General features: G+C 45.3%; 6 protein-coding genes and 3 long non-coding RNA genes across 13 annotated transcripts in view; 3 read left to right on the plus strand and 6 right to left on the minus strand.

The window, feature by feature from the left end:
• LOC135389274 (uncharacterized) overlaps positions 1–12,953 on the plus strand; it is a 70,180-nt gene extending 57,227 nt beyond the window's left edge. Inside the window, exons 8-10 of the mRNA XM_064619338.1 lie at positions 7,420–7,614; positions 8,051–8,191; positions 12,756–12,953. Of these exons, the coding sequence (XP_064475408.1) occupies positions 7,420–7,614; positions 8,051–8,191; positions 12,756–12,920 (501 nt within the window). The 3' untranslated portion in view covers positions 12,921–12,953. The remainder of the gene's footprint in view (positions 1–7,419; positions 7,615–8,050; positions 8,192–12,755) is intronic.
• Positions 12,954–19,776: 6,823 nt separating this feature from the next.
• Positions 19,777–30,572, plus strand: LOC135390166 (uncharacterized). Its single transcript, XR_010421745.1, has 3 exons — positions 19,777–19,909; positions 25,327–25,510; positions 30,195–30,572. It is a non-coding gene; the product is annotated as an uncharacterized LOC135390166 (long non-coding RNA).
• A 9,950-nt stretch (positions 30,573–40,522) lies between these two features.
• On the minus strand, positions 40,523–43,399 carry LOC135390167 (uncharacterized). The gene is made up of 2 exons (XM_064620144.1): positions 42,991–43,399; positions 40,523–42,382 (listed from the first exon to the last, which is right to left on the minus strand). The coding sequence occupies exons 1-2, from the start codon at positions 43,275–43,277 to the stop codon at positions 42,019–42,021; spliced, it is 651 nt and encodes a 216-aa protein (XP_064476214.1). The 5' UTR covers positions 43,278–43,399; the 3' UTR covers positions 40,523–42,018.
• A 4,630-nt stretch (positions 43,400–48,029) lies between these two features.
• Positions 48,030–49,856, plus strand: LOC135390168 (uncharacterized). Its single transcript, XM_064620145.1, has 4 exons — positions 48,030–48,638; positions 48,923–48,955; positions 49,244–49,299; positions 49,377–49,856. Exons 1-4 carry the CDS (start codon positions 48,540–48,542, stop codon positions 49,570–49,572), a joined length of 384 nt encoding a protein of 127 aa, XP_064476215.1. The 5' UTR covers positions 48,030–48,539; the 3' UTR covers positions 49,573–49,856.
• A 10,172-nt stretch (positions 49,857–60,028) lies between these two features.
• Positions 60,029–70,798, minus strand: LOC135388393 (mucin-17-like). 2 transcript variants are annotated; one of them, XM_064617951.1, is made up of 10 exons: positions 70,646–70,798; positions 70,444–70,576; positions 69,448–70,365; positions 69,067–69,383; positions 64,833–64,933; positions 63,873–64,682; positions 63,676–63,812; positions 62,709–62,861; positions 61,284–61,589; positions 60,029–60,202 (listed from the first exon to the last, which is right to left on the minus strand). In XM_064617951.1, the coding sequence occupies exons 4-10, from the start codon at positions 69,081–69,083 to the stop codon at positions 60,095–60,097; spliced, it is 1,632 nt and encodes a 543-aa protein (XP_064474021.1). In that variant the 5' UTR covers positions 69,084–69,383; positions 69,448–70,365; positions 70,444–70,576; positions 70,646–70,798; the 3' UTR covers positions 60,029–60,094. The 2 variants fall into 2 exon arrangements, with proteins under 2 accessions (XP_064474021.1, XP_064474020.1); XM_064617950.1 differs by having other exon boundaries at positions 69,067–70,365.
• An 8,847-nt stretch (positions 70,799–79,645) lies between these two features.
• On the minus strand, positions 79,646–96,146 carry LOC135390169 (uncharacterized). The gene is made up of 2 exons (XM_064620146.1): positions 95,780–96,146; positions 79,646–80,351 (listed from the first exon to the last, which is right to left on the minus strand). The coding sequence occupies exons 1-2, from the start codon at positions 96,011–96,013 to the stop codon at positions 80,160–80,162; spliced, it is 426 nt and encodes a 141-aa protein (XP_064476216.1). The 5' UTR covers positions 96,014–96,146; the 3' UTR covers positions 79,646–80,159.
• LOC135390171 (uncharacterized) lies at positions 85,531–86,833 on the minus strand. Of its 2 annotated transcripts, none has more exons than XR_010421746.1 (3): positions 86,338–86,833; positions 85,674–86,244; positions 85,531–85,619 (listed from the first exon to the last, which is right to left on the minus strand). It is a non-coding gene; the product is annotated as an uncharacterized LOC135390171 (long non-coding RNA). The 2 variants fall into 2 exon arrangements; XR_010421747.1 differs by having other exon boundaries at positions 85,674–85,811; positions 86,122–86,833.
• A 16,480-nt stretch (positions 96,147–112,626) lies between the features above and the next one.
• Positions 112,627–240,431, minus strand: LOC135388394 (structural maintenance of chromosomes flexible hinge domain-containing protein 1-like). 3 transcript variants are annotated; one of them, XM_064617952.1, is made up of 51 exons: positions 240,070–240,431; positions 235,360–235,435; positions 229,632–229,708; positions 227,779–227,860; positions 227,153–227,235; positions 224,764–224,909; positions 223,861–223,981; positions 222,837–222,956; positions 218,538–218,701; positions 212,997–213,093; positions 212,694–212,907; positions 203,297–203,353; positions 198,228–198,423; positions 194,925–195,051; positions 194,003–194,197; positions 190,793–190,906; positions 183,775–183,881; positions 182,880–182,962; positions 182,488–182,592; positions 182,080–182,157; positions 175,740–175,859; positions 168,372–168,516; positions 168,160–168,259; positions 163,736–163,808; positions 162,106–162,248; positions 161,634–161,774; positions 158,253–158,415; positions 157,499–157,712; positions 153,578–153,707; positions 153,405–153,485; positions 153,159–153,317; positions 152,103–152,228; positions 151,893–151,975; positions 150,408–150,613; positions 148,542–148,651; positions 148,051–148,106; positions 144,792–144,876; positions 141,426–141,557; positions 139,276–139,428; positions 136,623–136,755; positions 134,803–134,922; positions 132,963–133,048; positions 130,818–130,937; positions 129,765–129,866; positions 127,827–127,906; positions 127,422–127,525; positions 124,211–124,281; positions 121,121–121,292; positions 120,716–120,868; positions 117,486–117,605; positions 112,627–114,389 (listed from the first exon to the last, which is right to left on the minus strand). In XM_064617952.1, the coding sequence occupies exons 1-51, from the start codon at positions 240,187–240,189 to the stop codon at positions 114,277–114,279; spliced, it is 6,156 nt and encodes a 2,051-aa protein (XP_064474022.1). In that variant the 5' UTR covers positions 240,190–240,431; the 3' UTR covers positions 112,627–114,276. The 3 variants fall into 3 exon arrangements, with proteins under 3 accessions (XP_064474022.1, XP_064474023.1, XP_064474024.1); XM_064617953.1 differs by lacking the exon at positions 203,297–203,353; XM_064617954.1 differs by lacking the exons at positions 222,837–222,956; positions 223,861–223,981; positions 224,764–224,909; ... (3 more) ...; positions 235,360–235,435; positions 240,070–240,431 and adding an exon at positions 219,466–219,729.
• Positions 240,432–264,579: 24,148 nt separating this feature from the next.
• Positions 264,580–267,521, minus strand: LOC135390172 (uncharacterized). The gene is made up of 3 exons (XR_010421748.1): positions 266,734–267,521; positions 265,560–265,633; positions 264,580–265,479 (listed from the first exon to the last, which is right to left on the minus strand). It is a non-coding gene; the product is annotated as an uncharacterized LOC135390172 (long non-coding RNA).
• Between the last annotated feature and the right edge of the window lie 20,837 nt (positions 267,522–288,358).

A 288,358-nucleotide genomic window follows, 5' to 3' on the forward strand; every position in this document is an offset into this window, starting at 1 on the left:
AAATCTGCATACATTATCAGATGGTAGACGTGCTGTAAATCCACGCCATGCACTTTTGTAATGTAACTTCCCGTTCCCTGTTGTTGTATATATTTACTTTTGTTCATGTGAACGAAAATAACCATAGTTCCTTTATACACCCAGGCGACACACTTATCACCATATTTCACCTGAGGGTGTAGTACACCATTGTTACACCCTCAGGAACTTCCAAAACAAAGTTGTAGGGTGTGAATTGTGAAAGGGGTGTGATCTTTGTTAATACACCTATTTTACACCTCTAAATGTGTGAAACGATTTAGAGTGTATATATATCGGATGACAGAGCATTAAAAGCTGAGTGAATTGATACCAAGAATGGTAATGAGGTACATCTACAGCCAGATAAATCACGCGTCGGATTTGGAACAAAACTGCGCGAGGGAGCAAGTTCGCCATTTTTTATACCACACAGCGTTGCACCTGCGAGCCAAAATTTGCGCTCGGTCTCGGACTACTGGCCTGTAGGCATACTAAATCATAAAAAATTTCACTACAATATATTTTAAAATTCAGGAGATATACGCGTGCAAACACAGCAATACCGAAATACTCGAATTGAGGGCTGGATTTTCTCTTTTTTTTTTTTTTTTTGCACGAAAGCTATTCACTTTACCGCTGTTGATCATCATGTACCATGAGCATCTAAATATAAAAGGTAATGAAAATCCAGGAGGTCCATGGGACCTCCCTGCCTGAACTGACGTGAAACTGGCCCATAGCTCCTTGCGCCGCAGGCAATTGGCTGCGATTGTGGAGCAGTGCTTATATTGCCGCTCCGTTTACACGCGGCGCGTGTGTACCTCCTATAGTTTTGTTACGAGGCCAGAACACGTACCACTTTTTCGGTGTTAGTAGATAAAGAATGCTTCGCATTAAAAAAATAGAAGAATTCTGCTTGAAAAGAGATTGAATCGTTAGGAATCACCATCACGGGAACAGTAGGAAGTCACAGCCCGTGGACTGGTTGGTTAGAAATGATTGGAGGACCAACGAAAATCGGTACGAATTAATAGTTAGTTTTAGTGCATCGTACGCTATCGCCTTTGCGTACGCAAGGGATAGCGTGCGTTCTACACACGCGAAAAACAACAACAGAGCTCTGCGCATTGCGCAGAACCAGCGACGCTATCCATTGCGCACGCAAAGGTGACAGCTTACGTGATGTACTAAAACACACTAATGCTGGCTGCGTTGGTGCAACCTAAACGCCGCACAACACTTCCCTTCCGCTGTCAACAATGCTACGCGATGAATGCAGCGGTTGTCCGTGAAACATGGCACGTTGTGTACTGTCGAGGCCAGTGGAGGTGACTGTCATGATCACCGTGACACATGTTCCTGCCTGGCACTGCAGCCTAAAAACAGCTTCGTCAGGACACATGCTTAACGCCACCCACGCACACAATGATACCTTGAGCTACACACAATGTTAGGATACTGTTACACAATAATCGGAGCTTCACACAATTTTAGGATAGTGTTACAGAATAATAGGAGCTTCACACAAGTTTAGGGTACTGTTACACAATAATAGGAGCTCCACAGAATTTTAGGGTACTGTTACACAATAATAGGAGCTCCACACAATTTTAGGGTACTGTTACACAATAATAGGAGCTTCACACAATTTTAGGGTAATGTTACACAATAATAGGAGCTTCACACAATTTTAGGGTACTGTTACACAATAATAGGAGCTCCGCACAATTTTAGGGTAGTGTTACACAATAATAGGAGCTTCGCACAATTTTAGGGTACCGTTACACAATAATAGGAGCTTCGCACAATTTTAGGGTAATGTTACACAATAATAGGAGCTTCGCACAATTTTAGGGTACTGTTACACAATAATAGGAGCTTCACACAATTTTAGGATAGTGTTACAGAATAATAGGAGCTTCACACAATTTTAGGGTAATGTTACACTATAATAGGAGCTTCACACAATTTTAGGGTACTGTTACACAATAATAGGAGCTCCGCACAATTTTAGGGTAGTGTTACACAATAATAGGAGCTTCGCACAATTTTAGGGTACTGTTACACAATAATAGGAGCTTCGCACAATTTTAGGGTAATGTTACACAATAATAGGAGCTTCGCACAATTTTAGGGTACTGTTACACAATAATAGGAGCTTCACACAATTTTAGGGTACTGTTACACAATAATAGGAGCTTCACACAATTTTAGGGTACTGTGACACAATAATAGGAGCTTCACACAATTTTAGGGTATTGTTACACAATAATAGGAGCTCCACACAATTTTAGGGTACTGTTACACAATAATAGGAGCTTCGCACAATTTTAGGGTAATGTTACACAATAATAGGAGCTTCACACAATTTTAGGGTACTGTTACACAATAATAGGAGCTTCACACAATTTTAGGGTAATGTTACACAATAATAGGAGCTTCACACAATTTTAGGGTACTGTTACACAATAATAGGAGCTTCACACAATTTTAGGGTACTGTTACACAATAATAGGAGCTTCACACAATTTTAGGGTACTGTTACACAATAATAAGAGCTTCACACAATTTTAGGGTACTGTTACACAATAATAGGAGCTTCACACAATTTTAGGGTACTGTTACACAATAATAAGAGCTTCACACAATTTTAGGGTACTGTTACACAATAATAGGAGCTTCACACAATTTTGGGGTACTGTTACACAATAATTGTAAGCTTGAGTAGATCAGAAAGTGTTCACCACAACAGTTCCGAAAACAGTCGTCCTGTTTCTTTGAAGAGGGCGATATCATTGCTAAGCTTGGATTTGATAATATTTGTCGTATCGTTTTTGTGGGTTTCTTCTGATGTACTAAAACTCGCTAGTACCTCATTTTGGCAGATCAGGATATAACAAGCGACCTCATTTGGAATAATGTTTGGCTAGACGTGTGTTATGGGGTGAAACGTGCTTTTATGGATGCTACATCTGCCGGGTGTTTCACGAGAAACACGCAGCTGAATAATTCAGGTACGGTTGACTTTGGTAAATGTTCTTGAACCATCGGCCCAGAGCTCAGTGAGTAGATCATTGGCGTAGGCTGACCTGTTTTCTTTTTAATGCTTTTTTCTTCGGATGCTTTAACCATCTCTGCCGTACAGACGGCGCACACCCGAAAAACATTCCAGTAAAAAAAATGCGTCCACGCTCAGCAACTTTCTCGACTAAATAATTATCGTAACATTCCCGGGTAAACATAAACAAGCCCCCTTGCACAACTTCCGGTGCCACGAAGACTTCCCGTCCTTCCGCGACTATAAGGACGCTCGGAGCCAGCAGCCGTGCAGAATTATATCTTTCGCTTTCCTGATTTGGTGAAAAGGCGTGCGCCTTTTTATGGCAATTTGAATTGCCACAAGATGGCGTATACGACCTTCTCTCTCCTCAAATCAGAAGCGATAACTGTATCAATCGACACAGTGGTTGGCGCAGAGCGTGTTTGTCGTGAAACCGGATGCCGTCTTGGCACCAAACCGGAAGCGCTGAAGACGGTACGTATTCTTGCGCGTAGCAGAGGGGGCAATGCGTTCTTTTGTCCAGTTGTACGGCTTACAATAGCTTGTGCATCAGCCTGGTCCACACATGGGGATGATGAAAGATAAAGAACAGCCGCAAGAGGGTCTTTGGTATTCATTCTCCTTCTCTACCCAACTGTATAGGGCTCGCGATGCTGTCCTAGGATTGGTGAGATGGCTCTGTGTACCAGTCAGTTGGAGAAGGTGCGGCTTTTCATCTCCCATCATCCCCGTATGTGAACCTGGGCCAAATAGTGAGCCAAAACGAGCCTTGCTCCGTGGAAGAAATATGTTAACCGAAGCTATCGAAAACATTACTAACTGTCGACGAGGGTGTTCGCTGAAGATTCCGATCAGTAAGGCAGACGCGCCGAAAGCATCAAAAGGAAAATTTGAATTTGGATTGGATTTTGAGCCACTTGCTGGCTGAGCGCTTTTCCAGTGTCCGAGGGATGTTTTCCAGAATGAAAGTTCTTGGATGTCGTCCTCCGTTTCTGAATTATTGAGGAGGAGAATTTTCGTGAGACAACACAGTAATACCAAACTGAAGATCCTTTCCCTTGAATGGGCGGTAGTGACTGTCATTCAAACAGCCGCGAAGTGGTAACGTCCAGCAACGACAGTGATACCCTAGTCAGACGGCAAACTTAAGGCCGTTAGCGAAACGGTCTTCACTTCACCTGTAGCCCAACCATCATCTCGAATGACATCGTTCTCTGCCCTGATTTGTTGAAAATGGGAGGCGTACACCTTTTTTTGTGACTGCATAGTTGTCACACAAAAAGGTGTACGCCTCCAGTTTTCAACAAATCAGGGCAGAGAACGATGTCATTCGAAATTATGGTTGGGCTACAGGTGAAGTTACGGTCGTTTCGCTAACGGCCTTAAGTATGCCGTCTGACTAGGGTACTACATGGTGCTCAGCGTAGCGGAAGCGGAAGGCGAAGCATGATGCTCATCGGAAGCGGAAGAGTTTACTGCTTCGGAGGGGTGGAAGCGTGCGCTGTTAGCGACACACAATATAGTAGTTCCGATGTAGCTTGCGTATGTCTGGGAAGTGGATGCTAGCGCTGAGTGTCGCTAACAGCGCACCCTTCCACCCCTCCGAAACAGTGAACCCATCCGCTTCCGCCAGCCGCTAGGGCAGTGGTGCCTGGGGTTGCCATGCGGGCCGCGTGGCGCTCGACCAACAAATAGAAAAATTTTCTTCACAAGCTTCATGAACGGTCGTGGCGTTATCGTTGAGCCCCTGTACTCGTGCAGTTTATGTTGCGTTACTTAGTGATAGAAAACTGTTGCCACTGGCCTGTAACAGCCGATGACTGTAAGAGACGAGCCGGGCCGGTTGGCACGTGACGACAGCGAAAACGATAAAAGAACACAAAGCGAGGTAATGGTAATGGTACTGTGATGTTACACGTAAGGTTCTGCGTAAGGTTCGTAAGGGTCTGCGCAGTGTGGCGACATGTTGCACGTGCCGCAGGGTAGTACTGTGAGTTTCTGTGTTGCTTTCGTCGTCTTCGCTGATGACTCTCTAAGCCTGCCCCTGCGTCTGATATTTACTTGACTGATATTACTAGAACCCTACCAAAATTTCTGACCAAACCCTACATGACCGATTTTGTAATATTGGGGCCCTTCAATGCCACCAGAAATGGACCGGTTTACTCGCAGGCTTCGTAACCTCCCGATTGAATTCGAGCAAAGTTTCGACACTTCGAACTGAGCTTTTGGGCTCGCCGTTTTTCGCAGTTGTTGTCAATGTTTGCTGTTGACTAACAAATTGTGCTGACTCACCTGCAGTGCGACGCACCGATAAGACCAAGTTTGCTGAAGTTGGTGTGGCTTCGTTTTATTCTTACGTTGGACAACAGTATCTCAAGATACGTCTGTTATCGCGGATAAGCCTGTCTGTTTGGTACAACGGACGCATAATAACAGTATTAGTACATCGTACGCTATCGCCTTTGCTTACGTGAGAGATAGCGTTGATGGTTCTGCGCACGCCGAACTGCGCACTGCGCGAAGCTCTCTTTCTGTTATGGGCGTGAGCAGAACCATCAACGCTATTCCTTACGTGCGTTATCGCCTATGCGTACGATGTACTGAAACTCTCTAATAATTCGTGGCTTTACGTCGCGAGACAACTGTGTCAACATACGTCTGCAGGCAGGCATTTTCTGGTATGAACCTGAATAAGTTACGCTCACCGCTAGCAAACGAGCACCTCAACGCAATCCTTAAGATTGCAATTGTGCAATTACTTTCACACGATGTTGACGCAATAGTTAAAAACGAGAGGTGGCATGTTTTCTCATGACACAGCAAGCATACTCGAAAGACAGAACTTCACCGCATAGCACCCTGTGCGCCAACCATTGCCACAAATGAGAGGGTTATCGCTTCTGATTCGAAGAGACAGGTGGGCGTACGCCTTTTTGTGGCAATTTGGATATATGAAAATTGCCACAAAAAGGCCTACGCCCCCCTCTCTCTTCGAATCGGAAGCGATAGCCCTATCATTCTTGGCAACGGTTCGAGCACAGGGGGCTATGCGGTGAAGTTCTGTCTTTCGAGTGTAGAGAGGATTGCTGACCCTGTGATTGAGCAATGCCAAGTAACCCAAATATAAACTTTTATGTCGTTCAAAACTTCGATTCCGTTACGGAGCTGCAATCGAAATTATACCACACTTTCTTGCTTCGGCGCTAAGCAGTGAACGTCGTTTCAGCCCGTGCATCGGAGTTTGTAGTCCATGATGCGCGTGCATGCGCGTGCCACGCCATGGAGCAGTCCCGGAAAAAGACAGTGCGCGTTGCGAAGCGGACTGGCGTTGCTGTCCGAAGGACGTGAAGATAAATGTTGTCAGTGTATAATTCGCGAGAACTATTGTGGGCTACAGTTCAGTGAATCGGTATTTAAAAATGCATCAGTGTGCATCATGCCGCACATATACGGAACACTACGATCGGACCCGTTCCAAATGTACATGCCCACGATAGGTATGCGCGCGCTTCTCCTGCTGTCTCATTGGATGCCGCCAATCTTTGCCTCCTGGGGGTACAATTCGTTGCCGCCAAAGACGGCCCTGCTTTCGTTGCGTTTTTCTTCTAAACGGTAGCGCTGTGTGGACTAATTTTGCTTGCATTGTACTAATTGAAACACGGACTTTCATTTGAGAGCAAGTTGTTTTTGCATTTTAGTGCCCTTTTAAAACCATGTGAGGGCTACACGGAGGTATAGCATAAAGTGACCAGGCGGGACAGACCCATTCCCGCAATTATGCCATTTTGTGCGCGAGATAATCATTCGAAAAAGTTGAAAGCGGTCATGCAAAATGGATCTTCCCTATCCTACCAATCCTCCCCACCAGCGCTGAGGCAATCGGTTCAGTCTCCCTGAGAAATTGGGAACTGCGTTTTTAAGCATGCACTCCCAAAGGAGACCTCCACCTCATGCAGAACTATCTCCCGAGCCAAACCTAACTCAGAATGATATCGTTCTCTATCATGGACTGTCGGAAAAGGGACACTTTTTCTAAAACTGTGTGGTCCATAGAAAGGCTGCTCAAATCGGGAGTGATAGCATCTTCCGCATCTACCAGCGCTACCCTAGAATATACCGTCTAAGACTCTAGACTCTAAATGGTTTCTTTCTTCTGGACAGTTCTTCAATGTTCAATAATCGTTTAATGTTCAACAGAGGCCTGCAGAGTCAAGAACACAAATTTGTATTTGCGGGAAACGTAGTAGAATCAGAGCAGTTCGAGTTGGTCATGGTCGTTCTACATTGCCTTGCAGTTGAATAGGCCGTTCCTTATTTCTGCAAGTCATTCACAGGTTGAAACCCTCGAGTTCCGTAAGACCGTTGACGTCCCCCGCAACATCACTCAGTTGCTGTCCTTGACACCATCTGGACGTTGGACTAAGTACAACATCACACAACAGATTCCCTTCGACATGCTCACAGAGGCACCTGATCTTGGGGACAACAGAACCTGCGTCGAGAGCGTCAACGACGACAAGTTTGCATATGTACGTTTTTTTTAATTATTATTATTATTGCGCTCTTTCGAATAGTTGTAGCGCAGGGTATACTGGTTATCGCAACGTGCATTAGGAATGGAAGAATTAGTGTACAATCCGAATAAGTACAGTACTTGCCGCAGAACAGGCCTGGTCCGAACTATACTTCCGAATAAAATAGTTCCCCTTCGTGATGTCTGCAAATTCCCAGCGTAAGCCACTTTTGTGGCAGTTTAAGTACGTGGGAATTCTCAAGAAAGTACACAGTGCCTCGACACACAGAAAGCGAGTCTGCGGAAGAGTGAAGGAGGGGGATGTAAAAAAAAAAAGAAAAGAAAAAGAAACCACCTGTACATCCCCTTCCTTCACTCTTGTACACTGTTCCTCTAAGAAAGCTAGCTAAAATTCCGTACAATGTGCATGAGCTGTGCATTTTCCACATTAGGTATGCAGAGACGGGTCAAAGTACGGGCAGTTCCATACGTCATTCAAGGACGTTCTCGACAAGCAGCGCATAACTCGCATTCTCAGAGGAAGCACGACATCGGTACTCTCCTACGACGATAAGTTCACCGTACTAGCTAAGGTATAAGTCTTTGTTACAGTGCACGATACACTTTTGCGGTCTGTTTCAACGGAAATAGAAAGAGTGGAGCAGATTCAAAAAGTAGAGTGTATCCAGAACTGTCTTGCCAGTGTAAAATCTTCGTAACATTTACTGTTCTTCTCGAAAGCGACAAGGAATGTCGAAAAGGAAAATGTGGAATGTGTTCTTCAACGGAGGAAAAATTACTTCATGGACTGGGAAATCAATTTATCTCAGCATGTTACAGTATAGTGAAGTCACGTCGGTATTATTTTCGACGCCGTACGTATCGAGAGTGGCATCCTTGGCGTTCTGCGGTAAGCCGTGGAACGAATGGTAACGCGATGGTTAGGGATAGAGAAAAGATTCTATAAAAGCTGCTGAAATATGCATGGACTGATGCTCTAAGCAACGGAAATATGCCCTGTAATGTAATTGGCGATAATGAACCACGCTTATGACACTTGGCGTTCCTAAGACTATTTGCTCTGGCCCCAAGAGCACTCGCGATCCTCATTGCGTCCTCATCGCACCCTCGTCCGCGATGCCAGAGAGTGTCATCATGGGGTCTTCCAGTTATAGTAATTTGCGTACATCCTGCAGCTGTCAACCGGAGGACATATATATATGTCATCCTGCTGACGGCTGCAGGATGTACGCAAATTTAGAGTGTACAGGGTGTTTCACCTAAGGTGATAAAAAATTGTAACTGGCTACGCACTCGCCGAAGGATTGTCGGACTTCCAGCAATTACCTCCCGGAAACTTTTGCCACCATTGTGGAAGGCTTTGGACAATTTTTAATTGCTGGAAATTTATTTTTTTCAATTGAACTTTGAAAATTGCCAAGCGAACCTCACCTTTTTTTACAGAAATATGAAGTCCTCCACGGATAACTACACACCCAACCGAAACTATGCACAGTATCGCAACAAAAATAGTCTAAAAATTTTTGTAAAAATTCAGCTTAGCCCCGCCTGCTTGATGTCGCAAAGAAAAGCGCACGGTATTTGCGAGGAGACGAGGTAGTGTTCCCGCCTCTTGTCTTACCATTCTTTGCGCGGCGTTGACCTTGAGGTTGGTGACAACCGACTTATCACAAAGAAAACAAAACAACCGTCTTATCACAAAGAAGCCAAGACAAATGAAGGCGGGGACGCTTTCTCGTCTAGACGCAGATTTCGCGCGCGCTTCTCTGCGAAAATCAAGCAGCCGGGGCTAAAGCGTAATTTTTACTAATTTTTTTTCGACTGTTTGTGTTTCGATACTGTGCATAGTTTTTGTTGGGTGTGTGGTTATCAGTGGAGGACATCATATTTCTGTTAAAAAAAGTGAGGTTCACTTGGCAATTTTCTAAGTTTAATTGAAAAAATAAATTTACCGCAATTAAAAATTGTCCAAAGCCTTCCTCAATGATGGCAAAAGTTTCCAGAAGGTAAATGCCGAAAGTCCGACAATGCTCAGGCAAGTACGTCGCCAGTTATAATTTTTTATCACCTTAGGATCACCCTGTATAGGAGAAGTAAATTCGTTTAATACTGCGTTGTGAATTTCAATGCTTGCACCCATAAATTAGTGCTCCGGTTTGTTTGTCACAACCGAATTCAACCGAACCAGCAGTGATCATGTATAAACTACAAAAATAATGCTATGAGAAAATACAAAAAAATACAGGGGTACAAATGCAAAGTGAATGATTTCAATGGACACTCCATGCACTGGGTTCAATGTGCGATAAAACATAGCTTGCTAGATCTTCAATTGTGATCTAATTGCCATGAACATCCGAGCAAGGTCCCTGACGGGATGCTGTACGGAGCATTTCCGTGGAAGAGACAGAAAAGTGATGGCATATTACAGCGCGTGCTCGACATTCGATGGATGCTTTATACGTAAAAAGTAGGAAACACGGACGTTACTTTGGTTGTAACCTAATAGTCCAAGGAATTCGTCTCTGGAGTGTTGCTTATACATGAAATTCACGTAAAACTTAGGTACCTCACCCGTCGTTTGGTCTGACATGCTACGAGGACTCTCGCACATGTCCCAGATAACGTGTCATTGAATTTTGTTTAAGAAAACTACACCACCTAGAATCATGCGGTCAACGGCATTTGTCATTACTAGGTTTTTGCCACCTCCTGATGTGAATGTCATGTAATGTAATTACGTAAATATCTGGGAACTTAAGTCGAAAATTTGCCAAGTAAAGGTCACTTTTTTACCCCTCTAATGTGAAGAGCGCGTCTAATTTACTCAAATTAATTATAATTGACGGGGATATACAGGAGCTATCCCATCGGAAAAAATAGCCGAACATCAAGTTTTTGGCGCATCGGACCATAACTCGCTCGTGAATATCACTGTCAGTTATCATGAATTTAGGTTAATTCGGCACGCTCTTAATATTGGTGCGGTAAAAAAGTGACCTTTATGGGCAAAATTCCGAGTTTAGTTCGCAAATATTTACATAATTAAACTTACGATACATGACATTCACATGAGTAGGTAGCAAAAACCTACTAAGAACTAATGCCGTTGACCGCATGACTCTAGGTGGCATAGTTTTTTTTATTATTATTATTATAATTAGATGACACGTGTTCTAGGACACCTTGTATCGTATATGTTTTATCTGCGAAAGGAAATGCCACGATAAGGAAGATGATCTTACTAATTCTGTGACTCACCTAATCAGTCAACAATACAAAGGAAATGCCACTCCGGCATATTTATTTCAAAGTAGGCTGCATTAGACTTACTGGCATAGGACCTTTTATATTTTTTCTTTTTATACCGCGGCACCCATTCTTCTTGATCGAAAACAATCGAAGAGGAGTAACGGGAAATGACAAGCTGGTGGCCGAGGTTGAAAAACCGCAAAGAAGAGTTGGTTTCCACTGTAAACGTCGGCTCAATTCTAAAATAGACAAATGAAGAGCAGAAGAGCAGCCCTAGATGCAGAAGAACATGATCCTAGAGTGCTCATGAGACTGTCCCATTTTTGTCCCCAGATGTTGTCCTTAGGATCATCTCTGGAGTCTCATTCTAACACTTTGCTAACAAATTGAGAATCCTGTGGCGATATTCCCAGTATGTCATTTCTGCCCCACAGTGACATCCTCAGGATGAGTGAGAGATGTCAGCGTGTTCTTGGGGTAGGCATTGTACGTGTTTGTTACACATGTGGATTCGGATTGCCACGACGATTGCTTCGACGAGCCAACTTGCGGCGTCTTTGTCGCCCGCAATATGACGGAGAATGAAACACCATTGCACGCACACTGAGTAAGCCTATAGTACTATTAAAGGACTTCAAGAAAAGAATGATTGCTTGATTCAAAGTAAATATGGGACAAAAAACGTTTTTGCCGCTGAGTGACGGCAGTTGCCTTCGTTTTCTTTTCCGCTGTTCAGAGCGGTATGGATGAGGAGCACGGGGTTACTTTAGTTCCAACTTTTTGTACCGGCCTCAAGCGGTCACTTACGGCAAGGTTGTCACGGTGACTCGTCACCTATTACCAAGCACCCGCGGTGCTATCTGACCAAAATCATAGTTCCTAAACCTCGCCATTCTAGGTGCGCGTGGTCACCCGAACTGCATGTCATTTGGTTGCTGTCAGTGGCGGATCCGTGTGGGGGGGATCGCCCCCAAAAATCGTCAGTTGATACATTGGATTTCCCTCTCTCCCCCCCCCCTACGCGCTCCGACAAAGAAACCGCACCTCCCCCCACTTGGGCTCTGGATCCACCCCCGGTTGCTGTATGCATGGCAAAGCAGAACAATGTGCAAGTGCTGCGTGCAAGCCTCACTGAAGCCATCAAACTCATCGCCGTAATTGATACGCATAAGGCCTAACCGCTCCATTTGCTTACACCGGAACTTACTGCGTGAATTCACGTTAACCTTCTTACGTAATTCGGTGTCGCAACACTCAAAAACACTATCTTGAAGACGAAGAGCGTTTGTATCGAAAACAGTGATAAATACTCGAAATGCCTTTCCTTACAAAACCGTGGGGCGCCCACGAAGGACGGCGCCATTTTGTACAAGGTTAGAGTTGTAAGATGAGAGTTACGTTGGCTATGACTGCTGACGTGCAGCTCCCTTTGTTTTCTGTGCTTATGCTCGCCAGTAGTAATAAAAAGGCGCATTTCAGAATTTTCAGTTGAAAATTGGGAAGATATGCTCTTATACTTAGAAATAATAATGCATTTTTTAAAATGCCAGGATTATACACTTATATGCAGCATAAAAATTATCTTCACGACTTCCTAAATATGTGTTCTGCACTTCAGATTAGGCTTGCATGCATATACTGTCCCCAGAGAAAACGTGCATTTGCATTCAATCCCTAGTCCTAGTGACGATACACTGGACCTTTGTCTAACGGTACTAGGGAATCATTGGGACTGGATGAATCAGAACGGGACTGGTACTTTTATCCACGTAGCAAGACGGAAATTTTATAATGTCCGTAGATTGAAAAAACGTTTGCTGCGTCTTACGAATCGTACCTAGCAATGGCATATCCACTAACGTTGTATTGGACGACTGGTTTCAGATGTGCAAGGCACAAAAAGAGTTCGGCTTCTTCGGAGGTTGGCTTGTGTTCAGTGCACATAAGGACGATGTTCTTAACTCATGCAAGGACACCACCTACACAGACGGCTACGCTTTCCTCCATTACGTCAAGGATTACATGCGCCGCCAACTTAGAGAATGCTGAATGTGCTGAATAAAACAGTTCTTACCAACGGCAGATGCTCTTTTATATATTTCACAGAAATACAGAGCTATAACGATACAGGTTACGACATGTAGGTCAAGTGCTAGTGGGCGTCCGCGATTATTGGCTGTTTTGTACCGGCAGCGTGTGCACATATATCCCTGCGTGCTAGGGTCAGTTATAGTACTCGAGACTCCAATGAACTACAGGTGGCGCACCGAAATCCCAAGATGGCAGACGAAAACTGGTCTCACGAGCAAAGTGAGCATAGGGACTGCATTGTATTAATCATGTGGACTCTGTTTTAGTTTTTGAGATGCTTCATGAAAGAGGAATTAATTTTCTTTACAGATCATCTCATACTGTGCAGTTCAACTCGGAGATGTAGACAATGTGTTTCTGTCGTCGGAGTGGGTTTACGAACGTCGGGAGTCGAGTGACAAAACGAGGCATTGAGAATGAAAAAAGGCAAAGCGTGGATTAGCTGAGAAGAGTCACATAGCATATGTTATGTAATGTGTACTATAGTAGTCTGCAAGCACTGCCATTTTTGAGCTGCTGCTCAGATTGTCCCGTAGTATTTATATATGTGAGTGTAAGTCTGCGTCAAATTCCTTCGTCAGGGGGCGTTAAATGCGCTAGGCCGTGGGTTGAGATTTCAGCCCATGAGGCCAAAATGAATCTACAATCCGACCACTGTGGCGTCGCCCAATGATCACGGTTGCCTCGCTACGTAGAGCCACAAATAACAGGAAACTCGCAGATGGAATGATTGAAGGATAGCGTGTGGGGCATTGTCAGCAGGCTGGGAAGCAGCTAGGAGTGCAACGAAACTCTCTCCGATTTCGATCGATACATTCTTTATTTCCGGCATTCTATCCAAAAACAAGAGAAACGTGTACCGCTTCCTCTGCCCGGAGGCGCTGTCGGACCTGCTCTCGCTGCTGGCAAATCGCCGCTGGGTGGCCACGGCTACGCTGGAGTCGCAGATCCAGGAATGGCTACATCTGTACCGCAACTCGCTTGTTCGTGCAAATTTTCGACACAGGTGCACTCTTAGAAAAGGGGTGGCGCAGTTAGTTCCAAACAGAACTTCAACGCATAGCACGTTGACCACCAACCATTGCCACGAATGATAGGGGTACCGCTTCTGATCCGGTGAGCGAGGGGGGCGCAAGCGTTTTTGTAGCAATTTGTATATATGATAATTGCTTTTACCACCCTTTTACACCCTTTATCAGACGCTAGTTGACCTGGGTGGTAACACTAGAGGTTACCACCTTTTCACACCCCTTTTTTTAGAGTGCACATGTTCATGTCTTGTCGCCTATGCAGTGGTACGCGTAACATGAAAACAAGCTTGGATTGTACAGAAATGTGACGTGGCACACGCCAAAAACAACTGAGGGCGGCAGGGATCGAACCCGCACTTCTTGATTGTTTGGTGAAGTGCGCCAACCACAACGCTGAAAGGGTGTAAAAGGCAGCCTGTGTCTGGCTTATCCACGACTGTCGTGTTTCAATCTTCTATGTTCTGGGGCACCTTGCGAGGTTTGTATTGAGTTTTAAGAACTTTACATCACTGGATTGTAAGCCAGCTCGTCCGTGGTCACAGCCTGAGGGCTCCAATCGAGGACTGTGGCCTACTGTGACCATGGAGCGATTTTTGCACGTGGAAATGCACGAACTCCGCTGTCGAGGCCAACGAAAATTCTCCCGCATGGCAGCAAGAGAAGGATGCCATCGTATACGCGTTCCCAGTGTTGCACGAACAGAGGAACCTCAGTGTACAGCTATGTCATTGTGCGGCATATTAGAAGATGGTCGATAATGAGATGATGACGATTAATAAATATAGGTTTAAAATTAACTTGTCGTTGATACTGAAGGGGGCAGCTTTTCTTTTTCTGTTTCTTTCTTTCTTTTTCTTTTTTTTTCTTTCACGGTCTCACCAAACTGCACTGGCGCCCTTCTGCACGGAAACCCAGCTGAGCCGCATCAGGGCTAGCACTGCTTGGTTTGGTAATCTATGGCCCTTCAATAAGCGGTGCTTTTCAACTTATGAAGCATTATTATACGCAAACCTATCACTCTTTCGGACACTACCAAATAAAATGTGCAGTGAATGAACAAATGAACACACAAAATAATCATTGGGGTGCTCGTGTATCGTAGGGCTACCAGACCAGACCGATACTCCAGCAATCACACGATTGCCCAGTCAACTCTCATTGGCGAAACTCGCTTCCCACTACCGGCGTCGTCATCGGGAGTTCTCTTACTTTTCTTTCGTTTGTTTTTGTTTTGTTGTTGTTGTACTTTCGTTTTTGTTTTTTTGTTTTTTCTGGTAACCCGCCTTGACACCAGGCAAAAACATGACCGCCCGCGTCAAACCCGCGGACGCGAGCCAATCGCGAAGGAAAATGCGCCAATAACTTTCGAACCCAATAAGTTATGTGAGTAATAATTAGTTAGCACCTGGCCACTTTGCCTTGATGTTTTTGCCTCGATATTGCGTTTGTGGTAGCTACAGAACGTATCGACGAAGGTCGGTAAATATGGCACGTCTCCAAGGTAACCTCAAGTCCCTGAGATGCTTTACAGTAGCAGACTACAGGAATATGTGGACTTCTCTGTACTTCTGTGGAGGGTATACGGTTTGACATTATGAGAGTTTACTGGAGGATAACTCGCGCAGGTATTTCAGGCAGTGTCATTTTGGTACCACCTTGTGAACATGAGTTTTCATTCTTTTTTTGATAGCTGACTTTTAACGAATAACTGCGACCATAGCTCAAGCAATCCACGATCTTCACGAGATTATGCTTCCTGTGTCACTAAAGTTGGAAATTTCTAGTCTATCCGATAAGAAAACGCGACAAAAAAAAATATGCGAGCACGATTTTATATATGTATATATTCCGGAAAGTTCTCGTTTGAGGACAGCTACAGTAAGGCTCCCCTACGTACATGAAAACGAGACGTGGCCGGGGCAAAATACAGTGTTTTACTATTTACACCATCTATTTCAGAAACATACTGCTTTGTGGACTTCGCACTTTACTGGCAGAGTGTTCGTTTATTCAACTAGCGCGACAGGCGAGTCGGGATAGTGACGTATGAGAGTTGTCCTACGTCGTCGACTATAGCGACCTACATCGAAAGGAGAGTCGCTGCGAGTAGACTCTCGAGCACCTCTTGTGTTGAATCCTCGAATTTTAGAACGGGAGTCATTGTCACGTGGACTACGCCACGAGAACTTTTTTTGGTATGGTATTTTTGCCCAGCAAGAGCCAACGCTCGAGTTGCTCGAGTTCAATAAATGAACGCAACCTGAGAGGTGCGCCCACGTGTCCAGTTTATTTCACTTGGGTCATGATTGGTGCATACGTTGAGAAGACAAAAAAAAAAAGGACTTTTCCCCACGCATGGAGGGCGAAAACCCACCAAGAACGCGGGTACTTACGTGTAGAGCACTGCACGGGCCTAATTTTCTGGCCCGACGTCTTCTATAGATTCCAGCCCGGGCCCGGCCCGGGCCCAACCCTTACCCGACTGTTTCCATGCTCAGGCTCGGTCCCAGCCCGCCTCTGCTCTGTGTGTTATCGAGTTCCGGAGGCGTATTTAGATTTACTAAAGAGCACAGCGCAGCGAGGAAAAGGACGCAGCTAATTGGTGGAAAGGGAGGAGGTACACTCTAACCAAGCGGCTGTGTTTCTCTTCCGGCAAGCCGCTCTGTGTTTTGTGCTTGCTTGTTTGGGAAGGCAGCATCGGCGTGTGGGCGATATGTATGTACCTGGCGGCTCAACAGAGACTCATCTCCGCTGTACTGCGCATGCACTAGTGTTAGTTCCCCTTTCTCGAACACTCACGCGAACGAAATATGTCAGAACATGACCCTCGTGCCGAACTCTCACGCAAACAAAATCTGTCAGAACACCTCACCTAACTGACCCTCGTGCCGGACTCTCACGCGAACGAAATATGTCAGATGTGTATAGTGCACATGTGAAATCCAGACCCATTACACGAAATAAGCATGATCATAAAAAAGTGATAGTTCTCATATGAGAATACCATGACATCCCATACCCAATGGGGAAAAAAGTGACACGAAAATTCAGCTGTTCAGTCTCGTGAAATATGTTCGCTTACATGGCCGACCATGGCCGGCGTTGTCAAGCCCGTACACAGCCGGTGTCCTGTGACTGAAAACCGAGCCCGAAAGCCCGACCCGGCCCGCGGGCCGTGCTCGGGCTTCGAGCAAGCCCGGGCCTGTGCAGTGCTCTACCTGTGGTTATTTTCAAGTAGGCAGCGGAGTTGTAGAACAAGTGCAGAAAATTGGGCATATGCATACTGTGCAATATAGGGACGCTAACAGACGAGGACAGAAGGAACCACACAGGACAGGCGTCGCTCAACCTGAAGTGCAGAAGTAGATGCAGACATAAGTACATAAACTGGTAACAGGCGATACGTGCCGACATTCAAGAACACCACCCCACACACGTGCGGAACAACACATTGGACCTCCTAGATAACAAGTGTACATTTAACTGGTTAAGAAGGAAAACTCTTTATCGGACAATGTAAGAAAAGGCTTACTGACACATTTATCTTCCCCAGTTAAAAGAATGTGATGGGCTTCGATGGCCTCCCGAGTGATCTAGTGCTGACTTTCTATTAGATTTCATCTCCGACGTGGACTATGCCACAAAGTGCAAAAAGCAGCGGTTTACTCCGACGTCGAATGTGCCATTGACACGGTATGAACAAATGATGCAGGCCCTCGATTCAGCCATTATTGGAGACAGGCCCGCCGTTTTCATTCATGGTTTCCTCAGTGACCGTACGTTTAGGATCCGCCTGGCAACGACGCTCAGCTTACCCAGACGCCAGAATCTTGGGTTACCTCAGGGATGCGTGCTGTACACCTCCTTTTTAACTTTGTCCTCTCTCGTCTTCCCAGATCCTTACCGAGGTCAATGCCAGAGCTAAACATTTCCATTTACCCAGACGGCTTATGCCTGTAGGCATCGGGCAAAAAAACAGGTCAGCTCAAACAGGCTATCCAAGACGGCATTAGTGCGGTTGATAACTACGAGTACGTTAGCACCCGCGCGCTGCGACTTTCTCAGGACAAAACATGCTTTATACTCCTGGGGCCTGGGAAAGATTGGTCTCATTTGCCCTCGCTTTCCCTCAATGGAATACCCTTGTCCAGGGCGAAGACGCAGCGGTACCTTGTTATCGACAGCCGCCTGCCGTGGGCGCCACTCACAAAAGACGTAAAGCTAAATGTCTGTCGTCACAGAACCTTGTTCGACGGCTGGGAGGCCGTACATCTGGATGCCTACAATGCACGGTGCTAGCCATTCACCAGGCCACGACCGTCGCCAAGATACTTCATGGACTCCCATTCGCTTGTCCAAGCGCATCCGCGCTACAAGGCTTGGAGCAGCTCCACAAAAAGAGATTAAGGAATGCCCTCGGCAACGAGGCTGTGCACGCTGAGGCCCCAACCCTGCCACTTCTCCCGCTGGTCACTCAACAACTCCTCAGGCAGCTGACGCGACTCCACAAGACCGTCACTGGTAAATCCCTCATCGCCAGAGTAGTCGCACGCACTCGAGCTTTGCGGTCACTATCCGCACCTTCACCGAGGTGGTTGGGCAGGCTCAGTGGGTGGTTGGGCAGGTTGGGCGGGAGGTCATCGAAGCCCATCACATACTTGTAACTATGGAAGATAAATGTGTCAGTAAGCCTTCTCTTACATTGTCCGATAAGGAGGTTGCCTTTTTAAAAAGATAACTATATGCTTGTTATCGAGGAGGTCCGAGGTGTTGTTCCGCACGTGTGTGTGTGTGTGGGGGGGGGGGGGTTCTTGAATGTCGGCACGTGTCGCCTGCTACTGGTTTGTGTACTTATGTCTGCTTCTACAATACACTTCAGTTGTGAGTGACGCCTGTCCTGTGTGGTTTCTTATTCTGTCCTCGTCTGAGAGCATCCTCATATCGCACTGTATGGAGTGATAGAAGTCAACTATGTCGAGTTCTATTTGTTTATTTATCTAGCGAAATGTGTACTGAAAACTCATTATATGAAAAAAAAAAACTCCGAAATAAATTTGCCATTCCTTATTTTCCGTCACCCCTATGTGTACCAAGCGAAGGAACACGCATTTCAGAGCAGTATAGATGAGAGAAAGTGTGCACTGCTGCGCTACTCCGCACATGGAACATGCAGAACAATGAATAACTAAAAGAATCACGAAGTGCTAACACAAAATCGAATACAAATCAACACAATCAAAAGCCAACGGCGCTTTTGCTGAAATGTTCCTCGCTCAAGGTCCCGCTCGTACAGGAGCCGAAAGCGTCCAAAGTAAAGTTTAATAGTTATGGGTTATTTCATGAATTAGGGTATGCAAACGATGCAAACTTGGCTGACGTCTCTGTGGTGTTTACGGAGAAAACAGTTCCTTGATAGCTCCAGCCTTTTCTGAACTCTTCAGCTGTGAGTTTTTCGGGAAAAAAAAAACAGGTATCCTACATAATATTCACAAAAGTTAACAACAGCCAAAGCGAAATCGACAGGGCCTTTGAAGCGTGAAATGCCTCTATTATCAGAGTCATAGTCATGGTCAGAAGCATGTCACTCATTCCGAGGTCAGAGTGCCAACTTCCTGCGAGCCTGTGACATTCTCACTTTGATGGGTATGCCCGTGACGCGCACGTTCAGCACCGAATAACAAGCTCCTGGTTTGTCAATGCGTTTGTTTCCAGTGGAACGAGTCAATCTGTTGCGTCAATGTTGGCACGAGTTTTTGAAGAGAAAACAGGAAACCGTCTCAAACATGTCGTTGGAGAGTTGCCGTTGTTGAAATTGGGCGCACATACTGCGTTCACATCAGTGTTGTTTGAGCTGCAAGGTGGACGTTTCTCAGTTTTCAAGCGTCTCTGCTCGCATTTCGCCACAAAGTGACATGGGTGAGTATACATTACCTATATATTGTACCTCCTGTGTCGATACATTGAAATCGTCCTGCACCGTGATGACTACGAATTTGTGTTTTACTTATCTATTTCTAAATATATCAAAGATCTTTACAGACAAGTTCTAAATGAATCCTGAAGGAATGGAGTGTTCTACCGGGGCAGATCCTGCACAAATATTTTAGCATAACAATGAGACTTTCTTCACTGAGCGGCGGAAAGCAGCTCTATTATTATCTATCTTTATTGTTTTATACCCTTGATTGTTCCTGCTCATAGTACTCAAGAGGCAGGAATAAGTTGTCACTTGCTTCTTTTTTTTTTTTTTTTTTGTTTACTAGTGCTCCCGATCAGTGCTGCTGTTATAACAAGTAATTTCTGTCATTGGAATATATGCGAAATCGAAATTATTTACTATATATTACCTCCGCATATGTGCGGTGTCAAATGACATACTGCTCTTACACACATTCGTTCTATCGAGTTCGATGCAAGCGCTTGCAATCATCGTGATAAAGGGGCACCGGCAACCATTCAGCGTTACAAAGCGCGCCAAGTATCGAGAGAATGTTACGAGACGGTGAAAGTCCACTCGTGATTGTTCCTCCGGGTTGTTCGTGGGTCTTCCGGTACCTCTGCGTTCGAATCGAGTGGGTGAACACGTAACCTAGTGTCGGGTTTGTTTTCTTTGTTTGCGTGAAAACTTCTGTAGGTTCGGTATCGTAGCCGCAGGTCAAAATTTAGGATGCAACGAAATTATGCTGAATTTCATGACGATGATTTTATGATTGATCATGATTTTGATCATGAGAAAGAGAAACCGATAGCAACCAACCGGCTAAATCCAGATAGCTTGCACGTGTACGATTCTAGCTAAGAAGGCCATTGGTCATCGTGGTAATTGGTCTGGGTTGAGCGCGCGTGTGGGGACCTTGCCGGCAGTCTATCTCGCGAACGCATGAAGCTAGGACGCGGATTGAGATGTCTTTGGGAATCGCTTGAGAGATTCTGCATGGCTCTTAAGCGATAACGGCTTCATCAGCAATAACCAAAGGTTTATAAATTTCCACATTTGAAATATCGAAGTTTTGCCAGAATGTCGGCATATATGAAGCTAAAATACGATCAGAGTCGAAAGAGACGGCAGTCAGAAGAAAGGGCGGCTCGAGAGGAACCCAAAAAGCCCCCAAAGTCCAGCACCGAGCCATCGAGAGAGCCACGGGAGCCCCGAAGATGATTGCGGCGGATGCAAATTCGACTGCCGGCGCGCATAGTGAGCCCTTACCCCACTAATAATAAATTATTAATAAATGAACAAGTACTTGTATTTCTTTCACTAAAATCCCGCAAAAAAGCAAAGGAATCTGAGAAGATTGTGACATTTTCCTGTAAAACGCTACGGCTCGGACACGACTGAGCCGGCCCCGTTCTTTTCTTTTAATTCCGTGTTAACACCGCGAAGCAACTGGGGCCATGAGCGCATTGCGGACAGAGGACAGCAAGGAGAAGTTGCAGAGGGGGTTAGCCTGCATCCAGGGCCGATTTCAGGGGCTAGACGTTCGTCTGGTAAGTCTGCCGGAAAACTCAGACATCACAGCCGGTGCAGGGATTCGAACCCGCGTCACCTCGGCGTGGAAAGCGATCATCCTAACCACTATGCCACGGGAGCTGGTGTCTGATAGTTGACAGAAAGTGCGCATTGTTACGCCACTCCGCGCACGAAACACGGAAAACGGAACTAATTAATGACGGGGGGAAAACCTAAAGTGCCGAAGCGTTTATCACTTTTTTGTATTTATTTATTTTTTATTTTTTTAGGGGGGGATGTTTCGCTGAAAGTCCGCATACGTAAAATTGAGGTCCCGTGGGCGTCCGAAGCCAAATTCAAAAGTTTGGATTTTTATTTCATTAATTAACGTGTGCAAACGAGCCATTCACTGCTCAGTACTTGGCCGACGTCGGAAGGATCTTTGCGACAGAAATTGTTCTTCGACAGCGCAATCTGTTTACGAACTATTCAGCCCGGAGACCTTCGTGAAACACTCGGTATATCGACCATGGCGGCTAATGAATTTCGACGTTGGGAGGAGTCACCGCCTCCGTACAAATCTTTTGCCCTCCCCCATTTATCTCTCTCTCCCAGCTTTTCTTCTAGCATCTCTTCTTACAGTCTATATGTCTCGTGGAGTTCTCGTGGAAGACAGAGGACGCGCAGACGATGGACTTGCACTACACCGTTTTGATTACATTTAGTCACAACAGCGAGAGAAACATAGCCGAATGCGAATTCTAAGAGACGCCACGGACCAGTTTCAACGATGAAGAGTGTATGGCCTGAAAATGTCTGCATCGCAATGAACAAATAAGCCAATCCAGAAAAACTTGTGGCCTCCTTATATTGTAGTGTCCTTAACTTGAATAGCTCTTGTATGTGTATATGTCATATCACTCGGTAGTAATAAGGATTTAAAGCAGGGTTAAAAGATCAGATAACACAGCACGTCCGTGCTTTGACCCCGAACTTAAGCTCCAGTTTACGCCCTGCCAGACGCTTTCTCCCGGTTTCACGTCACGCTCAACAGGAAATGCATAACGCCAAATGTTTCAGGTCCCAAGCGACTGTCGTCTGTTCTGACATTGAATTCGGAGCACGGTAAACTGGTTGGTATTTGATATTTTGGAGTGCGCCGATAGACCATAAATATATCGATATATCGATCGAGTCTGAAAGCACCATTCCGTTTCATATCCGTTCCCTCTTCTTACTCGCTGAAAATGGCAGCCGTACGCCACCTCGGTTCACGTTGCTTTTGTGATATTGTCACAGAATGGCGTACTCCTCACTCGCTCCTCAAATCAGGAGCGATTTCCAACGGTATTATTCTGGGTAGCGGTTGCCCTTGAGCGTGTTATGTGGTAAGGTTCAATCTTCATGGTGCAGGAAGGACGCGACAAGGATGGGACAATAACCAATATGGCGCCTAGTTAGACGCCTGTGACATTTGCTCTCTGCATTTTCTTGGAAACAAAGCGTGTCGCGCGAAAAACGCCTAAAGGCTAAATGCACGGAGCTCAGCTCCGAGGATGATTGGTGTTGTGATTTACTTCTTATGCCCAAAATGTCATTCATTAATGTCGCTTGCGCCACTCATTGCGTCTGCCGTCGGACACAGCTTAGGTATCCCCTTCCCCTTCCTTTGGACTTCCCCTTACGTTCCGAGTTAAGTTCCGACCCGAACGAGTCATCGCTTTCTTGGGGGGCAACCTACCTGTTACAAACAAGGAAGATGGGCCAGAACATTATTCTTTCTTTGTGCTTGTATTTCGAGAAAGAATGTGTTTATAGGTGCTCAACGCCGCCATACAAGTTGAGCACTTATAACCACATACTCCACGTGCAGCCAAAGAGCTTAGGCTACTTTTCTTTGCCCGAAACAGCTGTCCAGTGCTGGCATGGCGGCGTTGAGCACTTATAAACTCCCTACTCCGCAGTTCCTGAGATTGGCGTCGACCTTGACATCAAATCCACATGTATTTCCTGTGGAATCCTTATTTACATCAAATCTGGGACTTGAAAGTCACAACACTGAACAGCTTGTTACTTTTGCTTCCCTTTTCATGTAAACATTCCCTTTCGTGTGAATATACACAAGAACAAGCAATGGTGACCCTGTGTACCATGTACGAGGGGTGTTCAAGTCAAACTGGGACTTCTCATTTCTCGCAAAAGTAAACTGAACTTACAGGCGAGAAATTAGTTTTATTTTTCAACGTAATCCCCAGCTGCACTAATGCACTTGTCCCAGCGTTTCACGAGGGCTTGGATGCCAGTAGCGTAGAAATCCTAACTGGCGCGTAGCAGCCATGATCGGACCGCATTCTTGACCTCGTCGTCGCAGCTGAAGTAGCGGCCCCCAAGGAACGCCTTCAGTGGCCCGAAGAGATGGAAATCGCTGGGGTCGAGGTCTGGACTGTAAGGGGGATGTGGCAGCGACTCCCACCCAAGTTCCTGAAAGGTGCGTGTCGTGAGATGCGCGGTATGCGGGCGTGCATTGTCCTGTAGGAGGAGGACTCCTTCGGTGATGACACCCGGCCGCTTTTGCTTCAGCGCCTTATGCATATCCCTGAGAACCTGGCTGTAATATGTATTATTGATGGTGGTACCACTGGGCAGAAAATCAACATGAACAACGCCAGCCTTGTCCCAGAAAACCGTGGCCATGATCTTACCCGCAGACGGGGTGCTTCGGAACGTCTTGGGAGCTGGCGATCCCGGATGCTTCCACTGTTTTGATGCGCGTTAAAACTCAGTAGTGAAATGGTGCACCCACATTTCATCGGCTGTCCTTCAGTGTCGAAACGGTACCTTAGCTCTTAGGAGATTTCCAGTCTTCTCTGTCGGTCAAACATGGAGAGCTGCCTCGGGACCCAACGGGCACTAACTTTCCAAAACTAGAGGTGTTCATGAATGGTAGTGTTCACCGTTCCCACAGAAAGGTCCGTCTTTCGAGCCAGTTCGAGACATGTCATCCGTCGGTCCTTGAGGATCAGGCGTTCCACAAGTTGGATTTTCTCAGGAACTCTTACACTGGGCTCTGAGCCGCCCCAGCCGCTCAGTTTGAGTTGAGTTTGAATTTGAATCGGTGCAGCCGGGATCGTCCTGCACCGATGTACGACCGTCTCGGAACGATTTGCACCACTCAAACGCTTTGCTGCGGCTAAGTGTATCGTGGCCATACTGAGCCTGAAGTCTTCTGTGAATTTCAGATGACTTTACGCCTTCATTCACGAGAAACTTCATGACAATTCGCTGTTCGATGTGCGCGCTCACATCGTTGTTGGCCATGTTGTCCAACATGTGTCTCCTGTTTTGCACAAGCTATGGACCACCACGTGGTGAACGCGGAGGCCTGTCGCGTGTGAAAGTGACCAAAAAGAAGTAGCGCGAGGCATTTGTACACTCAGTAGACAGAAAGTCCCGGTTTGACTTGAACACCCCTCGTACTTTGTCGTATATCTACCCCCGATATGTCGATGGACTATCATCTTTGCGCTCTCCTCGTCCTATTTTCTTTGTATGTGTGATATTCATTTATGAATGAGAGCTTCTTGTCTATGCCTTGTAGGTTTGGTTGCTACTGATACGTTCCTTGTGCGTGTGTGTGTGTGTTTTCGTGCGCCAACACTCAAAATGCTGTGCTGCTCTTGTGCACATAAATAACGATGGGTGTCATTATTCTTATTGTTAAGGGCGCAGTGTTCCAAAAAGTGCACAGACCTGTTGTTTGCAAGAAATGCAGATGCAACGATATCATTTGGAATGGCTATCTGCTAGGAGCTTCCTATTTGGTGAAGTTGAGTTTTTAGAGTACACTTATACACACTCATCACCTGCACTACTTCTCTTCCAGATATCAAGTGGCTCGTCGCAGTAATTTTCGTCTGCGTGACGTTGCCGCTATTGGCAAGAGGTGCTCCGGACCGGTCAGGATTGTCGTCATGCGTTCGTCAAGCAGGGAGGGGGTTTTCATCCAGAGACCGAAGGTGCGTCCAACGGCAGATGCAGCTTGCCTACCAGAACGCCCCAAACGCAAGGTAACTGCAACCTAAATCAACCAGAATGCTTCGCTAAGCTTGGAGATGCTAGACCCTAAGGTCAGAGCTTCAACTTGTGAGTGTTCGGTAGCAACCGTTAAATGCGTGGTGTTGCCCCACAAGCTCGCGCGCGGAAGCCAATCCACATTTATTTGAAATGTCCACCTCCAAAAGTTCGTATTCGCGTGCCGTCTCGTCATTTTTGGAGCGCGGCGCCAATGGCACGGTCGCATGCTTTCCTGTTGATTTCGAAACTATGGCCTCATTTTATTCCTTGTTGACCACTGACCGCAGTATCGAAAATCCCACGCGAACTGCTGACGTAGTTTGACTGTTATTCAATGGAACACACGACAAGAGCAGACGCCAAATGTTGAGAGTATGTCAGAATTAGAGAGTTTTTGTACATCGTAAGCTATCACCTTTGCGTACGTAAGGGATAGCATTCGTGGTTCTGCGCACTGCGCGAAGTTCTTTTTCTGTGATGGGCGTGCGCAGGACCATCAACGCTGTCCCTTACGTACGCAAAGGCGATAGCGCACGATGTACTAAAACTCTCTGTGCCTCTCCGGGAAAAGGTGAGAACGACATTCCCTTCCCCGCCAATCAGAGCACCGCCTTAAGAAAAGGGATACCGCGGGCGTCTGAACGGTCCTCTCATCCCTCCTGTTAGTGAACGACGTCGCGCTGGTGCCGCCAGAGCCTGTAAACAATGGAAGCAGCACTGATCTTTAAAATTCCTTGATATAATATCTAAGCGCTATTTGACAAAAAAAAAAAATAAGAAGCCGAGTAGACTGTGGGTCCATGCCAAACATGGAGTGGCATCTGTTTCATTGTTCAGTGGTATTGTTACATATCTTCTTTCGGCATTGCCAAGCGGGTTATGGCGTCCCTAGCGGTGGTGGTAGGCAAGGTCGTACTGAAGACTGGAAGGTTGTGGATTCGAGCCCTACCACAGGCTGTGCTGTGTGATGTTTTCCCTGGGTTTTCCGGAAGACTTTCCAGGCGAATGTCGGCACGGTTCCCTTTCAAGGCCGCCCAGGACGCATACTAGCCCGATTGTCTCCCACTGCGTCCTACTGTCTTCTCTCCACCTGTCCACGTCTGTACACCGCCCATAGCCACAGTTACTTCGCGGCTCTAACAAAGAATAAAAATTACCAGTAAACTCCAAGAAATATCGGCCGCTGCGACCGCGGACAGCTTCGATTGTGCCGAAGCCGATATTGCCGACATATGGTAAAATTAACTCCCCTCTCTCGAACATGATGCTGGCAGTGCTTTAGATGGACCGGCTTATCAACCGGCGGTGACCGGCGGCTTATGGACCGACGGTTGGCTTACCGAGGCAACAGAGGCTTTTGCTAAATACTGCAGTTCTGAGCGGGTGCATTCTGCACGCTCAGAATGTGCATTCATGCATTCATGCATAAAATTGCAAGTGGTATGCACCGTGCATACCACATGCAATTTTATTTTACAGCGATACCTGCATGAGGGAACTGTTCCTCAAGGACGGCGTGGTTCCTGACGTCCAGAGCTGTTTATTAGGAGACTCTGGACATTGGGAGGAGCCTTTCTCAAAGCGCGCCATTTGGCGTCAGACGATGGGCGGCCCAAGACCAGTGGCACCATTTTGTATCAGAGCTATCACCTTGAAATCTCCTATTCCACCACTTTGGAGCACAGGCGCAGCCTTGAAATCCCCCCTTGCCGCCTCGACTCTCCTTTCATCCCGGTCAAGTGGGCGGAGCGATGACGGCTCTGACGTCATGGCGGCAGAAGATCACAAAATGGCCAAACTCTCTTAATAAACGGCTCTGGTGACGTCTTATTCGGCGCGCCATTGGTTGGCGGGGCAGCAAAGCGAATAGCACACGGAAAAAAAAACTAAAGCGGCAGCCGTGCGGTGTGTGATATAAGCGTCGTCAGTCTATCACACGCTATGGGGCGACCACAAAGGATCCGTACGGCGTGTGCAGATAGGGAGTGCAGGGTTCGGCGCGCCGCTGCAGAACGCAAACGGTGTAGCGCATCGAGCGGACAGTCAACCAGACGGGCACTGGCTGCATAACGACAACGTGACCCAACAGTGAGGGAACATAAAGCGGCTGCGTTGAGACGAAGCCGAGGAGACCCGAAAGTTGTCTACGTGTGCGCAGGGCCAGCGACAGAAATTACGGGTGCCGGGCATGACTCCGGGTGAGTCCTGCCCGGGCACCCCTCCTCTCGTCTACTGGTGCTAGCAACCGTCGGGTCGGGCGGGTCATCGGGGTTAGCCATCATTTAAAGACACTCTACCCTTTTAAAAAAAAAAGTCTAAAAGAGGCCCATACTTTGATGCGACGATTGCCAAATTTTGTTAAGCAAATAAGCCGAAATCAAAACCGACCGCATCAGGTGACGACAAGAGAGGGGCACGACCTACGCCTTCTGCGGCCTATCTGGGCAACAAACCGGTGGTGGTGGAAGTGCTTGCCGTCGACGGCCACGCTAAGGCGTGCAACGTCACGACTATCGAACGGGGAAGGGGGGGGGGGAAGTGCGCCTTGGGTCAACTTCACAGGAAACTGTGCCGACATTTGTCTCAAAGTGTTTGGGGAAAACCCAGGGAAAACACTCAGGCAGCACAGCCGGTCTATCTGGCCAGCGGATCAGCGGCTACTCCAATCAGCTTCATGGCTCCAAATCACGTAGCCCTCCGACGTCAAATGTGTGTGGTCCTGCCAGCGCTTGTTTCTGTTTCGTACCAGAATACCACAAATACCAGAATACCAGAATTGCATACCAGAATTTGGTGATAGATATTTCAACGTCTTTGCTTGTTTACGGGTTTTTAAAATATAGGGTGGCTTTCAAGAACGACTAGCTCTAATTCTCCTATCTCACATTTCCACGAAAGCTCAACTTAAAACTTTAGTTAACGAATTTTAGGTAACCTGGTAGCTCTAATCTACAGAATGTCCGCCTGGCCTGGCCCTGAAAAACGTGCATATGTGCTGCTCTCATAGTTTTTTAGATTCAAATTTATTTTCATCCATAGAAGTACTGATTAAGGGATACCCGAAAAAAAAAAAAAAAAGAAAGAGCTGTCTAGCAGCTTGACGAGTCCCGGCTCCCGCTGCACGCTCAGCTCCTGCCGACCAACCCTTTTCTTTTCCTTTTCTTCCCCCCTTTTTTTTTTTGAGTACCAAGCCGACCTCCGTCTGGCTGACCTTTCCTTTCTTTTTTCTTAATAAACATACCCCCCCCACACACACACACACTGTCACCTGTTACAAAAATACTGTTATCATCAGCGTGTGAAATAAGCTTACAATTTGTATGAAGATATACAATGTCATTGATATACACTATAAACAACAAAGGCCCTTGTACTCTATACGTTGGGTTGCACCATAGGAAATTCTACGGAGTGAAGTGTCAGCATGGCCACGTAAGCGAACACACTGCTGTCGATTTTCAAGATAAGACTGAATTAATTTTAGTGCAGTTCCTTTGATTCCATAATGTTGAAGTTTTTTAAGTAACGTTTTCCGACTAATATAGTCCAAGGACTTAGTAAAATCAATAAATATACCCAGAGTCAATGAGTTCATCTCTATACTTGGAATAATTACTTCTTTTTACTCCAATAACGCGGTCTCAGTGGAATGCCCACCACGGAAGCCATACTGAAAATCGAGTAAACGGTATGCTTCTCAAGAATTCTGAAAGCCTTGAGCACTTTGAAAACACTGGTGGAACAGACAGTGCCGGATTTACAGTGGTGGGGGCCCCGGGGCAGTGTGCTGTGGGGGCTCCCTCGTGTATTCTATATCTATCAAATGTGCTATTCGGGGTCGATATGCGTAGATATGCGTAGCCAGAGGACAGATCTTTACAAAGTTTCCGTTTCTTCCATCTTTCTCGACGTCGAAGTAGCTGTGGCCATCATGCGCAGCTTACATGTTGACGCAGTTGTATCTCTTATGCAGAAAGGAAATGTTGTAGATCATAGACGTGCTTCACAGGTACATGCAGTTGCATGGGTTGCATGCAAAACAGATTTCCCTTGGACAAGACCTTTTCTGGGGGGGGGGGGGGGGGCGCTTTTGTGGTGGGGGCCCCGCGGCAAGTGCCACGCCTGCCCGACCCTAAATCCGGCACTGGGAGCAGATATATATTGCTTCTCCTTATAACCAACGGATTATGACGGACTAGATTTATTTATTTTCTTTCTTAAGTTGAACACGATTATAGCAGTTACACGCGTACGAAGGTCAACATTTCTTTGAGTTTGAGGACAGACGGAAGCACAGAGACGAGAGGAGGCGAACACCACAACTCAACACCAGCAACAAGTACTTTCTGGTGTTCACTACAGTGTTCATTGCTGGTTTTAGGTCTGTGCTGTCCACCTCGTCGATATCGTGTTCTGCCATGTTTCCTCGAACTCAGGGAAATCTTGCCGTTCTCACAAGGGTATATATACATGTACAAAAAAAAATGTCAACAGTCATGTCCCAGTATTAAAGTTTTCCGGACACTTGACATCTGTACCTGGCTGCCTGCCAGCTGCCAGGTTTCGTACTTCAGCTGGCACGTTTTTTCTTTTGTTTTTTCTTTTTGACCCGCAGAGCGGAGTCATTGTCAATCGACCAACATGGTCGCTGGGCTTCACTTTTCTCACTGTCCACAGGTACGCCCACTGCAGAGCAAACTACAATGCTGTCATGACTTGCGGAGCTTCTGCAAGGCCACTGGCAGAGAACATCAGCAACTGCCTCGAAAGCCGCATGACTGATCGGCAAAAGAGGACCTTTCGCCAAGCAGGACAAGTAGGACGAGGCGCCCGAAATACTAGGGCTTGCGATCGCTATCAGAGACGGGGAGGAGGAAGAAGGGAGTAAAAGAAACGTCGAGAGCCAGCAAGCGACCGGCTTTCCAGCTTGGTGCTTTCGGCCTCAACGGCTCTCAGAGGTTTGCTGATAGTCCAGAACGTCAGGGCGACATTAATTTGTGATGCAAAACGCCTTTAACGAAGTATTTTTGTCAGGAATTAAAACGATTGATTTTCGTTTTGGTCTTTTTATTTTGCCCCTATAGTAGTGATCTTGATCCTACCGGTAAGTATGCTCAGAGGCACAATGTGCTGGTGCCATTGCAGACACTCGTACTTGCCATAGTGAAGCCTAGAAACACAACAACATATCTAAACACAGCACACTCGACGGATAAGAAAACGACTAGAGAGGTGTCATGATCGTCTGCCATCTCACTCCAAAAATAGGGCAACACACCGTAGTCTGCCCCCCCCCCCCCCCCCGGAAGTGTTTGGCGAAAATTGTATGCGTGTGGGGACTCTCCTTATAGAGGTCATTGTACAGTGATCCAGAGTCTTGGGCTTACGGCTGTCAGGATCAATAGCTCATGTCAACTAGGGCCGACCGTGGGATTGTTGAAGAGAACAGCACGTTGTGCCTGTCTGTATCCTGTCTACCGGAGGTTCGTAATGGGAAACCTATCTGCTCGCACTGTATCTTCCTCCCCCAAGGAACGTAATAAGAAGACTGTAGACGCTAAGGCGCCACACATGGAAGAAGCGCTAAAAAAAAGAGGGAGAAAGAAAAGAAAACCTCCGGGGGTGTAGGGGGATTAAGAGGGTAGTTGGCAATGTGTGGTCGTGAAGTAATGACGACTGAGGCCGTGGTGCCGACTCCGGACTTTGTGTGTGAGAACTCCGCGATGCGATGGACTGAGTGAGGGCATCGCACTGGAGCAGCGTGCGGCTGTGGACTCTCCAGACATCAGAGAAACCGCTAGTGCAAGAGGGCCGTGACATGTCATCTTCGGACGTTCCATAGGACGCATCCAGCACACGACTTCGCAGGAGTCAGACACATATGTACCATACCAGTGTTGAGGTTTCATGCCGTGGACAGTCTGTGCGTGTGGCTTAACACTATACCAAGAGAGCATCAGTCAGACATCCAGTTCGGTCCAGTCAGCGAGAGAATGTGGTACACCACTTTGTCATCATACACCTCGCGCTGCTCGGGCCTATTATTATTAAAAGATAACTAATTCGAAACTAAAGGATTTCCGCTAGACGCAAAAGATACAGCCCAACAAATACCCCCCTGCGTCCAGCAAATTCTACACATCAAGGAAAGTTTGTGAAGCCGAATCCTTTGCCGCACACGGTGTTCGTTGCGTTCGACACTGGTTTCGTCAAAGCGTCGGCGATCATGTCCTCAGTGCGTAAGAATGTGATCCTGAACCGTTTGTTTTCCACTTCATTTCTGGCGAATAGGTATTGAGATCGATGTGCTTTGTTCGTTGATGATACATCGTGTTTTCAGTTAATCTGATGTCAGACTGGTTGTCACAACGGACTTCTAAGGTCTGTGTTCCATAGTTATTGAATTCAAGTTCGGCCATGAACGTTTTAATCCACTTTCCTTCTTTTAAGCCTTCCGTGAGCGCAATGTATTCCGCTTCGCATGTTGACAAAGCTATTAGTTGTTGTCTCGTCGATCTCCAACTGATTGCACCCAGAGACATTGTGAACACGTAACCACTCCTCGATCTGCCAGTGCCGCACTCGTTCCAGCTTGCATCGGTATAAGCTTGTAGCGGCATCGCCATTACCATTCCCGCGCACCAATGACCTAGGCGCGCGGGTAATAAAAACCTTTTGCCTCGGCCAGCTCGGGCTCTAGTTCGACTGGCCTGGCTCTCACGGCAACCTGTGTCTAGTCTACCTCTTTCTCTGACAAGCTGTTATTGGCTCCTTGCATGCGGTGTACGTTATTCCAACGTTGCGGGTTCCCTTGAGGTAGCATAGCACTCTTTTTCGCCATCCTCCAGTGACTCAGCGTGTGGTTTAAGTTGAACTGGCTCAGGTAGTGAGTGACAACAGCAAGATCTGGACGTGTCTCTTGCACCAAATACATTAAATTTCCTATCAGGGACTGAAATGGTACATTCGGATTATTATCTGCAGCAGTCGCAGTCGTCGTGTCATTCCTCTGTCCAACTTCCATTGGTGTTTTTATCGGTTTGCAATCCTCCATCTTGAAGCGGTTTAAGATCTCGTCGATGTATTTTCTTTGACTGATCCTTAGGGTCCTGTTCTGTTTGTCATGTAGTACCTCAATTCCGAGAATATAGGTTGGCTCTCCCAAGTCTTTCAGTTCTATTTTGTTCCCTAGGTCCTTGATAACTGTTTTTAGAAGGGCTGATGAAGTGGACATCATAAGCATGTCGTCCACATATACGCTTAGGATAACCATCTGATGTCCTTGGATCAATATGTAAACACATCTATCCGCTTCAAGTCTCCTGTAACCCAAGTTCCTGAGGATTTCATCAAGCGTTAGGTACCATGTCCTCCCGGATTGCTTGAGGCCGTAAAGTGCCTTCTTTAGTAGACATACTTTATTGGCAGCTCAGGGATAGCCCAAAGGTGGCTCCACGTAGACAGTTTCCTCGAGTCTTCCGTGAAGGTACGCCGTCTTTACATCAAGTTGGCGCATCGCCATTCCTTCCTCAAGGCCTAATACAAGGAGGATTCGCAAACTTGTCAACTTGAACACGGATGAAAAAGTCTCAAAATAATCCACGCCTTCAACCTGCGATGTCCCTACACTCTTAGAAATGAACTTCACCGCATAGCACGCTCCTAGCCAACCATCATCTCGAATGATATCGTTATCTGACCTGATTTGTTGAAAACGGGAGGCGTACGCCTTTTTTGTGACAATTATGAACAGCATAAGTGTCACAAAAAAGGCGTACGCCCCCCGTTTTCAACAAATCAGGGCAGATAACGATATCATTCGAGATGATGGTTGGCTAGGAGCGTGCTATGCGGTGAAGTTCATTTTTAAGAGTGTACGGCAACAAGGCGTGCGGTATACTTGTCTATACTTCCTGCGGCGTCTTTCTTGATGCCATAGACCCATTTTGATTTGACCACTTTAATGTCTGCTTTCTTTGGTACTAAGGTCCACGTTTCCATTTTATGAAGAGATTTGAGTTCCTCTTCCATGGCTTCGATCCACTGTGCTCGCTGTGGCGACGCCATTGCTTCATCTAACATCGTGGGTCAGTTTGCTTTTCCTCCGTTTGCTGTTCTGTCGCAATTTCACAGTAGTTAGCCTTCTTTGGATCAACTTGCAGACGACTAGGTGGTCTACTGATTCTCGTCGATCGTCTTATTGGAGCGTCGTTCTGTGGAGGCTTCACATCAGATTCGTCAGTAGCTTCATACTCACTATTTTCTTCAAGTGTTTGCGATATTGAGTTGTGATTTCCCACCCGGGGGTCACAACATTCCCACCTTCTGACCTTCTGCTTGTGATTCAGCCACATCCATATCAACAAATACGTTATCATGAGGAGGTTCTGGTTCTCGTGGTGGGATTTGACTTGAGTACTGAAAACTTTCGTAATCCTCCTGGCGGTTACTGTCGCTGTTCAACAGGAGTGAACCCTTTTTGTCTTCTATAAATTTTACGTCTCTGCTAGCAATGATTGACTTGCTGGACGGATCATAGAGACGATAAGCTTTCTTGTCTTGGTAATATCCCACGAAAATAACCTGCCGGCTTTTTTTATCGAGCTTGTTTCTTTGGTTGCCAGGAATCCAGGCATAGGCAAGGCAACCAAAAACTTTAAAGTATCGTACCGATTGGTAGCATTTAGAGTATATTTCCTCTGGTATGCCTCCATCGAAAACCTTCTTGCTGCAACGGTTTTTTATGTATGCCGCAGCGTTGACTGCCTCGGCCCAAAAAAACATAGTCAGTTCAGTTTCGTGCAGGAGCGTTCGAGCCGTCTCGACTAATGTTCTGTTCATTCGCTCTGCAACGCCATTCTGAGCGGGTGAATATGGCGCGGTCCTCTCATGAACTATTCCCCTTGCTTTTAAGAAATGTGCCAAACGATCGTTGACGAACTCACCCCCATTGTCAGTACGAATCCTTTTGACAGTCCGTCCAAGTTGGGTTTCGGCGGTGCATATGTGTTCCTTTAATGCTTCGGCGGCTTCGCTTTTGTAGCGTAAGAAATGAACTGCTGCTCGTCTACTACAGTCATCTACAATAACCATAAAATACTTGCTGCTCCCTATTGACTCCACTGGAAAAGGGCCACATAGGTCTACATGCAGCAATTCTAGTACTTCTGAGCTGTAACTTGAGAGCGCCCTGAAAGGTTCTCTTGAGTGCTTCCCAATGACACAGTTCTCGCAGGTTTCCATTCCCTTCGAAAGGAGTAGTAGGCCGGCCACCGCATTCGTTCGTGACATTTTCATTACCGCGTCGACGTTCAAGTGTCCCATACGACGGTGCCACAGCATTTCTGCACTGTCGATCTTTGCATGATCTGCCCGCTCTGTTACCGGTATGGCTTGTGCATTCATTTTGTAGATGCCGTCAGTTTTCACCGCGGAGAAAACGAAGTTATCTTCCTTGTGGACGGTGCAATTCGTCGTCGCTGAAGATAACTTTCATACCTCTGTCGGTAAGCTTAGACACGGAAATCAGGTTATCCGTTATGCGAGGAACATAAAGAACGTTTCTTGCTGTTAGCCTGTTGTCCACATCGTCATCTAGGACACGAAAAATGACGGTTCCGGACCCTTCAGCGTCAATAGTCTTGCCATCGGCCACCGTAACTTGCCTCTTCTTTTCGGGCTTGAAGTCCCTTAGGATATCCATGCATCCGGTCATATGACTTGTGGCTCCCGAATCAATGGACCAATCTTCAGAGGCACACTTAAATGCCTTAACGCCAAAAGCAAATTCATTGGTCAGTCGTTCGTTTCTATCTTGTGCTGTGGGTGCTCCGACTAGTCTGGCCGTTTGCCTCGACTTTCCTTCAGTTGTGTCGGGATTTCGAATCCTGAATGACTCGTCGCGATTCCTGTTCTGACGTGGCGTTCCACTTCCAGCGTTTCCTGCTGAACGGGTCCAGCAGTTTTGTGCAAAGTGTCCAGTTTTCCCACAATTGTAGCACTTGAGCGCTTTGGTTTCCGAAGCAAATTTATCCTCGTGCTGGTACCTTTACGGCCGAACACTTGCTTTGCAAGGGAGTTCATCAACTGAGTCCCTTTTCTGACGTTGTTGTTCTTGTAGAACGGCATATCTGACCTTTTGTAGGGTAATATCGGACATTCAACAAACGTCAAAGCCTCGGGCTACTCCATAATATGCTCTTGGCAGTCCTTGAATGGCTACAGTAGCTACTTCAGCATCTTCGATAGTCTCGCCTAAACTCCGTAGCTGCTCAGAAAGGGATTCTACGCGGTGCATGTATTGTGCTGCATTTTCTTTTTTGGTCCACTTAATCACGTTAAGCTCCCGTTTTAGAGCAATTTTCTTTTCGAGTACACGACCTCGGTTAACCTTTTCGAGTTTGTTCCAAATGTCCTTTGCAGACGTCTGGTTTACGACGTGACCAATTGGGTGTCTTGCCGGAAGTTGCCGCCTGAACAGCTAACTATCATGGCGTGCGGCGTAGAGATGTGTGTACCGAAGGTTCCATTTACCATTTCGTGAGCGCAAAATGAAAGAGACAAGGGAGATAGCGCATGAAGTGAAATTGAGGACGCAGGAACATTCCTCTCATGCAACGAACAAAGGCAAGTCGTCGCAGTTGCAAGTCAGATTGTTGCGATGGTTGTTTGCGAAGTAGACGAGGGAGTCACGCGAAGAATACGCATTTCATTTTTTATTATTTATTCTGTCGCACTCAACAAGCAACTGAAGCCATCTTCCTGAAGCTTCCCATCCGTTCTTGGGCTCGCAACAAACTGTCTTGCAACTGGGACGACTTGCCTTTGTTCGTTACACAAGAGGAATGCTCCTGCGTCCTCAATTTCAGTTCATACGCTATCTCCCTCGTCTGTTCATATCACTGTTCTCGGATCGTTCTTGAGCTGTGACAACAGTAAAAGCTTTTGTTGACAGCATCTGTATATTCTTTTTGCAATCTCCTCTCCTCAACCCGGCCTCTGGATGTCAAATAAAGTACTCATTGCTGGTTCTAAGTTTCTGTCGTCTGCTTCTTGTCGTGTTTTCTTCATCCTCGAGGAGTTGAGATGGTTTCACCGGGAATGTCAAAGGCACTCTTAAATGAAAAGCTGGTCGCTGAAGTGCACATGCGAAGGCCTCTATGGGATATGAGATGTCGTGACTACAAGGACCCGAAGAAAAAACACCTCTTGTGGATTCAAGTTGCCGAAACGCTCAACTGGAACGGTAATTCTAAGCTGCTTTTACTGTAGAACGCTATGATAAATTCGAATCTGAAAACTGAACGCGGTTCAATTAATCACATTGCTCTCCATTCAGTCACGGAAGTTCAAAACAGATGGAAGAGCTTACGAGATGCATTCGCGAAACGTCTCAAAGCGATATTGCAAAAGAAGAGGAGCGGCGCGGGCTCGGGAGATATAGAAGAAGTGGATGCAGACAGCGACTGGACACATTTTAAGCAGTTATTCTTCCTTAAAGACATTTCATTTCATTTCATTTCATTTCATTTATTTCTTCACAGAAAACAAGTGAAGGGGAGGCTGAGGCAAAAAAGTCTCTAAGGGACTTGACAGAGGCCTCAGTCACCCGCCATCAGCAAAGACAATGCATATACAGCTGAAGGTACAATACGTGACGCTGATAATACTTGAGAATACAAACATGATAAGTATAATGATTTGTAACATACACTCTCGTTACTTAATCAACTCAAAAAGTTTTCGCACTGCAACTAAAAAGTTTAATGAGTAAAGCAAGAAGCAGAAAGTACTGCATTCGGCTCAACATGAAAAGAAGCGGCCAAAAAACATTATTCTAATGCACAAAAATAGTCTAACAATTCACACTTGGATATTTTGGTAAGATCATTGTCAAATGTATTTAGCAGCTTACTTAGATTGTACTGCAAAGTTTGAAAGCCATAGGAAGTCCTACATTGAAGAAAGGAGTATCTACAAGGATTGCGGTAGCTATAGACGTGGCTCAAGCGTTTCAAATTTGCCATGTCTAGAAACTCGTTGTCATTTTCTCTAATGGCTTTCTTATATCCTAGAGCAAGTCTGTAGTTATACAAGTTGTGAATTTTTGGTATATAATGTTTTGTGAACAAGCCTAACGTTGTATGTCTATAAGGTAAGTTTTCTAAAAGCCTTAAGAATTTTTTCTGAACCAGTAAGAGTTTGGAGAGTGAGTGTTTCGAGGATGTGCCCCAAACAAGAAGACAGTAGTTGAAATGCGGTTCAATTAGCGTACGATATAACAATGTCAAAATGTTGGCTGGTAAGATGAATTTGTACTTAAATATTAGTCCAAGACTGGAGCACGCCTTTGCCCGAACATGTTGAATGTGAGCATCCCAAGTTAAAAAGGCGGTAAAATACACTCCTAGGAGTTTAACCTTTTCAACTACTTCAACTTTTTCGCCACATAAAAGTATATCATTTGTTAATTGGAAGCTTCGGTTGCGAGATCTGAAAATGATTGCCTTGGTTTTGGCTGGATTAAGCCGCAGACGGTTTGCATCTGACCATTCAGAGAGCTTTAGAAGTACTGCATTAGCTTTCTCAACAACATCTCTGATGTCCCTACCCGTGAAGAACATGCTGGTGTCGTCCGCATACATTACAAACTTTGTCTCTGAGCACACGTCTACAATATCATTTACGTACAGGTTAAAGAGAAGGGGGCCCAACAAGCTGCCTTGTGGAACTCCGGATTTCACGGGCTTAAAAGATGACTTCTTGTCTTTTATAACTACGCACTGTAGCCTACAGCTAAGATATGACGTTAACAGCATTAAAGGAAGTCCGCGTATGCCGTAGGAAGAAAGCTTACTTAGTAAAATTGTGTGATCTATCGAGTCGAAGGCTTTGGAATAATCGGCTATAATCCCTAGTGTGAACTGCTTGTTTTCAATTCCTTTTGCTACTATTTCCTTCACTTTTAAAAGCGCTGTTTCAGTAGATTTTAATTTTCGATACCCATATTGTGCTGGCGTTAAAATAGAGTGACGATCAACAAAAGTGATCATTCTTATATATATTATTTTTTCAAACACCTTAGACAGTACCGGTAAAATGCTTATCGGTCGGTAGTTGGACATGACCTGCGTGTCCCCCCCTTTATGTATCAGACAAAGTTTGGCTATCTGCATTTCAGCTGGGTACACTCCGTGCTCGAAACAGAGATTGAAAATGTGCGATAAGCAGGGTGCTATGTGGCTCGCTACGCTTTTTATTGGCGCTATTTGCATGTTGAAAACATCCAAGCTCTTGCTCTTTTTCAGAGAAACAATAGTTGAGGACACTTCATTAGCATCAACCGGAGAGAAAAATAGTGACTGTAAGTTGCTACGTGCTGGATGCATTCTTGTTGGTGTTGATTGATAAGATGGTGGAAATTGATTCGCAAAGTACGCGTTTATGCCTTCAACCATATCTTGTCCTGTTAAAATGGTATTATCATGGACAACACTGTGGATGGAGCCATGACCTGTACCATTTCCCCGCAGTTTGTTTATGACACTCCATATATTGCTTCTCGATTCGTCAGTGAAAAGTCTCACGTAATAATCTTTCTTAGCACGTCTAATTGCCGCCGTGGCGTAATTCCTAAAATTCTTATATGTAGTGTGATTGATTTCAGTTCTATCTTTCAAAAACATTTTATATAATTTGTCTCTTTCTCGTATAATTTTCATTAAACTAGTTGTCATCCATGGCTTCCTATAGGTTTTGCGCAATGTTTTCGTAGCCATAGGGAAGCAGGAGTGGTATACCTCAAGTAACTTTTTGAAAAAAGAGCTGTAGGCTTCATTAGGTTGATCTGTATTGAGAACAAAGTCCCAGTCTGTACCCGCGACGATGTCAACAAATCGTCTAATAATATCGTATCGTATAATACATATACAACACCAGGAGGTAAGCAACTAGGGCACCATGGTCAAAGTCTTTTTTACACTCCTCTTGTTGTCTTTTTTTTTTCTTTTCTTTTTCTAGTTTTGAACAGGGATGGGCAAAAATAAATTTTGGTGGTTTTAAATACTTGTCATGTCACCATCACTTGTCACCTCACAAAGGTGGGCAATATCATGACTAACGTTCTTAGGGAATGTGCATCCTGGGCAGACTTTAAGGGAAACAGTGCTGACACATGTGTAAATACTTTCATAAATGCATCGAATGAGCAAAAGATGAATGCGGACCGAGTAACTGTTGGTATTGGTATTCAAGGATCGTTAGAAACAGCATTCCCGCATCATGGTGATTTAAATGATTCTGTCATCCATGCAGCTCCTGTTTGATCAGACAGTGTTGGTTTGCGAAATCTATAACATCGATGCTATTCGACTGCTGACATCATGCTTTCTATCCAGGACATCTGGAAATTTACAGATGTGTCCCCTGCCTGCATCTAATAGCAGTGAGACAGCACAGTCATTACTTGAGAGTATGGTGACAGAATCGCACACAGGTTCTGTTTGCCTCTCGGGATTGACCCCTAGCTGCACATCACCACCGACAATATCCCATTCGTTACCACATGCCCCACCTTCCCCAGTTGCTCAAGCTTCTCCTCATATACCATGTGAAGATGATGCGACACGACCCTGTGAGACCCAGCCTGTCACTCCACTTCGCCAACCTTTATCCTCCCAACCACGAAGAAAACGTACCAGGACCTCAAACAACCATGAAAGGCTTGATGCTGAACTGCGTCTCATTGATCTGCAGCTGCAGCAAAGGCCCGACGAACATGACAGCCTCGGAAACATAATTGCAGAAGGTGCGCGACGCTGCCGACGCGAGTATTTGCATGGTTTGAGAGTTGAATTGTTGGACGTTCTCCACAGGTATGAAGAAATGAGCAGGCAATAAATAGTAGTATGTGCTGTGCAACCGCATGTTATTTCACAAGTAGACAAAAATGTACAACATGATACAGTATCAACAATGTATACAGCATAGTGGGTGTATTCCAAATACACAGTCAATGATGCATCACAATAAGTGGAGAGTATTACCGCTATGTGTTAAAAAAAAAAAGGTTCGAGCTGCTGGTCACCTATGCAACATATCTAGAGCACTGTGTATGTATATGGTATAGGAATATGTACATATACACTGTAATTTCCCTCCTGTACAGATAGAAAAAAGCTGTACGTGGCAGCACCGATGCTATTTTTGCAGGTGGAAATCCTGTGGGAAAGCACATGCAAGCAGCATTGCTGCTGGCAATAACATTATATAGCTTAACATGCTACCTGCTCGAGTTTCTCCATGAAGAAATGACTTTGCAATAAACATATCTCAATGTTGTACAACAATACCTTGTTTTACCATTTGACAATAATGAATAACCAATCTAACATTACTGATGAACTTCATATACAGTAGACTGGGTACTTTGAAAGATGCAGTTGATGACACACAACAAAAAGGGAGGGAACAGTTTAAACTGAGAGCTTTCTATGGAAAAGGATTTCAACAGCAGCGTCTATTCACGAATAATTCATCAAGCGACGTTTTTGGAACAACCCCCACAACACACAAAATTTATACAATAGTACTATACAAAACATAAAGTCCAACACAGCCATATTCACAGCCTATAACCATTCACATTTGTTTTCATGTAACAAAAGGAGTCACTATTCATATGTACATTAGGGTTGCCACCTTCTCCATCAGCCCATGACATGGGGGGGGGGGGGCAACGCAGTGGGCTTTGCATTTGAATTAATACGATGTATCAAAAGTTTTTTTTCTGTACCCAAACGTTGTTTTAGTTACCTCAGACTACAGAAAGCCAGGACAGCCTGGTCACGCCGAAAGCCTAGATAAGCATTCACGGGGTTGAGACACTTGCATAGATGTGGTTCATTACGTCGTGGACACATTGCACTGCAGCTAAATACAAAGGGGAAAAAGTTATTCTTCTATGTGCCGTACCTAGTGAGATACAAGCCCTCAAGCACACCGCCGAGCTAAGCGCAGACGTCTCAGACCTCAGAGTTGCATGGATTTTTATGGGCAGCTGTAAGCACGTGACTTCTTGTGCGCTACCTCACTGGCGGCAGTGAGGTCTGTGATGAGAGAGGCACATACGCCTTGGTATCCGCGGTGCCTATTTTCTTTGCTTCTATGCTTCTATTCTTTCAGTGCAGGTTCACATCAGTGCAAATAACAATTTTTTATGTTTATCTGGGATAACCTGGGATGACCTGTCACAACCCCTTTTTGGCCAGCTGGAATGCATAACGTTGCATTTTTATTGGTCCTATCAATTTCATTTACATTGTGCCCAGTTCTGTGTGAGCTATCTCAAACTATGCACTCTATGGGGAGCTGCGCACCTGTCCACTGTATGCATTTCACCTTCACCCAGACACAAAAAGCAAGACTTCAATTCCATAACTGTTCGGGTGAAATCCGGAGAGGTGACAATCCTAATGCACATCTTTCATGAAGAAACTGCCCTTCACTGTGGTTGTACCCTTGCCCACTGCCATGACAACTCCCCAGCTGGACTACAGAAGTATTTAGTAAATGCTTCCCTGCTTGCAGCGGCATCCCTGCTGAAGTTTCTTGCATGGGTGCGATGCAGAGAAGGCAACATTGAACAACCCTCCAGCTCCTGATGCCATCTTCCTTCAGTAATGTTGCTGTAGACATCCTGATTGTCACCATAGCCCACAGTGTCATTGTTGTGAGTGCTCAGGAAATTGTGAAGCACACAAGCTGCCTTTACAACACCATCTGCATTTTCTGGTATTAAGTTGATGGTCCTCAACAGGATCCTCCACCGTGCGCAGAGAATGCCGAATGCGTTTTCAACGCAGTTCCTACATGCAATGTAAATGGCATGTATAAGAATATTGAGCGCATACAAGTTTGTAGAAAGACAACTAGGAAAAAAACACAAAAAACAGAACAGAGCAGAAAACATTAACATAAGGAAATGAAACACAATTATATTGTTAGGAGGTTCTGCACACACTTAAAACGAGACTTCTGTGGACGCAGCACCTCTTCAAGTTACAAAAATGACCATGTGGTTTTGTCTGCATGTTCTTATGCTATTTTCTGTTTCCTTTCTTACTTTGTGGATTTTTTGGCTCCTTGCTCAGTTCAACTTGTAGGCCACAATTATATTACCCCACACGTGTCTGTCATGGCATGTTACACTTTAGTGTAACAATTCCATAACATACAGTTTCATGCATAAAACACTTCTTCTAAATTAATGAAGATGCCCTTAACATTTACCCACATTTTCGTGTCAGTCCAAGTAACTGTGTGGCTTGCAAAATGCTACACAAATATGCATAAGTACTCTACATGAAACAGTACAACAGTACAACTGAGGTACTGTTATGCTGCCATAAAAGTGCTAAGAAGCAACATGTAAAAGTAATTGTATATCTAGAACTTTGCAAAATATATGCATTACCTGGCACGGCTCAACCGTAAGTTGAAGACCCTCTTTTCTGTAGGCAGGCCGAGGCCTGGGTAGGGCCTCAGAAAATCAGGTCGCAGTTGGAACGCCTCATCACCAATAAACACGTGGGGAGTCACCAGGTCGCTTCCAGGCAGTTTCTTCAACCCTGGGGTGTCCAAGGTGCCGCTTTCAAGGTGGTGGCCAATTGGAGATGCCTTGAACACTCCAGAATCACTTTGTCGTCCCTCAGCGCCAACATCAATCAGGACAAACCTGTAGCAGCTGTCTACGACAGCCATCAGGACTATCGAAAATGTCCCCTAGAGGACAAGAATACCTTAATAAATATGCACACAAGTAGCAACAGAGCTATGTGACACAGCTATGACATTCTGTATGTGATATTCAGAGAACAAAAAAATTTGGGTTACATCAACTGCGTCGCAAAGAGATGTACATGAACATCTGTTTTAATGTATATGTAAATAAGGTGTACAAAGCACAATTTTCCAGTATGCGGATGACAAAGTTGTCATCGTTGACAGAAATAATTATCGAGATACTGCATCGTACATTCGACATAACAGGAGCCATGAAATGGTAGAATCATACAAAATATTTGTTAACCTTTTCATACAAGTTCTATACTAGGAGTCCAAAGAAAGGATTGTTGAGAACCACTGGTCTACTCTATAATGCAAGTTACAAGTTTGTAGCAATTATTGCCCCAATATCTTGTGGCTGACTGGTATTCATAATTGTACAACTGGAGTCCCTGGGTGTGACGGATAGATAGTGCAAAATATGAATCACTTTTTTTTTTTGACAGCTTCGGTGAGGGTCCAAATTATAGCACGTGAGATGACATTTGTGCTGGAACTGTAGTCATAAGAGACTATGTTAGTTTTACGAGAGAAAGACATAACCTTGGTTTTGGCTGCGTTGATTACAAAGTTATTCGAGGGCACCAGTGGGTGCAGTTATGCTTCTGTTATGTGCAGTTCGAAGGGTACGATCGCCCGTTCCTGTTACCTCAGTGTAAATGCAAGTCGCTCAGCTGACGAAATCGGTTCTCTGCAGAGGTGGGCCTTTCGCAGGTCATCTTCGACCAACTTGTGCAGCATGTCGAAAACTTCGGGACCCATGCGAAAGTACTTATGAAAGTAGCTGTTGTCCCCGCTGTCTCTCAGTTTTCGCATCTGCAAAAGTAAAGCGCTTTACGTTGTGAACGTAACACGGTGTCACTGCGCCTACAGTCACCATATATTACGCTAAACGTAGCTTATATAGTGACTGCAAGTGCAAAGTGCAAGAACGCAAAGTGTACGCTCGCGTGAGCGTAGGCATCGAAGAATATCAAATGGTACTCACTGCTGTGTGGAATTCACTTTCAGTCTTCCTATCTTCCCAAACAGGTCGAACCCACCAGCTCTTCTTGCGCAAAAGCTCCTTCTTCTTAAGAAGAAGCACTTTCTTTTTCAGAAGCAGCAACTTTCGGTGTTCATCCATCGCGGTGATAGCGGCAGTGAACAAGAGAACGGAAGCGGAAATGCAAGCGATACACGGGATCAAGTTTCGTGCTTTTGTTGCCAAGCTATGTGTGTGAAGTATTGTGCTACATTCTACACCTAAAACCTTAGTTCTCCGTCGCCTACGTTCTTCTTGTTAATTTTCGTGGCTTAAAACTCCGCAAGGGGTTCCGAAGGCCAAGCCGCCGAACATAACCGACGCCGCCCGAGGAGCCGTCGTATGCGGGTGGACTCGGCGGTTGTCCGTCGGGGTGACGTCACGACTGCGGAGTTGGGCGCTTTTCCGTCGAGAAAGCCGTCGTATGCGGGCGGCGCTTTACTTCCGGCGTCAACCGTCGAGATCTGCTCACCGCAGACGTCGGCGAAACTGGCCTGCTCCTATTGTTTTCGTAGTTCAGCGGAAAACCGTCGAGCCGTCGACGCTTTCCCGTCGAGAAAACGTCGTATGCGGGTCGCGCTTAACTCGTCTGTGCGCTTGACAGCGACTGGACCAAGACGTTAGTAGCCTCGATCTCCTTCTTGTCCCATTCACGCCTGGCATCCTGGTCAGTTGGGCGTTCACCTTCCACGGCCGACCAAAGTCCCTTCGCCTTGAGGTATATCGTCATTTAAAACGCCATGTGGGATAATTGCTGAAGTCAAGCTTCTCTAAGTGGACCGAGTGGTTAGTCGACGTTCCCTCCGCCATTTTGGTTTCTCAAAAGAATATGAACTTGCTCACCGCTTGAGGTTACTCGGTGGCTTGAAACCGATCTGGGCCCGTAACCTTTGTTGAAGTTTCATACCGTGGACAGTCTGTGCGTGTGGCTTCAACACTACCGAGAGAGCATCAGTCAGACATCCAGTTCGGTCCAGCCAGCGAGAGAATGTGGTACACCACTTTGTCATCACACACCTCGCGCTGCTCTGGCCTTTTATTATTAAAATATAACTAATCCGAAACTAAAGGATTTGCGCTAGACGCAAAAGATACAGCCCAACAACCAGTACTGTTGCACTGATGTCGTTGTTAACTTTTGTTATATGTCCCAGTAAAATGTCGCAAGTGTAGACTCCTTGCTAGCCTCCCAATTTCATTCTCGCCGAGGTCCAAAGTGCCTGCATGATGTGGCGTCGCTGCCCGGGAAACTTAGACTAAGAGCAGACTGGTCTGTTCCTACTAGGCCATCCCTTCGGAGTTGATGACGAACCCGACCACATCGGTGACAACAGGGCAACTGCTTACTCGCAACTGAAAAAAAGTCTTATAAGACGCAACGTTGAAAAAGAAAAAGTAGGCTCCCAAAAGTCACAAAGAGGCATCCAAGTTGGTGTAGTCATGCCACTTCTTGAGCACGTCTAAGTTCATCGGGCTCCCGAGGGGGTTCTACAGAAGTGAAAGGTCGATCAGATCACTCTCTCCAGTTCCAGTGCCCAGTATTTTATCTCTTGAGTTGTCCTGTCTAGTCCATTCCGCCTCCGTCTAGTGTGCGGCTTTTAGATATGTTGTATGGCTACCAACAGACCCACATTGCAAGTTTGGTGCTATAACTTCACTGCATAACATGCTCACGGCTAGTCATCACGCGAGATGGCGGATTTAGAACTTGTGAAGAGAAGTGTGTGTGTGTGGGGGGGGGGGGGGGGGTCTGCAACATTACCATAAATGCGAAGTGGGAAAGAAGCGAGGGTCCTGTATTTATAGGCCCGGATTTATCGGATAATGCATTATTATTATACACGGACTCATCACCTGCATTATCACGGAAGAATTGGCATAATTCGGGCAAAATGGATTTGCCAATAGAGGCAGCCCATATTGGGTCGATATTGGTGTGCTGCCCGGGATATGGTCGACACTTTCAAATGCAATATTGGCACAACAACTTTCAGGCGCGACGAAAGTAAACTGCGATTCCAGACAACCGTGTCGCGAGCTGCCTTGATTGGGCCTATATTGACTTCCAATTTACCGAATATAGGACCAATGTGAGGCCAATACTGAGCTGCTGCCTGGGCGATATGCGGTGTACATTGGCAATACTGGAGCTGAATATCGGCTGCCAATATTAGCCCGTGCTTGGGCAGGGTTGGAATTGTAAAATCGGGCCAACATTGGGAATCCGAGATAGCCTATATTTGTCCAGCCTGGGGCCCACACTGGGGAGCTGCCGGGGAGATTCTGAGTCACGCACGACTGCGATTGGTTCCGATAGGCACGATAACCTTGTCAACGGTATTCCAAACTCACTATGAAGGCCGGAATGCACGGAGCGTTTTTGGGAAGATTTCAGGGAGCACGCTGGGCGTGGGTGTGACCTCGGAAAAATGTTTTCCAGTACGCGGGGACAGTGTATACGCCGGATCTTTCGACTACGGATATTCGCGCGCGTCTCAGGCGCATTATTGGAAGTATCGTTCTGCGACAACCAATCAAAACCTAGCAAAGAGATGAGAGGAGGTCTTCTCTCTGTATAATGTGAGATGCCTGAGTCTGGGCACAACTATACGGGGTGTTTCAGTTATATCCCCGGGCTAAATAATTCGCGAACGGGTGAACCAATCGAAACACTTTCTATTTTACAAATATCTGTCCGATACCACGTACAAGCTGCACACCGTGTGAATGAGTGGGGGGCGCTCATTGTTTAAATAAAAATTCAGATGAGTTTTGTGAAAAACAACTTCTAAAGCAGAGCGCCGTGGGTATTAAAATGGGTACTACCCCCTTTGGGACCTTCAGTGGACACCTGTTAGAGAAACATCTGCCGCTGAAGCGGGTCATTTGTTGCAGTAATTATTTGGTTTCGGTTTCCATATTTTTGTCGCTGCTGATCGCTGTGAAGCGCAAAAGGACGCTTTCCACTTCCTTATTCGCCTATAACTTACGTTGAATTAGTGAATTACGTTGTTTGTATAAGATCTAGAGTACATTCTTCTCCATTCCACATTCCCACCAGCAATGGGGTAGAGTATCGCCTGTGGCGATGAACCTCCCCACTCTCCAAGTCAAAAATAAAGTTGTTGTTGTTGTCTTCTCCATTGCCCACACTACCAGCCTTAAGGTTGATTCCTATTGTAGGGAATTCCCGAACCGTACTATCCGGATCACTTAAAGGGACTGTCGTATCCGGATCGGTGGTTACGAATCCAATACCAATTTGTTCGACACACTACACTCTTAGAAATGAACTTCACCTCATAGCACGCTCCTAGCCAACCTTAATCTCGAATGATATCATTATCTTCTCCGATTTGCTGAAAACGGGAGGCGTACGCCTTTTTTGTAACAATTATGAACAGCATAAGTGTCACAAAATAGGCTCCGCCCCTCGTTTTCAACAAATCATGTACGAGAACGTTGTCATTCGGAATGTTGGTTGGCTAGTAGCGTGCTATGTGGTGAAACTCATTTTTAAGAGTGTACCACGAGCTATTTGCCAAATTTTCTCCTCCCAAAACTGCCCGGGTGATGAGAAATCGAATTTAAAGGGACTGTCGCATCCGGAACCGTGGTTACGAATCCAACACCAATGTGTTCGGTACACTACCACGAGCTATTTGCCAAATTTTCTCCTTCCAAAACGGACCGGGTGATGAGGAATCGAATTTAAAAGATCCGGTTTCGTTTTGATCCTCGAAAGCGCCAGCGCCAACAACATCGCGTGACGCAAGGTCGAATCTGGCTAATCCGCTGTGAAGGACGCTGTCGTCTGCCGCCAAGTCTGGGGCTGCTTTGTTTTTTTCCGGCACGTCGCCCGTATTCACATGTGACACTTTCTAGTGACTCGGATACTATCGCTACGCTTGCATCCTTCGCGTGGGATGTCGTTTGGAAACCGACGCAGCGTTCCCGACTCCAGGAAAACTTCCTTCGAAAACCTCGATGTTTGATTTCGCACGCCAAGGATACAGCTACAGCCAGACCACAGACGAAGCGAAAGTTGGAAGCAGCTACATCACTGCGGGTATCCAGATGAAGCAAGGAGTGTTCATGCTGTCCGTGTATGCTCCTCGCATTTCACCGATAATGTGTACCTGGATGAGAACATCATGGAAGTGCAACTTGGATTGACACAAAAAAGGAACGAATTGAAACTTGACGCCGTTCCGACAGTGTTCCACGAACAAAGCGAGCCAGCAACTTCGACAGTAAGTCACAATGTCTATGTAGTTTCCCAATCGGGTCTGTCACTCTTGCGCGTGAGTAGCACTTTGCAGCAAAAGACGAAATCGGTACAACGTAAGGTATCCCCTAACCTATGATTAATAACTAGATAAATAAAATCCAATAAACAAGTTCAAGTGATGTCATTCATATGAACGTGATTGACTTTTCTCGTTGTCGGACGCGTTATCATGAAACTTTCACTGTTACTGAACCTGTGACTTTTGTGGAATGTGGTAGACATGATTGGTTTTCATGTGTATTACAGCTGCAGGCAGTTCGACAGGGTCAAGCGCAAGTGGTACGTATATTACTTAAATACATATAATGTGTTTACAATTTTTGGACACAGAACAATTCGCAAACTATGAACCCCGATCACTAAAAGGAAGAACTGACGCTGTTTGTGTGCTGGTGTTAGAAACAGGCACTATACAAACAGTACCTCTGTCCGTAACATAAGCGCCATAACCCACTTCCCAGTTACCTTTTATCTCTCTGTTTGTGAACTGTTTGTGTGCTGTAGGGCGGCGGTTTTTGCGGTTGTCGTAGCCAACTTGAGGTGCACTTTTGACGTCCTGTGTTATAGAAGGACCAGGTGCTGCTGATCAAGTCCCATCCATCCATGAAACGGCATCAAACAATGTACGTGTGTGCACTGCAATTTTGCTGAGAGACCTGGTTTTTACACTAATGCCTTTACGACGCCTCTGACAAATTAGGATCTTCCAGAACAGTGCTTTCTTCATCCAAGTTCAAGAAGTAAAGAGAATGACTTCATGGCTTCTACTGACATCTCACAGCTACATGCCAAGACAAAATAACTTGACAGCAGGAAATGAAAAGAAAAAAAAAAAGGTCCGTTTCAGGTCCACCCAAATCTTTGTGCAGAGGCTGACAACAACAACGCTATTGTGAGATGATGAATGATGCTGATGCAGCGTTGAGATTAAACCCTTGTTTCCTTTTTTGCAATGCTATACATTACTGCTGGTTAAATGTAAAATGATGCACCTACCTCCAGACATTAAAGGGGCTACCAGAGATGTAGTGTCAATTCAACAGAAAACCTGCATGTTCTACCAGGCACTGTCACATAAGCATTGGCCAAATTTGCTGTCCTGTGAGCTTTGATAGGATATGCCGTAGATAGTAAGAGGCCTCTTACTGTAAAAGGGAGGTGCATTAATCGAGTAGTGGGGTCTGAGGCGTGAGGGCCATTTCAGGATGTACTAACCCTTCTAAAATTTTACACTTGGTTATGCCCAGAGATCGATCCAGATCCCCCCCAACACCCGGAGTTTTTTCCTGTGTACCACTGTTATAATGAAATCGTCCAATGTACTGTCCAATCGTCCCGTTTTCATTGCAATTGAAGTACTTACAAAACTGTTTATTTTATTTTTTATTTTTGTGAGTCCCCGCTTCAGATCCCAAGGGACATTGCCAGTGTGGTGCACGCTGATAACTGTCTGTGCATAGCAAATAATAAATATCTGTGCGTGAAGAGTTGGATGTGGACTTGTGCAATGGCTCTTGAATGGACAACACTCAGTCAACACAAAGGTTTATTCACATTTGCGTAACTTATTGCCTGCCATTATAATAATTATTAAAATACATAGACAAGAGGTAATGCTCTGCCAAGGATCTCTGAAGTTACAGTCTTGAAAGCTGTTTTCAAGACAGTGGTGCTAAAAAATTGGATCAATGTCTGGTATCAAAATTTGTTTTTCTGTATCAAGGCAGAACAATCTTCCGTGGGAATGACAAATTTTGGACATTCCCAGACAGATGTATCACTTACTATGATAATGAGGTGTAACTGTACCATTAGTGAGTTATGAAACGTTACCTGAAATTATTTGACGTGTTATATCCCTCACATGCTATAATACTGCCAACGATAAGAAGCATTACACTATCATTAAAAGTATAACTGTCACTTATGGCCAGGTAGTTTATTGCTCCTGCCGATTCCTTTGCACTTCTCAGGATTACTGTGGTAACACAGATTCTGTTTCACACTTCTCAATTGGAAACTACGCAAGTCTATTATGGTGTAGGTGTGAACAGTAAATGAGGCACACTAAAGATGATAGTCCTGATAGGACCAGGATGGAAAAACGTTGGCGAATCATGCGGACGACACACCCAGGTATCTGTCGTCTGTTTTTCGGTCCAAGGAATCTCCAAACTCAGCTTGTAAACACACAATAAGCAGTGAACCTGACGTAGCTGTAAAAAGAAAGGACACTTTCCTAAACACGTAGCATAGTTAATTTCCTGACAATCATTCTAATTCTAACCCGGCCCTTGAGTTGCACAGTTGGTTAGAGCCTTCGTAACTTTCATGGGGCATTCGTCGTGTGTGCAAACAACGACGACAACTACGAAAATAAGGATTGCTCGACGTGCCTATCTATCGTGGGCACAGTAGGCGAAGACTGTGATCGTCGCTGCAATACTGCGGTAGATACACCACTAGAAGTTCTGGCCGATGACAGGGAGCCGGGAACAAAGTGTGATGCGTGCGTGTGGTGCGTGCCGTCATTGCACAACTCTACCACTTCACCAGCACTGCAGCATATAGGTACTCATCCAGTTCCTGAGGAACACAGACGCCGCACAAACACTTGGATTGTTTCCTGCGTCGTAGTGTGAATGTCACGGGATTAAGTATTGAGCACTCCGATCATGAACGTACCTAAAGCAGTGGTCCTGAGGCTCGTTCTGTTGCGCTAACGCAGCTGCGGCACGTACATCACCAGCGACTTGCAGAATAAGCGGATCCGTCGAATATGGGCCGTCATCAAACATGTATATTCGTCACGGGAGCTATTCCTAAAGGCATTTGAACAGCACGATTCGCCACTTCCGCGTTCCGAGTCCGCCATCTCCGTATGTGCCTTCGCCCTTCGCCTTCGTCTCCCTGACCTTGCTCATGCAAGCTGCAAGCCGCGGAGACTCCTCTGGCTCGCCGCGTTCTTATTGGTCAGATTCCATGTGACGTTGCTAAAGATTCTCAGCAGGGAGTTCCGCTTGACGCCCGCTTCCGTCGTCTGCTGTAGCGCCGCTTACACACGAATTATGCAAAAAGTATTCCGTCGATCGGAACGGGGCTTTCGGAGTCATGGCCAGTGAAGGACGGGGAATCTCATTTCACTGTGGTTTCGGAATCGATCTGTGGTCGATGCGACTGTCCCTTTAAAAGATCGGGTTTCGTTTTGATCCTCGAAGGCGCCAGCGCCAACAACATCGTGCGACGCAAGGTCGAATGTGGCCAATCCGCGGTCAAGGACGCTGTCGTCTGCCGTCAAGTCTGGGGCGACTTTGTTTTTTCCTAAAAGTCGCCCGCGTTCACATGTGAGGTTCACTTTCTAGTGACGCGGATACTCGGTGAATCGGGAGAATCTCTGCGCTTGCATCTTTCGAGTGAGATGTCGTCCGGAAACCGATGCAGCGTTCAGGGCTGCAGGAAAACTTCCTTCGAAAACCTCGACGTTGATTTCGCACGCAAAGGGACAGCCTAACCAAGCGAAAGTGGGAAGCAGTTAAGCGTATATCCTGAACGTGTCCGTACACTCTAAATCCGGCACCCGATATGTACCGCATGGAAGAGGACGCATGGAAGAGGAACGAGTACCTTTCCGGAGGTATCTGTAAGACGTACTCCTACGGCTTTTCCGTTGGCCACCACGGTTCTTTCGTAGTGGGTCACAGTGCCGTGACAGTATTCCGGCAGATACTTGCGCGTCAGGAATCTGACCACCAACGCTGCAATATACAAGAACAAACGCAAAATGACAAACGTACCCTTGTGACCACACTCTTAACTCCGTACCCTTTAGTAAAGGGTAAAAAATCGCAATATTTTACCTTCTATTTCAGAAGCTAGTTGCCGCCATCCCAGCTTGAACTGGTTGCACACAGTGCCCACTTGCCACCAGCCCAGCTTAAACTGGTACCAGTTCACTTTCCAGTTATCGCCAGCCCAGATTGAACCACGCACTTTTGTCGTGGCCTGTTCCTGCGAACAGCCATGTCGCGCTCGCAAAAGTACATTTGGAGAGCTGATAGAGATTATGCCGATTTTTTAAAATGGCTCGCCGCTCTATCTGACACGTAAATCATTAGCTACAAGAGGAACACTCGTCGAGCCATGGTCCATTGAAGTCGTTACCTGTGAGATGGGAAAACGAAGCTTCCTGTGAACGGTACGAGTACGTCATAAAGATTGCTAAAAGTAACCAGATGGATTCGCCAGCATACGCCTGCAAAAAACCACACTAGCAATAAAATTTATTATATTTCACCACGTTATGATACGCGTATGTCCTCATACACACGTGTATAGGGACTCTGTTTCTTCTGGTGTGCCAGTTTGCAAAATCGTACATAACAGGTGAAGGGCGATAAAGGCTTCGGGTCGACACATGGAAACCAACCAAAGAAGATATGGAAAGGTCCACCGGCAAGGCCTCGCAGCTATGCCACTAGCAGGTATCCAGATGAAGCAAGGAGTATTCATGCTGTCCGCGTATGCTCCTCGCATTTCGCCGATGATGCGTACCTGGATGAGAACATCATGCAAGTGCAACTTGGATTGACACAAAGAAGAAATAACAGAACTTGACGCTGTTCCGACAGTGTTCCACGAACAAAGGGAGCCAGCAACTTCGACACATGTCTACATAGTTTCCCAATCGGATCTGTCCCTCTTGCGCATGAGCACTACTTGGGAGCAAACGACGAAATTGGTACAATATAACGTATCCCCTAACCTATCATTAATAAATAGACAAATAAAATAGAATAGATAAGTAAAATAACGCGATGTCATTCATAAGAAAGTGATTGGCTTTTCTCGCTATCGGACGCGTTATCATGAAACTTTCCCTATAACTGCACCTGAGACTTTCGTCTCCTTTTGTGGAAAGTGGTAGATATGATTGGTTTTCATCTGTATTACAGGAACGCGCAGCTCGACAGAGTCATGCGCAAGTGGTAGGTATATTATTAATTACATATATTGTGTTCACAATTTTTGGACACAGAACAATTCACAAACTAAGAACCCAGATCACTAAAAGGAAGAACTGACGCTATTTCTGTGCTTGTGTTGGAAACAGGCACTATATGCAAGCAATACCGTCTGTTCATAACATAAGCGCCATAAAACTACTTCCCAGTTTCCTTTTATGTCGTTGTCTGTGAACTGTTTGTGTACTGTAGGGAGGCGGTTTTTGCGGTTGTCGTGGCCAACTTCAGGTGCACTTTTGACGTTCTGTATTATAGAAGGACCAGGTGTATCTGATCCAAGTCCCATCCATCCATGAAACGGCATCAAACAAGGTACGTGTGTGCATGACAATTTTGCTAAGAGAGCCGGCTTTTACACTAAGGCCTGTACGATGCATCTGACAAATTAGGATCTTCCAGAACAGTGCTTTCTTCATCCAGGTTAAAGAAGTAAAGAGAATGGGGAATGACTTGATGGCTTATCCACTGACATCTCACAGCTACATGTCAGGACGGAATAACTTGAAGGAAGGAAACAAAAAACAAACAAGAAAAAAAAGGCACTTTCCAGGTCCACCCAAATGATTGTGCAGATGCTGACAACTACTTCATTGTGAGCTGATGAATGATGCTGACGCAGCGTTGTTTCCTTGCCCTTTTTTTCCCTTGTTTTCTTTTTTGCAATGCTATACATTACTGCTGGTTAAATGTAAAATGATGCACCAATCTCCAAACATTAAGGGGGCTACCAGAGATGTGTCAATTCACCAGAAATGCTGCATGTTCTACGAGGCACCGTCCCATAGGCATTGGCCAAATTTGCTCTTCCGTTAGCTTTGATAGGATATGCCGTAGATAGTATAGAGGCCTCTTACTGTAAGGGGGAGGTACAGTGTTCGTGTAGTGGGGGCTGAGGCATGGGGGTCGTTTCAGGATGCACTAACCCTTCCAAAATTTTACACATGTTTGTGCCCAGAGATCTATCCAGATCCCCCAACCCCCCAATTTTGTGTGTGTGTGTGTACCACTGTTATAATGTAACTGCACCACCATTTTCTTTTTGCAACAGAGCCCAAGATTGCGGTTCTGGATAAACTACTGGTTGTGTGTTTCGGAAAGGTAAGTGAAGGGGGAACTTGTCTACCCCACGTTAATTACCCGAGGTTCATGCAACCGTCCAGAAATGTAAGAAACAGACTATTCTAGATTTTTATTGCCGTACAAGTTCCATTGCAGTTGAAGCCCTTACGAAGCTGTTTTTTGTGAGTCCCGGCTTGAGGTGCCAAGGGACATTGCCAGTGTGAGGCAGGGAAATTGAGGATATCACGGTGATAACTGTCTGGGCATAGCAATAAATAATATTGAATATCTGTGTGCATGAACACTCTTAAAAATGAACTTCACCGCATAGCACGCTCCTAACCAACCATTATCTCGAATGATATCGTTATCTGCCCTGATTTGTTGAAAACAGGGCGCGTACGCCTTTTCTGTGACAATTATGAACAGCATAAGTGTCACAGAAATGGCGTACGCCCCCCGTTTTCAACAAATCAGGGCAGATAACGATATCATTCGAGATAATGGTTGGCTAGGAGCGTGCTATGCGGTGAAGTTCATTTTTAAGAGTGAAGAGTTGGACGTGGACATATGTAATGGCTCTTGAATGGACAACACTCAGTCAACACAGACAAAGATTTATTAACATTTGCGTAACTTATTGGCTTCCATTATAATAATTATTATAATACATGCACAAGAGGTAATGCTCTGCAAGGACGTCTGAAGTTACAGCCTTGCAAACTGTTTTCAAAACAGTGGCGCTAAAAAAATTTGATCAATGACAGGTATCAAAATTTGTTTTGCTCTATCAAGGCAGAGCAATTTTCCATTGGAGTGAAAAATTGTGGACATTCCCAGACAGATGTATCATTTACAATGATAACGAGGTGTAACTGAACCATTAGTGAAGCTATCGTAACCTGAAATTATTTGACATGCTATATCCCTTAGATGCTATAATACTGTCAACGATAAGAAGCATGACACTACCATTAAAAGCATAACTGTCACTTATGACCAGGTATTTTATTGCTCCTGCATATTTCTTTGCACTTCTGGGGATTACTGCGGTAACACAGATTCTGCTTCTCACTCTCAGTAAGAAACTTCACAAATTTATTATGTCGTAGGTGTGTACAGGAAATGAGGCACACAAACATTGATAGCCCTGATAGGACGGGGATGGAAAACGTTGACGAATCATGCGGACGACGCACCCAGGTATCTGTCGTCTGTTCCTGGGTCCAAGGAATCTCCAAACCCAGCTTGTAAACACAGAATAAGCAGTGAACCTGAGGTAGCTGTAAGAAGAAAGGACACGTACCTAATCACGTAGTACAGTAATTTCCTGACAGTCATTCTAACTCAACAAAGCCCCCCCTAACCAGGCCCTAGAGTTGCACAGTTGGTTAGAGTCTTCGTAACTTTCATGGGACATTCGTCGTGTGTGCAAACAACGACGAAAATAAGGATTGCTCAGCGTACCTGTAACGTACCTGTGGCTTTAGTAGGCGAAGACTGTGATCGTCGCTGCAATACTGCGGTGGATACACCACCAGAAGTTCTGGCCGAAGACACAGACCTGCAGAGAAGAACAGAGTGTGCTGCGTGCTACACTGTACTTCACCATCATTGCACAACTCTGCCACCTTACCAGCACTGCAGCATAGGTACCCATTCGGTTCCTGGGGAGCACAGATGCCGCACAAACACTCCAGCGTTTGTTTCCAGCGTTGTAGTGAATGTCACGGGCTCAAGTATTGAGCACTCGCATCATGAACTTACCTAAATCCGTGGTCCTGAGGCTCGTTCTGTGGCGCTAATGCAGCTGCGGCACGTACATCACCCACGACTTGCAGAGGAAGCGGATCCGTCGAATATGGGCCGTCATCAAACATGTATTCCGAATACATGTTTGATGACGACCCATATTCGCCACTTTCGCTTTCCGAGTCCGACATCTTCGTTTGTGCGTTCGCTTCCCTGACCTTGCTCATGCAAGCTGCAAGCCGCGCGGACGACTATGGCACGCCGCGTCCTTACTGGCCAGATTCATTATGACGTTGCTAAATATTCTCAGCAGGGAGTTCCACTTGACGCCCACGTCCGTCGTCTGCTCTAACGCCGCTTACACACGAATTACGCAAAAAGTATTCCGTCGATCGGGATGGGACTTTCGGAGTCATGGCAGTGAAGGACCGGGAATTGCATTTCACTGTCGTTTCGGAATCGATCTGTGGTCGATGCGAGTGTCCCTTTAACGAGCTGGACTCTCGCCCCCCCCCCCCTCTCTCACACAAAATTACTTGATCCCTGGCCACATCCAACCCACCAACGCCCTGCCCTCAAAGCTCTCTTCACCATTCTCGATACTATAGGACTTCGATCCTTATTGTGAAGAGGCTCATTATTTCATTCCCCGTAGAGAGTTCCCAGTAGAGTACCGCCCCTGGCGATGAAACTCCCCATTCATCATCTCACAATATAGTTGCTGTTGTTGAATTACGTGTTCTTGAGCTTACTTCTTGAGCTTACTTCGCAACGGGTGTACTGAAGAAAAAGTAACGACGTCATACAGGCTTCATCAGTCCCCCACCCCGCTTATCTGACTGAAATGCGCCATTTCTCTGTTATGATCCCACGGACGGAACACAGTTAATAACATAGTACCTTGATATCACAGCACTGGTCAGCACGTTTTCTTCAGCACTTCTATGAATAAGGGAGTGCAACAGCGTCCTTTTGCGCTTCACCGCGACCAGCCGCGACAAAAAATATGTAAACCGAAACCAATTAATTACTGCAACCAATGACCAGCTTCGGTGGCAGATTTATCTCTAAAAGGTGTCCACATCCATGCGTTGTAAAGAAATAGAATAAATGTAAATATAAAAACCAGGTGCTTGTCGCCGCGTCGCTCGCCAGATCGCACGCTCTAGATACGTCCTCACCACACGAGCAAAGGAACCGCGTGAGCGCGGCATTTTGACGCGAGGAAAACGTCCCATGTGTTTCGGCGTTGACTTCTTCGTTCTGGATCCTGCCTGTAGGGGTAACTAATGGTGCCTATGTGCGCCCTTCGAGTGAAGATTGAAGTTAACAAATTGTTAAAACGTTGTTGATTACGGCTATAAAGAGCAGTCGTCTCGTGTCGTCCTCTTTGAAGCGCTACTTGGTCAAGCTTGTCAAACCAAGCCTAGTTCAATGTGTGCACCCCCCGGGTGCGACAACCGATCGTGGGTCTACCATCTCCCTGAGTGCTGAAATAACCCAAGCAGCACACAATATTGGACCCATATTGTCTGGTCATTTGTGGTACGGGTCCAGTATGGAACCCGTTTTGCCAGGATTTCCCTCATACTCACTCGAACTTGGCAATATGGGTCCCATATTGCCCGTGTACACCCCATATTGACTGAAAATGCAGAAAATGGTACGTACCCATGTTGTACCATGCCCACGGAAAGATTTGATGTTGACGAGCGTGAAATGCCCAATTCAATACGTCGTTACATCCAACAACTTCCCACAGATCATACATATTGTTCGAAACAGTCAACATACGTGACAACCACTGCAACTCAACTCCACTTTCCACATGCTGCAAGCAGCCGCCATCTTCTTTCGCGATGCCAATGCCAATCGGTCGAACCGACTGAGAACGTGGTCGTTTGAGCGAAATCACACGTCCTGCAACTACTACTAGTACTACCTATATGCGCATGCGCGACACTCGGATCGGTCGTTTCATTCGGGCTAAAATGTCGCTGGTTCCACTAATGACACTGGAATTGCGGCATGTCAAGTAAAAAAAACACAATGTTTGATAAGAGGGGATGTCTCTTCTGTGACGCAATGTGGTTTCAAGTTACTGCAGGCAGTGTGAGTTGGTGAGGCGTACGTCCGTCACAGTCACGAAAGTGTTTGGCTCCTTTGAAATCTAGCAGCGGATTGTAAATCTTTGGTTAATACAACATTGTGATCCCAATGAAGGCTTCTGAGGGATGTTTGGCATTGGCACACGGTTAGTTATATTGTAAGCCAGTCCATGTGACTGGACTTCCGCCTCGATGCCAATACATATTGCCACTTGCAGTTCCGTGGGGCTGCCTGCCTAGCACTAGTTGATCCTGCTCTTCATTTTACGGCGAGGCATTGGGTGGGCGAGGGCAGTGCTATTTTTGAAATGTGATGTGGGCAAGCTTTCCCTTGTCCCATCCTACAGTTGGCAATTCGACTGCTTGGGTCGTTTAACAAGACGGGCGTAGCACCTGTTCTTCGTTTTTAGGACGATGCAGTGTTGTTTTTGTAACGCTATGCAACGTGGATCAATAAAATCTGCAGAAATGAAAAAGCAAAAAGAGATAGGTACTATCAGTGGTGGATATTATACCGGATAATGCTTTACTATTACACGGACTCCCCATTGGCGTTATCACGGAAATATTGGCGCAATATGGGCAAAATCGGCTTGCCAATATGGGCAGCCCATATTGGTCCAATATGGAGTCTGGTTGCACTCCTAATATTGGTCTCATATTGGCAGCCCATATTGGACCAATATTGGTAATCGTGGCAGCACATATGGGTCCAATATTGGACCAATATTGGCGTGCTCCTTGGGAGACTTCCCATAGCAGAAGTAGTACACATAGTACAAGTAGTAGTAAGTATAGAAACAAAGTATTCCCACCTCGACAAGGTAAGAGCTCGACTGTGTGCTGTAGAGTACGGTGCTGGTGATTATCGAGCAGTATTGGATCAGACAGACGTGCAGCATCTCGATTGGGAAGACTTATGGACTACTTTGTTGCTTCCTAACAGTAATGACACTGCAGGGAGTGACTGAGTAGGTAGTTCCCACTCCTCCGCCCATACACTGCATGATCTCACCTACCTACTATCCTGTCCAGCAAAAGGAGCTATCCAGATAGTACATCGCAGTACTTGCCTGCGAGCATGCCTCTGGCTTTGATATGGGCTTCAGCTATCATTTCATTGCAGTTTCATACCATGTAAAGTCGGAAAAGTTCTTTAATCAAGCTGTTCGTTCTGTTCACCTGAGAAAAAGCAACGACTAGTAGAAAAAACTGCAATAGGAACTTTTCGATACAACTAACTACAACTAGCGAGCCAGCTAGCAAAGTTGAAACTTACCGATATGATATCGATACCGATAGACCGTTACGGGCAAACGCACAACCTACCAATGTTCTATAACAGCGAAATTATACACCTCAGGAAATGAGGCAGATGCACGACTCTCCATGTCATACTTTATGGGAAGATCTATATTTCATTTACTTATTTCATTTATTTGTACCCTCAAGGCAAGCATTACAGAAGGGATATATATCTATTTCACTGCTACGTAGTTTGCAATAAAGCCCTTGGAAGATGTATTGCCATTATTGTAGTAATGCAGGAGTAGAGTTCTTGACGAAGATGTTAGTCTTGACGGAACCTGGAGTAAGAGTAGATTAAGACAGTGACTACCTGTCTTCCGCAGTATACAACGTCGCACTGTGCCAGCAGCGAAACTGGGTGCGCAGAGAGGAAGCATTTGAAATCTCGTAATGTCGTAACATGCTCTCCTAACATACTCACTCGAACATGAGGACACCATCAACATCAGTGGACCACCACAAACACCGATGGCGAGTGGAGCTAATCATACAAGCCATTTCTGAACTCAGTGCCACAACGGTATTCAACGGTATCTTCACAATGCTAATTCGAAGCTTAGTGACATTGTAGTCTGCATCGGGGAATCGAACATGACGTTTTAATGATCAACGCCAGCTTTATTAAGCCATGCATATCGCAGCGCTCTCTTTCACAATACCTGCTTTGAGCATATGTCAGCTTAGTGCCTACTAAGCAAGACAGTTTTTAGAGAAATCCTAAATAAAACCTTTAGAACAGGTTAGTTAGTATCCCATGATACATAAGATATCCAGCGTATAGTTGATACGCGTTTCTCGGGTGCTCGAAAGCATACTAAATTCTTATCAGAAGAGACTGTGAAAAATATGAAAGTGTGCAATTCGAATTCGAAAAAATGACCCAAGAAATGAGCGTCTCGATAACCAGCAGCGTAGCGAACAGCCATGTTGAGCCTGTTGATCGGGAATCCCATCTGGCCCTGTTGTGTTGCTAAGTTCTGTTACAGCATAAGAGAGGGAACTGGGATTCCATCGAGAATGTGCAGATAAAAATACTTTGTGCACACTAGCCAGCCACTATGCATGGGCAAGAACGCATGACACCTGTCATACTACCTACCACGGCCAAATTATAAAAAATAATGCATTTTTGAAGGGGTCTTTGACTGCACTAGGAATATAGGAAAGCAATCTCGATGCGTCGAACAACAATCACTGCAAAGATGTCGTGTCTTGCTATGGACGTTCGTGGGGTATTTGAGTTCGCATAAAGACTTACTACTTGTTGCAGCACGTAGTGGTTACGAAATGTACTTACACTTACTATAAGCATACATGCATCACTATGCATTCGTCGCTATTCAGCAGTGCACCGCATACCTTCTTCCCGCAGTATTTTCCAATCAGAGGCGACATTCTGCTGCTTCCGTCGAATACGTCCAGGAACTCGCAGTCGCAACAATCATCCAAGTCGAACACGGAAAATGACAAGCTCACACGTGCCCCATTGACGGCCTCCAGGATCCATAGTTTATCTACCTTGTTCTTCAGTTCTTTCTGGGATTCGAACGACAAGAATTTGGCCATTCTTGACACGGCCTCTAGCTGTCTTGTCCTGCCACAATTGACGGCAGCAAATTCTGCTTTGAACGCTTTCACTTGTCTGTTGCGATCGTACGTGAACGTCTGCGTATGAAGTCAAGAACAAATGTTTGCAGAATATGCGATTATACATAACGCAATTGCAGAAATAGTCAACAAAAGACGCCATAACTTACACGTGCATTCTTAAAAAAACAAAGTTAAGAATAACACCCTTGAGGTGGTAACGGCCTGCCACATATGTTAATCCCTTAAGGTGTATGTTAAAGGTATGTGTTATGCCCTTTGGCAGGGTGGTAGGGTTAAACCCTGGTTAAGGTTTACCACCTTGGCGTTTAATGTTCTGCCCTACGCAAGGTCATAAATTTACCAGTTTAGGGTTCTGTACCACACAGGAGTATTTATGCATGTTGGATATAAACGGCTTGATGCTTAAGCACCATCGCGACAAAGGGAATTAGCACGAAGAAAATATGAGGACACACAAAACGCAAGAAAATATTAGGAAATATATTTCCAGGAGCAGCATACTGCTAGTAATATTAAACCGCGACCGGTGTTCTGAGGCTGGAACACAGAAGCCACAAAGCCCAAAGTGCCTAAGATGAGCGGCCGTTAAGCCATATTCCAAGACACGGTCCTCCAAGGCAGGCTCGCCCTGAAAAGAGCAGCAGGCTCACTTTTACCCCCTTCCACCGCTTACGCGGATCTGAAGGAAGACTTGAGGGAAAGGTTGCAATTGCACGAAGTGTTAACGTTTGGAGCAAAAGCAGTACACCTACATAAACAAGCATTCAGAAATGCTTATGCCTCCTTTACGAGAAACCCGGTTTTAAACGTGCGAACCTCGCAGATTTTGTTATTCGAGAAACATTATATACGCTGCCACAAATCACACGTTCTACCGAGCAAAATGCTTGTGCGTTAGCGACTGCGCTTTTTTACAGAAATTTAAACTGCACAAGCTGGACATTTCTTTCGAAGCTGGCTAGAAGCACATATTCCGTGGCGCGAGCGTTTACCACCGAGTGTGTTGCCAACCAAACGGGTGCGATGCGTTCGCGGAGATAACGAGCGTCGTTAAACCCCATGCAACCTTCCCAAACGAGGGCGATGCCATCGACGTGCTAAAGAAAGCGCTTACCACCTTTACAAACCCATTTTTCCAAGAAAAAGGCTTGAAATAATCGAGGAACGACTCACCATATAAATCATACTACCCGTGCTTATAACCTCTCGGCGCTTTCTGGTACAGAATAATCCAATTCTTTCGTCGCTGGGGCTCCCACCATCGTAGACAGCAATATCGTCATTGAAGCATCGCGATGAGTCCTCCTGGACGATGTCTAGAAAATTCTTCCAAAAAATAGTCTATGAAATACTGAACGGGCGACGATGCATTTCAAAATTAAGAGGAAATTAAGAAAGAAGATGGCGCCTTCACTGGGCGCAAATCTGTGCATGACGGGGGCACGACATGTCTGGAAAGATGTGTCAGTAACTTTCGACAACTGTTTTCTAAGCCGGTGACAACGCCAGTAGAGAACGACAACGTCCTAACTAAATCTCGTTGCTTTAGAATCCCAGCGACATTGTTCCTCCCAGGTCGCCAACACAGATTGGGAAAGTGCCCCCGCCATACATGCGCCGTTGAGAGGGAAGGAAATGTTCGCTCGTACCTTGGTCGCGTCACCTACACGTGGAAGAGCTTTGCTGATTCTTTCAAAATTAGCGAAATTTAGTATTTCGCGTGAGCCTTTGAGCGGCCTTTTCTTTGTAACGAAATAAAATAAACGCCATATATTAAGAGATAAACTGATGTTCTGAGGCTGGGGGAACAACATAGAAGGGACAGATACAAACAAAGCCTCAAATTGCCTAAGAAATCAACGATGAAAGATGAAAGTCACTGAAAAGTCACTGAAAGTCACTGATGTGGGTTCGATCCCTACAGCTGGCTAACCTTTTCAGTGACTTTCATCTTTCATCGCCATATATTAGTCTCGAACGCCACTTTCAATTGGCTCTCTGAAACCATACTTATGTATAACGGTGGTAGACTGTCTACCCAAAATCGATTTGGGATCTCAGATGACATGTAGTTACCGCCTCTCTAGAATCACAGTTACCTATTTCGTGACAGGCGTGTTGGGAAATGCATTTGACTTACAAGTCGTACTTGGCAGTTTGATGGTGCCCTGATGCACCAAGTTCTGTGTAAATAGCTCGGGTACGCCGCAGGGTAGTTTGGGGATAACACTTGCCCGCTAATACCGTCCAGCTTGGTGTTACAATGTGCTGAGAACGCTGAAAACAAATAAAGAGCTTTGCACGTACATGCTTTAATTGTCGACTCGCACATCTTACGTTTAACCGGCGTTGGCGTGATGTCCACGTCCAAGTCCAGCATTGTAATTGAAGTTGTTGTATCGCCCGCGGTGGCACTCGGCGTGGTAGTCGGCGCAAAGGTGGACGTGATTGGGGTCGATGCCGTAGCCGCAGTTGCAACCACAGTTCTAGCTAAGGTTCTAGCCGTAGTTGGGGCCACCATAGTAGTCGGAGTTGTAACAGTCGTTTTAGCAGTTGCCGATGTACCTTTCGGTGCCTGAGAGCTAGTGAAGGTGGATGCGGCAGATACTGTGACACCGCTGGCAGTATCTGCCGTGCTTCCAATAGTATTTGCAGTTGTTGATGTAGCTTTCGGTGCCTGAGAGCTAGTGAAGGTGGATGCGGCAGATACTGTGACAGCGCTGGCAGTATCTGCCGTGCTTCCAATAGTATTTGCAGTTGTTGATGTAGCTTTAGTTGTATTAATCGCATTATAAATAGAATTGCGAGATCCTCTGGCAGTGCTGGCAGTATCTCTAGTGCTTCCAGTAGTCTTGACTGGCGTTGATCTAGCTTTAATTGCTTTTGTCGATGCACCTTTCGATGCTCGAGGGCTAGTGAAGATGGATGCAGCAGGTACTGTGGCAATGCTGGTTGTCTCTGCCGTGCTTGTAGCAGGCTCGTCATTTAGGTATCGATCGAGAGGTAGTACAGTGACAGACCAGGTTGTAGGCATTTCGCTGGGAACCGTAGCCGAGGTTTTGATGATACTGCTGTATAGCAGGCCTTCGTTCCGCATGCCTCCTTGCTTGTGCGCTACAAACGGATCCATCGCGGCTGAATGGTGAACTATATAGAGGAGAGAGAGAAGGGACTGAAAGAAGATAATTTCCAGATGAACAGAGGTGGGAAAGATACATCCCGATGTACGAGTTTGATTGTGTGTGGCTTTATCCCATGTCTGGGTCTATTTCAATCAGGGGAGAGAAAATCCCGTACTGGGTGATTTCCTGTGAGCATGCAAGCCCAAGAAGCATGCCCCGACTACGAAGACGACAACGAAAGGCATCAGAACAGCCATGGTGAGCTTGGGCTTCCCTCTGAAAAAGAACGTGTACATACCGCGTGGAGTAATAGACAACGTTAAAGTAACGACTAGCACGTTATGGGAATTTACACATGTGGATGGTAAGGGACAGTGATGCTTGCACTTCAAAAAAACAGAACTTCGCCACATAACGCGCTAAAGGCCAACCAGTTCAAAGAATGATGCCGTTATCGCTCCTGGTTTGAGGAAGCGTGGGGCGTACGCCTTTTTGTGAAAATTGACCTTTTTCACAACTGCTTATGCGAAAGCGCATGACAGTGAGTGCGCGCCAGACAAGGTAATCTCCGTGTTCAATTGATGGCGGCGGATGGGGACCAGTGGAGACACCGCACGAACGGCGCGAGCTCGTCGGTCCTACTCCGGACCGTTTTTTGGTCCTTTGTGCTACCCACGGGGTTTCTTTTGGCGCGTGCGGAGTGTGGTTCGCTCGAGATCGGCTAGGGTACTAGGAGAGTGTGAAAAAGAGCTCTACTACTGGTAATATCTATTTATTTACTTATTTATTCAATGTAACCCAAAGGCCCCTTGGGGCATTACATGGGGGGTGGGATAATGACGGACATAATGCATACAAGAGAAAAATAGAAGAAAAAAGAAAATAAGGATGTACAATGCTTGTTACACATGAACCACTAGGTAGTAAAACATAAGCCAAAACAGAACATCAAGGAATATAAGGCAACAATGTACAGAAAAGAAAAAACTGAAGAAAAGAAAAAAAAGAAAAAAATGAAAAAAATGAGGAAGGAGGTACAATGCTTGTTATACGTGAACCACTAGTTATTAAAACATAAGCCAAAACAGAACATCAAGGAATATAAGACAACAGTGTACAGGAAAGCCTAATCCGGTTATGCTAGTTATAAATTGGTGAATGTTGATTGATGTGCTTAAGGAATGAGTGATGGTCCGTGATATATGCTATTTGTGAGGGGAGGTCGTTCCAATCAATGGCTGTTCTGGAGAAGGAGGATTTAGAAAATGCGTCCGTCTTGCAGTCGTAGCGGTTGACTTTGTACTGATGATCACGACGGGGAAAGATTAGCGGAGAGCGAGAAATTGGGGATATGTGATGAGGTATAACGTGAAAATACCTATGAAAGAGGGATAACCTTGAAATGAGACGACGGTGAGCGAGCGAGGCAAGGGAAAGCTCTTCTTTGATGGATGTTATAGAGGAAAAACGAGAGTATATATAGTCACTGACGATGAACCTTGCTGCTCGGTTCTGGATGGATTCAATTGCCCGAGAGAGATAATGTTGATAGGGGTCCCACACTGCGGAGGCGTACTCAAGTTTGGGTCGTACCAGAGAGGTGTAAGCAAGCTTTTTAAGATCTCTGGGTACTGACTTAAGGATCCGTCTGATGTAGCCACGAGAGCGGTTAGAATTGCCTGTAATGAATTCCACGTGTTTGTTCCACGGCAGGTCAGAAGAGATAATGACGCCATGGTATTTATATGTGCCGGCGTACGAGAGAGCGTTGTTGTCCAGAGAGTAAGAGAAAAGAGGGAATTTCATTGTGTTACGACGGAGAAAGGACATACAGCTGCACCTATGAAGGTCAAGGGGCATTCTCCATGTTAGGCACCAGGATTGAATGACAGAGAGGTCCTGCTGCAGGGCAAGTTGGTCGGAGGCAGAGCATATTCTACGGTAAATTACACAATCATCCGCGAAAAGTCGAACTGTAGAGGAAAGGTTATTAGGGAGGTCGTTAATATAGATTAAGAATAAAAATGGGCCGAGGACCGAACACTGCGGGATACCGGATGTGACTGCAATACGGTCGGAATGATTGTTATTACACATCACGAAGAATGACCTGTCAGAGGAACTCACGTATCCAGCCGAAAACAAATGGGTCGAGGTTTAGTACAGAGAGCTTATGAAGAAGGTACTCGTGGGGGACCTTATCAAAAGCTTTCTTAAAATCTAAGAATATCGCATCGGTCTGAAGTAACGAGTCGGAATTAGTAAATAGGTCATGTAGAAATCCGACGAGTTGCGTTCCGCACGAGTTGTTACGCCGGAAGCCGTGCTTTAAAGGGTAGAAAAAATTGTTGTTTTCGAGGAATTTAACTGTGTGGGAGTAGATAATGTGTTCCAAAATCTTGCAACAAACACAAGTTAATGAAATTGGACGGTAGTTGCTGGCTAGTTGGTTACTTCCTGCCTTGAAAATTGGAACGACCTTCCCTATTTTCCAGTCCGCGGGGAGCACCCCTTCCTGAAGCGACTGTGAACAGATTGTGAACAGATTAAGATTATGCTGGAAATGTGCTTCGTAATGAGTAACATTTTCGCAGAAATAGCGTCATGGCCAGAACTGGTAGACGGCTTCAGTGATTCGATGACTTTACAAATGCCTTGTGATGAGATCAGGATGCCATCCATCTGAGCATGTTGCCTTGGTGCTACATAATTGTGATGACCGATTGTTGGAGGGGCAAAAACAGAAAGTGGAATCGTTTTGCCAGTCGCATCGGCAATACGGACGCTGTCGTTAGCCTTAGGTGATATCACCTTCCAGAATTTCCTGGGATTATTAACGAGGAGTGATGGCAGGTCGTGCGCCATGTATTTTTCTTTGGCTTGTTTAATTGCGGATTTGTAAGACACCGCGCAGGCGCGGTAGGCGTTCCAGGTGTCGGGATTATTGTGTCTCTTGGCCTGCTTGAATAAACGTTTCTTCTTGTTCAGCAGTGTTTTGATGTGTTCACCAAACCAAGGCGACTTCTGATACGAGCGGATAGATATCTGCGGGACGTGCAGATCGAAAGACTTATTCACGGTATCACGAAAGAGACACCAGTTATCATCAAGAGAACGGTGGTGGAAACCCAAGACAAATTTGTCATGGAAGGCGCGAAGGGTAGCGTTAATGGCTTCAACGTTCGCATTCTTGTAATCCCTGTAACCTTCGTTGTATGAACGCGATTTGATGGATGCTTTGATGACATATGAAAATGAATAACCTTGTGATCGCTAAGACCGTCAAGAACTGATAGCGAGCTAACATCGCTGGGACGGGAAACCAGTACTAAATCCAATAGCGAATCGCACGAGGAGGTTTGCCTGGTTGGTTGTGGCACTAGCTGAGACAGGTTGACAGTCTGAGCAAGATCGAGGAAAGCTCTCTTCGGATGAGGAGTCGATTATAGCGCATGCTTGATTGTGCCAGTCAATACTCGGGTAGTTAAAGTCACCAAGTAGGATAAGGGGATAATTAGCATGATTACTGGTGATATAGGCGAGAATGCCATGCAATGACTGAACAAATGTGTTACTAGCATCCGGAGCTCTGTAACAGGCACCAATAATAATGCTAGGGTAAGTCACTGAAAGCGATATCCAGACAGTTTCTATGTCGCAAGCACATGATGGGTAATCAGGGTGGGGCACAAAGAACTTTTCACGGCAATCAGTACGCCACCACCTCTCTTCGACACTCTATCGCATCTAAATATAGAGTAGCCGCGGAAACATGGTATAAGTTTACTATCGCTGATTAAGGGCTTTAACCAGGTCTCTGTCAGTACTACAGTGGCGACAATGTCTAATAGTGTTACAAAAAGGCGTACGCCTCTTGTTTTCAACAAATCAAGAAAGGGAACGATGTGATTCTATAGATGATGGCTGGCTAGGAGCGCGTTATGTGGTGAAGTTCTGTCTTAAAAGTGTAGAAGATGGTTCGAATACATACGGGAATTTGTGTAGGAATGATGTGTACGAGGTTTGCTTCCACACTACATTTTAGTACAGTCGCCTTGCGCTGTAACCCGGCTGGAAAGAGGCTCTTCCCTTTCATCCCTAGCTGTCTTCGTGATCATTGACGTATATTTGGCATCTTAAAAATTAAAACTTCGGGGCCCTAGATTACGGTACGGTCTCGGACGACCCCCAGGACGCGTCCAGGGTGCAATGAGCGAGCGTATCTCAGTCGGACATGTTATCTACGAGGGGCGTTCAAGTCAAACCGGGCCTTTTCATTTTTCGCAAAAGTAAAATGAACCTACAGGCGAGGAATTAGTTTTATTTTTCAAAGTAATCTCCAGCTGCACTAACGTACTTGTCCCAGAGTTTCACGAGGGCTTGTATGCCAGCAGCGTGGAAAACCTTACCGGCGCGCAGCAGTCATGATCGGACCGCATTCTTGACCTCGTCGTCGCAGCTGTAGTGGCGGCCCCCAAGGAACGCCTTCAGTGGCCCGAAGAGATGGAAATCGCTGGGGGCGAGGTCGGGAGTGTGTGGGGGATGTGGCAGCAACGCCCAGCCAAGTTCCTGTAAGGTGCGTGTCGTGAGATGCGCGGTATGCCGGCGTGCATTGTCCTGTAGAAGGAGGACTCCTTTGGTGATGAGGCCCGGCAGATTTTGCTTCAGCGCCTTATGCACATCCCTGAGAACCTTGCAGTAATATGTACTATTGATGGTGGTACCACTGGGCAGAAAATCAACATGAACAACGCCAGCCTTGTCCCAGAAAACCGTGGCCATGATCTTACCCGCAGACGGGGTGCTTCGGAACTTCTTGGGAGCTGGCGAGCTCGGATGCTTCCAATGTTTTGATGCGCGTTTAGACTCAGGAGACAAATGCTATGCACTCAAACGCTTTGCTGCGGCTAAGTGTATCGTGGCCATACTGAGCCTGAAGTCTTCTGTGAATTTCAGATGACTTTACGCCTTCATTCACGAGAAACTTCATGACAAATCGCTGTTCGACGTGCGCGCTCACCTCGTTGTCGGCCATCTTGTCCAGCACGTGTCTTCTGTTGTGCACAAACTTTGGGCCACTACGTGGTGAACCCGGAGGCCTGTCGCGTGTGAAAATGACGAAAAAGAAGTAGCGCGAGCCATTTCTACACTCAGGAGACAGCAAGTACCGGTTTGACTTGAACACCCCTCGTATATATCTTTCGAATTTCTGGAATTTCATCATTTGCTTGCGGATTCGACGGATTTAGCACTTTGTAACACTTGGCCTATCCTAATCATTAATCTGCTTGGTACTGTGCGGTAGGAATTCTATGTCGTGGCGATATAGCAACAGACCTTTTTGGTACGTGATGTATTCGTAATTTGTTATAGGCGCTAATTATTTTTCTAGATGGATAAAGTACGACAATGGCATTTTGCGCGCGCAGTCTGACAGCGTCACCGCTTAGAGCGTGTGTGGGGTGGGGGAGACTCCGCCTCTCGAACCCCCACCTCGCCCAGGCCATTACAGCAACCCAACCTGGACCAACCTGACTAATCTAATCTAACCTATTTTAATCTAACCCGACATTTGACATTGCCACAAGCGCCGCCACCGCCGCCTCCCAGACATGCGTTAGGTTAAAGCCTCAAAAGTAACCCAATTGAACGAGCCACTCAGTACACTACCACTCTCATGTTATTCAGTGGTATTTCTTACAGATGAGCTGCAAAGCAAGGACACTGTTGTAAGTTTACTGACATGTAAAGATCCGTAAAAGCAGAACATATCGAAGACACCTCACTCGTAAAAGAAATGCCTCTCGTAGGTCTGGAGGCAGCTGCCCCATCTGAAGCGGAACGAACTAGTAACGGCAATGGCGTCGTAGATGACGTCGGGAAGATGGACATTTTGCCAGAGATGTGATCCTTGAATTGCTGTAGACACAGTTAGAGGGAAATGCTCGTATCATTCAATGTGTAGATATAGTGAATAAAGCACCTTACCGGTGTTATGTTCACACGACGTAGTTTTGTATCCAGCAGTGAACGCGAGTCACGAAGCGGAATAGAGGCACGGGAGAATTTATTCTTTTCTTCTTCTCCTTCCTCGCAGATACTGGCCGTGATTCAATTTCTCGTGCCGATGATAACCACGCAGACCACGGTTAAAAAAAAATCCAGACCAGAACAAGGTGTGTACAGCTCGAAGCACAGTTAACTTGAACGCGCCTCCGACCTGCGGAGAAGAGAGCCACCCTAGCGGCACTTAGCCGAAATGAAGGGAAAGAGTGTTTAGACTGTCCCACTTGTGGTGCAGGGGTGTCTGCCTTGCCATGAGCTGTTGACTCGGCATTGCGTTACCATCAGCTGTTGTTATCAACGGAACCCCAAGCAGCACAACGTACCGAAAGTCGAATGCAATAAGGGTGGACGGTATGTGTCTTATCAATGTTATTTTGTTTCACGAGTCTGCTCAAGGCCTTCCACCTACCCGTCCACCCCTATTGCACTCGTCTTTCAGTACATTGTGCTGCTTGGGAAACGTTTATTTGGGTTCGTGGTGATTATGTAGAGGTGTACGCTGGCCAATATCGCACTGACGCGATGCTGTTGCATTCATATATCTCTATGATGCCCGACAGATCGATTTGGCTAGCACTGATTGTAATCATTACCGGTCAGCTCAGTTCTTTCCTAATTCATTGTGAATCCAACAAATTTGCCACTAGAGTACGTGCATCCCCATTTGTTTTATCGCAGTGCTGAAAATGCCCCACTCAGCGAACGCGGCCACTTTCGCGTGTATCAAGGAGATAACCGCATCGCATCCTTGCGATATCGGCTAGCATACACCTCTACATAATCGCCGCAACACCAAACAAACGTCGCGATGATAACAACAGCTGACGGTAATGCGAAGCCGAGTCAACAGCTCGTCACGGCACAGAGGTCACGGCAAAGCGGACACCCCTGCAGAACAACTGGTACAGTCGAAACACTATTTCCCTTTATTTCTCGTAAGCGCCGCAAGGGAGGCACTCTTCCCGCTCCACAGGTCGGAGGTGCGTTAAAGTTAACTCTGCTCCGAGTTGTACCTGTCACATGCACCTCATAATCCTATCATCAATGATAACCAAAGATCATTGCTTTCCGCGGCAAAATTATACGAATTTCGTGCTAGATTCTTAGAAATTCCATGTTGTTGGGGTACGAACTGAACTTTCATGGGTTCAGCCTGGGGTCGCTGGTCTATCTGCAAGAGGGCGGGGTGAGACCTGATAAAAGTGGTGTGAATATGTCCGTGCACAGGGGTGTCCTTCTTCCCGGTTATTGGCTCTGCATTGTCGCAAGGTCTCTTTCGGACTTTAGGAGGTAATAAAGCATTGTTATTTTGTTGAATTTTCTGCTGATGGTGTCTTTCCTTGGAGACGGAACGGACGGGCTTCGCCCCGAGTTTGGGGATATCTCCACAATGGTGTTCCGCGACAGCAAGTACAAATATAATATTGGTCCAGTTAAGTAATTATAATCCAGTGAAATAGACAGTTACATAGACGTTCCTTGCAATAAAATCTGGCTCCAGTCCGATCTTTTCAGGATTCATGCACCCCGTCGCTTGCGCCTCCAAAGCAGCTCTTTCAAAAGCTCTTTCCACATCATGTCTACGTTTGATCAAACCAACTCTCTGATATCAGTGCTCTTGCAGTTTTCGTTTTCTTTCCGTCGCAGAAATGTTGGTGTAGACGTACATCCTTTATCTATTTACTTATTTTAAGGAATACAGAAACTAATTGAATGGGGTACAAGCAACTGTCTGTTTACAGGGAACGTGTTGCATATAGCAGAATTAATGTGACATTCTTTTCCAGTCGGCCCATGACGCGTACTAACCAGTGGCGGATCCAGGAGGGCAATCGCCCCCAAGACGTTAGTCTATACATGGGATTTTTCTATCTTCCTTCCCTCACTGCGCGCTTCGACAAAGAAACTGCCTCCTCCAAACCGAGGGTCTGGATCCGTCCCTGATACTACCCCCCTGTTCCCCACTCCTTCCTGATGTCCTCACTCCATCTGTCCACGTCTATGCCGCTCATAGCCACAGCTCTATTCTGTCTCTCCGCAGACGCAACCGATATTACAACGTAGTGATGGGCGGTAGTAATCGAAACATTCGATAATATCCATAGTTTTTGACTATCGATTGTCCAACTACCGAGTGAACCAGGATTTCGATATCGCGATATCGCGATAGTTTTTCGATAGTATCGTGACATATAGGTGGTGCACTTCACCGATCTTCACGTCGCGTAAGCCAAGCCAACCCAATCCAGCACACCTGAATTCGCGTTTTGCGTTTTGCTCCTACCTGCGAACCATCGATACTTTATTGACTTCGAATTAAAATTTTAGCGTGCTTCTTTTGGAAAGGAACCCTTCTGAATTCGCGTTTCGCTCCAGCAAACTATCAATAGTTTGCTCAATCCGAAATTTAATTTTAGTTTTGCTCCTGCAAACTATCAAGAGTTCCTTCACTACGAATTTAAAATTTGAGCAGGTTTCTTTTGAGAACGATACCTTCGAAAGTCGCTTTTGCTCCTGCAAACTATCGATAGTTCGCTCACTGCGAATTTAAAATATTAGCTGTTTCTTTTGAGAACGAAACCTTCGAAAGTCACTTTTGCTCCTGCAAACTACCGATAGTTTGTTCACTCCAATTTTAAAATTTGAGCAGGTTTCTTTTGAAAACTAAACTTTCTGATTTCGCATTTTACTCCTGCAAACTATCAAAAGTTCGTTGACTACGAATTTAAAAATTCACTCATGTTTCCTTTAAAAACGAAACCGTCTGCGTTCGCGTTTCGCTCATGCAAACTATCGTTTAGTCACTCACAATTTAAAAGTTGAACACATTTCCATCGGAAACAAAAACTTCTGAATATGAAGTCCATGAAATATGAAATGTCGCATATAAAGTTGGCATTTCTGAACTGTGACAGTAACATAACCTACTAAAAATTTTACGGCGTATGCGACCGCTCTGAGTAAAATTAACCATACGCATAGCCAGGCCCGGATCTAGGGTTCGGACACCTGGACCCCCAAGGGTCCGGTTCCCCTCCCCCTCAATTCCAGACTTGAACATAGGGTTCAGTGGACCAATTCCAGCATGCACGTGGCACTTGTCTACAGCGGGCCCCCCCTCCTCGGAAAAATCCTAAATCCGCACCTGCGCATAGCGCACAAGAATTCACGAAATCTTTTTCTGCGTTTTCGGCTTTGCTAGTTTAAGCAGAACAGCTTCGTTTTCACGAACAGTTCCTCTGCTTAATGTAATCGATTTTTTCTTTCATGCTAGCAGAGCGAAAACTGTTTGACTAGATTGATAATACAACTTGGAGCAGTTTCTTCTATATTTTTGCAGTATGCGGGTTTGGGTTGTGTCCACCTTACTATCGATAGTTTTGAACAAAACTATCGATAGTCAAATGAGTAGTCATCTCAACCACCAATATTACTACCGATCGTGTTTGGATGACTATCGCCCATCACTACCAGTACCCAGGGGCTCTGACGTCGGGAGAAGCCTGCGCTAAACTGCTTCCGCCCTCTCTGAGGCTTTATGTTACTGTCACAGTTCAGAAATGCCAACTTTATATCCGACATTTCATATTTCATGGACTTCATATTCAGAAGAAGAATATTGTTTCCGATGGAAATATGTTCAACTTTTAAATTGTGAGTGACTAAACGATAGTTTGCATGAGCGAAACGCGGATCAGACGGTTCTGTTTTTAAAAGAAACATGAGTGATTTTTTTAATTCGCAGTCAAGAAACTTTTGACAGTTTGCAGGAGTAAAACGCGAAATCAGAAACTTTAGTTTTCAAAAGAAACCTGCTCAAACTTTAAATTTGGAGTGAACAAACTATTTATAGTTTGGAGGAGCAAAAGCGACTTCAGTAGGTTTCGTTCTCAAAAGAAACAGCTAAAATTTTAAATTTTAAAAACGCAGCGAGCGAACTAGTGATACTTTGCTGGAGTGAAACGCGCATTGAGAAAGTTTCGTTCTCAAAAGAAACCTGCTGGAATTTTAAATTCGTAGTGCAGGAACTCTTGATAGTTGGCAGGGGCAAAACTGAAATCAAATTTCAGATTGAGCAAACTATTGATACTTTGCTGGAGCGAAACGCATATTCCGAAGGGTTCCTTTTCAAAAGAAACATGTTGAAATTGTAAAATTTGAGTGAACAAACTATTGGTAGTTTGCAGGAGCGAAACGCAAATTTCGCAGAAAGTTTCGTCTTCAAACTTAAACAAGCTAAAATTTTAATTCGGAGTGAATAAAGTATCGATGGTTTGCAGGTAGGAATAAAACGCAAAATGCGAATTCAGGTCTGCTGGATTGGATTGACTTGGCTTACGCGACGTGAAAGTCGGTGAAGTGCACCACCTATACGTCACTATACTACCGAAAAACTATCGCGATACTACTGAAATACTGGCGCACTCGATAGTTGGACAATCCATAATCAAAAACTATCCATAGGATGAAATGTATAGTACCGCCCATCACTTGGTACGGGTATACCTTGGGTATACCACAACCCTTGTGGTGATTCTGTTGCGCAGTCCCTAGCAAGGTAGCTTCATGAATAATTCACGAAATGTTACATATTGCTTGTGGGACTCATTTCACTTAGGAGAAGCAGCAGCTAGAATCCTTCAGTGTCGTAAACAAGCACCTTTCTCTGGTGCTCCGACCTGTAACGTAGACTTTTAGCAGCCTTGTCCTCAATTATTGGCCACGTTCTGTCGTTTGGCGCGGCCCGTCCATGCCCTTAGAACAAAATCATGAACGCAGACCGAGCGATTGTATCATCGAAGGCAGTACAACTGACTGGCGGCGGTGAGGAGACCAATCAGGGTGGGCGTCTCTTTGCGTTGTCCACTGCTTGGATTATCCGTAGGTTAGATATGTCACGTAGGCTTTCAGTTCCAGCGGAACAGCTCCCTAACGACACCGATACGCTAAGTTCCCCAGCTAGAAGCCCTGATACGCGTCAGTCGTCGGATACTTTGACCGAACACGTGGATGAGGCAGAGGACATCGTCACTCGTATGGAACTTCACTATGCGAACATTTATGGTGATCTTCGTTGGATTTGCCTTGTTGTTTAATGCAGTCAAATAAATCCTTCGCTATCACTGCCTAGAATGCACCAACCGACTTATGAACTAACAACTCGGACGCTTCGTACATCCTTATACTTAGGCACCGGCATACAAGTGAGGCATTGTAGATGTAGATGCATTCCTTTCTTTCTCTCTCTAATCCAACTCAAACTCAACACCTTATGCTCTTCCTACTACTTTAACAGCCATGTTGTTCAGTTGTTAGTGCACAGATAAGGACTTATGCATCAGCTGTTGGAGCTGAAAAAACAAGCTCTGTAATGATGATGATGCATAGGAAGTTCGTCTCACGGTTACCCTTCCGGCGAGGTGAACCCATCCTCGCGATACGTGCTAGCTATGAAAGCAAATCTGTTGGAAAGTTGAGCGGCGACGGCGGTCAGTAGGATATAGTCCAGCAATTCCAAAGAGCGCTCGTACAACTATGCCAGGAAGGACATAATTCAAGAAAAAATTGCGCACGATCACGGAAGTTGTTGCGATTTTCAGCGGCAGCTGTTAGTGACTTGCTGACGTTGACGAAACGTGTGACATTGTCGCTAAATATCTCAACACTTCCCGTGACGATATGCAGATTTGTTTGCAAAATGTTTGTGATATGCTTGCAGAAATGCCATTAAAGACACCGGACACAGGTTTCGACACGTTTCAAACTGGTTTCATTATTTCCTGCACGGCAGCCCGTATACGATCCTCATTGTAAGAATGGAGGACAAAGCGCCTAAAATGCCTACAAGACGTGTGGGATATACCGGCATTAACTGTGATAGTCTTATGGTCTGAGAAATTATAGCTGATGATGTTGATGTGGTGAACAGAGTCCATGTTCGGTCCGGCCATCACGAAATCTATGCAGGTGCGGTTGCGCGTCGTCGGGTGACGTCGTTTTGGGTCACATATCACCTTTGGTCATTGACTTGCTCCGTGAAGGTGGTCGTCTTGGATACATCTATGTTAAAGACGCCGAGTACTATCAATAGCCTGTTTTAGTACGTGGGAAGAACTATACGATAAAGGAAGCTATCAACCCAGAACTTAGCAATGCGATATCACCCGCTAAAAAAGAAACAGGGCAACTGACTTATCGTGTTTTCGGAATCGGTATCGTGAAGATATTCAGATGTACCAAAACCTGCTAATAATATCGTACTACAATGTACCCTAAATGCGTAACGCATGAAGCGTAGGGCTAGCACGTCCCGACCTATGCTAACATGGTAGTGGATGAGGCAATTAAACATACCAGCGGTATGGCCGAGCGGGTTGAGGGTTAAGGCGTCCCGCTCGTTGGTGATAGCTAACGTCGTGCTGAAGACAGAGACGTGATGCGTCCGAATCAAAAGGTACTATAAAGCAGTCGAGGTGCAACCTCGTGTTTTGTGTGCCCTGAATTGTGTACATCCTCAGAAGTAAAATGCCGCAAAATTTTCTCACGTAGACGTTATAGCTCCCGAAAAAATGCAAATTTAAATTTACTGGCAACACTGTGGCGAAGCAGACCGACGAAACGCCAAGTCCGTCAAGTACGGCGGCGAAAATGTCTCAGGGCCAGTTCTCACTTGGCGATGCCCGACGCGGCGTCGTGAGCGAGCGGCGGAAATAGACGCGCATTTCCGGAGTCGGGAGAAGAGAGACGTCGATACTTTAAAAGCGATCAAACCCCCGTGCCGGGGTGCCTGTGTGTTGTGTCGTCTGTTGACTTGTTCCCCGGCACGGGGGTTTTATCGCTTTTAAAGTATGCTGTACCGAACAGCCCAATTTTTAACCATTTAAGAGACGTCGAGCCAATAAACTGCCATGCTGAACTTCTTTCACCGCGTCGGCGAGAGCTGCCGAGAACCTCAGCTGGCGACCAATTAGGTGACACAGAAAGGCCACGCCTCCTGATTTTTCGTCTGCTTTGGACGACGGAATGCCACTGTGGTGGGAACATGAAGATCGTGCGCGCTGACGGGGCGGCGGAAATGCGCCTCTACTTCTGCCGCCCGCACACGACGCAGCGTCGTGTGTCGGCAAGTGAGAACTGGCCCTCATGCGCACGACTCTGGGCCAAACAGAGCGTCGTACGATAGCAGCGCCACGGTGCTGAAACAAGGCCCAGGTATAGACGTTTAGCTACTGAGTGCAAGATTCGGCTTTTGTTTATTTTCTTTCACACAAAGTACATTTTCTCAAAAGGTAGTATTTGCAAATCCCAACAGGAAAGCCATCTGTTTATCGGTCTCCTTGTTTACAGGGTTGCTTGACAAATTGATGACTTCTTCCCACCAGGCGTGGCCCCGACATTCTTGACTGCGTTTTTATTTACCAATTTAAAATACTTCAAGTAAACTCCTGCGCATATTACTTGTTGTGCTGAACCTTTGAGTCTAGCACTCTCACGTCATGCTGACTGCATAGGTTCGATCTCGACTGCTTTGTAGTACCTTTAAGGTGTCCCCCTGGTTGGTGATAGCTAACGTCGTGCTGAAGACAGAGACGTGATGTGTCTGAATCATACCACCGGCTGTGCTGTTCGAGGTTTCCTCTGGATTTTCCGCAGACTTTCCACACGAATGACGGCACAGTTCTCCCCGAAGTCTGCACAGGACACATACTAACCTCTTCCTGCTGTCCTCTCTCCATTTCTTCACATCTGTACACCGCTCATAGCCACAGTTGTTTCGCGGCGCTAACACGGAATAAAAAAAACAATTAAACACAGAGGGACAAATACAACACAAACCCCACCACGCCCAGTTGCATACTTCAATTGAATCATGGCTGCTGAAGAAACGGCACCAACAGCGGGATTCGAAAGCACGTCCTCCGACTGCCGGCCAGAGTCCAGAGATACTACCAATTAAGGTAAGGGCCCGGTCCTCGGTTCGACAGGCCACTGCGCACGCGCCACATGCGCGGCGTGAAATTGAAAACTCTCTTGGACGCTCTTCTTGTCAACACACCAACCGTCAACACACCAACAGCAATGTAAGCGAGAATGATGATGATGATGATCGTGATGGTGATGATCGTGGTGGTGGTGATGATGATCGTGGTGGTGGTGATGGTGATGGTGGGAGAAAAAAATTGAGATGTGAGAATGTGTTGAGTGTGAATGCGTGTCCCCGTGTTGATTAGTGTGACTTGGTAGGTTGGTGAGGATGGTTTGCATGGTGTGCCATTCCAGAAAGGATTTGTGCCATCGTGCGGCCAGCCCGAAAAATAAAGTGGTTGTCACAAGCGTAGCGTGTCAGCATGTTCTCTTGGTATCCATCATGGACATGGAAGGCTATTTTGGGTCTAATTTCAAGACCGTCGAACCCCAGGACGCAACATCGTCCACGTAGGGCACTCATTATTTCGTCACAAGCTTGGGGAAGATCGTATAAGCAATTTTCTGTGCCCCAGCAGAGAGCAAATATAGGACTTCTTGCGTGGCCAGATCTGCCACCTCCACGGCAAGCGAAGAAGCGATTTCCGCTTACCGCGGAGGAACACATTAGCAACATTGATGTCAGCGAGTTGCCAAATAACAGTAATGTGCAACTTTTTAGAGCACTCTCCACTTTTTATGCCCACCACCGATGAGGAACTGCGTAAAGCATGTTGCCATTCAGATGTTGAGCCGTGACATAGAAAGTGCACGACGATTTTACGGTGATGCTAGAATATATATTTAACTACACGGTTCATCAACGAAATTTTGTTCCGCCATCTGCAGTTTTGCATGATAGCAGTTGTGCCAAGTAGTTTTCAATGCTAGGAAAAAAAGGGGCGTGGTAGCACGTAAATAAAGGTGCGTATGTTCCTTGTCAATACACGAAAAAAATCTGTTTTGTCTGTTTCATTGCGCCATCGTCCGACGTGTCATAGTATGCGTATAAAAGTGAAAAAGTCCGTATTGCCTATGTGTTGCTGAATTAATACAGGAGAGTAATGTATCACAGAAAATGAACAAAATTAGTTGAAAAAGCTGTATTTCGTGTAGCACTTGTGTACCAGACTGCGGATCAAAAATAAGCAACAGTGAGTTGAGGCAAAAGACCGACATACGAGATCTTCAAACACAGTAGAACCTTTAAGATCCTCTGGGTACCCTAGGAGCCTTTGAAATTGTGTGTGTGCATGTGTCGTCTTTCCCTGTGTTTTCTCCGTGTACCTACACGCACCAGCTCGTCACCGCCCTTGCCCTGTTGCCTATGATAGTGGTCTTGTTATATAGTCTACACTTTAATTCGTGGTTTACTCCAAAAAATTTACAAGTTGCAGTGATGTAGGTAGCAATCGTCCGGGCACCAAAAAGGGAAAACAATGTTTGCGATGTCCATAAGAGAACGTGGTTGTCACGCCTTGGTTTTCACTCTGAGTAAAAAACTGTCCGTCACTTGAATGTCAAGCTTTGCTAGCAGTTCTTTGAACCAGTCCAGGCAGGGATCTCCTTTACCATCCGACTGTTCCTTCCAGGCCTGCATGTTCAGCTTGCGTGCAGTCGACCTGACCTTATCCCTTGAAGCTCTTCCTGGCCCCACATGTTCCTGCGCAAGACAAGAGGAAGGTTTCACTCGTGAAGGATGTATAAGGAAAACTCGTCAACACAAATTCAGGCACACACAAGGGCAGGTACCGGTACTGCGCAACAAAATCATTATATCCTTTACTTTATGCGTTCGATTATAACGTGATCGCATAACGTACACATTTCTAAATTGAACTAAGCCGTGACGGCACTTCGAGATTGGTGGTTTGCTACACTGTGTACTCATTGTACTGAACACCACAGTAGAGTAAAATGAAATTTAAAAAAAATCACGAAACGCGGGTTCTTACGAACAATGCCAACCCAAGCAGTGACGTCACAGAAGCGCAACCCTTCCCATGGCCTTACAGGAGCACGTGACTTTTCCCGACTCAATAGCAATTTCGTGAGCAGAACAGCTCCACGGCGCAACTGTGATGCCAGAGCAGCATTCCTCAGTTAGTATTCGTCGGTCAGCTTCTCCTGGTCATCGTTCCAGGTTTGTTGCGTATCATCCACTACAGGTTCAAATCGACGCACAACAATGACCATATTCATCTACCCAATATCTCCTGAGGCGAATTTACCCAAAGAGCGGCCACAGCACGAGGCAACACGGACGTGTTAGGCCATTTCTTCTCCGCCAGAGCCGTATATTAAAAGGGAGTCTGGCCATTGGGAGGGGTCACAAAAAGAGACTCCACCTGTCAATCACAGTTTTGCTCCTCTGATTGGTTTGCTTGTTACCAAGGGGGTCGCCATGACACCATACTGCCACCCAAAATGGCGACGAAAACAAACACAGTGAAGCGGGGATTTCGTGACAAAAAATTTTCACAGACTAACCTGGTTTTACGCTGCAAGAGTACATCCTAATATACGTTCCTCGGAAATCAGTTTCAACTTATGCTGATCCATCGATATCTAACTGAAAATAATACGTTTTGTCGCCGGTGTTAGGCCTAGTGAACACGGATTTTCGCGACGACATCATAACAAAAACGGCGCTGTACTCTACAGTCTTATATTTAATTGCTGGATCTCATGGTTATAAACATTCTTGCCTCTTATATTCCACCTATTCATGCAGATTTGTTTAAAAATCGTACCGAGAGCACCATGTGTCCCAGCAGGTGGTTCTGCAGGCAGCGGTACAACGGCGGAAGCAGACGACAATTCCCGACGTGCCTTACGCTCCCTAGGTGGCGCTCATCAAATTGGCACCAACAATCCACTACTTTTGCAGATTGCGAGAGGCAAGACCTACTAAGACTAGCAAGACCACTCTATTTAGTAGGTCTTGGCGAGAGGTATCCATTTCAATCCCATCCAATCCACTTGCCACTCAAAATGGCGCTGCCCATGTTGGATAAGGGGGGGGAGGGCAAATAGTGAGGATGGACTGATTGATAGCGCCTCATATTTCAAGACTTCATTGGTCGGAAAGCTGAAAAAGTGGGTGGTCTCAGGCAGATCAAGGCGGAGAGTTTTCATTTTCCCGGGGGGCGGGGGGGGGGGAGCAAGGGCGCACCGCGAAGTAAGTACTCTGGCGGAGGGGGGAGGGATATGTTCATTAAGAAAAAAAGAAAGGTAAGGTAAGCCGGATGGATGTCGGCTTGTTATTCCAAAAAAAAGTGAAAGGGGAAGACAAAAAACGCAAAGAAAAGAAGAACGCAAAAGAAAACAAAAAGGAAAGAAAACGAAAAGAAAAATGAAGAAAAGCTGAAGAGTCGCACACTCTGGCGGGATCCTATGATGTATGCAGAACAAGTATAGCAATAAGAGGAAAGAAAAACAGAAAAAAAAACAGCAACAAAAAACAGAGAGAACGTAAACAGTGAATATGTGCACAACTGAAGGCATTACGCCTTTGAAAACTGAGTGCAAAAGGAACAAAAATGCATTGAATCCTCGGTGTTTGACCTGAAATGCGCGCAATATATGAATATGGTCAATCAAATGGAGCAGCGGGAGTTGAACCCGCTCCCAACGGATATGCGTTCCGAAGATCCTACCGTTACACCTCACTGGCAGCTGGTACCTTTTCGAGTGCCTCGTTTCATGGATCGATTGCTTTGGGCGAAATTCAGGCTATGTTTTGTGTCATCCTCTGTGTTTCTTCGCCTCACCTTCTACTGTGATAATGAGTATGGTGGGCGGATACATATTTTACAAATTGCAAGATGCATTTTTGGGGTTGGTGCCTCTTCGCTCTTTTGACCCGGGCGCACCGAGCCCCAAAGGTTGGTCGTTCGTCTCTTAGCGGGACTTCCCGGGGGAGGCGCCCCCCCTCTAGTTCATGTTCCGGAAGGGGGGGGCAAGGCCCCCCCCTCCCCGCAGTCGGCGCCTATGGCCTCAGGTATAGGCATGACCCATTAATGGCCAGACTTCCTTTTAATATACGGCTCTGTTCTTCGCGTCACGTAAGCGTCACCTGACGATGCCCACGACGTCAATTATGGAGTGAATTTCGCTCCTGTTGCTAAAGGGCTAAACGCATGGAGCGTTTTTCCAACGTTTTCAGGACGCGCGCGCGCTCGGCGCGCGTGTGACCTCGTGGAAACCAGTTTTTCAACGCGCGCGGAGGGCGTACGCCGGAATCTGTCGACTACAGATATTCGCGCGCGTCTGGGCGCGTTTTCCGAGAAGTAGACAGAACCATGGCCGTCGTGCGGCAGACAAGGTGGCGTATGAGCAGCTCGCATAAATTTTTGGGACATTATCCATTACACTAAATTTACGTGAACATTTTAATGGTATCTGGAATGAAGGAACGCAGGAATCACAGGAAAGAAGAGCATCTGCACGTTCAAACCGATATTTGTGGTCGACGAATATAGCAACAGCGGCGTGCATCATTCGCTCCGTACGCGCCCCATGCGTTTCGGGTGGTCGCCTCGCTGGCGTTTCTTCGCCGCGTGTGCAAGGCCATGACGTACGCGCGACGTTTTGACGCTGAGAAAACGTCCAATGGGTTTCGCCCTTAACAGTTCACGAAGGTAGATACCTCGATAGTCTTGGACTTAACTAGACCTCCCCGGAACGCTCTTGTGGACAACACATAGATAACGCCGCATGACAATCACACAAGCTTCCGTGACCCACGGCGTTCACGGCGATTATTTACGTTTGGCTGTTCCCCCCCTCAACCGGGGATGGCGCTAGTGTGGAGGCGAAACAAAATGGCTTCCAAACATAATGAAGAGCGAAGGCCGTACAGCGAGCGCCCCTCTGACTGAGGAATTTGCCCGCCGTGCTGCGCCCTCTGTCAGTCAGCTAAGCCGAAATTTTTATCACGCGCTTGGTCTTCGCTGGACAGCAACTGCAGCGCATCTAGGCCACAGGTTCCCGACCGCCTGTGCTAGACAGTAGATCTAGATCCTCCTCGTTGGACCATCGGACGCGTGCGCAGCAGGACCGCTAAAGTGAACTGACAAGGACAAAAAAAAATCATTTGGTCGTTCTGCCATGAGCGGTCGCTCAAAAGGGTCACATGCTGATCCTGATCATCGGGCTCCCGCACTCGTCACAACGTCATTATATACCTCGACGGGAGCTGGGTGAGCGCAGCAGGATCGACAGCTTCCGCGCGGATATTGAGCATACTCGCACCGCGGCCGTTGCATCTGATGGAAAAAAATCTACATGATGAAAGTTTGGTGACACAAGCGTTTTTGCTTTTCAGCAATAAGCGCGCGCTCCTCACAGAGTGGAGCGATTTCGTCCGGAAAAAAATGTGGCATATTAGTTTCTCGGCGGGAAGAACAGTTTCCAGCGAAAAAAAGTATGGGGGTTCGGGAAATTTCATAGTCCCTTTAAGGCATATAGGACAATCCGTAGTGACAGGCGACAGCATTTCAACCCGGAGCACGTTGAAATGGTGCTTGTTTTCTAATGTCTTCACGCTCCCAATAAGAAGATGTGTGCATGGTGCTTTGAGTTCAATTCCAAAATAATGATTGCCATGTGATCAGAAGTGGTTTTGTGGAAGCCAAAATCGCCATAATATTTTTCTTCCTGTTTGTCTCGCTGTCTCTGTGGAATCTTCGCAGTGCAACTGAAGAATAACATCAGAATTTATAATAGAAGCATAATTTTTCTGAGCAGCAAACGTAATGGAAGTGCAAGCTTTGGAGTAGTATGTTACCGTAAAGCAACCACTGCTTGTGGTGCCGATAGTGCAATATTGACCGTGCGTATTCCGAGAAAATTCGTGTCTTTTTGGACCTTTTTAGTGCATTTTAGGCGCTTAAAACACTTGGTTTTAGTGCCTCAAAATCCGCTCTCTACTAATCACTTCTGCAGGCAACCATTTCTGCAGTTCTGAGCTGGCAGTATAGGGATCGGACAATGAGCACGAGCACAATGAGAGCATGTTCATAATTTCCTTTCCAGTAAGTAAACTTATCAGTCTGCAGCCTTTGTCAGCTGGTATCACTCAGCGAACATTTATGCCCACAGAAGTGATGGGATCTGGGATGTCCCGAAATCCCGGAATTTCCTCAAAAAAATCCCAGGGTGTTTGGGACTTGAGGAGTATACTATTGTTGACGCAGTGGCTGTTGGTATTAATGTTGTAATGTGTTGCCACCAGTGAGAGAGTGGCTATCTTTTCCTATGTTACGCGTATCAGTGTCATTACGGCTCGAGCACGACGAGCGCACGCATTAAATGTTCGAAGCTTAAGAGCCTCGTTCATCTCTCGTTGTTCCAGCGCCATTCCATACTAGGACCGGGTCGCACTGCGTACACATTTCTAACAGGTTATATGGGCCCAGGACGACGCATGGATCATTTTTTTTTTTTTTTTTTTAAGTAGCGAGTGGATTGGCTTGCGATATGCTGGAGGAGCTGCGAGACCGTTGACGAAGCAACACAGTCAACTTCAAGCAACGCTGTTTCTGCTACGCATTGGTTTACGGAGACGTCTCAAGAAGAGATTATTTTCAAGGCACGTCTACGCAACGAAGTTAACCAATTGTAGGTGCATTCTTTTCGCTTGCACCTCCTGCACCAGATCTGAACTGGGTTATTTGCGTGATGCACTTTCCTGCTGAAAAGAAAGACATTACTAATAATGTTCCTTTCAGCTGGGAGGCGCAGCTCCCGAAAACCCGTCTTGCGTGGAGTCCGAGGTAGTGCAGTCCAGTGCAAGTGAAAAGAATGCGCTTTATGTCTGTCAGGCGAATTCAAAGTTCCGAAGCTGTCGTTTGACAATTACCATTGTTGGTCGATCCGGGTAAGAGCCGCCCTTGTACAGAAGGGATGCTGGGAGGCGATCGACCTACTGAAGCAGGGAAATGAGTGACCAAGAGAATAAAACCGACAGCAAGGTACTGACATTTCTGTTCCTCGTCGTCGAGGATAACTACCTTGATGACATCGGGGCAAGTGCAAGAGCGAAGGAAGCATGAGATACGTTGCACGAAATGCACTCGAAGTTTGGACTTCTCCCCATACTACAGTTGATGAGAGATTTCTTCAACGTTAAAATGAAAAGGAAAGAGCTCATGAAGGACTACCTAGGAAGACTAATGGACAGGACTAATGAACAGAAAGCTGTCGAATGCAGGTTACGCCTTCACGAACCGAGAGGTTGCATTGGTCATGCTCATGCGACTTCCTGATACATATGAGCTACTTATTCTCAACTTAGAGCAAGACGAAGACAAGGCTACTTATTGAAGAAAAACGAAAACTACGTCGCGCTGAAGACCAGTGAAGATGAGAGTCAGAACAGAGCTTTGATGACCAAAAACTATCCTAAGAAAAACGACACAAAAGCTCACCAAGGGAACCTGCCACGGCACCAAGGCACGCTGAAGAGGAAAGTACGGTGTTTCGCCTGCGGAAGGGTTGGACACATAGCTAGAGATTGTAATCGGTTCCGTGCTGACGAGAAGGTCGACAACCTTGACCAAACCAAGAAAGGAAGCGTGTTACAAGGGAACGTAGCAATGCATAAGGCTCTTAGTGTTCAGAATATTGTTTCCGCACAGCCTCACGTGTGGCATCTTGACAGCAGTGCTACAGACCACATGGCATCGTACAAGGCGAAGCTGACTGCGAGTCTACAGTAGAGACAGCCAGCACAGAGTTCATGAAAGTTATTGGGAAGGAACGCGTTCAGATACAATTGTCTGAAAAGTGCGGTGGCACTTACGTCACACTGGAAGATGCATGTTCTCTACGTGCCAGAGTTGAATTGTAACCTCTTTTTTTTTTTTTAACAGGACGGATCGAGGAACGAGGGCTGCACGTGACTTTTGCTGAAGGCAGAGCCGAAGTTGCCGAAAACACAGGCGAGTTCATCCTCAATGCGACTCGGGAAGGAAGATTGTACCACGTCGAAGAGGCTCAATTCGCATCCAAGATTGCAAAAGTGAAGGACCCGTCATTGTGGCATCGACGGCTGGGCCATCTCCATCGAGATGCTGTAAGTCACCTATGTGGAACAAGCGAAGACAAGCATATAGAGGACAGATGCGATATCTGCTACTTGGGAAAGCAGAGAAGGTGCAGTTTCCCAAAAGGTGAAGCAACACGAGCTAATGCGCCACTGGAGCTGGTTCATTCAGACGTATAGTTGGAAGAATCACGTCTACGTCCAAGGGAGGTTCGAACTATTTCGTGACTTTCACAGATGGTTATTCAAGATACACCGTCGTGTACCCTAAGACGACCAAATGCGAAGTGCTCCAGAGATTCGATGAGTACAGACGAATGGTGGAAAATCTCCACAATACAACTGTTAAGACTTTGCGCATTGACAACGGGGGAGAGTACACCAGCAAGGAATTCAACAAATACCTATCTAAGCATGGCATAAGACGCCAGCTGACCATTCCAGGCACTCGTGAGCAGAATGGAGTTTCAGAATTAGACATTGCTTGACATGACGAGGTGCCTCCTTATCGAGTCAGGGACCACCAAAGAACTTTGGGCTGATGCAGTTGTCACGCAAGTCAGATCAGAAATAAGTGTCCATCCAAGGCAATCGAAGGAAAATCGCCAGAAGCTCTGTGGACAGGCCAATTGAGAATAGACCACTTACGAGTATTTGGATGTCGAGCATGGAGCGTGCGAAGCAGACGATTCAAGGGAAAGAAATTCGACCCGAAAGGTGAAGAATGCATCCTTGTTGGGTATTGCGTAAATTGTGGAACTGGAAGGATGATCGTATCTTTGTGAGTCGGGACGTCGTTTTTGACGAAAACTGTTTCCCCTACAAGCTTCATCAGGCTGCAAGCACCAGTGTTGGGACATGTGACAATGGTCACGTCACTATCACATTTGATGTCGATGACATGCAGCTTAAGTGAGGCGCATAATACCGGTCAGCAAGACCGCTATCCTATTGACGAGCAGGATAGCACAGAAGAAGACCGTCCGCCATCAGCGGCAGAATACGAAGCAAGCAGTAGCAGTACCCAGCAGCTAATCTCCAAACTTTCAAAACGCGGGAGCTCGTGTCACGGCCAAAAGACAGACAAGTGGTGAAATGCAAGTGGGTGTTCCGTAAGAAGTATAACGCAGATGGTAAATTACAGCGCTACAAGGCACGTTTAGTGGCATGCGGATATTCCCAAGTGGAAAGGATAGACTGGAAGATTCACCAGGTCGATATCACAGCAGCGTACTACTTAGCAGTGCTTAGCTTACGTAGCACCGTAGCACTAAAGGAGTGTCTACATGGAGCAACCCCAACCTTTTACGGAAGGGGGTAAGGACAAAATCTGTCTTCTAAAGAAAAGCCTGTATGGACTCCGTCAATCAGGAAGGGAATGGAATTTCACCTTGGATAAATTTCTCGAGTCAGAAGGAATGAAGAGGTCCAAAGCAGATCCATGTGTTTATGTCAGCCAAGACTCGTAAAAATCTCATCGCAGGAGTTCACGTTGATGGTCAGCTCATTATATCAAAATATCAGAGTGAAATCGTCAAGTTTAAGGGACGTATATCGCAAGAGTTTGACACAAAGGATTTGGGACAGGCAAGTCACGTCCTTTCCATTCGGTTGAAAAGGGACAAAGACGGGACGCTATTGCTCGATCAGACGCTTTATGCCGAGGAAGTCCTAGAGACGTTTGGGATGGCAAATGCGAAAGGATCATCATCTCCGTTAAATCCAGGAATCAAGTATCGAAGAGCGGACAACAGCAACAAAGCAGGGGGAGACCTGGAACACAAATACAGACAAGCAGTTGGAGCGTTGCTGTACCTTGCCGGAGGAACCAGACCAGATTTGGCTTTTGGAACTACCTATATGAGCCAGTTCAATGAATGTCCAACTGAAGAGCATTGGAGTGGCATAAAGCATATCCTTCGATACGTAAAGCAGACGAAGAATTATGCACTCGTTTACCAGAGAAGTGGGAAGTGCATTCAAGCCTTTGGCGACGCATACTGGGCAGTCGATCAAACAGACAGAAAATCCTTCAGTGGATACGCGATCACGTTGGCTGGTGGTGCTATATCTTGGAGTAGTAAAAAGCAGCGAACAACTGCGCTGTCAACAGTTGAAGCCGAATACCTGGCCATGTGTCACGCCGCAAAGGAGGTGCTGTGGTTTTAGCATTTCATCGATGAACTCGGAGCTAATGATCTTGTAAAGGAACCGCAAGTTTTGTTTGTCGACAACCAGGGGGCAACTTCTCTTACTAAAAATCAAGTCACATCTGAAAAAAGCAGGCATATTTGACCTTAGGTACTTCTTCCTGGGAGAGAAGATTGAAGATGAGAAACTTGACTTGCAGTATATAGAATCGTCGAGGAACCTTGCGGATCTTTTCACAAAAGCCCTGAATGGAATCAAAACTCTTGGACATTGTGTACATTTGGGTGTAACGAAACGGATGGACATGGTGTCAGTCCATTAAGGGGTTGTGTTGGTAATAATGTTGTAATGTGCTGCCACCAGTGAGAGTGTGGATATCTTTTCCTGTGTTACGCGTGTATCAGTGTCATAACGGCTCGAGCAGGACGAGCGCAGGGATTATATGTTTGAAGCTTGAGAGCCTCGTTCATCTTTCGTTGTTCCAGCGCCATTCCACACTACAGGACCGGGTCGCACTGCGTACACATTTCTAATAATCGCGACGTAGAACCAGCAGTAGTTTTGAATGATAATTATTTGTCCTTAGTGTCCAGGGTTCCAGCATCGTGGAGTGTTCCAAGCACCTCGGAAATAAGGGTTGTTTGGTTTTCAAGATTCAAGATTTCTTTTATTTATGCCAGTTAAAAATGAGGGCGAGCCCTGTGATACGGTCCTGCCACACCAAGAACACAATCATATACACATAAAAAGAGAGGAGATATTTCTTTTCAAGCTCACCGCGTTCGTCCAACAATTATCGAAGATGTACACATACTGTTGTTTGTATCCCCGAACAAGCTTTATTCTGCCAAAAGCCACAACATTACGAGTAGCCCCTATCATTCTACGACCTACTCTGCGATAAGAGGCCTAACACTATCACTTCGCGCAAGCCATGAGGTAGCATAGAGCGTTGCCGCCATCGCGCATGCTCAGGCCACAAGGCCGCCTTACAAGAGTACGCAATTATTTTTCGCCTGTGCTTGAAGCTTTTGCGGCAGAACCTCGCAGGATTCCGGCTAGTACCGGCTGCTCCCTGCACTACGGCGGTTCATTTGTCAGAAAGAAAGAAAAAAAAAACGCGAATTACACTGAAAGTAAAAATTAACACCAAATTTAAAAGAGAAAGGAATCCGCACATAGTTGAATGGCATCCTGTCAGCTGTTACATGTTAGTGAGTTTTAGTATACCGTACGCTATCGCCTCTGCGTACGTAAGGGATAGCGTTGGTGGTTCTGCGCACGTGCAAGACATAAACAGAGCTTTGCGCACTGCACAGAACCACCACGCTATCCCTTACGTATGCAAAGGCGACAGCGTACGATAAAACTCACTAGTATGTACCGGGCGTTTCACGAAGATCCCCCAACCGAATAATTCAGAAACAGCTGACGCTATTGAATCTTACCTCAGACGCTTTAGGCACCTCTGCCTTACCGAACTACTTTTACCGAAATACCGAAATACTTTTAAAAAATTGCGCATAATGGTTTGCAGATATGGGTCACATGTAGGAGCAGAACTGCAATGAGTTGTGATGTAATCTTACAGAGGATAACGCGCAGTGGGGTTGGGCGTGAAAGTGAGGGAACCGCAGTAGGTCCCGCAATGAGTTTGAAGGTCGCACAACACGGCAACCGTCCACCTTCCGCCCGCGTATACTCGAGCTTCCTGCGTGGGACCTGGCCGTGGGCGCCATGCGTCTACTATGGTGAGCTAGAATGACTGGTGTGATAACCGGCCTATCCAATGCATGGGAGCGCTTGGTCACGGCCATGGCACCCGGCCACGTGCGATTGTTTACATGGATGCGCTGAAGCGCGCTGCGCGCCTTGCGGAAGGATTTTTGAGGGGATCCGAAATACTCTACTGTTTCGTATCGCATGCCCTTTCCGTGAAATGCAGAGGTTTGCACCGCGCCGGCCAAGAAACGGAACAGTGCGTTGGTGCCAATGGATGGCTTATCAGGGCATCACGAGCTCTTGGTCAGTACAAGGTCGTTGCTTGCTGCATGAGGTTCTCTCTCTTGCAATTGATAATTTGTTGCTTTGTGTCGTGATACAAATATGATCTTAAGCGATGCAACAGTGGTCGGTCTGTGCATATCGCCGTATTCTCGCTCAGCCCTGAGGGACTTTGCTCTTCGAGGAACCCTTCCAGTAGCACTGCCAATGCGTTGGGCGTTAGCTCGCTGCGCGTGCACAATCTATAAGCAACTTGTACAACTGGTACCCGCCGAAAAGCTGATAGCGTCCTCAGCCGGAATCGAATCCAGTCCACAACCTGACGTCAAACATTCGAACATTTTAGGGTTTTAGTGAGGGAGCCTCGATAAATCACTGATTGTAAAGTACGGGTAGATTTGGTTAGACGAAGTACAATGGCTATTCCTTGCAATCTAACTTTGCTTGTTTCCTCGCATTCGAAATCGGCTATCGCATAAGGACCGCGTCCAGGCACAAGTATGCCAGGATTGTGTGTAGAAGGTAAGGGAGGGGCCCCTACAGAACGTCACAGTATGACCAAGGAGCCGTGGTTAGACCGAGACAGCACGGTTTCAATAGCGAAATCAGCAGCAACAAACCGTTGGATATTATACTTTCTCATTTCACATAGTTTTCAGGAACCGTTTCCCTCAGTGACTTACAGGTTAGAGCACAGGTCGGATTCGTGCGCAGTGCAAGGATTGTCGAACCTGGTCAGGGTTTGTAATGCGTATTCTTTAGGCCGGTAAGTGGCCGGAATAAGTAGCGAAGCGCACCAAGTGTGCGGATAAACAGTTTTCGACGGTTTAGTCAGGGGTCAGATAAAGCCTCGTCGCTTCGGACACTGACCGGCTGACAAACGTATAGGACCGCGCTGTGCTTTACACACGATTGCCTCATCAAATACGGCGATCGTATGTACTACACCGCAATGTATGTGATGCGATATAAATTACATCAAAGCATGCGAAATTATCTCCACTTGTTATACTTTAACGACCGGACGTTTCGTTGCTTTTCTTTTCACCCTGTTCTGAACCATTAGCTGGTGTACGTATAAGTGGAAAGAACTTCGGCGATAATGTGCTGCTGTTCACAGTCACATCATAACTACTGCTTATTGTTCGCTATTTTCAAGAAATGAGACTCCATGTAAGAACCGAAGGAAGTGTGTTTCGGAAACCAACTGCTTGTTTTAGTCCGTACAGCGTGTGTGTGTACATCTCGCACTGGTTTTATTGTACACACCATCAGATCAGGGTAATAAAATTTCTTTATATATAACAAGCTTGTTGAATGCCAGTATTCAGTAGCAAGCAATGGAACAGCGTCGCTAAAGTTGGAAGTAGGAAGATAAAATCTGCAATAAAATAAACATTACCGCGTCCTTGTTCCCCGAATATTCACCTGCGGAACATGTGAAAGTGAGGGTAGTCAGACAACAATACTGGTGTTCGAATTTCTGAAGAAAAATACTAGAAATTATGGAACAGCTTCGTTCGCAGAGGACATACGAAACTTTTCCTTAGAAACGAAGATGGAGAAAATAGCAGCGGCGCTCGGCATGTATCGTGGTACCTGATAACAGGGATTCGTAAAGATTAGTGATCTTGAGATTACGGGGGTAACCCTCAATGTTGTATGAAAACAGGACGGTATACACTGTCTGCGTAGCATAAAAGGTGGTGACTACTTCCAAGCGATCCGCCTGCCTGTCTGGCGGCATATGTTGCTCGGGCGGGAGTGGGGGAGCGTTCTGGACCGACTTCATATGTTGACAATTGGCCTAAAGTGTTTGAGGAAAGCCCAGCCTCAAACAGTACAGCTTGTGCAAAGATTCCAACCCGGGTCACCTCCCAGTCTCGGCATGCTATGCCAGCAAAAAAGGGCACCTCGCATTCTAACATATAGTGACCCCCGACCCAGGAGGGTGACCGCAGGCTCAGCAGCGTTTGCGGACTGGCCTGGATTTGACCCCGTTTGGGGCTGCTGGTTCTACTCAAGCTATCTTCAAAAATTTGGACGGCTTTGGTAGGAGGATATCTGCTCCTGAGCACTAAAGTCATGAAAGTTCTCTCTTTCTGACTTTCTCTCTCTCTTTTTATTCGTCATGATGTACTTTGCGAACATGGCTGCTCTGTGGTGGCGTCCATGAAAATAAAGTACAAGTCATTGCTCAGCATGGAGCGAACACTAAGAGCTGCTGCGTTGAGAGTGCGCCCTCGTTTTGAGAAACGCTCACTTCAGGCAGTAGGAAGAGTCTCTTCTGCTAGAACTGTTTTTGTTTTCCCCTTTGATGCCATGCTTTCTAGTCCAGCTGATTTACTCTGATTATATATCAACTGTGAAATAAAATTTCAGCATCAGTTTTGTGTATTGGTGTTAATCTTTTTCAATAGAAAGCTTGTTGCATCGCGAAAAGCCGGGAAAGGGGAAGAACAGTGACATAGTGTCTAAACCCTGTTCTGAAATCGTAAGCAAAAACGTTTGCTTGTACGACGAAGGTATGAAAGAGACAGTGTTCCTAGCGGATGTGACTTTCCGTCTAAACAGGATGTCACCTTCCACTACCTCTAGTACGATGTTCGCGACAAATACATAGTACACAGCGACTTTTCTTTGTCAAACAACGCGATTACATATGTTATGAGGTAAATAGCGAGGTGTTCAGCTTGCATAATTTCATGTCAAGAATTGGCTTAAGTATCCGATTCATTTTTCAAATACTCTGCATCTATTAGTACATGTCGCTGTTTTCGGAAATGGCGGCCAAAACAAAATTTCAGCATGAGTATGGAATGATTTGTGTTGCTTTCAGAGCGTGTATAACGATGGTCAGTCTTTTGCGCCCAAAACCTTATACATTGTGCACCAGTGTATAACTGCATTACGCGACAAGCGCGCTTTTGTTAGGTTGTACAGCAATGTGGTGCAACAAAAAAAAAAAAAAAGCCTGCAGCCAAAACTTCAGCAGCCTTCCACAATGTCCCAAAACGGAAGATAAGCCGAGTGACCTTTCCTTGGAACGCATTGAGACACTGCCTGCGAAGCGTGACGTATCAGCACGCCCACATTTTTTTTTTATATCTCTCTTCCCCCGTATCTGTCATGGGTTGCTTCAACTTCGCCCATCGCGGGAACTCCCTGGCGCTCCCACGTGCTCTTTGCACAGGAGTCACGTGGCCGTGAAGGCGCAACAAGCGGCAGCGAGCCGAGCCCTTGGTAGCCACCTATCGGCAGGCCCGTCGTCATGACCCAATAGGTTAAAGCAAATAGGTATAGTAAATAAGTTCGATGTGCGTTGGTTTTTTTAGGGAACCTAAAGGTAAAATCGTCAATACCGGTAATTAATAGGTCACGTTGCGGAGCAAAACTGTTAGATCTACCATCAAGTGCCGTTTGCGGAGTGTACAATATATTCCGTTATCATGCGGACTTTCTTATCCAATAGACCTCAACATGTGTCAACAACCGCTTGCGCGAGCACTGGAACAATATCAAAGCAGGGGGCACTTTAGGAACACATTTTGGGCTTGTGGATGCAAAACAAGTATTGAACACGTTTAGATAACGTCCGGATATAGGGAGAGAGGCGAAATTTTGAGACCTTTTTGATACGCAAGTGTCAGGAAAAATGTGGTAATCATTGCGTCAGCGTAATTGCTACGTACAATACAGTGTGTTTTTTTTTTTTTTTTCAACATTTTCTAAAAGCACCTATGTGAGACGATTATACCGTTGTAAGTGAGCGCTTTGTGTGTGTAGGTGTTGCCTCGCGTGTCTTTTTAGCGCCCTCCCCCTTTACCCTTTAAGGCAGAGAAACTTCCTAGGCGACATATCCAGTGCTGAGATTCGAACCCGAGTCACCGAGAGTTGTACTGCATCTAAGGGCATCACATCAGTGAACAAGCCTGTGATCTCAAAGGAAGGTACGGCTAACGTGCAAGGGCTTTATTATGTGTTTCGGACATTCAACAGAAAGCTTTGACAGCCCTTTGTAAGCCTATTGTGTTGCTGGTATGAAAAATAATTCGTATCGTAAAACAACACTTTCTCTATGTTTTCGGCCGTTTGAGGACGACATACTCACGCGTATTCTCGCCGGTCGCGATATCAACGCAAGCCACCTTTGGGGCTCAGAGATGTTTTCGAAAAATAGTTAGGTCTAGTGCATCATATGCAAAGGCGATACCGTACGATGCACTAAAATTATAACGCGGGCACCCAAAGCGCATTTTGCATTCTGGGCATGCGCAGCGGCGACGACGAAATTTCCTTGGGCTTCAAAGCGCTTGTGTTGTGTCTGTGTTGGCGGCACACACGCATTGAGCACACATTCCTCTCTCTCTCGAGAGCGAAAAGAAGGTCCCGCAGAACTGGTTTCAACGTGGGCACACACGCACGGGTAATTTGCCGGTCGTAATAGCTCGCGAATACGAGTAGAAGGAGGCGGCGTTCGAGGAATATTTTGTGGGACCCGCGGTGCACGTGCTCTGCGATCGTACCATGAACCACATCTGGGTCCGAAACTCCAGTCCCAGCTATACCCTCCCTTCGTCGTCTTGAAAACGACGCTCAAGCTTACTTTGAAAAGTCCAACATAAAATGATCAGAGGGAATGGCGTTGCAATTAGTGTGGAACCTATGTTCAGAGGGGAAAATGTTACCAAAGTGTGTGCACACGTGCACTAATATCGTGAGTGTGGCACGATAAATTGCACCAAGTGGTTAAGACCAACTTCCTGAAACTCATTCGCTGCAAGTCGCGGTCTTAAGTTAGCGTAACTATGATGATAGCGAAATTAGGTCATCGCAGAAATAATTACCTTCACAGTATGCACTCGTAGCCTACTCTGTCTACTTACTGCGTTCTGAAGCCCCGTAAGGTGCGTCTCCCTGATTGTTCCGACCACCTCACGACTCGCAGTCTCCCGGACCACTTCGCAGGTGAGGACGATGCCATCGTTGTAGACACAGTGCACCGCCCACTTTCCTCGGCGTTCGAGCGGTAAATCCAACAAGGACCGGGGCTTGCAGTACGAAATGTACACTTCACACGCGGTTGGCACAAGGGACAGTGCTCGGCGGAGCTTCTTCATCGTTTCCAGGAGTTCGGTGCGCCCTTGATGACATCTGCTTCGATTCTAATCGGCGTCTGCATTCCTCTCGGGCGTTGCGCACTAAGAGTGCTGTGTTATGCGTGGATAAGGTACGAGTAGAGATAATGTCAGCTGTTTACGTTTCGCGGAGAGGAGGTCGTTCTGAGGAAGCCTTCTGACGTAATGCGTTGCAGACGACGCTATTTTGTCTCCGTTTGATTCCTTCTTTCAGACTTGGATGAAACGGAAGAGTTTGCCTTCCTGCTTTTTGAGGGAATCAGTAATCTGTTTGCGTATTCCCAAGATTCCGTGCGTTAATATAAGGCAGCGGAGCGTACAGTCTGTATATATTGTGGGAGTAACTTTCAACAGCCTTTGCTTGGGCTGGAGGATTGTCGTAACTTCCAGCTCCCCCCTCCCCCCGATAACTTTCTAAAGCTAGTAGCAGATGCGTACAAACAATACACTCGAAAAAGCTGAAAACAGGCACTTAAAAGGCAAGCACGACGCAGAGTACTAGGTTTTCTTTCTTTCGTGTTAGCGTCGCGAAGGAACCGAATGGCAGCAAGAAGGAGTGGGGGGCAATATGCATCCTGGGCCGACTTCAGAGGGAACTGTCGTCTGGAAAGTCTGCCGGAAGACCCCTCGCGGGGATTCGAACCCGCATCACCTCCCACTCTCGGCGTGGACACCGATCACCCTAACCACTATGCAACGGGAGCCAGTCCGTATTCAATTGTACTTTGTAGACATACATACAGATATCCTGTGTGCGGACCCCGCAGAAGGTAAAAGGGTAAAGTTAAAGACGTTAAAAAGAAGGTAAAGACCCGTGTTCACCCCGTCATAGAGTCACTAAATAGGGGTACAGAGTATCGCATTCCTTTTCCGCGGCCGCGTCGCTGTCCTCGATTGGGCCCGACAGTGTCACGTGGTTTCTCCTTCCAAGAACGCGCCGACCATGCTGAGTCCCCTCCATCCAAAACCGGTTTCCTCGGTTGCGAGCTGGCTCAACTGCGCGCAGTTCTCCGGCGGAGAAGGGGGGACGTTGGCGTTCCATTGCTGGGCGACGCAGCCGCGCCGGACTCAAGATGGCGGTCTCGCTCGCCGGCGTGGCTCAGTGTCGCTACTCTGCTCCCTATTTAGTGACTCTACCCCGTCGTAGCGAACAAGAATTTTTCCGGGTTACGAGGTACGCAGGTGCATGCCTAAGGATGCGAATCGTCGCTCTTGGTATGTGATCTTTACAACAAGCGGGAAGTTGGCACAGCGACAGCCGCGTATTAAGCGAAGAAAGAAATCGAAGGTTACTCTAAAATAGCCGATGATCCGTAGGGTGTTTCGGTAACCGTGATAAAGAGCACTCTGCGCAAAACTATAGGATCAACGACATTTTTCTTCGGGGAACTTTTGCCACGTGCTGCGTCGTGCATCATATTCTAATTGAAGTTAACTATGAAATTTGCCAAATCAACGTGACGTTTTCTTTTTTCTTCTTTGTTTTTATTTTTATTTTATTTGTTTATATATTTCTTTTTATGTGCCTGAAACGTAAAGTGCGCGTCGAATTTACCGCCACTGTGTTGCAAAGTACATTCCCCTGCCACAACGGCTACCAATATTTAAAAGTTGCGGAAAACTGTCGTTCCCAGGCGCGCAAACTGTCGTCCGTCGAAAAACAGTTATCAAAAACGCCGCACAGCGCCGGGATTTGAACAACGCATCTCTCGATTACCAGTCGGAGCGCCTTTACCAATTCGACCACGCTGGTGTCGGCTTTCCGATGACTTGGCCAGGAGCCTCATTTGACGACGGGACATGCATTCACTTTTATCACACTCTCTCCTACATTCCTTCTTATTCACACACACATACATGCATACGACGCAAGCACGAGGCATTTGGTGAATGTGATGGAACAACTGTTCATGTTCCCAAACAACTTAAGGCTTGCGTTGTGTCTGTCTGTTCCATCCTCAGAGCAATTCTTTCCATCATGTCGTCCACCCTTCCGGGGTTCGCCTTCAGTCGAGGTGGCGCGACACCCGTATTTTATGACTTTTCTTGCCTTTTTAGAATGTATTTTGGCCCTTTTGGCAGTTCTTATTTTTATTGTAGGGTGCAATATCTTTGTGGAGTGTTAGGGGCTGTGAGGTAGGGGCAGCTGGGAAACTAGATGAGCGTGGAATATTTGTAAAAATCAGCTTGTAAAAACACTAGAGACGCAACATGTACTGTATGTCCGTGCGTGCAAGGGGCTGAGGAAACTACACCCAGAGATAAGGAGTGGGGGTCAGTTGTCCCCCTTGATTTTGGTACCCGTGGCTTTACTGAGGTCATGCGTCACGTTCGTTCAAAGCACGGCGATCGAGAGACCACCTGGATTTACAAAAGCAGCTTGAGTGCGGATGAAATGCAACGCCAATACGGGCCGCGATGCTACATGGAAAGGTCGCATTCCGGCATGCGGGCCCTGGTGGCGCTTAGTAGAAATAACGGCGGAGGGTGTTTTGGTCATCTGTTTACAGTTAGAGAGGTTGTTTTCTGCTAGGCGCTGCCAGGGTGGCACTCTTCCCGCTTCGCAGGCTAGAGCGGTGTTCAAGTTAACTTTGACGCGCACCGTACCACACAATTAATTACCTCTTGAAGTTTACATACTTAGACCCATGTTATGTTTGTTTTTTTGTTTTAATCGAGGGCAAAAATCGGATTTATAGTTCAGAAGCTGCAAAATGAGGCGTTTTCGAGTATGTTGGAGTGGAAGTAGAGTAGGAGGTTCTCGAATTTCAAATGAACGCGAGATGCCGAGCAGCTGCGATAAATGGGGACTGCATAGCAATTTCCAGTGCTTGTGTTGGTTGGTGAATATGCACTTTAGCGAGTTCTCGGTTTTCGGGGTCTGTAGGGTTTTACGGAAATGGCGATGAAGTAAACCGGTTTTTGCCAGCTGAAGAACCGCCTCAGCTAGCCAAACTACGTTACTATAGTCGTATTCAACTTAAGAAGGAAAAGAAATGTAGTCCGTCAGCTCTCAAAATATTACTCCGCCGCAGATAGGATGGCTGGACCAACGTCATCTAGATAGAGAAAGCCTGCTTACTCGTCGACGTGACGTAACAACTGATAGTCAGCTAATCCGGATCGAGTTTTCAAGGGCTGTAGCCAATCACGAACGTACTTTCAGCGGTTGTGGCCATGAAGACGAACAACCGTCGTCTGCGAGTAGTGATTGAACATTCCCGCACACTAAAATACAAAGCTTGAAAATACAATACAAAACGGACCCATATCTTTCTTAAAACTGATTTTCTAGAAAGCGTGTTGCACTTTTTGTCTGCATATTCAGGTGTGCAGGTGCCTAGAGTCACTAAAAGGGAGCAGAGTAGCGACACTGATCCACGCCGGCAAGCGAGCCCGCCATCTTGGGTCCGGCGCGACTGCGTCGACTAGCAACGGGACGCCAACTTCGCCCTTCGCCGCCGGAGAAGAGCGCCCAGTCGAGCCAGCTCGCAACCGAGGAAACCGGTTTTGGATGGAGGGGACTCAACATGGACGGCGCGTTCTTGGAAGGAGAAACCACGTGACACGATCGGCCCAATCGCGAACCCCGAACGGCGGCTCCGGCGCGGAAAATGAGTGCGATACTCTGTACCCCTATTTAGTGACTCTACAGGTACCAAGCTAGCTGTAATCATTTGAGAGTACTTGAATTCGCAGAACAGCGATTCGCAGTAACAGACGAATTCTGGCTCTATATGTCCACGTAGCCAAGGGAGGAGAGGAGGCATTAATCGGGCCTTCTGTATCTAGGTGGCGTTGGCTGGACACAGAAAAGTAACGCTCGCTCCTCCGTGAGATAATGTAATCCATCATGCTCACTCTGCTTCCGTATTGGCCGCTAAGACTGGCCACATGGCACTACGCTGCGTGGTGGCGCTGCAGTATTTCTCTTGGCACGCTAATGCGTCCCCTTATCTCCAACGGCATATGTAGTTGATGGACCAGATTTTTTTTTCCCGTCATTGAACACGACTATAGGCACCAACAGCGCATGAATGCCAGCAGGTACGCTTTGTGCCAACTATACCTAGTACAGCTCGCATCAGAGTTAACGTGAACGCCATTCCGGCCTGCGGACCCTGGTGGCGCTTAGTAGAAATAACGGCGGAGGGTGTTTTGGTCATGGGGTTGCTTTCTGCCGGGCGCTGCCAGGGTGACTCTCTTCCCGCTTCGCAGGCGGGAGTGGTGTTCAAGTTAACTGTGACGTGAGCCGTACCACGGAATCACCTCTTGAAGCCTGCATACTTAGACCCATATTATGTTTTTTTTTTGTGTGTTTTTAATGAGGGTCAAAAATCAGATTTATAGTTCACGAGCTACAAAATGAGGCGTTTTCGAGTACGCTTGAGTGGAAAATAGGAGCTTTTCGAATTTCAAATGAATTCGAGATGCGGAGCAGCTGTGATAAATGGGCACTCCATAGCAATTTCCAGTGCTTGTGTTTTCAATTTCAATTTCAATTTATTTCAATTTCTGCGGTACAGAAATTTGGTCCATGTACAAAAGGCCCAAGCCTGACGAGGTACATGGACAAACATAATGCAGCTGGTGGAAGCACAACAAGATGTACCAGTGAACATGAAAAGATCACACATCATTTGAAATACAATCAGTATTCAAGCAAAGTAATGACACCCAAACACAAGTGATTGCACATTAAAATCCATTCCGCACTTCGAACGAGAGCAACATAACAAAGGAAGATGAGAGAGAAGGAAAAAAGGAAAAAATAACACCTATGCAAATGCTAATTCGAAAATGGATTACAGAACAAAAAGAACGGCAAGGAAGAGAAATGGTTAAAAGTGTCTACAGGTAGAGCGCTATCTGAATTCGTTGTCAAGTGTGATCTGAGGTTTACTCGTTTAAATTGAGGATACGAATACAGAAGCTCTATGAAATGCACAAACTTATTTAGGAAAAGGGGAACCAGGTATCCCATCGACTGCCTGCCGTAGTTTGTTCTAAGCAAAGGTGTTTCGAATTTTTGGACATCTCTTATTGGGTACAGCATCGTCCTACATGTAAGCACAAGGTTCTCTTCCCTTACCAGTTTATGAATATATACTCCCAGTTTAAATGTAAACATGCTTTCAAGAGTAAGAATGCGCGCATTGGAAAATAGTTGTGCAGAAGGGGTAAAAAAATCATTTGTAATCATACGCACAGCACGGCGTGGAAGGACACGTTGTTTACGTAAGTTCCCGGTTGTTGTATTGCCCCAAACCAGCAGACAGTGATAATAAATGGTTTTGATCAATCATTTCGGAAGAATATTCCTGATTCGACTTATTGCGCCTACTGGATTTTGATAACTGGTGAGCGAGTTTATTAACGTGTGTTGGTTGGTGAATATGCACTTTAGCGAGTTCTCGGTTTTCGGGGTCTTTCGGGTTTTACGGAAGTGACGATGAAGTAAACCGGTTTTTGCCAGCTTTAACCTCAAAGCACGTGGCTCCGTCGATATTTACCAAAGTCGCATTCGCTCGTGCACGATTCATAACCCCACAACATAATCAGTCTGCGGATAGTTTTTTTTATTCTGTGTTAGCGCCGCGAAGCAACTGTGGCTGTTAGCGGCCTACAGACGTAGATAGATGGAGAGAGGACAGCAGGAAGGAAGACGTACCAGCGGATAGTGTCAGTACCTGTTTGTACATATATTTAAAAGGAGGGAATTTTCCTAGATACTGCCAAACACAGACACTCTTTTATATTGCAGCTGTCTCAGTCGTGCAATTTCTTGCACAGCATATTGTGAAATTCTTCAGTAAGACACAGCGCCAGGGGCCGGCGAGTTCTTTGTCGAAGCGTTTAGCAGAGGAGGGGATTGAGGGAAACTCAATGCGTAAACTTTTTTTTTTTTTTTTTGCGGGGGGGGGGGGGGGCGATCGCCCAACCGCCCACCCACCCTGGATTCGCTACGGGACACAGCATGGTGATTAAGTGATTGTTTGGAGAAAGCACTGCTAACCGTATTTGATGTACGGCACGAGTGCTCTCTGTGAAAGCAGCAGGCAAATTTCCGGCATATGCACCCGCGTCTTACTTTCCCGAACCAGTGATCCTGTGCGCTGTCACTCAAGGAACGAGACGTGCGCGAATAATTATTTATAACAGGTGCGAGTACGAAGCGAGTAGCTGCATAACAGGACCGGATTCACATATGCAGCACGTGTACGGATATAAACGCGTGCGCAGCACGCATACGTGATATATTCATACGCACCAAAATATGAAGTAAAGTGCATTTTGTTTTATGTCCTCTCTTGTGCCGTTTTCAGCCTTACGTGTACAGCTTCGGAACTATTTCAATATACTCGGTGTGCAAGAAAAATCGATTCGATTCGTAACTCGAAAATAGAATACCGTATTCGATTTACTCCCTTCGCTATTCGAAAAATTCGAATTTCCGACATGCCTACGAGGAACTTACAAGGGTCATTCAAGGTTGACCGAGACTTTTGCTCGAGAAAAATAAGTGAGTATGGAATAAGATTCGCGGAGGACGAAGTGAAATACTTTTAAGGCCAGCGGCACGTGCAACAGCGGCATCGTAGCGGCGAGCTAGCAGTGTCCCGTAGCTGTGGAACAGAGTCGAGGCATAATCAAGTTTCTTGCGAAAGAGAACGCCAAAGTTCAAACCAGCTGAGATATACGGGGAACAAACGATGTCAAGGGAAGAGTGAACAAATGGTGCAGACAGTGTGGCGAAGGACGGGATATGCGGTGACGAATGGTCCGCATAGACACGTTCGTCCGACTGCAGTCACGCCAGTGAACATCGCAGGCGTTGAGCAAGCCGTCCCCGAGAACCCGCGTGTTCGAGGCATTGCAGCCCAGCGTAATATTAGTGTCGGTAGTGTGGAGACAATCATTCACGAGCACTTACTGTTCCGAAAAGTCTGCAAGACGAGTTCCGCGACACCTCACTTGTTACCTGAAAGGAGCGCGCATGGCAGTCTCTGAGCAGTTAGTGAACCGGTTTCAATCCGAGGGGGAAAATTTTTTGTAATAAACTACCACATGTGATGAAACCTGGATGCATCATTTCACCCCAGAGACAAAAAGACGTAGCATGGGCATAGAGACATACGTCCCCACACCCCCACCCGCCAAAGAAAAGCAAGTTGTGGCTGCTGGGAAGCCCATGGAAACTGTCTAGGACAGCGTTTCCCATACTTGTCATCGTGTCGGACCCCCCAAACCACTGAAAGTCAATTCGAGGACCCCCATTAAAGGGCTACTCCGGACTCGGAAAACAGAGTTTATTTTATTTAATCCATTAAAAGAAGGTGCCTCAAGGATTCTGCTGTGGATTTCTGTCAAACTTTGAAGATCTGCTGAGCCTCCACAAGTTTCGAGGAGCAGGTGACGTAATCATAAGCCCACAAATTGTAATATGTCATGTTCTGGAGAGTGCATTCGTTTCCTAGCAACAACGCCGTCGTCCGGGAAGGGTCACGTGGTGGTGAAGTCACGTAACACTAATCGAAACATGGCGAAATGGGATATGTGTTTTCTCCCTCCTTTGTATTTTCTCGAAGGTCGGAGCGGTTGGATGATACGTCACGTGGGGCTCCGCTAACGAAGCGCAAAATACTGAGCCTCCCGGAAGACGCGAAGGGCAACAGGAGCCGGGCGCTCCGTCGGAGCCGAACATGACGTCACAATTCTCGAAAACTAAAATTAATTGGCTCTCTCTAGCTTTCGCGTCACGTAGAGCCAAAATATTTTGCAGAAATGTAAAGTGAGACAAGAAGATTTCAGGAACATACCCTTGGTAGGATTCTGAAAACACGAGATTTAGTCCGTAGTGGATTCATACGTAAAGTCGCGGGTTCAATAATTCGATTTGCGAAGAGCCAGGGTCAGGCAATTATTCGCGAAACCTTAAATTCGCAGTACCGCAGTGCGTCGCCCCCGCACGAGGCGTCTTTGGGATTATCCACGTTGAACTAACAAAAGGACAACAACCCTAGACAATAAACCATTTCATCGATTTCAAGCCCTTCTGACTCAGAGTGCTGCAGTCGGGGGTCATTGCCGAATTTCCGTTACTCCCGTCATTCTTATGTCCGCATCGACACAGTGTACACCGTGACAGCATCGTATTTTTCGACTGATTACCGCCGTGTTCTTGCTCCGGTACTTGAAGCCAACGTCGCCGCGTCCTTCCTCTTCAACCAGCCGCCACGTGCATGGACTGCCTGACAGTGCCGTCCTCCATGCGGTAGGCGACAAACAAACTTTTTCTGCTGCCAATGAACATGTCTCTCGCGAAGTCGCTGATCGGCAGAAGCGTAAACATCGCATCTAGAACAACTAAGCCAGGTGCAGAATTGAAAGTGCAGTATAAGAGTGTAATAAACCGCGTACATAAGATGTATCAGCGTCCAGGGCCTTATTTCTTTCTCGTATTTTTTTGTCATTGCTTCGAATTTTTCGCGGGACTTTAAATTCGCGAAAACAAAAAGGGCGTTCGCGAATTTTGCGAAAAATAGGTCCTCGCGAAGATTACTAATACTTATACAGCACTCATATATTCGGACAAAAATAAGGAACGTGAAAACAGAAAAGGAAAAACAAACAAACACGGCACCTCCATGCAGGAAACGAGAAGGTAGTTTATTTCTGCCTTCTTTAGTATCATATATAGTCCTTTTCATACATGACGTGACCAGCACTCGCCAAGACGGTGTTCGGGCTGTCCTCGATCGTCGCGGACCCCGACGAACACTCCCGGGGACCCCCACGGATCCGCGGACCGCACTTTAGGAACCACTGTTCTAGGCAATGCATGCTGTCAGCCGTGTGGAATTCTTGGAGTAAGGGGTCACGATTAATGTACAGTGCTACTCCATGTTGATAAAGGGTGCCGTGCGAAACGCAATTCGCAAGAAGAGGCTTGGGATGTTGTCCGGAAGGGTCATTCTCCTTCATGACAATGCCCGGCCTCAGACGGCGAATTTGACGGCAGCAACACCGGCCAAAAGAACCATGGGAGGTTTTGCCGCATGTCTCTTACAGCCCAGATTTAGCACCGAGCGATTACCATTTGAGCCAGGGCTTAGAGAGCACCTTGGGGGAAAGACGTTCCACACAGATGAGGCCCTACAGAAAGATGTCCTGCTGACACAGACACAGGTGAAACAATATTAGTCTGAAACACTGGCGTGAGGTAGAAGCGAATGTCCTTCTGGCGTTTTGCAAATTTCATTTCGTACATATCTGCAAGTGTGTATGTGCTGCTGTGTTGCATTGGTGAAGTTATGCAAGGGTCGTTCAAGGTTGACCGATACATTTATTTCTTTAAATACAAGGAAAAATTCGGGAAGCACCAAACTACGTCAGTTTTTCAAAGTGTTCACCGTGCGCATCTAGTAGACACCGCCCCCAGCGCTGTGGCAACACTGATTCCTTTGGCGTAGAAAGAAGTGGTTTTTTCTGTCGTGTCGGTGTTTCTTTCGCCTGTCATTTTTGCGTAAATAATTATGGCGGAGCGAAGGCTGAAGGCGATTTTATAGCTAGTTACAGAAGAATGTACACTCATAGATTAAAACCGGAGTAGTTTACGAAAAGAAAAAAAAATATCCGCTTCGCCGCTCCAAGCACAATGCTCCATTTTGGAGAAATTTTGGACCCCCGTGGAAAACAGCAACAAATGCAATGCGCTTAAGTTTGATTGACAGGTCGAGCCCCTTTTTTGGGCTCCTACTCATGGCCACTCCCTTTCAATACACGCAGACCTTTTATGAGGAGAGTTTCGCCATTCTGTGATCTTTTGCCGCCCGGGGATGGGGAGCCGTCATCGCTCCGCCCAATAAACCTCTACCCGAGAAACGTCATCATGACGTTGGTAGACACACCGAAACCAAAACAGATCGGAAGGGGAGGGCTGGGTTCCACAAATGGGCAATTGTTCGCTGCCTCCTATTGAAAGAAAAGCAGGACCGAAGGTCGCGTCCTTTTCAGAGACCATCGTAATCCCCTCAAGACCGTGGCTTTCGGGCGCGACCTTGTTTGCCACTAGCTTTGAACGTAGTTCAACTCTTCCAAACTCGTGGCGCTGTCGAACATTATGACGTCATTTGTTTACAAACAGGTAGAGGTCTATTGGCCTGGATGAAAGGCGAGCCGCGGCAGCACGGGGGGGTTTCAAGGCTGTACCTCTTCTCCAAAATGGCGAATGGGAGATTTCAAGGCTATAGCTCTAATCCACTGCCACTGGCCTTGGCACCGCCCATCGTGTGAGGTCAAATGGCGCGCTTCGAGCAGGGCTCCTCCCAATGGCCACTTTCCTAATAAACGACTCTGAATACACTGCACTGGCAACGCCACCTAGATGCAGAAGGCCTGCTTATTGCCTCCTCTCCTTCCTTCACTACGTGGACATATAACGTCGGAATTCGCCTGCTACTGCTGTGAACTCAAGAATTCGCAAATGATTGCACATCACTTTGAACCTGCAGACTTAAACCTGTAGACAAAGAGTGCAACGCCCTTTTCCGAAAGATATGGGACGGTTTTGCGCTTTATTTTAAAGTTTTTCCCATTTATTACGTGAGAACGTTCAATCACTACTCGCAGACGATGGCGGTTCGTCTCCATGGCTACGACTGCTGAAAGCGCGTCCGTGATTGGCTACGGCCATTGAAAACACAATCCTGATTGGCGGACACTTCCAGACAACACGAAACTTTGTAGGGACATCCCAAACAGGTCCCAACATCCGCAGTTCCACAGGCGATGTATCTCGTACATTGTGTGCGTTTGAAACGCAGCATTGAAATCCGCGAAATCACCCTGTGGATACCAAATTAGGACGTTTGGCGATGAGCAGTACGGAAAGCGGCGGGAAGGAGGCCACTCGGGCGTTCATTGTGATGCGTGTCTGCGAGTCTGCTACGGAACTGTCGTTAGCAATGGCAAGCAAAAGTAAGTATATATATATTTAAACTTTCCGCACCCTTGAACTGCATTGTTATGTGACTACTATTGCGGGTGCAGACACATCGTGGCCACGTCAGTCAGATGCAGCTGAAACGCCGCGTCCCTCGCTTTACTCTTTGCAGACGAGGTGACGTGTTCGGATTATATGTGGGCTGCATAGTCTTGACAGGTATTTCACTATGAAGAAATGTGACAAACATTTCACCATCATTTACGGAAAGCCGTGCAAGGAAACTTAGCAATTAATGTGCCCTCACTTGCTGCTTTTACTTTCTCCGAAACGTGCCCTTCGAAGATGAAATGCGTTCTGTGTGCGTTGAGAACACGGCTGCGCCAGATAACATTTTCGCGGTTTCTAGTCTATTACCCTTTCACAACGTTGACACCGTGTTGAGTGAAACATCTACGGAATCGAGTTGTCAGAACCAAGAATATGAGTGAGACGCTTCCCCATCCAGTGTTCCTCCGCATGCTGACTTTGATAAGAGCGGCCGAGGTTGTGGGCGCTTGCATCGTCTGTGTCACATGTAGATCTGACAAAACTGTTGAAATTGTTGAAGACGCAGCCGTCATTTATCGATCTCCCAGCTTGTGCAAGGATGTTGCTACGAGCCCTACGTTTTGCATCCGGTGTGGAAGGAATGGAAGATGGAAAATATTGCCATTTCGGTTTGGCCAGAGGTGGGCACTGGAAGGATTAATTCAGATACTATACGAAATTGCGATAATTATAAACGTCAATGAACTTGCGCTGACAAAAGATCAGTTTTGGCCTATACTCTGCCACATCATGTTTGAGAGCTTGATTTCGCGTTCTTGTGATACATCTCCCATTTGTGGCATTGTTGCATATTCACCTGTACATTTAACTCCCTTTGTATGGTTGTCTTGCAGTGAGCCGTATTCGCTCCATCTCTACTTCTGCTCTTCCTTCGGCTGCCCAGACCAGAAGCGCAGTTGAACTGCCCCACATCCTGTACCAGGACGTTCATAACGTAAAAGCGCTAAAAACAGGACGAACACAAGACACACACAACATCGAGCGCTCGATGTTGTGTGTGTCTTGTGTTCGTCCTGTTTTTAGCGCTTTTACGTTATGAAAGTCTATCACCAACAAGCCCAAAGGGATGTTTTAATGAACTGTACCAGGAACATTCCAGTTTGGACTCTTTTGTTAGTTTGGACTCTTGTTTGTTGTTTCGTTTGGACAATTTTCTTCCACACTCACTGAATTTTTTGTTCGAATTTTTTACATAGTCTACGGGCTTGTGGTATGTCTTGCATTTATGACATTGTTGCATATTCACCTGTACATTTCATTTCCTCTGTATGAATAGTGAGTGTTAGTGGATCGTACGTTACCGCATTTGCGTAGGCAAGAGGTACGTAGCGTTGCTGGTTCTGTGCACGCGCAAAACATAGAGAGCGCTTCGCGCATTGCGCAGGACCACCACGCTATTTCTTATGTACGCAAAGGCGATAGCGTACGGTGCATTAAAACCCTCTATTGAATTGCAGTGAGCCGTATTCGCCATACATCCACCTCTGCCTGCTTCCGCTCCTTCCTCAGCTATCCAAGCCAGAAATGCGCCCCCACGAGGTAACATAATACAATATCAGGTTGTCACGGACCCCGTGAGATAGCAACCTTCAGTGAGATAATCTCCGCACGTTAAAAAAAAAAAAGTGGAAGCAAGGACTGATGTTTCTGAGCATGTGGTTTCTGTTGGGCTTCAAAATCTCTTAGCTTGGAATCGATGTTACAGGGGTGGGAATATTTTTATTAGAACAAGGTAAAAAAACAGGGGGCAAAGGTCAACTAAACAGGATGCCGGCTTGCTATTCCACAAAGAAAAAAGGAAAATCAATAAAAGAATAAAATAAGGATTCCAGGGTTCCAATTGCTTCACATGCTCAAAGTAACACTGCACACGCACGAGTAACATCTTCAGGCTGTTTTCCGAGCACTGAACAACTCTACGCCCCCTGCGAACCAGACAGTGTTCGTAGAGGAGCCTTTCCATTTTTTCCTTCCTTTCACTGTTTCTTTTTTTCTGTTATTGTGCAGTACGTGATATGCTGCAGATGTGTTGCTTTGTTGCAACTGCTATCGGCTTATTACTGTCAGGCATGTTTCAAGTTTCTCTTTCACGTTCCCCGACATGACCACCCATTCGTGGTAGCGTATCTTCGTCTGCTACAGCTGCATCTGCATGTTTGTACAAAGTTTTTGTTACACAGCATGTTGTACTACCTGTCTGAAAGGTATGCGGGTGAAAAGCATGGCTGCACACCTCGCGCAAAAGTAACGCATGGTACACATCGTTTCAACTTGGGGCGTTTTCGGCTGAGTTGCAGGCAATTTCAATTAACTTTCCAGCTCTCAGTCTATACATTACCGTACCTTTTTTACAACGAACGCTCTCTTTGGGATATTCAGACATTTAAGCATATTGTGTTGAGGTACTGTGGGAGATGCGGCATTTTCATGTGCTACCCCACCGGCACTATACAGGATATCCACGCTACCTGTAGACTGATTTTTTTTTTTTTTTTATATGGAGAAATACTTTTTTTTTTTAATTATAAGCGATGATATCTCCTATGCTATAAGCCACACGTTACGAAGCCACCAGGAACCTTATAAGTCGATGTATTAATTTGCTGCGTTTCCTTTGTTCACTTTTTAATTATTAGAGATAGAAGCTCGGCGCAAAAGGAAAATCTGTTTCCCCCGATGCGCTGATGCCGCTGCAGTCTCCAAAAGAACGCGCGAGACAATTATAGTGTGCGGAAATGATCCTGAAACAGCGGCAATGGGATGGTTAATTCTTGTTGCGTGGCTTCAGGCGCTCTTTTTGCCCTCTCCCCAACGTGCGAGAGAGAAAGCACGCCACGAGTTCGCAGAGTTCGCGCGTTCTTTTGAAAACAGTAGCGACACGTAGAGCACGTCGCATTACAAATAGGCTGATTCACCTTACGTGTAAATCTACTCCCAATTCGATTTTGCTTTTTCGCCGACTCCTATGTTCAATAATTAAAAAGTTAATCAACGAAACATAAATAACACATTGAAGTAGGAGGTCGATGGTGCCTTGGTAAGCAGTGACTTATGGCATAGGACATATTATCACCGCTCATAGCTGCGAAAAAGTGTTTTACCATATATAAAAAATCTGTCTAGTGTTAGCTTGGACACCCTGGATATTACCACTAGTAATTTTTTCACTAGTATTGTTTGTTGCTGGTCTGCTCAACGTAGTGCAGTGTAGAGGTACCTACATAAGTATTTGCGTGTTTCCGTAGCACATTATACTGCCTTAACAAATAGGAACAAAACAGTACCTGTCGTTATTTACAACATCATATTTGAACTTTTGTACTGCTTTTTCTTGCTGAAAGTTGCATTATCAAAGTCCGACGCTGCGGTGTGATGCAGAAGGGATTTCATGAATGCTGCAGTTGCATATGCCTATACTTGCTTATAATGAGCTTACACTTCTGCTACCTCACCATTTGACCCTTTTCGGGTTGGGAACCTCTTTACAGTTTTTACAGAGGGCAGTTTTAACAATCTATTTGGGGCTTTAAATTTCCTTAGAAGCGGTGGCTGCTATCCCCTAATTTGGATTTTATAGTGTTTACAGGGAACAGTCATAACCCCGTACAAGTGTTTGTATTTGTTCGAACTGTGATATTTTACTAGCTTCAAAGTATTAATGTAGTAGTCAACATGCTGGATGATGACAGATGTAACTCAAAGGAACAATAAAATGTTGTCATGTTTACTCAAGGTATGTGCATGTTGCTTGTAGTGCTTATAATACATTATTTAAAAAGTGGAAAGAACAGTACTAAAAGGGGAACGGGACGAGGGGCTTCTCAGCGATATCCCATGCATGACTGATGCACATCCCTCGGGGACATCAACAAGATCTCCCTGACACATTTCTCGGTGTCTCATTTTTTTCATTTTTGGGACAAGTTTAGGCTGTGTTTGGAACATGCCTGGGATGTCCGCAACATCCCCAATGTGACATCCCAGTAACATTTATCGAACCATTTCGTGTTGTCTGGGTTAGTTGTTACGTCACGTTGACGAGTGAGCAGGCTTTCCCTATCTAGGTGGTGTTGGCACTGGGCGCGTTAAGTGGATGCTCCGGAGCGCGAGTGTTGGGCACTCCTACCGTTAAGTGGTTACGCTCGTACTGTGAGTTTCGTACGTGAGCGCGCTCTTCGCGCCCCAGCTTTTGTGGGGTGCACGAAAAAGGGGTATCGTGCTCCGTCATGTGACCTCTTCCCTCCTCCCCACGAAAGCGAAGGAAGAGAACGCAGGACGTGGGGCGGCAGCAGAGCAGAGAGAGTAGAAAAAAGGGAAAGAGGATAACAGCCGCACAGCGAGCGTGTTCAAGTGCCGTTCAATAGCTGCTCCAGGAGCACGAACCTCGGAGCGTCCGAGGAATGAAAGAGCAGTTAACACGCCCACTGGCAACTTCAGCGCCCCAAAGTATGCGACGCACGGTAGTTTAGCAGGCGACAGCGGCACTTTCAAATACCTGGTAACGAGTTGTTTGCACTTTGCAAGATGCACCGCCTTTTCTGTGGGTTTCCTACAGGTTTTGTAGCTTTCCTTGGCGCCATACCGCGTGAAACATTATGCAGAACCCGCTGATAAAACTGCCTACTGTTCAATCCGTGGCCGCTTCAGCCCGAAATGGCGCTGTGCAAATTTCGCTGCTTGAGCTGTACCGCTCTAACTCATAAGTAATGCCCCTGGCTTTCCGCGAAATTTTCCCTTGCGCCATTTCCCTTCCAGCGGATATATGTGCTGACTGGACAAGCACCACTGCTGTGCGGTAATTCTTTCTAAATTCCACGTGAGCGCCGCGAAGTAACTGCGGCCATGAGGGGCATACAGACGCGGACAGATGGAGAGAGGACAGTAGGAAGGAGTGGGAAACAGGGGGGTTAGCATGCATTCTGGGCCAACTTGAGGAAGAACTGTGCAGACATCCGTCTGGAACTTCAGAAAACCCAGGGAAAACCTCAGACAGCACAGCTGGTGGTAGGACTCAAACCCTACCACCTCCCAGTTTGCAGCATGATCTTGCCTACCACCAACGTGCGGACACTTAACCCGCTCGGCCATGCTGCTGGGCTGTGCGGTAATTGCTGCCTCAAATAAACTCACGTGGGATTACGCATGGACATTATTCTCGGCAGCACGGAAACATACATGTAGGCTCCTAATTACACAGTACATGTCCTGTGGTTGCAAGGAAGTAATGTAAGAATTAGTGGCTTTACGTCGCGACAAATCGCAATCGTGAGAGATGTCACCGTTGTCTGTCTGTGGAGTAATATTGTTCTGTATTTTTATCAGGATGGCGCAGGAAATCTCCATTTGGCGCAAAATGATAGGCGAGTGGAATCACCGATACTCCAGCTAGTGCCATAGCGACCAGACAAAGATCCGTTCAACACTTTTGTGAATTGTGAACTGTTGAACACTGTGGGAATTGTGAAGCAAAATAATTCGTACAAAAGGACGCGTGTCACAATATTTTTTTTTTATTAAGAGTAAGTCAAGGCAGTACAAGTTATGTTTGCACTACGCATTAACTTTATTTTCAGTGCACAGTGAACAGCATATACATTCCCACCATAGTATGAAACAACATGAGAACAATGCTAAACTTTTGTTAATGAAATTAGTTAAACCAACCATGAACACTTTCATTTCTGAAACAACAGTTTTGCACGACCATTCATAAGGCATCTGGTGGGCTATAACCATTGGAGGCCTCCTTGGAGGCTCAAAATTTTCCACGTCCCAAGTGAGATAGGATATAGGCATATTTGCTAGCGGTTCTTATGTACACATTTTAATATAAATCCCGGATGAACAGCTACTAGTGTTGGAACAAAGGAGCAACGACTATGTTATGAAAAATGACTATGGTATCTCACATGACGTAGGTCGTAAAGCTTTCCGATCTGCACCAGGAGGAACCTCTCCCCTATAGCAAACGGAACCACACATGTCCTCTACGTGAAAGATACACACAAATGAGCATAAACTAATAGCAGTAACAGGAGGTTGGTGTCAAAACAGATGAAGGTGACACAGCACAAAGTTTAAAAAAAATTAGGTGAACACATGTCAGCAGTGACAGTCAATTGTCTGATGCATGCAGGTCACAGGAGATGGAGCTGCTGCTCTTCCTTCTCTAGCACGTTCCTTACTTATGTGCGGAATTGTATAATCAATTTCATTTAAAAATCAAATGACACGAACTAACGTTTCTGGTGCTATATTGCTTGTTGTTCAGCACACCCGAAGGTCCAGAACGGTACGCAGAGCACTTCAGTGTTGCTACCTCATTTGTATTTCATGATCGTGCATGCAACTTGCATCTATCACTTGCATTAGGATGATGTGGCTCACTTGCAACACATTACCAAATGTCAAGTACCTGCTCGCAGTGCAGTTAGGTAGCCATCAGGCTGAAAATAAGCGCATGTTGGAATACACAAGGTCCAGAAGCAGCTTGAAAAGGTGAAGTCAAGTTGTGTATTCAGGAGAGTGCTAGCAAGTCTCACACACCATGTCACATGGGCTGCGGAAAAATATTCCTACAGCTCGGAACAGTGTTTCGTATTCTATTTCGCTGAAACCTCCCTTGGTGGTGACGACAAATAATGGTGGTCAGGAAACTTAGGAAATACGAGTGCTCAGGGGTAATGCGTCAGTTTCATGAATGGCGGATACTACAACTGTCGCGCATTCTTACCACTGACTTACATCACACTAGAGTTACTTGCTATCAGCTTTATGTCTGAACAGGTTATAGAGGCTTCATGTGTGAGGTTACCTTTCTCTTCCTTCATGAAGAAACACACTACTGCGGCCCACTTCAGCAGGGTTTCAACGTCAGCCACTCATGTCACTGACATACGTGTACGACAGCTAACCGAAGTCAGAATAAAAAACTAAAATCCTGAGCTGTTAGAAAAAAGAAAATGATATGTTCTCGCAAATGCACAGCAACCAGAGCATAGCTGCGTTAAAATGAGGCCTGTCTTTCGCATGCTTTTATATTTCTAAAGAATGCTATCAGCTTTATGTACAATTTATGTATGTATAGTAACTCTGCGCCTTGATGAGTTTGTGAAGCTGCGTGCAGGAGCTGCGCTCCTGCAGTGGAGGACAAATGAGGATGTCTATGCTGGAATGATTACATGGACTGCTATGTCAACCTCCTCCGCTTGCGGTCTGATGGAGGGGTAGTGGGAGTGCCGCTGCGGCCCCGTCTTGCAATCCCGTTGACTCCAGTGTCGTTCGGAGTAATCTTCGGAGATGCTGGTTAAGAAAGCATTATTTTAATCCCACAAAAAGTCAGACCAAATGCAAAAGAAAGATGAACATCATCCAACAATAAATATCTTTCTAAAGTAGTGGGATGTGGCTCCTAGAATTGAGGACCCGTGTAACTTGAAAAAATAGTGGCCAAATATTGATCTTAATTCAGAAGCCGGCTACCACAGGCGGCTAGTTTCATACCACAAATGTAGCCATTCAGCAAATTCATATTCACAATACATATCACAAACACCATGCAGTGAAGCCTAGTCACACCCATTCTAAAGCCACTAAGTGAAGCAACAAAATTTGCCTGTTCTGCACCTCTACATGGAAAAGCACTGCATACTTCAGAAAACGACTGTATTGCTTTTGCCTGGAACTTGCAAAGGTCTATAGGGACGAAAGTCCCTGAAAAGAAAATGACTACTCTTTCTGTTCTTGCAACTTTTCTTGATCCTAGACTGTGGTGATAACGGGGGTGCCTTATCTTGTGACACCTCACACTGATAACCTGTGAAGCGATGCGAACGGGGGCATTCCAGGCAGCTTTAAAAGACATGTTAGAGTTGGCATTGGGCTCTTTCCGGACTATCGGCCAGGCCAAGCGGAGCTAGGGCTCTCTCTCTCTCTCTTGTAACTGGTACATAATAAATGTCTTTTCGTTGAGATAGATAGTCGTATAGATGAGCGAATGCGAATGGCCTTGGGAGTGGGATAGCCTGCGATGAGGCAGGAAGGAAGATGTTCCCACAAGACTTAAAGGGGCTCAGACACTTTCATAGATGTGGTTAATTACATCATGGGCGCATTGTATTGTACTCCATGTTATCAAGGAAAAAAGAATTATTCTTCTCGTATCGTACTTTGCGATATACGGGCCCTTGAACACACTCCCGTGCAAAGTGCACACGTCACAGACCTCACAGTTGCGTCCATTCCCATTGGCAGCCATAGGCACGTGACATGTGCGCTGCCTCACTGACGGCGGTGAGGTCTGACGTCAGAGCCCCAGGAGTTTTGGTTAGGAGTGTGCGAATCCGAATATTTTAAGTCGAATCGAATATCGAATCGAATGGGGGAAAAAAATTCCGAGTACCGAATCGAATATCCAATATTTGTGCAAAATTTACAATATGTGACTTTCACACTAAAAGTTTCCATTTTGTAGCCCATGGCTCTAGTGTAATTTTTCTGGCATTAACTGTCACAAGAGAGACATGCAATTCTTCTGTTTAAAGCCCCCACTCTTTAATTTTACATGAGAGTGCTTCCTGCTTTTCAGGTGAGCCTACACTTACTGGAGTACTGGAGTGGTTACCTTCATTTCAAAATTTTATGTAAGGCAGTAGCATGTTATACGGATGAGGCTGTAATTGTTTCAGACAACCATAGGTCATTTGTGAAACAAACGAATTGGCATCCTGCCTCAGCTTTGCCATGAACACTCCTTAGTTTCTTTGCACTCGTCCTAGGAAGTTATACTACTGAAATTTTAGATGTAAAGGACATCTTTCAGACACCCTTCTTGTTCGTGGGCTGTAGTCATTATTCGAGAGTCCTAACTTTTTAAAGGCAACCTCACAGACATCAAATCGAAGTCCCTCGTCGGCACCGCTAAACTGCATGTGGGAGGGGCGCCGCCCCTTCCACAGACGATGTCTACAAAACTAACTTTGGATAACGTTACCTTAAACTAAACACCGTCTGGCCTGTGTTGGTCCTGCAGCAGGGCAATTTCGTAAAGAAGGCTTCACCTCATGCACGGAAGCATCAGGTGAAGCCCACTTTCGGGTTGTGTCGTTCATATTCGTGGAATAATAGAATATTCGAAAAATCGAATATTGAATAGCGTTTGATATTTGATTCGATTCGAGAATTCGAATATTCGCACACCCCTAGTTTTGGTATCTGCGGTGCCCATTTTCTTAGTTTCTATTTCCCTCTTGGCTGTGAAACTTTCAATGCAGGTTCACATTACTGCAAAGCAGTTTTTTACACTTATCTCGGATAACCTGTCACAGCCACTTTGAAGATGTCTGCTTTCAGAGAGGGACGGAAAAGAACTACGTCAAAGGTCCGCTATGCATAACCCTCGAAAAATAATTGCGTTGAAGTCTTGGTTTCCAAAATCGGAATATCACCCGTACAAATGTAACGGGTGCAGGCTGCAATTGAACTGTGTGTGTAGCTCCCAAAGAGCTGGCTACCAAAAATGTATAATCATTGACTGAAACACAAGTCAGCAGGTCAAATGGACTGTTCCCGCTCGACCATGCTGCTGGTAGACAGCCATAGTTAAGGCCCGTCTTTTTCTGCTGCGGCAAATCCTGGATTCCGCAGCAGGGGACACTGAATTCTGCATTTTTCCGCGGTAAAAGGCAAATTGCCCTAGTTCAGACAGAAAATATTCTCTGTTAGCTCTTAGTGTGGAGAAACATGGTTACAACTCGAAAACCTTTTGTGACTTTTTCATAACAAGGTACACTGTACGTTCTTCTGAGAGGGAGTGACATTTTTTCACTGACTATCGCACTGTACTTGCTAAGTGACCTCTCTGCATGTACAGAGTTTGCTGTCACACAGAGGTACTTGACAGCTATGGACACCAAAGCAGGGGTCAGCGTTTGCATTCCACTCCAGAATCCCAGAGAGTTGAGGGTTAGAGAGAGGAGTTAGAGGGTTGTTCCAGCACACAGATGGGGCCATATCACGGCCTGGTGGCCTCATCCGGTTGGCACATTTACGCTGTAACGCAAGTCGACCTGGTGCAAGCAAAGTCCGTTCATCACGCGCATAAACTGAGTTGAGCACGCGGTTTCTGCAAAATTCTGCGCAAAACCTCATACTCCGCGGCAGACCCACAATTCCGCGAATTTTCGCAGAATCGCGGAATCGCAGAAAAAGAAGGGCCTTAGCCATAGTAAAAGAGTATGCTAATTGATACAGCATGAAGTTGGGGCAAAAGTAATGCAGCGGTACACAACAGATAGGCAACGCGGGTCTAACAGCACACTTCCTTTGCTTATTTGTGCGAGGAAACCACAATATACAGTAAAAGGAGGCACAGACGCAAACTTCAAATTGAGCGCTCACCTGGGACCCTGCGACCCACAGTGCGCGGGGAACTCCGTACAGCGTCCTGGGTCAAAGAAGGCGACGCAGGGATGGATGTGATACGTTGCTCTGTCTCCTGATGGTATGCTGACATTTTTGCTGCAAATGTTTGGACAGTTAAAAATACGAAATACACAACACAAGCATCACAACGCCCAATTGCATACTTCAATTGAATGATGGCTGTTGAGGAAGCTGGTTTCGAAGCCACACCCTTTGGTTGCCAGTGAGATTTGCTACCGATTACACCATGCTAGCTGCGTTCTCTTCAAAGTACCAAGCCAGTCTAGGAAACACGGGGACACGCACTCACCCTCGACGCATTCTCTCTTGCACTGCTGCCAGTCACTCCCACATTCACACAGACGGGCACACTTGTGGCAGGCTACATCTTTCTCGTATAACGTTGTAGCGGATGGGGTAGTTAAACAAACAAGGACATACACAACACAAGTCTCACGACGGCCAATTGCGTACTCTGACCGGCAATCAGAGGGTGTGGTTTCGAATCCCACCGCTGGTGCCTTTTCTTCAACTGCCATCATTCGATTGGAGACTGACAAATTGTGGGGACAGAAAATCCTGAAGCACTACATCTGCAGCAGACTGAACATGCCTGGAGCAAAGCAAGGAGAACTCAGCAGTGCAGCTCAGATGACGACCTGATTGTGCAAGACATGCCCTGCACACGTTTAACTAACCTGGCTATTTCTAAATAGTATTAAAGGGGCACTAAAATGGAAAACCAACTTGCTCTCAAATGAAAGTCAGTGTTTCAGTTAGTATAATGAAAGCAAAATTTATTCACACAGCACTACCGCTTAGAAGAAAAACGCAATGAAAACACAGCCGTCTTTGGTGGCAATGAATGGGATCCGCAGGAGGCAAAGATTGGCGGCATCCAATGAGACAGCAGGAGAAGCGCGCACATACCTATTGTGGCCGTGTAGACTTGGAACGGGCAGGATCATAGTGTTCCGCATAAGCGCGGCATGATGCGAATTACTATATTCATTAATACTGATTCACCGAATTGTACCCCACAACAGGTATCGTGAATGCTCCACTGACAACATTTATTTTCACATCCTTCGGACAATGACGCCTGCTTGGCAACGCACAGTACGTCTTTCACGGGGACTCCTTCATGGGGTGGCACACGCGTGTGCACGCAGCATAGGCTAACAACACTGATGCACGAGCTGAAACAGCATTCACTGCTTAGTGCCGAAGCAAGGAAGAGTCCAGTATAATTTCAATTGTAGTTCCACAACGGAATCAAAGTTCTGAATTATGGTAACAAGTACGAAATTAACATAGGGTGTAATGTAATTTGAAGTGAACTTGTTGTTGCATTTTTGTGTTCCTTTATGACGAGAATGTTTTGTGCAGCTCTGTACAGTGAACCTTCATATAGTGAAGACCTGGATGTAGCAAAGTAAGTCTGTGGTCAAAATGTGTTGAAATCCCCACAAAGAGCTACTGATATGGTGAGGATATTCATACAGTAAGGCTTGGTGCACAAATATTTGAAATTTCAAATATGAATCTGATATCTGATTCGTGTTCGAAAATTTATTTTTGAATTTACATTTTGAACTTTTCTAATTTTCGATTTTTTTCAAATACATATCATACTAGCTTGTTACCAAGTCGTCACGGGTTGCGCGCTTCAATTTGGGCACTGCGGTAATGGGGAGGCGAAATATTGGATCCGCTACTGCTCATCCAACCAGAGAAATGCGGCGAGACACTGTGACGCTCCCGGAAATCGTCGTTACGCAGTGTGACGGTTGAAAGGATGCTATGCTGGCCAACATTGTCCCGTTTGTTCTAAGTTAATAGCCTGTTTGTCCAGCGTTTCTTTCCTCGCTTCTTTTGTAGTTTGAGTTACAGTGTCGATTAGAGCCTGAAGTTTTAGGGTTTTACCCGATCCTTCCCCGAATTGAAGGTTGCCTCTTTAGGGTGAAACCCGATTTTTACCCGGCAAATTGCCCTCACTGGGATGTCTGTAGGAATGCACTAACTTACATGTTTGGCAGACATCACCGTTTGTACCAAACCGCTACAGTTAGTTTGAATAACTGAGCCCGATTTCTCCCCGAATTTTTCACGCGAATTTGCATGAATTTAGTGCACATGTTTATTTACCAGATTTTTACCCCCCGAATGTAGGAAAAAATATTTCTTTAATAGTATAAAGTAAACACTGGCTTGCATAACAAGTTGTAAAAAGAAAAAATCGTGAACGTTTCGACACCTATTCGGGCGTCATCATTAGCATCAAATTCCTTGAATCTTGGCACATTCATAGCGAGATAAATGCCTGTAACAGTCACAAGGGGCCCTTACCAGTCTGTTACAAGGGTTTAAAAAGATTCCCGTTTTAAGCCCCCGTTTAATTTTCCTGTGCTGATGATGATGCCCTAATAGGTGTTGAAACGTTCACGATTTTTTCTTTTTACAACTTGTTATGCAAGCCAGTGTTTACTTCATACTATTAACGAAACATGTCCCCTGGCTTTTGGTCCATCTTGAAAAAATATTTCCCGAAAACTTCAGGCTCTAAGCATCGTCCGTTGCACCGGTGGACCATGATACGATTGAAGGGCGTGATCGAGCACTGTCACTCATTGTGAAGCCAGGAACACACAGAGGGCATGGCGGACAACAAACGGAAACAACGTGGAAGTGAATTGCTGCTGAGATCACTGGAAGTGCTGAGACAGATACACCCACGCACGAGACTGCAGTGACCTTTTCTTTTCACTGCATTTTTCGTGCCAAACTAGGGGTGCACAAATTCTGCACGTAAATACAGTGTTACCTTTTGTCTCAAACTGTTAGAAATAAACTTCACCACATAGAGTGCTTTTTCCCAAACCATCATCGCGAATGAAATAGTTATCTGCTCTGATTTAATGAAAACGGAAGGCGAGCACCATTTCTGTGACAATTATGAACAGCATAAATGTCACAAAAATGCGTACACCGCAAGTTTTCAGCAAATCGGGGCAGACAATGATATCATTCGAGATGATGGTTTGGGAAAGAGTGCATATCACAGTCTCAGTTACGGCACCCTATCGTATCACAGGTTGAATGAAATTAAGCAGAGCTCACTCAGGAAACAGTTGCTTTCTCACTCACTGAAGTGTGCGTGTACTGCATTAGACAAGCTGGTTCTGCCACACTGTGCATTGCCTCACCTATGGTGTCGTCAATGGTGGACAGCTCCTTCTTGAGCACCTCATAGTCTTTTTTCTTCAGCACAAAAGTAGTGTCCTTCTGCTTTTGTTTGTCCAGCTCCAACCGTGCATCTTTCTGCTTCCTCATTGAGCCACCCAACTTCTTCAGCAGTTCTAAGTGTGAGCCACAGATTAGGGATTCAGTCGCAGACAGGAAGGTAAGAACCATGATAACATGAAATGTCAATACACCAACAGTGCCACTGCTATTGGGCACTTTACTGCACTAAGTAACTACGAATAGAAAGCATTTCCCCCTAACATGCGGTGCTGGGAAAAGCACCTCATGCACAAAGATAATTCCACAGGGCATTGTACGCATGGCTTTTCATTAATCCCTAGGTGCAATGAGTAACTATTCCTTACGCATTTGTTCTTGTATTCGGTCGAGGTCCTTAACTGGTGGCTCACCAAACACCTGGCCATGTAGCTGGTGGAGTGAAGGTGCCTTGTTTTGCTGTCCTCCAAACTTTCCTGTGCTGGCTACACGCTCACCCGTCTTGGCCAACAGGGTGGGGCAGGCAAAAAATTTTGTCACCTGTTGTAAAGAGATAACAAAGCTTATCTTGTGCCTGTGCAGCCCACTGTCCGAGTCTATCAAATCGCCAGTGATATCAAGCTACACAGCCATCAAACAAACCAGGTTAACAGTGTATCCCATCCTTATATATGTATGTAGTGAATGGGACTTAGTTTTCGTGGGAACTCTCTACAGTGGTCTTCTCACAATACAATCCCAAAGACAATTCATCAGGGTGTCGAACCAAAACGCATTTCGTTCTGGTTTTCGTAGCAGTGTGAGGAAAATGGTTCAGCTCCGGTATAAAAACAAAAAAATCACAGTTCATACTGGTTCAGAATGGTTCCGGCTCTTACGTTAGCACAGGTGCCATCTATGATATTCTCTGTGAACTGATTTCGGATCGCCCAGGCAACATGGTCACAACTGACCAGGGGTGTGGGAGGCTCTGAACTCTTCTTTTTTCGCATTCGCTACTTTCATAAAGTTTAATATAAATGCCAGACAGATTTGTCAATCAGGGGTTTTGCTTCTTAGCCATATGCTACTCAGCAGAGGTAAGTGAAGAAAACAGCCAGTGTCCAGAACAGTAATGACATGCAGGAAAATTCAACAGTGAAGCCTTCTTTAATGTTAACAAGCTTTAATGTAGCAGTCTACATTTCTTCAGGTGCAAAATGTTTGCACAAGTTGCACAAATATTTGTGCAACTATGTATGCAGTATTACTACATATACCGTAATTTCACACGTATAAGCCGCAGGACGCGTTTTTAGGTACGTTTTGAAAATTTTCTGGCGGATAAGCCACAGTGGCAGATAAGCCACGGGCAATATGAGACGACTGATTTGTGCAACAAAGGAGACCATAGAGAAGGCCATAAACCCTGTGGTCCATACTCCAGGGTCGGCATAATGTGCAACAAAGGAGGTCAGCTCTAGAGTTCTACCAATATTGGATTGTGCCCTTGTTGGGCGTTTTTCATGGATTGATGGGTCAGCAGTCTTCCAGAAGACTTGAATCATTGTCACCACTTTCGTTAAAGCTACTTGGGGGAATGCACCAGGAAGATCAATCTACTCGAATGTGGACCCGTCCCTGTTACACACTGTTCGTGCATCGGCAGGATAGTGCTGTTCCTGAGACACTGTCGGCCCTTTCGTTAAAACCTGTGTATGGGGAAAATGCCAGGAAAAAAATAGTCGTCAGATAAGCCGCAGAACTCAAGTGAGGAAAAAAAATCGCGCATAAGCCGCGGCTAATATGCGTGAAATTACGGTATATTGTTTACTATGGTTTGCTCTTGTTGCTACACATTTTTGTATACCTCAAGCTTCAGTGTATGCTGCATATATCGAATATTATTGTTCGCCTTCTTGTCATTTCTTTTTCGTCATCTTTCTTTTAATTTCATTGTTTTCAATGACGAAGTGTGCTTTTCCTTGAGCAAGGCGACAAAAGAAAGGGACACAGACAACGACGACGCAACTTTCAACCGTTTACTGACACTGAAATTCGCCTTTTTCGCACTTTTGTCGCCTTGCTCAAGGATATGTACCAACCGGCCCCATCCACTCTGTGTCGACTAAGTGTGCACTGTTATTCAGGCCTTTACTGGGTGTTCACAGCCACCTGAAAAATAAATAAACTGAAATTGAAAGCTTGCAAATATTAAAGAAGGCTCCACTGTTGAATTTCCTGCACACCATATGCTACTCATAAGATCTGCTGAGGAATTACTTTAGCTCTGAACAAAATGACAGCAGAGATGACAGCAGGAAGGAGAAGGGACAAGGGGTCCGTGCCACAACATCCATCGAAGAATTGCGTAGCAGGTGCCCTTAAAAAACTTCACTCACTAATACATTACCGCTGCTGATGTGAGCCATAAGATGACAGCTGCTCCCAACTGGAATGCTGACTGCTTTATGAAGTTGATTTATTTATTTTATTTATTTTTTATTTATTTCGTGTTAGCGCCGCGAAGCAACTGTGGCTATGAGCGGCGTACAGACGTGGACAGATGGAGAGAGAACAGCAGGAAGGAGTGGGGTACAGGGGGGTTAGTGTGCGTCCTGGGCCGACTTCAGGGGGAACTGTGCCGACATTCGTCTGGAAAGTCTTCGGAAAACCCAGGGAAAACCTCAGACAGCACAGCCGGTGACAGGATTCGAACCCGTGTCACCTCCCAGTCTCGGCGTGGAATTTATGAAGTTGAAAATCAAAAGTTGAGATTTTGCTCAGCATTGCCTTCTGTGGTAATGTTAATGCATGGGCATTTTTTACTGCGCTATCATTGCTTTCTTATAGCAAATGCCACTAGTCATTTTTGTGCAGCACAGTGTAGTGTGCTGGTGTGGGCCCACTGTAGAAACAAACGGGACAGAGGAGAACAGAAGAAACGAGGGAACAGAACGGCCAATGAAATGAGATGAGATGAGATGCGGGTGGCACTGAAGCGACCCATGCGACGAACTTTTCTGCACTACGCCAACAAGCAGAATTTGCCGTAAGACAAGGCGGAGAAAGCTTCTAGAAACTTTTGTGATACGTAGTGCTCCCAGGAGTAACAATAACCAGGATTCCAATGTACAATTTAAGAGTGCTGTTCCAGGGTGGGAAGCAGGAACACAGAACCAATCCCATTTCGTCTTGAGGCAACACTGAACACATCTAGTTGATGCGCTGACATAGGAATTCCGCTGATAAAAACAGTCGGGGTACATTTTCAAAAGCAGTATTCCTAACTGTCACTGAAATTCCATGCTTTCCCCCCCCCCCCCCCCCCCCCCCCCCCTTGTCTGCTGGGACAGATATGCTCAGACATGCAGCTCCCATTTGTGGTATCAGAGAACGCAAGTAATCAAAGGATAGCAAGCGCAGGTCTTTTGTGCAAGGTACCTTCCTCAAGGTTGAAATCTATCACAGTATCTCACCTCTGTCCGGTATCGTGTTGCATCTTCTAAAGTGTCCAACACAATCGTGTCACCTATGAAATTCGCAAACACTGCAAAATAAAATGTCACTTGTTAGGCTCATTGGGCTTTAACTAGGGCTGGGCGAATACTCGAACTTTCGAATACAAATCAAATAGTGTACTCCATTTGCAAAGAATTTTGTCTATTCGATATTTTCGAATAGTTTTCGAACAGATCTGGAATTCATTGCGGCACCTCTGACTCTCTTGGCACACCTCTGCCCGATCGACATCATCATCATCATCATCATCGTGGATGCGTTTGATACGGAGGTCGTGCACTGTAGTTTGTAAGCTGATGTAGTTTCGAAACTAGAGGATACATATTGCTGCAGATTGCATTGGACCTCAGACACCCAGTACCAACATACAGTAATCCCTCGTTACAATGAAGTCGCTTTATTCGAATTATCGCTTTATTCGAAGTTCTCCTCTGTCCCGTATAAAGCGCATGCAGTTTTAACCGGATTATTCTAAGCATACTGTCGCCCGACTCTGCATGTTACGAAGTGCGAGCCGGCCCGTATGCCCCCAGCTCCCGCAGGACTCGCGGAGTGGTGGAGACGCTGGGGAGCGTTCTCTGCTACCGTTCTTTCCCTCGTAGAGAAGAGGCGAAAGTTTCACACCCTCTCCTCTTTTTTGCACGGTACGCGCGTTCCACTGTTTCCACTTCGCTCGATCGGCGTCTTGCTCTCCGCACAGTTCCCGCGTTTTCCAATGGCTCCATCGAAGATCCTACGGAAGTGTAAGTCGTGCTAAGAAGTTGAAAAGGCTACTATGCCTTTCGTGGAAGGAGCTGGCGGCAGCTAAGATAGCAAACTACTTCGCGCACACTGGATTTTCTAGGGGTCGTGTGCACGATGAACAAGAGCACGTCCCAGACATAGAGGACTGCAACGACCTCTACAGGCGAGTGCATGAGCTCGTCGGACAGGAGGCGGACTACGACTTCTCTTCGTTTGCACTTGAAGATGCGGACGCACCCGTCGTCTGCCCTGCCAGGGACGAGGATATTCTGGACACTGTGATAGGACGGCGATGCGAAAGTGACGATAGTTCGGATGGTGAGCCCCAGGAAGTTCCAACGCGGAACATGCTCCGTTTGATCCGCAATAAAACTGAGTGCAGCGGTGGTGACGACGGCCTCATGCGGTGCGTGCACAGACTGGAGCAGGCCCTCTTGGCGCCCAACAAGGCCGCGCGTCAGACGCAGCTCGCCTCTTTTTTTGTAATGAAATAAAAGTGCTACCATGCTGATAACTTCCCAATGTATGCGTCTTTTGGGATACCGTTGTTTGCGCGTAGTTCGGGCACCACTGCCAACATTTTTAACCGTTCCCGCATTTATCGAAATACCGCTTATAACGAATTTTTTTCTGGTCCCGACGACTTCGTTATAACGAGGGATTACTGTAATTCATTCCGGCAACATAATGCACATGTCAAAGCCTGAAGCAGGAGAGCCTGCTTTTCTTCCTTTTTTCTTTACATTCTGACAGCTGTTTGCTGATAGACATACTGTGACAAGAATTAGCTATTCGAAATATTCGAGCTGCCATCAAAAACTATTCGATTCGATTCGCAACTGCAGAATAATATTCGAAATGTATTCGCAGTGCGTCTGAAATATTCGCATTCAATTCGCATTGAAAATTTTGCTATTTGCCCACCTCTAGCTTTAACCAATGCAGTCAAACTCCTTCATAACAAAGCTCAGGAGGCTGTGAAAAAAATCGCAGTAAAGGTTGACTCGTTAAAAAGGACATGAGCTAGGTTCACGCAGTTAGTATTAAAAGACGCGTGGCCCTTTCACATACAAACTTAATCTCTTTGCTTCGCAAGTTGGATTACTGGTACTCACATGATCACTGGATCACACCGCATGGTTTCATGTCGACGCTTATTTTCGAATGAATTGGAATCTGACTATGTTCATGTCAGATATTTCAAAGTCCATAATTCGCTCTACTCAACTCCGACATTAACTGTCACAAGAGAGACACACTGTTCCCCAACTTCAGTGGGAAGCCCTTACTCTTTAATTTTATGTGACAGTTTCTCCTACTTTTCAGGTGAGTCTACACTTTCCGGGGTTAATTATCTTGATTTCAAAATTTGATGTCAGGCAGTGGGATGTTATACAGATGAGGCTGTAATTGTTTCTGGACATCCACAGGTCACTTGTGTAACAAACAAATTGACGTCCTTCCTCCGCTTTAGCTTCATTTAACGTGCTTTAGCTTCTTTGCTGCAATGTGCATGTCTTGCTTGGGGAATTTGCATTGCAGCAAGGCAACCTCCCAGACATCAAATCAAAATCCTCTGCCGGCACCGCTAAAGTGCATGTGGGAGGGACTCCACCCCTTCCTCAGGTGAAGTATATGCAATTAACTTGAGCTAACGCTGTCTTAAGCTAAACAACAATGGCCCACCTGTGTTGGTCCTGCAACACTGGCAATTTTGTAAAGCAGCCTTCACTTCATGCAAGGAAGCATCAGGTGAAGCCCACTTTTGGGGTGGTGTCGTTCACATTCGGGGGATAGTCGAATATTAAGAAAACCAAACATATTTGACACTCGAATCAAATACTTTGAGCAATTGATATTCGATTCGAATTCGAGAACTCAAATATTCCCACATCCCTAATATTCTATAAAAGGGTACAAGTGATACGATCTTCTAGAAAAAAAAAAAAAGAAAAAAAAAAAGAAAAAAAAAAAAGACTGGGTGAAGGTAAAAAATGTTGGCGAAACATTAAAAAATCATGCACACACTGCACATAGAGTCGGAAGTTTTAGGGTTTAACCTGATTCTTCCCCGAATCTGACACCCCGAATTGAAGGCTGCCTCTTTAGGGTGATACCCGATTTTCACCCGGCAAATTGGTCTGTAGGAATGCACACTAACTTGTTTGGCAGGAAATGCAGTTACATGACCATTTGTACCGAACCAGTTCAGTGAGTTTGAGCAACTGAGCCTGATTTCTCCCCGAATTTAGCGTATTGGAAGTTTTTTCACCCAAATTTGCATGAATTTAGAGCACATGTTTATTTACCCCATTTTTTTCCCCGAATTTAGAAAAAATATTTCCAGAAAACTTCAGGCTCTAACTACACAGTAGAGCATTTTCACAAGCTTATTTGATAAAGAAAGAATAAAGAAGGTGTTACCTGTTCGACAGATTTCAGGACTCTTCCGGAACACAAAATAATCCAGCGCAAATTTAGGATTTCCTGTCGGAGTAAAAGCTCTACTCCTTGTGTGAGGAAGTTGCCTGGAAGTTCAACACGGGCAATTTATTAGTAAACTTCACAAAGTCGATTACCACTACAGGGAATAAAACTGGAAGTTATTGTACTCCAAAAAATATTATACCATTTACTACAGTCAAACTCCTTTACAACGAAGCTCAGGGGACAGCAAAAAAAGTTCGCAGTAAAGGTATTTTCGTTAAAAAGGATGTCCATTATTGGACCTATAGGCTCCAGCGGGACCACAAAAAAAATTTGCTGTAGTGGTATTTTCGTTAAAAAGGTGTTCTACAAAGGAGTTTGACTGTATAGGGCATAGCTTACTTTGCAAGATTCCTTTTGTAAATAGAATCCACAGCCACCACTTGTTGACGGCCCCCAGTTTTCCGGTACACTTCCATGGCCTGTGTGCATGCAGGAAAGCATTAATTAGCTTCATAGAAATCCTGCAAAATGCTCACTCTATATTTGTTGGGCTCAAGAAGCACTCAGCCATGGCCACTTTTGAGGCAAATGTGTTGAACATTTTGCGGTGCCAATTCAATTCAATTCAATTGCGGCCGCGGGTGGTACAGCCATCCCGAACAGTGCGAACAGTGCGAACAGCGCGCCACGGCTTTTTTCCGATGATTTTCCGATGATTTCTCAACGCGTGCATGTGACCTCAGAAAACCAAATTTTTTAACACGCGCGAAGACTTTATGCCAGGGCTGGGCATGTATTACAATACTTTGTATTATAATAGTATTACTGTAATACATTTTGTGTTTATATTACGTATTATAATAGAGGTTTCAGAAAAGTGTCTGTATTACTTATTATAATTATATATCAGACATCAGAGGCGACATCGGTAACAAACGAGGCTAGGCACCAAGTGGAAGTCAGCGTGTGGAAGCATCTGCAAATGGTGGAGAAGGTGCGACTTTGTGTCAGCCGACGACGGGCTCGTGGTGGCAGCTGAGCTATCGCAAAACACGATGGTTGGAGATGACGCTATCAGTGATGACAACTGCGGTGACAGCGAAAACGAAGGCACAGAGAACTCTCGTGTAACCAGTGCCGAGGCGCTTAGCATGGTGCGAACATTAAAGGACTTCCTCTTGGAACACGACGCAACGACGAGACAACAAGTGATTACAGATTTTTTCAAATAAAAATGCTTTTTTGAGTGCTCATTTTGTGTTGTAGCCTGACTGTATCATACCACATAGTGGTGCACGCACTTGTTAGCAGCTCAGTGGCAATCTCCTACAATTTCTGGAGGTATTCTTTTAGTACGAATTTCGGATACAACGAACAAATTCGTGGTTCCTGTGAGACTTCGCTGTAACGCTATAACGCCTGCTTTACGCTGGAATCTGTCAACTACTGATACTTGCGCAATAACCCTCATGGTCAACGAACGTGGCAACGCGTCACTCGCTCTGTCATACATTTTGGGCGGTCGACCGCAGGCGTTTCTTCACTGTGTGTACAAGGCAATGGTGTAAACGTGGCGTTTTGACAATGGGGAAAGTGCGTCCCATACATTTCGCCCTCATGGCTGTGGTGTCACCCCCTTCCATCGGTGATCCCTCCCTCTCCCACTACCGCAGTCGTGCGCCATGATTCCGCGCCGCACAACAACAGGGCCCCCGGCCCTGGGAGTGATCGGGTTTTACCCAAATCAACTAAATGTGCGATTCCGGGGCTAAATTCGAGGAAGGGCCGGGGAAGAATCAGGTAAAACCCAAAAACTTCAGACCCTAATTTTAGAGCACCTGAAATCATGCATGTTTCAACTGTGACCATGCTGGATTCCTGGACCTAATTGTTTTAACTTAATAAAATTACAAGCCTTTACCCTATTGTGTGATACAGTCAAACTCCTTTATAGCGAACACCTTTTTAACGAAAATACCACTACAGCAAATTTTTTTTGCGGTCCCGCTGGAGCCCTATAGGTCCAATAATGGACATCCTTTTTAACGAAAATACCTTTACTGCAAATTTTTTTTGCTGTCCCCAGAGTTTCGTTGTAAAGAAGTTTGACTGTATACGAAATCGATATCTGAACAGCAGTTTTGCAGATATTCATAATGCATATTTTTATCATAGTTTTCACATGAGAAATTGCAGTCAACCAGAACAGGGCATGAAGCTATAATGCAGTTTGTATGGTATATGTTCATATTTTAAAGATCTAATCTTCAATTATGACACAGGTATATCTTAGAGTGACAGTTACAAGTGACATCAAAATAGCTGTCATTTCCTAACCTTTTCCATGGTCTCTGTGACAACACAGTCAATGTCCCCTCGCATGTGCCACGAGAGCACTGCTGCCACATCGTCTTCCTCCACCCACGCAAGATGACCAATCTGCAAGTGACAAGAATGCAATGGCTTCAAACACAGACAAACTCCTTTAGAACGAAGCTCAGCCCCCCCATCGCCACGACTGTGTCTAGCATGCACAATTTTTTATGTGCAATGCTGTGACATGTATGCAAGGCTATGATAAGGCTGTAATATGCAATGTGCTAGAATGCAAACGTGTGTGCAAAACAAATGTGTATATTGCTGGCACATGCAGTGCCAGATAAAAGAGGACTACAGTCGCCAACCGATTTTTCGGACATGCTCGATTATTCGGACTCGTTCACGGAACGGCCGCGGGTCCCATAGAGATGATGTATAAGAACGTCCAAAATTGCGGACGTTGTGCAGCTCCGTCGCTCGATATTTCGGACTCTGTTTGCCCAACCCACGAATTTCTCTCATGGGGTGACGGAAAACATTGGTATCATCCGAAATTCGTATCAAAAGAAATCAACCAACTAGAATATTGAAGAAAAAAAAAAAGGCTGTGATGATTGTTGATTTTCCATTCCTCTGAGTAGAAGAGGTCTGTTGTAGCGCTTTTGCGTCTTCGTTTTTGGCCAACGGCCCAGCACGTGCTGTCTGCCCGTGAGTCGCGCGACAGCGCTGTAAAGCGAGCTTCACCTAAAGCACGCATGCGTTAGGTGAAGCCGACTTGCGGACTTGATGACGGCGGTGCCTCTGTCAGTGTACTTACAGTGACGAAATGTCGCTTCGGGAAATAGAAGCTGATGTTATCAGCCAGAGCTGGAAGCGCGTTACGAAAGCATCGACAAATTTTTCCAGCCTACTAGGGCTTAGTAAAGTTTATTTTGAAGCAAAATTCGTTTTTTCGGACTGCTCGATATATTCGGACTCTTGCATGATCCCCGCAGAGTTCGAAAAATCGGACGGCGACTGTAACAGCAAAAGGCTGCACCATGTACAATTGTATACTTTGGAAGGCCTCACTTTTCCTAAAACTCCCGGTTCTTCAGGATATGCTTGCGGCATATAACTCCGTCGGTTCTTCACTTCCATCGCTTGCTTCTGTTGCTCACATGTCTTGAGAGCACCACCTATGTGCTGTTCCTGCAGAAAATATGCAACTTTTGAAGAACTTAAAATGATGCAATTAACCTTAAAATTTGAGTCAGATAAGGCCTAAGTCAAATTCGCAGAGGGAACACTATTTATTGTGCGAAGCATGCTATTCCAGGGTTACACGACCAGCAACCCTACACAAGATTACCGTACCAGTCATTTAAATGACCGTTACAGTTGAAATTATTGGCATCAGTATTTTCAGGGACGTATACGATACTGCATATATTTCACATGTGATATTTCTCAAAACTACATTCCTGTATGCATTTTTTGTATGTTTACCCTCACACCTTCCACAGACTACTCACATAGAGGAAATCTGACAAGATACTCGCCAATCAGGAAGCTTTGTGATTCGTCAATGAATCACGACACTTGAAGATGTTTGTAACTATATTCACGGGCAAAATCGCCGGTCAGCGTCGCGTCAACGAGATAGAACTACACAAGTAGAACACTGCTAAACGTGCACGTTTCTTGAGAGCGCAAAACCATTTTATCTAGCACTAAATTGACACAGCTTTGTGTTGAAGGCTTTTCCAAAGACAACATAATCACTGGTACCACATGAGGCTCGGTATCCTTTGAGATTGATGACTTCATCCATTGCTCGTCATCCAGTGCCGCAATCATGATCATTCTCACCATCGGAACTGCACTATCCATTACAATGCTCCTCGTCCACGGGTGGGGAGCCACGCAACTGTCTGCCAACTCACATTTCAGAAGTCACAGTGCTTCGCAATGCGGTTCTGCACCAGTACAAAATTCATCGAGCAGGTGCAGCTTCGAGTCGAGCAGTGCACCTCTCCTCATCAGAAAATGTCCCGGAACCACAGACACCATCGTACCACACAGCAAACCAGAAGCAAACTCGAGGGGGAGAGTATGATGTGGAGAGGGAGTAACCTCGTCTACTTCTCGTGAGCCCCTTCGAAGTCACACACATCTATTCCCTGTAAGTTATGCGCAGATAGACACACCGCGTTTCTCACTTTAATGCTCACAGCGGCTATGAGTTCTACTAGCTATACATGAGTAAATGGAATCACGGCGATCGTTATGTTACCTAGCTGTAACACCTTTTGTTAACTTCTTCCTGGAAGTTTAAGGAGGGGGCCGCTATGACGCCCGATGCAGGGTCGACACATCGTGGTAACGCAAATTTAAGGTTCCGCAAATGGTTGGTTGATCCTGGCTCCTCACAAATTCGCCAATTATTGAGCACGCAAATTGAACCAGTTACACATAGGGCCCTGTGTTTTAGGGTAAAACCTGGTAAAGCCTGCTTCCCCCCCCCCCCCCAACCCGATTGCACCACTTAGGGGGAAAACCCGAAAATGAACATAGTAAAGTGCCAATTCTGCCACCGCTACGAGCACGGTACAACACTAAGCATTGGACATTCAGCACAGCTGTTCCATATCCCGTATTAAACTAATATGCGAGGAGCGCTTTTCTTTTATTTTCCGCCCGCAAATCTACGTTTTCTATCCGATATCACCCGATTTTACCGTTTTATGGCTCCTGAAATAAAACCAGACTTTTGCCTCCCCCAATTTTCAAAAAACATAACACCTGAAAACACAGGGCCTAGTTATACAGTATTCCTGACGAAGAGCGTAAAAATCATGCAAAGCACGCTGCATGTGCGATAACAAGCCATACACAAGCACATTATGCCTGAACCTCGTCATTCAAACTCTGATATTTCAAAATACAGTAGGCGAACGATATTTCGGACGCCAATCATTCGGACTAGTTTGATACTTCGGACACCTGCGTTGAAAGATGACTTTTGCCATAGGATTAATATATTTTGCAACTGTTTTTCCGGACAGCTCGAAGTCCAAATGCTCGATTTTCCGCTTGCTCAGCAAACCGTCACCACTATTTTCGGCACTGCGATAGCAACTTCGAAACTGGCATTTTGCACTGTGCATGTGATTTTAAGTTAAGGAGGTTTTACTGCATAAGCATATATACAAATACTACGTGAATATTCCTCACCTCTCGAACATTGTTACTGTTGAACCCCAGTCTTCTTAATTCACCCCTGTACTTGGATTCTTCATTCTGAGCATCCCTTATCACAGCTACATGAAACAATGGCTACAATTAGTAAAAGAAGTCACTCTTCACTTCTTTGGTTTGGCACCAAGACACAGTACAACACACCTTCAAGATCTACTAGCAGATTCACGCATAGTTACAGTGCATTTTGCAGCAATCATTGAGGTCAATAGGACCAATGATGACAGAAAGTTGATATCATCTGCTAAAGGACTACAGCTGTAGAAAGCCAGCATGAGAGCTATGCCAAGTAACATCTCAATATTTATGATATACAGTAAACCCCCGATAACTCGAAGTCGTAAAAACCGCAAAAAATTTCTAGATAAGCAGGGTTTCGAGTTAAGCGAACAGCGAAAATTACGTTGCCACGATGTTACCACAATGCGCTATGTTATGAAACGTAAAAAAAAGCGTTCCTACAGTAATAGGGCTCGTAAACAATTTCGAAGCCAGTTATTTTTTAACATCATCTGAGACTGAATAACTCCGTAATAGCAATCTGCTTGGCATTTGCGTCTGTGAACAAGAAAGCATCTTCAAGCACTTCAATGCAACGCATGAGACGCTCCTCCCGGCACGCCTCTACCGCGGTCACTCTCGACAATTTCTGTATCACTCAGTTTACCGCTACCGGAACATCGCCGTCGTAAAGCGCATAGTCCTCGATGTTGAAGTCCTAAGTCACTCTCCCCAAAACATGCGAGGCGCATCACGTCGTTGCACAATTCAGCACAGCCACTGAAGTGGTCTGCTGGCTCCGGTACGGCGGTGGAGGACCAGAAACCCGCATGAATGAAACAGTTCATGCTACTGGCTTGATGAACTTGCTACCAGGCCTTTGATAAGTGCCACCTTCCGCTCCAAAGTCAGGAACTTTCATGCGCGTTGTTCAGCTATCATGGCGCCGCGAAGAACAAAACAAAGAGATGCGAGATGCTCGGACGAATGCAGAGGAGGAGGAGGAGGAGTGACGTTGGGTGGAAAGGGGAGTGCTGTCTGCCTGCCACAGCTAGCGGCGCGTGAGGCGAACAGAACATCAGTTCTTTCATGGGAGTCACTAGGACTGAAAGGCTTTGACCTTGACCTAGCCTGGGGGACCGAAGAATGCACGTTATCAGCCGTAGGTACGCAGACCTACCGGTGATGGGATTTCGAGATATCCGTACACGGGCATAAAAAAGCTTCGACTTAAGAGGGTCCAAATATATAGGAAGCATTGGGACATGGATCGGGACGCAAAAAATATTCGAGATAACCGATATTTCGAGATAGGCGAGTTCGAGTTAATGAGGGTTTACTGTAACACAACAGTGTTTGCCAACTTGAAAATCACTGTTAAATTTGGTTATCATACAGCTGAACTCTGACTCTGCCAACAAACGACAGAAATTCAACTGAACCACATTATTTTGTGTACGAAATACAGTATCAATGACACAGACAGCTTCGTTAGTGTCCTAACCTGATTGAACACATTCCCTTCTAATAAGATAAGGATCCAGAACTGTAGCAAACAATCAGGCATCTGCAATTATTAAAGCAACTGCTGGTCTGCAACACATACTAAGCGGTGGTGTTTTTGTCATCAAATTTTACCAGCACACAATCATTTTATGCATGTTCCAGACAACTGTGCAATGCTATTATCAATGGCAAACTATTTGCGCACAAGGCATTTTGTAATAATGTAAATTCTTAAGGACTATAAGCGAGGAAGAACTAGGAAAGTTCAGACGAACTGAAATCTTAAAAAAAATTAACAGAGTCCTATTACCTTCTAGTTCTCGGTAGATGTTCTCCGTCGTTTGAAAGAGGTCTTCAAATGTTTGCAATTGCTTTAACAACTCTGTTCGCTTCTTTGTAAGTCTGCTCATCTCTTCCTGCTTCGATGCATCTGAAAACAAAGGTTCAAAATAAGTCATTAGGGGTACTTACTGGTACTAAGCGGTACACACTTTCCATTAATGTAAAATGACAAATATTTAATCATGTCCCAAGAAACCTGGTGGCTCAGCTTTAAAAATACTAGTGTACTCCTCTGGAAATTTTACCTGCTAAAATTTCTTAACATATCCATAATATGAGAGAACTGAACTGAGGCTGGAACTCAGACTGGAACAACATAGAAGGGACAAATACATACAAAGCCTCAATTTGTCTAAGAAATTAACGATGTTATCGTTAATCTTAGTTAATTTCTTAGGCAAATGCTTGACTTGGGAAAACAGCGATCAGAACACGTGGAGGGTACCAGAGAACGTTGCAGAAGAACTTCTGGCAACACTACACGTCACCATTCCGCAAGTTGGCTTCAACTAACACCTGCGTGCTTTAGGAGAAGCTCGCTTTAGAACACTGTCGCGCGACTCGCGGGTGGAAAGTACGTGCTAGGCCTTTTGAATAGTCTCGCGAATTTGAGCAGCATTGGCCAAATACGGAGACACAAAAGCGTTACCACCTACCCTTTCGCTGACAGTATTGGAAAATGAACAGTCGCTGTCTATTTTCTTGCCTCAATTCTTATTTTGGTTTAGTTCTTCTTGATGTGAATTTCGGATGATACAAATTTTTTCCACTACCTCGTGAAATTCGTAGCATCGAGATTCTACTGTATCTACTACTGCATCTACTACCACTGCATCTCCTGGAGGTTATGCGCACGGGACAGCGTCCAACATCGTTATACGAGTACTCGGAACCGCGGTCTCCATCGCTATACGCGGGTCATTTCCCCGTAGAAACTATGTTTATTTTGACGGTAAAATCATGAACCATCGTTTCACGAGGGACATCGTTATACGCGATATCGCTATCTGCGGGTTTTACCGTAATTATTATTGTGGCTTTGAAACGGAATCAAAGTTTCGAATTATCATAACAAGTACTAAATTAACGTAGCGTGTAACGTAATTTGAAATGAACTTGTTTTTGCATTTTAGTGCCACTTTAAGACTTGTAACAGCACCAAGTGAAGTAGTGTAGTACTTTAATCCACGTGTAGGTTTGCATTACCATGCAGATTTGAATTACCATAGACCTTTTAACGCAGTCCTCATTTCGTAGTAGACAGTGTTATTACTTAATATGGAAGCTGTTTTCTTTTTACATTTGTGATATGTATAGCAAGCCTGATAAACCCAATTTTTACCTGTATCACATAATTCCAGAAATTTTACACCCGAATTTGATGCTGCTGTTTCCCACCCGATTTTTACCCCCAAATTTTGCAAAAGATATTTCCTGGAAACCTCAGACCTTCAATATATACAATATAAAAAAAACACAAAAAAACACGATTCTCCGAGAAACGGCAGGTTAGACATGGCCAATTCCACGGATAGCTAAGGGGCTCTAATCATGGGTTCAGTAGCCTGAGCATGAATTGCTGATCACAGTAAGTTTCCACTGTTTCTCAGAGCAGTTAGTGGATGACCCCTTTGGACTGCAAGTGCATGAAACATGCAATGTGAAGGGGGCTTTAACGTAAATATGTTATTTTCTTCAAACTACACGAAAGAGGAAATAGCACCTCTACCAGCCAGTCGTGCTAAGAGGTCCATAACGTGACACGTACTAGAAATTTAATCGACATACCGTTATAAAAGAGAAAGGGCACTTCATAATGTGGAATTGGATTCTTCAGCTGGGACTTGACAAAGGAAGGCGTGAGGCGCAACAGGTATTGAAAGCCGTCCACTCCTTGGGTATTTTCTTGGATTTGCAGGTTCTGCAAGATAGGGAGATGCAAAACAAAGCATATGTCAAAACTTCAATAGGCAGTATGCATACAGGCTTGCGGTTTAGGATTAAAGAAGGTAAAACCCATTTTTACCCCAAGATCTGAATACTAACAGCCACTTCGGGTAAAACACAGAAAACACGAGACCCAACCTCACTTAAGCGCGACCTCTGTGATACTTACAAACACGGGTGAACGCAAAATACTTCACGCTTGGAACTTGGCACACCTTACCACGTTTTACAATTTTTAACATAACAACCATAACATAAAACACCATCAATGCACTAATGTGACGAACACTCAAGAGAGTCTACGCGCTGCGCCGCCTATAACTCCACGTGTCTATAACACTTAGAGTCTTTCTTTTTGATGCGTTTACAATCAATATTACACCCGCTGATTCTACGATAGTCTATCAAATATAAACGAGACTTTTGCTGTAGACGTTCTGCCAATTAGCGCACGCTGCCACTTGTGCGCATGCTAGGTGGGTGGGTGGGTGGGTAGACACGTGAGAAGCCGGTCAGACTTGTTACATTTCTTCAGTAGTCTGTCGTACAACGTCTGAGAAGGAGAACCGCCGATTGTACGGTCGTCGTACACAATTTGGGAGAGCAAAACTCTCAAGGCCTCCTGTGTTTGCATGGCATTAGGAAGTTGTGGAAAGCTGTGACAAGGTTGAAAACGAAAGCCCCTATCAAAGCCAAGGCTCGGATGTCAGCTGGCAAGGTGCTTGAAACTGTTTTTTGGGGGCCAGTGCAGCATTTTGCACATTGCTTCATCGCACCATCAACGCTGCATATTACTGTGAACTTCTGAGTGAGGTTAAACTTGCTTATCGCAGCAAAAGGCATGACCAACCAACACATAAAGTGATTCTCCTCCATGACGACGCCAGAACCCAACACTGCAGTCGTCACATGTGCAAGGCTAAGGGAAATGGGCTGGGTGCCACTGGAACACCCTCCCTGTAGCCCTGACTTATCACCTTGTGGTTTTCACATGGTTCGGCCACATGTTCGGCAAACTGGCTGTTGACTTAACCCACTTCTTTTTATGAAAAGGGGATCGAAAAGCTACCGACCCACTGGGAAAAATGCATCTCTATATCGGGAGATAATGCAGAAAAATAATGCACACTTGGTTTAATACTTACTGCAAATAGAAAAAGTATCAAATGAAAGTTTCATTTATATTTGATACACCCTTGCAGTTTCGTCTTGTAATCACTCACTCACACACATTGCACTGTTGTAGGCCTAACAATGTGTGTCTAACACTGTGCTCAACAATGCCCACTTTTGCTAGGGTCCAAGCAAGATGCTGGCTGAGCCAGAATTTTATCTGCATTTCCATTGACATTATACAGTGATGTATATTCAGGTGAACTTCTACATAATGAAATCGTAAATGATCGGACTTTTGTTTGTTAAGTAGAGTAATTCGTTAAACCGAACCTGTACAGATAAAAAATGCCCCGAGCACTGACATGATGCACGCCCATTCTAGGCTACACTGTTTGTCAAAGGACTAGCATAAAAATACAAAAAGCACACTTATCCTTGAATACAGTCGCCAACCAATAATTCTGACATAAAAAATTTGGCCTTTCCAATTTTCTTGAAGAAAACTGTTTGCGCCTAACGCCCCACAGAACCAATGTATTTCAGCGACCAATAATTCGGACAGTTCGTTGGACGTTCATTTTTCCTACTTATCTCGCTTCAAACATGCATGGTTATTGGGATTTACCATTACTGAATACCAGAAATACAGCAGAACAATGTCCTTCCAGTTCTTTCAACAACAACAGTTCTTTCTGGTGCTGCAAGCACAGAATGCTCGTAAGCTGTCGATAGCAACATCCTTTTTCTTTTCGTCCTTGGATGTGTTTTAGATTATTGGAAGCTTCTCGTCAACTGAAAAAAAAAAACTTCCATTTTTGGACTGCATTAGAGGATTGGAAGCACTATTGATTTGGAAGCACTACAGGAAATAAACTGAAAGATGAAACTGAAATGGAAGTGATCACGTATCTTCGACCATGACACTGTATCTTCCACGGTAGACACCCGACCTGCCGAATACATCATTCCACGTGACAGTGCCATAAGAACAGTGATGTTAACATTACTCCTCCCTCCCTCACTGAGGCAATGTGAAGTGGCATGTGCGGCACTGCATCAGAGGGCTTCGGGTTTCTACTGCCTTCGGGCTTTGTTTAACAGAATACATCGAATGAGGGAGCCTCGTTAAATCCAGCGCAGAAATATAGATGCTGACGTCTACTGGGGCATGTGCAATAGAAATACCATTAAATAGACGATTTCATTAAATCGATGTTCGCTACATAGAGGTTCAACTGTCATACATTCTGGTGGCTGCAGTATCTTACTTTTTCACAACTTTACCAAAAATGTATCAGCACATACAGACATCTAGGCAATTGATATAAACAGAACTAGCAACCACCAGGAGAAACCCAAAAACCAAAAGAAGTATTACCTGAATGATGGCGCATCCTTTGCTGATAGGCACCTGGTATGAACTGACATTTCCTTCAAAATATGGCACTTCTTTGACACTAGGGTCAGGTGACACTATCTGCAGCGTCAGTGTGCCGGACAGGTTGACACCGGCAGTGTTGCCAAACCGATCCTGCATTCAAACAAAACATATCAGTAGTGTAAATCATAACTAGAGCCTGAAGTTTTAGGGTTTTACCCGATTCTTCCCCGAATTTGCACCCCGAATTGAAGGTTGCTTCTTTAGGGTGAAACTCGATTTTTACCCGGCAAATTGCCCTCACTGGGATGTCTGTAGGAACGCACTAACTTGCTTGTTTGGCAGAAAAATGCAGTTACATCACCATTTGTACCAAACCGCTACAATTAGTTTGAATAACTGAGCTCGATTTCTCCCAAAATTTAGCGTACTGTAAGTTTTTTTTCACCCGAATTTGCATGAATTTAATGCACATGTTTATTTACCCAATTTTTACCCCCAAATGCAGGAAAAAATATTTCCCAAAAACTTCAGACTCTAATCATAACATATAAGAGCAATAACGAGAGGATAGAGAGGTAGCAAGCGAGCTGGTGGTATAGATCCATAACTTAAAAACCCGAGACTAGGGGACAAAAAAACAAAAACAAAACAAAGACAGACAAGGTCTCAAGGGACCTTGAGGCCTTGTCTGTGTTTGTCGTTTTTTTTTTGTCCCCTAGTCTTGGGTTTTTAAGTCATGGATACAAGAACATAAACGCAAGCCAGCTGGTGGAAGAGATCCATGAAGAAATTCAAGACTAAGCTCAGGAGACACTTTCAAGAAGGACGACACGTACGACAGTTCAAACGCTGTTGCTTGTGGCCAGTTTATCCGCTTTCTGTTACTACTTGTAGGGTAGTAAGTATGACTCACCCATATAACAAGCCAAATGTACCCCAGAAGTCAGTCAGCATATTTCACATGTGTGCAACAACACGTGTTCATGACTAAAGGTTTTATTGAATGCATGACGAGAACCACATAACAAAGACTACCAACACATACATGGCAGAACACTAGGAATGCTGGCTTGTCACTAACAGTGCTATAATTAGATAAATAATTATAAATAAAATAATAATTATAATTAAATTATAAATAAATAATTAGAGTCCGAGGGTTTCAGGAAATATTTTTTGGCAAATTCGTGAGGTAAAAATCAAGTGAAAAACAGCGACAGCCAGTTTGCGTGAATTCAGGTGTAAAATTTCTGGAATTATATGATACACGTAAAAATTGAGTTTATCAGGCTCATTATACATACTATCACAAATATAAAAAGAAAACAGCTTACAAACTAAGTAATAACACTGTCCGCAACAAAATGAGGACAATAGTGAAATGTCTATGGAAACCTGCACTGAATGGAATGTTAACTGAAATCTGCAGGGTAATGCAAACCTGCACGTGGATTAAAGTACTACACCACTTAACGTGACGCCATTACAAGTCTACTTGCGCGCGAACGCTTGTGGTCGTCTAATCTGGCAACATTGGGGCGCGTACAAGGCCATGGTGTGCACGCAACGTTTTGACGCTGGGGAAATGTCTCATGCGTTTCGCTCTGACGGCTGCGGTGTCACCTCCTTCTGTCAGTGATCCCTCCCACTACTGCAGTCATGCGCAGTGGTCCTGCGCCGCACGACAAAGGGCCCCCAGCTTGGAAAGAAATCGGGTTTTGCACGAATCACTAAATGTGCGATTCGGAAAGGGGGGGGGGAAATTTGGGGAAGAATTGGGTAAAACCCGAAAACCTCAGGTCATAGCTATAATACTCAACCTTCAGAACAATCACTACTAGTATGTATGTCTGTGTCTTCAAGTAATCAACACACAAACAGTTCAGGATGTGATGAGCAAATACAATTTTGTACTACAGCAATTTGGTCTGGCGTTCATTTCTGCAGCGTTTCTAGAGGTCTCAAAAACCATAAACACCGAAAACAGAGAACTCTTACAATGCAGTACTGCTTATAGCACAGATTTTTTTGGTGGTCCTGCAACATCCATTATAAGAGGTCTATCAGAGTATAGTTATGTACTTTGACAAAATCGTATGTGTGTAAGTACTACAGTATGAACATTTAAGACTGAAGTTATTACGTACAGTGAGATCTAACTTGAAGTACTTGAGTAGGCTTCTCGTCGATTGCTTGGACTGGTTCGACACGGGCGGAATCACAGGATTCTGTTGAGGGGCAATTTTCACAGGTACATCTGGGACAACGGTAAGCGACAGCTGCAAGAAGAAGATTGAATGAATGGACAATACAGAATTGACAAAACTTGCATGCTACACACTGCGAACTCAGTACCCAACTGTAGTATACTACTATACAGTGCAATCCCATTAATTTAAATCTCTTAATTTGAACCTGGAAGTGACATCTAGGTCCTACCAAACATTTATATTTGAATTGGGGGGTGGGGGACCGTCTGTTAACTCATACGTACAAACATGCGAAGAGTTGATTTTAACAGGACTGCGTGGCCGAGTCAGCCCATGCACTGGCCTGCAAGTCACACGCTAGCCAGTATGTAAAGCATGCTGCTGCTGTCAGAGACATGTTTACCTCTTAGGTATTTATTAGGGGTGTGCGAATCTGAATATTTGAAGTCGAATCCGAATATTGAATATTCGTGCAAATTACACAATATATGCCTTTCACACTAAAAGTTTGCAATTCGTAGCCCATGCCTTTAGTATAATTTTTCTGGCATTAACTGTCACAAGAGTGAGACAAAAATCTTCTGTGGGGAGCCCCTGCTCTTTAATTTTACATGATAGCATTTTCTGCTTTTCAGGTGAGGCTACACTTACTGGAGTAATTATCTTGATTTCAAAATTTGATGTCAGGCAGTGGTATGTTACACAACTGAGGCTGTAATTGCTTCTGAACATCCACAGGTCACTCGTGAAACAAATGGTTAACTTTTTAAAGGCAACCTCCTTGACATCAAATCAAAATACCCCACCGGCACCGCTAATGTGCACGTGGGAGGGATGCCATCCTTTCTTCAGGCAAAGTATACACAATTAACTTGGGCTAACATTGTCTCAAGCTATACAACAACAGTCCTCCTGCGTTGGTCCTGCAGCGCTGGCAATTTCATAAAGCACACTTCACCTCATGCGGGGAAACATCAGGTGAAGCCCACTTTCAGTGTGGCATAGTTCATATTGGGGAAATAGTCTAATAGATATTCGAAAAACCGAATATTGGATATTCGATTCGCGAATCGAAACTCGAATATTTGCACACCCCTAGTATTTATATTAGGTTTACTTATTGCGCGTACTGGAAGAAACAGGAGCAAGGAACTAATCATTGTGACGGTACGCGCAAATGCGACTGGCACGGGAACGGTACCAGATACTCGTGGTTAGCAAAGCAAATAAGTCTTGTGGTTTTGAGGGCGTTTCGTTTTGAGAACCTCCCTGTTGACTACACAGCCAATAAAAAGGCGCAGATGATGGCTGATACTTTCTCGAATGGGGTGGGGAGGATTAACATTCGTAGGGTCTGCGATTGGGCTGACTTCATCGCAAACAATGTTGATAGAGTTGCAGCTGAAGAAACAAATGCAAGCGCGTGCAAGAGATTAGAGAGAATTTTAGAGATTTTTTTCGAAATTTGGGGGCAATTTTCAAGAATTATCCTCACATAAATTCATCTTATAAACAACACAAGAAAAATATGTATGGCACAAGTTTTTGTTAGGAGTATGCTTCTTCATAATGAATAAGTCAGAAGAAGTACACGTGCATGCCAGTCTTCACTGTTCTAAAGTTTTTAATCTGGGTCAACAGTGCTCCAAATTTTAACACCTTAGTTTTACACAGAGCGTGATGTTTTCGGAAATATATTTTTCTAAATTTCGGGGGTAAAAAATCAGGTAAATAAACAAGTGCTCGAAATTAAAGTAAATTTGTGTAGAAAAACTTCCAGTACGCTATATTCAGGAAGAAATCTGACTCAGTTACTCAAACTTTAACAGTACTGGATTGGTACAAGCAGTGATATAACTGCATTTTCTGTCAAACAAGTTAGTGTGCATTCCAACAGATGTTTCAATGTGGGCAATTTGATGGGTAAAAACTGGGTTTCACTCCACAGAGGCAACTTTCAATTCGGGGTGCAAATTTGGGGAAGAATCGGGTTAAACCCTAAAACCTCGGGCTCTATCTACAAGCTAACTAGACGGCACCATACAGGAATACACAAGCAATCAGTGACACACAGCAGTTAAAGTGAGACATCCTGAACTTCAAAACTGGATGTGAGCCAAGTGAACTCATGTACAGTGAAACCCGCGTATAACGATACTGACGGTAATCGTGAATTCCATCGTTATACGGGATAAATCTTTAAACGAGGGCTGACCTAAATAGCGCGTACCGAAAGGTCGCACGCCACCCCGCGTGTAGTAGAAGAAAAAGAAACAGATGCTTAAAAAAACGCAAAGCTGTGTGACATCGCACTAGCTTGAAAAAAGAGCGATCAGAACTCGTGGAGGGAACCAGAGAACATAGCAGGACAACTTCTGGCAACACTACACGTCATCATTCCGCAAGTCGGCTTCACTTAACGCCTGCGTGCTTTAGGAGAAGCTCGCTTTAGAACACTGTCGCGACTCACGGTTGGAAAGCCCGTGCTAGGCCTTTTCAATCATCTCGCGAATTTGAGCAGCATTGGTCAAATACGGAGACACAAAAGCGTTACCACCTACCCTTTCACTTACAGTGTTGGAAAATGAACAGTTGCTGTCTATTTTCTTGCCTCAATTTTTATTTCAGTTTAATTCTTTTGATGTGAATTTCGGATGATACGAATTTTTTCAGCTACCCCGTGAGATTCGTAGCATCGAGATTCTACTGTATCTTATCACGGCGAAAATCGCTGCGAAGTTACCCGCACGGGACAGCGTCCAACATCGTTATACGAGTACTCAGAACCGCGGTCTCCATAGCTACACGCGGGGCGTTTCCCCGTAGAAACAATGTATATTTTGACGGTAAAATCATGAACCATCGTTTTACGAGGGATATCGTTATACGCAATATCGCTGTCCGCGGGTTTTACTGTATTGTATTTTGCACACAGACAGCACAAGTTCTCCTTCCCAAGTCACGTGTCTCAACTTCTTCATATGGACATCCATGAGCTTGTTATCACAGTTCTGTCAATGCACATCAAAATGTTTCAGTGCTGATGACCACCATTACTGTTACTGCTGCATCCAGAAGATTTTGGTATTTGCTCATTGACATCTGAGGAATTAATGTAGGGCTCAAATTGTCATGCTTCAAGTGCAAAAATTTTATAGTTACTGTTGTGGCAGGTGCAACCTGGATTGCAGCATGTTGTAGAATGTCAAAGAGAAGTGACTTGTACAGAGAGATTTGAGACATGGCTTATTCTAACAGTTTCCTATTATTAATTTATTAAATGATGAAGCACCTCGAACTTACGATGGAGCTACAGCAACTGTGCTTGTTGTTGTTGAAGTGGAACTGGACATTATACTCTCCTGCAACCTCAGGAACTTTTACTTTCCTGAAATGATAGAAAAAAAGGTGGTATCGCAGAAATTTGTCAAAAAATCACTCACCAAATCATCTTAAATGTCGAACATCACTCCTAAACTCCCGGGAGCAATCGAAAATTTTACATTGTAATAAATATGTGTCCATTTCTGATTGCAACTTAACTTGCGTTAACTCAACTGAACTTGGATAGCTTTAGTCTGGAAATGAACACTCTAAGATCTACACTGCTCATTTTTAAGATACCCTTACACTGGTCCTAAGTTTCTGGTTCCAATAAGATTAAATTATTTCTTTATTAATAATTTTTTTCATGCATAAAGGCGAAGAGAGTGTTGGTTAGCACTGAACATGGTTAATTGAAATGGTTAACGGTTAATCAACATCAAGATGGTTAATCGACATGCTCAATCAAAAGGGTGCACATCCACTGTATTGTTTCTAACACACACTTTCAATCTGGATTAATCTATCTCTGAGGCAATCTAAGCTCAATTATATGTACACTATAACGTCATGCGCACAAAGACAGTCAAAGAAGTCGTTGCCAATCATCCGGAGAATAAGCTAACATGTCATAAGAAAGACTTTACCAGAGATACTCAATGCCATTTATGTTAAGAATGTTTATCAGGGACTGAGAGGCGAACACTGCAGTTACCCGGCTATGCACACACGCCACCAGAAGAAGCTTCAATTCCATTGGCAACCTTCTGGAGTGAAGCCACAGGTCTAGAAGCTGGGTTGAGGAGCATAGTCTGCTCTACATTTGGTAGCCCGGACAATGAACAGCTAAGTCCGGCTGTTCCAAATTTTGCGCCAGCTTTGATACTGTGCTCCCGAGCATCGAACCATGGAAGTCTCAACGATACCAACTGCCGCACAATGCCGCAGCAGTCCAGAGGTAGATCCAGACCCGCAGTTTGGGGGCGGTTCGTTTGTCGGCGCGCGTAGTGGGGGAGGGAAAAGAGAGAAATCAAATGTATAAGCTGACGTTTGGGGGAGGGGTGACCGCCCAATCCCCCATGGATCTGCCACTGCAACAGTCATCAACCACGACCACTGATCGAGATCATCACTCCCATTGTGGTCCAAGTACCATCTCTGTGCAGACTCGACTCGACTCACTGCCCGACTCCTACCTCAAGTTGCTTCAAGCACGCTCATCCACACACCTCGGCATGGGCACATTTTTCGACGGCTTCCCGAATTCGGTATAACAACCGCTGCACCATTCACGCCATATTGCGAAGCACAACCCTCCAGCACACAGGCAACTTCACTGCTTCATGAACGTCATTCCATGCAATAGACCTGCCCTGTGACATGGCAACACTCCCCTGCCGACCGCGACACGAGTGCCTCACGCTCGCCCACCGGTTGCGATACGTTGTGGCAGCCAACTCCACAGCGGAGATTTGCGCAGCCGGCGCTCTGCGCTTCTCGCGGATAATGCAGCCTCGCCCTTCCTTGGGCCCCAATAGTTTTCTCTCCAGTGCCAGTTGCGGCACCATCCTGGGCCACGAGTTTGACCGCGCCTACACTACTTCATCACGTCCAGGCACCCTCCTCTTGCACCACTGGTCCTCGGCTTTCCAGCTACTCGATGTTGCGACGGGTTGCCAACGACTGCTGTGGTATGGAGTCATTCGGTAGCGCATCTTGTCCCGGGTCGTCATCGCTCACCTCATGTGGCTATGACACGGTTGTTTCAAACATTATCGCCGCTCTATGTCTGACGAGAGGAGTGATGTGGTGGCCTGCGGACAATGACGAAGTCACCCTGCTACGGATACGTGCCACCAAAATAAGCTTCATTTCTACCGTCGGCAATGTCCTGGAGTGAAGCCACGGGTCAGGAAGCTTCCCAGCACATCTGACCCTCCGGGACATTCCCTCATTGCCAACCAGTACTCATGTAGGGGAACACCATCTCCTCTACAAGTTCACTAACATACAGTAAACCCTCGTTAACTCGAACTCGCTTATCTCGAAATATCGGTTATCTCGAATATTTTTTGCGTCCCGATCCATGTCCCAATGCTTCCTATATATTTGGGCCCTTTTAAGTCGAAGCTTTTTTTTGCCCGAGTACGGATATCTCGAAATCCCATCACCGGTAGGTCTGCGTACCTACGGCTGATAACGTGCATTCTTCGGTCCCCCCAGGCTAGGTCAAGGTCAAAGCCTTTCAGTCCTAGTGACTCACGCCTCACGCGCCGCTAGCTGTGGCAGGCAGACAGCACTCCCCTTTCCACCCAACGTCACTCCTCCTCCTCCTCCTTTGCATTCGTCCGAGTATCTCTCGTTTTGTTCTTCGCGGCGCCATGATGGATGAACAAGGCACATGAAAGTCCCCGACTTTGGAGCGGAAGCTGGCACTTATCAAAGGCCTGGTAGCAAGTTCATCAAGCCAGTAGCATGAACTGTTTCATTCATGCGGGTTTCTGGTCTTCCACCGCCGTACCGGAGCCAGCAGACCACTTCAGTGGCTGTGATGAATTGTGCAACGACGTGATGCGCCTCGCACGTTTTGGGGAGAGTGACTTAGGACTTCAACATCGAGGACTATGCGCTTTACGACGGCGATGTTCCAGTAGCGGTGAACTGAGTGATACAGAAATCGTCGAGAGTGGCCGCGGTAGTGACGAGCAGGGAGGAGCGTCTCATGCGTTGCATTGAAGCGCTTGAAGATGCTTTCTTGTTCACAGACGCAAATGCCAAGCAGATTGCTATTACGGAGTTATTCAGTCTCAGATGATATTGAAAAATAAATGGCTTCGGAATTGTTTACGAGCCCTATTACTGTAGGAACGCTTTTTTTTTTTTACTTTTCATAACATAGCGCATTGTGGTAACATCGTGGCCACGTAATTTTCGCTGTTCGCTTAACTCGAAACCCCGCTTATCTCGAAATTTTTTCCGGTTTTTACGACTTCGAGTTATCGGGGGTTTACTGTATCTATGCAGGTACGATGCAAGTACCATTTCTCTTGGTGCACTTCGTACAGTCTTTACTTGCTCTCTGGCCATTCCGATTATTACTACGTCACTTAAGTCCACTGTCATCCAAAGCAACGTGTCACAGTCCTTGAAGTTATTCTTACACACCGTGAAGAGTTTCAGACAATGCTACCAGGTCCACCTTTGCAGAGGATTTTGGTATTTGTTTCAAATGTCTTACCTGAAGTGATACATTCCATTTGATGCATTGGCTTCAACAGGTGCAAATGTAATGACCTAAAACAGCAGAGTGCAGAGATTTCAATGGCAGTTCCCTGACATCTTTTTATATAGCATCGCTTACTTTGAGCAATACAACGGTTACAGTTAATATATAGTTGCCGACCAGTATTTTATTTGTTTGTTTGACAATGTAGAGGCAACAAAATTCTATTATATATATAGTATTCTATTCATATTCCAAAATTTCACTATTCACACGCATCTAATAATAATCATTTTGCAACATTAAACGTACTCTCAAATAACTTCAAAACTAGGCTGGAAATCAACAATGGTGCACCATGGGAGCAAAGGAACTTTCTGGAAGCTAGTGTTTGGTCGTTGACTGCATGAAACATCAACCATGTTGCCTGTTCACACGTTAGATCAATACACTTTCTACTTTCTACCACGTAGAGCTCAGAAAGATGGCAAAACAATAACACTCACTTTTTGATTCTTAGGAGAGCAGCCTATCCGTACAACTCTCATGGAGAGGTCCCTTCCCCTTGCTGAGTAGAGTATGTTTCCATCTTCTGCCACCACATGGACCTCAATCTCTGGAAATTAGACGAGAAGGATCATTGCAGCTCAGCTACATACATAGGAGTCGTATCTGGCATTAATTACGCATTATGTTATAGAAAATGGACATATCTGTGACAAAAATATGATGAAAGCATTCCTCATCTTTGCAGTCCCAAACACCCATCACATTTCAATTGACTATGCATGCATATGCTTATGCTTGCTGGTTATGCAAAATGCACTGGTATGTACCTAATTCGACCGGTAAAACAAAATTATGTCGTTCCCTGGCACCTGCTGGTGAGATTTACGGATAATTCACTGCATTCGAACGTTTCTCATTAATGTAACCAATGTAACCAAGTCATCTTTAAAATGCATCAACGTGGATGAAGCGGCGTACGGATACAAGACCACGGGCAGACCAAGTTTGGAACATCCGGGATACATGACAGGATTGCGAGCACATGTTATGTTGACAGATTGGCTGCCGCCGTTTTTGGATCTTGAGAATCCGATTGGTCGCCGCCAACGACAGTATTTTCGTGGATGATTCAACAGGGTTTTTGTGACAAACAGTAGCATCAAGTAAAATAATTAGGGGTGTGCAAATCCGAATATTTCAAGTCGAATCGAATATCGAATCGAATGGGGGGAAAAATTCCAAATACCGAATCGCATATCCAATATTTGTGTAAAATTTACAATATGTGACTTTCGCACTAAAAGTTTCCATTTTGTAGCCCATGGCTTTAGCGTAATTTTTCTGGCATTAACTGTCACGGGAGAGACATGCAATTCTTCTGTTTAAAGCCCCTACTCTTTAATTTTACATGAGAGTGCTTCCTGCTTTTCAGGTGAGCCTACACTTACTGGAGTACTGGAGTGGTTACCTTCATTTCAAAATTTTATGTTAGGCAGTAGCATGTTATACAGATGAGGCTGTAATTGTTTCAGACAACCACAGGCCATTTGTGAAACAAACGAATTGGCATCCTGCCTCAGTTTTGCCATGAACACCCTTTAGTTTCTTTGCACTCGTCCTAGGAAGTTGCACTACTGAAATTTTAGATGTAAAGGACATCTTTAAGACACCCTTCTTGTTCATGGGCTGTAGTCATTATTCAAGAGTCCTAACTTTTTAAAGGCAACCTCACAGACATCAAATCAAAGTCCCGCGTCGGCACCGCTAAACTGCATGTGGGAGGGGCGCTACCCTTTCCACATAAAATGTCTACAAAACTAACTTTGGATAACGTTATCTTAAACTAAATACCGTCCAGCCTGTGTTGGTCATGCAGCAAGGGCAGTTTCATAAAGGAGGCTTCACCTTATACACGGAAGCATCGGGTGAAGCCCACTTTCGGGTTGTGTCGTTCATATTCGTGGAATAGTCGAATATTCGAAAAATCGAATATTGAATATTCGATTCGCGAATCGAATAGTTCGAGCGTTTGATATTCGATTCCATTCGAGAATTCGAATATTCGCACACCCCTAAAAATAATTCCAGTTGCATAGTGATTATTGAAACCAGAGTTTGACCTAAGAATAAAATGTTTTTGCATTTTAGTGCCCTTTTAAAAAGGAAAGGGTGAACGTACATTGCGGCTTTTTTTGCTCATAAAAATCACAAAAAATGCAACGGATGAATTGTGTTCCTCTTGTGTTGGTGTCAAAGTAACAGAGTCTTTCATTGTGCAAGGAAAAATCTTTTCACTTTAGTGCCCCTTTAACATAGCAAGCTTGGCAAAGTTACCACCATGACATACAAAATGCTGTACTCACCAGCAAGCTCTTCTCCAACAGTTAAGCTTTGCTTCCCTTTGTAGGACACATTTACTTCAACAGGCTTCTCAGGATCACACGTTAAGTGCAGCTTGAGTACGGGGCCATTGATGAATGCGCGACCAATGCTGGCCTTGGTTCCCAGGGTGAATAGGCCGTAGCAGTTTGTCGGGCAGATGTTGAATTCACAGGGCTTTGGAGGGGAGCTGAAGTCAAACATTTTTCAGACAAATACTACTCAGTTCTAGTTCAAAACATATTGCCTCAAATTATGAGATAAATTCAACAAGTTGCGCACAAGTTATCAGTGGGAAAGGTATCACGCAGACAGATGTCCTGTCCTTTGCTGTCTACATCGTCTGTGCTGCTTTTAATGTACAGTGCTGGACAAAAGCTGACATTCCTTCCTCAGAGTGACACACTAGCAGACTTACAGACATGTGCCTAGGTAACCCAGTCACCTGTTTGCAAGTCCGTGTGGTAACATTCGCTGCTAGTGCGCCACTCGGAAGAAGGAATGTGCCAGAGCATGTTCCGTAAACTTTGGTCGAGCGTGTTCTGTACGACCGGAGCGTGTTCCGTAAACAGCACTGTACAGTGCCCCAGACCCCGAAACTGCCAATCCTTTTTTAGAGGAAGGAGGCATAGAGGAAGGGGCGGATCTAGAGAGCGGGATGAGGGAGCAATCAAGGTGTCCTGACCCCCTTCCTCAAATTCTGTCTTCACACAGTGTTTAGCTGACATAGATCGTGTATCCACCATGCTTGCCAAGGCTGGACCCCCCCCCCCTCACAGAAAAGTACTGGACCCACCCCCGGTTTGACCCTTGTGTGTTTTGGAGTTTTCCACGTTTTTCAAAAATCTGTGACCAAAAGTTGGCTTTCAGGAGCTATAAAATGAATAGAGTCTTGTGATCTGAATGCAAAGGCAGATCTTCTGATGGGAAATTGAAAGACGGGGCTGTCTGCATTTCAGTTGAGCATGACATGCTGAGCAGCTCAATTTCGTTGGCCTTGATTGATGGCTGATTTCGCACTTTCCCAGGTAGGTTCTCTCTTTCTTTTTTGTTTGTTGCTTTGTTCTTTGGATTTGATCCTGAGTGACAATGAAGCAAATCAGAAGGTAAAAACAGATTTTACCAACAGTTTAACCCTCGAGTAGCCTAACGTAACTAGAGTAGTCCAGCAAGTTCTCAAAAAATAATTACAAAAACACATGCACAACTCCACTGTGCTTTCACATTAAGTTCTCGCACATTTATGAAATAAGATAGGCAAAACTTGCCATACCTATCGCTGGCTGCATCTAGTGTCTACTTTAAAGTCTGATTGTGTCACTCCAACATACTGCGACTTTTAAGCACAATGGAAGATACTGACGAGGTGGCTGGATAATTTTTTTTTTTTCGTGCATAACAGGCATTCTAGGAACTGTGCCTGTAACAGGCAGCCGACATAAACAATCAAAGTAAAAACAGTAACTCACTTGTTTTTAAGAGCCACAGCAAAAGTACCAAAGGATGCCTTTCCCTTGCTGTCTGTTTTTACTGGAGGGGTAGGTGGAATAACCTAAGTCGTAGAATGTAACAAAGGGAGATCCATTAAAATTCTCCTGTAAGCACCTGATGCATTGGGTGCTAAGCCCCAGCAGCCAAAATGACACTATTGTCTCAACAAATGAATGGCAAGAATGTACCTTAATGCCTTCATCAATTCCTAACTGAATCTTGACATTAGGCTCTGCCGAGGGGTTGCCCCTGACATCCAAGAGTTGCACCGTCAATGGTTGCGGCATCTTTCCGTCAGGTGTGATTGTCACGGGCTGAAAGGACCCAAAAGGAAATGCTTAAAGGGATAGTTCTCTTCTCTCTCTCAGCACCAGTTCCCAGTATTTCGTTTTCATGGGTCGCGCATGTTCTACTTTCAGGGTCATCAAAAGGTGGGCTCAAGTGGGGCGTCCACACTTTGAGCTCACGCTCCCCTTCCATGCATGGAGTTGCGTGATGTTCTTTCGTCAAGCGGATTTGGCAGAGTTTGCACATTCCTTCGAATAACTTACCGTGTAAAAAAAAAAAAAAAAAGAATCTGGTACTCATATAAACCTATTAAATGATACCACTTTAGCACTAAACATATCCCAAACCAAAAATATGCCTATCTGATCACATAGAGAAAAACTGTCTGCCGCATAATTAGCCAAATGCCCCACGATGAAGCCGCATATTTTGAGCCGTTCTGCACTGTGTGCAGGATGTGTTCACTTTACTCAAGTTCTTAATGTATCAATCAGCTCAATGGACTACATTGGGGGAGTTGGTACATGTTTAGGACTTAACTGCAGCACAGAAAACAACAACGGTGTTAGACAGAGGAGACAGTACAACTACCGACTCACAACTAGTGAATTTTTATTCGAAAGGAACTCATTTACACATCTAACAGGGGCCCCTTTCGGATAAAAATTCACCAGTTGAGAATCTGCAGTTCCAATATCGCCTATGTCAAGTAATGTTGTTGCTATTTTCTGTGCTGCAGTCAAGTCCTAACCAATCAGTTCGCCCACCCCATGGCGAGGGACCTCCGTTGCCCTTGTTGAAAATATAGGGGTAAAAACAGGTATTACAAGGCTTAGCCCTGAAGCACAATGCTCCATTCATAAAGCTTGAGGTCATATTCATAAGTGATCCCATATGCAAACATTTTTCGCCTGGTAGAATACAAAACAAACATTGCCAAGACCATGAGCGCAAACCTCGTTAGCATTGTAGTCGAGGTAAGATATAGACACTGGGGGCCCTGGGGTGACATTCAGTCTCAGGTAGTCTTTGAGTCCTTTCCACTGAAAGCACACTTCCTTCGCTCCAAGCTGGGTATCCAGAAACTTCAAGCCTTTCACGTGAAAGCCACCACTCTAGACAAGAGAAGAAAGTGCACGTTAGGACACACAAACTTTGTTAAGTTGGAAGACACTATTCATATGTGCTGCGACGTCTCTTACCTGATCCAATGCTTTAAGGACGTCCGTGTAGTCGAGGCCCTCTGCAATGATGAGCAATTCTGCCAAATCTTTCATTTGAAGCTAAGAACAAAACAAGACGTGAAAGGGGAATGTAATATTCCTTCAAACTGACACGTGACGTATCTCCCCTCGTAAAATACATGCAGTGGCACCTTTTTGATTGAGTTCTGGTACTTGTCTGTGAGGGCGATCAGGATGTCTGCCTGATGAACTTGGCCAATGCGGACATTCGTTGTTCCTTTGCAGGATACTTTAAGAATGGCTGGCTCCCCGTTCCTGGGCCTTAAGGACAGCACAAAGTGTTCACGTCAGAAACTGACAGGGAAACATTTCAAAGGTTGGCTAGAAAACAAATGCAACTTTACGATGCTCTTGGGAGCATGCTTCCATATTCCATCTCATGATTTATGCATAGATAGGTAGGAAATAGTCGGTGTAGTTGACACGTATGCTTGGTGATGTAGGGCAGCAACAGACAAAGACCGGGGTTAGAACACAAAAAAAAAGGACACCATGACTGCCAGCTAGCAACTGCGTATTGTTAACAAAGGAACAGCAGTTCCTAACAAAATTCACAAGGTGAAGCAGCGTGCCACATCGTCCCGGGCGAGAGGAAACTTCTTCTTTCTCGTTCTTCCTCTCTGTTTTTCTTTTCTTTCTTTTTTCTTTTTATTATTATTATTATTATTTTTTGTTCCACGTTTCACTTCACTATCATGCGAAATCTGTCGGTGCTTTCGGTTTTGTGGACAAAGGCAGCAATCCCTCCTAGCTTTGGTAAGACGTGGCAGGTCGAAGACACTGTTGGTTGGCCTCAAGTTAGCCATTCTCGAAGACGTTGCAAAAAGACAACTCAGGTTCGACGAAGTGTGTGGGCCACTTACAGATGCTGATATTGTGAGCAACATGCGACGCGGAAGATGGCACCCAGACTCAACGCCCTACAACTCTATTTGTCGTATGAAGATAATGCCAAAAGGGTGTTCCATTACATCAACGCTCGATGTGGCATGTTTTCAGATCCGCGTGTCAAGCGCGAGCGACAGCAGATGACCACAGACTATTTTTGCTAATAAAAGTGACATTGACGTCGTTCATTCTTTTTGCTTATTCTTTAATTAAATTTTTGGATAATTGGATCAAATTTCGCGTTCCTGTCAGCACTGAATTAACAAAAGTTTAAGGTAATACGGTCAAACCTCGTTACAGCGCACACGTTTACTACTAATTATCGGTTGATGTCAAGTTTGGTTGGTCAGAAAACGTATGTAAATTTTGTTTTGATAGCAAACTAAGTTTCCCCTGGTTAGTGGAATTATCAGTTAGCACAAAGTGTCTCAGCACGACCTGCAAATGCCACTGCCCTTCCGATGGTTGTGACATGCGGCAGACAATGTCCCTTCCCTGCAAACTGTTCCCAAGGGATTAGCTCTCGAAGCAAGGAAGTGGAAAGGGTGACAGCAATAAAGGGTAACCCCAATAGGCAATACTCTATTGGCTGTGCATTTCTACCCTTTCTCACTCACTCACTCACACAGAGACACTTCACTTTACTTGTGCATGTTTCCAGTAATGTCACCTGCCTGTGTGTTCACATGCTTTTGGTTTACCGTTGGATGTACGCAGCAACATCTCGAAAATGAAAGACATTATGTTTGGACACAAAAAATGGATACGCTACGGGATGTTGACAGCGTCGCAAAAAAAGAAAAAGAACACCGCCCAGAAGCATGGGATCGTAGGATCAATGGGAGCTACTCCAACCAAACATTTGTATACGCTTGAATGTGAAGGACGTTACGTTCAATGATTTTGTATTGGCTGATGATGCCGTTGTTGTGGCACCTGAACTGACTGACGTGGAAATCATAGCCGTGTTAGACACGCCGACAAACTTCAAAGATACGTTCAGGGATTATGACGACACCATGGAGGACAGAAAAGATCCGGAGAAGCCTGTTGCAACAAACTTGGAGGAAGTTGATATGGTTCACATGCTTAAAGACCTCTTGTTCACGCATCTGAAGGTGTCTGAGGAAGAACGCTAAGGTCTTTCATTACATCGATAGGGTCGAAGGCATCATTGTGCATAATGCAGTCACCATGAAGCACAAAAAAATCAGATTTCTTTCAAATGTGTATGAATGCATCTGGAGTAACCTTTACACCTAGTGCCAAATTCCACAATTCATAAGCAGGGTTTATACTGTTACAACAAAAATCTGATATAACGAACAATTATGTAGCTCCCTCAACGAGCGGGAACGAGCACACTCCTCCCTATAACGAGCTTGCTATAACGAGGCTTGAATGGAATGGGGAGTAGATTTTCATGTAAAACCTTAATTTTCTTATGTGTGCTCACATTGAGTAACATGTTAGTACTGATGCACTTCGCCTTGTGTAGGAGTAGATATACTCAGCTCTTATTATTAATGTACATCATGAGGTGCATTTTAGAGCTCTTCACTCCTGTTATGGAGACATAGTTCAAATCGCAACTGGCCGCTGCGCCTTCGCAACTTTCACTTTGCTCCTGGCTCTACATGCATGAGCATGCGTTGTCCAGTAAACTCATCGCAGTGACCAGTGCATCAGATTTGAAGCAACTGCTTGCAAATGCCAGTAACTGCTTAACCAGTTACGTGCATGTAGGGTTCTTCATTTTCGGGTTTGATGATTTTTCAGATTGGGGGAGGGGAAATCGGGTGCTATTTGCACACGAGAATTCGGGGAGAAATCGGGCGCTACGATTTCTGTTTGGTATATCATCGGGGAATTTTCGGATGAAGCAAAAGGCATATGAAACAAGCCACTGCTGTGACACGGCACTGTGAAAAATTATCTTCACTGCACAGCATGCTCCTAGCCAACCATCATCTCGAATGGTATCGTTATCCGCCATGACTTGTTGAAAACCTGAGGCGTACGTCTTTTTTGTGACGCTTACGCCGTTCATTACTGTTATAAAAAAGGCGTACGCCTCCCGTTTTCAACAAATCAGGGCAGATAATGATATCACTTGAGATGATGGTTGGCTAGGAGCATGCTGTGCAGTGAAGATAATTTCTAAGAGTGTGGGACAAGAAACAAGAATCTTTATGTTTCTGCTTGGAACTGGGGCAGTGAATGATCGCAGTATTCAAACACTTCCCTGAGCTCCACAAAAGTTCGTCTTTGACTCTTGCAGGAGGGGTTATAAAAGGAGGACAACTAGGTTGTCATAAATAGCTCTCTCAGCTGTTGTAATGATTTATTTTTTGTCGACGGTTTACCTAGAAAAACAAGTTGAAGGACTGCAAAGATTTCGGGTAGATACCGGAATTTACCCTAATTGTTGAAAACTTGTTTTGAGAGGGGAGAGAGAGCTATCGTGAAAAAACAGGTTTAACCCGAAAACGAAGAACCCTTCGTACATGTCATTAAGTAGCAGCTGCACCGACGATGCTCACATGTGCACGACGTATGTCGTGCATTTATCTGGGCAAAACAAGTGAGAAGCCAACAGCTTTCGATTAGCTCAGCAAATCTGGATTGGCTACAGTGCGATAATGTCAATATCTAATTCATGGTAGCAAATAAGCTTTTAAAAGTCTTAGTTTTGACTGTTTCACAACAAGGTTCTCAGCTAGTAGCATCAACAGCAATGACAAGAACAGCCAATGAAAATGCTTTTCAGGAGAGAAATCGGGTTCAACCCAAAATTGGCTTCAACTTGAACTTGACTAACTTTGGCCGGGGGTAAATATCAGGCGCCTTTGGCTATTACCGTACCCTCAAAACAAGTATGCTTTAGGGTTAAACCTGGTAAAAACACATCTTACTGGGCCGATTCGGACCATCGTCACTTATGGTAAAACTCGAAATACTCCAAAAACACACTTGGCAAAGTGCCAATTCACACAAGGGTCTGCTAAGTGTCAAATCCCATAAATAGGTACACTTTTTTATACACTGAACTGGTCTGCAAAATTATGCATTATGACAGTACTTCGAGTCCAGCCAAGCAGGACACTGTGGGACAAATTTGCAATGGCAGGCATTTGCAGATGCCTTACGCAAACAGAACGTACTTGACGGTAAAAGAGAAGTCCACCGTGCGCCCTGCAGAGAGCGATATGTGGCAGAAAAGGGACTGTTTCACAGAAGATGGACAGGTAATGTCTGGAAGGTTGCCAGCCAGCAGCTGATCCTTGGTGTAGCTAGATGACCAGTTTGGCTTCATTTTGGCAACCATGTTAGCAGTTGGGGTAACCTTCTTCCCTGCCTCATCGTGCACTTCAAATTCTGCATGGAATAAAAGATGGCACACAATCTAGTCAGGAATACTGCTACATTGTTTGTTTGTAACAAAAATGTGCAAATCCCAAAGCACATGACATTCACGAACAGCACTCCCATGCAATACGGTGCACGAAAAGCGGGGTAGCTGTTAACAGCGTGCATTCACATGAAATTGAGGTTGTGAAAATATTACATTACTAGCAGGATTACCTAAGTAAAAAATGTTAACATGCAACAAGATTTAAACACGAACCAAAGGCAGTCCATGATTTGTACTATGCTGTGGGAATGCTACGACTTCACTTGACCAGTACTACCCAAAGATGGCATATGAATATATAGTATCATCCCATATCATATTTGCATGCAGGCAAACTTCACAGAGAAATACTGAAAATGGTTTTGTTCTCGCCAGGTTCTTACACTATCTTTGCTGTTGTCACACACATCTTTTATCTCCAGTTTTGACCCCTAAATATATGAACGGACAAATCCCTAAATTTAAAAAAAATATTGATACATGCCATCAGTGAGCTCACTTACTAAGATGTGTGATCGGTTCCCCGGCAACCCATGAGAGGTCTTGACCACTTTCCAACTCCACGCGTTCTCCGTTCTCTCCGAGGCAGGACACTGAGATGCGTGCGGCCTGGTGGCTCGGCAGAACTACCAGCATCCGCTCTACTCCAGACAGCTGCTTGTGATTCTGACAAAAGCATTCAGGGTTGACCCTTTAAACATTATACAAAAAGTAGCATTTCTCAGGCTCATACATTTAAAGTAGCACAGAAGTCATTTTTAACACCCGGTTTTCTTCCTATAAAACTGTTAAGTAGGCCAGTAAGATGCACCATGCGAAGTAATTCACAACACAGAGTCATAATTATCGCGGAAATTGGATTTAAAGTACGCCGCAAAAAGCGACCGCGCGCAACGGCGGTGAAGAGCAGTACCAGCCTGTGATCTGCCTGGAACCTCGCGCTGACGCTATAGAAAGAACGCTCGCTGATTGGTCTAAAGACATGTTGTCTGCTACTCCGCTGTCGTCGGCTACTCGGCTGTTCGAGGTTCTGAAAACGCCTTTCTCCTGGCTCGGTAATGATTTGGCCGCTTCTTCTATCCCCAATTCTCCAGGAGAACTGGCAAAACTGGTTTATAGCGGCAAAGGCCCAAGGCGCTGACCCCCACTGCCCGGCGAACCAGAACGAGTTCTCCTTATAATGTCATCCGTCACGTGGCATCATACCTTTTCATCCTCGTTATACCTGGAGTGGCGAGTTAAGGGTGAATGCGCGGAGCAATGTTTAGGTGAGTTTTTTTCTGGGAAACAAATTGCACACATCAAAACCTTTCGCGCTATTTGGTAAAATGACACATACTTTCATCAGACCTCTTAATTTGAAAATTTTTTGGATGGCCCTCTGTACTCCTTTAAGTAGTTTCCAAACTTATGTTATGCCACCATACCGTCTACCCCCCAAACTTTGTCTTGTATGATGACAAATAATCGGCCTTGCCAACACTGCTACCTGCGACTTGTGTACTTCCCCAAGACCTGCCAGGAATTGGCTGCGTCGAAGACTAGTTTGATCCTTGCTTTCGTCTTAGATGTGCATAGTGTTGTACGATACACATCGCTTAATATATCTCCTTGGTAGAGTTTTTTTATATCAATCTGAAGCTCCATTAATGCTGAAATATGGTAGATATCCAAAAAGCCAGGGAGCACTGGGAATCGAGTCACACACCTCTCGATTGCCAGTCAAGTGCGCTAATCACTAACACTTCGCTGATGGGTATGCAGAAGATGTTCTGAGTAAGAAGAAACACTGAAGAAGTGACAGTAGAAAGGATGTCTAGCATTTGAAAAGCTCTAGGCTTTTGACGTAGTACAGCAGTAGTAGTGCCGCGGATGTAGTACTGTGGCAAACCTCCTCAAACAGCGCATGTCCAAACCTCGAATGATCAGGTGGACAAAGAAGACAAAGTGCGTGGTACCACTCCACAACTAAGAACAATTGAGCGCCTGTATGCAATAAGGGGATAAGTTGAAAAATCCTAAACCGAGAAAACTGCAAGTGAATATTTGGTAAAGTAATTGCAGATGAGTTTCCTCGAATAACGCAAATGCAAAATGTGTAGCATATATGCATGCGTCTACTCTACATGCATGTCCCATTAGCATCGTTTCTGTGTGTGTGTGACTTAGCAGAAATTGAACAAAACCCAGGAGCATGACATATCCCCTTTTGCTATATAACAGCACACGCACACGGTTTTCGTGAAGGAAAAAACAGTTTTCACGAGTCGCGCATTCATGGTGACGGCAGGATGGCTGAAGGTACCTTCGTGCAGTGGAGCAGCCTAGATAGTGATTATCGTGCTGCTAAACGAGCACAATCTTGAAAACAATGTTCTGTATGGCCAGCAAAGTATGACTTATTAGCATAATGCACAAGTTTTTCTGATTACAAAGCTCAGTAGCACCGCTGACATGATCACGTGAGGTAGGAGGAACATGTTTCTCGAGCGCAAGTCGAAGTTTATTTCCGCATCGTAGCAAAAATTTAAGTTGCGCCATTTGTATGCATGTGTAGAAAAGGGGCCTGATCTGGCTCCATCCCATTGACACGTATGCATTTCCCATCTTATCCTGCTATAGCGAGTCAATAAATTGCAATACGGTCCTAAATTTTCTTTGACCAGTATAAACTGGTATGTAGATGTCATTGCAACAAAAATACTAAAAAGGGGATAATTCGACTTATCCCCTTATTGCGTACAGAGGTTCAATTGACACACTCACATTGCAGACGTTATCACTTATCATTGTCTAACTCCCCCCCCCTCCCCTTCGAGCATCCGTCAAGCTACCACGTCTCACTGTGCTTCACACCAAACTGTCATGGCTGCTCCCAAATGGCTGAAATACGAGAGAAAGGATATCAAAAGAGGCATGGTGGCATCGTACGTGAAGAACGAAGCACAGATTCTCCTCAGGGCCATCGAAAGTGACAAGTGTCATCACAGCGTATGAAAGCGCCAAAAGCTCCTCTGGACAGCTGCACATCCGTAATTCAAAAGAACCTATCCTGCGTCGAATCACGAAATCATGCAAAGCGCAGCAGACTTCGAGTTGAGCACGCCTGGTGAAGAAATTGTGAATTGCTTTCGCCACTGTAGTTTTCCGCTATCAGAGAACTCTGCATTAAAAGACCCGATTGGTTATTCGGAGGATGGCAGCCATTCTTACGGTCTCCTGCCTTCTACTTGCGGACTACATCGCAATTGACGATGGTGTTGCTGAGAGTTTGGCCAAAGATGGAATTTTAGATGATGTCCTTGCAAATGCTGAGAAGACCATCACCGGATGACGAACGTGTAGAGCCACTGCCGCAACGTGCCATCACAGAAGCACTTACTGTTTTGGACGATTTCTGCTTGAACGCTCCTGGTAGTGCAAGTGCGGTGGCAAACCTAACCGCGCTCCGAAAACTAGTTCTATCAGCGCAAATGAGATTGCAAGAAAACCACACTGACATCTTTTTTTTTTTTTTTTTTTCTGAGGTAGAAGTGTCTTCATAATGGCAAATACACTTTTTGCTATGTGGCCCATTCAATAATTCTGACATTTTTGATTATTACGAGGATGCCACAACAGTGTCCGAGGTCCCCTGACGGCTTCAATAGCATTTCACGAACATCCATCGAGTCGAGGACCATCCAAATCAGTGTGTATTTCAAAGTGGCCACCATTCAATTCAAGGACCAGTGAATGCACGTGTGACAGCAATAGAGGGATCCATGACTGCACTTCAGCTGCCACTGAATACAAACATGTAGTGATATGGGACTTTGGTTGTTGCTTTATTAAAGAACTGCTCTGGTTTTCTTCCTCGTTTCTGCGCAGTGCACTGCTCTTACCTGTACTTCGAACTTGGCTACTATTCGTTCATCTTTGGTGACTTGACGCAAAGTGATGGGTGGACCAGTGAGAGTTCCCTTGCAGCTGTTGGACAAATCAACTGTGTACGTTGGCAGCCCTTGCTGGCGTGGCGCATGGAACTGTCGTGGGAAACACAGAAAGGACGGTTGAAGTTTTGCAGAGTGCCACAGCGCCATCTAGACAAACGCTTGAGAGACTGTTTCGAAAGCATACACGAGAAGGAGTACTTAGTAACAAGCAGGTGTGCAATAAGCGACTACGGCTTAAGCGGACATTAAATGCATTCGGTTTGACAGCACTAAAGTCTGTGATTCGACACAACTGGTTTTTATGAGGGACTACTGTTTAGGCAGGTACATATTAAAGAGGTTCCACTGCACAGAATAAGAAAGTTTGTGGGAGATAATTCCCGAGTATTTTGCGCAGTAATGGGTGAAGACAGTATACTACCTTGCAGACAGCCACAAACTTTGGCTCGCATGTGTAATTTCCAGCTATGTCCAGCACAGCCAGGTCAAATACAGGTGAGCCTCCATTCTCAAACACCAACTGCTCCTTTGCATCAGGCAGGACCTGAAGCTCATGTGCTGGACCTGCACAAGAAAAGGCGGCACTCCAGTATGAGCACTTGACGAATGACAGAGAATGTTAGATGTTGCATTTTTCAGTTTGTTACTGCCTGCAGAAACACAGCAGGAATGCCCTCCTAGTGGTAAGGCATACGAATTTTTGGGATCTTTATTCAGCATGCCAACAGACACGTGAGAGCTTACAACATTTAGGTTATAGAAACAGTGCATGGGGCACTGTAATGCTTGTGTGCTAACAGGCATACAGTATAAGTGGTTAAATTCGCAGGCTCAATAATTCGCAAATTTGCGTGGAGCCAGGATCGGGCAATTATTCGCGGCACCGCTGTGCGTCGACCGTGCATCGGGAGTCTTAATGGGCCCCTCCACACTGAACTTCTAGGAAGAAGTTAACAAAAGGTATCACAACTGTGTAATAACCCCTTGCATTTGTCTTCCTTTTGAGCCCTTCTGACTGAGAGGGCGGCGATTAGGGGTTCCTTACTTGGCTGGTATCTGGGTCATTGCCGAATTGACCTGTCTCACGTCATTCTTGTCACCGTATAGATAGAGCCTGAAGTTTTAGGGTTTTACCCGATTCTTCCCCGAATTTGCACCCCGAATTGAAGGTTGCCGCTTTAGGGTGAAACCCGATTTTTACCCGGCAAATTGCCCTCACTGGGATCGCTGTAGGAATGCACAAACTTACTTATTTGGCAGCAAATGCAGTTCCATCACCGTTTGTACCAAACCACTACACTTTCTCACAATTTTCTACAATTTTCTTTCTACAATTTCTCCTCGAATTTAGCATACTGGAAGTTTTTTCACCTGAATTCGCATGAATTTAGTGCACATATTTATTTACCTGATTTTTACCCCCCGAATTTAGAAAAAAATATTTCCCGAAAACTTCAGGCTCTACGTATAGAGCTGGTACAATTGGCACTCGATAGTGACGTTGCAACTTGTACAAAGGCCGACCCGCATGGCAGCGTGCTAAAAGCCATATACACTATGCTGGACGATCGAGGCTTACAAGGAACTGCAATCGCAGGGTGCCGACACCCACGCGGGATTATTGAAGGCTGGACTACTTTCTCCACTTGCAGAGGAGAAGGGGTACAGTGAAATAGCATAAAAAACGGCATACAAATTTTGCCTCAGCGTCCTGGTTCAAATTTCTTACGTATTGCAATACGTATTTTTCTGTCATTGGGTCGAATATTTCAGGGAACTTTAAATTCGCGAAAAAATGAGCGCTCGTGAGTTTCGCAAAAATAAGTTCCGCACGAAAATTACCACTCATACAGTATGCTAAAGTGCTGTATTTCAGGCATCTACAAGATGGCATTACCACAACCAGCGTCTACACTCAAACCATGACCAACACACAGTGAACGTTTTGAGAGGAAGTGCAAGCTGTTATGCTGTGTGGTTGCCCCCTCTAACAACAAACTGTTGCAGTTGAAAAAAAAACTTCAACTCAAGTAATGGCTGACAGATAATACCTGGTAGCAAACGGATCTTGAGTGACTGGGTGTCATCGTGAAGGCCTGGAATTCTCACTGTCAGTGTGAAACTCTGATAGAGAAAGCATGTTACCAGAAATTAGCAAGATTATCAGTAAAGCACTATAATACATATTGGGTTTCATACATTTGCAACTATAGTCACATCTTTCATTTGATGCTATGTAGCCACTGACAAAAATTGATGGAAGTTTGAAAGAAGGTGAGTTTGGTTGAGAGTATGTGCAGTAAACAAAGATTAATTCAATCCAGCTGAAAGAGACAATGAGGCTTCAAAGACAGCCAGGAAATCACTGTCATGTGATGTGTAGTCCTGTTCGCAACCACCGGCATCTGAAATGAGTTGCAACAAATGGTCTGGAACCAAATTTTCTACATGGGGATCCTTATTCCAAATAAACGCAACAGCATCCACAGTCATATCACACATGCACGAGAGCAACATCTCACATGATGGGCTCACGAGAAGGGAGGACTGCTTTTGTTGGCTTTTTCCGATATTGAAGTCTTTGTCAGGTCATGTCAAGTATGTGATATAGTCGAACCCGCATATATCGAACTCGAAGGGGATGGCAAAATATTATGATATATCGGTAATTTGAGGTATCAGGTCTGCACATATTAGCAGCGACTGAAGCACCTGCACACAACACTAACTCCCCGTGGTCATGAAAAAAGACAAAAGTAACAAAAACGTGACACACTTTATTTAACAGGTAGCAAAAAATTGGTGCCCTTAGCTTGCGTCTTGTTGCAGGTCATGACATTCAGCGCACGTGACTCAATCTTATCAAGATGCTCTACGTTTGTAAGGCCGGAGCCTTCCATTGGTACGCAGCAGCGATGACGATGAATAACTTGGGACACTGATATCAGCTCAGTGGCTGTCAGTGACGGCTGCTGTTCCTCACTCTGCCGGTTCTGTCTGCTTTGTCGGTACCGGCAATGTCCACCACAATGTCTGTACCAGTCTGTTCTGCCACAGCTTGTATAGCATTGTCGACACCGCTAGCACTCACATTTTGGGGGAATGACACCCGGGAACACCGACAGCTGATGAAGCACAGCGTCTAAACATCTCACGTTGTTATCATCCTCCATTACAAAATATGCATGCATATCGGCAGCCGCGACAAGTCCGGCCCTCCCAAAGCAGTTTAGTATGGTGATTTGTTTTACATTAGCCCAAGCCCCGGCAATCATTTGCATGGCTCTGAGCAGGCCTACGATCTACTTGCAATTCCATGCCCATTCAAAGGTTCACAAGGAGCTTCGCAGCCTCGCCTTTCTCCGCACCAACACAGTGTGTGCGCCGTGTACAACGTCTTCTCTGGCCCCCTCGTCCACATTTTTACACTTTCGTCCCACATGCTCTTACTTCCCACCCTCCTCCCCAAGGGTGCAAGATTGCCGACTAAGAGTTTGGGAGATGCCGCCTTTTCAGGGGCCTGACGTTCGATATATTGGGTGTCCCAAGGTATGAAGGTTCGATAGAATCATATTTCTGCGCTATACTTTTATGCGTGATTTTCAGGGGGATATTTTGAGTTTTCGATATATGCAATAATTCCAGATATACGGGTTCAAAGTATGCGGGTTTGACTGTACATATGGCTACATTACAATCTCATGCAAGCAGTTTCAGAAAAGACTCAGGGTAGACTAGGGTCACAATACCAGTTAGTGCAAAGTGTGTGCAACAGCCCAGTGCTCATACACTTAGGTGTTGTGAAAAGTACCTAAACAGCCAAAACTACAGCAGGGTTTGCATGTCATGTCAGCTTTTCTGACCCAACCGATGAAAAGCTCTCTTGTGTACCAGGATTGTGTGCTGCACTGGGACTATGTGTGAATATGTGTCTCATTTTTCTGATTCTCTCTTTTAAAGGACAACGGAAGCGAAATTTGTCCATTGCAAAAAAGGGCCCGAACAAGGTGTATATATTACGTAGAATTATGGTGCAACTAGTATTTTGCGAGTACGCTGTACGGATGCGCATATTTTTGACGGTTACGAGCGCGCTGGGCCGCCCACCCGACACGATCGCCCATGGAGCGCGCGCTTCCGCAAAGCATTGTGGGAAAATCTGAGGAGCACGTAACGTCAAATATCTCTTGAGCTCCATGTGCGGCTGCCCGATGAATGGGATAAACGCGGCGAATTTCAAATAACGCCTGAAGATGTTTGATTCGGAAATCTCGTGGAAGTCTGAAGGCGATGTATCCTATGAGAGATGGGTTCGTACATGCTTCTTTGTCTCAGTTTTTTGCCTGTAGCGGGAATCAGACGTACGCCAAAATGCCAAGTGGAGGTAAAGATATGTGCCTTCCGTTTTCGTGAAAATACAGAAGGGGCCGCTCCTTCTTTCAGCCTGATGTACTTCGTTGACAAGTCGAGGTTAATGAGCACATCCGGATTTGTTTTGAACCATTCGTCAACAATATGTCTGCGCGCTACTTGTCTCGTTTCACCTGTCTGCAAGTAGGCATACACGGATTCGCAGCGAGAGTAAGGTTCCTGTCTTTCGGAAACAATTGGAATATGACAGTCATAAAAAAAGTCAGACATCGGCAGAATTTGAACTTCGCATCTCTCGAATGCCAGTCGAGCGCCAATGGCCAATACGGCCACGGAAGCTGGTACAGCGTGCTTGTTCCGAAACATATCCTGGCCGAACGCAAGGTAAGACAGCCAGCAATGTAAGCAGCAAGACTCTCACCCCTAGAGAGAATGAGATCACCTTCCTTTGGATGGATTTTGGGGGCCAGCCTCGGTAGTGTTGTCTTTGTAATAAACGTCACTCGATGTTTGACGCTGTGTTTGTGATGTCTATCTGTGTGTCGTTTGTGCAAGGAACACTATGTCCTCCGGTTGCCGAAAGGAAGTCTGCAACATGCTGTAGCACAGCCAGGAACGACTTCACAAGCATGTACAATTTTTCTTGTCGCGAAAACCGACCTCCGATCGCAAAACAACTGCGAAATGAAAGTCAGGAACTCTGACAGGAGAGACAACGTGCGTCACGTGCGTGGTCTGCTACGGCGGTGCGGCGACGCTCGCCAGGGGCTCAGAGTGCTCCACGGACGAATTTTATATAGAGATTGTGGTGGCATTATATACGTAAATCTAAGTCGAATTCCGGATTGTTTTGGTACACATCGCAATATGAGGCAAACAGCTTTGTAGCTTATTTTGGCTTCCATTGTCCTTTAAGATATACCGTGTCTGTTTCAGAGAAATTTACCCTCCTGCTGCATCCATACAGTCATGCAAGATGGACAATTAAAAAAGACTGAGCACAACAGCTGAGGGAATACTCGAAATTTCGAAAAATAAACGAATATCTGATGCTATTCGAGCGCCTAACCTATTTTCAGAATTCAAAATTTGTGAACATTTTTCTCATAGTACTGAAGCAAGGTATCATTATTGCCAGTCTGCAACTCAGCTTCACCTCATTACATCCACGAGTTAGATGAAGCCCACTTCACGTTACCGCCATGTTTTTTTTGTGTGTGTGTGTGTGTGGCCCCATTCTACAAGTGGGCTTCACTTCATTACACTCTAGCATTAGGTGAAGCCCGAATTACACTGTTTGCAATATTCTGTCAGAAGCGTATACGAAGAGGGGAGTCAAGTCCTGTAGATCACATAGACAAAATACTCTTCAGTGTCAATAATCTTCAATAGTGTCAAATCTTCTTCAATAAATCTTCAGTGTCGGTTTCTGTATTTTGTCTATATAATATTCTGTCACTAAAGACTACAAATTTTTGTGAGCTCATTGTCAACTCTTGGCATTGCAAGTTCCAGTAAATGTACTCCCAATTTTGAGAGTTACGTTCAGTACCAGATGGAAATACGTATGTGCAGCTTCTAAAAAAGTACAGGAAATTCACAATGTAAACATAGAAAAAAGGAGATGCACACAAAGCAGGCTGCATGGAACATGTTGACTAACTCTCAATGCAGTTCATCCCACTAATACAGTCTACCATACACAACACAGAGGGACCCTTCACTCACGTTATGTTATGCTGGGTGAAAAGGCTCACATGTTTGGAGCAGAAAATCATCTAATGAGCACAACACCACAAAATATTTCACCATGAGGTATTCAAAATTATTCGAATGGAGCCTTTTCCGATTATTCGAATTCAATTCACCAACTGAAGAAATTGTTCTAATTTGATTCACAGTGTAAGTGAAACATTCTTAAACTATTCGCAATGAAACTTTCCCTATCTGCACAGACCTACTGAGCACTCAAGCTGACGTTCCCATGCAATACTGCTGTTACGGCTAGTCTTTTTCTAACAAAGGAAACATGTGATGCTTATGTCTTGGCTTGTGCACAATACAAACTGCTAGAAAAACAAAAGTACCGAACACAGCAACTTACTTTCCCCGAATTTGACTCCACAACTCCTTTTGCTACGATGCCCTTGATGATCAACGAGTTGCCTTTTACCGCAGCGTTGTCATAAGACAGGTCTAAGCCGCTGAAATGTAACGTAACAGTGTTACCAGAAAGGATTGCATAACAAACTTAGTTTGACAAGCAGAACTAATTTTTCAAGTATCTAGGAAAAGTAAGGAACGATGAGCACTAACCTAGCCTTCAATTCAGGTTTCAAGTCAGGCAAGGGTTTTGTTGCATTGCCGTACTTGTCGAGAAAGTCCAGTGGAACTTGGAATGGCATGCCGACACGAAAGGGACCCTCCAGGTATCCGACATTGAACTTGTCTGGAGCGGCCTCTGTTGGCATTTAAAGACACGACATGTACATAGAATGAAACTGCCACAAAACACACTTAGAGCAATATATATATATATTAGGGGTGTGCGAATCCGAATATTTGAAGTCGAATCGAATATCAAATCGAATGGGGGAAAAAATTTCGAATACCGAATCGAATATTGAATATTCGTGCAAAATTTACAATATGTGACTGTAGCACTAAAAGTTTCCATTTTGTAGCCCATGGCTTTAGTGTAATTTTTCTGGCATTAACTGTCACAAGAGAGACATGCAATTCTTCTATTTAAAGCCCCTACTCTTTAATTTTACATGAGAGTGCTTCCTGCTTTTCAGGTGAGCCTACACTTACTGGAGTACTGAAGTGGTTACCTTCATTTCAAAATTTTATGCCTGGCAGTAGCATATTATACGGATGAGGCTGCAGTTGTTTCGGACAACCACAGGCCATTTGTGAAACAAACGAATTGGCATCCTGCCTCAGTTTTGCCATGAACACCTTTTAGTTTCTTTGCACTCGCCCTAGGAAGTTGCACTACTGAAATTTTAGACATAAAGGACATCTTGAAGATCCCCTTCTTGTTCGTGGGCTGTAGACATTTTTCAAGAATCCGAACTTTTTAAAGGCAACCTCACAGACATCAAATCAAAGTCCCTCGTCGGCACCGCTAAACTGCATGTGGGAGAGGCGCCGCCCCTTCCACAGACGATGTCTACAAAACTAACTTTGGATAACGTTATCTTAAACTAAACACCGTCCCGCCTGTGTCGATCCTGCAGCAAGGGCAATTTCGTAAAACAGGCTTCACCTCATGCACGGAAGCATCAGGTGAAGCCCACTTTCGGGTTGTTCTTTTTTTTTTATTGCGTGTTAGCGCCGCGAAGCAACTGTGGATATGAGCGGCGTACAGATGTGGACAGACGGAGAGAGGACAGCAGGAAGGAGTGGGGGACAGGGGGATTAGTATGTGTCCTGGGCCGACTTCAGGGGGAACTGTGCCGACATTCGTCTGGAAAGTCTTCGGAAAACCCAGGGAAAACCTCAGACAGCACAGCCGGAGGTAGGATTCGAACCCACCACCTCCCAGTCTTCAGCACGACCTTGGTTACCACCAACGAGCGGACGCCTTAGCCCACTCGGCCATGCCGCTGGTACTTCCGGGTTGTGTCGTTCATATTCGTGGAATAGTCAAATATTCGAAAAATCGAATATTGGATATTCGATTCGCGAATCGAATACTTCCAGCGTTTGATATTCGATTCGAATTCAAGAATTCAAATATTCGCACACCCCTAATACATTTGAAAAGGGTTAAAAATTGGGCTGTTCGGTTTTCTGGAATCATGATTAAAAGCGTTAAAACTAGGGATGTGCGAATATTCCAAAGTTAGTTTTGTAGACATCGTCTGTGGAAGGGGTGGCGCCCCTCCAACATGCAGTTTAGCGGTGCCGACGAGGGACCTTGATTCGATGTCTGTGATGTTGCCTTTAAAAAGTTGGGAATCTTGAATAATGACTACAGCCCACGAACAAGAAGGTTGTCTTAAAGATGTCCTTTAAGTCTAAAATTTCTGTAGTGCAACTTCCTAGGGCGAGTGCAAAGAAACTAAAGGGTGTTCATGGCAAAGCTGAGGCAGGATGCCAATTCGTTTGTTTCACAAATGGCCTGTGGTTGTCTGAAACAATTACAGCCTCATCCGTATAACATGCTACTGCCCGACATAAAATTTTGAAATGAAGGTAACCACTCCAGTAAGTGTAGGCTCACCTGAGAAGCAGAAAGCACTCTCATGTAAGATTAAAGAGTAGGGGCTTTAAAGAGAAGAATTGCATGTCTCTCTTATGACAGTTAATGCCAGAAAAATTACACTAAAACCATGGGCTACAAAATGGAAACTTTTAGTGCGAAGGTCACATAGTGTAAATTTTGCACGAATATTCTATATTCGATTCAGTATTTGGAATTTCTTCCTCCATTCGATTTGATATTCGATTCGACTTAAAATATTCGGATTCGCACACCCCTGGTTAAAACCCGAGTGCCGGGGAGCTAAAAAGAAGGACACAGACACATTGCAATGTCTGTGTGTCTTTTTAGCTACCCGGCACTGGGGTCTTAATGCTTTTAGTCATGATATATATTTATTAATCTGGAAGGGACAGCTGTACAACTGTTCATTGAACTTGAGGAAATGTTACCTCTCCGTGAGTTACAAGCAGTAGTTCGAGGCATATAGGAAAATCTAGCTACATGTTCACATCCCAGTTTTGTTTCAGTGACATAAGCATGTGCACCTGCACCTCTGTAGACGCCACAAGGATGCACTATTCGGTAAAGGTGACTGAGGGCAGCTTTGAAATTTATGTATAATGTAAAACCCCAAGATTAGGGAACACAAAGGGACATATACAAACACGAAGTCTCAAGTCACACGAAGTCTCAAGTCTCACGAAGTGTTCCCTAGTCTCAGAGTTTTACACTATGCATCGACTCCACCAGCTCGCTTGCTTCTTAGCCATCTTTTCGTTGAAACTTAGTCACGTCCGAAACCGTTGTGTGCCACAACTGTTGTCTTTCTGTACGATTTCACTGATGGCTATTCCAACGTGCAGTCTAATGTCAGGTATGCTTGCACCACCTGGGCAGCATCCCTGGAAGCTGTGGTCAGCTCTTGATACAGTGCAGTCCTGTTAATTCGAAATCTCTTAATTTGAAGTTCCGGATAACGTAAACTGTCGATAGAGTCCCGTCAAAGTCATGTATTTCAATGGGGTAAAAAACCCGGTGCTTTCATCATATGAACTTGCACAGTACGTTCTGCACGTGCACAATGAACGTTCTCGATTCAAACAAGATTTCCCAGCCGCGCCCGACTTCTGACTACACATCAGCTCAGAAGCTCGCAGTCGCACTTGTGCACTGCTGGCATAAGAGTGCTGGCAGGGACACATTTTTTTGTAGGAGTTATGTCTACGTATTACTTAAACCATTTCTCATAAAAGTGATACTTGTGTAGAGGAAAAAGGAGCAAGGAAACATTATTACTTTGCAGGACAGTTCCTGAAGGTAGTATGTTTGTATCACGTGGTAAAAAAATGTTCAATGCCCATGCTTAAAGCCATTAAATTTCTGCAGTAAAATATTAGCTGCACTGCAGCTGTCTTTAGGTTCCACATAAAGAAAGGAAACACAATGGAATAAGTCAGCACGAGCTGATTAACAAGTCCAAGTAGCTATTGTGCTTTAGCATCAATAGATATTTTGTGCTTTGATTATACTTAGTGAGTGTCATTTTGTTTCAAGACAACGGAAACCAGCCAAGAAAGCCAAGCCAAGAAAGCCAACCCAAGAAAGCCAAGCCAAGAAAGCCAAGCCAAGAAAGCCAACCCAAGAAAGCCAACCCAAGAAAGCCAAACCAAGAAAGCCAACCCAAGAAAGCCAAACCAAGAAAGCCAAACCAAGAAAGCCAAACCAAGAAAGCCAAACCAAGAAGCCAACGAAAGGTCAGCCTTTCGCGCAGCCCCTCATCTTTTTACTCATGTACGTAGAACAGTCTCATTGGATCGCTCTCAAATAAGGTGCAACAACAACTACACATGATGTTCACGTTGCTTCATCTTTTTCACCGTAGTGTTGTGCCCTGTCTGCGAGTGCCCCCTTATTGCTGGGCGATTCCACGCGAAATGATCCAGCGGACCTGCTCGGCCCCCACAAAACGATCCCGGATTTTAACAAAATTTTTTTTAGCAGTCCCTAATAGTGCAAAACGACACACCACGAAACATTTTTTCTCAAATCTCAATGCGGCAGGTGCTAGACACGAGGAAAGTTCGCAGCGCTGGCGAAAACCGTGCCTGGCGTGAACGGCAGGTGCGGCTCATAGAAAGCACCTAGAACTGTGCGGTTTTCTTCTGCGTATAGAGGAAACCATGCTCTACACAGTGTCAAAATCCCAGTTGTCGTGCTGTAATCGGTGCAGGTATACAAAGGCCGGAAGTTTCTCAATTTTCCTCCTACTTCGCGATTTTTTTGTGGAAGACCAAACTATTGAATTTTGATGAATATTTTTTCCTGTCAAGGCCCCAATGAATACTTCAACAGGAAAAATCGCCAGACACGTAACTTTCATAGTCATTGCAGGAAAAAAAGAGGAAGTATGCGATTTTTCCAAAATTCTCTACAATCGAGCGTAAAACACGCAATGAAGAGGTCGGAAGAGACGCCTGAAACCAACGCAGTTTTATAGAGCGAGCCTTCCTCTACAACATATTAAAAAATCTCGAGGGTGTTTTTTCGTATACAGGAGAAAATATTTTTTTTGTAGTAGAGGGTATTACGACCACAGTGACCCACGTTGCATGTATCCAGTGGGGTGCTATACTTTTTTTCTTGGGCTCCTGTATTAATTCGTTTTATTTTTAATTTTTCTCTGGCCTAGTTGTGTTTTAATGAGCAAGCAATATGCTGTGGCACAGAGTCCTGCAAGGTTACCATAATCTTTGCTTCTGTAGCATAACAGGCATATTGCAATCCTGGGTGGTTAAGTTTATGGCATTGTTTCTGGTGTGCGCGGTGCCAGCAACAGAGATTGGGGATTAGCGGTGATGGGCAGGTCTAAGTAACACTTTTTGTTGTGTGAGCTGAAGCCCTGCGCGGTTGAGCTTTTTGACACCCGCATCCTATCCGAAAAATCCGCGTCTCCACGGCACGCAGCAATAGTTCAGTTTCTACGCTCGATATATCAGGCCAATTTTCCAGCAAATAAACGTTATTTCCCGTCAGCAGAAAACAGCAAAAAAAAAAAAAAATCAATAAAAAACAAACAGAAAAAGCTGTCACCAAACTTCATCAACACAGGCAACTTCCTCTCTTTCATTCTGACAGTGAAAACTCCGGAGCGGCATAGCTTTTCTAGCGAGGACAGGTCCTGAGCGTCCATGATGCTACCAAAGGATACACGACAGCAAGTACAGATTTAGCTTTCACAAAATATTATACGGCACCAAGCACAGCAACACATTTTGCACCAAACGGGATAAGTAGAGTTTATTGCAAGTGAACCGCAAGATCGGCGCCGAACGCGCACCTCGACTCGAGACGCCAGACATCTCTCTCAGATGCGCGAGCGGCTTTCGTACACCTTGTACTGTATGTTCTGTACCTAGTGTGAAGCAAACTCATGGCGCAATCTCGTGGTTTATCCGAGTCTGACCCGCTCCTGAGCCGGCGCCATCCACGTCCGATCCGCAGATCACAACAAGCGTCCATATTTCATCCGAACCCAGAAGTTTCTTGCGGATATCCGCGGGTATACGCTTCCATACGCGAGTGGTGCAAGGCTTTATATAGCTGTGAGCCTCACTGGAACCTAGGACAGCATGGACGATGAACCACCACCACGAGATTCTGTCATTTCCAGTACTGCCATGTAAATGAGTTTTTTGCACGTTCAGCAGAGTTGTTCAGCATTTAAATGTGACAGTTAAAGGGAACTTTCATCAAGTGAACATGCTTCTACACGCCTATAATATTCAAACTGGTGAATTGGAACTCCACAACGCTCAACTGGAGACATGTTCCTTTGGTCTGGGTGGTTGTCATATTGAAAACCAACCAGAAAAAAATCAGAAATACGAGTAATTAAAACGCGAGCCCAAGAAACCAATATAGCACCCCACCGGATACATGCAACGTGGGTCAGTGTGGCCGTAATACCATCTACTACAAAAAAATTATTTTCTCCTGTATACAAAAAAACACCCTCCAGATTTTTTAATATGTTGTACAGGAAGGCTCGCTCTATAAAACTGCGTTGATTTCAGGCGTCTCTTCCGACCTCTTCATTGAGTATTTTACGCTCGATTGTAGCGAATTTTGGAAAAATCGCATACTTCCTCTTTTTTTCCTGCAATGACTACAAGAGTTACGTGTCTTGCGATTTTTCTTGTGGAAGTATTCCACGAGGCCTTGTCAGGGAAAAATATTCATTAAAGTTTAATGGTTTGACTTTCCACAAACAAATCACGAAGTAGGAGGAAAATTGCGAAACTTCCGGCCTTTGTATACCAGCACCGATTACAGCACGACAACCGGGATTTGAAATCTGCGTAAAGCATGGTTTCCTCTATACGCAAAAGAAAACCGCACAGTTCTAGGTGCTTTCTATGAGCCGCACCTGCCGTTCACGGCACGCACGGTTTTCGCCAGCGCTGCGAACTTTGCTCGTGTCTAGCACCCGCCACATTGAGATTTGTGAAGAAATGTTTCGTCTGTCGTAGCGTATAGCATGCATGAAAAGCATTTTGTCTACCAGCATTTTATGTAGCTGCAAATTGACACTGCTTTGTGTCAAAAGCCTTTCGAAGGACGACATAACCGCCGATAACACGTGAGGCTCCGCATCTTTTGAGAGCGACGACTTCATGCGGTGCTCATCATCTAGTACAGTCAAACTCCTTTACAACGAAACTCAGGGGACTGCAAAAAAAATTCGCAGTAAAGGTATTTTCGTTAAAAAGGTTGTCCATTATTGGACCTATAGGGCTCCAGCGGGACAGCAAAAAAATTTGCTGTAGTGGTATTTTCGTTAAAAAGGTGTTCGCTATAAAGGAGTTTGACTGTACCACAGTCATCATCGTTCTCCCTATCTGAACAGCACTGTCGATTAGAATACGCCCCATCCACGGATAATTTGTTGACACATGTTTGGGTTGCAACACGCAACTGTCTGCAAACTTCCATTTTGGAAGGCACGGTACTTCGCAACGAGGTTTTGCTCCAGTAGAGAATCCATCAAGCACGTGCAACCTCGAGTCGAGCAATGAGTCTCGAGAGCAATGAGAGCAATGAGTCTCGAAACCGCAAACACCTTCATAGCGCATAGCAAACCAAAGAAAAATTGGGGCGAGAGAACGATGTGGAGGGAGAGCAACCTCCTCTACTTCCCGAGAGCTCCTTCCACGCCTTCGAAGTCGCGCGCATCTAACCCTTGTCAGCTATGCACGGATAAGCACACCACGTTCCCACATTAATATTCTGGATGCTAAGGCTCTTGAAAAGCCACCTTCATTTGTTTTAAATGAAAAAAAAAAAGCAATCATGCTTCTCAATTTTCATGCGTTTTACTGCCAACAAAGCTAATGTCAAAGGTTGGCAACACTCCTAGACCTGCTTCAAGTAAGATGACACGACAGCAAGATATACACTGAGAGAGACCATACCTGTTACTGTGAACCTAATCTTGTGTGAAGGCAACTCCCTGCCAGAACTCAACATGGTCGCGGAGTCGCTCAACATGGCTTGCAGGGTCATGGTATGAGCACCCAAGTTCTGAACATTCTCTGAAAGAAAATTTGTAGAAAACCAACCAATGTCAGCAAGAATTTGCAGTTAGCAAAATTTCAACCAACATACAAGGAACATTTCTTTAAAATAACTCTCACATCAAGAGTGTGGTTACCCATAATCAACTGTGCCAATATAAATAGGTTTTGCACCCTATATACATGAGAAACTGAAAGAACGCATGTGTAACATTCACAGACTTTTTTGGTCTCCAAACATGGCAATGTGTCAGGTCTTCCAATTCCTCACATACAGTAATCCCTCGTTATAACGAAGTCGTCAGGACCGCAAATTTTTTTTTTATAAACGGTATTTCGATAAATGCGGGAACGGCTAAAAATGCTGCCAGTGGCGCCCGAACAGCGCGCAAACAACGGTATCCCAATACCTTGGGAAGTTATCAGCATGGTACCATTTCTATTTCATTACAAAAAAAAGAGGTGAGCTGCGTCTGACGCGCGTCCTTGTTGGACGCCACTAGGGCCTGCTCGTCGTCCACCTCCTGTCCGACGAGCTCATGCTCACGCCTGTAGAGATCGTTGCAGTCCTCTGTGTCTGAGACGTGCTCTTGTTCATCGTACACACGACCCCTAGAAAATCCAGCAAGCGTGAAGTAATTTGCGATCTTAGCTGCCACCAGCTCCTTCCACGAAAGGCATAGTAGCCAGCGCAGAGAGCAAGACGCCGATCGAGCGAAGTGGAAATAGTGGAACGCGCGTGCCAACCTTTTAGCACAAAAAAGAGGAGAGGGTGTGAAACTTTCACCTCTTTTCTACGAGGGAAAGAACGGTCACAGAGAACGCTCCCCAGCGTCTCCACCACTCCGCGAGTCATGCGGGAGCTGGGGGCATACGGGCCGGCTGCTGCTTCGTAAAATGCAGAGTCGGGCGACAGTATGCTTCGAATAATCCGGTTAAAACTGCATGCGCTTTATACGGGAGAGAGGGGAACTTCGAATAGACGGATAATTCGAATAAAGTGACTTTGTTGTAACTAGGGATTACTGTAATTCACAGTGGTAACCTTTGTAATGTGAGCATAGCTGCCTTAATTAAAGGGACTGTGAAATTATCTTTTCTCAGTTTTGTTTCACAGAAGAGATGTTCCTGAACACACAGACAAAGTTTCACGCTCAGCAAGCGAACAGTTTATTCATGGAATAATTTAAACAAAGTACGAAAGTTATAGGAAGCTGGTACAGTCAAACCCGGATGTATCGAATTCGACGGGGATCGCGAAATAGTTCGATACAGTAAAACCCCCGAATAACGATACGCTGAATAACGATATATCTCGCATAACGATCAGTTTCGTTCCGACCGTCAAAATTTATGTTAGTTCTATGGGAAATGCGCCCGCCCATAACGATGAAGGCAGCGCTCTCATCTACTCGAATAACGATGCCAGACGCGATGCCGCTGGTACTCCATTGTCGCGTTTTTCATGCCCCAAAAGCATGAAGAGCCGCGAGCCATCGTAAATGAATTACACATGCCCTCGAACTTGCTAAAGGTCGAAGCCATTGACTCTGACAATGACGCCTCAGTGACTCATGCGCCGCTCGCGGGGCCCCTCCCCTCCCCCCTTGCCCTGCGGAACGCACATTCCGCCCTACATCCTTTTGCTACTTTGTTTTTCCTCCCTTTGTTTTCCTCTATCACCCTTTGTTCCCGTGCTTTTCTTGGAGCTAACCTCGCTTTCCCCTGTCATGAAGCTGTCCACATTTGGAAGTGCTTCAGTTTCCTTATTCGTCAGTCCGTGTTCACTGCTGTCGGATATGGCATCCAACAGCAACAAACGCAAGGCGATACCCTTGAGGCGATATCGACGTTGAAATCGAGTAAGCCTTCGACGACGGAGACGCAGAGGTCATTGACGCGGAAATCCGTGGGCTCTGGGAACAGGCTACGGACTCGAAACTGGTGCCAGACGCAACAACCTTGGAGGACTACGTTAGTGCTGACAACGACGTGGTGGCTACTGAGGAAGTGAGTGACGAGACCATCCTTTCGGAGATTCGTACAGCCGGAGATAAAAGTGTGTCCGAGGACGAAGAGACTTTGCCTTATGTGTCGTGCGCTACCACTCTTCGGTCCGTGGACACATTGAAAGACTTTGTAAGTGATCGCGGCCTCTCCGCGCATTATTTAGCGCAACTTGAATCTCTAGAGCGTGACATTGTGAAGCAAACAAGCGGCGCAAAACTGTCAAAGTTCACGTTTTTCTTTCAATAAAGGCGATTTTCATCCGATATTTTGTGGATTTATTTCCCCATTTGATACTGATCATCTAGTGGGAAACCCGCGGATAACGATGTACTTCGTATAACGATAGAACTTTCGCTGACCGTGAATATCGTTATACGCGGGTTTTACTGTATATCGATAATTCGATGTACAAAAATATCCCCCAAAGACATCCTCAGACACGTCTAATAACTAAACTACGATTGTCAAATGAGAACTTGCGGATTGCCGCGACCAAAGACAGCGCAGAGTACAGAAATCATGAACAATACACATTTTTACTGGAGAGAGAAAAAGACTGACTTTGGACTGCTTTTTGTTGTGCGCAACGATGTCCATGACGCTGCTCTCGATCTTGTCAAGGCTGTCCAAATGCGCGAGGCCTGCGCCCTCAATTGCACCACAACAACGACGGATCAAGGTGAAAGCTGATGATAGCTCGCCTGCTGTAGGAACTGCATCTTCCTCACTCGAATCCTCTTCGACACCCGAAGCGTCAACAGCAGTAATGTCCGCGGCGATATCAGCGTCGTTGAGTTCGCAAATGCCTGCACATGGTCGTCTGCGCTGACGAAGTCCTCTCCTGTGAGACCCTCTGGAACTGTGTCAGGAAAAGATGACAACTTGCGAAGTTCATCGTCCAAGGTATCATGCGTGGACTCACGGCAGTCATCCTTGACCAATTGTGCCCCCGCTGCATTCGTTGTACACCGTTTCATGCTTCACGTCGCTCCAGGCACCGGTGATCATTTAACGTGCACGGACGTCCAAGAACCACGTTTACAGTGCCTTTTCAATTTTCTCAAACACCGCTCCCTGGCACTTCTCCATGACCTTCACTCTGATGTCCTCTTTGTTTTTGAGAAGGGTACTCAGCGTACTGCGTGGGGTGCCATATGCTTCGGCAATAGATGCCTTCTTCTCACCTCTCTCAACACGTTGGATGACGTCCAGTTTCGTGGCAAAGTCGAGGTTTTTATTTTTTACGTTTCTTCGGGTCCATGGCATGCAGGTCCGCGTCACACGAGCGCCAAACCAAGGAAAAATGCAGAGAAAGCGCTGGAGCAGTTCACCACGAGGCACTAAACGACGTGTCAATGGCAGATCCCGAAACGTGGCATATCAACCGCGCAAATGAACGCGAAACAAAAGAAGCGAGTGGCACGTGGGTGATCTCTTCAACATCTTCACCTCCTCGAGGAGAGAGGTAGGGAGGACGCACATTGAGGGAAAGGGACAGACAATGCGACAATACTCGTCCGTTCACTCTTCCCGCCTGCCTTGTTGGGGACCCTGCGCAAGGAGATGGGAGCTCAGGGGAGAGCCGGCCTTCGACGATCGCGGTGCGCAGTTTGATATATCAAGAGTCCCGTGCAGCAGGAGTTCGATAGAGACAATCAAGACTCCTATATTTATGCATGGGATTTTCAACGTACTTCAAGGGGAAGTATCAACTGTTTGATATAGGCAAGAATTCGAAGCATCCGGGTTCGATATTGCTACGAATCATCTTCGAGAAACTTCCAGGGCAGGCACGAAACGGTACATCTCATCCCGGCGCGTGCTGAAGAAGAAGCAAGAAGATTCCAGACACATCGCCTGCTCTCTGGCAAACGCACGTGCAGTTTCTAGACTTTTCGGCGCGACGCTTAAATGCTTGTGCGCTCCAGGCTGGAGCATTCTTTCTCTGGACTCGGTTGTGTTCAGAGAGCTATCACTCTTGCGTTTTTGGCTAACAAGTAGTTTAATGAACTGTTTGCTGTTTACTCGACGACTCGCCAGCCCATTTCGCTTCGTGACAATATAATCGAGCTTGACTGTACCAACTGGATCTCACAGCAAGCACCAGCAGAAATCTTATGGAGAGAAGCTTGATACGGTCACCACTACACACCGAATGGAATGCCAATGATTGGCCGATGCTCCTTTGCGCAAGCAGGGATGGGCAGTAATACTCATATTTTGTATTATAATACTAATACATAATACTTCCTAGAAATCGGTATTATAATACAGAGACAAATACATTACAAAAATGAGTATTATAATACATAATACTAATACTTCTGTGTATTACACGAGTAATACTTGTAATACGCTTGTAATATACTTAACTTGGGAAGAAAAAAAAAGGATAAGAACAGAAGAATTACTTAGATATATGCCCATTACTTATCGAGACAATCATTCTCCAAAGACGTTTTATTCACGCTTACATTTTTGCACATGGCCTGATCTTTCCGAATAAGATCAGATAGCGCTGATCAATTCGATCGCAGTGAACAACTTGCCCTCACTGTGGCAGAGCCCTGATTTCATCCACTCTGGACGATAAAATGTGGGCCGTTCAAAAACCTGTGACTGCCCATAGTGCAACCACATACAGGGGTGACTGGCTGCACTGGACGCACTCTTTCATAAGACAAAGGGCTTGTACAGGTATGACTCATCCTTACGGATTCTGAAGTAGAAGGAATGCGAGGAAACCTCCAGTAACCTCTGGCCCCAAAGTCACTTGCTTTGGGAAAATTTGGGGCAGGGGAACGCTGTAATAGGAGCCTTGTTCGTGTTCAAATGTTTGTGGGACCCGAAAAATTACTGATAAAGTGCACGGGTGACACTTTGCAGGTCGAACTTACGACCTCTGGGAAAGTATTACACCTTCAAAAGTATTATAATACATGTAATACCTCGTTTTGTGTATTATAATACAGATACAAATACATTTCAAAAATGAGTATTATAATACATAATACAAATACTCAAAAGTATTACAGTAATAGTATTATAATACAAAGTATTCCTATTACTGCCCATCCCTGTGCGCAAGCAGCGTGCAATTCCAATGTAAGGAGGCACTGGGAACATGCGTCTAGTAATCAAGAAGCCAGAGGAGGAACACAGAGGAGAGATCGCAGGGGATCTCAACCGCACGTAGTTAAAAAAAAATGATGCACATTAGCTGAAAACAATTTCTCATGTATTGTTTTGCATGTTTTCAGTTTTTCAACAAGAAAAGTTTACAGCAAGCACTTTCAAGGATACCATGATGAAGAATGCACAGAAACAATACAGACTGACAATGGGCATGCTCTCTAGACACACAGTTTGTTGACGAATTAACGGCAAAGACTGGCCCGTTAGTTTGTCGTAAAGTGTGTTTCTAGTGAACATGTCCCTTTCCTATCCACGTTTTTTCGGTCCGTTCTTCACCATGGTAGCCTTAAAGGAACCATGAAATGCATTTCCCAAATTCTGAGCAGTCTGCCAGAAACGGTTCTCACGATCCCTCACTATCATAAACACATAGACTTTTAACAGTATTCAGTGCAATGGGGGCGTAGTTACTGCACAAAAATAGTGGGGCGTAAACGCCAAGTACATCCCTTAGAAACAGGCTTACATCATCAACGTTCGGTCCTCTCATCTAATTGGGGACGAGCGGGAGCACACACCCCGCGGGTACACTGTTTCGGTTTCAACAATGACGTCGTATATCTGCCATCGAAATCGGTAGGCGGGTCGTAGGCGGGTCGTAGGCGGGTCGTAGCAGCCGCCGTTCACGGCGGTGGTTAGTTTGGAATATTTCTGCTATTTGAACAACTTTTGAATTTATATTTCACAGGGTGAATGCTTTAGCATAGGGGAAAAAATTTTAAATGGTCATAGGCTTGTCAAATATCCTTTCATGGATTCCGTGACCCGCCACGCTCTACATTTGCTTGCACTTTCAAGGGTGTTCGGGAAGCTTCATGGTCCCTTTAATGTGTGCAATAGCGAAGAGCAAAAGCATTGCATGTTTGGAACCCATATTGATTAAACCCATGTTTCTACAGCACCGAGTCAGATTTGGCATCCTGCACATGTGGTGAATGCTGCTACTGAAACTTTGGACAAATGTGTATGTCGCGGCCACACACACTAAAACTATTCCCTTAAAACTGTATCACTAAGCAGGGGGATGGCTTACCCATTTTTCGGAACCAGTAGCCCCAGTTCTTGTTGTGTGGCGAAACGTACTGGGCCACCACCTGGTCCCCAGAAGGTGCTAAGGAAAAAAAAAAGATCTCTTTAACAATTTAGAAATACAGCCTAAGCAGAACTGTATCAATTTTCTGTGATAAGATAAGAAATAACACGTTGCACAACTAATCCAGAAGAACTCTCTCTGTTTGAAATATTGGCGGCTCCCATTCATGAGGTTCTTCCCTTAATGTTAGGCAATCGATTGCCATTTGTATGGACTTTGAACGTAAAGGACATTTGTGCCACTCATCTTTTTCAGCATCTCACACATTTCGATTAAATAAATATGAGATTATATTAAGTATGCTATCTTTGAGTGTGCTAAGAAGGAAAATCAATAATGCAATCTCACAGTGCCACGTGATCTTCAGCTCCACCGAGAGTCGTTTGTTCTGCGGCCCTGGCAGCTTGCTCACTGATTCCCCTTTGGTGTTCAATATTTCAACTTTCACATCACCTAAGGAAAGAGGGAAGTGCGTGAGACAGAATATGGTGTCAATTAGTTTCATTAAAATATCTGAAAAGCGATTTTTATTTTGTGCTGCTATAACTGTGCCATTCAAAACCGGGTTTACTTTTTGACAACTGTAGTATATCAAACAGCTACTAAATTGTTGCATTGTTTCAAGCAGTCACAATAATGCACATCATAAATGATTAGCACACTAGTATTTCAGTGCAGCTTTAGGGTCCTTTCTCTTTTTCAATATAAACGTAATCTAAATCTAATGAGAATAGCAATACCTATCGCTTTTCCAGCAGGGCGCTTCTCGTTTGGAAACAGCTGGTCGCCTTCAGGCCAAGTTACCAAGAGCTTTGCAGGCAGCCTGAAGAAAAATTGCAATAAATATTACAAGTTGTGATAGTTTAGAACAGAGTACCGTATTTTCTCGATTATAAGAAAATCTTTTTTTTCCAAAATCCAGTGTTCCAAAGTCGGGGGTCGTCTTATATTTGAATATGCACGCCACAACGAGGTCAGGGTAAAGGCGGAAGCGGGTGACGGTATCGGCAAATAGCGCGGCGCGACCGATATCGCGTGTTGCAGCGTCAGCGCGATGCAAATACGGCAATACGGGCACAATGGGGACGGCCGGGACGACGTTCGTTCTTCATTCAGTCTCATGGCGTCGGTCTCCGGCGCTTTGATGAAAAGTTAACACTTTCGTAAATACAGTAACAATTTAGCGGCGGCAAGGCGGTTTCAAGTATCGGAAATGAGTGTTACTAGGTGGCTAAAACAACAGGGAGAGACCAAGAATTGTGCCAGCGCAGTGAATTTTGGACACTTGGTGCAATGTGCCTGACGACGTTGCAGACGTTTGTCTAATTTTTTGGACGGAAAGGAGGACAATGAGCTGTGTGCAGTTAGCAACAAAGGACATAGCAGCGTAGAAAGTGATGATAAATAAACGGTATTGTGCATTGATTCTAACTGCTATACTGCCTCCCAATCCCTGTTTACTTTTTTTTTCCAAATTCGTGTACCCTAAACTCAGGGGTCGTTTTATATTCGAGGTCGTCTTAGATTCGAGAAAATGCGGTAACTGCATTATGGTAATGCAACTTTTGCTACTTTCAAATTTTGTTCAAGTTTCCAGATAACAGAAGTATTATCGACAGCAAGTGTCTAACTTACCTTATCTCTTCTTCATCCATAAGCTTCTGTAACGCAGCGCCCGTTAATTTCCTGTCCATTTTATCCAGTGCAAAGGACTTGACTTCGTCATACATGCTCCTTGGCTCCTGCAGCATGACAAAGCACAAGATGAAGTAACAAGTCAGCAGAACAGTCTCCTATGTGCAATATCTACGGACATACTGATGTTGCTCAGTAGATTAACCAAACAAAGTGAATACGGTCGAGCCCATTCACGACAATACTGAGGCGAGCACAAATCAGTGTGCCATATCAAAGTATTGTTACACTGTGCGATAATTGAGATTTGCTCAAATAAAGGAGAGTTTGAACTAAAGCAAGCTGCTCTAAATGAGTGCTTGATGCTCCGGCAGAGCGTACTAGCTGCATCGGAGACGCATCATGGCTCTCTAGGCCTTGCCGCACGATTGCGGTTGCCGTGATGCTCGTAATACAGTTAAACCTCAATATAACGAAGTCGATAAAAACCGCAATTTACTTCGTTAAACGGAAATTTCATCACATCGAAAATGGCCACCTAGCGTGCAGAAACTTATCTCTAGACGTGAGTAGACACTTATACCATGTTTATTTTCTGTTGAAGTAGTTTGTGAGCTTCGTTTGTGCTTTACTTTCAATTGAACCTCTGTATGCAATAACGGGATAAGTCGACTTATCCCCTTTTTACTATTTTGGCTCCAATGACATCTACATACCAGCATGTACCTGCCAATGAAAAGTTAGGACCTTATTGTGATTTGTTGGCCCGCTTCAGCATCGTGAAAAACGGGAAATGCATGTGTGTCAATGGGACGGACAATCAGATCAGGCCCCTTTTCTCGATTTGCGGTTTTGCGACTTATCCCCTTATTGCATACAGAGGTTCAATTAGCGTCTGTGTCACGAGCACATTGCGAGCGCATGGAACTGCGCATGCATCTTCCACATCGTTAGCAGTGTTCCGACGACTTTTTTCACGACGGATTTGTTCGTTGTTTCAACGCAGCAGGAATAAAGTCCTTCGCCTTCATGATTGTCAAGAGCGAACTCTGAAGTATGCCATATCTGATAACAAGGTCCTTCCTTTTGCCTTTCTCTACAGCGTTCAAGATATTGTGTTTGTCCTTCAGTGAAAGCACTTTCCGTGCACCAGGCTTGCCCATCGTGAAAGAACACTTGAGTGCAGCACAGCTGCCGCAGAGGTGGCGACGGGAGAAAGAGAGATGCCATGTGACACGTACCACGTGTGGTCTGCACACATGCCCCCTTATGCTTTCGCCTGCATACACCCAGAGCCGTTTATAGAGAGAGTTTGGCCATTAGGAGGAGCCTAACTTGAACCGCGTCATACGACGTCACAGCTGAACGACCTCCCTTTCCACGCTCCGACGCCATGTTGATGCAAAAGCGTTGGTCACAATGCAAGGGGGAAGACCTTGCGAAGACGTGCGTACCGCGTCCTTCTAGACCCCTTCGTCCTTGAATCCTTTCAGTTTGGTAACAAAGCCCCCATTTCACACGCGCCTGTGGGTCATAAGCTGATGACCCTGGTAGATTACATTCAGCGCGACAATAGTACATGTCGACCTGCCGGCGAACTGCATCAAGATGGTGCCTACCTGCTGGCTGATAAGCGGATTTCGCTTGGATTCAGGCTTTTTGGGCAAATTTTTTCAGGCATATTTCTGCCCGATTGTCGTATAATATGACGGTGGCATATAATGTCATATTTAGGTGCCATTTGTTTGCATATCACATCATATTTCTGTGCCATTTGAAGCAGTTTCCAATGTTTGCATACAATTTGGTTTTCCACTGCTCAAGTTATTTCAAAAAGGAGGTCATCGGTCCAACACCTGTGTTCCTGCTACACATCTAAGCTTTCAGGCTGCTTCATACTACACAATCAGTGCATTCGGCTAGCACTACTAACTTCCAAAAACGGAGCGCACAACTAGTAGTCAGAGAGTTGAAGTTGTGCTTGATAAGAATAAAGGAACCAAGGTATTGCAGTACGTGAACGCTGTTCTTGATGTCCATGAACAGCACAGTGAAGAGCTATCTAAACAAGGCATAGGTGAGCTGGTAGCTAGACTAGAGAGACTTACGAGAATGTTGGATAATTGAATTGATCACATAACAAAGGGTATACTTGCCATAATGACAACACTTTTACGTAAGGGGGTACGCGGGGATCAACTCGCGAAAAATGACAAAAAAACGGACTTTCTGGAAATAGCCTTTTTGGTGACAAAAATCTGTCTTCTATATGATCCCAAAGTATTTTTGCTCAAATCTGCCTCAAAGTGCCCCAAAACTCGTTTTTTCTGAGGCATGGTAGCGGGCAATATCGCGAAAATGACAAAAAATCGTTTTTCAAACGGCCGTGTCTTGGGAACCACATCACCGAGCGAACTCATCTTTGCACCAATCGACGGTACTTTTAGTCCACTTCAAAGTTCCCGCGCATCGGAACTTCTCCAGTGAGAAGGGCTCCGACGAAGAAGGAAAGTTCCAAGGCCCCGAAGCGAGAAATCCGTGCCACGTGATTTGTGCGCGCGTTAAGATTGGCCGCTCCTCGGTTGCCCCTGGCAACCGGCTCCTCTGGCCGCCGGAGCGTCTGCTCTTTCTCACGAGGGGATTGTGATCACAACTTTTAGTTCCTATTTCTTGCTGTGTTTTTGAACGTGGACGATTCTTACGATGGACAAACGAGTTTTGAAATGAAAGTATGGCACCGTCCAGCATATCGGAAGCCGAAAGCGGAAGCTGTCGACGACAAAGAAGAAAAAGGCTTCTGCGCTGGAATTCGAAAGTGAGCACTTTGTTGACGTGTTTGCGGTGGTGATGTCGTCGAAACGCGACGAAATACTTCTTTTGATATTATTGTCGAAGCACTATCCAATAGTTCTTCCCATAATCTTCTGGAGGTTGTGCCATTCACGAGCTCAGGTCGCACAGTCCAAGTTCATTTGGAGTCATCGTTGGTGTCGGCAGTGGTGCACCGCAGGAGTACCAGCGTCGTCGACTTCAGTGCCTGGCACTGAGCCAAAACTTAAGCCAATTCGTGAGGATCTCGACCATTAGCATTCTCAAGGTTTTCTCCAAGGGGTTTGCCCAAGTAGAGCCGAGGTGGTTGGGGGAAGGGGGGGGGGGGGGGGGGGCAAGCTTGCAGCCCCCCTTCTCCCGCACTCTGTATGCCTATGATCCCAACCCTGAGGAACTGCAGAACCCCTGCGAGCATCTATTATGCGAAGCGAACAAGAGCTAACGAGTTAACAAAAGCATTGGACACGAGTTTACTGCTTTGTCAGACTTTTGATCAAAGGCAAAAGCAGCCAAAGTGCATCAAACAAAGCCAAAGTGCATCAAACAAAGCACCAGGAATGCAAGAGAACCTGTGCACAAAAGGACACAAAAGACTACACTGCTGGAGCCTTCTAATTTGCAGTAAAGAGAGCATGAAACTTTGCGCTTCATTTTCTCAAAACAACTTTTCGCTCTACCTGCCCCGCTTGTGAAACTGATATCTCCATAACGACTCTGTCTATATTGGTGCGGTCTGTTTTCTTAGAATCACTGAACATTCCTACAGGTCGTGACATTCTTATTTTTTCAGGTAAATCAATTTACAATTTATGCTATCGTCATAGGTTTCTATGCTAGATGCGTCAGTTGCGACCGCATGCAGAAAAATGAAAACCAAAAATTGTCATCGTGGAAATTGAAAAAACTAAGAATGTCCCGACCTCAACCATACATTTGGGAATACACTCCAAGTTCAAGCTGTCTTCTATCACATTTTTCAAACTCTGCAGGCCTTTCACGAAATGCAAAGATTTTGTAATTTGCAAAAATTTGTAAAAAAAAAAGTTTGAGATATCATAATATTTTTTCTGGTAAATTCATTTTGAGGGCATTATCAATGATGGTGCAAATTTTCATCATAATCTATTAAGAAACAAAAAAGTTTGTGTTGATCCCCACGTCCCCCATTAAAGGAGCATGGAAAGGAAATTTGAATGGCTGAAAACCGTTTTTAATTTGTCAAGCAGTGTGTAAAAATCATTATCGTAAAATATTTCGGCTGAACAATGTTTCGTTACAGCGCAATTCGCTTCCGTGGCGGGAGGCTCGGGCACTCCAGCCACAAGCCACTCCCCATTGACTGTGATGTCAAACGTTAAAAGTGCTCTCATTCGCTACGGAAAATTCGTCTGCTTCGGACACGGCATGCTCCTTGTTGACAGCGGTTCATTATGTTCTGTTGGTTTGAGGCACAAAACAGAGGTGCAAACAAACAATAAAACATTATGCTCATAATGGTAACGCGATTGTATGTCTTATAGTCATTTTTTTTTGTGTATTATTCACGTCTCCAACTAACGAAAAGTGCCAGTGTCTCACATGAGGCAATACGCAGGGTGGCGGTTCGTGCTGTTCGCGAAGCGATGCAACATAACGCGGCTCACCTCGTATTCGTTCCTGGAAAACAAGGCAAACAAAGTGCGTTCTTTCCGTTTGCAACTTATTGGACTAGTTCAATGATCGCAACTTCCACTCGCACTCCAACTGCACGTCTCCATTCCCTCTTGGAGGAGTGCTGACCTCAATCCACACACGAGTTCCCGATTTCATTGCACTGCGTGTCTTCACCGTGCAACCGAAAAGAATCGACTGGCGGCAGACTGATCAGACGACTAATGTTTCCGACGCCATGTTCTGTAATAAAAAAAAGAAAAGAAAGAAGAAAGGCAGCAGTTTCTGATGCGCATGCGTCTCTCGGCAGAACAACGCGCGCGAAAGGGGCCCGCTGTCACGTTGACAATTGTCGGGGTGAGAGCGCAGCCGAGGTCACTTGCGAGCCCTAGGAGTGGACGCAACGTACAACGTCACATCGTGACGGAGGTGCCCGTCATTTCTCACGTGTCTTCAACGGGAGTAGGAGAGAGCTCTCCGCACTCGACTGCTGCGCGCAATATTTTTCTGCTACGCTCATATTTCTTGCGTGAAAACGTTATTTAGTGATCGGGCATTCCATCACGATCAAAAACTAATTTTTTTTTTCTCGGTCTCAGACTGCTCCTTTAAGAAAAACTGTCAGAATATGTTAATTTGCTTTTGCAAGCTTATTGGCGCCGCCAGGCGCTCTACCGCACTTGTACCACAAGAAGCGTTCGAGCAGAGTGCTTCTGCCACGGCAGCGGCTCTTCAAATTTGTTATCTGACGATAGCCTCCTGAGCAGTTTCAAGGACATCATCCACAATTTCATCTTCGGTCAAACTGCCAGCAACAGCACCACCATCTTCAATTGTGACGTAGTCCGAAAGTTGTGCCAAAGAAGGCAGAAGACCACAACAGTGGCTGTTGTGTACCCCAATGCAGGCAGAGTTTAGCAATTTCATAAAACCGCAAAGGCGAAAGCAGTTTGCAATTGCTTCGGAGTCGATTACGAAGTCTTTATGGCAGCTTGGCGTGCAGTGCAGAAACAAGACTGTGAGACACGTGGATGCTTGACGCATGCTTGAAGGGAGAGAGACGATGTCACAGCACCGATAACCATAGTGATACGAGCGTGCATGTTCTTCTTAGTTGCAGAGTGGTGTCACACATTACCTTCTTTGTCGAAGCGATCGTCAGGGTTTGGGCGCACGCTGTTTGTGGAGGCTCGGCGCGATGTCATACCATCCGAATTATGCGGTGGCAGTGAGACGTATTAACGAGTGTTCCTTACAACAGAGTTACATAGGAATCTGTCGGAACCGCGCGAGCAGTCGGAAGTATCCGCAATAATGGGGGCCGAATGATCAAGGTTTTTACTGTACAGTAAATCTCGGTTATAACAGCCCCACTTATAACGAATCTTCGGTTATAACGAATGCCTCACGAACGACCGTCAAAATTTGTATTGAGTCTATGGAAATTGCCCCCGCCTATTATGAACGAATTGCCGGGGAGCCTTCGGTTACTGTGACCGAAAGAGCTCCCTCGACCACTGGAGAAGGCGAGCGCGCGACGTCAGACGCCCGCGGATTTGTCAGGCGCCGCTTGCACGTGACCTCGCTTTGCAGCCAATGCGCTGTCACCATCAGCGCGCGCTGCACGTGCACCCGTTTGGCCGATGATTAAGGCGCCATGGATGCAGGTGAAGCGGGAAACTTTGCGAAACTGCTTCAGAAAAGCTGGATTTGTTCATCAGGCACTGGCTACAAACGCCGATCGTGAAGTGGACTTTGGTGTGCGTGATACCGACACAGAACTTTGGGACAGAGCAACGGCTGCGAATCTGACTGACGGCTGTCAGTCTTTCGAGGAGTTCGCGACAGCAGATGACGACGCACAGGCCGTCGCGGATTTGAGTGATTCGGACATCATTGCCGACGTGCGCCCGCCGCCAAACGAACTTTCCGATGACGATGATGATGATGACACAGTGTCTTCCCATCCTTACATTTTAACTACAGTGGAGGCACTCAAGTACGTTGCTTCGCTCCGCGATTTTGTGTACGCGAAGGCGCGGCCCACCTGGACCACCTTGACTTAGAAAACGCTGTGATCTCCGCAACTGTGTATAAACAGGCGCCATTAACGATGTAATTTCAATGAACGGCATACATGACTCATGTTTCTTACACTGCTGGCCTTTTGGATCAAATTTTTTGTCCATTCCATTTATAGCGAACTTCGGATATAATGAACGGGTTGCGCGCGACCGTCGAGTTTGTTATAACCGAGATTTACTGTATATGAACTTCCACAAGATCGTCTGTCCAGAAAATGTCAGCAAAGTAGAATGGTACAAGTACAACACCGCTCAGCATGCACGTCTGTTGAAAGAAAACACTTTGTGAAAAGAAAGTACTGTGCTAGACTGAAGGAAAACAACTGTGTGTTTTTGTGTCACATTCCATGATAGATTTTCCAACAACAACATAACTGCGTGAGGCTTTGTATGGCGTGAAATTCATGACCGCATCTATTGATTCCGTCACAGAGGTGATGTCGGTAAAGTCTTACCTGAGATATCTCAAATTCTCCTCCTGTGGCATAAACGCTGTCAGTGTGGTCACCGTACAGGTAGAACTTCCTAATGGTTCCCATGACAACAGGGTTGGTACGCTGAGTCCTGATCTATAACGAAGAATGTGGTGATGTTGTTTCAAGCATCTGCTCGCTCAATTCAACACAAAGTGATAGTCCCTTGTGTTTTAGGGTTTCATGTTCTCCCCAAATTGGGATCGAAAAGTACGCTTTATACTGGGAGCTGTAAAACTGGGTAAAATTGGGTGATATCGTGCGAAAGAGCAGATTTTTGGGTGAATAGAAGAAGCAAAAAGAGGACGGCACAAGGTGACAAGAGGCAAAGTCAAATGAGAAGTCCCTAGTGACTACAGTTTAACCCTTTCCACTGCAAGATCATTGCATTCATTTTGTTTGTTCATTCACATTATTTTGCACAACAGTGGTGGTGGCATTTCAATGATATACACTGCTCTGGAAAAATGAAGTGAAACAAACACCTTGGCTTCTTTTGCAGAAAGGTGCAGCAGAAACCCTTTTGTCCCGCGAGAATGTTTCTGAACTCAAAGTCGCGCAAGGTTGCCGTTAGGTTGTTATCACTGTTGGTCAGGATGCAGCACAGATTTTTTACTTTCATTCCATTTCTCTTCTGCACTTTCTTGTGCGAGATATCCTAGCACTCTTGCTAACAAGTGCAATTTTTAAAGAAGCACAGAAAGCACTTCGGTCCTTTTCCCTTTCATTTAAACCAAGCTGTTAACCTGCCAATTAAAATGCACTATGCAAAGTGATTCACTTGACACGTGTATTCCATTTTAAAATTGGGACTGCGCGCAATGGTGACAGTGCCTACAACTAGCCACTCTGGTGGCTATGACGTTATTATGGTACAGCCCGTTGATTGGTATAGAAAAACGTTATCTGGTACACAGGGAGAACTGTGAGAGTAGTGAAAAAGGAAACAAAATAAACATGAAACGAAAAGCACCACCCCCAATTCGAGTGCGGCTACTCTTGTAATCGTAACGACATCACTGGTAATGCTTTTCCTCCTACTCGAATCACCCTGCAGAGTGAGTAACGCGCATGTCAATGTCCAGGTGCATTTCTTTTTTGGTGTTCCTTTCATGGTGCATGGTGCATGGTCATGGTGAAATTTTTGGTGTTCCTTTCATAATGCATCAGAAACACAACGTCTTTGAGATGGCTTTCTGGGCTCCTTTAAAGGCTAGTGCAGTTTTGTCCCAAGCTGTACATCACGCTAGAAAAAGCCTCAAGGACTGTGAGCGACCAATTAGACGGCGCCTACACTCACACCAATTCTTGTGCACGAAATTCCCTCCCCTGTTTTGCTGGGAAGGCTGTCAGCTATTCAAACTTCTGTTCTTAAAGGGACTATGAAATTTCCCGAACCCCCATACTTTTTTTCGCTGGAAACTGTTCTTTCCGCAGAGAAACTAATATGCCACAAATTTTTCTGGCCAAAATCGCTCCACTCTGCGAGGAGCGCGCGCTGGAAATGTCTCTTCCGCGTTCCTCCTCTCCCGCATATTTCCCTGTCGATGGTGTAACTGTACGGACCGCACTTCGGTTCCCCGTGACGTCACCGGTGTTGCACAATGGCAAGTAATGCCATGAGCTCGCGCTGTGGCCCTGCCGCTACTGCCGCCGTCCAGTCGCACATACAAGGTCACAAGGTCTCTGGTCGCGTCTGAGGGTTGAAGTTTGAAGCATTACGTTTTCTTGGTTGGAGGCGTTCGGATAACACGCTATAATGAACAGCTTTTCGCATGTGAATCGTTTGCTACAGTTGAACTGGCAAGTATGACATGTGAGCTGTACTTTGTTCGTCGAATGTATTCGTCGTCTGATCTGCGGCCGTTCCCAACAAGGAACTCACGCACCTCCGTGGCGTTGAGAGTTTTGCTGACGAGTTACGTGGGCCTCTAGCGATTCACCGCAACACGTATTGGTTGTATCGCCGTCACCAATGGAAAGTGTCTGGTGGTTGCTTGGCGTTGCAGTTATATTTACGTCAGTTGCAGTTATGTTTACATGTTACAATCTGACAACAAAGGAAGTGCGTTGTGAAGTGAGACTGTGATATTTGGAAGATGCCCCCTTTGTTGCTCGATTTGTTTGCACGAATTATCGTAAAAGACTGGGTGACTTAATGGTCTAATGTTTTGTTTTACTTTGTTTCAACTCATTACATTTACATCATTACTGTTATTATTTAAAGGAGCTTCGCGCCTTTAGGCGATTTTGATTTACTCTGCATTTATTGTTACCTTTGCGCCGTTTAGGTGGATGTTCTTTCCCAAGTGTGGACAGGTATTGTGATTGTGCTACACCTTGATTCAGACGACACTAAGCTCATTATCCAGTACCTTGAAGAAGTTCAGCGTACGCTTCGTAAATTCGATCATGCAAATGTCCGCTACAAACACGAGCAGCTAGTCGATGGCACCGCATCGTCTTTCCACTCCGGCGGTCCGATTATTGTGTGGCATCAAAAGCTGTCCATCTCGGCACTGATAAGCATGAAACATTGGATACCAGGCGAATATTGACGCAAATTGGGGCAACCAACTATCCAACATCGTCTCGGCATGTCGACGAAAACCACAGGATGCGACGGTCGCGCGAAAGCTGCTGTCATGGAGATTTCCACTCCCGATGAACGCATACGCGGGATCCTACGGCGCATGCTCCTGGCGTGATTCCTCGGCTCGGCAACACGTCACGATGACGTGTTGCTGAGACGGCCGTGGTCCCGTCAAGTTGCCCGCTGTGTCTCCGCTCGGTAGCTCGCCACGGCGCGGCGCCAGCTGTCCTCCCTTCGCCGCTCTGTTTAAATTCACTCCCGAGAAAACTGCTCGCGCAACGAAGGTAAAATTTCGGTTCTAGACTCAGAAAAATGTCTTCTTTCGAACGAAACGAAGAAAAAAAATGGTTTCATAGTCCCTTTAAGGCATCACATTCACATGACCCTAGATCACTGAGCAACAGAGCCATAGAAATCTTGATGGGAGTTCATAATAGTCAACCCTGTGTTGCAGAAACCACATCTTGGTAGAAGCAGACCTTTCATTTTATATAGCCATTCCTAACTACAGGCGTCAATCATCTTAGCAGCAAACTAAACAGTAGTCCGGCTCAGCTACCTAGCACTCAACAGTTCTAGTAGCATGGACTTCTACTCACCAGCTGTCCTTCTTTGAACCGCTTCCCATCCCACTCAATGGACCTGTAGACTGCCCATGGAAACTGCTTGTACTTGGGTTTGTCCTTGCGAGTGACTGTGTCAACAAAGTCCACAAAGCGCACCTGCTTGTCACACTGCTCGTGGCACGTCTGTAGCCACTCGACAAATAGCTTCTCAATGCTTCCTCGCTGGACCTGTAGGGCACGAGCATGTGAGGTTAAAAACCTGCTAGAGGCACACCTGAGATAGAGGCTTTCACATCAACCCCCATGTCCCCTTGCAATCTCATGAGCTACCTTCTACAGGATCATGGAGAAACAGTCACATAATAAGACTTGTGTATCGTGTGGCGTGGCAAACCTGTCACTACTAAAGGAGGCATCATAATGTCTTATTGGGTATTCGATTCGCGAACCGAATACCTCGAGTTATTTATACTCGATTCAAATTCGAGAAATGGAATATCCACGCACCCCTAAAAATAAGGGATTCCGTGAAATTGTGTGCCAAATGAAGAATTCCGCAATAAATTTGGAATTCCGCAGAATTACAGAAAACCGAGGACCTCAATCATAACCAAGTCACTACTGAACTACTCTCCGTTCACTCTCCATTTGCTGATGATCCAAAGAGAAACTGGTATAAGCCACTGCACGACATTTTACATGGCATGCTTTGCTCATTCTGCACCCACATCAGAGAGAGATGGCAGAGGCATGCATTACACCATGCTAGACTCAACTGGGTATGCTCTGTCAATATCATTTTGCCAAATATCTCAGGAGAGTGTAAAAAACTGACATATACACACAAAAAGGAGAAGAAAAAAAAAAAAACCTTCAGACATCGCTCGCAACTATAATGCAAAGGGTGCATTTTCCTTCTCTTCAGCACAGATAGTTTTCACGTACACCTCCTCACCTGCCCATTGCTGACCCGAGCAAAGATTGTGTTGTTTTTGTCTCGTAGTTTGTTCTCCAGGTCCATAAAGGTCAGTTTGTTTGTGCTTACTTGGAAAGCATCGCCTGTCCACAGCACACCAGACACTCTAGAAAAGGAACAACATGTGACCGATCAGGCACCTCCAGGCAAAATCAACAGCTATGTTTCTACTGAACAGGAGATTTCACAATGCAGTGATTTTAGAAGCTCAAGAGACGACAGAGGCCAGAACCACAAGTTTGGGAGGATACGCCACACTTAAAGGAGTACAGAGGGCTATCAAAAAAAATTCAGGTTAAGACGTCTGATGAGAGTGTGTGCGTCATTTTGCCGAATAGCGCGAAAGGTTTTGATATGTGCAATTTGTTGCCAATTTCGTTTACACGGTCTTTCAGGTTTTACCTAAAGTTACAATGAAATTATGGGGGAATGGGAAACCCAAGGCTCTATCCATGCTCTGTGATTTCATCGGAAGTATGCATAACAAGAATTTCTAAATTTCAATCTAGTGCCTCAATGGTCATGCTGTCTCTGTTGCAGAAGGACAAGCACATTTGAGGAAGAGCCCCGGATAAATCTGAAATTCTATAGGACTGACCACATTATTTGCAGCAAAAAGAAACAAGGGAAGAAATACAGTACGATCCCATTAATTCAAACTTCCTTATAATTCAGGTTGCTGTTTGGGCCCCGCCAAAGTCAATGGACTTCAATGGGAGAAAACACCCACTGATTCCAGCACACTAAGGCATGTAATGGTCTACTCGAATGGGAATGCCCAGCTCTGCCAGACAACGCATCGTCCCAGAAGTGCCCAAACGTGTGCCAGCTGGCATACTGTTGGTGTGTGTGTGTGTGACACATTTAGTTATAAAGCCTTCCATTTGCTTGTCATATCATACTACAACAATTACTCATAACAGTGATGGAAGCCAGCCTCGAAGCAATCTGGCACAGCCACTGGCGCAAGCAAAATCGAGTTTTGGCACAACTTCGCAATCCACCGTCCAAGGTCCACAGGTGTGTATGGTTACTCATTTACAGAGCCTGAAGTTTTGGGTGTAACCCAATTCTTCCCCGAATATGCATCCAGAATTGAAGGTTGCCTCTTTCACTGAGACGTCCATAGAAATGCACACAAACTTGTTTGGCAGCTAATGCAGTTACATCACTGTCTGTACCAAACCAGTACAGTTAGTTCGAGTCACTGAGCCTGACTGTCCCCCGAATTTAGCATACTGGAAACTTTTCCACCTGAATTCGCATGAATTTAGAGCACATGTTCATTTACCAGATTTTTAGCCCCCTAATTCAGAAAAAAATATTTCCCGAAAACTTCTGGTTCAACTCATTTATGATATGGAATGAACGCTTTCCATGTCCAGTTTCAGTTGCATTGGGTCTGGGCTGTCCTCAGCAATTTTCCACTTAATTTAGAGGGGGCAAGCTGCTGTCCTCTCTCCATCTGTCCACATCTGTAGGCCACTCACAGCCACAGTTGCTTCGAGGAAGTAACACAGAACTTAAAAAAAAGGGGGGGCGAGATCGGAGAGCCGCGAGGCTAACCTAGCGTAGCCGCATCCGAGGAGTCAGTGCAGAGCAAGCGTGACCTGTCCACATTCGCAGTGTGTTACGATCCTCAAGGGTAGCAAGTTATGGTGAGCGTCAACAACTGGACTGAATCATACCCCTTGATACACCAAAGCGGCCCTTGGGAATCGAAAAGCGGTCCTGAAGTGTGGAGATCACCTCATGCCTCTCAGCTAAAAATGCAAGCAAGTTGTATGCCTGAGCTTGGGATAAACACAAACGATAACACAGAACAAACAGCACAATCACTGGAACATCAGAGTGGCTCGCGAGCCTCGAGACTGCTTCACTATGGTGGCCATGGCTAGCTGTGCTTCACTATGGTGGCCATGGCTAGCTGGCATCGGCTTCAACCGATTAAGCCAGGTACAATGTCGCTGTAACAGCTCCCTCTCACGTTTAAATTTTGTGAAATGCTGGAGTGCTCCGTTTTCTCGTGACACACGCAATCTCTGTGGACTGCGAACTAGTCAACTGTTCCACGCTTTTGACACAATTTTGGCACAAATGCAGCAAAAACACCCACTACGGCACTGGATGGTGCAGCACCCCGTGATTGGCGCAGCACTTCCACCACTGTTACAAGCGATACTTGTGACAAAGGAAAGAGGAACGAGGAACGAATCTCTGCAATGGTGTGCAAGAGGGCGCAGAATGATGCTGTTTACTCATGGTCAGCAAAGTAAGCAACATGAATAAAGGTGAGAGCGCAGGCTAGCTGGTGAAGCATTCTACTGATTGAAACACGCCCGAGACATGAGAGGCTGTGACTGTGTTGTGTCGTCCCTCTTTCTATCCCGGGTCTCGAGGGTTTAAATCAGTAGAAAGCAAGCAAGTCTCGCTGATTTAAGGGGTTCAAGACGTTTCCTGTTGGCAACACTGCCAACCAAAAGACGTAAATGACAGCAAAGGCGTATTGTCAGTGAGGGTTGGCAATATTCATCGACTATCCTTGTGTTTGCTGACCAAGAGCGAGGGGGGGGGCTCCACTTCCTGGATGCCGACCAATAGGAGGACGCGGAGGACAGGCACTTCCTAAGCCTCTGCTCTCGCCTAAGAGATGGCGCTGCATTATTGTTGTTTCGCGTGTCGCAAGGTTTCTGCCATGGCGCACCAATCTAACCAATGGCTTCTCTGTCTGTAAACATGGGAACAAGTCTGGTTAACGGATAGCGAAGCAGTTGGTTAAGATTGGTGCACCATGGCAGAAGCCCTGCGGCAGGCAAGACAGTGACAGCTGCAGGTTAACGGATGGCGAAGAAGTTGGTTAGATTTGTGCGCCATGGCAGAAGCCTCGCGACACTCAAAACAATGGTAACACCGCGCCATCTCTTAGGCGAGAGCAGAGGCCTGGGAAGTGCCTGCCCTCCGCGTCCTCCTATTGGCCCGCATCCAGGGGGCGAAGCCTCACTCGCTTTTTGTCAGCAAACACAAGAATAGTCCGTGCAGCAAAGCTTAGCGAGCCGGGACATGTCTTCCATGCACCTATTATGCAGTGCCACACATCCAGCCCTCAATCAGAGCAACACACTTAAGTTGGAACTCTGCTTTATTTGGGATTGTATGGGACTGCACTGTATGCCATCGCAACCTATGGCCCATCTTTCCTTTAACAACTACAAAAAATACACCAGATCTTGGACGTTCTCCATGTTTCAGTCCATAGGGAGATTATCATAGAAATGGACATACCTGTTAAAGCACTCCAGTGGGACATTTCGTACCATCTTCTTTGGTGTTCCACACCACTCAAATTCCTCGATAGTTGTGTAAGGAATAAGTCGACCGTTCCAGAAGCATTCAAATATGGGCCGCTGCCCTCGTGCTGGCTTCAGGTTGGACCCCAGATGAGAGTTGATGTCCTCTTCATCCTCACCATCCTGCAGTGCTATCATATCATAGAACACATGTTTTAGATGCAAAGTGCATACACCACAGTAAAGCATGAAGACAAACAATGTTTAAAAACTGCACAAGTACAATGTGGAAGAAGAAATGTAGCTCTGTCCAGCTTTAGGAGGTTCTGAAAGCACAAAAGTTAAGAAACAAGGTAGCATCTCAGAACAATTTCGATGTGAGGAGCTCTTGTGCAGACTCCCACACAAGTTTGTTACACATTATGATTCATTCTTTCATGAGACATAGAAGCTTCTATGTGATGCCCTCAGCTATGACACTTTATCTGGAGCACGAGTGTTTAAATGGCACACGTGATTCTTGCTGGGTAAAGAGCCGGCAGATGATGACAATTTCTTCTGTGTTTTATATTTTACATTTTCATGCTCAGGCACACATGCGGTGTACTAAGACATCATCGTACTGATCTGTGGGCATCTGCGCAGTAGACTCTGTCGCATTGTCATGCAAGGCCATGTACAGTTGGGGACACGGTTAGCTGAAATCGCCTGTCAGTATGCCGCCGTCCCATATCACCTCAGTTGCGCTTGAAAGTGTTGTGCCAATCTTGTATTTGAGGGTGGGCTATGTGCAGCATGTGTTTATTATACTCGAAAGAGAAATAGTCTTGCAACACCTGGAGATTTGAGACGCGATAAACCACGGAGTGCTGATTTTAGACAACCGTGCCCCCTACAGTACAGCTTTCAGTGTCACACGACTCGTCATTAAGCACAACGTCACTGTGCATCCACATCCCTCGCACTCGCATGACCTCTCACCGTGCAATTTTTTTTCTATTTCCAAGTCTGAAAAAAAAGAAAAAAAAAAGAAACGACTAAAAAGACAGCGCCACGAGAACATTGAAGCTATTCAGCACGCCTCACCGATGGAGATGACCACCATTCAAAGAGAGGCATTTTCAAGCTTTTTTGAGGATTTGCAGGAATACTGAAAAAATTGCTCTGATTGCGGGGTGCACTACTTTGAAGGTGACAGAGACCTATTAGTTCATAACTGGATTTTCTCATTTTTTACAGACTCCGCCTTGGAATTTTTGGGACAAAGGTAGTAGAAATGCTTTCGATGATGACTGTCGTGCATTCTGCTATCTCACTTTCGCCTGATATCCCCTAATTAAATTGTTAATTACTTTTAGGTAATCAGTCATCTACTAGTTATGTACCCTCCGTGAGAGAAGGTCTGCCTGGTCGTAAAAACCCTCCTGCAAAAACGGTATCTATGCTGCTCTTATAACTTTTTAATAAAGAGTCTGTAAAAAATGAGAGAAACACCTTGCATACATGAAGAATCCTCTGCCACATCCACAACAAAAACAACAACAACAGAGGCATGTTTCAAAACGTGTAAAAAAAGGAACAATTTATGTCTAACTGCACAATGATGAGTTAGGACCGAAGAGTGGTTTTCAAATGGAAGTGCCAATGGTGGGGCTCCCAGGGCGTTGGGAATCTTTGAGACCTGTATTGTTCCCACGACATGCCATGTTTTGCTAGCATTCCGTAACCAGTAAAATTAACGATTTCTTGCAAAAAACACATGAAACAAACACCTGATGCAAAAAAGAAACAAAAACAATACAGCCAGATGCATGAGGTGCAATATCTGAAGCTGCTGCAAGTGCAATGCAAACACCACCCACTGCAGTAGCCAAGGTTTTTGAAGGGTTGCTGTTCCTATGTACAGGGAAGGATCCAGGATTTCTCGGCATGTGGATGTTTAGTATAGGACAGCATCTAACATACACAGCCTAAGGTCAACTGAAGCATTCAGGGACGGCAGAAATTGACGGGGGTCAGGACAACCGGATAAACCTCCCCAAAGGTCTGCCTTTGCTTACATCTACATATTTGTGTACGTATGCCGCATAGGGGTACTAAATGCCCTTATCAACAGTGTACAAATATTTGGCATGGTAACAAAGAGGTACCAGAGCACTTTCGAGTGGATAAGTATACGTATAATTTGTTTGTCCACTGACACAAAACTGCGCTCAAAGGGGCACGAAGCTACAGCCACTCAACTTCTGCAAAGCTGCTGTTAGACAGCAAAAAGTGACGGTCGTGACGGTCAAGAGCCAGGGTCATGCTCTTGTGGTCAACCATCATGTACCACGCGAAAGTAGCTCCTCTGTCCAACTCAAGTAGTAATTGGACTTGGATATCTCTGAGGGAACTTCTTAACAAAAGCTTTTGCTTCCAGCTCTCCAGTAAACAGAACAGAAAATATGACACCAAAGTATTATCAAACTACTTCAAACAAGTGCGAAAGAAAGAGAGGAATCTTTTATATATTTTCTTTGCTGCGAATCTCAGGCTTTCTCAAGAACCACGCAAGTTTGCGTGGTCTACTGCATATAATTGCTACAATAGAGCACATCACCGTGTACAAACAGAAAAGGAAAGGAAGGGAAGGGAAAGGAACTTCCAAAATATGGATGACAATAGTTGATTCTACATCAGCAGACCTTTATTATAATATGCGAAACAAACCAACCCAACAGAGCCTTGCAAACACCTGGCATGTCCCACGAATGTCCCAGGTGCGTTTTAGAGCACAAGAATTAGTGTGAGAACATATACTCGGAGCCCTTTAGTGTGATGTCACCTTCCTTTATGCTTAAGTATGCACAGACAGAACAAAGAGCTCTGGGTAATGCAAACAGCGTGGCATGCAGCACTTCGGTCACATGTGGCGCACAGCAGGTACAAGATCATACTGCTTATCATTTAGCACTGACGATCACCATGCAACGAGTTTCTCTCTGGGCAGCGGAGGAGGTAAAGTTTGTAGAAGCCACGTGACGAAATGTCTGTCCTCTGACAAGGCAGCAATAAGAGAGTATTTGTAGACCAGAATGAGAAGGACCAATGAAGTCGCCCGACGGACAATAGGGAAGGGGAAAGGGGAAGCTGGGCAGCCGTGCGGACAGCAGCCCAGTTGCCTTTTTGCATGGTGAAATTAGGCAAATCATATCTCAATGTACGTTTCGGGATTTTTATTCAAGAAGGCGGATTTAAATAATGACACGTTCCAATTCTGGTATCTCATATTACACTGAAATTGTCAAAGACAATCAACAAATTTCAGTTCAAAAGCAGCTTTGCTGCTTTTTGCCAGGCCCTCAGTATTCATGTATTTTTTGCATGAGTAAATAAAAACATCAGATCAGATCAGTTAATTAGACTACAGTACTCGACAGCTACCTGCCGCTGTAATGTCAGCTTAGCTGAAGAAACATACAACAGGGAAGCCATCCCATGTAGCCCTTTTTATTTTTACGAAATTCTCTTTCCGTAACACCGCTGTACCCCCCGCTTTCAATATATGCAGGGCCCCTGCTGTACTCAAATTTATGTTTCTGTTGTTCCGAGATCAAACTCCACTTAAAAAACAAAAAGGAAAAACAAAGCTCTTCTTTGAAGCTGATGCACAAAGCACCACAAGACATTTTACTTTTTTCATATTTTCTTAAAACTAACCGCTATGAAATTCATTCAAACATCTATTTTTTGTCAGCACGGTTTAGGAAAATTACAGCAGCTGCGAAAAAAAATAAGCAATAAGATGATAAGAGACATCTTCCATAACCACCTGTGCACACACGTGGCACCTGAGACCTTCAAGGCACCAGGTAACATTCTCTCTGCAGTAAAAGGTGGTGTCGTACGGACCTGATTCAGGTGGAACACCAACACATACCCAAGGGACATGACATCGCGACAGCCAAGGGTTTTGTGATTGGGTGATACAAATGTGGGTTTGTTTTGGTGCATGACAAGTGTGGTTTGCTGAAGAGCCACTGAGGTTAGGAAAGAGCTGAAGTATTGCTAATCGCTATCACTGAGTAGTTCTAAGCTTCTCTCTGTCTGTCTGTGTCTCTGTCTGTCCGTCTGCTGTATGTCTGCCTGCCTGCCTGCCTGCGTTTTGTACCCAGGGATGGGCAGTATTTAAATACATTGTAGTTAAAATACTATTTAAAATATAAATACATGTATTTATATTTTGTGTTTAAATTCTTATTGTATTTCTCTTTTGTATTTAAATTACTTGAAAAATGTATTTACAATTCTATTTAAATACACATTTTTGGGTATTTATTATTGTAAATACTTATTATATATTATAATATTAAAATTACTCCTAAATACAGAATATCCTGACTCATATCTTAAAGTTGCCCTGCATTTGACCTTTCAGGAAGAAGGGCGAGTTTGGGGCGCAGTTATACCATGTTTGCGCTAGCATGCCGTATTTGACAAACCATTTGTTTTTATGATCATCGTTATTTCTATAATTCCAGATGACATCTTCCTCACAGTATTTATGACAGTGGTTATGGTATTTAATACTGGATTTATATTTATATTTAAATACTCATACTTAAAAGTATTTATGAAGAGTATTTAAATACTCCTTTCAATGAAGTATTTTGTATTTATATTTAAATACTCAAAAATTGTATTTATACCCATCCCTGGTTGTACCATGTCTTGTGTTACGGGAATTTTCTTTTTCTTTGGCGTCCCCTACTCCTTAGTTTACGGTATCTGCCTGCACTACTACTGAATGAAAACATAGGTCGCAGAGAATTTAGAAACACATGGAGTTTTGCGTTTCTATATTCTTGTCAGGTTATGCAGCATCAGCCACACCTCTCTGGGCATTTTTTGTCAATATTGTAACGACAACAACGGTGTGTTACGCTTGGCCATTCTGCCTCATTGTGCCATTATCATTTTGATGCGGAAAGAGGGACACCTCTTTTTGAACAGTAATGGGGTGAAGCTCCACTGCAATCTATCTCCATATTGCTTTCTAATCAATGGCACACGGTTGAATACCTGTTACTGTGTTGCCATAACGTCTTCGGCCCAGATAACAGTGATCCTCTTGGTAGGCTGCAAACAAAGAGTTCAGGTACAGCATGTGCCCACAAGGGGGAGCAACCTTCTCCAGTCTACAACCAGTCTATACTGCCTATAGTGAGCATTGCCATCACTCTTGAGTTGTTGGACTGCCATATTTGCAAGTACGGTCAGATGGAACACAGTGATGGGACAGTGATTCTGCTTCACTTCCATGATTAGCGTTCTTCGCTTTTGGGCTAAACCCAATTTTTCACGGTACTCGTACCCCGAACCCACTTTCTGAAATTCGGGTACAACCAGACTTCTAACGGGAATCCATGAGGTCCTCAAACTCGTGATGTCGCGTAAGCCCTCAGAGTGAACAATGATATCATCCAAAACAGGTCCAGGAGTAGATCTGAGAGAGTAACTCCGTTTATAATCCTGCCCTGCCGATCCTAAAGACTCGTTTTCATGTGCGAGCTGAGACACGTGTTGGAATTTCCCCAGTCCTTCAGTGCCCCAGTTACAGGTGCCTCTTGCCCGGTGTTGTGTTCCCACCAGTGTGGGTGCCACAGGCTATCACAGAACGCACATAATAAAATGTGTTCCTCAGTCAGAAAGAGGCTCAGCACAGTGTATGGTAAAAAGAGGACAGAGGGCTGGTGCATCTCAGTGCTCGAATCTCAAAATTGTAATTCAAGAAAATGGAATTCAATATCAATTGTAATTGTGCAGAAAACTGGGGATGCACTGTAGTCTTGGCACTTGGGAGCTGTGAGCTTGTCGAGTTGCCACAGCGACTTTTTTTCACAGTTCCCGCCACAAACAATTTTTGAAAATGAAGGTATTATTATTACTTATTATTATTATTACAGTCTGCCTGCATGTCTACAGCAGCTGTGACGGCGGAAGAATGTTCCCTCAGCCACGCTATATGTAGATGCTGAAGAAATCTTGAATGGATAGTGACGTGCTTCAAATGCAAACGATTGTGTACGCAAAAAAGTCAATGTGAAGCACAATAATGACACGTAGATATGTAGCATCCGAGCTTTCGTACACTTGCAAAGTTTGTGTGCTGTAACCACAGAGCAATAAAAATTCTGCTTCCTGGACTCATTTTCACAATAGCGGCTTGAGTAAGGCTTCGGTTTCACCCGTAAAATTGCCAAGTACACATGAAATCCTCGAGGAAGCACCCAATTTCCCGCCAAATTTCTCTGTGAAAATATCACTCCATTTTCTCCCCCTCCCCAATTGCAAAAACTATAGAACCCAAAAACGAAGAACCTTACTCATCATCTTTGCTGCATATTCACATATGTAACTGACATAAAGTACGTGTAACGTGATTCCTCTGGTCGATTTAGAGTAAGCACACAAAACCTAGAGCTGCCAACACAAACAATCACACGCCAACAACGAGGCTGCTGAAGCTGTAGCAGAAGGTGTGCAGAGAAGAGAGAGAAAATTTTCAAAGCAGAGAACTCAGCGATGCATCTGCAGAAGATTCTGAAGCTACAGCAGCTGAAGTTCCAGCCGGATCTGAGCACTCTTTCATTGAGCGAGTCAATCCGAAACTACTAGCAAAGCCACAAATCTGATCTTGATTCACAGGTGAAACACGCATTCTTCATCATAGAGCGAAGAAAGTCACTCCTGATCGACCAGTGTAATTCACCATCACAGTTATCATGCAACAACAAACGAACAGTCATCATGCTTATTTTGTTTTGTGAAACAAGGCATGCCAAGAGAAGGCACGTCTTGCTTATGACAAATACTGCAAAACCTTTGATTTTGCGGCCCAACTTTTTGCAAAACTTCGATGCTAAAATTTGTGGCATGATTGGCTTTGTCATACTCCTGTGATTACCCTTGCTACACTTAATGAGAGCGGCATTGCACGTACCAGTACTGCAAAGCAGTTCAAGTGCTTGCTAGCAACCTGCACAACCAACTGTTAGAATAAAGTTTCCGGTTGGAAACTGAAGTGTCACTTATTGCTTGAAATCTTTGTGCCTCCTTGAAATGCATGAACTTTTGAATCCTCGAAATTTGCAAAAATGAGGGGTCCACCAATATTAAGGGTGATACAGTAGGCCATAAAACATGCAATGACACAAGCAAGTATACAAAAACATGCACGAAAAAGCATGCTCTATTTGGCTATCTAATTTGAGTTTTGGAGCACCCTGGAGCATTCATATTTCATGCCTTGAAGCGTATCCAAGCACAAAAATATCTCGTTTTGAAGCAACATGGAGCACGGTACTTCACATTTTAATGGCACCAAAGTACAGGGGAATAAACACACTTAAAGAAGTATAGTATGGAGGAGGTGGAAAGTCACATATGAAGGCAATGTTAATAAAGAAGCTCATATGTTAATGCCTTGCCTGTATACGTTAAGGCCATGTGTGTGACCGAAACAAAACAGCGAGTGTAAGTCAGTGAAACAAGCTAGCAAACGTTAAGTTAATAGTAGACGAATGCAGGCATGAAAATAAATGCTTAATGAAGTGGGGCTTCCTCAAAAAAATTTCTACGAACCATTCACAGCTTTGCTTTTTTGCATGGTTGTTTGTCCAACTGTCAAAGCTTTTGAAATTGCACACTCAAGGCTAGCATTTACTTCGCAAAGAAGTACAGAGAAAATCACTTGCACGAGGTGCACAACTGCTCTGCATTGAGGAGAAGTGCTTTGCTGGATGCCACCTTATCTTCAAAAGTCTTCCTTTGCTGTGTGGGTTGATCGTGCCCATTCACATCCTCTGCAGCATTCCTCTTGTTGTCTCGTTCCTCAATACTGAGCCTCTGCACATACTTGGCACTCGTGTGCTTACCACTTCTCAGCAAGTCTAATGTAAGAGGCACCTGTGTTGTATCTCCATCAAAACAGTGTAGGTAACTTTTGATATGACGCATTCCATTAATGCTAGAAATGCTCAGGGAGCTACGACCACCAAGAAGGTGCCTATTCTCACTAAAACCTCTTCCGCCATCTCCATTGCCATGTGGCAAGCAAAGGAATGCCTTGACCACCTTGGAGAGTAGGGGGTATTTCTGTACCCCTGTCCTTGACTTCAAAGAAAATATTTTTGCCCAGTAATCATCGAACCTTTCTTGCAAGCGCAGAGCACTCCTGTCATTGCTGCACTTCAGCATGTGTCACTCGTCGACAAGTGATGGCACCTGGTCATCACCCAGCAACCGAGGTTGTTGCGCCGCAAGATACTGCAAGGAACGGACTTCCATTTCAGCACTGTCGTAGCAGCCGACAGAAGTGGACAACGAGCACCGTCATGGACGTTTCGTCACAACGCGTATCTCACGCATAATTTTCCATCGAGCGCGTATCATGGTCATTCTTCCAGTTGTGGCCTGGCTGCCACATTAAACACTTCTCATTCAGCCTTGTCTGCTGGTCCTTCTGTACTCTACAGTTTGGTGACCCGAACACTACAGCGTACATGGCGCAGCCACCAGCCCTTACAACTCCCTCCGCCTCCAACGATGCCTCAGTGCCTTCGTCGATCCAGCACTACGCCATGCGGCTGCCGCCCTTCTGGAGTAACAATCCTGGCGTATGGTTTCTACAGGTGGAATGTCAGTTCGCCCTCTGGGGCATAACATCACAGCTGACCAAATTTTCGCCATGTGGTGAGCGTATTACCGCAAGAGATTGCCACCCAAGTTGTTCGACATCCTTTCCGCTCCACCCGCAGCCAACCAGTACGACGCGCTCAAGACCACACTGGGTGGCGACAAGATTTGCAGTCAGTGCAGTGCTACAGGTGTGGAGCATACGGTCACTACTCTCGTCAGTGTACGGTACCATCAGTGGGAAACGGAAACGGCGGGCAAACTGGGGGCATGCCCGCATTCAGCCTTGTCTGCTGGTCCTACTGTACCCTACACTGTCATACTCCAGAGCAAGGAACCTCGTGTGCATGATCACCTTGTTGTCTAATGGGAGCCCCTCCAGAAGAGTGCGTGGTGTGTCAACCATGCATCACGGCCCTCCAGCTTGAACTTCCAGGAAGAAGTTAACAAAGGATACCACAACTAGTTAATAACCTGCATTGTCTTCTTTTTTAGCCCTTCTGATTGAGAGGGCTGCAATTAGGGGGTCCTTACTTGGTTGGTGCCTGGGTCATTGTCAAATTGCCCTGTTCCCCGTCATTCTTGTCACCACATCGAGCAGGTACGATTGGCACTTGATCGTGATGTGTCAACTTTTACAAAGGCCGATCCGCTTGGCAACGTGCTTGAACACATACGTGCTTCCTAGATGATCCAGGCTTACAAGGAATCAGAATCATGGGATGCCAACACCCACACGGGACTCGTGACGGCTGGACTACTGTCTCCAGTTACAGCGGAGGAGAACTGAACACTTTGTGATGTAATGCAGGATGTAATGGCGTAAGAAACAGTGTACATAAGTTGCCTCAGCATCAGCAGTAAAATTTCTTACATATTTCGTTCACGTCTTTTTCTGTCATCGCTTCGAATATTTCGCGCGACTTTAAATTCGTGAAGAAAAGAGCGCTCGCAAATTTTGCAAAAATTACTACTTAATATATTTTTTGAACACATACATGCAAGGCAGAAATACTGCCCTTGTGCAACCCACAGAAATGGCCAATCATAAACAGAACTAAGGTAGTTCTAATGGCACGATTAATGGCATAAGCATTTTCTTATGCGAAACATATTAAAAATACATCAAATATAAACTTGATTGCACACCCTCGCATGGGTGACAGATCGCACACAGCAATGTCCAAAAGTGATGCAATAAACGTTTCGGAATTGTTCAATGGCAGAAGGGATCACTTTCAGTAGTGTTACCGCATGGATGCCCATCAACAAATAACCATGACAGGTTCCGAAATGCCCCTTTGCACATCAGTTTCGTGAGGACAGGACAGTGGCCATTCTGCCCAGTGACAATATGACAAGGTTTGCGTTGATTATACCTGATACTGAGAAAGACTTTGTAACTGTTCACCCACTGGGGAAGAGGTAGAAAATGCAGTTGTGTGGAAGAATGAAGCTGTGCCATTGGTGTTCTCAAGGAACTACAAAGCAGTGAGGTTGAACAGAAAATTTGATAAATAGAGCCCAAAAGGAACAACTGTATCTTTGACTCCTTGATACACATTTTAGAACTCTTTGATACATTTTTTTTAGGGGTGTGCGAATCCGAATATTTTAAGTCGAATCGAATATCGAATCAAATGGGGGACAAAAATTCCGAGTACCTAATCGAATATCGAATATTTGTGCAAAATTTACAATATGTGACTTTCGCACTAAAAGCTTCCATTTTGTAGCCCATGGCTTTCGTGTACTTTTTCTGGCATTAACTGTCACAAGAGAGACATGCAATTCTTCTGTTTAAAGCCCCTACTCTTTAATTTTACATGAGAGTGCTTCCTGCTTTTCAGGTGAGCCTACACTTACTGGAGTACTGGAGTGGTTACCTTCATTTCAAAATTTTATGTCAGGCAGTAGCAAGTTATACGGATGAGGCTGTAATTGTTTCAGACAACCACAGGCCATTTGTGAAACAAACGAATTGGTATCCTGCCTCAGCTTTGCCATGAACGCCCCTTAGTTTCTTTGCACTCGTCCTAGGAAGTTGCACTACTGAAATTTTAGATGTAAAGGACATCTTTAAGACACCCTTCTTGTTCGTGGGCTGTAGTCATTATTCAAGAGTCCTAACCTTTTAAAGGCAACCTCACAGACATCAAATCAAAGTCCCTCGTCGTCACCGCTAAACTGCATCTGGGAGGGGCGCCGCCCCTTCCACAGACGATTTCTACAAAGCTAACTTTGGATAACATTATCTTAAACTAAACACCGTCTGGCCTGTGTTGGTCCTGCAGCAAGGGCAATTTCGTAAAGAAGGCTTCACCTCATGCACGGAAGCATCAGGTGAAGCCCACTTTCGGGTTGTGTCGTTCATATTCGTGGAATAGTCGAATATTCGAAAAATCGAATATTGAATATTCGATTCGCGAATCGAATAGTTTGAGCGTTTGATATTTGATTCGATTCGAGAAGTCGAATATTCGCACATCCCTAATTTTTTTATAATCAGAGATTACACACTCCTCACATTTCACTCGATAGCAATGCCCCAATGCAAAAAAATTCCAGTGCTACTTCATTTTTTGAACCTTCAAGTAGAAGTTGGAAGTCACACTTTCCAAGTTGTTGCCAGTGATCATTGCCAGTGTACCAGAGAGCCACGTCTCACATAACTGAGCCTCTATTGACTTCTCTCAATTGATCTCCCTAGGCACCAGTGTAGCATATGCCAAAACAGGCCAGCACTTACAGCAGCCTGTCACTCTGCTCAGTAATCACACAAAATACTGCACACATAAAACATGCCTGCACCATGCATAAGAACTTGTCAGATTTTTTAACTCTGGAATCATAGGCAGAAATCACAAATTTTTAATTCAAAAATAATTCCGCGGTGGGTCCATTAATGCAGTCCCAAGAGTAAAGGCTTGCACAAAAACATGTGTGCAGATCTGCTCCTCTTCAAGCACATTTCACCAGGGGGCTTCCAGATGTGGGCAATACATCATACCAGATATTAAATGTGAAAAACGTCACTGTGGTTAATCTTTCATGTGGATGTGGATACGAATTATGATGCATTAAAGGGACCATGAAATTATTTTTGCGAATTCCGAGTACTCTGCCGTAATCCCTCACTGTCATACACACGTAGACTTTTAACCGTATTCAGTGCACCGAGGCACAGTTACCACACAAAAATAGTGGGACGTGACCGCCGGATACATCCCTTCGAAGAGAGCTTACGTCATCAACTTCCAGTCCTCTCAGCCAATTGCGAACGACCAGGAGCACACACCCCGCTGGACCACGTGGGTGCATGGTTTCAGTTTGGACGACTTCAGTTTGGACAACGACCAGGCCAACGACAGTTTAACCAGGGCTGTGAGAATAGCCCTTCCAAAACCGAAGCAAATACAATGCGAACAGTTATACAGCCAAGGCAACTGTGAAGGAAATGGTTACGTAACCGAAGTGAATAAAAGGCAAATAGTTTTTCGGACAACGGAAGTGAATATGAAGCGAACAGTTCTATAACTGAGCTAATGACACCTCAGCTGATGCCACAAGCATAATTGTGAGATTCGATGAAATCTTAAAGTGCCACTCTGGACTCAGAAAACAGTGTTTATTTCATTTAGTTCATGAAAAGGATGTGCCTCAAGGATTCTATACGTGAAATTTCAATCCTGTTTACGAACGCTGTGCATTTCTGTCAATTCTTGAAGATTTGCTGATCTCCATAAGTTTCGACGACACAACGAGCGAGCGACGTAATCATAAGCCCACAAATTGCAATGGTTTTCTGGAAAGGGCACTCGTCTCCTAGCAACAACGCCGGCGTCTAGGGAGGGTCACGTGGTGGAGAAGTCATGTGAGACTGATCGAAAGAGGGGGAAATGGGAGAGATGTCTTCTCCCTCCTTTGTGTTTTCTCCAAGGTCGGAGCAGTCGGATGGTATGTCTGGTGTCACTAAATAGAGTGCAAAGTAGCGACGCTGAGCCACGCCAGCGAGCGAACCTCCCATGTTGGGTTAGTCGCAGCTGTGTCCCCTAGCAATGGGACTCCATCTCCCCTTTTTCTGCCAGAGAACAGCGCGCAGTTGAGCTAGCTCACAACCGAGGAAACCAGTTTGGATGGAGGGAACTCAACGCAGACGGCGCGTTCTTGGAAGGAGAAACCCCGTGACACGAGCGGCCCAATCGCGGGCACCGAACGGCGGCTCCGGCGCGGAAAAGGAATGCGATGCTCTGTACCCTTATTTAGTGACTCAAGGTATGTCACGTGGGGCTCCGCTAACGAAGTGTAAGACGGAAGACACGAAGGGCAACCATGTTCCCAGATGAGAGCTGGGCACTCCGTCGAAACCCAACATGACGTCACAGTTCTCAAAAATAAAAATTCATTTCCTCTAGCTTTCACGTCACATAGAGCCAAAATATTTTGCAGGAATGTAAAGTGAACATAACTTTGGTAGGATTCTGAAGACACGAGATTTAGTCCGTAGTGGCACTTTTAGAACCCTACTGCAATCAACACATTTCTAACTATGTTCATTTTGTCAAACATATTCCCGAACACTGCTAGTATTCTGCATATAACAGCAGGAAGAGCATCGACAAGAAGCATCCCCAGGAGCCCTGCCAGAAGCATTCAGTGCACACCAACTGCTGAGAGATGCCAAGCCGAATACAGGCAAACAGATGTTCGTCGGGTGTCGTCCCAGAGTGTCAAGAAAATGTAGCAACACCATCTTGATGTAGTTTAAACAAGGCCTCCCATGTGAGAGAATTTCACTCAGCTAGACAGCTGCAAGCTATCGCACCTGCATGGGTGATATATAGGTATACAGTCGCCGTCCGATGTTTCGGACTCGGCGGGGATCGCGCAAAAGTCCGAATAATCGAGCAGTCCGAAAAAACGAATTTTGCTTCAAAATAAACTTTACTAAGCCCTAGTAGGCTGGAAGAATTTGTCGATGCGTTCCTAACGTGCTTCCAGCTCTGCCTGATAACATCAGCTTCTATTTCCCGAAGCGACATTTCGTCAATGTACACTATCAGAGGCACCGTGGTCATCAAGTCCGCAAGTCAGCTTCACCTAACGCATGCGTGCTTTAGGTGAAGCTCGCTTTACAGCGCTGTCGCGCGACTCGCGGGCAGACTGCACGTGCTGGGCCATTGGCCAAAAATGATACGACAGACCTTTTCTACTCAGAGGAATGGAAAGTCAACAATCATCACAGCCAATTTTTTTGCTTCATTACTGTAGTTGGTTGATTTCTTTTGATACGAATTTCAGATGATACCAATATTTTCCGTCACCCCAAGAGAGAAATTCGCGGGTTGGGCAAACAGAGTCCGAAATATTGAGCGACGGAGCTGCACGGCGTCCGAAATTTTGGACGTTCTTATACATCACCTCTATGGGACCGGCGGGCGTTCCGCAAACGAGTCCGAATAATCAAGCATGTCCGAAAAATCTGTCGGCGACTGTAGACACGGATGTTCCTATGAAACAGCACTCACTTTGTTGTGTACCTTACCCCGCTTCGTGCTTGTGTGCGCAGATTCAGAACTATTCAAACGTGTTTGGTTTAAAAAGGGAGACACGGCTAAACTCGAAATTGAAATACAGAATTCGATGCAGTATCAGAAAGATACGAATATATCCTCACAGCCCAACATTAAACACTCACTTTTTCATACTTTCCATATTTTAACGACTCACGTGACATCAACCACAACAGGGAAAATCAATGAAAAGAGGAGCCACAACTCACATTTCAAGTCATTGTTGATCTCCACCGGGAAAGTTTCGTGATCATAGAGGAATGGGTGGTACCTCAGAACTCCTTCAACTTCCCGTGTTCCATCTACGGTAGCACGAAACTCAAAAGTACTCGCGGTCGATCGAATCAACTGAGTCTCCAGGTCGAGCTCAATATCTCGTAGGTTAGTGACCTTGTGGTGTCCACTTTTCATCAGCAGGCTCACCTAAAATGGTAGGATACCTTATGTGTTAGCGTATCGTTTACGTTTGTGCCACGGCTACAGACTAAGTGATAAACATTGGGGGGGCTTACTTCGATGTCGATGTATTTATACGGAGAGGGGGCCCGCGTTTCTGCATCTTGTTGTGTGTTCCCGTCAGGACCATGCAGGTAGTAATGGTAAATGTGCCTGCAAAAACGCAAAAGACATCATAGATAAAGTGAACTTATGTATTCCCGGTGTATCAGGCCCACGTGCAGGTCGTTAAACTAACACGAACCAAGTCAACTGGAAAGTTGCAGAGTTGCAGAAACTGCCAACCCAGGTGTTTCTAACAAGGTACTTTTTTTTTTTTTTTTCGGTCATTAAAGAAAGCCCACTAAATACGAAAAAATACCACATGACATGTCTGTACATGTTGTCACACAGTATTTTTTGGCAGAGAATTTTATGGAGATAACAAAACATACATGGGTGTCTCTAGCCATTTAATTGGGGCCATAGATTTCCACCACTAAACTGAGGTCAGACCATACTCATGTTCGATTTGGTAGTCTCCCTAGTGGATTCGAACTTGAAAATTGTTATTTGCATACCCCATTTCATGAATGCAGAAAAATAGAAAGTGTGTGATGCCGCAATAGACGATTTCAGAAAATCCCAGTGCTCCTTGAGCACGCGTTGCATCCTGGGAGATTACTGGAATGAACTGTCTTTCACGTTTCGTTTTCGCTGACCTTGACTCCTCGTGGACAATCGGCCGAGAGAGAAGGAACCGAAACAGTATGGAAACCTTCTCCTCTTTTGTTGCAAGCAAGTTCCCATTGTTCAAAGCGGCGCTAAGCTCTCTGGGATTTTCTGAACTCGTCTATTTGCCTTTGCAGCGCTTTTCACGAAAAATGAGCCAAAGTTTTAAAAAAATCATAGTACATCAAAAAGACTGACTGCATAGTGTTACCAGTGGTGTGAGGATACTCAAAACAATTTTTGGTATTTTGATTAAATTAAGTGAAAGTGATTCGTTTTTTAATTATAATGATTAGTCAAAATGTCAAAGAGAAAATTGTAGCGGGCGATACAACGACACAAAGCCTTTTGATTGCAACTTTGTACAGTGGAACCCTGTTAACGCGTAACTTGCAGAGACACAGAAAAAGCGGTACTACGTCATAACTAGGGTTCCGGGTTTTCCGATTTTATTTCTGGGCGTTACCGGAGGATGTTTTTCAGAGTTTACTGGCTTTTTTTTAAAAAAAAAAAAAAAAGAAACTGCATTTTTCGCAGTGTGTGATTTACAGCTCAGTTAATATCCGAAATTTTGAGAAAACTTGATGATGCACACACGGTTGGGCAGCGAAAGTACAGTTGTCACATTTATTGCTTCAACACTAGAGAGACACAAGCTTAACAATACATTTGGTATGACGCCCACCGAGCTGTTCCGCAATTCCAAATGCACGCTTTCCGTGTGCAGTGTCCATTGTTATGCGGCAATACTTACATACGACAACCTCTGCATCGCAATCGCGGGACGATGTGAACACCTCAAAATCAGGGTACTCCTTGACGTAGTTGCAGGGCAGCTTTCACTTGCGTCCCATCTTGTCGTCAGCACTGCAACTAGTTGCCCTTTCAAAAAGACCACTCTCCAGTAAGGAGTTTGAGCATAAGCCCACTCCCCTAAAGGGAGTGAGGAGACTCCTTTTCGAGAGTAATTGTACTCTCCAAAAGGGAGTTATATATGTGCCAAGAAAAATCAGTTAAAGTACACCCTTTTTTTAAGAGTGTGGGCTTGCTGATTTCCAGATAATCAGCAAAGGCAGCTTTTCACTTTCAGTCATGTTTACACCAAATGCCTTTTGTGTGCTTGCCGCCAGTACATGTCTCTCCCTCGAATGCCATGGTCCCGTTGGGAAAAAGCTTGTAGAAAAATGCAAACTCGTCCATATTGAAGATGTAATCCCAGCAGTAGTCTGACCGAAGCTGCTGCATCTTCCCACTTCCCATTCCTGTGCATCGTCGTTGTCTGCTGCAGCGCCTTCTCCCGACATCATTCTTGAATCTGACCAGCCACCCATTCAAACAAACTCCTTCTGGTGTAGCTGCATGGCGAAAGTACAAGCTTTTTCCATAAGAAGAGGGCCGCTAACTGGCAGGTTTTGTGACTTGGCTTTCTTCAGCCACAATACCAATGACTGTTCAACATCTGGGTAAGCGGACCTACGCAGACGACATCTCTTCATGTTTGATGCTCCTGCACTTTTCATCAATAATTCCCTTTGAAATCCAAATCCTGCAGACTAATTAGGGGCAAGCCTCTTGCAAAGGTAAGCATTGCTTTCTTCACTTCCCTTTGAATATCCTGGATGATGTCTAGCTTTTCCTTCACGCTCAAAATGGGAGGCTCGGATGATTGCTTCAGCATTCTTTGATGGTCAGTTGCCTTGCAGCACAAACAAGAAAAACGCAATCAAAACTGAAAATGGTTTGTGCATTCCAGAGGTTGTGCCCTGCACTGCGCTCGACTCGATCTTTCCTCCTTTCTCTGGTTTTGCTCTGTGTCGTGCCCACACTGGGTGGCCTCTGGGAGAGAAGAATCCAGGGCAGACATGTGGAGTCCTGCATGACCTCACCCGCGAAAACAAACGGGAAGTACACAAAAGAGGCGATGTATACAAACAGACGTAAACAATAGCCATGTGTTCGAGAAGTTGACGTGCTTTCTTTCTATGGGGTCATAGCTTTCTCAGTGCAAGGATCGCTATCACAAGAGTAGATAAAGGAAAATGGTACGTGCTAATCGATAGGCACCCAAGAGACGCAACAGCTAAAGCGGTCACGAAATGCATGGAGTTCAATAGCTGCTCAGCTGGGGATTCAGCGTAACTACAGTGGAGACCGCTTATGCAGTATGTTGCGGGATCGCCGAAAATCCGCGCTATAACCAAAAGTCCCATTTTTAGGCCAATACATGTCCGTGATTGAGCACCGACCTTTCTTTTATACCATGTTGTGCACCGGACTGAACAGCGCGGATATTCCTTGCAGAGAAAACAATTTATTCAACGTTCTCAAGGAGCCTGGACAAACGCCTGATTTTTGTCGGGCGTAGTTTCCTGACCGTGCCTTGCACGTGCGTCCCTAACAACAGTGAGGCAACTGAATGCCTCGTCGCTCAGTCCATTCTGGGTAGAGAAGTCACTTAGTTTGTGCATGCACACTATCGCATCTTTGCGGGACATCTCTGCTCCTGCAAAGTCCCGATCTTCACCAGAGTCGTTTTCCAGCACGCACGCTTCACGGTTCCGGACGGCTTGCACTATCGCTTCAGCAGTGGCTGTTCATTCACAGATGCAGACATCGGTGTCCGTCGAAAGTGTCCGCAGAAGAAACAAAGTCGTTCTCTACAAGATCGTTCCATAAGTTTAGCGCGTTGATCGTGTATCAGATAGCACGTGTGACATAATGCAGAGAGAAGTCAGAAGCTTTCCCGTCACCCAACCGACCTACGCAGCGGCCAACCTCCTCGCAAAACACCCTTGCCCGCCTCGTCACGAGGAGATAACAGACGCGTTATCCGCGACAGGTGATTCACGCTTCGGGATTCCCTGACAAATACGCTTGTCCTTTAGTGACCGCACTGCAACCGGTACCTCGCGTCCGGATGGCCCATTATAAGCGGTATTCCTATACATTATGTTCTATGGGAAGGATATTGGGAGTCGGGAAAAGCCGCATTATTAGCAGTCCCGCACTGTAAGCAGTTACGTCATAAGTGGTCTCCACTGTACTTCTGAACCAAAAATACAGCTTATGCATGTGTGTGTAAACGCGGTTCCGCTGTACTTTTAACAGATCCTTTCTCCCCAGCTCCAAAGGCTAACTTTCGGGTTAACGAAAAAATGAGCTTCAGGTCACAGTGCTTTTGAGCATCCTGTTATCAAACGAAGACTAGTTACAGTTCTCATTGACATTTTGGATTGACATTGCGTCCTCGCGTGTGCGATACAGGTGCTATGTAGGTGCGATACAGGTGCTATGTAGGTGCGATACAGGTGCAATGTAGGTGCGATACAGGTGCAATGTAGGTGCGATACAGGTGCAATGTAGGTGCGATACAGGTGCAATGTAGGTGCGATACAGGTGCAATGTAGGTGCGACACAGGTGCTATGCAGGTGCTATGCAGGTGCAAACTGGACTTTTGGACAGGCGCGATACAGGTCGGTTTTTTGCAAACCCATCCGTTAGAGGTACAAAGTTGCAATCATAGGGTTTCGTGTCGCTGTATAGCCCACTACAACTTTCTCAGACATTTTGACTCTAATCCTTATAATAAAAAAACTGACTAATTAGTTTCAGTTAATTAATTACTTACAACACAAAATAGTTTGAATATCCTCACACCACTGGTAACACTACGTAGTCCATCTTTTTGGTGTGCAATGAAATTTTCATCTTTAAACTTTGGCTCCTTTTTCGTGAAACACCCTGAATATATGTAGTGAACACAACACAAATTTCAAACAAACACAAATTTCATTTGAGGGTCTTGGAGAGGTGCATTGAATTCCAATTCTACTCATTTCTGCATATAAAACACAAACAGCCCAAAACCATAAGAAGTCTTCAAAAATGGTTTCACAAAAGGGTCAATTAGAAGATTTTTTTAGCCTGAATTCTAAATTCAGGGGGTAAAAATAGGGTAAATAAACATGTGCTCTAAATTCATGCGAATTCGGGTGAAAAAACTTCCAGTATGCTAAATTCGGGGAGAAATCGGGCTCAGTTACTCAAACTAGCTGTACCCGTTTGGTACAAACAGTGATGTAACTGCATTTGCTGCCAAACAAGTTAATGTGCATTCCTACAGACATCTAAGTGAGGGTAATTTGCAGGGTAAAAATAGGGTTTCACTCAAAAGAGGCAACCTTCAATTCGGGGTGCTAATTCAGGGAAGAACCAGGTTAAACCCTGAAACTTCAGGCTCTAAAGATTTTCTTTTGCTGCTTCTCTGAATGGAATCCCTCCATGAGCAGGTTGTGCACATCACTCCACAAGTCTCTAGGCATGTCATGTCGCACAAAAAAAGGTGTGCATTCCACTTTGTCAGAAGCATTGCCTATCATTAACATCAAAATATTTTGCAAGCAACGCAACCTGCAGGCATATTAAAGTTACATTATTTGCATTTGGAATACAGTCGCCGACCGATTTTTCGGACATGCTCGATTATTCGGACTCGTTCGCGGAACGGCCGCGGGTCCCATAGAGGTGACGTATAAGAACTTCCAAAATTTCTGACGCCGTGCAGCTCCGTCGCTCGATATTTCGGACTCTGTAAAGTTTATTTTGAAGCAAAATTCGTTTTTTCGGACTGCTCGATTATTCGGACTCTTGCGCGATCCCCGCCGAGTCCAAAAAATCGGACGGCGACTAATTGTTTTGTGTTCATCTGGCGAAGTGAAGAGATGGTCTGAAGATAGATAGTACTGTAGGCAGAAGCTTGCTAAGATTCCAAAAGCATGACCACAATTCCTTTGTACACCACTCTTTGCATTGATGACAGTGTTTCCCTAAAACTGACTCTCCCAAATAACGTTCAGGAAGTTCTGCAATGAAGGTCAGGACTTACGCCAGCTGTGTACACCATATGTTGAAGTTGTGCTTTAGAAACTGGACATGCTCTGCAGAGATGCCCCAGATGGCAACACAGGTGAACTGCTCCTTGCCCGTTTCATCAGCAATGATCTTGCAAAGGCCCTCGTCTTCTGCTGGTACGTGGCTGTGGTCACCCAACTGCAAATGTGTGTAATCGTCAGCATGTGCATATTTTTAAATAAAGGTTCTTAATGAACAAATCCAGACAGCACTCCCCAATATCAGGTTTTAAAGAGAGAGTGTCATGTCCATGACCTTCAATTCGATACAACAAAATGTTCGATATAACGAAAGAAATTGCGGTCCCCGTGAGTTTCGTTATATCGAGGATCGACAGTATTCGAATCTAAGGTGTACCCCTAACTTTAGAACACAGGATTTTGGGGAAAAAAAGGGTAGTTTTAGATTCAAGAAAATACAGTAAGCAATATGGGTGTATGCAATATGGGTTATGGTAAGCACTACGGATGTGCTGCAGCGAATGGGTACACATGATGCTTTTGCTCAATAAATCATTTGCAAAGTGTTTGTATCCAACTCACTCCTGCCCAGCATCCGCAGTTGTAACTACAGTAGAATCTCGATAATACGATCACAGAGGATACGAATTTCGGGATGATACAAATTCTTTTCCAGTCCCGGTTGGAATGCCTATTCTTCCCATGTATTCGAGTTCGGATGATAAGAACGCATTATCTTGCCTTCATGGATGATACGAACGAGCCAAGGATGCGACAGAGGTACAGTGGAACCTCGTTAGCGCGTACCTGGCGGGGACGCGGGAAAAGTACGTGCAAAGCGGTACTACGTCATAACCGAAACTTACTAATTATGTCACTTATCGTCACCAGAAACCCGAAAAACGCATGCCGTTATAGAAGCCACCAATTCACGATCTTTACTTCACGCTCAAACGCAGAAATCCGTGATGTTTGGTGAGCGATGCGCCGGCCTCGGCACGGGGCACGCGTCCTCGTCACCATCAGAGTTGGACGCCGTTTCGGGAGCAACAGCGGCGATAATGTCGTAGTCCGTCAATTCGGCTGATGTTGCGACCTTCTCCTTTACGTGCCTTACGCTCAAAACGCGAGGCTTGGCCATTGTACGATATTGCAGCAGGAACGAACAAGCGACGCACAACCATAGCTCGCCGTTTCGTGCCTTCGAAGCTCACTATCACAATCATCTGATAAGGCGTGAGATCGGGCCCTGCTACTCACCGATACGCCAAGTCGACCTTCACGTGAGTTCGTAGCAGGGCCCGATCTCACGCCTTATCAGATAATTGTGATAGTGAGCTTCGAAGGCCCGAAACGCCGAGCTCTGCGCACAACACGTACGCTTACTGGCAGCGTCCCAAGAAAGTAAGATCCTAAGCTGACATGTGGTCCTGCATGACCTTGCCAGGTCATGAGCCCCATTCTTTCTCCCAGAAAGAAGGAGATTACAGATAAGAAAGGGGAGATATGGGGAAGATTACGGAAACAATCACGTGTTCTAGAAGCCGACGGGCTTTTTTTTCCCCCCCGCGTTCGCAAGGACCGGTTTCGTAAGAACAGACCAACGAAAATGGTACGCGATAAGCGACACAGGCGTCAAGAAATGCTACGTGTAAAGCGGTCATGAAATGCATTGACTTCAATGGGTGTTCGGTCGGGGCACCCGAATGACTACTTCTAAACCGGAACTACGGCTTATGCGGGTACGCGCTAACGAGGTTCCACTGTAGTTCTCCCGTGATGCGAGAGCGCGCGAGTCATGCTGCTGCGTCTTTCGAAAAGGGAGGGCTATCCTCACCACGAACTCCCTTACATCATGTTGCGCAATGCAAGCAATGGCCCTCCCTTTGGTGGTGGTGGAGGAGATAAGATCAAAGGGATTGCACGGCCCGGAACCTTCTCACCTTATTTCTGTTTTGACCTTTTTACCCCTCTTGCAACAATAAACCGCAAAGCTGGGTGACATCACTATGGCGGAAAACAGCAACCAGAACACGTGGAGGGAACATATCAGGACAACTTCTGGCAACATTACGCGTCACCATTCCGCAAGTCGGCTTCACCTAACGCCTGCGTGCTTCAGGAGAAGCTCGCTTTAGAACACTGTCGCGCGACTCGCGGGTGGAAAGCACGTGCCAGGTCTTCTGAATCATCTCTCGAATTTGGGCAGCATTGGCCAAAAACGGAAACACAAAAGCGTTACGACCGACCTCTTTCACTGATAGTAACGGAAAATGAACAGACACTGTCTATTTTCTTGCCTCAATTTTTATTTTGGTTTAATTCATTTGATACGAATTTCAGATGATACGGATTTTTTCCGCTACCCCGTGAGATTCGTATCATCGAAATTCTGCTGTATTCTCGTAGGGGCATACAAAGATGCTGTGTCACATTGTTTATGGGTTCACCGTAGCTTTTCTCTCGTTGGTCAGTGGAAATGTCAGTTCGTATTATACATGGGTTCGCATTATATGCAGTCAAATAAGCTATATCCTTACTGCAAGCAACACAGGGGTCTTCGCATTAAGCATTAATCCATACTTAATGCATTCTTTGCAGCACAGACTGTAAAACACATTCTACTCTGACAGGCTTACAGGCAGAGGTGCCTATCGGAGATTGTAGAGTGCCTCAAGATATTGCAGACAAAGGTGTTTAAAACAACAACTCTGGGTGGACTTTTTTTCTTTCTTTTACCATAGTGTACACGCCACAGGAATCTTCAAAGAAAAAATATTCAAGCAAGGAAAGAGAAATACATGAGATGGGTCTGCCATCATGCTTGCTCATTGCAGTAAGTGGAGTCAAGGACCAACAAGGGGCGGAACAATTAAAATAATCCAGTCCGGCAGGGACCTCATCAAAACATTGGGCAAAGCAATAATCTGCATGAAGCGGTTTCATTATAACGAGGGTTTACTGGAAGTTAAAATTGCAAGCTGAATCTGCGGAAACCACATACAGTTAAACCTCGATATAACGAAGAAGCATACGCGCGCAATTTACTTCGTTATTTAAAAAAATTTGTTAAATCAAGTATACCAGAAAGTAAAGCTAATGAAATTACCATGCTGACGATATCATTAAAATGCGAACCACTCTGCGCCGTCAACCCTACATTGTCGAAAAATACACGTGACATGATCGATTTACTTCACTTTGAAAATTTTATTTTGTAAAATAATCTGTTATCTTCGTCTGGTACTGCTGTTGCATAGCTGGTACCACTACCCGCTCATAAGACCAAATGGCCTCCACGGCCCGCTCCATATTCTGCTGCGCCAGTGCGTAGCGCCGCAAAACATCTATGGCGTCTAACACTTGTGTGCCCGATGGCACATCGTACGTTTCATCTTGTTGCGCTTCGTCACCGTCCTCCGTGTCACCGCCATCTCTAACGGAACGCACGATTTCCTTGTCGTCCAGCTCTTCCGTGGCTACGACACGGCATCACTGTTCACGTAGTCATCCAGCGTCGTCCCGTCCGGGACAACGTCGGAAAATTCACTTAGGGACTGCCACGTTGCAACAAGTTCCGGTGAAATGCTTTCAGCGTTCTGGCTGTCGTCAAGCGATGCAATGCATGGTCGAGAACGAAGCTTACTTTTCGAAAGCAGTTGCTGATTATGCTAGCGCTGGTAGCTACCTACGAGGCAGCTAGCATTTCAACAGCTTGGTACACGTCCACTTTCGTATTCCTGTTCAACCTGATATCCAACAGCATTCTGGACAACACGCGATGTCCTCGTCAAGTCCCGTAGCCACCGCGCGGGGTAGTCACGTCGAAGTACGATGAGAGAATGATTGATGGAGCTGAGGAAGGAGGAAGGCACAGGAAAAAAAGAGAGAGAGGGGCGAGAGAGAGAGATTCTGAGAGAGGGTCGAGGGAGCGCGTTCCCTCTCGTAGCGTGGAATTTTCGGCATTTCCCGTGCTTTCGGCGTCGGTCGTTGAAATAACTTCTCGCCGAAGCTGGCGTTCACGGACGTGCGGGCTTCGCTATGTCGAGGTCTCATATCTAGTGGGAATTCGCTATACCAAGGTAAAAAATACATGGTTTTCAATGGAGAAGAAAGGGTCAGGAAAAAACTTCGTTATGTCGAGTAATTCGCTAAATCGAGGTTCGTTATATCGAGGTTTAACTGTATTCGAAATGACAGCAACAAAAGCAATTGAGAGGAAGAGCCTAAGATGAGAAAACAAACCTTCTTCTGACATTTTCATCAGTGCTTTTGGAATTCATTAAATAGAATGTTAATGTGATGCTTTTCACCTTCCTGTTAAGAATGTTCCCCCTGTAGATGAAGTCCTTCTGCTTCTCTCGTTGCTCAAACTCATCCTTGGAAATGACAAGCTCGTGAACGTCTCTAGACTCCTTTGGTTTCGTGATCATCTACAGTAGCAAATGCAAAGGAAGCAATTTAGCAGCAGTCTCAAATGCAAATAATCAGACGAAGTATTTCTCACGCTGGAACCCAAGCGTAAGTCGCAACATACTAACCAGTCATAAGCAAGTTACAAAAAAAAAAGCCTGCAAAAATAGTAACTGGGTTATAGTTTTTCTTTTTGAAATGTGACTAGTTATAGCTACAGTTCCAACATTAAAATAACTTTTCCTTCACAGTTACATTTGAAAAGAACCTAAGAAGTGTAAATCAAAAATTTGTTTGAGTGCCTGCACTGCCCAAGCATAGTTATACAGTGTTATAAACATAGGACTTCCTATGGCGCAGTCTAAGGCTACGGGAGTTTGTCTAAAGCCATCCTAAGGCTGCGTATGTGATGAAAAATTACTGTTTGAGAAAACTGCAGTGCATTTGAAGCCTTGACAAAATTACATGAGAGAACTGATGGGTAAAAAATATTGCAATAACTGAGTAACTTATAGTTACATTTTACAGCAAATTAGTTACAGTCACAAGTTCTTTTTGTAGGAAAGTAACTAGTTGCAGTTAAAAGTTACACACAAAAGAACATGCAAATTTCTTGTACCTCAAGCTGGATCTAACCGTCAAATTTGCACGGTAGTGTGCACATAAACATTAGGAATTGTGGCACTTCAGAGGGAAGGGCCTGCAAAACTTTGAAGTACAACATGAACCATTTTTTTCTTTTTTTTTTTTAAATGCAAAGCAAGACGAAAACAATTTAGAACTAGAAAAAGAAGTTTCGATAACTTTAGAAACACGACAGGAGGATTTTCCAGAAGCTTGGGAAGGCGTGGAAACCGTGGTGGGTGCACAGAACAGGCAAACGTGCAAAACAATTACGCAAGTGAAGAGAAAATGGTAATGTACCCGTGTAGAGTTTCCAATGAAGAAGATAGCCTGTTTTCCACCAGCGCCAAAGTATGAGATCTCGCTGTTGAGAAATCGAGGACATCGCTTCTGGGACTCATCAAAACTGCTGTCTGGGTCACTGCAATTAGTAGGAAAATGCAATCACTCAAAATCAACCCCATAAAAGACACCAATCGCAATTTGTTTCCCAGAAAAAAACTCGCATAACCATGACTCCGCATGTTCACCCTTAACTCACCAGTCCAGGTATAACGAGGATGAGGAGGTATGATGTTATGACGTTATAAGGAGAACTCGTTCTGGTTCGCCGGTCAGTGGGGGTCAGCGCCTTGTCCCTTTGCCGCCGTAAACCAGTTTTGACAGTTCTCCCGGAGAATTGGGGATAGAAGGAGCGGCCGAATCATTACCGAGCCAGGAGAAAGGCTTTTTCAGAACCTCGAACAGCCGAGTAGCAGACGACAGCGGAGTAGCTGACAACATTTCTCTAGGCCAATCAGCGAGCGTTCTCCTTATAGCGTCAGCGCGAGGTTCCAGGCAGATCACAGGCTGGTACTGCTCTTCACCACCGTTGCGCACTGTCACTTTTTGAGGCGTAGTTTCAATTCAATTTCCGCAATAATTATGACTCTGTGGTGTGAATTACTCCGCATGGCGCATCTTACTGGCCTACTTAACAGTTTTATAGGAAGAAAACAGGGTGTTAAAAATGACTTCTGTGCTACTTTAACCCGTTCGGCCGTGCCGCTGGTCTAATTTTTGATGTCACCTCAGTTGCACTTAACAAAAATAATGTAAGCTGAGCACGTACAAAAACAACAACGTAACATTTACCGGTGTGTTACAGCGCAGCGCTACATCGAAGCCAGTCGTAGCACAATGTACAAACACAACAGTACTCACATGGGGTGCAGAGACTTCTCTTTTCTGGTGAACTTTGAAAGTCGGTAAATAGCCCAGTTGTTGAGCTGCCAAGAGGTCATGCCACAGCCATTGTCAATGACAAAGATGGTACTACGATCTTGCTGGCTGCTGCTGTCATCCAGGTACTGCATAATATGAGGAATTGTTCAAATTAATCAGCCTGGTCCATCAGCAAAAATATCTCCGTTCAAAGGCTACACAGTGCCAGTGTCCCCATTCACCATCTTAAAACAATGTTGTTGTTGTTGTTGTTGGGGACATATGCTATTGGGCTAGGAATGGTGCTGTCTCAAGTAAGGTCCTAGAATTTCTGCCAGACACCGATGACAAGGGCGTGGATTTTCATGAAAATGCACGCTTTTTTTTCTCGGTATGGTTTCATATCAGGACGACAAAAAAACACTTCTGGTCTTGGTTTGGGATCGATCAAAAGGCTATATAGTGGCTATAAACGCATGTTTCGCACACTGTGGCCCATTTCGCATGAAAGTGCACGAAAAGTGCATATTCTGCCACATTTTCTGATGCGTGGGCTTACTACTATTTACTGGGCTTACTATTTTCAGTGATGCTTTTGCTGGTTTTGGGACGACAACGTCTTTTTCCGCGAAACATTTTCCATGTTTCGGAGAGGTGAGGTGCGGTGTTCAGCCTGCGTGCATGGCCAATGGGTCGTCCTTCACCTTCGCCACATTACCGTTACGAAGATGGGCGGCGTTCACATTTTCATCAACATGATCCAGTGCTCAACGCAAAGCCATAACAAAACAAGCCAATATGTCCACCACCATGAGTTTGAGCTCCATGATTTATATCTGTGGCGCAAGTATTCTTTGTTGCGTGCAGAACAAAATGATGCTTTATTTCACTGTATTGTTTCTTCTAAAATACATACTTTTTTTACAAGATAAACATTTGGTGCATTGCTTTTATACCAAGAACAATGAAAAAAACTTTGCATTTATTGTGGTACTGCATATTTAGAAGATTTTCAGTGCATAGTTACATGTATATATCGAGAGTAGTACACCTTTATCCGCAACCTACTAGTGACTATACATACAGTTAAACCTCCCTATAGCGAACTCTCCATGCTGCGAATTTCTCTATTTAGCGAACTTTTTCAAATGCTTGTACATTTGTCCCATTGAAGCCCATGTATTTGGGTTTTCCATACAGCGAAGTGCGTGTGCCCGTGTTCTCTGTGTTACGAAGTTCCGCGCGCGCTTAACACCGCTCCGATTCTCGGAAATAGTGCGACGTTCCGAACTTTCTGGAATTCAGGGCCATCCAGGGTGCCCGACGCCTCATATCCAGGTCGCTCTTTGTGTTGGAGAAGCCTGTACAAAGGAGAGTTGGTGAGAGGAGGGCGCCGGGGGCTCGGTGACCGGCGCAACAGGCGTGCGCAACCAGCGTTCGACGAATGAGAAGGAAGGAGGCCCCCTCCTCTCTCCCTACAGTTTACAACCGCCGGTCAGTTGTCACTTTTTTTGGTTCCGCGTGTGAGCGGGTAAAGTGGACGCCATGGCAAACGTGCTCAAGCGGAAATCGTTGTCTGTAGATGCCAAGGTGCAGATCATCAACGCAGTCGCCAAGGGTGAAAAGAAAAAGGACGTAGCTGCGAGGTTCGGAACCCGGCGAATTCTTTGTCAACGATCCTGAAGGCCAAAGAGAACTGAAGCCATGGACGCGCTCGCTGTGCTCCAGCGATGGGAAGAACTTCGAGAACAAGGTGGGGTGCCGGATGATGTTGCACTGGAGGACTTTTTGGACGCCGACTCAACGGCAGTATGCACAGAGGAGCTTACTGAGACCGACATCGTCGCCAGTCTGCGTAAGGATACACACAAGGACATATGTGTGCCATCTGTTAGGGAGGTGCTCGACTCTATTGACGTGCTTCGACGATACGCGGCATCGTACAAGGACCAGGAGGGCGCTCTGGCGTCGCTGGCAAACTATGAACGGTCTGTGATACAGACGTTCTTCAAGACTGTGCAAAAGCGAGTAACTGACTATTTCTGAGCCAAATAAATTGCTTCTTTCTCTTCCATAGTCTTGTTTTTCGTGCATTATATTCCCGGGAACTTCAGGCTACTTAACTGTAGTAACAACCACCGAAATTTAGCTAACGTTCTCTATAACGAAGTTCTCCATATAGCGAAGTTTTGCGATGTGTTTACCGACTTCGTTACATAGAGGTTTAACTGTATTTGTTCAGAACACAATGTAGATTAAATTCAAGTGCAAGGCTATGTTTCGGATGTGAGCTACAGGTAGTTGGTTGTGTTTTGCATAGGGGTAAGATGTGAAACTTCATTCTAGGAAATCCCTTGACAGACACGTGACCTATCCAATCTGTACTCACCAGCTTCAACTCAATCTTACGGCTTCCTTTGTTGCACTTTGTCGCAGCCAGGGAATTGTCAATAAGTTCTGCAAATGCGTATGCTGCAAAGCAAGATGACAATAAGAAAAGTGACAACAAAAACAAGTGTTTGGTCTCAAGCAAATAGGCTGAGACACAATCAACTTTTTCATGTGCAGCAGACATAGAAGTGATGACTAAATTGGTCAACAAGTGTACCTTCCACGTTGAGAAAGCCTGCGCGATGGGAGACACGGAAACACAAACACGACACAGCGTCCACCAGCTTGCCCGCAACTATCTATTATCTGCCACATTATCTAAGTGCAAATTCTTTAGTTTACTCCGTCCTTGTCAAATCAGTCTCTTCAAAAAAGCTTGCGTCCGTCTAGTGCCATGTATGGAATACTGTGAGAACGTTGTCTGGTGCCCCTTAAGGTCACTGGCGCCTCTGTGCATGTGCATAGGCAGTTGTGAAAAGGGTTCATTACAATGGCTACACACAAATTTCTGCAACAATATTGTTGGAACATGATGTAATACATGAAAGGGGGTTTTACAAATGCACTTCCCAATGAGGAATAGTTGTAACTCTTAAGATAAGCGAAACGTGCAGCACGACTCACGTAGAGGATTCTGTCCCTCGGACGCATAGTACTCGTACATTCCAGATTTGATGATTGTATCATAATGAGGCAGGTATTCAACCTGAAAGCAGACAGACATACACAGGGTTAAATGGAGGTTAACTGTTGTGGCACTAATTGGGGGCAGACGTGCAGTTGTATTGACTCCACATTCTTGAAAACCCATTCTCTCACACTGCACTAAGTCATGAGCATTTACGGCATGCAGAAAGCAAGGCTGTGTGAACACTCCAATTTCCGTATTAGATTCAAATGTTGAATTGTATCTGGAGTACTGTACTCTAACCTCAACATGAATTGATGTTTCTTCCAAACCAAATATGTTCTGATATAGACGATGGGAATTAGCAGAGGCAGGATACATTTATGGACAGACACAAACACATAAGCCTCCCATGCCCAAGAATCAATGGGTCAAATACACGCATCAAAATGGATACATGCGTCATATGTGCATACGGATCTTCATATAAAACAGCACACACCTTGTTTTATATCTGCTGTACCATAGTTTTTGGGCTAACAGTTTTGATCCGTGTATATCCGTTCAGTTACATAACTATTCAATTCGCATTTGCTCTGGTTACACAACTATCTGCCTTGTATTTGCTTCGGTTACCTGACTATTTGCAGTACCCCTCTTCAAAGTTGATGTCATTTGTTCAATGGATGTTCTCAAGCCCTATTTCGCCTTTATTTCGCATAACAGTGCACTTTTAAGTGAGCTCCGGGGAAAAAAGACCAGCTCTAGCTGTTGCTGCGCCCTTTACTGAGAAGTCGCTACAGGGGTACTTTGCACTTCTTAAATGCAACTTCACCCACCTCTCAAGCAAATTTTCATTTGATGTTCCTGAACAACGTTTGTCAGAAATATGAACGACGTCACGAACGGGCATATATGGGAAATGCGCTGTTGATTTTATCCATTTTCGGTAGACCACCCCTCACAAAACAGCCATTGGGCACATTGCTCAAAATGACATGCTTGCTACGAGAAGGACGAGCATTTCAAGGCAAACACAATGATATAAATTGCTTTTAGGTATCACAACTGAAAGATCATCAGTGAGGTGCCAAAAAGGGCCAAATTTTACAAATAAGGAAACCTTGCCGTTTTTTAACTGGACAAAGGCAGACCTTGGAATCTTCAGAGCATAGCGTACAATGCACACCCAACACTGAGAGTACGAAAAAAAAAAAAAAAAAATCTGCTGAACATGTTGAATGCTTACAATGACATGCGGCGTCAAACTTCATAGGAAGTGCATTGGTCGAAAAGTCAGCATCTGAACGGTAGTTAATTTAAAAATAACTACCCACTATTTTCAATTACTTTCACTGCCAAGATGCTTCCTAGGGACTAGGCTTTGATATATGAGAAAAATCGGAGAGGCCGACTGGACCACCCTGCCAGACTCAGTGTGAAATCGCCCAGCACAAGAATTTCTAGTAACGTTTTGATACAGCCACACGACTTCTCATTTTTAGTTGTGTGGCCCTTGTGAGATACCATGCATAGCTGTGTCATTTCCTAAACCTCAGATCATATGACAATGAGAGGTGCAGTCCCAAACAACAAATGCCGACAAACGAGCAACCATGAGTTCATTTTGAAATAATGCAGGCACAAATTTTATGAACAAGCCTGTGGTAGACTAAGCAAATGTGTAGGAGATAGATGGCACTGAATGCACGCACAGCGGTGCAAATCAATCAAGATGCAGAAGAGCAAAACACAAAAATGCTATGTTCATTCGTTGCACAAGGACATGTAAATCTTAGAAGGGAAGCAAAAAGGCCTATATGCTCAAATAAAGCAGATAAATTGTCACCTTTTCAAATGTCTGTCCTGTGAGTTCCTGGTCAATGCTCTTGAGCACATACAAGGTTTCACCACCATCCAGATGTCCTGCAACAAGACCCTTTTAGTGTCACTCAAATATCACACACAGTCATTCAACTGTGAACTGTAACGAAGTGCCAGGTCTGGGCACTCTCTATTCCATGCACTTACAACCATGGAAAGAAAACGGACGAATTTTGGTTACCATTTCCATTTTCGTTGCTGCTATATTTTTGTTTCCGTTATCCGTTTCTGATACCGGCCTTTCAATTTCATTTCCATTACTGTTTCCGGTAATGGAACGGTTGTTACAGAGCTGCGGGAGGACAGCCCGTCCGGCTCTATCAGCACACTGTTTGCCTAAGTGCTGTTTCGGTGGCAAGCGTACGCACTACACAAGTCATTTTACGTCGTTGGGATGCGCACATCTTGCAAGTTAAAAAAATATATGCAGGGTGTGTCATTAAAAACTGACCAGATTTTTTATAAAATAGCTGTGAGAGCAGCACCGTCGATGTTGTTTTTGCAGTTGAGTTCTGCGGCCCGGCGGACATCTTCTGGAAGAGAGTATATAACTACCAGATGACTAATTACCTGAAATTCACTAATTTTTCAATTAGGGAATTTCGGGCAAAAGCGAGATAGCAGATTGAGAGACTATCCTCGTTGGATACCTTTCCACGTTTAAAAAATCCTGAAACACGCACGTGCACTGAAATATCTGTCCCGGAATTTCGGTATGCAAATGAGCTAAACCGAAAAAGCGCGCCTGAGCAGCGAATCACCCACGCCGACGGAGGCTTATCTGGGTCGGAGAGCGGTTTATCTGCCCAGCTGAGCGGCACCCACTCCAGTTATCTCCACCGCTCCAAATCACGTGGCCCTCTGGGGTGAAATGAGCGCTCTACTCTCCGCGTTCCTGGTCGCCACGGTTTCGGTTTTGGCTCATTTGCGGACCGAAATTCGGGGATGGATATTTTAGCGTACGTGCGTGTTTCAGGATTTTTTAAACGTGGAAAGGTGTTCAACGAGGATAGTCTCTCGATCTGCAATCTCACTTTTGCCCGAAATTCCCAAATTAAAAAATTAATTAATTTCAGGTAATTAGTCATCTGGTAGTTACATACTCTCTTCCAGAGGATGTCCGCCTGGCCGTAGAATTCAACTGCTATCTATGCTGCTCTCACAGCTTTTTTATAAAAATTCTGGTGAGTTTTTAATGACACACCCTGTATATGTAGGAACAAGCTTTCAGCCTTCAGTCACTCGGAGTCCAGCAGCTCAAGATAGGCGTAACTTCCATCCAATGTCGCATTCATAGGCGGACGCTCTCAATTGTAAACAATACCGCCATATGGCCAGAGTGAAAAGAAAAAAGTACAAAATAAGTAACAAAAATCATCGGCCGGCATCCTCGTGCTATGGTGGAGTATAGTCATGTGTTGATGTCATGCAGTTATGAGGATTGGGGCGAGGTATGTGAGGAATGCACTCTCGAGGTCCAATTTGTGCTTTCTTTCCATGCTCCCGTGTAGTATTTAGAGCATTACAAGGAAAGGAGTCATCACAATAGAGAAACAAAAGATGAAAAGTCACTCAAATGTCATCGCACAACAGGAATAGCCATTACCCGAATTCAATACCGGAGGATAAATTCGTTTCCGTTTCTGTTTCCGGTAACGGAGAACCGTGGTATGCGTTTCAGTTTCCGTTTGCGTTACCATCTCCAATTTCGGTAATATACTGTTTCTGTTCCGTTACCATTACCCTTCCCTGCTTACAACAACAATGGCTGCAAATAGCAGGGTTACCAGGGTACCCAAATTAGAATATGCCTGCTCCATATGGCATCCACAACGTCTTTCAAATGGCATCCAACGCCTTCAGAGCCACGTTTGCTCATTATCTTAAGTGATTAATATTTGCACCATTCAAGCACCGACGTAAACAAAGCACCAGACCAAAAAAAAACACATTGAAAGCTACAGCATCTATCACATTATCACTTTTTCTATCACTCAACCATACTTTGTGGCAGGTATATTAACCACCCTATGATGTGTATTCTGACGGATCGACCACAATCATAAAGTTAAGATCCTGCACACCATCCTTTGCTAACTCATTTTTCCAGGTCACCTCATCGGACTGAACAGTCTTCCACTCCACATTTTAATGACGGGCGATAACGAAGGATTTTTCTATTTTTCCTGCGCATGCTTTGGGTGACAACTATGGTTCCCACTCACTCCTATAAATGGCCTTCAAATTTCCCCTGAAGGAACAATAAATGAATGAATTATTTGATCCAGCTGCCTATCGAAGCAGCCACACGAAACATTTTTTTATCACTGCACAATTCATCTTGCAAAAATGCCCTGGAAAATCAGCCTTGTGGGGAGCAGCATGACCTGGGAGGCCTTACCTGCCATACCATCTGCCATACCTGGAACATATGACATCTGTGGCGATCAAGTTCGTGTTTCGGGCTGCTCCTTTTTTTTACGTTGAGCTTGACATTTCCTACACCCTCCGTGCCAATGGTTTTACCATTCACTACCATAACCATTCATCCCTGCTGAAGTCCTTGAGAATATCGCGACAATCAGTCAGTGGCCAGAGTCGACGGATCAGCCTTGCCATTTGCGATCAGAGGACTTCAATTCAAGGGCACAAAATGCCAATGCGTCGTCTTCACGTTCTATATCATTTGCCTCTGTACGCCATGTTTCCCTGAGAGACGCCACCCTTATGCCTTGCTTTCCTACTGATGTGTGAACTGAGGTTCCAATGTCGCTCCTGTCCCTGTTGTTGGACAGATTAGAAGAAATTGTAAGACACCGCTGAGCAATGTGTGCCAATTTACCGCACTCGAAGCACTCAGGGCTTCTCTAGTACTGCGCCTGTTGGCAGCGACCTTTGCTTCATGAACTGCTTCAGTGCCATATCATTCTGTCTGATCATCTCCTGGAGAAGTGTGTATCTCAGTTTCTCTGTAGCGAGACCTGCCATAGCACACGCATCAAAGGCTCGGGCAACTCCGTTGTAGGTTTCCGGTTCCTCTATAGCTTTCCCTAGCACTCGGAGCTGCTGGGGCTTCAACGCGTTGTATGTACTTTGTAGTCGTTTCATCCTTATTCCGTTGACTATCCTTGTGTTTGCTGATCAAGAGCGAGGCAGGCTCCGCCTCCTGGATGCTGGCCAATAGGAGGACGCGGAGGTCAGGCACTTCCCAAGCCTACACTCTCACCTAAGGGATGGCGCACCAATCTAACCAACTGCTTTGCCGTCAGTTAACCAGCGTACGCGCGACTCCCGTTTGGCCTCGTTGACCTGCTGACAGACGACGAAGCCGTTGGTTAGATTGGTGCACCATGGCAGAAGCCTTGCGACACACGAAACAACAACGAGACAGCCGAGAGGAGAGGCTTGGGAAGTGCCTGCCCTCCGCGTCCTCCTATTGGGCAGCATCCAGGCGGCGAAGTCCCCCTCGCTCTTTGTCAGCAAATGTAAGGATAGTCATTCCATTCCACTGCGTCGCGCTCCAGTTTCAACGTCATCTTTCGCTCAATAACCTGTCCTTAGTTTGTCTCTTGTAGTTTCAGCCACACACCTCTTGCTGTGGTCTGGTTGGAAACATAACATGCTTGAGGAGCCGACAAGGTCTGATCTATTACGTTCATGGCTTCTTTGTCTTTTTTTCTCCCACGCGGCTCTCTATGAATTATCTTCTGGTGGCTCACCATTTGGAGCACCCCAAAGTCCCTTTGCCTTCAGATACACAATCAACTTGTATCGCCACATTGGATAATTGCATCCTTCTACTTCTCGAAGTGAGAGACTGGGATTCTGTCAGACGTATTCGGTCATAGTGTCGATTTTCACAACAAATATTCTACTTGGAGCTTACTGCAGTCGGCGTATCATAAAGTTCTGGTCCCATAACGTTTGTTGCCGATTCAATGCCTTGTGATACTGCTCCACAGTAAGTCAAGGGAAGAACACCTGACTTGATAGAATGGTGGCCAAGAACATTCTCCGCTCACGCTCTGTATCGCGGCGGACTTTATATGAACAACCTTGTGCTTAAAGAGGTCGTAAACAGATATACAAGGTGCATATTTCTCTGTGTTATATTATTGCAACTTAAGCTGAGAAAGCTCCTTGGAATTACTAGCACTCAAAACTAAAAGGTGCTTTGCATACGGATGAAATATTCACTGCACTCTTTCGCTTTTTAGCTCCGCCCTCCACTCTAACTTTACATCATTTTGACGTAGCACTTTTTCATCAATTATGGTCAAGTGTTCCACATACAATTTAATTTCACTTGTAGAAATGGGCTAGATGATTGTGAGTCTTATTCTATTCAAAATCTAAGGAGTTATAAATTCAAACTGAAAAAGAAATGCGTGCAGTTTAGATATCATACGCGTACTACGTTTTCCGCGAGGTAGCACGTAGCACACCACGAGCACGTATGAATATCCGGCGCTACAGTTCCGGAATCTTAGATAGGTGTACGATGGGTCATCTTCGAATGGTTTTGCCTACAGTCACTAGTTCTGACGACTGGACTGCCGTAGCCATGCAGCATCGCGTCACCAGCTCATGTGACACAGTGGTTAGCATGGTGGTCATGTCACGTCATGACTTGGAGGTACCCAGGTGCGAACTGCGTCATATGATAGCAGCCCAATTGTTGACGTTTGCACCAACCGAAGATGTTGGAGATGTGATGAAGCTGAATTCCGGAACCACGAAGCACAAAATGTAGTTCTACACAAACATATGGAGCAGTCCGTCTCATAGCTGATAATGAATCTTGCTTATTGGCTGGTAATTTGAAACGTCAGGTCTGGAGCTCGGCCTCCCGACTGGACGGCAAAAGGCTATGTAGCCATGTGACGTATGCATGGTGGAGAGGCGTTCTGGTTATTCATCTTTGAAAGCACTTATATGGGTCACGGAGCTGGCACGAGCAGAACGAAATGTATGTTTGGGTATTATGTCCTGCGTTCTTTCGTGGGGTACCATTATTTGTTAAGTGTTTGGCGGCCTGTTTATGGCCCCTTTAACCAAACAAAAGAAGTTGCAAGGTGAACTACATATACATTAAGTACAGCCAAAAACTAAAGCTTAGATGTCTTTGATGCATAATTTTCCAACAGAAGCAGATCTCATTGGTCACGAAACATTCACGGGCTACTGCTACTGTGCTTCACCCATGCCATGCAACATCAGGGTCACCTAATCGGTCTTCCCATATTGATTGCAAGTGTCATGAAGTGTCGTCAACTTGCTTCGTTAACTGACATACCCTTTGAAGAAGGGGGTGATTCTAAGGGGTGTGCAGATCAGAGGCGTCATTTTTCAGATGTACGCTGCCAGCTACCATGTCTTAAAATGCACTGAACTGCGAGAAAAAGAGAATGCATGCTGCAATCTACCCTCGGAGTGCCAACTGAGTCCTATGAGCTGAGGTCGTCCACGTCATTTTTAACCAGGAAGCAACAGACGAGCACAGTTTGTCGATGGCATTCAAAGGCTTAACACAAATGGATCACTTTATAATAAGGACAACTTGGCAAGACACCCTGGTTGAACCTGGTTTTCTACCCACTGTGCAAGAATTATTATCGGCTCAATACTTTCCACGCACATGGACCTACCTGGGCTAGTACCTTAGGGGAAACTAACTTTAGAAACGCACTCACCGAAGCTCTCTGCGCCGATTTCCTCCCTGTTTGTCGTACACACAAGGAACGACTCACTGGTGGGAATGGCAAATTGCTGAAAAGAACCATCAGGCAGCACTGTGAAATGTATGTCTAATGAGAAGTGATACAATAAGCTTAATATGCAGAGACCCTCCATTATGGGAGACCCCGCATTTACAACAAGATATTCCTTACAGTAAGGTTACATTTCCCATTAATTCCTAAGTAAAATGTGTCATAATTCTTCTTCACGACTATGTATCACCATGAATAGGTATCACAAAAATTATTTTTTTATGAAGGAAGTTTCAGCATCTGAGAGGGAGTGAAATGTTATACAACATATAAATGTAATTTTCTGTTGTTGTCAATAACCAAACAGTTTGCACAGTATCATCACTCTATTATAGTGTTGCTGAGCATTTTCAGCTTTTCTTGTCCTCATTTGCTTGAGTTCCTTGGTATAAATGAGCCTATGTTGGGTAGTTACCCGTCTGTTTTTTTTACATATAGGTAGCTGTTAAGTTATTCCCATAAGATGTGCTATTGTATATTATCAGTGTTTTGGAACCATGTATTTATTTGGGACTGCATCACAGGCCTGCCCTCGCAATACCACATTTAACTTTGTGTGTTTGTTATATCAAATAGAATATTTTGAGTGACTGATTGACTCTCTTTCATACACTAAAACAAAAAGAATGCAAGATCACTTTCAGACTGAAGCGATGCTGACAGATTTCCACACTGCTCCACAGAAATTACCATAAAGGTTTCTACAGTAGCTTCTTAGGAAGGCAATTACTCATAAACATCGAGAAATAGTAACAACTGAGCGATAGGTCACACCACTGTTGGCACAATATGCCTTGACAGCTCTGCCTGCATACAACCATTAATGAAACAGTTGTGTTTGCTAGGTTTACTGTTAGTGCTGTCTGCTATAAGTTTAGTAAATATGTGCATAAGAGCATTTGTTTAGAGCTCTTGTCTAAAAAATCAGCATAAATTGGTTTGGTCGTACCCAAGTCGAGATCTCCTTGTCAGCTGCTTGATATGCGATGGAACACAAATCATTTTTTGCACAGTCTTTGTTCCGTAATATGCCTCAGCTAAGCAGTTACAAAAGATCTGGATTGCACTCAAACAATGCATACTGGTCCCTCTGTTCTGATATGCAGGTTAATTCCGTGACTTGCAGCAACTTCCATTTGCCCTGAAGAGTGCACGTCATGAAATTCCAAAAATAGAGGATTTGAAACTAGGACCCCGTTGCCACCACCTCGCCCCACTTAATTTACTTGAATTCTATTTTTGTGGTGTTTTGTACGGTGTTGTGTCGTCCCGACCCCACCTTAGCTCATTCTTGTTGGTTGAAGTAGTGTGGGACACTTCTACGAAGGTGTTTGGGGGCAATGCACAAGGCCAATAACTGATTCCACAGCTAGATAAGAAACTCACAGCCAGATTGAAATTTGGAAAAGGGACAAGGCACAGGCTTAGCTGGCGAAGCATGATGATCGAAGAATACCCTGGGACACGGTGTTAGCTTCCTCGTTCCATGTCTCAGGGTATTCCTCCATCACCGTAATTTGGGGGCTGGCATTTGTAAGGAGCAACTTCAGCGACGGCCAGTACTTGAAGTGCTCAGTACTTAAGTAGTACTTGAAGTACTTTTACATTACTTCAAGTAATTCTGCTGAACATTAGTTTCTACTTTACCTGAAGTACATTTTGCTGTGCTTCCCATTGGAGTACTTCAAATATCCTTCTGTGAGCCTTAATGGCTCCCTGCACGTGGGCCGGCACCGCATCCGGCCTGCCACAACCGTATTCATTATGGTTAGGGTTCCGAGTTTTCGTAGTTTTCAATTTGGAAAATTCGGAGGGTGTTTATCGGTGTTTAAAATGAATGGCGCCGGTTTCGGAGTATTTCGGAGTAGTCGTCGCAGACACACTGCGTGGAAACAAGTGCAAAAGTGACTGAGACCACACGATGTAGCGCACGGATGTTTTACTACCCATAAGTATTGAAGTACAAACAAGCGTATTTGCACAAATTGCAAGTGGTGCCCAGGCTCAAAATGAGTAGCAGCTGGGACGAACACAGAACTGTTCTGTGCCAAACTAGCCCAGTGCCCGGGGTCAAGTAGGGTCACTAGGGTCAAGGATGCATAGAACAGATGGGACAAGTGTGCAGTAGTATCCTCCTTTTGGGCCATTCATACGTCCAGCGTCCCTGAAGGAGGCTACAGCTTCTGACTTTTTTTTGTTTCTTTGTGGATCAATTATAATTCAAAAACTAGTTGTAGAAGAAGGGGGACAAAGGAAGGAAGAAACAGGAAAAACCATAAGGCCATTGCGTGGGCATTGGAAAAAGTGGAGTTTATTGGATAAATCTGATTTTCTACAAAAAACATCCAAGGGAGTTTATCGGATAAATCCGAAAAGTCGGAAGCCTAGTTATGGTGTCCACAAGACTGCGTCTAGGCCTATCTTAGCCAATTCGCAATCCTGTCAGAGCCAATAAATTGGCATGTCTCAACCACGACCTACTATATTATAACGACCATGCCACAATCAGCAACCCCTATGAGGATCCCGTCCGCACAATCCGCTAGGGGTGCTACTCATCGGCACGCCACGATTGGACGATGGAAATTTGAATTCTGAACGCACAGAAGCGTATATACGACTACCGTAGCAGACGACAGCGATAGCTCCTATGAAAACGCGTAGAATGATGATGATAATCAACCTCAGAATGAAACATCTGTGGAACGTCCACCGCTTGTACAGAAATACTAAGGTAAGCTAAAGTACAAAGCATTGTAGAAGTTGAGGAAGCAATAACTGGGACGATGGGAAGCGCCACCGCTACCTTCAAAAATGCGGCGCCGGGAAGGGGTACGCACGACATGGTCGTTATAACCTAGTAGGTCGTGGTCTCAACATGCTCTTCCGCAGATGCATTAGGATCCGTGTGTGGTTTGTAAAGAGCTAATGATGTGGCACGAAGACAGCATGTTGTATTTGAGGGTACTTAGTAAGTATTTCAAGTACATATTTTATACTTTACTTGACATATTTAGCACCAGCAAGACTTTTTACTGTGTTTTTAAAGAACATATTCTTGCATGTACTTTACTACTTTTCCTGGTACTTTGCCCATCACTGGGCAACTTTGATAGCTACAAAATTAATATCTTCTTCGCTACATGTGTATGTATGGCAATAGGCCGTAGCATCAACAGAAAACTCGCTCAATAGTAATGTCTGCATTAGTGACTGGATGTCTGTAGGAGTTTGTAATTCCCATTACCAGAAAGCTGCACCATGGCGGTGCGAATGGGTTCTCCTCTCATAAATTAATTTCTGTTTCAGTAGCTGTTGTAAACACTGTGGCAGACATGGGACAAATGTCTGCAGACTGTTTCACGAGCACTTGTGCAGCTCGGCAACAGCACAGACCGGCATTGGTTGCAACAGTGCACGGACCTGGTGTAAGGATTTGAGTAAGGTGATAGGGTACCACAATGAGGAGGAAAAATGTGGGGCACAATACAGGGCCAAGAAGTTTCCTGCAGATATGTTCATGTTACGCACCATACCAATGGGCAGAGTAAAGGAGGCACATAGAACCAGTTCATGCTGCCTACAGCACATTTCAGCCTTTCTGTACACGTTATACTATCCAGACCCATATATATTTTATAATACACTATCCCAAGTAGAAGGAAGCTGAGCAGAGCATGCATGATGTCACGGGACAGAATCGCTGCAAATTTGACACATGCATGGAGATTTTCGGGGGAAAGATTTCCTGTATTTTTCTAGTAGCAGAAGCAGGGACTTTCATATCAGGGTGGTGGTGATGTTTCATAGGAAGTGTGTGATACTAATATCTGCTGCTTTCCTGGCTTTTTCTTTCGTGTTGCCTTTCTGCCAGGAATATTCTGCAATTTGGAGGGCCTTGGGGAATTTGTAGGGGAAAATCTCTGAGCATGAACAAATTTTTTTTCGTGATTACAATTGTGGAATTTCATCGCCAGGAGCGATACTCTACAGGCTCCCCCGTTGTATGTGGTAGTGTGGTTTCTGAGCAGATGTATTACTTGTATGTATTGCAAACATGCAATTCTAACGAAAGGAAAGTTAGGTAGCAAGCGAGCCCGAGACGAAGTAGGGACGACAACAGACAAACTCAGATCAGTTTTGAGTCTCAAACTCAGCTGAGTTTGAGACCGTGTTTGTGTTTGTCTGTTATCGTCCCTACCTAGTCTCGGGTTTTCAAGTCATGGATGCAATTCTACATATCTGCTGTTTTTTTACGCGATTACGCTGAAGGAGAGGGCTGCTTCTCAACACGGCACAAGCCTGCTACACCCATTCATAGTACACAGCTGAAGTTCACATAATAATTGAGCCATCCATGTTACTGGGGTTCACGACAAAATTACAAAAATTATAGCACCCTGTGGAGCAGCAGCCCACCTCTAATGCTTTCAGGTTTTGTCTGGTGGTGCGTACGCGTGTCTGCACATTTAAGTGTCGCGTCTTTCCGAGATGTTTGTTATCAACACCAGTCAACAGAACTGAGCAGCAGTTAGACAACAGGACCCCATGGGACGTCACGCTGCACTGACCGCGGTAGCGTGTTCACTGCAGTTGAATTTCTCCACCTGACAAGCATGTGAAAAAGCTTACCTTTGTGATAGCTGTCCTTAGATCCAAATACGTGGCGTTTTTCTTCAGAGTTATTGACGACTGTGGCGCACTGGTTTTTCGTCGATCGTAAACAAAAAATTGTTTAGTCGCCGCCGCCATGTTGTTTTTCCCAGCTTAGCGGACCCTAACCGACAAATGACCGGGTAACGTCGAAAGCGATAAAACAAATTATACGGCTGGCGAGTGGACGCGTGCGGTGGCTTCCGGACACGGCATCACAGCAGCTCAGATGTTGCAGAAATTCACCACTGCTGGGCCCTTGCAAGCAACACCACGAATTTGAAAATACGCTTCAATTCGCGTTGCACAGCAAGCGCCACCTGCGAGTGTCCGGTGGAACAGTTTCCATATCTGCCGACGGGTGGGGCGAGATACGTTGGGTTATCCGGATATCCGAGATGGCAAGCACAAGGGGGGCTGCTAAAGGGTAGTTGCTGAGGCCCCGAGGCTTTGGGCCGTCATTTACGCAGTTGTGTAAAAGTCGAAAAGCTTCTCGTGTTGTAAAACGCTTGTTTCTTTCCTCCGGAGATGCTATCGCCAAACTTTTTCTTTGGGGGTGGGGGGAGGGGCGAGGAGGTAGTGGACAGAAGTTATGGAAAAGGGTAAATTGAACGACACGTACGTCACGACTCAAAAATGAGCACAAACGCGCATAGACAAAATGGGAAGTTGTGTAGAGTTATCTAACAACACGTGGGGAGAGTGTCAGGAAACCTAGTGCAGAGCGCTGGTAAGGAGTAAATTTTTATAGCTGGGAGCAGTGATGTGGATCTAACGGCAACAAATCGAATTCCAATCAAATCCCCATTCCGGAAATCCAATCCAGATGGAATCCGGATTTAAATTTATGCCGGCAAATCAAATAATTTTGAATTCGTCTTTATATTTTCTGGACCAAATCAAAGGCATTTTTAAATTGGGATTTGTCAAATCCGCTATCAAATAATAGCTCCCTGAAAGACTCAGCTGGAATGCTTGGAAATGAGTGCGGTGTGTAAATTGACTCGGTATCGACCTCTGTTACTTATTGAGTATTATTCCAGGTACGTCAAAGTGTCCTGGCGGGCAAACAATTACGATAAAAAAGCGCAAAGCAAAAAAAAAAAAAAAAGTAAACGATCAGCTATTGAAGAACTAGCAGCAACAACTAGTCACGCAGACTCACGGAGAACATCAGTGGGTGCAGCATGAGAAGTGCAAGCTCTTGAGTGATAATTTATTGTTCTTATTGAGCTTCGTGGACCATCCGCCCCACATTATATCGCTTTAGTATTGGTGTGCAGGGTGCTTACTCTTTGTCCATAGTGATTTTTCATAAAAATATATGCGAACAGCACAGATGCCGTGTATGTGAGTGGGCTATTCGTCCAGGCGGACATTCTTTGCAAGAGAGCATGCCCTGTTGACTCAGGAGTTCCTATAAAGTGTGCCTGAAAAATGTTATTTTTTTACGCAGAATTTTTATACATTTCCCTAAAGCCACGAAATACAACTGCAAGCAGTTTCATAGTACCGGAAAAGGATTACAGTGATTTCACCGTCAGAACATGCATCGCCGTCTGCTCAGCGACGAGAGCTACGTAAAGTACTAGGAAAAAAGCTAACTATAGGCTACAATGACAGTTACGTGAATAGAAATTAATTAAAGGGACGGTCACATCCTGAAACCCATCTATGAAACCAATGCCACTATGTTCGGCGACGAACTAATTTTAATTTTTAATTTTACAACGAATTTTAAAATTCGTTATACAGGGTGTTCCATTTAAGATTGACCCCACCTTTAAAAAATAATGACTCATCGCAAAAGAATGAAACCAAGTGCATAGTGTTGCCAGTGACCTGGAGTATTTAATAGTGCTTTTGTCGCGCAATTAACTGATTAATTAATTAATTTAATTTTCTAACTTTTTAATTAGGAGGATTACATCGGAGATGTCAATTGTGAAGTTGTGGGCGTTGACATGAGAAAGCGAATGCAGTTTGTTGCAACTCTCTAGCTCATACGAGTCTTTTTTTTCCCGGGCCAGCAGAAAGGGCCCGGAGTTCCGAAACTACTACGGAATCAGTTTCCGTCGCGCGAAAAGAGCGCTTGATTGCAGCGCATTCTCACGGGCGCTTGACGAACAAGCATTGATGCCGTCCGTTCCGGCTATGCTGTTATCTGTTACGGGTGCGGGGACACCAGCAAGGTCACTGCGGCGCTTTATCTCTTGATCTTGTTTTTTAGGCATGAAGCGACACAAAACACGGGAAGCGGAAGATATCTGCTCACGGCTTACCTTGAACCACGAGCGCGAGATTATTAAATCAATAAGAAAGAAAGAAAAGCTGTGGGCTATGGAATTTATGAAGCCGCTCTTCTACACCTTTTCATTTGCACCCACTCTCTGCGTTGTAGCACAAGTTTTGTATTTTTCAACGAAGAGACAGTAGGTACGATGCTTGTCCTAGATGCTGCACAGGGCAAGCAAGAAAGGAAGGAAGCAAGCGAGCATGTAAATAATAAAAATAAGAATTGGGGGTTTTATGACTATAGGGGAGCCGACGCCACGGTAGTCGGCCTGTGAATTAATTTTGCCCACTTGGAGTTCTCTAACGTGGGTGCAATCTTACACACGGGAGATCATATGTAAGTCACACCCGGAGACGGCATGGCTAAGCAATCCGTGCCTTCAAACAAATTGCTTGCGTCTCCGCTCGCGTTCAGAGCACGTGACCTTGGGAATGGAAGGAGGAAACCAAGCCATCGTCTTTCTTTTTTTTTTTGAAACTGGCAACCGAAGTTTGTTCAAGCAAACAAAGAATTAAACGAGTAGATAAAAATAGTATGCCTTCTTTTTAATCCAACTTATTTTACAGAACATTGCACAGGTATTTTAACATGACCGAAACAATACTATGTACATTCAGAGCAGGTGTTCGAAGAGATCGCCTTCCTCAGTCACACAAAACCTGCATCTCTTAATTGTGTCCTCCGTTGCCCTTCGCAACGTGGGCGCGGGGATTCCACGGCACTTCTGTGATTCCGTCCTGGTCGATTCCGAAACTGTAGTGCTTTTTTACTCCGTGTTCATCACTGATAATAACGCCGAAAACCCGACGCGAATTGGCAGCGTTGTTCCTGTGTAGTTTGATATAAAACTTGGCAAGAGCAGACGACGCATTCCTGGATTCCCTCACTGGAAACGTCACACGGACGAGGCCAATCACTGCGCGCCCTTTGACATGGAGAATACCAATCACGGAGCTGCCGGAGGGACCTTGGTACCCTTGGCAACAGACCGACAGGCAGGCGGGCACCAGCTCCGGTGGCGCAGCGGTAACGCGTGCGCTTGGAGAGTGGGAGGTCCGCGGTTCGAATCCGCGGGCCGGCTGTGCCGTCTGGGGTTTTTCCTGGGTTTCCCTCAGATGTGTAATAGGCGTATGCCGGCACAGTTACCCTGAAGTCGGCCCATGGACGCAGCTATCCTCCCCCCCAGCGGATTCCGCTCGGTCTTCCACTTCACCCTTTCCTCTCCTCCTCTCCACCATCTTTCCCTTCCCGAGAAACATGCCGCCTAATCAGGCAGGCAGACCTCTCGGTTCCTCCCAACGACACTCCTCCCCCTCCTCCTCCGGCAGGCGGGCGAGGCGGAATGCTAGGGGACGGCGTCTTCTCTGTTACCGGCTCGCGGAATGTTGTTTCTGGTTAACGTTGAACGTGTTCGTACAGCCAGGAGCGTAACGCCGTGTTTCACGTAACATGGTTACGTCTGCTAAGCGGAAGTCAGCGTATTTACCGAGGACTTTTCACTCAGTATATTGCGATGCGAACGACAAGCAGACGATCTCGGAGACAATCGCTTGCGCTGCGCTCCAATTCGTACGCCTGGCTTACGTCATCATCGTCGTGGCTGCAGATGGAATGCGGACCTTTAAAACTCGTTCACTTAATATGTAAGCTGTTTTCGGAAGAGAAATTTGGCAAAGTTGACTCTGCAGTGGGGAGGAACATTACCCTTTCGGTATCGTACATACGTTCCCGGATGCGATAGTTCCTTTAAGGGCGTCAGGTGTTGTTGTCTCCTGGTCGTACACGCGATCCTTCGGATATCCCCACAGAAAGAAATCTAACGGCGTCAGGTCTGGGGACCTCGCAGGCCACGACACAGGTCCGTACCTTCCTATCCATCGGCTAGGAAATGCCCTGTCGAGATAGGCACGAGCTTGGCTAGAGCTGTGTGCGGGTGCGCCATCGTGCTGAAACCAGAGCTTGCCAAGCCGTGCCAGTGGAACGTTGGCGCAGAACTCTTCCACGGGGCCCAATAGAATCTCATTGAGGTACCTCACCGCGGTCAGTGTCCCATCAAGGAAGACGGGGCCAATGAGAGCTCCGTCGCAGATACCGCACCACACGTTGAGCGACCACTTATACTGGTGGCGCGTCCTTCCAAGCCAATGTGGATTAGTAGCGCTTCAGTAATGAGCGTTATGCAAGTTCACCTGTGCGTCACGAGAGAAATTTGCCTCGTCAGTCCATATGACATTTCTTGGAAATTGGGGGTTCTCATCTGTCACGTCTGTCTGCCTGCTCGCCTCGCGGAGGCTAGCTTCAGGGTAGGCCTAAAAAAATGCCAAGATGTTGATGCGAACATCGTCTGACAGCTCCACTGGCCTACAACGCTCCTTGGTGAACCTGCCATATTGCTTCAGCGCCTCGTATTGACGGACAATAGTCGATGGGTGTAGTCTTGTGCCAGGATGCCACCTCTGAAATATCTTGACTGCCTTTTTCTTTTTGCCCCCTGCAGCACCTAGGGCAAGGACCATGTCCGCTTTCTGTTCGTTGGAGTAGGGCACTGTTTGTCCCTCAGAGCTTTCAACAAAGAATGTCGGCACAGTGATAGCCCACAGCTTTTCTTTCTTTCTTATACGCTCTGCAAGTTACCGAGCGTTGTGCGCATATCTCCTCTCCCGGTTACTCCACTCGGGAAGCCCCATTGGCTACGGCGGCACCCTCCCTCTTCCCTCTCACTGCCTCCTCCCATGCGCAGAGACGCACTTGCACACCGTATTGATTTAATAATCTCGCGCTCGTGGTTCAAGGTAAGCCGTGAGCAGATATCTTCCGTTTCCCGTGTTTTGTGTCGCTTCACGCCTAAAAAACAAAGAATCAAGAGATAAAGCGCCGCAGTGACCTTGCTGGTGTCCCCGCACCCGTGACAGATAACAGCATAGGCGGAACGGACGGCATCAATGCTTGTTCGTCAAGCGCCCGTGAGAATGCGCTGCAATCAAGCGCTGTTTTCGCGCGACGGAAACTGATTCCGTCGTAGTTTCGGAACTCCGGGCCCTTTCTGCTGGCCCGGAAAAGAAAAGACTCGTATGAGCTAGAGAGTTGCAACAAACTGCATTCGCTTTCTCATGTCAACGCAAACAACTTCACAATTGACATCTCCGGTGTAATCCTCCTGATTAAAAAGTTAGAAAATTAAATTAATTAATTAATCAGTTAATTGCGCGACGAAAAAACTACTAAATGATCCAGGTCACTGGTAACGCTATGCACTTGGTTTCATTCTTCTGCGATGAGTCATTATTTTTTAAAGGTGGGGTCAATCTTAAATGGAACACCCTTTATTTAAAATTTAAGCACTTTTCGGGCTAAAAAATAGCCTAAATCACTGTCGGCCGACGCCGAACAGCGATCAGCGCTGTTTCCGCGACAGCAGAGACTTCGGCGGTGACGTCATTCCCTAAGCGGAGGAGTGAGAGTGCGGCGCTCAGAGGAGGAAAGGGATCCCTTTTCTCAAGGTCGCGTCCTCATTTGTTCTTAGCAGGGGTATGGTGGCTAGATGAATATTCATCTAGCCACCCTAGCAGGGGGGTCGGACTCGCTCAATGAAGCGTGACCACAAGGGAGCTGCCATCCGTTGGCCGTTGGCCGCTTTATTCCCCTAAACTTGACGTGCTCATTTTCCTAAATTCACCATTTGCTATCTAAATTCGGCGTACTATGTGCGCATCTCATGCTTGTTAAACAAATAAGCAGTTAACATTCTCCCACTACATCACTTGCCTGTGTGCTGTAGTTCGTTCGTCGCCTGCATCACGAAACTCGACAGACCAGAGCATGAAATGGCGGGTGGTTTCGTTTTTCCCATTGCCGGTTCCCGTTGGTTCGCAGAGCTGCATGGAGATTTCGGTTTACTCTGTGTATTCATCTTTGGATTATTGTTGTCTTCGGAAAAACATACCTACATTCGTTACGATGGGTAACGATTTATTGATTTCGCTCGCAGGGCATACAAACGCTACTTCAACACGTCATTGGCGATAAACATTTTCATCCGTGTCGGTGGAAAGCAAAGGGATGGCGGTGTCGCAGGCAATCTCGCAGATAAAATATGATTCACGTTTGATATGATCAAGTTTACCTTGCGACACTGATTAATTCTGCACGCAGAATAATCCAAAGGGTTCGTACATATTCGTACGTACGTCGCCTAGCTCGCTTCCTGTTCGCTGGATGTCGTTCCCTCGGTTTCCTCCATTGGCCAGTTTCCCCGTTTGCTATCCCACGTGACTGCACAGGGTTGACAACGAAAGGAGCAGCTCCAAGGTATATCTAAACTGGTAGCGAAAATAAGCGAAAATACTAAATCAGACCCATCGGCAAGGCTACCATCATGAGACGCGAGCGATCCTGGGTGTTGACAGTAGAGGTACGATCGTAAACACAAAAACTTCAGAACGTGGGCATGGGTTGTGTGCGTACTAATAGATTGTTCATAATTTCAATGCAGAAAAAACTTTCTGTTGCCCCACTCGTGCAGATATACGAAATCATCTACCACCCGAGTAAGTTTCCGTATCCTGCTCCTTTGCGCATGTGTCACAGTGGGCGTGTTTATCCGTGCATCTGTGTATCCGTGCCGTGTGTCCGTGCATTGTAATGCGGATTTCGTATACTTTTTTGGTTAAACAGGTAGCGACGTTGACATCTCGGAGCTGTAGGCCAAGATTAACACGTGTGAACTGATGAATACAATGCATCCCCTGTTGCTGGCCCCGCGAAAAAAAAATTCATGGGACGAGCGGCCATGATAGCGTGAGTGTTAGAAGGAATCAGCTGTGCACCTACGATGTCACGTTTTGTTGCAATGGCCACTCATTGAATAAATGCAAACATATAATGACTGCGTGTGCGTATTGCTCTTGGTAAGAAATGGAGCTTAAGTGAACCTTCCTCGTTTCTGTGTGATATCACGGTGCCCTTCTGTTTGGAATTGTCAAGATATGTGATAACTTTATGTATTTCGTATTGATATGTTTCATTAAACCTGATACGATTTATTTTTTCTGTGTTCTCGTCTGGTACTGTTGCACGGGTGAGGAAAAGGGAGTACAATGCAAACGAAGTGCGCGAACGAAAACGTGCCATAGCCAATTATGCACTACTTATTATTCATACTGCTGACGTCACCTCTGACGCCATTTATTTACAATCGTAGTAGTCCGCGCAACGGATGGATGGCGCTGACCGTCTCTATCATGGCGTCATTCTGAAGACACAGGGGCCTATGGGAGTTGCGCTACCTGTTTAGATATACCTTGGCAGCTCCGCTGTTGTTAGGGGTCAGAAATTAGTCCACACTGTCCATGACCAACGGATGGCTGCGCCCCGGCGGTCACACTCGGGGATACGAGAGTCCCATTGACGGTACGCCAAGTCCGTTCTCTAGAGTCTTGTAGAGAACCGTAGTTTCGAATCGACTGCAATGGGTGCGACCGTCCTTTAAAGTGCCACTCCGGACTCCGAAAACAGCGTTTAATTTGTTTAGTCCATGAAAAGAAGGCGCCTCAAGAATTCGATACGCGAAATTTCAATCCTGTTTACGAACGCTGTGCATTTCTGTCAATTTTTGAAGATCTGCTGAGCCTCAACAAGTTTCGATGACTCGGCGAGCGAGTTACATAATCATAAGCCCACAAATTGCAATGATATCATGTCCTGAAGAGTGCACTCGTCTTCTAGCAACGATGCCGGCGTCAGGGGAGGGTCACGTGGTGGAGATGTCATGTGAGGCTGATCGAAAGAGGGGGAAACGGGAGAGATGTCTTCTCCCTCCTTTGTGTTTTCTCGAAGGTCGGAGCGGTTGGATGATACGTCACGTGGGGGGGGGGGGGGGCTCCGCTAACCCTCCGGAAGACGAAAAGGGTAACAACGTTGCCAGGTGAGAGCCGGCCGCACCGTCGGAGCCTAACATGACGTCACAGTTCTCAAAAATAAAAATCAAGTTTCTCTAGCTTTCCAAAAAAGAAAGAAAAAAAAACAGCTCCCGTGGCATAGTGGTTAAGATGATCGCTTTCCACGCCGAGACTGGGAGGTGACACGGGTTTGAATCCTGTCACCGGCTGTGCTGTTTGAGGTTTTCCCGAAGACTTTCCAGACGAATGTCGGCACAGTTCTCCCTGAAGTCGGCCCGGGACGCATACTAACCCCCTGTCTCCCACTCCTTCCAGCAGTCGTCTTTCCATCTGTCCACGTCTGTACGCCGCTTATAGCCACAGTTGCTTCGCGGCGCTAACACGGAATTAAAAAAAAACGTAGAGCCAAAATATTTTGCAGGAATATAAAGTGAGACGAGAAGATCTCAGTAAGATAACTTTGGTAGGATTGTGAAGACACTAGATTTAGTCCGTTGCGGCACTTTAAGTTCTTGAAACAAAAATGTAATCTAATTCAGTTTCAGTCATTCATCCCATGTAATTGAGTTGGTCTACATTTGTTTCATACCGCGTTTAAAGCGGCCACACATTACAAGGTTTCGCGGAAAATTACTTCCATAAGTTGGTTTTTTTCATGCTGTAAAGTTCAGTATGTACAGCTCCGGTCAACCTTAATAATAACACTGGAAAAAAATCGGTCTCATTTTCAACCGCTATAACAGCCACCCTCGGGGTACTGGGGGAATGCTAAGTGAACAAAGTGTTTGCGTTAAACTAACGGAATAGTTTTGTTCAATTAAGGTTTCCTCATGGCCCCAAGGGCTGCTGTAATCGCGTTCGGGAACGAGACCACATTTTTTTCCAGTGTTATTATTAAGGTTGACCGGAGCTGTACATAACGGACGAGACGAAGCAAATCATAGAAAACGGTACACTTAAACAAAACCCAGAACACAAACGAAAAGAAAGTAGTCAAATACAGAGTGTGAAATTACTACTTCTATCCCACTAGCCATATGGTGAAAGTGGTGCGTGCGGACAACCACAAATTAAATTTATGAAAACAAAGTAAAAGTTTATGCCGTTAACTAGCTGAGAAGAGTGTCCGCATGAACAGTTACGAACTTACATGAGTTATGAACAGTTACGAATTGCACATACTGTGTTACCAACGAATGCTGAAACTGGTGGAGGATGGTAGCAACGAGAAAAATGGAAATCTAGATCGCAGTAGAAATCCCTCATATTTTTGAACCAGACAATATTGCAGACGTAAATTTAGAACGAACTCGTTTCAACAACTGTACAGTTACAGTTTACCAGAAGTATCTTTTTTTTTTGTTCCGTGTTAGCGCAGCGAAGCAACTGTGGCTATGAGCGGCGTACAGGCGTGGACAGATGGAGAGAGGACAGCAGGAAACGAGTGGGGGGTTAGTAGCCGACTTCAGGGGAAACTGTGCCAACATTCGTCTGGAAAGTCTTCGGAAAACCCAGGGAAAACCTCAGACAGCACAGCCGGTGACAGGATTCGAACCCGTGTCACCTCCCAGTGTCGGCGTGAAAAGCGATCACTCTAACCACTATGCGCAGCAGAGTCACTAAACAGGGCTACATTCTTTTCCGGGCCTGAGCCGCCGTTCGGTGTCCGCGATTGGGTCGATCGTGTCACGTGGTTTCTCCTTCCAAGAACGCGCCGTCTATGTCGAGTCCCCTCCATCCAAAACCGGTTTCCTCGGTTGCCGGCTGGCTCGACTACGCGCTGTTCTCCGGCGGAGAATGGGGATATGGCGTCCCATTGCTACCCGATTGAAAAAATCACCAGAATTATTCTGGTGTTCCCTGATGTTCCTGGCGTTAACACTACACTCTTTTGATGTTTGTAATGTGCACATCAAAAATGTCTGGCGTGACACCAGGGTGATTCTGGCGCTGTCCAGTTCTCCTGATGTCAGCACAAGAGTGGCCAACTAAGACACCAAAATAATTCTGGTGCCTTCTAGAATGCTTGGTGTGCGCACTAGACGGATGTAGTGCTTTACTGTGACAGTTAGAGCGGTCTGGTGTGGTTCACAGACACCAGACCTACAGGCGCCAGAGTACGCGCTACCCGTTACCATGAAAATCTCTATTTACTATGATCATGAGTTCTTTAGCGCAACTTCTTTTTCAAATAAATGATATTTCGCATCGCGAATAATTCCCTCGAGTGTCGAAATTGACACGCTTTTGCGGCTTTCACTCGAGTTTGAAAACGAAACTTTACGCTCTCATTGTCACATAAGGGCCATGTTCTCACTCGGCGACGCCCGACGCGGCGTCGTGAGCAGGCGCGGAAGTAGAGGTGCATTTCCGCCGCCCCGTCTGCGCGCACAGTTTTCATGTTCCCACCACGGTGACCTTCCGTCGTCCAAAGCAGACGAAAAATCAGGGGGCGTGGCCTTTCTGTTTCACCTTATTGGTCGCCAGCTGTCATTCTCGGCAGCTCTCGTCGACGTCATGATAGAAGTTCAGCATGGCAGTTTTTTTGGCTCGACTTCTCTTCTCTCCCGACTCCGGAAATGCGCGTCTATTTCCGCCGCCCGCTCACGACGCCGCGTTGGGCGTCGCCAAGTGAGAACTGGCCCTACGACAGCGCCAGCACTGTCGGCATTAGCGTCTGTTTTGAACTCAACGGGCTCGCTGAGGTGGTTGAGGTAGCGTTCCGTCCTGTTTTTCAACGTAAAAACCGTGCACGATTGTGAACAACTTTGAAGATGTGTTCCTGAAGTTCTGTATTATATGTCGTAGTTTACTTTCGGCCAACCTGTGCACAAGTGGAAGTATGAGAAAGTACATGCGATGCATTCGGGGCAGATGTGACGACTGGTCGTTGGTGTGACATCCTTGAATGTGTGTTTCGTCGGGCATATAGAGTTTTCTTACACGTACTTTCCTGTTCCTATTTCTGATTCTATTCGGAGCACTATATGCAAACAATTAGTAGCCTGCTAGCAGCTGGGACACCTTTGCAGTGGAAAGAAACCTTTGATATCTTGTTGTATTGTTGAATGACTTGATGAGTCGCTAACCTTAATGAGAACATCCCAAGCAGCTTTAGTAACGGAATAACGAGCAGAGCGTGTTGTTTGAATGTTACACATTCATGTATGCAGTGCAGGATTCCTTCGTGGTGTTTTCTGATGCTCGACTATTGAAGGTTGTGCTGTTTCACGCATTCGATCCCGTGAGGTACTTGGCTCCTTAGCGCTCTCACAAGGCTCTGAAAGCTGTGCATTGTTCGGAACGCTTAGAGAAAAACAAACGGGACAGCACTAACACCGTGTCCGTGCTGTGGCGCCCCGCTTGCGCTGTCACTTGAACTGTCCTGTTTTTTCTCTCGCTCTCTCAACTACAACTATGCACATCTTTTAGTGCCTTGCGATGTTCCTGAGGAACCAAGTGTATCACGGGATTGAGCTCATGAGACATCATAATGTGCAACACTAGAGCACACACATCAGAGGTCCTGGTGTGGAACGTCAGAGAAAAGACACTAGGAACGCCAGCGAATTCTGATGTTAACATCAGAGAAAAAAACACCAGGAATGTCCCAAATCACAGTCACTAAAAACACCAGAATCATTTTGGTGTCCTAGTAGGCCACTCTGGTGTTGACATCAGGAGAACTGGACACCACCAGAATCGCACTGGTGTCACGCCAGACATTTTTGATGTGCACATTACAAACATCAAAAGAGTCTAGTGTTAACGCCAGGAACATCAGGGAACACCAGAATAATTCTGGTGATTTTTTCAATCGGGCAATTGCCATGCACTGCGTAATAAAAAAAGAAAAAATGAAACGACCACGTAAACTTTCGTCTTCGTGCATTTCCTATGCGCTATACCGCTGGATCGAGACGAAAGTTTGCGTGGTCGTATTTATTTTGTTACACAGTGCTCTGTATCCACAATTTTTTCGGAGGTTTCTCTGGCATAAATTCTTTACTCTGAGGCAGCGGAAGTCTGTGCTGCTTCAACGAGGTATCGGTCAAGGAAACATCACGTCACGCACGAAAATGTGGCTGACCTTTTAGAGCACCCACACTGTACATATCGACCAGCCGGTGAACTGCATCAAGAGGGCGCCTATCTGCTGGCTGACAATCGGATATCGATTGGATTCGGGCTTTTTGGGAGGTGCAACACCGAGTCTGACGTCAAAACAGGCTCCGCTCATGAAGCGACAAAAGATCAAAAGATGGCCGCGGCCGCAGAAGCTCCAACGGGGTGACGTCGCTAAGCATAGAATGAGGTCGCGGTGCTCAGAGGAGGAAAGGCGCCGTCTTTTTCTCACGGTCGCGCCCTCATTGGTTCTTAGGGAGTGACGTTTTCTCGTTTTTCCAGAGAGGGAATTCGGGCATTCTCTTAACATCAGTCCACTTCTCTTGTCATACTCCGTTGAATAACAGTGCAACTATGCCAGTATTTCGCCTGGGATCTTCGGTACTATATGGGCAGTGGTCCAGGAGAAGTAAAATAACACAATGCGGAACATACGCGACCGTCCCTTTAAACAGGAAGTCATCTAAAAATAATATTTTTGTTCGTTTCTATCGTGTTTGTATTTACCTACGTTTGGAAATAACAAAACGCAAAGGATAGCTCATGTGTGTAGGAGTCCCGCACCTGCAGGGAAAGCAGCTACCGCAGATGACGGTTGTAATAGCTGCGTCCAGCCTGTTAATACCTGTCCACGGTACACGCTATCCCAGGCAGCACACGACATCGGGCCGATATCGGCAACAAGTTGGGCATGTCGGCCCAACATATCCCCGACACTGCCAACTTCCCAAAGAACACACGCGGTCCTCATGACGTCCCCACGGTGTCATCGTCCTCCGAAGTTATCCTCATGACGTCCTGAGGATAACACTCTCGGACTGTCCGTGAAGAGTCATTCAGGTACGTCCTGTGCCCGTACCTGTGGGTAGCTAGCGGGACGAGAAATATTTATATGTTTAGTTCACCTGTCCAGACTTTCTAAACACATTTGTTTTCTTTTTGGGCCGATCCTGGGACCTGATTGGCATTTTTCTGAAATAAAGGGTGGTCCAGGGTAAAATTCTCTGCATCTAAAAAGGATGACTGTCTATGATAAATGGAGCGCATTACTCGTGGAATGGAGAGAAACGCGCAATTCTGTCGCACTGCTTTTGACTTTCAAAGCTCCTACCTGAACGTCTCAAACCAAAAGGAGTAAGAAACATAGACTTTGCACTGATGTGGACCTAATACTTCAATCAATTCCTCACTTTGACTATTCTTTCTTTGCGTAATCGAAAGAAACATGGGTAGCTCACCCTTCGTTTTGTGTCACAGGCGAGCAGGGCTCTCGAATGTACGAAGGATCGCGTTATAAGCGGAAGAGAATTCTAGTACCTTTCGAAGTATGCTCTGGTCGTCGGGGCAACATCGCTTGCGGTGTTGTTTCCGGGAAGATTTTTTCTAAAGAAGCTCTGGTCTCCCTTCAAATCCGCGTATTGATCTTTCGCCTTTTGGGGCAGGATCTTTCGCGGTAAAGGGAGGCGAAAGGGCCCCTTGATAACGCGGTCCGGCCCTGGGTGGGCCGTGTCTTTGAACGCGCGGCCGATAACAAGGTCGTCTTTTCCTGACCTTTCGAAGTGGGTTTCTCGGACTTCGTGCCACTGACAAGATTTTTTTTGCGTCTTTTATATTTCTCTCTGCTTTCTCTTTAGACCACTGGGCTCGTTGTCCGCTATGAATTGTAGTAGAAACAAACAGCGAGTTAATCAAGATGCATGGAAAAAGAAAAGTTATCAGGACTGCGTCTGGTTTCGTATAAATTATACGCAGAAAAATGAGGTACAGGTGGGTGAAGGTGAAGTCGTCCTCACAAGGTCCTGCGAGTGTTCCAGGTTGACATCCTGGGGACAATCGCAGGACCTTTCTGTGTTGTTGGGGTTGTAACCGATGTAGGACAGAAGTTAGCAATGTCGGCTCAATCTTGATGGAAATACGCGACATCTAGCCGACACTGCCAACTTGCGACCGATATCACGCTGAAGTTGGCAATGTCGGCTTGATGTTGACCGAAACAAGCGACATGTAGCCGATAATGCCAACTTGCGACTGATACCACTTTGAAGTTGGCAATGTCGGCTCAATTTTGATGGAAAAACGCGACATCTAGCCGACACTGTCAACTTGCGACCGATATCACTTTGACGTTGGCAATGTCGGCTTGGTGTTGACCGACACCAGCGAGATGACGTTGACAATGTCAACTTGCGATTGACATCCCACAGAGGTTGAAAACGGTCCCGGAAATAACGGTCCCGGAAAAAATGGTCCCGGAAAAAACGGTCCCGGAAGAAAGGGTCCCGGAAGTAAGGGTCCCACTGGCAAAAAGCGGAAAAAAAGGTCCCGCAGGCATGGAATGGTTTTGCCATTGCTTGTGCACAAAATCACATCTTTGGTGTGACAGATGATGCTCCTCAGACAGAGATAGTTATTATGTGTTGTGAATGCGGTGTTTTATTTGCTCTTTTTTTTTCTTGCTTTGAATTGCCCAGTTGTAGGACCTGACTGCCCCGCTTGACTAAAATTCCTACCCCAAAGTCGGCAATAACTCGATCGGTAGCTGGCTTCGGGTAATAGCTTCGGTTGGCGCTTACACTTGACGTCATTCTCTTTTGCGGCTTTGGCCGGAGTTCTTAGACCTAGGTCAGTGAACGTTTTGTCTGTGTAACCTACTCTAGCCTCAGCATGGTACTGGTGTAAAGCTTTATGTCCTTCGCTTAGCGCTTACACTTGACGTTATTCTCTTTTCCGGCTTTGGGCGGAGTTCTTTTTGTCGGTGTAATCTACTCTAGGCGTGGTCAGGAGGAGGCCTCGAATAAAAATATGCGGGTTATACCAGTGGGGCGGGGGGTATATGTTTACTGAAAAAAAAACGAAAAACAAACAAACAAACAAACTAATAATGATAACTACAAGGAAAGGTCAGCCAGGTGCGAAGCCGGTTCGCTACTCCTTAAACACAGAAAAGAACACGGGAGTGACAATAAAAAACTTGTTTCAGCACTAGTTCATAGACTGTTCATGCACGGTATGCACGAATGTACTAATAGTATTCAGAAGAATGTGCGGGAGAAAGAAAATAACGGCTGGGTCCGGTACCATTTTTTCCTGTCTTACTATAGCAGTGTGACATGTAATTTCCCGCTGTTTTTGTTCTTGACTAAATCCAAGCGTATTTGTGCACTAATGTCATCTGTACCGCACCGATCGAGTTACTGCCAACTTTGGGGTAGCAATTTTAATCAAGCGGGGTAGTCATGTGCTACTACTGCGCAATTCACTACGCAATTTATAATTTGTAATGTATTGAATGTCTAAATAAAGCACTTATCTATCTAAAAATTCAAAGCAAAAAAAGAAAGAGGAAAATAATACACAGAGTTCACAAAATATAATACATATATCACCTTCACACCAATGATGTGTGTTTAAGCGATGGCAAAGCTACATCGCCTGCCTGCGGGACCATTTTTTCCGCCCTTTGCCAGTGTGACGTCCCTCGTTTCCGATGCCGAAGGAGGGACGGAGCACAAAATTACCGAATAAAAGGGGATACACTCAACGTGGGCACCCGCAGAGGCGAGAAGGAATGACAATCACACACTTCGTTAACAACAACAAAACGTGATTTAATGAAAGCTCAACTGCAACGGTGTTATTCACATTGCATGAAAGATTACAGGAATCGCGACAATGATACACATGAGATAAGGCGGACACAACTTAACTATATCGCATGATATACTTCAAATGAAGAATTATACAAAAACGCGCCGGAAATGAATACGCGAATCATGTACAAACGAGGCAGACAGAACAAGCGGCAAAAGTGACTGACCCTGATTTTGCGCACCCCGACGACACCACATCTTCACCAGGCCATGGACGATGGCGTGGCAGACGAGCTCTGAAGACGACCTCGGCAGTGACCTACGCGGCCGGCTTTCCATGCTGCGGCTTTCGGTTGCTGCTTCCGTCGATCTTCATCCGCTCTGGTCTCCATTCTTGGTCCACGGCCGGGTCAAACAATAGCGAAGACGGCGACTTGGCGGCAGGCCTACCGTCCCACTTGGAGGCTCGGTCCCAGGGGCTCGGCTACCGCCCTCGTCGATCCGTCTCTTCGCTCGCCACATCGTCGTCGGGTGCACCTCTTTCCGGTCAGTCACCGCCAGCTGGGCCTCTTGGTCGTAACTTCGGTTGCCCGGACGTCAGCGCAGGTGGAAGGAGACTTCGGGGACGAACCCTCAGGTCGAAGGTGGGTTCCAGGCATCAAGGCGCCGCCGTCGTCCATCTCCCTCCGGGCATCCGTCCGGGCTCCCGTTCTGGATCACGTCTTGATGACTGTTCGCTGGTTCGGACCCTCGACGTAAACTACTGTTGTCTGTTTCGGCGACTGTCCCACTCTCTCTCTCTCTCTCGAAGTCACCCATGGTTTATACCACCTTCCCGCGCCATGACACAGCCCGGGTCAGTCACGTACGCCAAACCAAAAACACATGTGCGTCCGAGACTGCATTCAAAGAACGCCTCTAGGGGAAAACAACACTGCCCAAGGGGGAGCAGATGTCACCCCTCCCACGGAGAGACACTGCGCACATGCCAACTAAAGTTTTATGGTTTTCAACTGTGGGGGAACACGAGCTCTCGCAACCGTTTGGAAGTAACAGGGCGCGCTGTCCCTTTGGTGCTAGATAATTGGAAAAAGTCTGTGAAACCGATTTTGTCAAGAAACTCGGACCGTCACAGCAGTGGGACCCTTCTTTCCGGGACCCTTTCTTCCGGGACGATTTCTTCCGGCACCGTTATTTCCGGATCCCCGCTGACACTGGCTTTCCGTCGACTTACTTGGTGTCCCGCGCCAAAAGCAAGTAGGAAACACGCTCGTTACGTTGATGTCGAGTTACTATTCGAAGCAATTCCTCACTTTAGCCTCGTTTGTATGCTTGAGCGAATTAAACTGAGACACGTCACCTCCAGCATTTTGATTCCGAGACGAGCAGGGCTCTCGAATTTGCGGAAGCTCGTAAGCCATTAAATATATAGTATCTGTTTTCGCTTCGAAAGGAATGCCGGTTCCTTTGAGCTTTTAAACTTTTTTTCGTCTTGCTTTCTGTAACGCCGCGCTCATTGTCGGCCACGGGAAACACGAGGAACAAAGGAAACCGTCAGAAAATGAATCGAGTAAGAAACAATGGCAGAAATAAAACGTAGTTTCGTCGCAAATAACCAGTCTAACGTTTAGTTACGATCGCCAACATACAAATACAAAATTATGTTGGCACAACATCGGTCTCAAATCGGTAGCATGTCGAAATGATATCGAACCAATATCCTGACCCGATATCTGCCCAACTCTGGGCGGTGTTGCAAAGTGTATGTTGGGCCGATATCGGGGGTGTCGGCAGGAACACATCGGGGTGCTGTTTGGGATACCACAATTCTCCACGCGGCTCGCTATGTACGGGCATGAATATGGTGCAGGGCGGATCGAAACCTTCACTTGGGGGAGGTTGTTCGTCGAAGCGCGCAGTGGGGGGGGGGGGGGAGTGAGGGAAGCCAACGTGTTGGGGCGCCGCCCCCCCCCCCCCCCATCCCCGCCCTCGCGGTCCCGCTACTGCTATGGTGACGCATGTGATCAAGGGAAGGCGCGTCGCTGAGTTTCGCGGGTTCATCACGCAGTATTAGAACTACATGAAGCGCAGCATACCGTACCAGACCGTTTACACCATCCCTCGGCGCTGAACTGTGCGTGTTCGCACGTCGCAGTATCCCCCTGTCCCCCACACCTTCCTGATCTCCATCTGTCCACGTCTGTACGCCGCTCATAAGCCACAGTTGCTTCGCGGCGCTAACACGTAATTAAAAAAAGTACTCGTACATTGTCTGCAGAGGGATAACACTCGAATGTTATATTATTGGATCGTTGTGCAAACGGACCTCAGATTGGTCCCACTGTGTATACTTCGTGGATTATAAGGATAGTGGGTCGAACCCTAACTAGTCGATGTAGCACGCGCTAGAGTTGCTAAAATGCGCACGTAGAGCCAATAAATACGCTGCTGAATATCATTCAGTAAGTGCACCACATAGAGGTTACACGTCGCCTCCGCATCCCTAAAAAAGAAGCTGCACTTCAATGAAACAAAAGCAGCATCAAGTTATGATTGGCCCAAGGTCGTCGTACACTGGAGATTTCATGAAAAGCTGTTCGTTCAATACCTCTATAAGCTTCAATGGCTCCGAATGCTACCGATTTAATGATTTAGACTGTGGCGAAATACAGCTCCAGCTGATCATAGAAGAATGGAAAGAAGAAGGACGTCGCACGAAATTCCTCGGGTGGAGCTCTGCATTCCTTCTTCCGATTTCCCGTCGGTGAACGGTAAGACAAGTTTTATGCTTTCTACTCAAGGAAACAATGCAGGTCTATCGTGTGAAGTGCATTATAAAGTCACTCACTAATGTTCCGGGCGTTTCACTGTGCGGTGCTGTAATTTGTACAGCTTGAATGCCGCTAATCCGATTACGCGTTCTGGTCGTACTCGTTGTCCCTCACGTCGCAGTTATTCATTTGCTGTGACTTACGAGCGCTTGTGACACGTACGCTTTGATGTTCAAACAGGAAATCAGCATGGATTGCCTGTGCACAACACCCTCAGCTAAATGACCTGGCAGACTGTGCTCAATAGTAGACTGTTGTGCGGCGACCACTTCACACTGGATTGCCTCTTGTGCCAGAGTTGGGTTGAAAAGAACAGCTCGATGTGTGTTCGTTGCAGCGAAACAGCTCATTGTTCCTGTGGCCATCGCCAGAAATTTCACCTCTACCTACTTGATATGTGGACTGATTTGCTTAAACTGCACTTTATTGTTCGGACGCGTAATGCCCGGTGAAGCCTGTGGCAAGACATGTGTATGTAGTGTTAATTTTTTATACAGTTTACGAATGAAAATAAATTTGAGTCTTGAATGAGTCATCATTAATTTCTTAGGCGCTTGAGGCTTCGTATTTATTTGTCTCTTCTATGTGTTCCAGCCTCAGAACATGAACTGCCACCATGTTGAGTCATAAACCTTCATGCTTTTCGTTCCACAACTTTGATCAACGCATTACGACGTTACTAGAAATCACGCAAAGAAAACGCGTGAAGTTGGAGAAGCGAGAGCAGACAAGAAACACTAGCATAGAATGGGGAGGAGGTTAGCAGAGGCGGGTGGTCTGCGCATGCACACTTCAGTCGCGCCCTGGGATCCGGGAGTGCTGTAAACAGGGAAGGGTAACGGTAATGGTAACAGAAACGGTATATTACCGAAATTGGAAATGGTAACGATAACGGAAACGGAAACGCATACCACGGTCCTCCACTACCGGAAACAGAAACGGAAACGAATTTATCGTCCGGTATTGAATTCGGGTAATGGCTATTCCCGTTGTGCGATGACATTTGAGTGACTTTTCATATTTCGCTTTTGTATTTTGATGACTCCTTTCCTTGCAACGCTCTAAATACTACACACAAAGCGCAATTTTGGATCTCGAGGGTGCATCCGTCGCTTACCTCGCCCCAGTCCCCATAACTCCATGACATCAACACATGACTATACTCCACCATAGCACGAGGGTGACAGCCTACGATTTTTAGGTATTTTGTACTTTTTGTTTCATTTCACCGTGGCCATGGCAGTACAGGGTGTGCGCAGAAAAACGTGACCCGCATTTTTACATGTAACTCGTTGTCTACTTAGCCGATAGGAACTTCCGGTGGCGCACGACGGTGTATTTATGCGTGCGGAAGCTACAAAAAAATCCTGGAAGCCATACTCAGTGTAAAAAAATAAACAGAGCGCGAAAATAGGATCTTCCATGCATTAGAATAGGGCGGTCATGACAGTGCATGGTAGTGCATTTCGGTCTCACGAGAGTTATGTGCAGGCACCGCTAGGGGTACTGCCGATGAGCATCCATGTGAGACATCGTTTCGATTTAGGCACCGATAGTTCCCCTAGCGGGACTTGAACACAACTCTCCTACGTCCACCATGTTGCCCTTTCACGTACACCCTGTTGTCCACCATGTTGCCCTATTCTGATGCACGGAAGCCGACGTTTTGGTTGTTCCGTTTATTTTTTAAGCTGAGTATGGCTTCCACAATTTTTCTGCAGATTTCGCACGCATAAATGTGCCATCGTGCGCCACCGGAAATTGGTTAGTTAGGTAGGCAACAAGCTATGTGCCTAAATGTGGGTCACGTTTTTCTGCACACACCCGGTATTACTACTGAGAGGGTCCGCTTATAAATGCGACATTGGATGAAGGTTGCGCGCCCATCTTGAGTTGCTGGACTCCGAGTGACTGAAGACAAGCTCACACATTTCTAATAATTATTATTATTATTTTTGATCTTGCAAGATGTTTGCATCCCAACGACGTAAAATTACTTGTGTAGTGTGTACGCGTGACACCGAAGCAGCACTTTTGCAAAACAGGGTGCGATAGAGCCGGACGGGCTGTCCTCCTGCAGCTCCGTAACAGCTGTTCCATTAACGGAAACAGTAACGGAAACGTAACGGAAACGAAATTGAAAGGCCGGGATCAGAAATGGATAACGGAAACGAAATATAGCAGTAACGAAAATGGAAACGGTAACCAAAATACGTCCGTTATCCTTCCCTGGCTGTGAATGGCTCCTGGAGATCACGTGGCTCGGATGCCCTCCATTTTCCATGGACCATTGCGGCTATGGGAGCTTCCTTGGCTGGCTTCGCTTCTCCGCTCCCTATTTACTGACTCTATAAGCTATCGGCCACACATTTCGTAATAAAATGAGCTTTATGGAAACTATAAAACGGAAGTTTTGAACCGGTTCGCGCACCAGTTCGGGACTGCGAACCGTATTGAGAACCGGTTTCGATTTTTGGCGCAGCGAACCGGAACTGGACCGGGACGAAATCCAAGCAACACGGACCCTAACCGAACCCGAATTTTTTGCGGTTCGGCACCCTGATGAGAAGCCATATTTAAATGTGGCTTTCTTGTGACTTATTGATTTTTTGCTATAGTAGTTCCAGACTTTCAAGTTGGTGGCGCTGTGGTACCATGTGACGTCATTTGTTTTAAATACGGTGATCCCAGGTTATGCAGATAAACGTAGAAGACGGTTCTTTGCAGCGATGTGAACCTGCATTGAAAGTTTCACACCGAAGACGGTAATAGAAGATAAGTATTCAAAGAGATTAAAACATTTAAATAATGTATGTTACTAAAGAACAAGCTTTCGGACGGAGTCCCTTCTTCATCAGGTGCGATACTTTGAACACTTGATAGAGATATGTATACTAATGTGCATCAGAGAAACAGTGACATAGACAGTGTACCGTACTCAGAGTACAGTGACTCTACATTGAACTAGGGAGCCTCCATGTGCGTCCCCGCAGCAATCCATGGAGGCTCCCTACATTGAACCAGAGCCGTATATTAGAAGGGAATCTGGCCATTAAATGGGTCATGCTTATACCTGTATCTCCACCCACTTTTTCAGCTTTCCTATCAATGGATATACTCCGATTTTACGCTACAAATGTACATTCTCATGTACATTTCTCGGAAACTGGTTTCAACTTGCGGTCATCCATCGATATCTAACCGAAAATAATACTGTAGCGGGCCGTGGACAATGACGAAGATGGCCACGCGCCTGAAGCACCTGCCTCAGTTCAGTTCCACCGGCGCGGCCATGGAGATAGGCCACCGTCATCGCCTCTCCGTGGCATACCATCATCGCCGGTCGGAGCTCATGTAGAGGAACTCCACCTGCTCTACATTTGGTGACCCGAACAACGAACACCATGTTCGGAGCAATTCGGTTCTTTACCATCCCAAATTCCTGACGACGCCTTCGACGAGAACTACCACAGCGCCCTATACATGGACCCACCGCCTGCAAACCTCGCCGTTAAAGGGTCTCTGACCAGAACCTGGTCAACGTCGTTGTTTGTATGGATAACGAACCTACATGGTGCCCTCAAGTTACAACTGAAACGTTTCGTCTCTGCGGAGCCGCCAACTATTCCAAACAAGGAGCCGAAAAGCGGTTTCGATTTCTGCCCTCAACTCGTGCGATCAGCGCAAAACTCTAGCTATTATGCAGTGGTTTTCCCATGTGTATGACGTCAAACGCCCGCGACGTTTATTGGTGGAAAGTCCACACCGGAAGTTCGGGAGGTTTCCGCAACTTCCGTATTGCTGGGTGCTTTTTCAATATGGACGCGGAAGCACAGCGGAGTCGACAAGTCAGCTTTTCAGCTACCTTTCAGCAGCTGAGAGGCACCTGCTACGTGCAGCAGAGTTTGGAGGCCTTGCTTTTGAAATGTTGAGCCGCGAATCGACTTCAGCATGAAGAGGAAGTTCCAACGACAGACTGTTAGATGAGCTTTCAGCATCGATCACGATGAAGCACATGAACAGTTTTGTGTAAATTTCATGTTTGACGGCGCCGTGTAAAGGGGCCGGAGTGGTTCATTGCATAATAATGCCGAAAGAAGTCGAGTGCTTATGTTGCAAGGAGCTGCTCTTAAAGTAGCATATTTAGAACTTCGAGGGCAGCACGAACCTAGCGCTCATATTCACAAGTAAGAAGCGTACGTATCTCGTGCACAATCATGCTGGTTGGTTTCAATACAAAATAGTTTTTCTGAACTTTTCGTTATTGTTCGTCACATATTCAGAAAGAGTGCAGCTGAATTAATACTCGGCGTCCTACTAGCTTTAGCTTTGTTCAAAGCTTGCGTGTCTCATACAGGAAATAGATATGTACACTACATACCAACAGTTCGTGAGATGGATGTTGCACAGACTTGAAAAAAACAAGAGAATCGTTATACCAGTCTGCGCGGTGAACAGGATACGCAAAGCCTTTCCCATAGTGGCTACTACATGCTTTAAATACCCAAGATACTAGGTGGAAGTACCCCCTACAGGGGGTGCCCTTGCAATTTCAGCTGTAGACACATGTCGGTAATGATGCAACTATAATAATGACCCCCCCCTCCCCTCGAACTTTTTTCAACACTCCTCCATGCTTGGGATTCTGGATAAACCACTGTGCTGACCCCTGACACAAAGCACCATCTCATCACCCTGCTCCGCCTAGTAAGAATTACATTGGGCTCTCAATTCCACCACAGACACAAATCCAATCCTGTTCTGATGCATCCTTTTGTCCACCCATTCAGTCAATATGTCGTAAGTGTTTGAACTCTTACTGTCTGATAGCACCCAAATAGTATTGTTTAAGCACCTCAAGTATTTTTATGTGGAAGTAAATCAGACTGTTATGCAGGTTACCCTGCGTGTGACCTCGGTTCCTGCTCTCAGTCCTCCAGAAGTGCTCATTACACAAGTTGACTATCGAAAACCTCAATCTTCCATGCATGATGTAAAACCCCAGTTCGCTTGCTTCCTAGCCATTTTTTCATTCTCAATTTTCCTTTTGTGTGCAAAGTGCACACCCAGTTCGAGTAGGATGTAGACCTTGAGGAACCAAGCTTTGTATCTTGGGCTGCTCAAATATTCAAATAGGCATGTTGTGGTCGAAGATGATGTAACATGAAATGTGGTTCATATAGTTTATTGTGGCACTCAGATAATATCTTCATAATATGTCTGCAGAGATTGCTCCAAAATAGCATATGTGATGCAGCGTTATACATTATTGGGCTTCTGGGAAAAATCATGATTCACCTGATACAGACGGCAGCCTTTGTAACGGTGTCTGACACATTTTTAGCAGCCACTGTTTTAAAATATGCATTAAAAATGCTCCAACTATGAAAGTATCACGAAGTTCTTCATTTCATTTGTTTACTTAAACACCCTTGTGAAGGGATTTACATAAATGCGGGAGGTTTTTTATCCAAAAAAGACAAATACCAAAATGATGCAAACAAAATTTGTTCACTCACCACAAAGAAATTCATTCGATCTGAAAAACGATCATAGCACTTGGAAATAAATGACGATACATTTTGTTCTGATGCTATGTGGGCAGGAACGTCATTCCAGTTTGACACCATCAGCTGGTGCGGAGAGTAGAGGAATTTTTTTGTTTGCGTAGGTGGAGCAAGTACTTTGTGCGAGTCATCAAGTCTTGGAAGTAACTTGTGAGGGGATTGACAGTAAGTGGGGTAGGGAGGAGTGTGACTGTAATATAACTTATGAAAGAATGCCAGGCGTGATACCTTTCATCTGGTAATCAAAGGAGTAAGAAAGAGTTTGGCTTTAATGGCTGAGACGCTGGAAAAAGGATGATAATCACGAGCAACAAACCGTGCGGTTCTGTACAAATTCTACTTTGTCGATTAAGAGATGTTGGGATGGGTTCCAGATTGCAGAGGCATTTTCCACTTCTTTTGAACATGGCAGTTGACGTTCTGAGACTGGAACACATAGAAAAGGCAAATACATACAAAGCATCAAGTGCCTAAGAAATGAATGATGAAAGAAGGCAGTCACTAGAAAGGTTAGCCGGTAGTAGGACTTGAATCCACATCTTCTGTATTACCGATCCAGGGCCCTTACCAATTGAGCTAAGCTAACACGCCTCTCCAGTGACTTCCAAGGGTGCAGATGTACCCTAGGAATAGGTTTATGGGCAGGAGAACATTAGTCACTGTTATTATACAGGCATAGCTCTCTGTCCAGTATGATCACCACAGAGCACATTTACAAGAACTCACAGGTACAAAACTTGCATAATAAATATGTAATAACCTCAAACAGCTATTATATATAATAACTGGGACATGGAACTCCAACGGCAGATGGTCTGGCAGTACAACACAGGTAATCTTGCCATCACTATATTTTTCCCAAAATGCTGAAAATAAATCTATAGAATTACTGCAGTGAACTGCTCAATTTTTCACCTCAGATATATTTTTAGCACTCTGTCTTTCATGTTTCAAAATATACATGCATCGAACCTGCAGAAGCTTGTGTGTGTAAGTAGAGTCACACATCTCATGTGCAACAGGCAGGTCTAAGTTGTATTGAGATATGTCAATTCCTTACGCATGCTCACCACCTGTAGATTCCTTTAAAGGGAACAAAAAACTTTTGGTTAGTAACAACTTCACGCTATATACCACATTTATAAAAAAAATTGGTCCAGTACCTGACGGACAACTGTCATGACCATTGCCAGATGTCTTCCTCTCCTGTTCCTTCCACTTCCATGAATTCATCACCCTAACATTGTTAAAAAAAAGCCATATAAATGCGATAACAGATATTACCACTACGAGCATACAGCAAATCACAACCACATAAATAATATACACAATTGCACCGAGCTGTCCACATTTTCACACACACATACACACACAAAAATACATAACAGAGTGGACTGTCTCTAATAACACTTCAACAAGTTTGTGTAACTCTGTTTTGAAACTGGACACAGGAAGGCCATTTCCAATCAGCTGAAAAAAATTGTTCGGAAGAGGAACAGTTTCTGCTGATTTCTGTAGTTGCAGTAGCAGTGGAACCTTGTAAGGTGGTACAGTGATAGATTTCATACCGTAATGGCAAGTGTTTGGGATGGCTCTAAAAGATCCTGAATTTGCAAGGCAATTTTGTGTAAATGTCTGATTTCCAAGTGAACGCATTGTCTACTGTATTTTACATGTCTGGAAGGAGCTGAGGGGCTGGATGGATGGATTGTAGTGGCACCCCTGCTGGGCCTCTTTACAACGAGGGTCCAGCACATTGCACCTGTAGACAGCCTGTAGACATGGTTGTCGTATACCAGGCATTCTTTCTTTCTTTTTTTGTGCACTGCAATTTTATCGTAGTTGCCCTCTGTGGTGTTTCCCCAGATTAGACAACAATAGTACAGCTTGGGGTAAATTAAGGATTTCAACTGCGTTGGTTTAGAATCCAGAACCCTTCTTTACTATGTGCAGTATGCTGAATATTATAAGGAAAACAAATAGAAGAAAACTTGTACCTGATCCCTGCCTTGTATTTCCAACATTTGGTTCCACATCTTGTCCAAGGAAGTCATGAACTACATTGGTGCACACTGCTGTGACAATTATTATGTTACATCTAGATGCTGAATACACAGCTTCATTTTACGTACTGTGAATGTTGCTTACTGCATTGGCATGGCTGCATTCAACAACACTCAGAATTGTACAGTAATCTTTTGATTTAGTGCGTAAACTTCAATTTTCTTTAATCCGTATTTTTCTTTGTTGCGTAAATGGTCTCCTAACATCTGCATGCCACAACGTAATTCTCACAAGGAGAGTAATCACTGTATAAATTATACAGAAGACACTAACCTCGTCACGTCCAGATGCAACAGTCTTGGAAGATAGATTCAAGGAAAGCACTGCGGACTGCTGTAGGCGGAGGTTCTTTGCACTCAAACTGAGGGGTCCGTCTCATAGTCTGCATTCTTCAAATATGATTGGCAAAATCCGCCGCGGTATTATCCTGCCGCTGCGGTTGAACGCGCAGTATCGTACGGAACTGAATGCCCGCCGAGAAATCTCGCTTTGACGACACAACCGAGGCACGTCAAATGAAGTAAGGGCTGTACCTCGATAAATTGGTCGTTGTTCCAAAAGATATAAATAAAGAAAACTTGGAAATACACACACTACGCTAACGCAGTGAAATTGCGCGCTGGATCCCGAAAGTCGTCGTAGCTCGTAGCCTCGTAGCTCCTCTTTCCACGGAAGTCGCTAATTGGATTATCGCAGTTATAAAACAGGTCGTAGATTTCGAAGTATATACATACTTTTTATTTCCAGACATTGTGACAACAGTATATCGGCGTAAAAATGTTGGTTCTTGCTGAAAGTTGTTGTTGTAGTGCTCGATCACGTGACGGCATTCTGCGCGCTGATTGCATGGGCGATTGACGTCATCCCAGTGGGATGACCAGATGAGTTTTCTATATATGCGTACGTTTTCTTGGTTTGACGCTAGGTGTGCCAGCGTCGGCGTGAACCGCGATGTTCAAAATTCGAGTTTACGAAAACTACGAGGTGTTGAGGCATGCATTTTTGTATGTGAAGTTGCTTTTGTGTATTCTATCGGTAGCCACTGCGGTAAAGGCTCTCCAGCTTCTGGTCAGAGACCCTTTAACGTACCCAGCGCCTTTCCGTCTGCGGCCTCACGCCTCACCGTCCAGCACGGCCCCGCCCACCCAGGCCCCCACAGCTCCCCCACTTCGCGGCTCTAAAAAAAATGTTTGCACGTCATAAACACGTGGTATTGCTCCGTCAGGCATCATAGTTGATACCCATTGGCCGAAGGACATTGCGCGCTCCGCTATTGGTTGGCAAAGGTTCAAAAGAGCATTCTTTCGCGGGCTGCCTGTCTGGCGGGCAGTTACGAGAAGAGAAGGGAGAGAAGTGGCAGCGGCGTCTCGCGTCCCAGATTTGTTCGTGTGTCAAAGTGACCCAGCGCGTGTTCTGATGTTTCCCCGACACAAGTATCCTACGTACGAACAGTCTCTCGAGTTCAGAACTGGAATGCAGTGGTGAGCTGACGCCTGAGGAACACTTGTGAGCGCCGTCGCATTTTCAAATGCAGTCACAACGGAGACAGGATTCGGTGTCCGTGCGACAAGCATTGCCCGCTTCGTTAAAACCTTCGCACTGCAACCAACGAAAGGAGATGCTCACCGTGAAATCGCATGCACTCGTGTGAGCGTCGCTCACTTCTGGGAGTAGTGTGTGTGTGTTTTTCGAGTTCGAACTTGGTCAACGAACGCAACGATTTGGACTCTGTAGGCACGGTGAATATTTGTGTCAGACTATTGAATCAGTACGATGTTTCAAATAAATGTGTATTTTGTCAAAAATTTGCCTAGTTGTTCTGGAATACGGAATAACAAGCCTCGGGCATGAAAACCAGTAAAAGTAAAAGCCGATGGTAGCCAGTACTGGCCAGTACCGGGCCGAAAGGCGAGCCCGACTGAGAGACTCCTGATTGGCCGAAAGGTAGGCATCATAGTTCATTTTCATTGGTTGCATGTCCAGTGTTGCCTGAATTATCTCAAACTATGGGCTCTATGGGGAGCTGTGGGAGCCTGGCCCACCTCTGCAGCCGTGCAGCATTTCACCGTCCGGCTCACGACGACAGCATCACGTCTGCCTTTCTCCTAGCGACTGACTCGCCGACCGCTTACGTACCGCCCCCCTCCACGGTACCGGTTCAGACGACCATGCAACGCTCCGACCGCTCACTGGTCATACGATCCTCTAGCCGACAATCGCTTGACGGCTTCCAGGGACCGCCCTGCGCTGTGCACGGACCCCGGCACACTCACGACCCGCAGCTTCCTTTCAGCCTCTCGACGCTCATTCGCAGCCGGCCGCGACAACAGAGCAAAGTGCTCGCCTGCCGGTTTCGGCAGTCGCGGCCGCCAACGCCACGGCCCGCATTAGCCGGCGTCTCGGCAGTTTTCACGGCAGTCCTCACGGGTACGCAGCATCACTTCCTGGGACCCTATGAGCTCACGCTCCCGTGCCGGTTCCGGCACCCCAGGCCACGACTCGCCCAACGATTCGCCCTTCATCTGCCTCGCTCATCGAGAGCTTCACGCAACGGGTATTGTGCCGTCCCACGAATTCGTCCAGTAGTGCACGTCATCCACGGCCGCTCTCGCTCTCTCCCTCCGGTATAGACGTGATTCTTCCATCTTTCTTATCGCCGCTCCGCGTCTGAAGGGGGAGCCCTGTAGCGGCCGTGGACAATGACGAAGATGGCCACGCGCCTGAAGCACCTGCCTCAGTTCCACCGGCGCGGCCATGGAGATAGGCCACCGTCATCGCCTCTCCGTGGCATACCATCATCGCCGGTCGGAGCTCATGTAGAGGAACTCCACCTGCTCTACATTACGTTTTGTCGCTGGTGTTAGGCCTAGTGGACACGGCGATCACAACGAAATCATAACAAGAACGGCACTGTGCTGTACAGTCTTATATTTAATTGCTGAATTTCATGAATATAAACATTTTTGCCTTTTATATTCCAACTATTCACGTAGATTTGTTTAAAAATCAGATACCGACGACAGAATGTGTCCCAGCAGGTGGTTCTGCCGGCAGCGGTGCAACGACGGAAGCAGATGACAACCCTGACGTGCCTGACGTGCCTTACGCTCCCTAGGTGACGTTCATCAAAGTTGCACCAAAAATCCACTAGTTCTGATTACGAAAGGAAAGTTAGGTAGCAAGCTACATCGTGGTGACGATCCATGACTTGAAAACCCGAGACGACGTCATCAACGTCATCTGCATGGAAAGAGGCATGTTGTGATGTGAAGGCTCAGAATTGTAGAATTGGTTGCTGGCAGAAGTGATGGGCCAGGAGAGCGGCACAACCGCTTCTTCGTAGCAGACGACTGCCGCTATGAAGTTTTAAACCACGTAATGTAAGTAGATCGAATCAAAAATGAGCAGTGATGTATATATAAATAAAATGAAATTATATAATGCAAAATCCTACGTATAAGGGTCGTTCTTCTTGCTATTTCTTGGCATCACGATGTTAACTAGGCCTCACGTTAGCGACGAAACATCCCATTTTCGCGTAAATAATAATGGCGGAGCGAAAGTTGAAGCTGATTTTGTAGATGCGTACATGAGGATATATACTCACAGTATGAAATTAAAGTAGTCTGTGAAAGTTTTTTGTCACGAAATCTCCGCTTCGCCGTTCCAAGAACCATACTCCATTTTGGAGAAAGTTTGGTGTCATGGCAGCTCCCATGGAAAACAGTAACCAACGGAATGCGCCTAAGTTTGATTGACACGTCGAGCCTCTCTTTTAGGCTCCTCCTAATGGCCAGATTCCCTTTGGCATACACGGCACTGCATTGAACATGAGAACAGAGCCACCAAGCGCGTGATGTGTCAACTACTACGAGGCAAGTTGACACGTTCTATGCTCGGTGGCGCTACGTGCATGTTCAATCAGTTCAATCTTTAGTTCGATGTAAGGTGTCTCAATACTAGTGCCCTCTGCATACAAAGAGGGAGGCAGGCACCATAGTCCAATGTCGTTTATAGAGAGAGCTTGGGAGGACGGACGGACGGCTGGATGGATGGAGGGAGGGAGGGAGGGACGGACGGGTTTATTGTGCCCAAGAACGGCCGCAAGAGCTTTGGTGTAGTGTAGACATATACAGCAACACACGTTAATGATATAAAGGAAATCGCAGGAAGGCAACAATCCAAAGCACTAGGAGGTTAAAAGAACATATATGTGGGGATGGTAAGGATGTCTACCGGCCTTTTTCAATATGCGCCATGTTGTCGCTCGGCTCACTTCAAGGGCAGCTGCTGTGGAACGGACACTTGCATGTGGATGATCGCGGATATGTTCGAGAACACTGGACGTGACCTGCTCGTTCCGCGCAGATGGCTCTCTCGTATGGGGCTTGACGAAGGTGCCGTAGGTTGAAAGATTTCTGTAGACGGATAATATTGTGTTATGATCCGGGTGGCGCCTCTGGGAAAACCTCTGGGCGTAAATTGTTGCAGCCAAAGATGCGTTCCTCTGAGATTCCCCGAAGGCCAGGATCATGTCCACTCGTTCTTTGTTGGAGTACGAACCCATACCTTGACATTTGACATGGCGCAATATTCCGGGGTTTTTATTGCCTCCAAACCGAAGTAGCGCCAAATGAAAACAAGAAGACATATCAGTGTCACATGTGCGATAAAGTGCGATTTATCCTACCCTATCAATGCCATGTACGAAGTCAGGTGCTGGCAGAGCGCGTTGATCAAGGCCAGTCTCACTGTGTGCACACCTTAGTGATATCAGCACATCATTGTCAAGACAAACTTGACTTCACCAGGGGCGCCACAACGTACGGAATTTATTGGGTACCTGCTAAACGGTGCCCCCTTCCCCCAGCCGAGACACGACCACTATGCACATACAATTCATGCCTACGTCCCGCAAACTCGAGCTAGTCTAAATAAAGAAAAGAAAATGAAGAGTGGCAGACGCTTTTGTCCTCGGCACAGGTTAATGCGGCGCTTCTTACATGCACTGCGGATTAGTATCCCGTTTCGAGCTCTGGCACGGTGAGCCTTTACGTGAAAGGGAATACACAAAGTGAATTCACCTGTGGGAAGTACTACCATCGAACCGTCATAGCTCGCGCTCTTTCTGCAGAGGAATATTGAGCCCCTTGAGGATCTCGGGGGGGGGGGGGGGAGCCCCCGGAGCCCCTTCCGCCATCCCAATAGGGCTCCAAATTCAGAAAGTGTGAATATGTACAGTGCAGTATATCTACGGCAATTTCGTCAAGCCCCATACGAGAGAGCCATCTGCGGGGAACGGGCAGAAGATTACGGCAGAATCGCGATCTGGGCACGACGCAAATGTCAACACCCAGAATCGGCACTACTGGGATCCTACTAACCCCTATACTGGCTGCTGCATGGTAAACACCAGTGGCAGTGTTCATTTAATGTCTGGTGTGGCATTCATGGTGACAGCGTCATTGGCCCATACATTTTTGACGGGCACCTAACTTCACATAGGTACATCGGTGAAGTGCTCGGGAACGTTGTCCAAGACTACCTCGACGAAATGCCTTTGTCCGATCTACGAAATGCCTTTGTCCGACCTAGTGAAAAGCGGCTCCGTATGTGCTTTGCCGCGGAAGGAAGGCATTTTGAACACGTCCTGTGATTTCTGTGCCGCAATAAATCAAATTTGTGTTTTCATAATTTTGTAGTTTGAACCTAAGAGGTTGCCTTCATTATAAGTGAAGAACGAATCTTCATTGTGGTTGTATGCACAAGAATACATCGTGGCGGTGCATAAGGAGCACATCGCTCTCTGCACTGTCACACCACCGTCGACACATCGTCCAACGGTCGCCTATGGACATTCAGAGAATATGGCCAAGTGGGGAAATGGCATGATACGCATAATTTCTCCTGCTTCGAGATTGAAAGTGAATAGAAGGTCAGTTGGTCAGAAGGCTTGTTATTTCACGGTACGAAAGCTCAGGACCACTGATCTCTATGTATAAAGGCTGGATCGCGTATGGGAGAGGGGCTCGTGGGAGAGAGGCACGCATTCGGGCCGCCATGTTGGTGGGCCCTAAAACGCTGTGTGTGCCCATTGGAAACAATGGGAGGCAACAGAGATTGTGAGTATTTATTGCGCTACAGGCGTTGATCATTGTTTGTCGTCACCCGATTTTGTAGGGTGCCAGTATACTGATGTATCCTAACAGTGTTTCGCAGGTGCCCTGCTTTTCGATTCTTAATAACGTTATGTTTTGCATTCCGAAACTAGACCGTCACTGCAGTGCAGCGCTGGGAATTGTACTACAGCACGTTTCCCAGCTAATATTTCAATAAGAAACGATGTGAGGTTAACAACAACCATGTATATAATATCCCGTGCTGCGTTCTGGACAAAAATTGTTCCGTCACGAACGGTCCGGGAAAAGATATACTCGCATGACAGAAAGATATCGTTCTGTAGACTCTCAGCCGTTGTTTTAGCCGTGTATGCGTTCAGTATGATTTATATCAAGCATCGCCGCAGAAAGAGTCTTTTAGTGAACGACATGGGTGCCATGCCTCGCAAATATGGACACACCGAAGCAGCTCAAATAATTACTTCACGGAATTCGTTCGCGCTCGTTAGAACAGTTAATCAGGTAGTGATGTAAGCTTAATCAATTAAGTTACTTAGGAAGTGGTGACACCTGCTTGAGACACAGGACTAATCTCTTTTTGAAGTACAGCCCTTCTATGTTTGTTTGTTGCTTCCTTCATTTGTTCTGCGTATTTCCAGGCGCGGTTGTACCAAACCGAATGTCCATCTCGAGTACTCACATGCTTTTGCTGAATACAATTGCAGCGTGAGCGAAGCTGCTTAGGGACGGAGGCCTGCTATCCAGCGCTGGCTTTGTCATGCTTGTTATGTGGAGCACGTTACAAAAAATGCATCTCTACATCTGAAACACCAATCAGTATCATCGTCATCTAAAAGGGGCACCGTTGTGAGACCAGACACGCTTTCTGGAGATCTTCTATGGCACTTTCCGCAGTTTGCACAATTTTCTTCAGCATCGAAGTCTCTCATAGGAACCACTTTCATTAACTGTGACTCCCATGTTACCCTTTGACGTGCAAGGGCCCTCTTGCACTACACACGTATGGTCTGCAAATTGCAACAGAATGATTTGGAGCTTGAAACTGTTGTGCTTTTGTTATTTTGGACCTCGTGAAGCGTACACAAAAAAGTCTAACAAGATATGCTTTTGTAAAGAAGATCACTGATGATGAGTAAAGAGAGTATACATTTTTCAAGTTCAACATTTATTTCTTTCACTTGTGCGTTTCAGGATACAATGAACGTGCAGGGAGGTCGCAAAAGACTACATTTATTGTTTTGTGACCTTCCTACAATGACAATATATATTTTAGGGATGACAATGGACAGGTACACTCTCTAAATTTGTCGCACTCAATTTTAGGTTGGAATGAGCAAAGAATAGCAACTTCCCTCCTGATATTTTCTCATATATGCTGAATTTTAAATTTAATGTGATCAACGGTAGATGTAAACAACATCAGTACCAGAGAAATGCATCCTCAATAAATAAATTTCTTCTTATAGCATATATGTGCATGCCTATTAACTGAAACAATTATCACAGTTCCCTGACATGTTTTAATTTCTGTGAGTGTACTGTAGAGGCTGCTTAGATCTACAACAGCTCATACAAGGTATCATATACTGTGAATGCCTTTAAAAATCCCATGTGACACATATGGCTTTACTTTCTGGAGGTGCTGTGGTAGTCAAAGTTTGTGGGCAACGCAGGTTCTGCACCCATTTCTTGAGTATGTCGAGGCAGCTGTGAAGTAACCTGTATTGACGATTATTCCAATTTTTATGGTGCATCGACAACAAAGGCAATAATACATCAGAACATTGGTTTGGGTGCAACCAGTTAAAAATGAATGTTGTTTAATAAATGCATTGGACAAATGTTAAAACATCAGTTTAAAACATGGCTTACAATCCCTGTATCTTCTAAAAATTGAGAAGATTAAAAACTATTCTAAAAAGAATATGGGGAACGCTTCTAAAAATAATTATAATTATTATATTGCTGGGTGAAGGAGCCTAAGGCGTGTTTCTGATGTGGACATGTAAGAAAATGTGCAAATTTGAAAGAGGCTAACCACAGTGCGTGCACTGAGGTGGTTCCTTCCTGTAAAGTAGAAACCAGTGGATGAGGAACCTGATACTTATCTGTACACCTAGTCGTATCACACTGCACAGATTATTCACTGGGTAGTCCACATGACGAAACCTGTATTGACGAGAGACCATTTTTGCCTTAAAAGCTGCTACAAATAGCACGGCTGCAAATTATTATTATCGTAACAAGCTGACGACACAGCTGAGACACAAGGCGTTATCCAAGTCGCGCCACACCACCGTCACGTAGCATTCTGTGTCACAAATCAAACCAAGGCACAAAACAATACCAATACATGAAAAAAGGTGACAATCTTGGTCTAATTATGACGTAATACCGAACTTGTGCGCGAAGGTAATTCAAAGAAATGAATGTGGCACTTGCTTCCGCAGAGAACACCGTGTACCATGCTAGCAATGCATGCAAGAAAGAGCTCGAGTGCTCGCACATATATTGATGACAACACTACCAGTGTACTATAACATGTTCTTTCAAGCACATTATGCGCTCAAACTGTATTTGCCACCAGGCAACATGCAAGTGTGCTCGATTGAACCTCGGAAGAGCGATCAAGCAACCTGCATCCAGTGCTCGTTTTGAGCAAAAAAATACTTCATAACGGTCAACTAAATATACAGAATGGACGCTTACTTATTCCTTGATAAAGAATTACTCACCTGTAAAAATTTAGGCCCTGTATCCTTGCCAGTACGGTATGTACGACCGTAATTGCAAGAAGTTGCCATGATCGCTGCGGCGACTGTTGTGGGTACAGTAAGATGGCGGCCGGTTTCCTCACGCTCGCGCTCCCTATCCGCGATCCAGCCTTTTACAATCGAGATCAGTGCTCAGGACAACAACAGAATTCCCGCTTCACTCCCTTGTTTTGCTTGTTTATTGTTTTGTTTCGGCGATAAAAGCACGTTATCTCGACTACACGAAGGCCCCGTAGAGCGGACTGTACATCAATCAGATAAACAGGAAGGAAGGTTGGCGAAGCGGGTTCTGCTGCTGTTACTTTTCTATCAGCACTCCGTGCTGCCAAACATGCGGAAGAACACGTAATTCCGAGGCGGATAGCATGTGAAAGAACTTGTGTTTGCGGTCCTACGCGAGGAAAATATGTAAACCGAAACTAATTAATTACTCGCGAAAATGACTAGACCCGATGATTTTTTTTTTTCTCTGAGGGGTATGTACTCAAGATCCCCAATGGTGTAGTAGATGTCGCGGTACCGTCGGACGCGTACATTGAAAGCTGTCATTTCTGGGTAATTGATTTTTATTTTTAGCTAATTAATGAAAGTGCGCACATCAATTTCACACTGCATGGCTGGTGGACGATATCTCAGAGATGGTAACAAAAAAGAAAGTTTCCCGATAGATGGCGCCGTTCCCGAATTATTCAGCCCGGGGATTTATCTGAGACACCCTGTATAGCACTTGGACACACTCCTCATGTCTGTGCCTAAACTCTGCCAACCATTCGAAAAAGAAAAAAAAGTTCCTCTTGAGGGTCGCACCTCTCATCCACAGCAGCCACGCCACCACTGCTTTGTCAGTTGGCAAATGCTTTCTTTTCAGTTCTCTTTTTTTTTTTTTTTTTCATGTTGTAGAAACAAGTGAAAGCCTGATGGTGCCAGGTCTAGGCATATTTGAGAGTTTCGTTCTTCCACGTGGTTATTGGAAGGCGCTTTAGGACAAATGTTTCTATGCGGGATTGCTCCTTTTCAGCTGACGTAAAAAATAACGTAGCTGCTGCTGTCATATTCCCTTAGAAGTCGGCCCAGGACGCACATTCCCCCAGGGCGTGAGTCGTGACGTTGCCCACATACGTGAGGCCGACAACGGCAAGCCCTATCACCACCACCACCATATTTTACTTTCTTCATTCCGTACACGACTGCGGCGGCGCCACAATAAACCCACTATTCGACACATTTCGTCCTCCACTTTTTCCCTCTGGATCGGAAATATGTTAGTTTCGTTCTTCCACGTGGTTTTTGAAAGGTGCTTTAGGACAAATGTTTCCATGCGGGATTGTCGCTTTCCAGGTGGCGTAAAAAATGACGTAGCTGCTACTGTCATATTTTACTTTCTTCATTCCATACAAGACTGCGGCGGCGCCACAATAAACCCACTATTCAATACATTTCGTCTGTCACCTTTTTTCTCTATAGATGGGATGTTTAAGAGTTTCGTTCCTACACGTGGTTTTTGGAAGGCGCTTTAGGACAAATGTTTCCATGCGGGATTGTGGCTTTTCAGCTGACGTAAAAAATGACGTAGCTGCTACTGTCATATTTTACTACCTTCATTCCTTACACGACTGCGGCGGCGCTACAATAAACCCACTATTCGACACATTTCGTCCTCCACCTTTTTTCTCTATAGATGGGATATATGAGAGTTTCGTTCTTCCACGTGGTTTTGCGAAGGCGCTATAGGACAAATGTTTCCATGCAGGGCTGTCGCTTTTCAGCTGACTTAAAAAATAACTTAGCTGCTGCTGTCATATTTTACTTTCTTCATTCCATACACGACTACGTCGGCGCCACAATAAACCCACTATTCGACACATTTCGTCCTCCACTTTTCCCTCCAGATCGGAAAGATGTTAGTTTCGTTCTTCCACGTAGTTTTTGGAAGGCGCTTTAGGACAAATGTTTTCATGCCGGATTGTGGCTCTTCAGCTGACATAAAAAATGACGTAGCTGTTGCTGTTATATTTTACTTTCTTCAATTTTTACACACGAGGGCGGCAGCGCCACAATAAACTCACTATTCGACACATTTCGTCCTCCACTTTTTCCCTCCAGATCGGAAATATGTTAGTTTCGTTCTTCCACGTGGTTTTTGGAAGGCGCTTTAGGACAAATGTTTCCATGCAGAATTGTGGGTTTTCAGCTGACATAAAAAATGACGTAGCTGCTGCTGTCATATTTTACTTTCTTCAATTTTTACACACGAGGGCGGCGGCGCCACAATAAACCCACTATTCGACACATTTCGTCCTCCACTTTTTCCCTCCAGATCGGAAATATGTTAGTTTCGTTCTTGCACGTGGTTTTTGGAAGACGCTTTAGGACAAATGTTTCCATGCAGAATTGTCGGTTTTCAGCTGACATAAAAAATGACGTAGCTGCTGCTGTCATATTTTACTTTCTTCAATTTTTACACACGAGGGCGGCAGCGCAACAATAAACTCACTATTCGACACATTTCGTCCTCCACTTTTTCCCTCCAGATCGGAAATATGTTAGTTTCGTTCTTCCACATGGTTTTTGGAAGGCGCTTTAGGACAAATGTTTCCATGCAGAATTGTCGGTTTTCAGCTGACATAAAAAATGACGTAGCTGCTGCTGTCATATTTTACTTTCTTCAATTTTTACACACGAGGGCGGCGGCGCCACAATAAACCCACTATTCGACACATTTCGTCCTCCACTTTTCCCTCCAGATCGGAAATATGTTAGTTTCGTTCTTCCACGTGGTTTTTGGAAGGCGCTTTAGGACAAATGTTTCCATGCAGAATTGTCGGTTTTCAGCTGACATAAAAAATGACGTAGCTGCTGCTGTCATATTTTACTTTCTTCAATTTTTACACACGAGGGCGGCGGCGCCACAATAAACCCACTATTCGACACATTTCGTCCTCCACTTTTTCCCTCCAGATCGGAAATATGTTAGTTTCGTTCTTCCACGTGGTTTTTGGAAGGCGCTTTAGGACAAATGTTTCCATGCAGAATTGTCGGTTTTCAGCTGACGTAAAAAATGACGTAGCTGCTGCTGTCATATTTTACTTTCTTCAATTTTTACACACGAGGGCGGCAGCGCCACAATAAACTCACGATTCGACACATTTCGTCCTCCACTTTTTCCCTCCAGATCGGAAATATGTTAGTTTCGTTCTTCCACGTGGTTTTTGGAAGGCGCTTTAGGACAAATGTTTCCATGCAGAATTGTCGGTTTTCAGCTGACATAAAAAATGACGTAGCTGCTGCTGTCATATTTTACTTTCTTCAATTTTTACACACGAGGGCGGCGGCGCCACAATAAACCCACTATTCGACACATTTCGTCCTCCACTTTTCCCTCCAGATCGGAAATATGTTAGTTTCGTTCTTCCACGTGGTTTTTGGAAGGCGCTTTAGGGCAAATGTTTCCATGCAGAATTGTCGGTTTTCAGCTGACATAAAAAATGACGTAGCTGCTGCTGTCATATTTTACTTTCTTCAATTTTTACACACGAGGGCGGCGGCGCCACAATAAACCCACTATTCGACACATTTCGTCCTCCACTTTTTCCCTCCAGATCGGAAATATGTTAGTTTCGTTCTTCCACGTGGTTTTTGGAAGGCGCTTTAGGACAAATGTTTCCATGCAGAATTGTCGGTTTTCAGCTGACATAAAAAATGACGTAGCTGCTGCTGTCATATTTTACTTTCTTCAATTTTTACACACGAGGGCGGCGGCGCCACAATAAACCCACTATTCGACACATTTCGTCCTCCACTTTTTCCCTCCAGATCGGAAATATGTTAGTTTCGTTCTTCCACGTGGTTTTTGGAAGGCGCTTTAGGACAAATGTTTCCGTGCAGAATTGTCGGTTTTCAGCTGACATAAAAAATGACGTAGCTGCTGCTGTCATATTTTACTTTCTTCAATTTTTACACACGAGGGCGGCGGCGCCACAATAAACACACTATTCGACACATTTCGTCCTCCACTTTTTCCCTCCAGATCGGAAATATGTTAGTTTCGTTCTTCCACGTGGTTTTTGAAAGGCGCTTTAGGACAAATGTTTCCATGCAGAATTGTCGGTTTTCAGCTGACATAAAAAATGACGTAGCTGCTGCTGTCATATTTTACTTTCTTCAATTTTTACACACGAGGGCGGCGGCGCCACAATAAACCCACTATTCGACACATTTCGTCCTCCACTTTTCCCTCCAGATCGGAAATATGTTAGTTTCGTTCTTCCACGTGGTTTTTGGAAGGCGCTTTAGGACAAATGTTTCCATACGGGATTGTGGCTTTTCAGCTGACGTAAAAAATGACGTAGGTGCTGCTGTCATATTTTACTTTCTTCAATTTTTACACACGAGGGCGGCAGCGCCACAATAAACTCACTATTCGACACATTTCGTCCTCCACTTTTTCCCTCCAGATCGGAAATATGTTAGTTTCGTTCTTCCACGTGGTTTTTGGAAGGCGCTTTAGGACAAATGTTTCCATGCAGAATTGTCGGTTTTCAGCTGACATAAAAAATGACGTAGCTGCTGCTGTCATATTTTACTTTCTTCAATTTTTACACACGAGGGCGGCGGCGCCACAATAAACCCACTATTCGACACATTTCGTCCTCCACTTTTTCCCTCCAGATCGGAAATATGTTAGTTTCGTTCTTCCACGTGGTTTTTGGAAGGCGCTTTAGGACAAATGTTTCCATGCAGAATTGTCGGTTTCCAGCTGACATAAAAAATGACGTAGCTGCTGCTGTCATATTTTACTTTCTTCAATTTTTACACACGAGGGCGGCAGCGCCACAATAAACTCACTATTCGACACATTTCGTCCTCCACTTTTTCCCTCCAGATCGGAAATATGTTAGTTTCGTTCTTCCACGTGGTTTTTGGAAGGCGCTTTAGGACAAATGTTTCCATGCAGAATTGTCGGTTTTCAGCTGACATAAAAAATGACGTAGCTGCTGCTGTCATATTTTACTTTCTTCAATTTTTACACACGAGGGCGGCGGCGCCACAATAAACCCACTATTCGACACATTTCGTCCTCCACTTTTTCCCTCCAGATCGGAAATATGTTAGTTTCGTTCTTCCACGTGGTTTTTGGAAGGCGCCTTAGGACAAATGTTTCCGTGCAGAATTGTCGGTTTTCAGCTGACATACAAAAATGACGTAGCTGCTGCTGTCATATTTTACTTTCTTCAATTTTTACACACGAGGGCGGCGGCGCCACAATAAACACACTATTCGACACATTTCGTCCTCCACTTTTTCCCTCCAGATCGGAAATATGTTAGTTTCGTTCTTCCACGTGGTTTTTGGAAGGCGCTTTAGGACAAATGTTTCCATGCAGAATTGTCGGTTTTCAGCTGACATAAAAAATGACGTAGCTGCTGCTGTCATATTTTACTTTCTTCAATTTTTACACACGAGGGCGGCGGCGCCACAATAAACCCACTATTCGACACATTTCGTCCTCCACTTTTCCCTCCAGATCGGAAATATGTTAGTTTCGTTCTTCCACGTGGTTTTTGTAAGGCGCTTTAGGACAAATGTTTCCATACGGGATTGTGACTTTTCAGCTGACGTAAAAAATGACGTAGCTGCTGCTGTCATATTTTACTTTCTTCAATTTTTACACACGAGGGCGGCAGCGCCACAATAAACTCACTATTCGACACATTTCGTCCTCCACTTTTTCCCTCCAGATCGGAAATATGTTAGTTTCGTTCTTCCACGTGGTTTTTGGAAGGCGCTTTAGGACAAATGTTTCCATGCAGAATTGTCGGTTTTCAGCTGACATAAAAAATGACGTAGCTGCTGCTGTCATATTTTACTTTCTTCAATTTTTACACACGAGGGCGGCGGCGCCACAATAAACCCACTATTCGACACATTTCGTCCTCCACTTTTTCCCTCCAGATCGGAAATATGTTAGTTTCGTTCTTCCACGTGGTTTTTGGAAGGCGCTTTAGGACAAATGTTTCCATGCAGAATTGTCGGTTTTCAGCTGACATAAAAAATGACGTAGCTGCTGCTGTCATATTTTACTTTCTTCAATTTTTACACACGAGGGCGGCAGCGCCACAATAAACTCACTATTCGACACATTTCGTCCTCCACTTTTTCCCTCCAGATCGGAAATATGTTAGTTTCGTTCTTCCACGTGGTTTTTGGAAGGCGCTTTAGGACAAATGTTTCCATGCAGAATTGTCGGTTTTCAGCTGACATAAAAAATGACGTAGCTGCTGCTGTCATATTTTACTTTCTTCAATTTTTACACACGAGGGCGGCGGCGCCACAATAAACCCACTATTCGACACATTTCGTCCTCCACTTTTCCCTCCAGATCGGAAATATGTTAGTTTCGTTCTTCCACGTGGTTTTTGGAAGGCGCTTTAGGACAAATGTTTCCATACGGGATTGTGGCTTTTCAGCTGACGTAAAAAATGACGTAGCTGCTGCTGTCATATTTTACTTTTCTTCAATTTTTACACACGAGGGCGGCGGCGCCACAATAAACTCACTATTCGACACATTTCGTCCTCCACTTTTTCCCTCCAGATCGGAAATATGTTAGTTTCGTTCTTCCACGTGGTTTTTGGAAGGCGCTTTAGGACAAATGTTTCCATGCAGAATTGTCGGTTTTCAGCTGACATAAAAAATGACGTAGCTGCTGCTGTCATATTTTATTTTCTTCAATTTTTACACACGAGGGCGGCGGCGCCACAATAAACCCACTATTCGACACATTTCGTCCTCCACTTTTCCCTCCAGATCGGAAATATGTTAGTTTCGTTCTTCCACGTGGTTTTTGGAAGGCGCTTTAGGACAAATGTTTCCATACGGGATTGTGGCTTTTCAGCTGACGTAAAAAATGACGTAGCTGCTGCTGTCATATTTTACTTTCTTCAATTTTTACACACGAGGGCGGCAGCGCCACAATAAACTCACTATTCGACACATTTCGTCCTCCACTTTTTCCCTCCAGATCGGAAATATGTTAGTTTCGTTCTTCCACGTGGTTTTTGGAAGGCGCTTTAGGACAAATGTTTCCATGCAGAATTGTCGGTTTTCAGCTGACATAAAAAATGACGTAGCTGCTGCTGTCATATTTTACTTTCTTCAATTTTTACACACGAGGGCGGCGGCGCCACAATAAACCCACTATTCGACACATTTCGTCCTCCACTTTTCCCTCCAGATCGGAAATATGTTAGTTTCGTTCTTCCACGTGGTTTTTGGAAGGCGCCTTAGGACAAATGTTTCCGTGCAGAATTGTCGGTTTTCAGCTGACATACAAAAATGACGTAGCTGCTGCTGTCATATTTTACTTTCTTCAATTTTACACACGAGGGCGGCGGCGCCACAATAAACACACTATTCGACACATTTCGTCCTCCACTTTTTCCCTCCAGATCGGAAATATGTTAGTTTCGTTCTTCCACGTGGTTTTTGGAAGGCGCTTTAGGACAAATGTTTCCATGCAGAATTGTCGGTTTTCAGCTGACATAAAAAATGACGTAGCTGCTGCTGTCATATTTTACTTTCTTCAATTTTTACACACGAGGGCGGCAGCGCCACAATAAACTCACTATTCGACACATTTCGTCCTCCACTTTTTCCCTCCAGATCGGAAATATGTTAGTTTCGTTCTTCCACGTGGTTTTTGGAAGGCGCTTTAGGACAAATGTTTCCATGCAGAATTGTCGGTTTTCAGCTGACATAAAAAATGACGTAGCTGCTGCTGTCATATTTTACTTTCTTCAATTTTACACACGAGGGCGGCGGCGCCACAATAAACCCACTATTCGACACATTTCGTCCTCCACTTTTCCCTCCAGATCGGAAATATGTTAGTTTCGTTCTTCCACGTGGTTTTTGGAAGGCGCTTTAGGACAAATGTTTCCATGCAGAATTGTCGGTTTTCAGCTGACATAAAAAATGACGTAGCTGCTGCTGTCATATTTTACTTTCTTCAATTTTTTACACACGAGGGCGGCGGCGCCACAATAAACCCACTATTCGACACATTTCGTCCTCCACTTTTCCCTCCAGATCGGAAATATGTTAGTTTCGTTCTTCCACATGGTTTTTGTAAGGCGCTTTAGGACAAATGTTTCCATACGGGATTGTGACTTTTCAGCTGACGTAAAAAATGACGTAGCTGCTGCTGTCATATTTTACTTTCTTCAATTTTTACACACGAGGGCGGCAGCGCCACAATAAACTCACTATTCGACACATTTCGTCCTCCACTTTTCCCTCCAGATCGGAAATATGTTAGTTTCGTTCTTCCACGTGGTTTTTGGAAGGCGCTTTAGGACAAATGTTTCCATGCAGAATTGTCGGTTTTCAGCTGACATAAAAAATGACGTAGCTGCTGCTGTCATATTTTACTTTCTTCAATTTTTACACACGAGGGCGGCGGCGCCACAATAAACCCACTATTCGACACATTTCGTCCTCCACTTTTTCCCTCCAGATCGGAAATATGTTAGTTTCGTTCTTCCACGTGGTTTTTGGAAGGCGCTTTAGGACAAATGTTTCCATGCAGAATTGTCGGTTTTCAGCTGACATAAAAAATGACGTAGCTGCTGCTGTCATATTTTACTTTCTTCAATTTTTACACACGAGGGCGGCAGCGCCACAATAAACTCACTATTCGACACATTTCGTCCTCCACTTTTTCCTCCAGATCGGAAATATGTTAGTTTTCGTTCTTCCACGTGGTTTTTGGAAGGCGCTTTAGGACAAATGTTTCCATGCAGAATTGTCGGTTTTCAGCTGACATAAAAAATGACGTAGCTGCTGCTGTCATATTTTACTTTCTTCAATTTTTACACACGAGGGCGGCGGCGCCACAATAAACCCACTATTCGACACATTTCGTCCTCCACTTTTCCCCTCCAGATCGGAAATATGTTAGTTTCGTTCTTCCACGTGGTTTTTGGAAGGCGCTTTAGGACAAATGTTTCCATACGGGATTGTGGCTTTTCAGCTGACGTAAAAAATGACGTAGCTGCTGCTGTCATATTTTACTTTCTTCAATTTTTACACACGAGGGCGGCAGGCGCCACAATAAACTCACTATTCGACACATTTCGTCCTCCACTTTTTCCCTCCAGATCGGAAATATGTTAGTTTCGTTCTTCCACGTGGTTTTTGGAAGGCGCTTTAGGACAAATGTTTCCATGCAGAATTGTCGGTTTTCAGCTGACATAAAAAATGACGTAGCTGCTGCTGTCATATTTTACTTTCTTCAATTTTTACACACGAGGGCGGCGGCGCCACAATAAACCCACTATTCGACACATTTCGTCCTCCACTTTTCCCTCCAGATCGGAATATGTTAGTTTCGTTCTTCCACGTGGTTTTTGGAAGGCGCTTTAGGACAAATGTTTCCATACGGGATTGTGGCTTTCTCAGCTGACGTAAAAAATGACGTAGCTGCTGCTGTCATATTTTACTTTCTTCAATTTTTACACACGAGGGCGGCGGCGCCACAATAAACTCACTATTCGACACATTTCGTCCTCCACTTTTTCCCTCCAGATCGGAAATATGTTAGTTTCGTTCTTCCACGTGGTTTTTGGAAGGCGCTTTAGGACAAATGTTTCCATGCAGAATTGTCGGTTTCAGCTGACATAAAAAATGACGTAGCTGCTGCTGTCATATTTTACTTTCTTCAATTTTTACACACGAGGGCGGCAGCGCCACAATAAACTCACTATTCGACACATTTCGTCCTCCACTTTTTCCCTCCAGATCGGAAATATGTTAGTTTCGTTCTTCCACGTGGTTTTTGGAAGGCGCTTTAGGACAAATGTTTCCATGCAGAATTGTCGGTTTTCAGCTGACATAAAAAATGACGTAGCTGCTGCTGTCATATTTTACTTTCTTCAATTTTTACACACGAGGCGGCGGCGCCACAATAAACCCACTATTCGACACATTTCGTCCTCCACTTTTCCCTCCAGATCGGAAAATATGTTAGTTTCGTTCTTCCACGTGGTTTTTGGAAGGCGCTTAGGACAAATGTTTCCGTGCAGAATTGTCGGTTTTCAGCTGACATACAAAAATGACGTAGCTGCTGCTGTCATATTTTACTTTCTTCAATTTTTACACACGAGGGCGGCGGCGCCACAATAAACACACTATTCGACACATTTCGTCCTCCACTTTTTCCCTCCAGATCGGAAATATGTTAGTTTCGTTCTTCCACGTGGTTTTTGGAAGGCGCTTAGGACAAATGTTTCCATGCAGAATTGTCGGTTTTCAGCTGACATAAAAAATGACGTAGCTGCTGCTGTCATATTTTACTTTCTTCAATTTTTACACACGAGGGCGGCGGCGCCACAATAAACCCACTATTCGACACATTTCGTCCTCCACTTTTCCCTCCAGATCGGAAATATGTTAGTTTCGTTCTTCCACGTGGTTTTGTAAGGCGCTTTAGGACAAATGTTTCCATACGGGATTGTGCTTTTCAGCTGACGTAAAAAATGACGTAGCTGCTGCTGTCATATTTTACTTTCTTCAATTTTTACACACGAGGGCGGCAGCGCCACAATAAACTCACTATTCGACACATTTCGTCCTCCACTTTTTCCCTCCAGATCGGAAATATGTTAGTTTCGTTCTTCCACGTGGTTTTTGGAAGGCGCTTTAGGACAAATGTTTCCATGCAGAATTGTCGGTTTTCAGCTGACATAAAAAATGACGTAGCTGCTGCTGTCATATTTTACTTTCTTCAATTTTTACACACGAGGGCGGCAGCGCCACAATAAACTCACTACTCGACACATTTCGTCCTCCACTTTTTCCTCCAGATCGGCAATATGTTAGTTTCGTTCTTCCACGTGGTTTTTGGAAGGCGCTTTAGGACAAATGTTTCCATGCAGAATTGTCGGTTTTTCAGCTGACATAAAAAATGACGTAGCTGCTGCTGTCATATTTTACTTTCTTCAATTTTTACACACGAGGCGGCGGCGCCCACAATAACCCACTATTCGACACATTTCGTCCTCCACTTTTTCCCTCCAGATCGGAAATATGTTAGTTTCGTTCTTCCACGTGGTTTTTGTAAGGCGCTTTAGGACAAATGTTTCCATACGGGATTGTGACTTTTCAGCTGACGTAAAAAATGACGTAGCTGCTGCTGTCATATTTTACTTTCTTCAATTTTTACACACGAGGGCGGCAGCGCCACAATAAACTCACTATTCGACACATTTCGTCCTCCACTTTTTCCCTCCAGATCGGAAATATGTTAGTTTCGTTCTTCCACGTGGTTTTTGGAAGGCGCTTTAGGACAAATGTTTCCATGCAGAATTGTCGGTTTTCAGCTGACATAAAAAATGACGTAGCTGCTGCTGTCATATTTTACTTTCTTCAATTTTTACACACGAGGGCGGCAGCGCCACAATAAACCTCACTATTCGACACATTTCGTCCTCCACTTTTCCCTCCAGATCGAAATATGTTAGTTTCGTTCTTCCACGTGGTTTTTGGAAGGCGCTTTAGGACAAATGTTTCCATGCAGTATTGTCGGCTTTTCAGCTGACATAAAAAATGACGTAGCTGCTGCTGTCATATTTTACTTTCTTCAATTTTTACACACGAGGGCGGCGGCGCCACAATAAACCCACTATTCGACACATTTCGTCCTCCAACTTTTCCCCTCCAGATCGGAAATATGTTAGTTTCGTTCTTCCACGTGGTTTTTGGAAGGCGCTTTAGGACAAATGTTTCCATACGGGATTGTGGCTTTTCAGCTGACATAAAAAATGACGTAGCTGCTGCTGTCATATTTTACTTTCTTCAATTTTTACACACGAGGGCGGCGGCGCCACAATAAACTCACTATTCGACACATTTCGTCCTCCACTTTTTCCCTCCAGATCGGAAATTATGTTAGTTTCGTTCTTCCACGTGGTTTTTGGAAGGCGCTTTAGGACAAATGTTTCCATGCAGAATTGTCGGTTTCAGCTGACATAAAAAATGACGTAGCTGCTGCTGTCATATTTTACTTTCTTCAATTTTTACACACGAGGGCGGCGGCGCCACAATAAACCCACTATTCGACACATTTCGTCCTCCACTTTTCCCTCCAGATCGGAAATATGTTAGTTTCGTTCTTCACGTGGTTTTTGGAAGGCGCTTTAGGACAAATGTTTCCATCAGGGATTGTCGGTTTTCAGCTGACGTAAAAAATGACGTAGCTGCTGCTGTCATATTTTACTTTCTTCAATTTTTACACACGAGGGGCGGCAGCGCCACAATAAACCCACTATTCGACACATTTCGTCTCCACTTTTTCCCTCCAGATCGGAAATATGTTAGTTTCGTTCTTCCACGTGGTTTTTGGAAGGCGCTTTAGGACAAATGTTTCCATGCAGAATTGTCGGTTTTCAGCTGACATAAAAAATGACGTAGCTGCTGCTGTCATATTTTACTTTCTTCAATTTTTACACACGAGGGCGGCGGCGCCACAATAAACCCACTATTCGACACATTTCGTCCTCCACTTTTTTCCTCTCTAGATCGGATATATGAGAGTTTCGTTCTTCCACGTGGTTTTGAGAAGGCGCTTTAGGGACAAATGTTTCCATGCAGGATTGTCGCTTTTCAGCTGACCTTAAAAAATGACGTAGCTGCTGCTGTCATATTTTACTTTCTTCAATTTTTACACACGAGGGCGGCGGCGCCACAATAAACCCACTATTCGACACATTTCGTCCTCCACCTTTTTCCTATAGATCGGAAATATGTTAGTTTCGTTCTTCACGTGGTTTTGGAAGGCGCTTTAGGACAAATGTTTCCATGCAGGGATTGTCGCTTTTCAGCTGACGTAAAAAATGACGTAGCTGCTGCTGTCATATTTTACTTTCTTCAATTCTTTACACACGAGGGCGGCGGCGCCACAATAAACCCACTATTCGACACATTTCG

This window comes from Ornithodoros turicata, chromosome 3 (assembly GCF_037126465.1).
Source record: "Ornithodoros turicata isolate Travis chromosome 3, ASM3712646v1, whole genome shotgun sequence".
NCBI classification, from domain to species: Eukaryota; Metazoa; Arthropoda; class Arachnida; order Ixodida; family Argasidae; genus Ornithodoros; species Ornithodoros turicata.

What these genes read in the sequence shown, in the direction of transcription:
- LOC135388394 (XM_064617952.1), bottom strand. Translation starts at nt 240,189, where the DNA reads ATGGCGGCGGCGACTAAACAATTTTTTGTTTACGATCGACGAAAAACC. An exon ending in CGAGGGACAGAATCCTCTAC is followed by an intron (nt 227,236 to 227,778) that starts GTGAGTCGTGCT and finishes CTTGCTTTGCAG; the next exon opens with CATACGCATTTGCAGAACTT. An exon ending in AGTTTGTGGCTGTCTGCAAG is followed by an intron (nt 161,775 to 162,105) that starts GTAGTATACTGT and finishes TTCCCACGACAG; the next exon opens with TTCCATGCGCCACGCCAGCA.
- LOC135390167 (XM_064620144.1), bottom strand. Translation starts at nt 43,277, where the DNA reads ATGGCTGTCGTAGACAGCTGCTACAGGTTTGTCCTGATTGATGTTGGC. An exon ending in TTACGGTTGAGCCGTGCCAG is followed by an intron (nt 42,383 to 42,990) that starts GTAATGCATATA and finishes CATTGCATGTAG; the next exon opens with GAACTGCGTTGAAAACGCAT.
- LOC135390168 (XM_064620145.1), top strand. Translation starts at nt 48,540, where the DNA reads ATGGAAGTGCAACTTGGATTGACACAAAAAAGGAACGAATTGAAACTT. An exon ending in GCGAGCCAGCAACTTCGACA is followed by an intron (nt 48,639 to 48,922) that starts GTAAGTCACAAT and finishes TGTGTATTACAG; the next exon opens with CTGCAGGCAGTTCGACAGGG. An exon ending in GACAGGGTCAAGCGCAAGTG is followed by an intron (nt 48,956 to 49,243) that starts GTACGTATATTA and finishes CCTGTGTTATAG; the next exon opens with AAGGACCAGGTGCTGCTGAT.
- LOC135388393 (XM_064617951.1), bottom strand. An exon ending in TGCTCACAGGAAATCACCCA is followed by an intron (nt 64,683 to 64,832) that starts GTACGGGATTTT and finishes TCCTCTATATAG; the next exon opens with TTCACCATTCAGCCGCGATG. An exon ending in CGGGTAGTATGATTTATATG is followed by an intron (nt 61,590 to 62,708) that starts GTGAGTCGTTCC and finishes CTTCATACGCAG; the next exon opens with ACGTTCACGTACGATCGCAA.
- LOC135390169 (XM_064620146.1), bottom strand. Translation starts at nt 96,013, where the DNA reads ATGAAGAAGCTCCGCCGAGCACTGTCCCTTGTGCCAACCGCGTGTGAA. An exon ending in TTACGGGGCTTCAGAACGCA is followed by an intron (nt 80,352 to 95,779) that starts GTAAGTAGACAG and finishes TGTCTTGCGCAG; the next exon opens with GAACATGTGGGGCCAGGAAG.